The sequence below is a fragment of the Lonchura striata genome, chromosome 1 (genome assembly GCF_046129695.1).
Source record: "Lonchura striata isolate bLonStr1 chromosome 1, bLonStr1.mat, whole genome shotgun sequence".
Lineage (NCBI taxonomy): Eukaryota > Metazoa > Chordata > Aves > Passeriformes > Estrildidae > Lonchura > Lonchura striata.
This window is the reverse complement of record NC_134603.1, coordinates 132,345,764-132,634,121: the sequence shown is the minus strand read 5'-3', so window position 1 is coordinate 132,634,121 and position 288,358 is coordinate 132,345,764. Positions and strand designations below refer to the sequence as shown.

Below are 288,358 nucleotides of genomic sequence, written 5' to 3'. Positions count from 1 at the left end.
ATCTTCATAAGAAAAAATAATTTCCCTACCCAAAATATTTTTTTGTTCCTAAAAACATTGATTTCAAGTAGCAGAGATTTAGTGCAGAGATGCTAAAAGAGAACATGGTCATCACATGGCATTGGTATTGCTGGCAGCCAGAAGGAAAGGCTTATAATGCTGCACAAACACAGCAAATCTTGCACTGTGGCTGTGTAGGCTTCCAAAGGCTGTCCTATAAATATAAAGAATTCTGAATTTTAAGAAGGCACAACTGGGAGCACAAGGGAGAACCAGAAAAAGAACAATATGAAACAAAGTGTTCATTAAAAGAGAATAACTCAATTTGAAAAGGAACTAACAGTGACTGCCGTTTTTCCTCAACCAGGAGTCAAGAAAAGAGAGGGAGGAAATAGAAAAAACTTACACTTGCATATCAAAAAATTCATCCAAATCAAACATTCTTAACCCATTACTTTGATGGATACAAAGCTTTGAGGATAAAAATGCAAGCAGCTGAAAGAAATATAATTTGTATTAGTGAGCTGAGCTGCGTACCAGCTCCTTTCTCAGGACTGTGTAGCTGCACATGCAATGATACACCCCATGATGAAGAAAGGTGTGGCCCCTTGACTGTCCTTAATTAAAGGGGACAGATGACTTAAATATTTGCTATCGCCCATTTCCCTTCCCTGTCTTCATCTGATCCATCTTTGTTTCACATCCACAGAAGCCTGAAATGAAAACACTATTAAGCCTCATGTTATAGAACAGCAGATGTATTTATCTCTTAGTGATAAAGCTAAATATGGCCTTTGTACCTGTGATTTCATAATTACTTCACTTAATATCAGTCTGATTTTAGTACAGACTATTGAGAAACCGTTTTTATAACTATTACAAAAGTATAAATCTGTAAAAGCAGGAATTGCTGATAGAATTTCCAGGTTCTTACAGGTTTGAGGGCATATTTTTTTCAGCATTTGGCTACAAATTCAGTACTCAGGCTACACTGCTTGATTGAACAAGTCCACTAAGAAAAAGGCTTCTTATACTTTGTACTCCTTCTTCATTTAATGCAATCAAATATTTGCAATAGGTGGCTACCATGCATACACATGCCACATGGAAACTTGATTCTTAGGGAAAAATTTATTATCATTATAAGGGTGAAAACCCAACAATTAAAATGTCTGATGCCTAAGATGCCATCATTTGGCAGGTCCCAAAAGCTGCCCAGGTAAAAGCTGTATTACTGAAAGTACTACACCGCCCAGGAATCCATTGGAAATACAGCTTTATTTCTGGAATTACAATTTGAGCAGAGCAATCTGGCAATGCTGCACCATTCAAATTAAGAAATTATATGGTCTGGGGTATGACAGATCCTACTAATTAATTAGTTGACATTTAACCTGTAAGTTAATGTAGGGAATATTCTACTTATTATATAACAAACAGTATGTTCCTTATGAATATATGATCATTTCCCCTAAGAAACTTCAAGATTAGAGGTAAGTGATAATATTTTTTCTAACTCTGGTGCTTATATTCCTTGCTAGATATACTTGTGAAAAATGAATTACACTCTTATAAACATACACAAACTCAAAGGGGAAAACATCACATGAGAATACCCTACTATTCCTCTGAGAATATTTAAATGTCAGCTCTCTGTTACATCTGACTTTATACTACAGTAGCCAATTCATGTTCTTACATGCTCCAAGTCCTTGTGATTACCTTGTGCCTTTGCCTGAGGACAGGAGCTCCAACTTGAGAAGCTACACATGGCTGTAATACTGAAAACAGGAAAGAAGGACATATCTGGTGCTCTCAGCTTATCAGCAAACTCGTATGTGCATGCCAAGTTTGACCCATGGCACAAAGTTCTCCTTCCATTTATGATGAGCCTGCCAAGCAAAGTCGGGAAGCATTAAAAGAAGAATTACCTCATCTAAATTACACCTGTGTAAGTGACATCTGTCCAATTTAAATTTATTTTCTAAATTGAACAGAAAGTCACCATTCCTCATGGTAAGTCATTCACCTTATTCCAACTTACAAGTAAATTACCACCTTATGTGCTCTCTCAGTTCTGCGGAGGGAAGGTGATTAGTTTAAAATAGATTGTTTCTCCATGAGGAGTGGAATTAGGTGGGAATAACCCCTTCATTCCTGACTGTTATTAGATTGATTAATAGAGGAAATAGAGCTGCCAAAAACTATAGTAATGACAGCATCAGTCTTTAGTGGCCACAGCCTCTTATGAAAATAATTAATCCAGTTAACCCAAGGCTACCCCTGTAGAATATGCATGTTTTAAATTCTTCCAGAGACATTTTACTTTTAATATTCATAAACATTATCCCAAGTGCACAACAGTGTCATATCTCCTCTGCCTCTCAAAGGAAACACTTTTCTGTTCTCTGGATCTTCTCTCTGTAGCTGCTCTAAGTGTTCCACTCTCTCTGATGGCCCTTAATGCTTCCAGCAGAGCAAGCAGAAGGCCAACAGGAAACTGTAGCATTTGCAAACCAAAAGCTGAGGTTTGACTGATCAGAAGAGCTAGCAGCCTTCTGGTTTACTTTCAGCCACACCAAGTTGATCAGCAGACAGAAAATAAAGAAGGTACATAATTTACAAAACTGCTTCTAGCTAATAATAGTTCATGTCTGAAGTTGGTTTAATAGGGTACTTTGCAATCCCTAATTAGCCTTTTCTAGCAAGCCTTTTATATATAGTAGTATTGGTGTGAATTACTTAGGTATATGTCATGATGCCAAATTCAATTAGCATGTGAAAAACAAGGAGAAACCTGTCAGAAGTGAGACCACATGGCAAACCACTTCCTAACTCACAGCATTTCAGCCAAAATCTTCTGACTGAATGAAGGGGATCTCAATTATAAAACTCCTAATAAATGTCTCCAAAGAAGCACGGAATCAGAAGCAGATGTCTTGCTTACACCCATATAAATATTTAAGATACTCAGGGGGATTTTCTTAATTAAGAAACTCAACCTGCAACAGTACCAGCATGTATTTGTACAGTCCTAAAATAATACAGTTGAAATCCACACATGGAGTTTTCAGGAATTACTGAAGATCAGTGTTAGTTCTTTATGGAAAGTGAAGAATAGCTGGGGACTTCTATCAGCAGGCAGCAGATCTGAAAGAGTCCTCCAAAGGCTGCGGGACAGAATTACTTTTTCAAAGGGTTGTAATTTTCTGAGATATAGATAAATTGAAGTATGGTTGCTTTGATAGAATTTTAGTTCCTACTGCTCTTTTAGAGAAAGAAGATGATTTAGTTGAAGATCCCAGAAATTCTCCTGTGAGACAACCTTGTTGTGGAAACTTGAATTAACTTTTTGATTTTGAGAATAAAATAATAAATTAAATTTCCCTGCTTAAGCATTATAGCCACCCTAACTGAGAAGTTGAGTCAACACCCCAGGAGCTCTGGCAGAATCCCATGCTTTCTGCATTAATAGTATCAGCAGTAAGTTGGGTAAGTTTTGAGGAGCTGCACTCATGATCATAAATGGACCTTGCAGACTTGCCACATAGCCCTCAAACTGGACATATTTACATTACAGAATGAGACAGGCTAAAGTAAATATGTTTTGGTTGGATAAAAAGTCTCACTTGTTCATGAACAAATGTTATATAAACAGATGAAGAAGTGTATCAGTCGTCCTCAATGACTGCATGAAAGATATATTTCATAAGACTGTAAAGAATTAATGAGCAACAGTGCAAAAAGCTACAAAATATTCTAACTAGAGAATACGTTTAAAAGTGTTTAAGTTGCATTTTGCACTTTAGAAACTAACAGGAATAAGCACTAACATGAATATTTCAACAATTTAAACAGACTTTAACAATAAAGCTTTTTCACAGTAAGCACACTGTGAAAATTCCTGGCTTTTTGAATGAGGCATGAGAAAAAAATAATGCATCAATGAGAATTTTTCATTTATGGAGTAAAAGAATCCTTACTACAACCAGAACTGGGGCGTTGGTTTGTCTGGATTTTTGTTGTTGTCATTGTTTTAGTTTGGTTTTGTCAGAGTTTTTCTGGAAAAATATAACCAAGTAACTATCCGTCCGTATACTTGGTACCATTTTTCTCCCTCTTGCCCTGAGAGAATAAACCTGAGCATTTTAAAATAGTCAAGTGTTTTTATTATTTATAAAGAATACTGAAAAAATGAATGAATCAACAGACAGACTTGACTAGAAAAGAAGTATAGACTATATGTTGGCATTGGTTGGATATAAATGGGATATATGTTGAATATATAGTAACGGCACACATCAGAATAATACTTAACTCAAATTTTGTACATACATTACATTATGTGACTACATACTGCACACATTTCCTAAGTTTTATATTTGTTTATATGGTCATATATGGTTACTTTATTTTGTGTAAATGTCTTTCCTGTGACAGCCTGGCGTGCTCCAGGCCTGCCAGGTTTGGTGGCAGCTTCCCAGCCCCACCACTGAGGAGGGACTGGATTCAGAGCCCAGATTTCCTGCCCAACGCAGGCAGCTGCTTGTGGAGGAGCAGAGTTTCCCTTCGTAAATCTTAGCAAGGTTTGATTTCAGTAATCACTGCATGCATCCACCAAACCCAGGTAAATCTATGGAAGTCGGCCTCTTCTCCCAGACAAATAGCCATAGGAGAGAGGCAACAGTCTTAAGATGCACCACAGTTGATTTAGGTTGAACAGTGGGAAGAATATCTTCAGAGAAGAGGGGATTATAGGCTGCCCGGGAGGTGGTGGAGTCACCATCCCTGGAGGTGTTGAGGAAAGTAAATTCAGTGCCATGGTCCAGCTGGTATGGTGGTGTTCGGTCACAGGCTGGACTCGATGACCCCAGAGGTCTTTTCCAACCTAAGATTCTGTGATTCTGTGTGTCAGCTTGCTTGTACAGTTACCCGCGTTCAGAGGGAGTGAGCGTCTCCCAGCCTGAATGACCATTTCCTTCTCACCAGAAGTGACAAGTGTTTAAAAATCGCATTATTTGGAAGGAAGCCCTCACTGTCCAGTCCCCGGTACGGACCGCGGGCGGCAGAGACCCTCGCCCAGTTCCTCATTCACGGAGCACAGTCCCCAGGGGTCTCCGCCTGGCCGCCCCCTCAGCTGCGGGGCTCGGGCCGAGCGCGGCGGGATCCCCTTGATTCCTCCGGAGCCGCCGCATTCCCGCGGCGCCGCGGGGCGGGGAGCGAACGCTGGGGCCGCCCGCTGGCGGCCGAGGGGAAGCGGCGGCACCTCGAGAGGGGCGCCGGCTCCGCCCCGTGTGCCGCGGGGCGTGGGGCTGCTCCCGGCCCCGGCGGCGAGGACGGCGGCGGCGGCAGCGGCGGGGTCCGCGTTGGCCGCCGGCGGGGACCCAGTGCTGCCCCGCCGCGCCCGCCCGCCCCATCGCACGCCGTTGTCATGGAGGAGCCAAGATGGCGGCGCTGGCCTACACCGGGGGCAAGCGAGAGATCAACTACTACTTCAGCGTGAGGAGCGCCAAGGCGCTGGCGCTGGGCGCCGTCCTGCTCCTCACCGCCTGCCACACCGCCTCCCGCCGCTACCGAGGTGAGGGGGCGGCCGCGGGCGCTCCGCGGGGGGCCGCTGCTGCCGGGCAGGGGAGGCGGAGCCGCGGCGGAGCTCGGGCACCGCGGCCGTGCGGGGAGGGCGGAGGGTCCCTCCGCCCGGGGCAGCCGCGGCGGTCCGGGCGGCGCGGGGCGGCGGCTGGCTGACCGCCGAGGGACGCGACCCCGGGGGACAGCGGGGACGCGGCCCCGGGGCCCCGCGGGCCCGGCCGGGGGTCGCCGCAGGCCCGGCCGGTCGGGCGAGGCCCCGCGGAGTGAGGGCGGCGAGCGCGGCCGGCGGGGCTGGGGCTGTGCGGCGTTTCTCTGAGAGCTCGCCGCAGCTCCGGGGCCCGGCCTGCGGCAGGTGAAGCGGCAGGGGTAGAGGGTGACATGTTCCCTGTCACTTGTTTCCGTACGGCATGATTAATGGCTAATTACCTAGCAATTAGTGGTTAAAGGCTTAATTGGTACGAGATCTGGTATATATCGTTTCACTCGTTGAACCATCGCCTCAGACATCACGAGGCCGGCTGCGCTGGTGGGTGAAGCGCAGTAAGGAGCTGTTTGGCTTCACGTGTGTCGGTGGCCGCGGACGGGCTCCGGGCACCGAGCGAGCTTGTGTCGCTGCGGCGTGACCGGCTGCGCACCTCGGACACGGGGCGCCGGCTGCTCTGCTCGTTCCTCCTCGCTAGGGCTGTTTTGGCCCTGAAGCGGAGAAACTTGGCATGATCCCTACATGCAAATGCAGTCGCTGAAGGATATATTTACTTGTTTCTGTGTCACGCTGAAAAATGTGGTATGTTTTTGTGGGTAAATGAAAAAGTTGATCTGTAGGGAGATGACCGCGGTGTCGTGTTCTAGCGCTTGGCTGCCAGCATTCATGGGAGACAAGGCTGAGCGAGGCAGTTCATTGTGGAAATGGAAAAAGGGGTAGGGATCTTTATGTTTAAATTCCCTCTAGCTGGCATGTCGGTAAGTCTGATAAACTGACTAGTATTAAATTGGAAGACTTGGAAGTATTTACTGAATTCTAGCATGTATCAAGCGTGACATAATTGAGCTTGCCTGTTGTGCAGTGTTCCTTAAGGCACAAAAGAGCCATAAAACTAGACGAAGGAGGGTGGCAAATTTTTAAAAAGGGATTGCAAGACTAAGCAAATGGGGACTGACATATCAAGCAGGTTGTAAGGAAAATAAAATATTCATAGTTTCAGTATATACTGTGAGAGTTAATGAGGGGGTTGAGTCTCATTGCAAAATGGTGATAATCTGCTAGCCTTTATGTAAATTTATATAGTCACTATGAATTGTTACAAACCTTTCAAGTTTTTCACCTAAGGCTTTTAGTGTCTTGAAGCAGTTAAAGGGTAAGAGAAAGGTTTTCCCATAAGTGTTTTTAAGGTAGGAGGACATGGAGTCATAATAAAAACAGACTTACTAATTTGGGCTTCTGTGAACATAAAATGTTCAAAAGAGAAGTTCAGAAAAGGCAGGTGGAAAATTTTCAGCAGATGAACATTTAGGATAGGTAAAAGCAGAGGTGCTTTAATTGAAGAGATCATTCTGCAAACTTCTATTGATATCAAACAGTTGAAATTCAGCAAATGCCACAATACTTTTGACAAGTAATGAAAAAACCAGAGGTTTTCACTAATAGTGCACAGCTAAAGTTCACTGGCACCTCACTTATTCTCACAGGTGTTGGTTACCCACTCTTAGTAGTGGTATAATAGAACTTGGAAAGTGTGTACAAAAGAGCAACACAAATGGCAGAAGAATAAAACAGCTTTTCTATGAGAAATAATATACTAAATTCTGTAGCCTGAACAGAAACCTGGTAACTTCTTAATGTTCTCAAATGTTAGGAATTATTGAGGAAAAGTGAATTGATTTTTGCTGTGCCATAACACAAAAAGTATCAACTGACAAATAAGGCAATACGTTTTAAATGATCACAAGAAAGCTCTTTCTTTTACACACAAGACATTTTACACCAAGATTTTTATATCAAAATATCCCAAAAAGGCTTATCCTGATTTCCAGAGGGTGTATGAGGTAGGGCTGCAAACAGGTTCAAAGTTGCCAGGCTGTGAAAGCTAGGCCGTGTCACATAAGTGATTGCTGTGTTTGTTGTGCTTTTATACTTCCCCTTTTATACTTTTCTGTCTGGTTGTCATTACATGTAAAGATTTTAGCTAATTTTGGCCACAGCCATGCAAGTACATATTACAGATAGGAGCAGCCCAGTATACTTCCAGTCAAACTTGCTTGTATAAAATTTGCTTGTTTGAAAAAATGTTGAACTGCGGTTGTGGAAGGTCAGGTTTATGTTCAGGAAGACTGTTGTATTTAGGGGTCACCTGCATTTTTTTACAAAAGAATGTGAATAAAGAGAAGGTACTGTCTGTCTTTAATTTGGGAAGAGTTAAGTGGGTTGAATATTTGCATACTATCCAGTGAAGTTAATGCTTTATGTTTTTCAGTTGCTGTATTTCAAAGATACAGTCCTAATCATTTTGGAAATAAGAATTCACTTAAAATTTTGCATTCTTAAAATCAATAATATTAGACTGTTTAAAACTACATTTTTTACTTTGAATAATAGAGAACAATTGAATTTCCAGCTCTTTGAGAGTATGTATTTTAGAGAAAGCTTTGTGAATTGTAGTCTGCTCTGCTGCTGAATGAAGACTTTGAGATTTCACCATTTAAATGAAATTACAATGATTTTGAGGAATGATAAATTAGAATAATGAACATTAAAAATTCAGAAAAATTATACACTTTGTACAACTATAATGTGTATCTAAGTGAGCATGAAAGTTAATGTGTTGGTAGGATAATTTACACAAAGAAAGAGTTTACAAAGAATGGTCTGTGTTTTGTGTATACAATGGCACTTGGAATTCTTTTTCTTGTGTTTTGGGTTGGTTTTTTTGGTTGGGTTTTTTGTTGTTTGTTTTTTTTATTTTAAGATCTCATTGATGGTTAAGAAGTTGTGGTGTATTAAAATGAACATAGATAGTTCTTTGGCTGCTATTTCACCTGCTAAATCCAGAGCTGAGCTTTTCTGGAGGTTTTACTGTCTGGTTTGTAACCTCCTCTTTACTTTCTTGGCTGCTGTTTCAGTTTTGTTTTATTCCCCTGCTTCATCTTCTCCCCTTATTTTCTGCAATTATGTTTAAAGGAAGATATCAAACTTCAGTAATAGCTTGAATGCATTTCAGGAGCTTTCTAATATTGCTCAGGGCGGTAGTAAGATAATCAGTACCTGGAGTTGGGAGAGAAGGCATGACTCTTGACATGCATTGTTGTCTCTATGTTTGCAATGTATAAAGTGTGTGATGTTGGGAATGTTACTTCAGTGAAGGTACTGTAGGATGAAGGGTTGATCTATTTATGGGCAGTTATTGTGGAGGGAGTGCCATGGAGTGCAGAGGTACTGAGTTTGGGTCATGACCTCTATGTGAGGACATCATCCAGTCTTGAAAACTTGATTGAGAAAGAAGTGATAGTGGTCTACAAACCATGACAGATGTAAGTCCAAACTGCCTTGTCCCATTGAAGAACCAGGGAGTACCCCAGGTAAATCTAGTAGAAACTGTATTTCAGATAAAGGCAGATGATTCTTCAAGCATGAACTCTGGATATAGAAAATTCTAGAAGAAGAACTTGAAGACTGCATGTCCATTTCAGTAAATCCTTGGAATGAACATAGTTGGGAGAATATCAGAGAAGAAAATAATGTTTATTTGCCCTCTTCTTATTTATCTCTGAGCATCTGCTTTCCACCCCTGTTGAAAATGGAATACTAGGCTAGACTGACCATTGGTCTGACTATGAATAAATGTCCTGATTTTCTTACACATCTTTCTCAGCAAGTTAATGGATGTCAGAGTGAGCTTGATTAGTGGTGGATATTCTTTTACAAAGTTCACTCTTACATAATTTTCATATATCTGCAAAGTGAAGGACTTCATATCAGTAATAACTCTAAACCACCTCATTATCAAAATCATGTTGCTTTTGATTAGATAGGTTTTTTATTATTCCTGACAGTTTCATTTTTTTTTTGCAATTTACTTGAAATTATAGCTTGCATGAGTTTGCAAGTTTTAGAATCAGAGAAATTGTGTTGCTTGTAAACCAAGGTATGAGTTGAATTTAATGAACTGAAAGAGGTTTCACAGAAAGTATTAGGTAGGGGCAGTGGTACATTGTTTCTGCCCAAGCTAGAACAAGTTCCTACCATTTCATTCACAACCATTTCCCTGTTTATCAGTGCTCAGAAATGCCAAGTATGACAAAAATGTTGGAGGGCAACTTCTCTTGCAGTGAATGGGTTCAGTTGTGTTCAATTATAAAGCAGCAGAATCTGACATGGAGTTGGGAAGATAACAATCACTGATTTTGTAACTGAGATATTTGAAATTTAACATGACCTGGAACATCAGCACCTGCAAAAGTGATTAATCTTAATTAGCATAAAGCTTATTGACTAGAAGAGATAAGTGTAATTCTGAATGATTAGAAAATTGATATGTAAATGTGTGGGGTTTATTTTTTGTGTATTAACCCATATCACCTGTTCTAAGGTGACCACATGGCTGTATGTCTTAAGGAGACACAACAGACTGTCTTGCAAACCTTGTGATGAGTTTTGTGTTCTATACAAGATGCTGTGCATGGTGATTCTGTGTAGATTACTTTATTCAACAGTTGTATTCTTTAATTTCATATTAGTGTATTTGGGTTAGTAGATAGTAGAGTGGATTGGTATCTCTTAAAGGAAATGCCATTCTAAGTCGCAACATCTTTCTGACAGCAGAGGTGGGATCATTAATATTTTGTGGATGGGGTGGGATTTACTCAACAGTATTGTATAATGAGTGAGAAGGCAACTTGCAGAAACTTGTGCAAGATGTATTTACAATCAGTTAAATTTGTTTGCTGCTGTTTATTATTTCAATTTCTGTTTTTTCAGATGTCAGATTATTTTTTATAATAGCAACAGGGCTGTGTTTTACATTTCATGTGTCTGAATTCTAATCTTAATATAACATTTCAAAGGTGGTGATACATGTGAGTATCTTCTGTCCAGTGGGAGATTTCTTGGAGAAAAAGTATGGCAACCTCACAGTTGTATGATGCATAAGTATAAAAATAGGTAAGAAAACTCATGTCTTCTGTTTATCTGGAAAGAAGAGTCATTGTTGTTTGACTGCAGCTGTAGTAATTGCTGTAATTGTAGTAATAGTGTCATCTATTGTTCACGTCATATCTGATTCTCTAGGCTTTCAAAAGTATACACCATTTATGAGAAAGAAGTCTTTTCCAAGTACTTTATCTGTGTTTCTACAGTGTTTACCCTAGTTGTATTTCTGTATAAAAATACAAATAAATGTTGGTGATGGAGGTACTGGCACAAGTTATGGAGAGCCACATGAGGCTGCATATGTCTCAGATTGCTGACCTTATGTGTCAAATTGCAAGTAAAAATATCCCAAATAAAATTACCTATTACTTTTTTCACTTCCTAGTAAGAGAACTATTTTTTTTTTTTTAGTTATGCTGTATATTATCATTTTGAAGCAACTGTATTTGTAGCACACATAGAAAAACCTGCTTAGTTGTTTCCCTAATCACATTAGCAGGAGAGTTCATTTTCAATTCTGTGTAAATTGCAATATACTGTTTATTAATTCAGCATGTTTAAAAAAAAATAATCATGCCTTAGAGCTGTATATAACGTTTAGAGTTATCTATATAGCTCTGTAGATTTTGAGAATACTTCTTTCTAAGGTATGTATTTTCTGTAATGTTGCTGTTTTGTTTTACAGTGAAGCAAAAAATTGCCTCATAGACAAACATGTTGTGTTTATAGGAGATTCTAGAATTCGACAGCTGTTCTATTCATTCATAAAACTGATAAATCCTCAAGTCAAAGAAGAGGGAATTAAGGTGAGATAGCTTGTTTCTTTATTCCAAATTTACCTCATAAATCTTGTCTGAACTTTAAAAAAGCAAATTATATATTGCTGGCCTATCCATGTGAAAGGAAAAGCACAGAAAGGTATTTTGAAGAAGAACAAGATAAGACCAAAATAATTGTCTGGGTGCACATGTGATAATTGCAAATCTGAGAAAAGAACTGGAAGTTCAAGAGAAAGCTTGCAGCAGCCTTGGAATAAATTAATTAAACTGACTTGTCCCATAGCAATTTGTGTTTTGTATTTGGTTCCTTGATGAGAAAATGATTGCTCCTTTGTGTTTTTTTAAATAGTAGTAATTCATGCCTTCTAATTTGTCATTTAAAATGTCAGGTAAATTGCTGATCTAATCTGTTAATAAAAATCCTTGGGGCAATGACAGATTTCCAGGTTTAACTTGAAACTTAAACTAAAAATATCCTCAGGTCTCATCTTCTTTTTGATCCCTGATGAAGAGCTGTCTGAATTTTATAATGTGAAGTATGTAAACTGCAGCCAGGTGGAAGGAGGAAGAAAGGATTTAGGTGTATCGTTTGTTGAACAGAATGCTGATTTCTTTTGTTCTATGATACTTGTTAGCACATGTCTTCATAGATGTATGTACATATGTGATGGAAGAGACATCTTTCAACAGTACATCAGATTTGTCAATTTAGTACTTCTGTCACTTAAAAGTGCAAGCTGGCAGCTTGTCCAGCATACAGCATGCAATCACTTCCACTTGTCAAAAAAAATATGTTTGATTGATCTAAGAACTCTGGTTTTCTTAGTTAATTGGTTAGGTCACTCATGCTGCCCAAAAATATTGGTGTGATGATGAGTGCTGTAATGGATTTTGAGAGTATTTTTTGTCAAGTGTTATTGAAATCAAGATCTCAGTTTGAAAAAGAGAAGTACACTTGTTGTTATGGACCAGTACCAAAATGAATACTGTATTTTATAATTTTAAAGGAGCATTGTATATGCATATCTGATTCTTTCCTTTCTGATTTTTTAAAATTTTCACTCAGAAAATGTAATAATAGATTCTAGATTTTATTTCTGCCTGAGATTATTTTCTTTTATTCTTTAATTAAAACTGTGTTGGTTGTTTTGTGTAAAGGAGATGGGCAGATGAAAAGGCTGGAATAAGGCAGTATAAGAAAAGAAAAGAAAGAGGAAAAGTCATAAGTTTTTCTTATGCTGAAAGGCTAAGTTTAGGACAGCATTTGATACCTTTGTAACAGAGTGAGCAGAAAGCATTTCAGACTTTGTTGGCTAGATTGCTTCCAGGAAAAATAACAGTTTATTTTAGTAGCTTTTTTTATCAAGAGAGCAACATAAATATTTTGCGTGAGTACGCTGACAAGTTTATACAAGAAAAATCCTTTCTGCTGAAGATAAATATTGCAAGTTAGCATAGGTATGTAAATATTTTGTTTTCATTCTGGAAGTTTTTCTTACTTTGTTTTTACTGTTTTGGGGTTTTTTGACAGCATGGAAATATCCCGTTTGAAGATAAATCTGCTTCAATTAAAGTGGTAAGTTTTTATCTAGTGTTAAATTGCAAAACATAATCATGTTATTATTTCATACAATATGATTGAAAATGCTGTCAGAGCTGAAAGTTAAAAGAAAGTTAAGACAATTGACATTCTTTATAAATGTTTCACAGTACATCTTAATGTACTATATTTTAAGAGAATTTGGCATGGAGTACTTGTACTGTGGCTTAGTTTTGGGCATAAGCTCTGGAACTGTGTATAATTTTTGTCAGATCTTACAATTTGGCCTTTCCAAGCATACCCTTTGCCAGGAAGTTTGTTCTTTTCATGCTGTAAAAATATATATCTGAGTCTCTTTGGATTGGTAATTTTTCATTTCCATTGAGTTTTCTATGCTAGCCCGACAAGTATTCCTTCCACTGTTTTTGCATGCAGAAATAAGCACAATGTTGATTATAATGTGGATATTTTAAAAAAGAAAGTACTTGAGTTTAGTTTTTCTGAAGGACTCTGTTCTCCTCTGCCCTGGCAACAGAGATGCTGTCCTCAATAGTTTTCTTTGCTTCCCATGACAGCTGTCAGCAGTGCTGGCATTGTGCTAGTCATGTATTTATTTATGCCCTGAAGAAAACTCATTCTCTATTCACCAAAACCAAAGCAGCAGTGTGTTTGCCGAGTTGTCTGAATGTGGGTTTTCAGTACTTGTTTGTGTGCATGGAAAAGATTTAGGGTACAGAATAACATTTTGGGGTGGTAAGCCCATAGCAATTTAAGCATGTGCTGACCTACTCTGTTGGGCCTCACAGTGTGTTCCTGTGTTTGTGCTGTAACTAGCGCAGGTAAGCTGTGGAGTGGGTTGTTTCAGGAGTCAATTCAGCCAAAAAGTTACTTTGTAGGATTCCTTTTCAGTCACCTCTGATGTGGTTCATCCTGTAGTTATCAGAATGCTAGAAAAGATGGGACAGAACACAAGGCCAGGAGGAAGGGGTTTTTCAGTGTGATTTGCATTGGGCTAGCCTGACAGAGTCACATCTTCAAAACTCTAACCACCAAGATTTGAGATGGCAGTTCTGGGCTTTTGGGAGATGTCTGATAGTTAATGTATTCCCAGTCTGCCACTTCCTTGTTTTGGTGCAGTGCTGCTCTTTGACATTATTGGCATGGTAGCTAAATTTCCATATTCAGACTGGCTGTGACCCAATAATCCAAATGTGGAAAATACTTGACCATCAGAAGAGAAGATTACTGGGAACAAGTGGAGAGTTTAATTCTGCCCTTTTTATTCATCAGAGTAACTCTTCTGTCTTTCAACCACTGTAGAGGATTGCATGATTGCTCACAGGTTCCACAGCCAAATAACGAATTGACAGTACTCAAGTGAACTACCAAAATGTAGCAATCCAGAGGAGTGGAAGATAGAGATTTCCTCTCTGCTGATAGTGTTTTAGCACTCTGTTACAAAGTTTCCTCACAACAGTTTCTGCATGTGTAGCCCCTGCCATTTCCCTTCAACATGTATTTTTAGGCTATTCAATAGTGCTGTCCTGAGGAGTAACTAAATGCTAGGAAGTCATGGCTTTCCCTGGGGGATATGAAAGCACTAGTCTATATGTCCTTCTAGATGAAAGCTTAGCAGTGCTCCAGCAATCTAAAAGAATTGTTAGGTTTTGATTTTGTTTGAAAATTATGATTTCATGCTATCAATTATTTTAAGCTATGAAACAAAGAAAATCTGCTAGTAAGGATGTGGAAAACTGAGCAAAAAGCAAGTTCTAATAAGTTATATATATAGTTATATGGATTTATACCTGATTGCAGTAGAAACCCAAACCAAATGTCTGTCATTTGTCAGACATTAAAGAAATACCTTCTTTGTGAAATTCCAACTCCTGAACTACAAATAAAAATTTGTTTTTTATGAGGGAAGAGTTTTGTGGATTTGTTGGCTTCTTCTGCTCTTTTTTTCTTTGCTTTCTGTTTTCCATGCTGGAGTAAGGTATCAAGCTGTTCATGCTAACTATAAGACTCTGAGCCAAATGTTTTTCATTTACAGTTGAATTGATGGCAATTAGTTTGGTTTTTTTGCATTTTTTGGTTTTGGTCTACTGATTGTCTTTTAAGCTTGCAGAGTAACACTGCCTTTTGTTTACAGGATTTTCTGTGGTACCCAGAAGTTAATGGCTCTATGAGGCAACGTATCAAATCTTGGACTGAGGTTTGTTTTAAGAGATGTATAATTTGACTTTAAAGTGGTGAAAAAGGGATGTTTACTGCTGTACATGTTTCTGGGTATCTCTGATCTTCTGAGGATGTTATCACTTGGACGTTAAAAGACCCCTAAGCAAACTCGAAAAACTCTACTTCATAGGGGCAGGTTAATTAATCCTATTAAGAGCTAAAAGAATTTCAGTCTGGTTTGGCATTTTACTTCCTCTGTGGCTGCAATGACTCCACTTTAATGTGAACAAATATTTTAATCCTTATGGGTCCATTCCAACTGGAGATATACTATGATTCTATGATTTTGTATATATTTTGTATATTTGAGCATTTCAGAGTGAAGGGCAAAGGTAATTTGCAAAGTCAAGAATTCTTTGATTTTACTTGTTTTCAATATCTTCCTCAATTAACATACAATTAATTCAGGTGTTTCAGTTATGGTGCAGGCTGTCATATTATTCTGTGCGTAACTCTGCTGACAAGTAATACATTTACAGATTGCCGACTAATTTTTTCTTGTTTCTTCCATTGTTGACCTTTTAATAGCCTGGAGTTATTTAGTAGTAGCTCACTGTGATTATTTTGATATCCTGTTGATCATTCTTGCACAACACTTTCCATCAGGATAGCTGAAGTTATCATTTGGTTTTCTTTTTCTATGGTTTCTACAAAAATTGAGAGCTGCTGGTTTTCCTTGCTGTGCTTGGATAAAATTGGTACTGAGGACTATTTGTTTCCTTGTGCTCTTTTGTTTGAGTACACTGGCCCTTGTCCTACACAGAGCTGTCACGCACCTCTGGGGTGACAATGGTCAGTGCAGTAGCTCAGAGGTTTGACAATGCTGAGACTGAGGTAAAAAGTTCAATAACATGATCTACAGTTTATTTGACCTTAGAAGAGGATGTTTAAATAGCTTTTAAAGAGAAGTTATGCTGCTAAATTGATCAGGATTATAGGTGCTTTTTGATACTTCATGCTTTTGTAGATTCTATTATGTGAAAATTAAGGTCTCTTGCATATATCAGGTGTAGATTCTCTGCATAGATCTGCAATCTACTCTTTTGTAGCCATTAGCTGATGGGCAGGTGAGTCACAGTTAATGAAGATATGAGTCTTAATAATAAATATAATTTAATAATATTTTAAAACTAATTCCTTTTTTGTTTGTTTGTTTGTTCCATAGGGTTCTGTGGCAAAACCTCATATAATTGTAGTAGGAGCTGCCACGGTAAGTTATACATATATAGGGGATTTTAGTGAAGAAGGAAGTTCTTGTAGGATAACTTTAATGTTCTCAAGCTGGCTACACGATCAAGTTGTTAAACACAGTTTAGAGTAAAATATCTATTCTCAGTGAATTTGCTGTTACAAAAAGTTCTAAAATATCAGGTATGCTTTATTATACCTGTGTAATGTACAATACTTGCTTTTTGTCAGCAATACTGGTTAATAAGCATTAACTTGCTTTAACCTAGCTAATAAAGTGGGTTTAGTTAAAAGCAGATTATTAATCTTAAAAGTTAAATAAAGTATTTGCTTACTAACTGAAGTGTATTTTTAATACACCTTTTTCAGTCACAAAATTCTACTTTTGAGCATGGCCCAGTTTGGGATGGTGTCTTTCACCACACGTATTTCTTTTATATATATGTATATATATATATGGGTAAAAATCATAATTTTACGTGGCTAATTTAGCAACTAAAGAGGTTGGAATTCTGGAATCTTGTTGTACTGGAAGATTCCACCACTGATATGCATTGCAGCATCACAGAAAGCAGGGCAGCCAAATACCAGGTGTCCTAACCCATCAGTTTACCACCAGGCAGGACATTTCTACCTGTGTTGCACTTGGCAAGAGTCAACCAATTCTTTAAAACTTCCAGGGATGGAATTCAGCAAGCCCCCTTAATTAGTCTGTTCTAATAACAAAGTCAAATCAATCAAATCTCATTATTTCCACATTTAATGTCCCTTACTTCCAAATACTTGGGAATTGGCATTTGGAAAGAATTAGCTAATTTATTTTCAAAGGAGCTGAAATTTAAAGGTGGGGAAATGTATTGCATTTAAAACAAAGTCCTTGAAACACAGTTTGTTTTAGAGACAGTTGAGGCACTTCACCAATCTGGAAACTTTTGGGCATGCCCATCTATAGATGAACTCCCTCAATTTTAAGAGGCGGTCATGTCTCTATGTAGCACTCCACACATTTCCTGAGATGTAAAAAATTCTCCTTTTCCTTTAGGTGAACCCCTAAGTTCCCTTCCTCCGTAGGGTCCACATAAATATTTGAGCTTTAGGAATTGTAGTAAGCCTAGGATATAGTTTCTCAGTCTGAGACTGTAGCATTTATTATTAGGATTAGTCATTGTATTCCATATAGAAAATGCCATAATATATGGATAATGTTCTGGCATGCAGAAGGTCAGGTTGCAAAACTACAGTACACTTAGCTAAATAATTCCCTTTACTCGTATGTATATATTAGCCATAGCTTGTTGCCTTTTGTGGACAGCAGGAGATAGAAACTAACAATATGCAGGGGAGGCCCTGCTGTTTTTAACACTAGTATATTTTTACAAAGCATTTAATATGATTATCTAGAGATGAACAAAGATAAACATCCTCTATTTTAAGGGACTTCCAAAAGAACCAAAGCTTCAAAAATCAGATATATCAGCAACCTCATCATAGCTAACACTGGTGTGGTAACCTGCTACTAGGTTAAACTGGTATGTGCTCTTGGACTTTGTTGCATTTTAAAATTTACCTATATATCTTTTAACTTAGCTGTTGGGTTGGTCATGCTACTTTGGCCTGGGCATGTCTGTCTTAAGATGTCAACTACATAACAGTTTATAAATAGAAGTAAAGTCTTATAAGCTGAAGGAGCTCCAGCTCATGAAAAAGTCAGTTGCTTGCTTATTTTGGGAGAAGGAGCTTCTCTGAGAATGTCACTACTGTGCTCTGCTTCTTAATTCCTGACTTCATGTTGTATGGAATGTGCTGCTTTAACTGTCTGTTAAATACTGTTGGTGTTTCAAATTAAGTATTTAGCTGCTGGGAGAAACTGCTGCTTTTTTTCCAGTGTGAGTTCTCAGAGCAGCTGTATGTTATTTGGTTTCATGAAGTATTAATTTATATTGAATAATATTTTCAGGAAATGCATTAATCATGCACTTGTCTTACAATGAATTTTTTATGTGGCTATTTAGAGATAAATAGAGTTTGCTACATTTAGGCTAATTGTAATGGTTTTGCTTTTTTTAGTTTTTACTAAGTCAGTTGAGATACAGTAACACTTTAAAAGAAAGCTGCCTCCATTTTTCATACAGTGGGGGAAATAATTTTCAAAAGTTAGGAGCAATTCTTGAGTGGCTATAGCATTCTCCCAGGGGTTTCCTATAGAAGATTAAACCAGAAATTAAAATGGCTCTTGTTCAGTTTTTTGGGTTTTTTTTTCCCCTTTGTGGATATCTGCAAAACAGATGGAACTTGATACCACCATCAAGTTTTGTTTGCATGCATCTCTTGCTGTAGTCAGTCTAGAGGGGAATTGATTGAACTGGCCAAGATTTTTCAATAGCAAACCAGGAGACTTCGAATTAAAACATCTTGTGTCATTTAATTTATGAAAAGTCAAATATACACATAAGTTGAATGTTAAATACTCTTTATTTGGATGGTGTGGTTGAATGAAATTGTCTGTCTGGACAGCTGCTTGGTCCAAAAGAATTTTTAACACTTTTGAATAGAAAACTGAAGAAATCTAGCTATATAGAAATAATAAAGTTAGCTACAAATGGAACAAGGGAATCAATTAATTGAGAGTCCTCAGACATACATGTTCTGAATTTATTTCTGTTTTTCTCCAGTGGTCTATCAAGATTCACAATGGCAGCAACGAAGCCCTTGCACAATATAAAATCAATATCACTTCAATTGCACCTCTTTTGGAAAAATTAGCAATAAGTAGTGATGTTTACTGGGTCTTACAAGGTAAAGTAATGAACAGTAGGTAACAATTTTTAACCTCACTGTCTGTTGAATCATTATGCTGTAGGATATTGAAAACTTAATCCATACTGTTTACTTGCAGATTGAAAAAGATGTTGGTTGAGCTTCAGTCTATCCTTTCTTGCAATCATAACTAAGCTGGTACCTAAATAGCTGCTTCTACTGATAGAGATTTCAAAGCTCTAGCAGGAAAAACTTCTGCCTTATGAACTCTTAATTCTTTGCTAGCTTACTCTCAGACTCAACATGGAAGGTCTATTCTCCCTGTGCTGTGCTCCATACATACCTCCTGGGAGTCAAGAACACATATGCATGCAACAGCAGTATTCCTGTAGTTCTGTTCAGTTGAATTTTCAGATTATATTAATAATAGAAGAGCAACCTCTTGTTCAACAACAAGTGCACCCTCTGTGTCTAGAATGGATACACTGTTGAAAATATTAAGAATTTAAATCTTTAGAATGAAACTTGTTTCTCTACGCTCTGACAAGAAATCATGGCTCACAATGAGTTAGTGAGATTTTTATTATATCACCAAGCTTAGACTGTTTTGCTTTTCTTCAATAAAACTAAAATATTTCCCTGAAACATGAGCTCATAGGTAGAATGTTCTCCTGGTTTCTCTGCCACAGGACTTACTATTTTAGATTGTCATCACCTTAGTTAGAAACATAGGCAGATTTTGAGCCCTGTTAGCAATATACCCAGCTGTACCCTTACACACACATCCAAGCTCCTATCAAAGATGGTTCTAGAGGTAAATCTGAATCAAGAAATTAGTCTCCCATTCCTTTCAAAACCATGTTTTTTTTATACCAGAAGCAGTTAGCTGTCAGATTGTCCCACCATGGTACTGTTAAGGACCTAGCCCATTTACATAATCTCCAAGCTCTTTAATGGCCCAAGTAGGAGGATAAGCAGTCTGTACAGAGTTGTCAAGACATTGATTATCCAAACATAGGCATGATGTACCTAAAGTAAATAAATCTGCATCTCACAGAGTGTGTCACAGCAGGAGCTTTTCACAGGAACTTAAAGACCTGTAGCTGACCCCATATCACTTTTTTTTAAGCTTTACATGATTTCTGAAGCCTGTAGGCAATTAAGTTGATTTTTTTTCCTGTAAAACTGAGATTCTCCCATAAGTTAAACTGGAATCAACAGAAGCAAGTGGAAAATATTTATGGCCTATGAGAAGTGAAGAGCTGTTTTGTTTTTTTTTTTTCCACAGAAGAAAAGAGGGTTTGAGAAAGTTGGTGGGTTTTTTAAATGTGTCTATTCTGTTGCCTGTCTTCTGCCCTTTTTCCTTTGGAGTCTTTTCTTGGGTGATTCCATTGCTGAGAGAAAGCATAAGCAGCTCTGCAGTTTAGCATTATCTGTTTTTCCTGGATTCAGAGAAGTTAAAGCAAGCACTCATGTCTGGCCAGAGCTTTCTAACCTACAACTCCATATGCATTAATAGGGAATGGTGATAAGAACATTTTGCGATAAACAGCTCTGAAATGAAAGTAGCCTGTGCAACTTGAGCTAAGGAAACTAATTGATAAGTACAAGGTTAATGTGTTCATTCTTCGTCCTTCGAAATTCAGATCCTGTTTATGAAGATATGCTGAGTGAAAGTCGGAAGATGATCACTAATGCGAAAATAGATGCTTATAATGAAGCAGCTGTTCGTATTCTGAACAGCAGCTCTCGAAATTCCAAAGCTAAAGTTAAAGTGTTCAGTGTATCAAAATTGATAGCACAAGAAACTATCATGAAGTCTGCAGATGGCCTGCATCTCCCTGAATCAAGCAGAGATACAGTAAGTGTTTTTATCACTGGTCAACATTAAAAGTATTAATAGTAAAACAAGATCTGAAATGAATGTTCTGCAACTGCAATCAGTATGGATGTAATGAGGACTGCATTCATCAGGGAATTTTGTTCAGAAAATTCCAGTGGGTGGGAATCCAGTCGCTTTTATAGGGATTTTAAAAAACATAATAGCAAACACATTAGTGCATAACCATTTTAAAATGGCTGTTAATCCACTAGATCTTTCAGATCCTGAGTGCAAACTTCATGCTTTCATGTGTATGAATGATTTAAGGTGGTAATGACTTGTAAAGCAGTGCTGAGAAGTATTTCTTAAATTTCCCCCTATGTGTCCAGAAAATTTGCTTTGGTAAGGAGCATGAAGAAGATAACAAACATACAGTATAGATCTCCCTGGCTGCATGGAGTGCCTCTAACTTTATTCCTTCTCTTTTACTAGCCAACATGTATATGCATGCAGTGAGCCTCTCTGAGCTTTTCAGCCTGCCCTTTTTGTGAAAGAGCTCTCCCATTATGTCACTTTTGGTTCAATTTCTTTGCAGGTTTAAGTTGCTTTAAAGTACTGGATGAACTAAATGTCATCTTACCACATGTTTCAGTATCACCGTCATGTTTTAGAGATTTACATTACTGTGCCCCTTTAGAACCCAAGTTTGTGATCTGTTTTTCATTTACAGACCTTCTACTAGTAGAGGGAGCCCTCCTCTTCCAAGATTAGCCATTTTTGCTTACCTCTGGAAGTTTAAGTATTTTTTGTTTGGAAGAAGTGTTTTGACTGGACTGTTGAATGCAACTTGGTGTATTGTGGAACTGGAAGATTTTATTTTTGTAATGATAAGGGAGAATTGCATGTCTGTCAGCACATGATGCAGAAGAAAATTTCTTTTGATGAAAATGTTAACTTTTTTATTAGAAATTAATTGCTAAAACTGTTTCTTTTACAGAATGCAATGATTCTTATGAATGTCTACTGCAATAAAATAATGAAGCCCATTGATGGCTCCTGCTGCCAGCCTCAGCCTCCTCTTACTCTGATACAGAAGATAGCTTTCTGTTTCTTTACTTTGTCCATTTTTGGATATTTAATTATCAGCTTAATTCATCGGAATAATTATCGGAAGAACAAAACATGCACTGATTTGGAAAGCGGAGAGGAGAAGAAACCTGCCATCAGCACACCTAATGTTTCTACCTTAGAGATGCTATTACACTGCTTTTGCAAACTTGGTCTAATCATGACCTATTTTTATCTGTGTGACAGAGCAAATCTTTTCATGAAGGAAAATAAATTTTACACACATTCATCTTTCTTCATACCAATCGTCTATATCTTGGTTTTGGGGGTATTTTATACTGAAAATACCAAAGAGGTAATGATCACATTGACATCCCACTTAAAACATTGTTTCCTAAGTTGTATGTAAAATAACCCATTTCTAAGTATTCAAGGTTAATTTTTTGAAGTCAGTATAACTCGCCTGCAAAAAATATGGTATAATGTTTGCATATAATTAGATGCAAAGGCTTTTTGAAGCCACATGGATTGTCACCACTTTAGTAATTTTCGCTCTTTCAAACTGGAATTGATCAGAGCTCAGCTGGAAAAGAATTTAAATCATGTTAAATTTGTGCCTAGTAGACAAGACTTTTGCAATTGAGACCCATTTACCCATAAATTGGTTTATTGTTTGAATTTTTTCTCCTCATTTTATAGAAGTTCCTTGTTCTTTTTGGAATAGCAACACTCTTGTTTTGTTTTACATTAGACTAAAGTGTTAAATAGAGAACAGACTGATGAATGGAAGGGCTGGATGCAACTTGTTATTTTGATTTATCATATCTCTGGAGCAAGCACTGTAAGTGATTTGAATTTCTTTTGCTTTTAGGGGGAATGCATTTTGTGTATGTTATTTCAAAAGAAAGTGTAAATGGGCATTAGAACTGAATAGAATGAATAAATAATGCTGTTGTTTCTGTAGTTTTAAACATGGTATTAGCAGAGTTAGTTTTTCTCTCTAACTGTAGATTTAATTGATAAAATCATTCTGTACATTACTTGACCAGTAAAAAAGTGTTTCCTCTGTGTAGAATATTGCATTAATTTATTTTTAATTGCTAGCGACTTGAAACTGTTGAAGGTGAGCTTCCAAAGAGTGCTTCTTAAGTCTCTCATAACTAGTAATAGAATGTGGCAAGTGTAGAGCAATAAATTGAAAAGATTGATTTTAACATCAGAGGTTAGGACACCAAAAGAGCTTAGTAAGAAATGGGGCAATGTACTATAGTGTTCCTTTTCTTAAAAGTTAAATCTGATTTTCTGTGATGCAGAAATAGCATAAAAGAGGGGAGGGGAAGGAAAGCCAAAAATATTTATGTGGACATTTATAAAAGGTACTTTATTTCTCTCAACAGTTTTTGCCTGTGTACATGCACATTCGAGTTCTGGTTGCTGCATATCTGTTTCAAACAGGTTATGGGCACTTCTCATATTTTTGGGTAAAAGGGGACTTTGGTGTATACAGAGTGTGTCAGGTAAGAATATCTGCCTACAATTTTTATAAATGAATTTGTCAGATAGCAAGATATCCATAATATATCCATACTCGCTAAATAATGTGACATCAGATCACTTAACCAAGGTTTAAACAATGAAAATGGCTGTTGTGTCTATGTAATCTGAGCTGTTTAATTGGTAGTGTTTGTCTAATACGTACTTAAACTGTATAAATGATACTTACAATGTACAAACTGCCAGTATTTACACTTCTAAATTACAAGACAAGTATTTTCTAATAAATAGCAATTCCATTGCAGTAGCAATGTACAGTATATAGCAATATGTAAGTAATGAGCCAGATGGGCTTCCAAAGACAGTGGACTGGAGCCTACATTTATTAATAAAGAAAAACAATTTTCACACCATAATAACACTGACAACATACCTGGTTTTGTGGCTTTTCTCCTAGTTTTGCAGCATATGCTGTAGTACTTTAATTTTTTTTCTAATACATATCTTTTATTGCCGTTAGGTCTTGCGTTATCCTGTAACTCGGGTCATTGTGCTTATTAAACGTACGTTTACAGCCTGGTGATGGCATTATCCTGGCTTTAACTGAGCTAGCCTAGGTAGCTTTTGGGGGTGAAAAAAGAGACTTAATAATTAACAGTATCCAGCAACTGGAGCACTTGGTCCCCAGCCTGGGAAGTAGTCAGATCAGATTACCCCTATTTTCATTGCAGTCTCTACCCAAGCAAGTCAGGGTAGAACAGGTCCAGAACCACATTATGAGTCTACAGTCTTATACTGCTCTGCTGATGTTCCCTGTGCTACTTGATCCATGTTTCAATGTAAAATACATAGATATTTTTGTACAGTGCTAAAGGAACATTTCCTCATCTTTCTCAGCTTTGCCTTCCAGTTTACATATCCTCTGTCTTCTCTCCTCTGACAACCCCCAGGTTTTATTTCGTCTCAATTTCTTGGTTGTGGTACTGTGCATAGTGATGGACCGACCTTACCAATTCTACTATTTTGTGCCATTAGTCACTGTCTGGTTTATGATAATTTACGTGACCTTAGGTGTATGGCCTCAGATTGTCCAGAAGAAAGCAAATGGTAAGATTTCTTTTTTTCTTTCTGGTATAAAATATGTATGTTATTACAATTATAACATAAAGAAATGGCATTTAGATCTCAGTTTCTTTGTTAGTCAAACTATGCTGAACAGCTGCTTACAGAAATACAGTTTGTCATAGGTGAATTAGTTCAATTGAAAAATATAACAGGTGATGACTAAACTCTGCCTCTGGTTACAGTCAGATTAGAATACTTTTTAATAGGTTTTGATCAGGAATGTGTTTTGTAAGAATTGTAATTTTACTGAATGGAAATGAAAACCATAGGTTGCACTGACTTTGCTTGCTGGGGCCTAGGCAGTGTCTGTCATGCACTTGGGGTGCAATGTGAACAAGGAGTGTTTAGACTTTCTTGTTCTGTGTTGCCAAGGTGTCTGTCCAGCTTGAGCACCAATTCTGCCTTAACTGGTGAAATAAGAACATGGGACTTGCTATCCTAGTGTCTTAGGTTATATGAGCTATCAGAAGTATGTCTTGTAGTACAAATATTTTAAATAAAAATTGAAGTGAAATCCCAGTTTATGTGTTGCAGTTCATTGAAAAGCTGTAAAGCATGTGGTAAATGCTTATTATTTAATTTGCCTGAATTAGAATTAAAACCTTAACGGCCTTAAATCCTCATTCCCTATTGATGGAGGAATATCCCCATTTGATAGCCTGAAGATATGATCACGAAATATACCAAATATATAACAGGAATAGATGTTGCAAAAATACTCTTAAATAATAGTTAGTTTTACAAGCTATCTTGAAGGCAAATGTCTTCAATTTTTTTTTCTACAAAGGCACTTCTCTTCCAGAAACAGAGAAATTACTCTTGTGTACTTTGGAGTAATAGGGTACTGTGAAACTAGAAAATCTTTCAGTGATGACTTTCAGTTGTTTATGATCCTGTTTACAGCTGCCAGTTTATATGGTCGAAGAGGCAGATGATCTCTGTTGCAATGCTGAGGTTTGGGTAGAGCTTAGTATCAGTTGACAGTTTTGAAAAGTAGTTTCTCAGTCTTGTTTCAACAAGATACTTGTCCTTAATGACCTGCAGTTGTACTTTGGAAAAGCTGGTATCTCAAAGTGTAGTAATATTTACTCATTTCACCTAACAAAAGGCAGGCATTTTTATGTATATATTTATTTACATTCACCTAGAATAAGGACTACCTGTGCAGAGTGTTTGGGAAAGCAGAGGTTTTAAAACAGTGTTTCTGTCTGAACACCTAAATTCTCTTCTTTATATATTTTGTCCCTGTCTTAGACATGAGGCTTCATTTAGGCTTAATAACTTTTTAGTTGCTGTGAATGTTTATGGCTGAAAGTAAAATTTAAATGTAGATAGTGATAAAATATTGTTGGAAATATTTGAACATTTATGAATGGATCTCTTACAAGGCATAGCTACACTAATTAATTGGCAGTTATTACTTAATGTGTCCTGGGGTTTTATTTTGAAACATTAATGACAGTATAATGATTAATTTATTTCTTCCTCAGGGAACTGCCTGTGGCACTTTGGCTTACTCCTGAAACTGATTTGCTTACTGATATGTATATATTTTCTGTCATATTCTCAGGTTTGTAAATCCTGGCTATATTTATCCTTAATGACCTAAGACTATATTATTACCCGTCTCTACTTTTTGATGTGCTCATAGCTCCAGTATCATAAACACAGAAGAAAAAAAAAAATTAACCTTTTGATTTCTGCTCATACTTGAATTGGTGTGGGTGCTGGGAAAACCCACAACTGTGTGTCTTACTCATTGGTTTGTTATGTTTGACATATTTTCAATGTACTACTGTGAATGTAGTAAATCTGAGGGCCTATGCTTTTGGGTTTGGGGTGGGGTTTTTTTATGTGCTTAGAGTTTCTGGGTTTTGCCAGCATGCATGTGGTGATATGGTGATAATTAAGTTCTGTGTCTCTTAGAGACCTAGTGTTGGCTTTGACACCACATCAAAAGATTGGTTCTCAGGCTAAAGTAGCGACTCCTTGCATGCTGTAAGTGCAGCTGACAGAAGTCAGGACAGAGTTTGTCTCTCCAGAACAGAGGGGTTGTGTGGTTTTAATCCCTCACTGGTTTTCAGCCTGTTGAACTGTAGTCTTGGAGTGCATATTCCTTATCACAACCTGTGGAATGCATAATCCTTATCACAACCTGTAGGGTGTATATTCCTTATCGCAGACTGTTAATAGGTCTCTCTCTGTGAGGAGCAGTACAAAATGGAAGGTGTGCAAATACCTTAAGGGGAGGCAAAACTCAAACTCTCTCTCATGTGAAGTTTTTTTTCTTTTCCTTTTTTCCTTTATTTTTTTGGGGTTTTTTTGGTTTTTTTTGTGGGGGAAAGACTTCTAAGGAATCCTGTTGTTTTTTCACCTGTGCCGTATAGCTAGTGAAATATGGGTAGAATAATATTAAACATGTTATTGATTTAAATTTAGTAAATACAGTTGATGTAGTGTTGATGCTTTTTCCATGTTTATCCTTTACAGGGTGCATTTGAGAAGATATTTTCCTTTTGGCCATTGTCCAAGTGTTTTGAACTGAATGGCAATGTCTATGAATGGTGGTTTAGGTGGAAGCTGGATCGCTACGTATGTAACATTTGCATAAATTTTTACTTGTCTTTTAAATGTATGTTTTAATCTGTGGGAAGAGGGAGGGTTGTTTTCCTTCCCTCCAGAGAAAACAGGAGTTTGCCCAAGTGTTTAATGAAGGACTAAGCTGCACCCACTTTAGTTCTGCAAATGTCTGTCATTATCATATTTAAAGACTTGCTTAAAAAGATGGAGGTTGATTTATTTGCTTCTGGATTAAAAAAATGAAGTATCTTGTCCTGGATCTGTCTTTTCTCAAAAATTTTACTGTGAAAATTTAACACCTGTAGCACTTCAGGCTGTTGAAAGACAAGGAAAATTACTGTGGTAGCTTTCTTAATAATACTTTTTGGAAGTTGTATCAATTAAGGATATATTTATTTTAAGGTAACATATGAAACATTAAAATCAGGGTCTTGGTGCCCAAACCAGACTACTCTTGCACGTATTTTTAAATTATTTTCCACTGGGAAAGTGCTTTCCTTCCAATTGTTGATCCTGCAGTGTGGGGAAATAGAAGAGGGAGACTTTGCTCTTTTTTCCTTTACTTCTTGGCAAAGGGAAGTGGAGTTTCTAAGATGGAAGCCTTTAAATGCTGAACTTGACCCTTAATGGAAGCCTCTAAATGCTGAACTTGACCCTTAATGGGATTGGTCCCACCTGTGTCCCCCTGGGGCCTCTGAGAGGCCAAGTCTGGGTGGCAGAGCGGTGTCACACCGGGGCTGCCCGGCAGCAGCACACCCTGCCTGGCAGCCCACACTCACTGCTGGGCTCTGGGAGGACTGTGGGTTGGGTGGTGCTGCTGAAGAGCAGAGCTCAAAATAAATACAGAGGGCAAGCACTGTGTGGGCCTGAAATGGCCTCATGTTGCCAGCTGATGGCAGCTTAGCGTAAGATTGTAAAACACTCTATTGAAGAATTGTGTCTGTGAGAGAGGGAAGCACTTGTCCTGCTTCTTGAATGTTTTCACCTGCCAGTTTGGGAAAAAGCCAGAGATTTGTGGTTTTTCCCCAGAGAAAGCTGTTGGAGTCCAGAACATCCCTCTGGCTGCCCTGGCTGTCTCAGGACCCTGGCAGGGGTCTCAGAGACCTTGGCAAGAAGTGGCTTCGATTTTAGCCTGTGGAAAAAGCTGTCACTTTTATATGAGGAATTACAAGTCACAAGGGTTCTAGTAGTGATATTTGAACTAACACAGGGTGGAAAAGTAGAAATTTGGGGTATTTTAGAATATAATCTAGAGGGTCAAGATGGAGGAATTTGGGCATGTCCTAGCCTTCTTTTCCTTCGTCTTGTCTTCCATGTCTTGGTGTGATGGTGACACTTTTCTATGGGTTCAAGGTAGAGATTCACAGTCTTAACATAGGTCATAGGTATTGGTAAAGAAATTATAAACATACATATGTAGTTCTGAGTATATAATGTGGGATCCACCTGAGGCTTGAGGCAGATTGCCATGGCTTCCTTTCTGGATGGACTTCAGCAGGTCAGAGAAAGAATGTTCTAGATAAGGAAAAACAAACAACCTTGAAAGCGCAATCGGACACATTCCAGGCTCCTTCTTTGGCTGCACGGGCTAGGGAAGAAAAGACTCTTTACAATCTCAGGGGTCACCCTGACCTTCAGAACCCTGAGAAGAATCAACAAAAGCCTTTTCAGTGGTGTCATAGATTGTAGAGGGGATAGTAGGTACTTGAAAGCTTCTTGAAATTTCATTGTTGTGTCTTTAATGCTCTCTGAAACATTAGTAAAGGATATTTATTTGTAGGTTTTGAGTTAAAAATGCAGTCTATGACTGTCTTGTGTAGAAAGTCTGGTTTTGTTTGCTTCAGTAAATCTGGGAAAGGACCTTCTTAAACATAGCTTTAGAACTACTTTATCTGGTAGCATTTCTATTAAGAGTTTATACCTGAAGTACTTGTAAAAGCCATGAAATATTAATTGCATTATGTTTGTCTTTTGCAGGTGGTTTTTCATGGGATGCTGTTTGCTTTTATTTATCTGGCACTGCAGAAACATCAGATGATATCAGAAGGAAAAGGAGATCCTCTTTTCTCCAACAGAGTTTCAAATGTTTTGTTATTTATTTCAATTGTGTCCTTTTTGGTTAGTATCTATTATAACCTAGTATAATCAGTATAATATCTGAAAAATAAGTTTTTTGAAATTGTTGTTTAGTCAGTAATATCTAACAAACCTTGAGAAATCAATTCTTTATCTGGAGATATTTCAGCTGGGCTTTTCTGTACAGCCCTACCTATCTACTCTCTAAAATATTTCTGTTCAGTCAGATGCAGATGAAAACATCATTACTCTTTCAGTTTATTTCAAAGCTTAAAAGAAAACTGGATCATAAAAGTAACATGGTAGATAACATAGCTCTTATCTCCACACTTGATTGCCTGTCTATTTTTGATGAAAAATATTGTATTAAGAATTATTTATCAGAGAAGTATTCATTAGTTGCAAAGAAGAATTTGAGAGAAACATGAAGGTTGTCATGTAGTTTTTTTTCTTTTAGTGTCCCGCATATTAGTGAACCTAATTTTAGTGAATGCTAAAACAATTCAAGATACACTCTTGTTTCATTTTTATATGTACGTATAATTGCTACACAGACTAATTTTTTAATATCTTTTAGACCTACTCTATTTGGGCTAGTAGCTGTAAAAACAAGACAGAGTGCAATGAGCTACATCCTTCTGTTTCTGTGGTACAGGTAATTATTAGTCCTTTTGAATACTGTGATAGAATCTGGTCTGTTCTTATTTGAGCTTTTTTAAAATATATTTGTGCTTTTGCATGGAATGTCAGATATCGAGCTTCATTCCTGTGTCTGAAAGTGAAAAAGTTAAGTAACCTTAGTCAGTTTTTCATTGCATTTAAGCACTGAAATTGCACACTGTGATTGTGGTTTTGATTTATCTGGATGTCCTTAGTGTAGGTTTCATATGCACCATTTAGATCCAAACCCAGCTTTTGACTATTTGCATAACAGTGGAAGAGAAGAAAGATGTAGAAAAGCAGGAGTTTTGGGGAGGTATTAGTGTAGGAAGCAACTTACAGGACTTCCAGGCAGAGAAGAGGTGTGCCACAGAGCCATGCATGTGGTTTTCTTAAATCTAGATGTTCCTCTTGCCGTGTTCCCTGCCCCACTATACCCCAGCTGTCTAATTCTGTGCCCTGTTTCTTTTCTCATTATTTTGTCCTGCTCTCTTGAGGGGCAGCAAGAGTGACTTAATTTTTAATATTATTTTTTCCATCTTGACACCCTCTCTTTAAAAATTGAGGGTTAACTCAAATTTGTGGCCACCTTTATTTTAGGCTGGCATGGTGTAACATGTTTTGTGACCATGCCTGGGGGGCATGTAGTAACACCTGTCAGCATCAAGGCCATGATTCTACTGGAGATGTAAATGTGACCTTCTATGCTGTGAGCATTTGTGTACAGTATCTTTACTTTCAATACAACTTTGTTAAGTATAAATGGCATGAATTTTTGTTTGGTTTATATTTTTATTAGCTTTTAAAGAAATTTTAATGCATGATGCACTTAGTGTAGTGAAAATAGATACACCTTTTATGTGTTTGTTTGGCTTGTCATCCACAGTCACTTTCTTTGTTGTACCTTTTTTTAAAAAAAAAAAACCCAAAGATTTTAGCTTTCATCCTCATCAGGAACATTCCTGGATATGTCCGATCTGTGTATAGCTCATTCTTCGCCTGGTTTGGCAAAATTTCTTTAGAGGTAAGTAGAATGACCAGAAGTACAGTGAATTAAAACATAGAAATGTAACGTGGTGTTATTGTCTAGATTGGACTATAACACAGAGAAAACATTTATTGGCTTACTAAATACCCTGCTCTTGTGTTTGACCTCTTTTAGCATTATAGCTTTGGTTGCACTTAAAATTTGTGGCCGAAATAGCAGTCTCACAGTAGCAAGCTTAATTCTTGTGCTGGTTTAGGGGGTGGGGTGATTTAAGGTTGTGAGAGTGGGGTTTAAATGCTTATGTATGCTGTGAGATTTATGCAGTTGGAAGATAAAAATTTAGACCAGTTTAAGAATTTGCATTAATTATACTTACTAGTGTAGGTACACTTAGAAACGTGTTTGCCCTAGAAAGCTTTTTGAGACTAATAAAGAAATGAAAATAAGCCCCTTCTTAATGCAAGTTTACCTTGTTCCATTGAGTGTATATTTTGAAACAGTAGGAATTCTTTTACTTTCCATTTTATTTGCTGTTTAGTGACAGTAAATGTGGCATTTTATTGTATTACTAAAATACATTTCTAGGAGAAGCTCATTGCAATACAGTGTATATGGAGTAGCTAAAAAGGATCACATTTCACATTCCAGTTCCGGGTGGGTTTTATGTGCTGATCAGCTCCAAGGAGCTGTGTATTCATCAGCAGGTGAAGCGTTCTCTCTTATTTGCAGGCATGTCAGTTCAGACCCTCACTAGAAAGACAGTAACTGAGGGAGGCAGGTTCTTCCCTGCTCAGGTGGAATGTATCTAATGCTCTCCTGAGTTGTATTTGGTTAAGGGTCAAGCAAATCCCCTGTGATCTAACAAGGTCATGGTTTTGTTTTATAGCAAAGAGAAGTGGAAAACAGCTTCTAACTTAAGCAGAACAGTGTCAGTTGATGCAATAGTAATTATTATATGTTTTTTGGTAAGTAAAAGTATTTACATATATAAGTACTGTTAAACATTTTCTTTTTTCTTTTAGCTCTTCATTTGCCAATACCATATTTGGCTGGCAGCAGACACAAAGGGGATCTTGGTGCTCATTCCTGGATATCCAATGTTTAATGTTCTTGTCAGCACTTTCATATTTGTGTGCGTGGCACATGAGATTTCTCAGATCACTAATGATCTAGCACAGATTGTGGTTCCTAAAGATAATTCAACTCTGCTGAAAAGGTTGCTGTGCATAGCTGGATTTTTTTCTGGACTACACTTCTTTTCAGCAATGCAAGATCAGTCAAGGCATTAACTTGGAAACTTTCTTCAGGTTTACTTTGTGTCTGCCTGAACAAAAATTCTCAACTGGAGGTACAAGAAGACATTTAAATTAAGCGTGTGGAAAATGTATATAGTGGAAATGTACATATTTTGTGTGGAAATAGCCTTCTCAAATAATCTGAGAAACAAGAGTGCACTGTACAGAATTGCATGTGAAAATGAGTCTTTTCTACTGGATGTTTGTTTCTGTTTACATATCTGTTGTAACGAGACATGAAGCAGTGCAGTGGTTGAGCAGTATCGTGGGCACACCGCGGGATTCAGCCGGCGCTGGTGAGCCCAGGACGAGGGGCTGCGCTGTTCCTGCTGCCCAGGACGAGGGGCTGCGCTGTTCCTGCTGCGCAGGACGAGGGGCTGCGCTGTTCCTGCTGTCCAGGACGAGGGGCTGCGCTGTTCCTGCTGTCCAAGGACGAGGGGCTGCGCTGTTCCTGCTGCCCAGGACGAGGGGCTGCGCTGTTCCTGCTGTCCAGGACGAGGGGCTGCGCTGTTCCTGCTGCGCAGGACGAGGGGCTGCGCTGTTCCTGCTGCGCAGGACGAGGGGCTGCGCTGTTCCTGCTGTCCAAGGACGAGGGGCTGCGCTGTTCCTGGTGCCCAGGACGAGGGGCTGCGCTGTTCCTGCTGCCCAGGACGAGGGGCTGCGCTGTTCCTGCTGTCCAGGACGAGGGGCTGCGCTGTTCCTGCTGTCCAAGGACGAGGGGCTGCGCTGTTCCTGCTGCCCAGGACGAGGGGCTGCGCTGTTCCTGCTGCCCAGGACGAGGGGCTGCGCTGTTCCTGCTGCCCAGGACGAGGGGCTGCGCTGTTCCTGCTGTCGCAGCGCGGAGCACGCGCTGCCGTCATCGGCACGAGCCTGGCCGGGGCGGCGCTCTGAACACAGCGGTAACTTGCTGGTTAGAGATTAGTGTTTGGGCTGGAAAGAGTAATACATGTTATATGTAACCCTTGATATGTGGAAGAAGTACTCATCAATTCAGTGGTTGAAGATTATATACAAGTTTACATAATGTTTTATGAGGGTTTTTTTAGAAATTTAAGATGTGTTTAGCAAACACGATGAATTCTGAGACTAATTTTTTTTATAAAGAGAATTTGGGTTTTCTTCCTAAAGTCATTTGCTTTTCTTCCTAAAGTCGTTTGCTTTTTCATAAATTCTTCACAAATTAATTTAACTGTGTGTAGTTCTGTGTACAGTCCCAGTGAACAAACAAATGAATAATTTTTAGAGATTCAGTTCAAGATGGGAAATTTTTGGAAGACCTTTTTCAGTCAGATGGAATCCCATCATATCCACTCCATCAGATTTTAGGAGAATGGTGATCTTTGACCCTCTCCCTGTGTTTGTAGGTGACCTTGAATTAGCTCTCACTAGGGAACTAGTGCCATATTCTCTGCTGTAATAACATTTTCATTTAAGAGGATGCAAGTCAGTTGGTATCATGAGGAGCAGGGATTGAGTGGTCAACTTTGTTGCATGCAGATGGTTGAGTCTCAGAATTGCAAGTGAACTGAGATTGGAGCTGTTTGGAGAAAACTTTTTTCCCATCGTTTTCAGGAGTGCCCAATATTTGCCCAATTATTTTTTCCTTTAGCAAAAACCTTATAATTGAAAGAAACAGTCCTTCAGTGTGGCGGTGGCAAGCTATTGTTTACATTCTACTAATCAGTGAAGTTATGGACATTTCTTGGTTAGTTTTGGATTTGGTTCAAGTAATAGTTTGACCTCTAGTTGTTTTTTCATTTTATTATTATTATGATTATTTGTTAGCAATCAAAAACATGAGAGCAATATTCTTTTCCAAGCATATGTGCAATTATATATGATTATGAACAACATGAATCCTAATTTGTACCATATGTACTGTCACATGTATGTTTTTGTTCTTATCCCAGGTAAAACATTGAATTCAATCTTGCAGCCAGGAATGAATGCAAAACAAATCTATGAAAACAATTACTTCAATTTTTTTTTTTTTTTTGTCTGTGGTGGAGAACAGTTTCTTTTAAAGAATGAGCAGTCATTCATCATAAAAAAAAACCAAAAACTAAATCACTGACTTCCCCCAAATTCAGCAGTGTTACTAAGCCTGCCAGCTGTTTTCAAGATACTGGAAAGATATTCAGCTGTTTGTTCTGTTTGTTCTGCATATTACTTCCAATGCTTGGGAATTCAACCTCATTGATCAATACATTTGAGTGACTGAAGGAAAGAGTGTAGGTGGACACCATAGTGGGGGACAGCAAGCATACCCTTCATCTATGCCAGTATTATGAGCAACAGGGAACTGTGAGCTTGAGGGATAATTTTTGTTTTGTTCTTCACAACATAACTGTTGTAGGTACAACTTATTTATCTGTTGTACAGACTTGTTTAAAAGATTTATTTTTAATGTTTGAAATAATGCACTTGTTTACTATTACTGTATGTGGGATAAATATATTTTCTTTTCAAGTTGTGTAAAAATATGAAGTAATTTAAACATTAAATAAAAGTGCTGTGGATGCTTATTTTTGTAATGGGACCAGCATTATTTAAGTAAAAACTCTCTATTGCTTGTCTCTAGCTGCACTTCAGTTCACTGTATCACAAACTAAGGCAGATGCAGTGCAGGAATTGCTCTGCACTAAATGGAACTGTCCCTGCACTGATGAAATTACAGCTCCAGTAGCCAAAGCCAGCCCGATGCTCAGGGGCCCTCAGCAGAAGGTGGAGACGTTGGATACTTTTCCCTGCCAGGAACTCTGCAGCAGAGCTCTGCAGGAAAGCAGAGCAACTGACTCAGCTTTTCTTTGGTCTGGCAAGCAAGAAACCAAGCCTATCTTGAAGACTTGCTTGAGTTACGGAATTTAGATTCACTCTCAGTAGAAGGGGATCCTTAAGCAAAGGAAGTACCAATCTCTTTAAGCTTGTGACCAATGAAAAGACACAAGGAAATGGCCTAAAGTTGTGTCAGGAGGTGCAGGTTGGGTATCAAAAAAGGTTCTTCACCCAGAGGGTGGTTGAACAGGCTCCCCAGAGAAGTAGTCACAGCACCAAAGCTGCCAGAGTCCAAGAAGCATTTGGACAATGCTCTCAGGCACGTGGTGTGACTCCCAGGGCTGGGAGCTGGAGTCAATGATCTTGATGATGATCTTGACCTTTCCCAACTCAGCATATTCTGTCATTCTGTGATCCTGAAAGCTCCTGATATTATAATCGGGGAGATATATAGCTCAGGTGCCCCCTCTAAATATTAAGTGCAGCAAATCCTCTCCCTCCTCTCCAGTTAGGACATCTGTTTAGGCATTGCCCCCAGCTATAAACAAACCCTGCACCATTAGTTCCACCCCAGGTTTCAGACCCAACCATGCAGTATTTTGGCTGTAACATTAAAAGCTGTAACAAGGTTGTTCAGGCACCCTTTTCTAAAATAATCAGGCAGCAACTTCACTACTTTGTGTTTTCAGTTTTATTACATTATACATTTCATGTATGTACAAAGAGAGGTGTAGGGCTTTCTGTTTAATTTGGTTGCAACTTAATACAATATCCATTCATATTGCCATCATGTAATGTTAAAAGAGGCTGTAAACTTACTGTCTTAATTATTACTAATTCTTTAGCCATTTAGCTGTCTTTAACCAGCTTTATAAAATCTATGCTTTCAGAGTAATTGTTTTAATAAGTAAAAATAAATAATTTGTTATTAAACTTACCTCAGATAAATGAAGATTTCAATCATAAAATAGTTCAGGTATTCTTAATACCCAAGTGACTTACATGATTAGATTCTTTCCAAAATAGGTGGAGCCTGCACTGCTACAAACAAATTCTTTATGCATGTATGTAACAGTTTATTTCCTTAAATATACTAGCACTGTTACATTAATACAAATAAGGTGGGAGCAGCTCAAATGGTAGATCCATTGATTGTCATGTCATCCTGGAGTTATCAGAAATTACTATCACTCATACCCAGAACTATTTACAAAGTTTAATCTTACATGGCATTAAAAATCATTATTTAAAATCCATTCCATTCATTTTGGTTTCAAAACACTGACAGCTGATACATCTGAAAATAGTAGTATAAACTAATAGAAGCCAACTGCTGATTGTACTTGAAATTTTTTACAGCTTGGGTAAGAAATGAAAATGTTTAATTTACTATAAACCTCAGTGTGCAACTTAGTGATTTCCCTTTCATTTATATCCATCCAAGCTGCTGGAAAGAAGTGGGGGGGTGTCTCTGAGGAGGCTGATTGACTGGTGAAGTCTCTTTCCTGGTATCCTGGATGAGGTAGGAAGGCATGATGGATGCCACTTGAAAAGTGAGTAGGAATGGCTCTTTATTCCACCTGTTTCAGGAACTGCCTTTAATTTCTCAGCTTGAATGCCTGTAGCTTGAGCTACCTCTCCTGGTCTCACAGCCACCAGCAGGATTTGCTGCCACATCCTGTGGGCTGTGCTGAGCATGCAGAGCAGCTCTGTAAACTGATACTGAATGTCTGTCAATATACAAGTAGGTACCACGTACTGAGTACTGCTTATCTACTTTGCTGCCATAGTTATCATAGTTGGTGTTCAAAATTAGTCTAAAAAGCAGCTCAGGACTTGTTCTATCTGCTGAAATCCTGCGTTCAGGTCCGAGCCTACAAACACATCATTGATGCTTAAAAATTAATGTAAATTAAGGTTCTGTGTTTTGACAGAACTGGGTCATAACTGTAAAAAGAGAAAAACAAAGACAAACAAACAAAAAAAACCAAAAAACCAACAGGAACTACTTTGGTCTTTTTACAAAATGACCTCTTTTTACAGATTCCTTTCATCCTCAGTCTTAAATTCCAAAATTACTCAAATTTCTCTTAGCAGAGACTTCAGGAACCTCAGCTAAGGAAATGCAGCCAGCACTTAGCAATTTTAAAGCAGACGCAGTTTTCTGCTTACAATGCAATGTCCTGATGAACATACAGCTTCTGAAAGAGAAAATATTACAGAAAAAAGACAAAGCGTAAGTGTCAGCTTAAAACAATGCCATGCTTTGAGGTAAAACCCCAAGAACTCTTGGTGTCAGCTGTTACAGCTGCAGACCCTGAAGTCCTGTGTGAGGTCCTTAAATTGAAGATTTAAAGAAGCATCAGAAATTCATTTAAAAGCTGATGAAAAGTGTCAGTAGATGAATAGCTGTCTATTGAAAAACATGGAAACCCCAGTTCAGATCCTTTTAGCAAAGTGCATGTATGATTAAGCTTTCAGCTGCATGGACAAATGCCTCTCAAAGAAACCACTTCCCAGCAAAGTATACCTTTAATTAAGTCCCTTTTAAGATGTGAAAATATAATCCCTGGTTTACTAGATATGTAATTCTTCCACAACAGTTTGTGCTCCAAAAAGAAAAAAAAAATGTGGAGGATATAAAAAATAAAAAGCATTGGGGCTCTTAATTATGAATACCACAAAAAAATTTAAAGAGTGTTTTTAAAGAGTTAGTCCAGGTATAATATACCAAATTATACCCTTGCTTATTTTCAGACATGAATTTTTGCCTACAATAGTTTGTAACAGTTTCTTCTAACATAACCAGGTGAATGAATGGACAGATTTTAAATGCTTTATTGCTTACAAGTATTGAAATAGCTTAAATATCTGTTAAAAGAACAGAAACCTAATTTTTATAATGGGAAGTTTTAGTTATCTTCTCTGGGGGGTTATTTCTTTATTTATTTTCCAAAAATAACTTTGCTCATTATATTTGGTAATCTCTAAAAAATTAATACCTAATATATGTGCAGTACTATTTCTGAGCCTCATCATGTGGCACAAGATTTCATGCTTGTACTCTACTGCTTTTCCTGTGCAAATGTTAGGCAATTATATCATCCCAGTAACAGTCTGAAATCCTTTCAATCTCTGAAGTTTTGATTTTCCTGTTAAAACTTTCAGGCAAAATCACAAGACAGAATAAAGCTTGATATTTATTAATACATATATATATATACACACATACATACTTGTATATATATGTAGGTGTGTATATATACATTAAAGATTACTTCCTGAATGTAACAAATATAAAAAGTTATCAGTGTTTACAAATTGTCAAAAATGTCCAAAGTACAAAAGGATACAGTACATCAGTTATATGGAAGTGATTGTACTCCTGGCACTGAAAGCATCATAATACTGTGGGCATGCACAATATACACCAGAAAAACTCATGCATCAACCAGAACAAATAAGGAAGTGAGACAATTTGCTGCCTTCTTTGATTACAAATTCATTGCTTCTGTTAGTTTTCTTTCCTCAGGAATACCATTTACCTGCAAAAGAGATAAGAATTTATATAATCCACCAGTGACACATGATGCTTCAACAGTGAATTGTCAACTATGAGCACAGCACATAAAACAGTATTTATTATTCCTTTATCAACAGCCACACTGGAGAAACACCACAAGTACAGCCTGGATTAAAAGACAATATATACATGACAAAGCATTCTTCTGGGAAGGGAGAGGGCTGGGAAAATATTGTTTAGCTGGAAATTTATCTTATTTGGGATCTAACAGACTTCATAGGGAGGCTGAGGCACAAACCAGAAAAGGTGGTACATGGTGTACATGCAATATTTAGTCCTTTATATTATAGGAATACCCTATAAGCTTTTTCATCTAAGCACCTTAAACAGTCCCTGTGAATTCTGCCTTTTGACAGAGAGACAATTATAAAACCTAATGTATCTGTTCATATGGGAGACCAGCAGCAATTTCCATTATTGTAATAAACATTAGATGTGAGTGGTCATCTCTCAAACAATTCTTTCCCAATTCACTTTTAACTTTGTGAAATAGTCAAGTATGTCAGCTATTAAGTCTGCCTTTTTATGTAAGGTTAAAATAAAACTATTCCTTACAGGGGATTCAGATAGTTCCTGAAGTGGACAACAGTTATTATCCATGGTCTGCTCTTCAAATTATTAAATACGGTCTACTGAAGATTTAAAATAGAAATTTCTTTTTCACAGCTGTGATTGATAGTATGTTAAATTCCCTGAGTATATTACTGTTAGTTTTCTATAGGAAAGGAAGAGAATTTAACAATTAATGTCTCATTCTATAGGTTTTTTGGCCTTAGGTGTTCTGTTTCTCTAAATGACTTACTTGAACAGATTGATAAAATTGATTGCTAAGTTTGTACTCATGCTACTTAGTAGTGCCTGAATTTTGTTTTAAATCGTAACTTTCTAAAAATCTAACATTCTGGCAACAGGAGTTATGGATATACTTTCAGAAAAGCTGCAGAAGGCACATGCCATCATGTCATGGAAGTGCTTGCAGGGTCACCTGTACATCTGAGCTACAAAGCAAGGTGTCATTATAAACCAAGGGAAGAGAAGGAAACACCCTCTGTCCCAAATACATTCCACTACCCACCCCCGCTGGATTTCTGAGAGCTTGTCACAGGCAGCATTTGTGATGACTATGAAAGAACAGTTGTATTCTACAAAAATAATGTACTGTATAAAATATAGACACAGGGGAAATTTTGAGATCTTATTTTAGGGCAGTTTTTCAGTGTGATTCAAAAGTGCTAGCTTGTATTTCATACCTTTGCAAAAATGCTTCATTGCTGTCACTGTACAGTATTACCAGGTGATTTTGCATCTTATTTGCTGCAAGACAGACTGGAATTCTTGAAATGAAACAGTCATAGCAGAAGGGCAGCACTGTGTGTTTTTTTTATTTTGCCTTCTAAACAGTGTGAGTGAGAAAGCTGTGCTAAATGTCAACCCAAACCAGTGCCGGAGCCTCTGGATCAAGGCTTTGACTGCCAGGGTCATCCACCATTTCCAGCATATGTACAATGAGAACTACAAATGGCAAAGCTACCAGAACTGCTATCAGACTTTTTATACCTGTGTTTTTAATTTCCACATAACAAAGCCCACATGGAGAGAAACAGCTATTATATACTTGCCTCAAATCTTTGAAATGTTGTCATACGAAATTCTCCTTTAATCCCCGAAAGCAGTAATGAAGAAGAAGGATTTTCAGTGAAAAGAAAGGGTTGCTTATGTAACTCCCAAGTCAAAATAAATCTTCTCCTTGGAGCTGTAGTTCCCATATTATGTTCAAAACATACGTATCTCTAGAGTTTTGATTAAATACCTCTTTGAATATTTAAAAATTACACTTAGCCTCTACTTTTTCTCTGTGTGGTCCTTACCCCCTCTCACACAGCTATGGCTGTAGACGTTAAGTAGAGAGGACAGTCAGCCTTAGTCGGATGGTCATTCCTGAGCTCAGTCAGTACACGAGCATTTGTGAGAACGATATAAAAGTGATGACTACAACACAGGAGACCTAAAGCATGGATGTGCCTCACCACAGATTCCCCAGTATCAACACTTTATCTAGTAACTGCAATAAAGAGCTTCTTCTTCAAAGCTTAACTAATATTGGTGGGAATTAGAAATTTAAATTTACTATCGAGTGTAAGAATCCGAACCATGTAACTGCATTTGGGAATCTGGCTGTAGCTTCATCTAACAGAAGAATATTTATTTGAGGTTTCTGAGTTAGCTGAACCAAATCCCAGCCTCTCATGCAGAATCCTAATGTAGCATTTCTTCCTTGTTTAATCAATCCCATGCCAAAATTTTCACTGATGTATCAAAAAAAATTCTATAATGACAATTCAGTAGCACTTTACTGTATTTGAAAATTATTTTCACTGTCCACAGACTGTATACATTTTGACTAGTGTCTTCTCCACACTGTTCACTTAATAATTACAGTATTTTCTGAGTACTGACCTGCACTCTGCTGCTGTGGAATCTGAGTCTGATGTGGCAGGTTCCTATAAAAAACCATTTAATATCTTTAATGCTTCCATACAAAGTCTGAAGTGTATTATGATGAATGCTCAGTATTTACACTTCATTTTTTTGCTTATAATAAGCAGTAATCTATTTTCACTATGCAAATACAGATGTCCAAAGGTTAGCCAATAAAATAAAGACAATTAGTGTTAAAGTAGGTCTTATTTCACTTGTCAGCTACGTTCAAAGGCTCAGTCTTGGTGAAATGCCAGAGGCTACAAGAGTCACCATGGGTTTCTGAAGTTCAGCAAAGTCCGGTTTCTGTAAATGAATATTCTATATTCCGTGAATACAGCAAAGGAGACAGCATTTACAGCATAGTTATTGGCTGTGGAATGGATGGTCAGCCACTTCTATGTGTCAGACTCATCAAGGCAAAGTTGCATTTTTGTGCCCTGCTTAAGTGTCTATTTTAACAGCTACCAGACAGAGGTGTTTTTACAGAAAGGAATTAAGGGTTACAGTGTAGGCGAAGCAGATAAATACCCCATGGACAACTCAAGAAAGCTTTTGGTACAAGATTTGGCACTCCAGTCATAAAGACTGCTATTCTGAATAGAGAAGAAGCTGTAAAAGATGGGGCAAAGTACTTTGCAGCACTTGTACAAGGAATAATTTATACAGCTGTCCTTTCTGGAGAATTTAGCTTCTGGGACAGGGAGAAGAAAACACTCCTGCAGCATGGATCTACATTGTGAAGGGAATTTAGGACAAGCATGTGTAAATTAGGGCTTAGTTAGAGCTGGCACAGGACCAGTACCACTGGGGCCATGCAGGCCTGCCAGCAGAGGAGGCACCAGCTGGGGTTGGTGTTACAGCACAGCACAGCCACTTCTGAGATCACTGCCTCAGGTCTACTCAGCCACAGGCACTTCAACCAAACCCTTCCAGAAAAGCCTCTTTGCTATGGACTCTGTGAACTCTATGGACTTCTCTGAATTAGAACATGTGCAAGCATTGGTCTGCCTCACTAGTATCACTGAGTGAAACTTAGTGTCTCTCTCACATATAAATGAACTATAAGGAATGAGAATTATTTTTCTGGTTTCTGTCTTGGAAAGAGAGTGGCAACAATGGAAATGGGAGAGAACTATGAGCATTTTTCTTGGCAAGCCTGAATTATCTGTGTAATGGAGTATGTTCTTCTGTTCAATGCCACCATTTCAAACACAAACCATGTGTGACAAGTACATGACTAACCACTTACAAAGTCTGGATTTTCTGATATAAAACTAACACAAATTTTTGGTGGTTAGTTTTAAACCAGAACCCTGAACATATGGGCCAAGAGACAGGGTATCTAAAATAGAACAGTTTTAATTGATTTTTCTGTCAAAAGTAGTTCTTCTCCAAAACATGCAGAAATCTCACTATTCCATGCCAAGCCTCTTGCAAGCCTGCAGACTGAAAGCCAGTCATTTAATCTTATAACAGAAGGCCTTTCTTCCTGCTGGAAATGCAACCATCAGAGCAATCTTGAACTGGAGAGTCATTTCTGAATCCTGCCACAGTGAACACATTTCGGAGGACAAGCACCGGAACGCCCAGCGAGGTCACACAGCACAGTGAGCACTAGGAACAGAAGTGAGTGTGAGCACTTACTGCTGTGTCTGCATCAGAGGCATGCTGGTGTTGTCGTAGCTGTCCGTGTGCCGGGCCGGGACGATCTCGCCCGTCACGGGGTGGAACACGGGCAGCGTGGAGAGCGGCCACGCGATCTCTCTGTTCTTGGACATGTCACGAAGCTCTTTGGTTGATTTCTGTATAGCACTGTGGTGCACCAACTGGATGCTGTGTCAGCAGGAAATAAAACAGTGAACATATACTTTAAGTACTTTATCAAAACAGAGAGAATTTTGCAATTTTTATTATTATTATTATTATTAAAGTACAAGGACTTTGATGCATGCTACAGACTACAGTTGAACAATTACAATCTTCACATAGCTAAATTAATAAATATTTGATTTATTTGATTTTTTAAGGCAGTAATTATCCCATTAGATTTTTTTCTCTGAATAGATATTTTTCATAGGATTCCAGACTGTGCAGTTTGTGGCTGATGTTCCATTTATTTGCTGTAGTTAAAGTTTTGGTTAACTCCTGATTCTTGTGGTAGATTAATAAAAGTTTGTAAATTAATTTTAAAACACTCCATATTATAGGCACTGGATACCTTCCAGGATATTTCTTCTCTTGTTCACTGCCTTTAAGAGACAAGTTGGAAAGTCCAATAACCAGGAGTATTAATTGCACATTAACATATTTATTCTAACAGCACTATTTTATTTTGAATTACAGTCTTTAATTTCAAACCCTTTTTATTCTGGTCTTCTATCCTTGCCAAGACTCTGATTTAAAAGCAGCTTTCACATTTATGAATTAAACCATGAATTAGAGAGAATGAAAGAAGATTATGACACATATGTATGAAGCATGACAAGCTACTGAGAATGAAAACTAAATGGTAAAAGAAAAATAACAGGAAAGAAGACACTTACTCTGGTGTTTGCATGTTTCTCTTTTCCCTAAAAACAAAACAAAATTTATGAATTAAATAATAGCATTGATAGTTGGAACATTAATCTATCTGATGATGAAAACAGTACATGATGTAGAAATGCTGACAATGTTATTGCTAAACGCAACTTGGCAGCATTTGCAACAGGGTTTATGATGAGGCCTTGATGAACGCACGTAGAGAGATGTGATAGTGGTGACAGACACACACAGACACATACACAGGGAAATGAAAAATGCAGGTTAAAGAACAAGCTTCTGGCTAAAAGAAATTCTGTGACAAAATGAAATTGTAGTTCGTGTCAGAAATGGCAGAAATCACGTTACTTGCTGCTTTCCTTTTATGTGTTTTTCTTTGATAATATGTCTAAATTCAGTTAATCTCCTCAACCTGGTTTATGTTATAAAAGTTAGCATTTTAGAAATTACTTTATGTTCTCCTGAACCAATGATCCTTTTTTAGTATTTTATTTGCTGGGGGCATTTTGGAGAGCTGTGCACATGTGGAGATTTTGGGGATTTTTGTATACATGTTGAATATTTTAACCCTTTCCAGAACAACTAAAGGCCCTACATTCACTTGCTTGGAAATTAGTGCATGTGCTTAGGTGTAAAATAGTTCAGTATTACAAGCATATACCTTTTGGCCTGTTTTAAATGTTTATAATGAACTGAATGGAGATATTCTAACAAATAACCTTCTATGCATTATAACCTTAGAAAAATTAAGAGTTACTTATTAGCAAGTTAAAGTACTCACACTCCTTCCCGTCGGCAGCACATGATATAGGCAAGTATTAGAAAAAGCACCAGTGCTATTGCCGAGGGCACTGCCAGTGTAATTAGGAAATCCGAGTAATAGTCTCTGCTTTTCAGTGTATCAGAAGGTGGCTTGTATTCTCCACCATCAGGTAATATTCCCTCTCCACGAATCACTTCCTGAAAGGTGGAAACTTGTTTTGTATTGTCAACCTGATACCCCAGGAAAAAAAGAAGAAGAAAAAAAGACTATTAAATAACAAAGTAAGATAGTGTAAAAACAGGCGTGTATTTAACTAACCATAACATATAAGAAGATCCATATTATTCATTTTACAAATTCTATACAATTTAATCCAACCACTTTTTTTTAAATAATAGAACCTTACATTTTATGAAGCTTCTGATCAGTGTAATAAGTAATGTCATAAAGTTACTACTCTCTTTTGTGCTTAGCAGAGATACTATGTCTTTTACATGACAGATTAGTTTTAGGCACATCTCACACAAACAGTATTTGAGTACAAATTTGGGAAACATCTTTAGCGCAAACTAATTAATTGATTCTGATTTCTTTTTGATTAATTAATCCATTCCTTACTAAGTGTCTTCCTAAATAACAATACTGTCCTCTCTTGTATAAAGGTGGCAAAAATGAAGAGTCACATACCTACAATGTTCTTCCCCTCCTTCTTCATATTACACATTACATACAGAGCTCAAACAAGAACAGCTCGTTGTCTCCCTCACACAAATTCAATTAGCCTCCAAAACCTGCATTCCTGGTCACAATCTTTCTGTGTGTTTGTCAGTACCCAATGATCCTAGAAATACAAACCTCTTTTGCTGCTATATTTCCTATTGCTTTTGATTGCCATTCCAAGATGACTTAATTTTCTGCATTCATTTTTTTGTTATCTTCAGCTAGATGTTACTGTCAAATTTCATCAGTGCTACCTTTAAGATCATTAATCTCCAGATCATTATTACAAATGAAATATATTTGCTTACATGCTTGACCTTTTGTCTGACTTTTCATTGAGAAATCTTGCAAATGATAGTCACTCCTTTATCATTTACACTTCAAGTCATAAAATGCTGTTTTACAACTTAGGCAATGGGTGAAGAGATTTTTATGAAATTCCAGAAATCCTGCTGAGCTTCAAATGTGTGCTTGCACACATACACACACACACACACACACACATGTGTTTGTTTAACAAAAATTGATGCATTCTCTGCTCATTAATTCCAGAGTATCTTCAATGTTAGGTACACTGAATTCCATCTGGCTGCTTAGCTGAATCTCAAACCCTAACAATGCACAAAAAATATCTACTTATTGATGTGACTGACAGAGGTCCACACACAGTGTCAGAGCAAGCTGTCAGAGAGCAGCTGCAAGTGGAGCATTTATTACATTGCCCATCCTTGCAGATTGTGGGACCCCCCCCAAATTTACATCCACTCTTTATTTGGGTGCTAACTGCCAACACCACCTCATAAACAGTGTGAGGATGAGGACATGATGGTTCTATTTTCTATTACTTGTTTAAATTGTGGATATGGGAAACAGAGCTCAACTCCCAGCCCATAGATCTGGGGAGAATTCCTGTCTCTCAGCTTGCCTTCTGGAAAGCAGACTGTAGGGAAGCTTGGCTCCTTCTTCCCTCTGATGCAGCAGGTTACAGCAGAAATGCTGCTGGCAACAGTAAACACCCCTAAGACAGTTTAAATTCAGTTACTGTGGCACACAGCCAAAACAAGTGCTGAATTCCAGAAGGTTGTGTTATACTTGCTGCAGAAATAACACTTCTCTGAAAGCCTGTTCCTGTTATACATCCCAGGGTGATCTCTGCTTTTCTCAAACCAGCATGACAATGCTGCTTCATGATTAGTTTATGAGCCACTGCCACTATCAGGCATATTTTTCTGAAGAAGTACTCTAACCAGCTTCTTTTCCTTCTGCATGGGCACAGCTGACTGTTCTTGCATTAGTGGACTATCCCTCTGCTGCTTCTTTGAAAATTTTCCAAGTTTTCCTGTTTTCCAAGACTGTTTCTCAAATTTCTCAAGACCTTTCTGTCCTTCAATGCACCTGCACATCCTTGCACTTCCATAGGGGAACTACATATTTAAAAAGCACATTCCATCATCCAGCTATTAATGAGGAATAGCCAGGAATTATTATTAATTCTGCTATGATTATGGCTACCAACTAGCTCTCCACTATTTCCTAGCTTCATCTAGGCCATATTCCTGAGCTTGCTTGTGAGACAGTATCAAAAAACCTTACCAAGAAGGAATGACATGTGCTGCTCTACCTTGGTTTGACTTCTTCCTTGTGGAAGGAAATGGAAGACTTGATATAGTTTGTTCTTGCCAAAGACCAGCTGCCTTCTGCCATTTTTCAGGTGCTGGTATTACTGTGTACACTTGGGCCCTTTAAAATTTCTCAATGGAAAGCCAATAAAAGGCAAACAATCTGGGTATTCTTTTGAAACAAGTATTTTCCAACCTTTTAGAACCTTTCCTCATTTATAGTGTATAGGCAGAAAAGACTGGAAGTTTTCCAATCAGTTTTGTGTATGAATACCTTTCTTTATACTCAGTAAGTTTTTTCCATCAGTGTTTAATACCTCCCTTTCAGCTTCTTCCTGGGTAATGTCTGAAGCAGGCTCAAGAACCATCTAAGTTTACTTTATATACCTTCACCATCATTGTTCAGATTTATCTGAAACATTCTCTTCCAATACTGTATTATTTCTTGATTTTCCTCACAGGAACTAAAAAAAAAACAACCTTAAAAAGCCTCTCTGGGAATTATTCTCCTTTCATGGCAAATAGCCTCATGTTTGGTTATCTTTTTTTCTCGCATTTGACTGTGAAGAATGTTCCTATTTATTATTTAATTAGTCAACATTACTTTCATTCCTTTTTCTATTTAATTTTTAACATAAAATATGTTTTAGACAATATTCAGAAACAGTTTTTTAGCAGCATAGTATTAATTGTCAGTGGAGAATCAGTATCCGAGAAAACATGTATGAACACACTTTTTAAGGAAGTGTAACCAGCAGCATTAACATGCTGAATTAATGAACTACACTTCTCATTACTTTTACTTTTTTAAGCCCTGGAGTTCTCTGGCCATTTATAGAATTCACTGCTAGTGAAAACAAATACAGTGCTTTCACTGGGGGCTCAACTCTAACAGAATTTAGCCTACATATCAAAATCCTTTCACAGTCTTAAGAGTGTCTGCTAGATGGAAAAAAGTATCAGTCACAATAAAGTGGAATTGGTAACGCTGTCTGACCAGACTGGCAAAACTCTTACCTGTACTTCTACAAACATCACTTTTATGCAATAATAAAATAACTCACCAGAGAGATTTTACACCAGTCAATATGGAATTGAGTACGAAATTTTTTATCACAGGTTATTACAGGCTCCATTTCTTGACTGCACCTCAGCTGATTTTGTGGGTTTTCCACTTCTCGTAAACACGAAGAGAAAGGAACATCAGCCCCAACCATCACATACACACTGCAGAAAGAGATGAGTGACAGACCAGCAGGATGTCTCACAAATCCCCAAAGGACAATGATGTACTCTTCCAAATATTATTGCTGTACATAGTAACATTCAGCTGTTATTTAAAGATTGAAATTGCTTTTTAAAATAATTTCCTTCATAATATACTTTTATCTCTTTAAGCATACAGGTAACAGACTGAAATCAAGGGACTTTCCTACAACATATTCTGGTTTGCTTGTTAATGTAAATGTTTCAATACCATCAGTTGTGCCGATTTCTATGAAGCTAAAGAGCTCCGAGTGTGGCTTCCTCATGTAAGTAAATCAGTATTATTTTTGCAAATTGCATTACAATAGCTTCATTTTGTTTTAAGGAAATTTTTAATCTTACTTATCATAGATTTTTTTAGAGTTTCTTCCCATGTTTTCAAAATAAATTCACAATAACTAGTTATTGCTAAACCTAATACAGATATGAACATACTAACCCCCAGCTGCTTCTGAAAGATGCCATACTGTAGCTATGCTCAGCCAACAAAATTTGCTTCAGAATACTGAAAGCTGAAGGTAAACCTAATACTTGATTTAGAATTAGTGTACATAAAATATGAGCTACTACACTGATTGTATTATTCATTGTCATATTTAGTATGCAACACTGCTGTAAAATAGTCTGCTGCACCAGGTTATAATGTACCAATGGACTCTGAAACGGAAATCAGGTCCCAGTTGCCACTTGTTACAGTAGGCATTATCTAACTAAATATTTGAAGTGTAGCCATTTGTATTAAGTGACTCTGTTATTACTCTGGCAAGTACAGAAGTCACCTTTCTTCTTTAAATATGCTCAAAAACTCCAGAGACACAAAAGGGCTCTGAAGAAGCCAGTATTTTCTGCACACATCTTGTATTTTGAACCTTCATCCCTTTCTTAGATACTATTTAACTCTGAGTTATCCAAAATGATCTAAAAATCACTTTCACCAGGAAAAAGCACTGTCAGAACCATATTTGAAAAAATTGAATCCTTACTAGTTTCCTGTTAAATACTGTTCAGAACAGTATCTATGGTTACAAATCACAACTGGAACCAGTCCATTCCAGCAGTTTGCACTCAGTAACCTCAGCTCCCCAGACATCTTACAACTTTCTGAAGAAAGTCAATGGTGCCCTTGAATCACATAACTAACTCAGTGACTACAGCTAAAAATTACACTGTTATATGCAAACTGCTCTCAGAAATTGAAGTGTCTCTGCTCTATCATAACTTGCTTCAAAATTTTGAGTTTAATGAATTTGGAATGGTTAAAAATTTGAAAAGCATGGCAAGTGACTACTCAGAAGTAAAACTGGGATTACAAAAAATCATATTTACTACCAACTCATTTATAATTAATGGAATTTATTAGTATTCCTTAGATTATAACATCCATATATAGGAACTGTGCCCTGTTGTAGTGTTTTCTAACACAAACTCATATTATAACTGGGGCTCAGAACATGAGTAAACTTTTCATATCTAATCCCAAAACATAAAACAGCAATTGTAAATTATCTAGAAAACTTGAAAAAATATTAGGCTTCTGAGTAACACAAGAAAAAAAAAGTGAAGCAAAACCATCATATGGACACATGCTTACCCTTCTTTCATGTCATTAATGGGAAGTGGAACTCTCCCTCCCCTGTCAAGGGCTGAAGTAATGTTTATAGCATTCAAGCGTTCTGGCTGCCATACATTTTTCACTGCTCCGAGGAAGTCACCAAGAACTTCACTTGCCAACATTTCTTCTACATTCATATTTCTTATGAAGAATTCCGCTTGATATGGTAAAGGAAAATCTACTTGTGGTGAAAAAGAGTGTTGCATTAAACTAAGGCTCCATAAATCCAAAAATAAATCTTCAAAATATCGGGAGTAATGATTAATAGAACTCTTCTTTAAGATTGATACACTTTTTCAAAAATCTTGTGTTTGAATTATCTAATTTTGAATTTATTGTGATTATGTTTAATTCAATAGAGTACCATTAGCTGCTACTTGAGCTGAAAGCCTTCGGTTATTTGTCAAATAATGGAGATGAAGAAGCAGACTAGAGGAAAAGAGTCTCTGTTGGTAAAACTTCATTAAACAGATATGATTACATGACTGCTAATTTGGGGGTCAAAACCAATCTGCAGCAACAACGGATTCCAACTTGTGACACTCCAGAATGCAAACATGATAAAGAGAACTCATTTTAAGGTCCAAACATCTATATATGCCATAATCTGTTGTTTTCTGATTCTGCCTACACAATTGTTCCTTGCATAAGGTACACAGAGAATGCAGAAAACTAAACAACATACATAAAGAATGAAATCATTCATGTAAGGTCCCTTTGAAAAGACAAAGGAAATTTCGAATTAGAAGCAGTTTAATGAAAAACAAAGATGGAAACATTTTACTGTGAGGGAAAAAAACATTCCTGAATTACAGAAATAATCTGGATTAAAAAATCAAAATTAATTAAAGCAAGAAAAATTCTCTTACTTCTCCCCTGTGCCTCTATGCTTGGTTTGAACACCAGACAATTATTTTACAGTATTTATCTTAAAAAGCAGAAGCCTGTAAGAGGGTTTAGCTGATTTTCTGATAGTTAAAAATACAACCAGCTATATTCTGTACATACCTTCTGCTGACATTATATTAATGATCAAATTGTGTCTCGCTGTTTCAAAGGTACGCCTGTTGTACGCAGTGATCTAGAGTGAAAAAGATAACAAAACAATGCAAAAATGAAAATTATATAAATGAAACATCTGTGAAAGTTAAATTGAAAACTTTGAAATACTTAGCAATTTTTAAGTTCTTTGCCTCCTTATTTTGAAACCTATGGCCATTTATTCATTAATATATAATTTGAAAGGTAAGGTCAATTTATTTAATGCAGTACTACCTTCAAGTCAGGATACTGGAATTTTCTTGACCAGTCGATAGCCAAATAAAATTAATGAATATGTGAAAATAATGTATTTTGGTCCTAGATAGAAGTGTTCTGCCATACAAGTGTATTCTTTCTCTTCTGTTATCTTTAAGAATCACCATAAGGACAGACTGGCTTCTCCATTTCCCCACACAGCCTCCAATCCCCCACCCTCCATCAATACTGTAAGATCTAAATTCATCAATAGCTCCTAGGAAATAAACTGCATGGAGAAGAGTTGTGATTCCAGGAATTCCCATCTTTGGGGCTGCTATTTAGTTTTAGCTCTGGTCCCAGTGAAGTCTCACTCCATGTATGGATTCAAATATAATGCTACAATACAAGTAGATTTCTCAAAAAATCCTGGAATTTGAAAATGTAGGGGAAGTGAAAACTAGAAGGTAGATGAAATATTTGTGACTCTTACTTTTTGAAACATACACCTTCATTAATAAAACATGCAAAGATACTAATCTAAAAGTTAAAATATCTAGGATACCTGAAATGCATACAAATGATTACTTCTCAGTGGTGACTGTACTCCAAGGTTGTACTACAATTAAGGATCATTCATAAGAAATACAGAACAAGGCTGGATATCAATATAATTAAGTATTATCTTCTCTACCTTTTTATCCCTGCAAGGTGATAAATCTTTCATGAAATAAACTGAAAAAAAACTAATTTTCTTTCTAATTTTAGATTTCAGTTCACTCATTTCAAGAGCCAAGGAAGGCAGAGGAGTGACAACAGTGACAGAACTATGTTGCCTCTCAGCAAACAGAGCCACAAACCACTGTGACACTGACTATTAAATAAATAACAGATGTTACACTTCTTTTAAAGATTTGAATGAAAAGGAAAAATGCTGTGAAGTACTACTGCAGGTTTGTTTAACTGACGAGGGAAAAGCTTACCCAACACAATCAGATCTCATTTAACATTACAATTTCATTATAAAATTAACAGAAAATAAAATTGAGATTTCTCCAGTCCTAATTCTGCTAATTTTTTAAAGAGATTCTTTAACAGCAGTTGAACCATGAGTACCCAGAAAATCAAACCACTGGTCATACAAGCTCTGTACAGGAGCAGGGCAGTACCTGCTGTGAGCCTGCAGTCCAGCAGCAGGAGCTGCCAGCGTAGCCCACACACCACAGGAAGGCATGGCAGAGATTGCCTCTGTCCTGAATATTCATTCAAACACAAACTGTCTGTGCACAGCTTTCAAAGGAGCTGGAGCTCAAGAACGTTACCTGCTCTACTGCAGTGCTATGCATAATCCTGGGCTCTCCTAACCATAAGGTCTCCTCCAGTTCAGTGAGCTCTCCATGACATCCCCTCAGGAATTATAACATGATGGAAGTTATATTCAGGCCAGGAATATGCAATCACTCCTCTCAGAGGGCACTAGGAACAGGATCAAATGCCATCTGCCCTCCCAACACACCACAAAATTAATTCAAAAGCCACATCTAAGACTGGAACTGCAAGGAATTAATTTGTATGCTAGGCAAGATTTACTTCAAATATGGCTTGGGGTCATGCTTAGAATGGAGGTCTTGATATAGATCCTAGAATCTAAAAGCACATGCCTTTTAAAAACTGGCAATTTCATATAATGGTTTCCTCTAAATAAAACTAAGCAAAGCCTGCAAGAACTTCTGCACATGATCAGTTCCCTGATTATTACTCCTGCGGAAATCAAAACAGAATCATGAGCACAAAATTAAATATGGGTGAAACTACCTGCAGTGTAACTTAACATTCAGAGCTATCATTCTTGAGGAAGAAAAACTACATCAAATACAATTTAAGAAAAAAAAATACTCATCAAGGGTTTAAGAAAAATATACTGCTGAAGCAGCAAAATGGCTGGAGCAAGTTAATGTGCAGATTTCTTAATACTGAACCACACTCTGCCTGATTCAGTCTGCTGTCTATGAAATACACAGTAGAAAATATTGTCCCTTTTCCCTTTTGAATTGCTGCTTAATGAATAATTAGTGCTTTAAAATATTTGAATAGTTAACTTTCAAAAATACAGTTTTGTCATTGTTACACTCATATGAATTAGATTCATAAAAGTGCTAACTAAAATAAAACTTATCAATAAACATGAATACTGAACAAGGGGATATTTGATGAAAAATAATTTTAAAGAACCCCAAACCAATCAAACCAAAAACCCCAACCAAACAAACAAAAACAAACAAGTAAAAACACCCCACAACTGCTTATTGACTGAACACTTCCATCTAGTGGGGAAAAGTCTGACCCATATTTAGTTTGAATGTTACAGTTATGATTCTCCAAATACAATTGCTTATAAAGTTTTTTTGCTCTGTATTTTGAATAAAACTTTAATATGAAATAGTAATTAACTATTCAAAACAAGGGGGAACTTGTTGACAGTTCTGAACCTTACACTCTAAACCAAAATACATCTTTTTGAACTTTTGAAAGCAAATACCTCAATGATAGTTGGCTTGCCCACATTTTCTACAGTTGGTGAGCCATACAGCACTCCATCACTGTATGGTGTCCTTTGTATATAGCGTAGCCATCCAGGTCTGTCAGGGTAACCCATTAAATTGGTATTAAACGTTATAGGATCATTACTTATTTCACCTAGATGAGAGAAATTATATTAGAATATTTACAAGAAAATGTTAAATGCTTTGATTTTAATTTTTCAACTAGGAAATCATATTCTGCTCTCACTTGTTTTCTGAACCTTTCTACAATGAAAAAATCAGTTAAAATTTACTAACCTTTACCATATCAGAAATAAGTGAACTATTACTTAGCACTTCTAGATATTAAGAAATTAATACCTGTAAAGTGTAACTAACTGCAGATATAAATGTGCAGGTACTTCCTATAGTTTTGGCCAAGTGCTCATGTTCAGTAACTACTGGGTCTGAATTTTAGAGCTCAGTTTCATCTCAAATTAAAGCATCTAACCTCCTTACAGACAAAAGCACAAAGGTTTCAGTCCTTTAATTCCCCCTCCCAACTTACTTTTGTTGATGGATTCAGGTAATCAATGTACTGTAAAGAGTGGCTCCATAATTAATAATGCCTGAAAGCTTCTGTTAGCATTAGGATACACATACAGGTCTTTGGCACCAACAGCCTGGCAATCACTTTAATTTAGAGAACAATTTAATTCAAGAAAGGATCAGACATTCCTGTGAACTGGAGCCACTGATGGCTACTAAATACAGTGGTCCAACGGTAAAAACCCCTCAAGTCAAACCAGTACCTTGGTTTTTGTGGTTCTTATTGATACTCATAAAGTCTGGATTTTACTTCAGTTTATTTTAGTTTTTGTAAATGAAATTAGGCCTGAACACTACCAAATCCTCATCACCAAGGCAGTGTCCAGGTGAGGCACGGAACTCAAGTCAAATTCATTCTGAGCCTACACAGACACCTCTGCCCTGTACTCCAACTTGGCTTTGAGTGGGCAACTGCATTACAAGACAAGTGATGAAAGAAGGCAAGAGCCAGGCTGGCCCAGAAAGTAGAACCAAGCCCAGTGAAGAATGAACAGCTCTCATCTCCTCCAGAGAGGGACAAAGAGACTGAGATATGCTGCCCAAGGTAACTAGTCTTCAGGTACACGTTTCCACATCTGGTTGAGTACAATAAACCAGACCAAACCAGTACTTAGGTGTAACACAACTTCCCTCACAATTCTCTCGGGACATGCCAGTAATCTAGTCTATTGCAGTCAGAATCACAGAATTCAAAATTACACAATATTCTGAGCTGGAAGGGATCCGCAAGGATCATGGAGTCCAATTCTTAAGAGAGTGGCATGAACAGAGCTTGAACCCACAACCTGGCATTACTATCATCCTGCTCTAAACAAATTCCCAACATGGGAATGATTTGAGGAAAATTCTTAAAGCCACGGCTGACACATTCTGGTTTGCCCTTCCTTCAGCAAGGGAGGCTATGGTAATGATCCAGCTTAGCAGACAAAAATAAGAGTATCATGATAACACCTGACCTCATAGGTGTGAATTTCTGACATAATCACAATTGTCTGTGGGAACAGCAGTTTCAAAGGATCTGAAACCAGATTCCTATTGCCTTGGAATCACATGAATGCCAAGAGGCTGCAGGTGTAAGACAATCCATCATTAGTAAAATTTCCAAGCTCCTTCCACCTATGTGCCAAAACAGAGAAAACTGGAACACAGGCACACTTTACTCTGCTAGTCACCATAGCATAAATGAAGACTCAGGTATCCATGTCAGGAAAAACACTCATTTTACAAAGAGATTGAATTTTTAAAACATTTGGGTTTACTCATGTTTACTCAAAACTTAACCAATGCTAACAGAAGCTTATTTTTTCTTTAAATTGAGTCTTAGTAATAGCACTCTCAAATAAATTCAAAAGTTTATTAATGAAACAGCCTTTGATTATGTGTGCACTGTACATAGGAAAATAGGAGAAACCTATCATAGGAAAATAGTCATATTTATATAAGCTGGATATATTTATTCCTTTTCACTGTTGATAAGCATGTGTGGCTGTTCCTTTTCACTGTTGATAAGCTATGTCTCTCTCTTCCCACCCCTACCAGATTGATTACACATATTCTAACCTGTGATCACCAGTCTTTGAGCTTTAGTATACAGCAAAACCATGCTTAGGAAATCACAGCTCCTTCTCTAAAACTGATCTGTTTGCTAATATTAAACTGTTCTTAAATATAGGAAGAAGGCTGAAGCCAAAGGACTATTTTTAAAAACTAAAGAAAACAGTATTATGAAGTCTCATATTTGATTTAATCTTCTATTTTGTCTTGTATTTATGGTATGCTTTCACATTGCTCCTTCATATAGCCTGATACATGCTATGTCTCAAACAGTGACCAGATAGACAGCATTTTTAACAATTAATAAATTTCCACATTTTCATATTTAATGCAAAAGTGAAGAAACACTTCTTAATATCAGATATATAATGGGTTACTACACCTTCTTAAATTAAGTACATTTTTTCACAGTACATAGTTAAATGCATTTTTTCACAAACAACCACAAACTAGAATATTTTAGAAGTGTAGGACTACACATTTTATTTCATTTGAAGATATTTCAATAGAAACTAAAACCTGTCTTGTTTATCTTATATGTTGAAACACGAAGTATGCTAAATAGACTTCAAATTTTTATAACAATACTTTATCTGTATCTGCATATAATATGGAAGATCTTAGCATCTCATACCAGGCTTTGGGTAAGGAGGAAATTCCCCCTTAAAGTACTCTCTCTCCAAAACATGAACAAACAGAACTCCAGCAGAAGGATATACATTCCGATCAGAGTGCACCTTAGACAGAATTGTGTACACTGAAAAGCAGAAGGAGAGATAAGAGACAGAAAAAAGGCAAATATGAGACATGCTCTAGGTAACTTCATGCATTTCAACAGCAATGCGGGCATCTGGGAGGAGGAAAGCAACAAATATTAGGCACCTGTTAATAAGATTTTTAAAAGGCTACGTAGATTTAAGAACAGAACATAGAGCAAACCCTCTCTTTGCCCAACAGAATCCTTTCCAAGACTGCAATAAACAAAACTGCCTATGTCAAGATTTCAAAAGTTGTATAAGCTCTTTATTTTTATAGCAATTAAAAAAAAATGAGGAAGGCTATTTTAATTTTATAGTTGGTTTATTTTAAATATTACATTGATAAAAGTCCATTAAATTAATTACACAGTCGTGTTTTCCTGATATTTTACATAGAGAAAGCAACAGAGGAATACAGAGAAACCTTACAAATTTACAGCTGTCATTCCCCACGGAACAGAAATGGCAGATTTTTCAATTCTTGTGCAGAAAAGGACATAGCAAGGGTAAAATACTCAAACTTTGCTTAGAGAGCCCTTTACTGAAGATGTTGAGCTTGTATTGAGGGATAAAACAAAAGGACAAGAGTGTTTATAGGCCAGTCAGGTGAAACTGATTCCAAAAAAAAAAAGTGAAGCCACGTTTTACAGGACGGAGAATCAAAAAACGTTAAAAAAATTCAGAACAATCAGCATATGTAAAAGCATTAGGGTAGGTTTTATTTAGTACAAAATTCACTGACAAGGGCATAGCTTTTTTAGGTATAACACTTTTGATGCAGAGCTACATACATATTTTAATGAATTAGAAGAATGAAGAAATAATTACAATAAATGAGATGGATAAGAAGCCACTTTATCAACAAATTTCAAAATGTAAGTATAAACAGAGAATACTGGTTTAGTAGGTGTTTCTCAAGGTGTCTTAATAAAATTTATTATAGCTTTCATTACTGATTTTACTACTACTGAATTTCAATTTAATGCCCTAAAAGTCTTGATCATTGCTAATAGATTTTGTCAGTGAGATGAAGATTACAAAAGTAGTAGATAAAGATGGTAAGTCACAGAGGTAAATCACAGACAACCACACAGAGCTACCAGCCTTGCTTGCCAAACTGGAAGAAACTTCATGAGGAATCACATCTCCAAAAGTAAATTATAGGCCATACAGCACGGAGGTGCTGCCATGGGAAAGACAGACTCCAAAAGACACTTGTAGGAATAAACTTGCAGGTCCCAGAGGTGCTAATTTCAACCTTGGATCAATAAGCAGGACACATTTGAAATGTCGATAAAGCTCATGTAATTCTTCAGTGCTGGTGTAATTTTTTAATCCTGGTATAATTTCTCCAGCCTTATAATTATACCAACTTTCTTACTTGAGATCTGCTTAAAAAGGCACCATTAATTAGGCATTAATCACATGCATTCCAGCCCTCGCACCACGTACTCTGAGTGGAATCTCTCTCACCTAATTTTAGATGCCTACAGAAACAACATCCACCACTAAGTTAGTCAGGCTCCTTTTATAGTCAGTGAAGAAGAAACAGATGCTTCTAGGGGTTGATTTATTTGATTTCTCCTGTAAAGTGAGATGAATCATGTCCTAGATTCCAGGCTACACTGACTAGATCTCCATGGACTGCAGAGACATCTGAGAGGAGATGTAAACATCTGTAATGTAGACCTCCACATTTAGTTGCATACTCCCCAATCTTCAAGCTTAATGTTGCAGAATGTATAACTCTGGATATACTACTGATCACATTCCACAGCATTTGCTTTTTTGAAAACCACTTTTAACACAATACTGAACAGAGCACCTTTCTAATAATTTTATCTTTGTGACAAAATTAAAATGATCCTGAAATTTGAATTGTTACAATTCTGTATGGTTAATAAAACAGTTACTGTAATTTTCAATCTGTAGACTTATATACAGTAACATCGTTGATTTACTTACTTAAAATCAGTAAATTATTACCCAAAAAACCTCTGCACTCAATTCCATGAATGAGTCGTAAACACTACAAGGAAGTTCACTAATTTCCTTTAAAATGTTTTCAAGAAAAGCTAAAAAAGTAACATTAATAGAACAGAAGAGCTGACAAAAATATGGTGGCTGGCTGAAAGTGCATCAAATACCTAGAAAAATTCATGTTTCCACTTCTGATGCTTTTCCTCTATAATGAAAATCCATTTCAAACAGGAAGAATGAAAAAGAGTGAAAAAGAAATGTGCATTTTTTCTCAGTAAGCAATTCTTTCAGGAAGAAGCAAGCATAATAGAACCAGCAGTTACTGAAAAAAAAACATGTAACACTTATTTTGTCTGCTATAAGAAACCTATTACCACCACTAAATGCCTGCCCATTCCTAGCAATGAGACATTCCCTGCTGCTGAAATAAGTATACCACTAAGGATTTGATGCAGATATAAAACTGACCTTAGCAGAAGTCTAGAAACATCTCTCAGAAGGAAAAATCCCAGAAACCTCTTTTATCTTGTAATGACAAACACATCATAATGACACAAGTATGGTAACTAAAAACTCAGAAGATCTTGCCCTCCTTGTCACAGGTGTCCTCCTTGTTTTCCCGCCAAGAAGTTTCTTCAAAACCAGAAGGAAAATTATGAGTCTCCAGTCTACTATAGCTATCACTAGCTTTCAGTAATGAAACAAGTGAAATGCTACTTTCTTCACAAGCTTTTAAAACCCTTGATTATTTTCATGAGACTGAGACGAGATGAATGTGTAATCATCATCTTGGGTGATCTAGGGATGAAACTGAATATACTTAACAAATAGATACTAATCTAATATAGCAGACTGCCAGCTGTGAATTGTCTGGGCAAATTCCCTGTGGTAGATAAAAGTCTCAGGGACTGTGAAAAGCTTCTGTAATATTAATCATGGGAAATTAAAAATCTTCATTACTTAGGATCACATCAGATCCCTCCTAGAATCAGCTACATTGAAAGCACTGCTTTTCTCTTTCTTGTTTCCAGATCACTTGGAGGACTTTCTGTAGATTCCAAGATCTCCTTACAGGTCTTGAATACAGGCACAGCTAGGAATTCAGACAGGATTTTATCAGCCTGCATCTCAGAGCCTGTTACCAGAAACAAAAAACCACCATCTCCAGAAATTTCAGAAGTTTCACCATGCTGTTTGCAGCCTGTGTGTTGATGATCCTCAGGAAAGAATTCACCTGGAAATTTTTTGAGGTTTTTTTCCTAGAAATTTCAATTCGTTCTCTCCCCACTGATATTTAGCAGATGAAGAACAATCCCAGAAATAACTTGATCTGGAGGCCAATGCAGATTGCCCGCCTAGATAAGCAATAAGTGCAAAGCTTCTTCTCAGCCATTGTGCACTAGCTACAGTATTTGATGTGTACCTGCATAAATGACAGTAAAATAGCCTTTTTACATTCATGTGTGATAAGACTTTTTAAAATTGTTACAGAGAAGTTATTGTATTAAGCAAACTGCAGAGGTATCTTCAAGCAACCAGCCATGATAAGAAAATGTGCAGTATTAGGTATAAATACAGCCATTATTTCAAGCAAAGCTACAGGAACAGGAAAAGTCAGGGACGACCAACAAAGTCAGGGACGACTAACAAAAACACGCAGGTCTGTGAATATTTGAAGATAGAAGAAATGTAAAGTTTTCCAAATTACTTACCTTAAAATAGCACCCTACTCCTAAAACAAGGACATGACTGGAAAAGCAAGAGTAATATTAAAAGCAGGTTTGCTTGAACCAACAGGGTATTTAAATTTACAACCTAAACTCACCATTCTTCTGAACAGCCTTTATTCTGCTGATAACATAACTGTGGGCTTGCTTAGTCGTCCAGTTAACAGTTCCATTATTGCCATCAGCAGAGCTTAGCAAAATAGCTTTTCACAATAAAACAAATGCAAAAAAAAATTAGTCATATCAACAGACTGCCACAAACAATCTGATCAGATGGGATCAGACACCTCCTACATTATGTTTTGGTTTTAGTCAAAATTTAGGAACCACAGGTCAAAAAACAGAAGTGTTTGGTTTGAATATATAAATATATAATAATCTTTCTGACAATCATCCTCTTGACACCCATTTTTCCAAAAAAGCTAAGTTTACATTAAATACTTACACCTCTGCAGACACTTCTGCTGACATAATTGTACTGATAACAAAGATGAAGAAGAGCATTCTCTAATAAATATGTTTGCACTGACAAAACCTCACATACAGGCAAAAATATATAAAGTAGCTTTCACTGGAGTGGTATATTTTGGTCAAAGTAGGAAATTTAAGTAAACAAGCTTTGCTTTTATAATGATGATTATATAAAGACAAATGGGGCTGATTGCCTTGCAGGCATAACCAATAATCAATTTTGAAAAAAGACCCCATTAAAAATGGCTGCCTACATCCCACACAACGAGAACACAGCCTGAAATCAGCTGCATACATGCAGCTGAAGGTGGAAGTTTTAAATGCAGTGAGGGAGGAGTAAATGATTACTGGAGATAGAAAGCAACTGTGGAGCTGACAGAAAGACTCCATCTCACCAGCAGGAGAGGTGCCTGAGAAAGCTCCCTCCTCACTTCCCACTCTTTGTTCCTGTTCTTCTGTGATGAATAATAGGTATATAGCAGCTGTACAATTACGTGCCAGCTGAAAGTGCAGAGGGAAGGAACTGCAGTCAGATGCTAGGAAAGGGAAAGTGGCCATAATGAGTAGGTATTTTTATTTTGAAATTGTTTGGGAGTGAGAACTCATGTCAAACCCTGGATCAAAGATATTTTTGGACTAGCATCTTAATATCCTTGTAAAAACAGCAATATCAGAAACATCAAGGAACAGTACCTGTGTACAGATACACCAGATTGCAGGAAGAAATGAACACTTACTAGAAAACATGCACAGTACATGGAAGAAACCTAAACATCTGTGGAAAGTTCTGACCTGTTACACCAAGCAGCTATTAAATTAGTGATAAGACATTCTTCAAACAGAATTCAGGAGGCCAAACAGATCTGGCTTAAGCAGTAATAAAAGTACACTACACTCAATCTACACATGTAGGACAGATATCTATTATTGATAATTTACACAAAACATCTAAAACTGAATTGAGGATGAAGTGTAATTAAAATAGCATTTTAATGCATCTTTAATATTATTATTTATTAAATTTAATAATTTTATAAATGCAATAACTAACATACCAACACAATAACATTTCTAACAACTTTTTCCCTGCTGAACTGATCTGCACATATTGCAAGTCTTAATATAATAACATCCTAGGGACTATGAAATTTAGTACTGCATAGGACTTTGTGTAAATATTAGTAATTCTTGAAAACCTCAAGAAATTCCTAAAAAGATCAAATAAAGTTGTTCCATTATTCCAACAGGATGAGCTGGGCAATCAGAGGCTTGTCAGCTATGAACCAGCACCAGTACCAGACAAAACAATTAATACAAGATTAGATAACTGAATTATTAAATGAAGGAAAGTATTAGAGTTATCACAGTTCTTGTTAAAATTATTATACTTATCACAGTCCTTATTTAATCCTAATTAAGTATTTAATGTATCTTTTAAGACACTTCTGGTGAACCCACAAGTTTTTCCTAATAAAGACAGCAATAATGACATTACCCTTAGCTATACATCTTGTCACTTAACACTTCAATTGAAAAAGTAGATACTAAATCATTTTAGCATATTTAAATGCAATATAAAAAAATAAAAATAAATAAAGACAAGTTCCACAATGTGTTTTTCAATATAAATGATCAGTAAGTGTCTTTCATTTGGGTTCCAAGTTGTGCTAGGTTTGACTGTGTGGATTGAAGAAGTTACCTGCCTACCTCCCCATGCTATGCTGCATTTCACAGGGCAACAGGAAAAGAACCAGTATGCCTGTTTTCAGTCCTAGAGTTCATAGTGTGATGCTTTCATATATATCACTGTTGATTTGATTTAAAAGGACAGATGTGAAAATCAAAAGAATAGGGCTGCTAAAAAGTTAATTTGTTGTATGAGCTTTCTAGTGGGTCTCAAAAAGTTTTTGGCACTAGCCTTTTGTAACTGCGGTGGAGAGGAGAGGCAAGAGAGAGATGGAGATGGGGAGGGAGACAAAGAATGACTACTAGGTATCAAATATACTGATAGAATTTGCAGGTAAAAACAAAGGCTAGGAGACTGACAAATAATAGAGCTGACAGAACAGTCTGCATTGTCTGGTAGAAAGGTGATCAGTGATGTGCTCTTCAATAGAATAAAATGTAACTGCACAGCAGGAACAAACACATACTGTGAGCACACAATTCAGGGATGCTCAGCTTGGGTAACAACCCAGAGAAGTAAGTCAGGTTGCACAGAGCTTTCACCAGAACACTGGATAGAACAGCTGACATGTAAACAGCAACATCAAGGAGGAACATGCAGACTTTATTTTTGTACTTGACACAGATAGGATCACTGTTCAAATGTTCTGTCTGGCAGAGCCTTCAAAAAGCAACTGACAACACGAGGAAGGCTCTGGGAAGATATGAATATGATTAAAAGATGACAAAAGAGACCTTATACTACAGAATGCAGGGATTCAAACTATGCATTTTATCAAAGAGACAGTTTAGAATTAATTTAATCAGCCTTGTACTCATGATGAAAAGAATGTTAATAGTGTCAGGTTCTTCAGTGTGTTACACATGTTGCCACAGTTGCTGGAGAAGCCACCACTGCCTTCAACAGCAAGAGCAATTCATAGCTCTGTGCCTGGGACTTGAACACACCCTGGTGAAGCATATCACAGTTTTTTCTTCTTTATGCAATTATGTTTTCTTTAAATTATTTTTTAATTCTAATTGTGTTGGCTATAAATAAAAATCACATTTATATTCATTTATATTATTTTTTTCCCTTTTTAAAGTATATTTGCATAATATTCAGCCACTAAATATTTAACAGCATGGATACCCACAACAATTTCCGACGATGTAACAATCAAAAAAGGACACAAGTACCATGGACCAATTTCACTTTCCCCATTCCTTTACTGCACTCTGATCTCCAAACTGTATCCTGCACCTCTACCTATCCTTTTATTCCTTCTCTGAAGTAGGATCTCAAGCCCATCTCTCCTACTATTAAAGCAGCACACAGCTCCAGCTATCAAATCCAGCCACTTCCCCTTTCTCCTACACCTCCACCTTCCCCTGAGACCCGACATCAACAGATGCTTGTTACTTTGATGCCACAGACCAGGGCCTCGGGCCACGCTTACACCGCCCCTTACTCTCTTAGGACACAACCCTGCTGCAAAAATCTAACCTTGCACTCTTCTACTGCATATGCCATCTGGCCCAGTCCTCCTTCTTCTGAATTCTGAGCTGGAAGTGCAGATCCATACACAGCACATTTTTCTGAAGGACTGCTGAGGTCCACACAGCAAAACAGTTAGAAACTGCCACCATAAGTTGAAGTGAAACATCTATGAAGAAAAAAACACATGCAAGGTGCTTGGCCCACAGCTGAAATCAGAGCTCGTAGCCAGGCAGTTACTGAGGATCCACTGGTGGTCACATCAACTGGTCCCAGTTGGTCACATCATCCATAAAAGGAGGCAGAAGTTGCAGCACTCAGCTACTCTCCCTCCTCTTCCAACTTCCATGCACTGTCCTCTTGCCTACTAGGTAGTATATGGCAGAAATTTACTATTAATTAGAAGGGATTCTCTCAGTCAAAATTCACACTGAGAATGGATATTTTCTAACCTTCTTCAATAGCAGGTACTATGTATGAAACAGGAATTAATTTGTGTTAGTTCTCCATTGAAGATTGCTCAGGTGCCTCTACATTCCATTTATTCAAACTACATAAAAGTCCAAATCAATCCCAGAAATGTTTGTTGTCTCTATTCTTATTCATGTTTGTTCAGTAAACAATGGTTTTCCATCTCTTCCTGCGTTACCCACTAGTTACTGTAACACCAGAACATTTCTCCTAAATCATTCAGGAAAGTAACTGAATAAAGCATTTGTCAGTCTCACTGTTAAACTTCAGCATTTGCATCCATGGGAATGCTACAAATTAACTACTGGGAGAACAAAACCCCCATGATTCATTAACAGCACCATTTACCCACCACCACCATTCCCCTTCCTACTGCAGGCCTGACAAGAGAACCAAATTAAGTTAGTATTTCCACAAAGGTGAGGAAAACATTGTCAGTTTCTGTGGTTCTGGCCCGAGTGTAACCAAGGGGTTTGGCCAGGCCACCCTGGTGGCCTGCTATTCCAGGATGTATCCTACATTTCTATCATCTTATGATACAAACTATCAGGGTATCCCAGCAAATGCATTCCAGATTTCTGAGGTGGCAATTATTCTGAAAGACTAAGGGATTCAGAAAAGTCATTGATTTCAATACACTAAGATTTGTTTGCTCAGTAGGTTGTTCTTTCTAACTTCTCATTTTCATGGCTTGGACTGTCACTAAAATAACCTACATTTAAAAGGCATTTTGTCTGTTTGTGTTGCAATTGTAACAACATTTAGACACAGATTCAAATTCCTATGGAAGTAATCAAAACTAGCAACTCCCTTCTTTCATCTAGAAGTCTACCAAGGAAGACACTCTACGCTCAGTGACTGCTGTAAATTTATCACTTTCTATTCAGGAAGAACCCAAAAGCTCTCCAGATACTGAAAAAAAACCCCAGATACTCTTGTCTAGGTTTTAAATAGTTTTTTCTTTTATTGGAAATAATCTTTCTTCTAAAGAAAGAGTTTTACTTCAGTGACTGCAATTCCTGAAGTATTTTAATGACTTCCAACCAAATTTAAAGACATTAAGGAGCAAAAATAAGCCTATCTATGCACTGAACAGTTACATCTTGCGCCATAAAACTGACTTCTTATTGTCTGGCTTTAGGACCTCTAAGATGTCTCCATGTACTGCCTATAAATAATGTGTTTCTGTAATGAAAAGCATATTAATGGAATGGCTACTTTTCCCTCCTGTAATTACTTATTCAAGTAAGTACCTATTGACAGTAGATTGTACATATTGACCTGGCTCAGATTACTAGTACAGGCAGCATCTTCATAGGCAGGCAGACATCCAGAGGCTGGCTGGAAGGAAACCTGCTTCTCTGCCCTTATGCTTGCACCCACATCAGGAAAAAGAGCAGGTGTGCTGTGATGTTAGTTTGAAAATACCAGACCATCTGTGAAATGTTCTTCCTCCTTGCACAGGGTGCGGCTTAGCAGAGGAGTGTTGCCAACAGCACTTCTGCTGTCAACAGCAGGACAAGTGCAGGGATCTGGTTCAGCCTCCCAGATCCCCGCCCCAGCCAGTGCTTTCACAGCTGTTTTAAACAGGCACGTCTGCAGCCCTGCTCAAAGGGGGCATTCCCAGCACATTCTTCATCACCTAGCACACACCAGTGGATCCCATACCAGTCCTGGGCAGTACATACACTTCACTGAACTATTTTTATGGATCAACTAGTTTTGAGCCAGGTGACCCAATCCACAGTATCATTGTACAAGTTGTCACCAGGGAAAGCAGCAAATAATCCCTAGCTGTGCAAGGGCTGGAGAACGCTTTCTGGCAGCAGCGCAGCCTCATGACAAATTAATGTGACCACATAACCACAGCTTGCAAAGTGAGAACTAATAAGCTTCTTCCTCATTTTGATCCCTTTATAGGGAAAGGAGAATACAACTCCATTGCTCTACAACTCCCTATTCCTGGGATGAAACAGGGGTTCCAGGGACAACATGGGCACTGACAACTGATTCTAAGTCCAGAAATACAGGGCAAAACCACTGGCCACAGTCACTCAAGGTTTTGATAACCGCTCTGTCTGCAGATACACAATATGGGGGCAACACATTGCTCTGCCAAACTAACATGACAGACAGCTCTACTAGTGTAATTTAGCAAACTTCTAGGAAGTCTGTTACTATAAAGCTAGAGTCAAACAATATCTAACTAGTTTCTAGCAAAAAATGCTTAATCGTATATATCACTTCTCACAACAAAGTCCCATGTTTTCCTAGCAGTGGAGCATCATCAGCTTGCATTTGGGAGTCAATGCCTTCAATTTGAGTACTCTACCAGACCCCGAGGAGCAACTGAAATCACTCTTACAACCTTTAAATTCTTAATTCTCGTGAAATTCCTGGATGATGAAACAACGTTTGGCCTCAAGGAGGACAGGGAGAAGTGAGAGGCAGACAACCCTTCTGACTTGTGACAGCAGTTATCCTCTTCTAGAAAGCCTTTTTTCATATGTTTTTAAGAAATGCAAAAAGCATAAGTCAACTTTCTTCTGTACATGAAGTGCTACAACATAAATGGAATAAAACTAATCCAAATTAGTTGAGGAGAACTAAAAGAAATCTATTTAGAAGTCCTGTGCTACTTCTCACATACCATTTTGTCTGTCAGGTGTCTCTTGCCTTGTTAAGTAATGTTGCAGTACTGTAGAGTTTACCTAAGATAAGGATTCAAAATAATGGATTTTCATGCTGGGCAATGCATCTTTGAGCCAGCAGACAAGGCTGGAACTTCTTTACTTAGGAAGAATGGAGGGGAGCTCAGGTGAGCTCCTGGGATAGCTTCATTCAGATCAGGAACATAATACAAATCTCCATCTTGCCAAAAAATAAATTTTATATTGATATTCTTAAAAGAATGTAACTGAATGAAAGTTCATGCCTCCTTTTTTGCATCAGTTTCAAACCACATATTTTTCTGTTTTAACTAATGAAATCTCACTGAATCAAACTTAGAAAGGTCTAAGTGGAAAAGTTATCATGAAAAAGCTTTAAGACCTCTTCTCTTACCATGTAGCCTGGAAAGGACTTGTGGATTAAGCTCATAACTCAGCTTCTATAAGGTCACTTAGCTGACCTTTCTAAAAACATTATTTCGGTTGATACTGAAAGCTTATTTTCAATTGTCCTAGTTCTTGCTTGGTTGCTATCCCACAATCAGTCATGGAGGGGAAGGGAGAAGAGGCAGGAAAAACTCCACATAAGGGAAAAGCAGTGTCTTGCATCTAACAAATGAAGTTTTATCCTCACGTTGAACAACTTTGCACTTAAGTTCTTACCATGTCTTTAATATATCCAGTATCCGTAATTCTGCTGCTAATAACCTATGACAAGTATGGTCATAAGTAAAAGAAGTACTAGGAGGGTACCTAAGATACTATTCAAGAGGATATAGAGCAGACTGCTTGCAGATAACACACCTCTCAGAACTCAAAATAACCCAAATAGATTTCCTGCTGTTAACTTATTCCTGGTGTAACAAGTCTCACAAAGGCAGTCCTGTGGCTGGCCTGCTATTAAGTGCTAGCCGTTTGATGTATTTCACTGTGAAGAACCTTGCAGGTGGAAAAACCTGCCTACTGCATGAAAGCTATTATTTAGCTTTTAGGGACCAGGATCAAGACTTTTTCTGAATTCCTAATTCTAGCTCGGTTGGACTAAGTGGTCAAGATGGGAAATAACGAAGAAAAAGGGCAACAGAAAAGACACCCCCGTGCTCAGAACAGCCCGTCTCTCGCGTCAGGCACGGGTCGGGGCACCGGAGGAGCGCAGCGGGCCCGGCCCAGCCCCCGGGAGCGGAGCCTCCCGCGCCATCCAGCGGCTCAGAGCCAGGCCGGGTCCGCTCCGGCCTCGCCCACCGCCCCCGGCTCCCTCAGCCCGGCCCCGCGCCCCGCCGGCGGTCCCGCTCCGGCCTCGCCCACCGCCCCCGGCTCCCTCAGCCCGGCCCCGCCGCGCTCGGGCCCGCCGTGCCGTCCTGGGGCGGCGCCGCCATCCCCCGCCGCCTGTGGAGCGTCCCCCGGGAGCCGCGGGAGCCGCGGCATGCGGGGATGCTGGGGCAGCCCGGCCCGCACTGACAGGGGCGCGGAGCAGCGGGAACGGGGCGCGCAGCGAGCCGCAGCCGGGGGCGGTTCCGAGCTGAAGCAGCGGGAGCAGCGCGACGCAGGCCGGCGGGGGCCCGCCGCCGCTCGCCGCGGGGAGACGCGCCGTGACCGACCTGTCAGCAGGAGCGTGGTGAGGGCGCCGTGCGGCCACGGCCCCGCCGCGCAGCACCGCATCGCTCCCCGCTCCTCCGCCTGCTGCTGCCGGCACCACCGCCGCCGCATCCTCTACGCCGCCAAGCACCGCTACTCCTGCCGCCGCCGCCTCGCCCCGCGGCGGCCGCAGCATCCTCCCCTTCCCGCCCCGCTCCTCCCCGCCCCGCCCCGGCGGCCGTCTCCAGGCAGCGCGGCCGGGAAATGCCGGGCATGCCGGGAGCAGCCTGCCGCCGCCATGGCGGGGTGGGCACGGCGAGCGGAGCTGCTCGGTGCGGGCTCCGCAGGGAGCGGCTCCGCGGGCCGCGGCTCCCCTCAGGGCCGGGGCTGCCCTGCCCCGCCTCGCCCCGCGGTGCAGATGTGGCGGGACGAAGCCGCGGTGCCCCGGGTAGAGGGGCAAGGCGGCGGCTGAGGTGCCCAGCCCAGCCCATCCCGCACCGTCCCTTGGAGACCCGGCGGGGGAGGGCGGCATCCCGCACCTCACAGGCTTGCCTGGTGCACCCGAGTGTGCTGTGCTCTTGGGAAACATCGTGGTGAAAGCCCTCCCAACAGGAGGTTTTTGAACACCTTACCCTACCATACTAGAAAGGGTCCACCAGATGGTCAAAAAGATGATTACGGGTCTGGAGCATCTCTTATGAGAAGAGACTGCAGGAACTGGGCCTCTTCAGTCTGGAGAAGACTGGGAGGGGAATCTCGGCAATGTGTTTAAATATCTCAAAGGCGGGCGCCAAGAGGATGGTGCCAGGCTATTTCCAGTGGTGGCCAGCAACAGGATGAGGAACAGTGGCCATCAATTAAAACACAAGAAGTTTTACCTCCGTACGAGGAAAAAATTTACACTGAGGGCAACAAAGCACTGGAACAGGTTGCACAGAGAGGTTATGGACTGCCTCTCTGGAGACGTTCAGATCCCACCTAGACACATTCCTGTGTGATCTGCTCTAGGTGACTGTGCCTTGGAAGGGGGTTGGACTGGATGGTCTCCAGAGGTCTCTTCCAATATTAACAATTCTGTGATTCTGTGACACCTATAGTAGGGCACCTGGCAGGCTAGCCTAGTGTACACAGATAGGGCTGTGGAGGAGGAGATCACAGCAAAAGCCCTTGCAACTGCAGTTTTCTGACTAATTTACCTTATTTTAAGCCTATATCTTTACTCCACATAAAGCTGGTTTGTTTCTTCCAGTGTTCAGCAGCTGTTCCTGCAGCTGGTAGAATTGTGAGTGGGAGGGGTTGGTCAAGGTCCCGGATCCAGGTTGATGTGTGTTTGGAGGTTTGCATCCAGTTTCCTGTGTCAGGTCTGACCATTCCATGCTGTCTCACTTCCACTGTCTGCATTATGCTTTCTGGACTCTACTGATTTTTTGACTGTCATTTAATGTCTGTGGCATAGCTCAAAAGCTATGGCAGTCTTTGCTGAGCTGTGAAAGCAAATCTCCCTGTGGAGGATGGAAGAATATTGTCAAAAGTAGTTCTTGGCAATGGTGATGTATTTTGAGAGTAGGTGTATGTATATGTCATATATAACTGCTTAAGACACAGTGCTATGTAAATACTGCATTTTCTTCTGGGGAGCTACTCTCTCTCAGCTTTCTGAATGATTCATATAAGAGTAGTCCCTGTACTAGAACTACATACTCCACAACAAAAGCCCATCTCAACAAAAAGATGAGCTTTTACTTTTATTTTCTCATTCTAGTGGACTGTCATGTTTGCTATTTGAAAATTGTAGTAAGTCTTCCATTATCCATGAAAATAACCTTCCTTCATTTTGCATAGAGAATTCTAATTTCTCATGAAATTTCATGAGCATTTCCACTCTAGCAAGCCAAATGTATTTGCAAAAAAGTAATAATAATTGTATGCTTTTGAGATTTGGAAGAAAGAAATATAATCTGTCTTACTCAAATTGTATTTACCTTATTGAACTCTTTATAATCTGGAGAAAAAAGACAACTGTAGAAGACTTCACCCTATCCATCTTTAGTCTTGTTACAGCTCTAAATTTCCATAAATCCATCTCATGAAGAGGAATTTTACATAGCAAGAGCTCTTCAGTATAAATATTCTGCCTGACATTAAGATGCAAAATAGTCTGGTGTTTTAGTCAGCTAACTCATTATCCTAGATAAAGCACTTCTTTTCTTCTCGTTCCACAGAGACTTTCAGAATATATTTAAATTTTAATTTGACTATAAAGATATTTAAGAGCAGAAATCACACTCCTTCCCTTACCTGTGCCTGTAAGTACTGTTCTGTTCCATGACATTTTTTGATTTTGGGTAGGCCTATTTCCTCTCTGAAATTAATGTGATTTTTTTGCTCATTCCCATATGTAGGTATAGAAAGCCATACAGATGCAGCTGTTCCATAAGAATCTTGGATAGCCAGCTCATGCTATGATAGTAATGTTTAGACTAACAAGTTTATATAATATACTATAGCTCTCCAACAATAATTGCAATGCTAGTGAAGTGTCAAATTTTTGTAAACATCTGTACCGTCATCAGCTTATTAATTACCATTTTATTTCCAAGTATTGCATGTTGAAATATTATACACTATAAAACAGTCAACATCATTTTAGTGTAGTAGCAGCACTGTAATAGTGCTCAGTGCTTTGCTACTTCTGCATAGAAAGAAGTGTCCATTTATCTAAAACATGTTTATGATGTCCTCTGGAGAAGAAAAGGTCATGGACATGGAAAGCAGTGCCACAAAAGCCTGCCCTGTCCCACTGCTTCCTTCCTGGCAGCACGTGTGTGGGTGGGTATCTGTCTTTTTTATAAGTGTATCTTGAGGCTGGCATTCCAAAGCACACATCACTGACCCAGCCCTGCAAGACAGACTGACTCACCTGGGAAACTTTACCTAATGCAGTGCACTTAAGAATTCTACCCTTACATTCCTACAATGAAGTGATATAAACACAACAGCTTGTTTAAATCAGCCACCAGTGATTTAATATTGATTAGAAATACTCCCTCTCTAAGTATTTCTTTCTCCTGTAATTTAACAGACTGCCTATATTGAGACTAATTGAAAGGGAACAGTGATGAGACATTTTTACAGAAATTGCTCTGTATTCCATATTTACTGCATTTATTTTGGCAAGGAGAAGAGCTGGCTACTAGCACTACAATAGCTTTTAGCTAAAGCTTTTTAATTCCAGAGTATATACTCCACATTTTTCAGGAATGCAAAAGTAACAATTACTGTTTCCACGTGCATTTTGCAGACTTCAAAGGTTTATTTTGTTATTCAGACACATTAGGAGACTGATTTCATGCAGAAAGAATACAACCTAATTCATTTGCCTCTTTCTTTTAGAGCACAGGTTCTTTGAGCGTTACAGGTACTGAATGCTTGCAAGTGTTTGGTGTTTTCTGGAGATCAGCCTACCTAAACAAAAGAAGAAAGGGCAGTCTTTTTTTTTTTTTTTTCCTTCATTTTTTTAGGCATTCTTGTGAGAAAAATAGTTTTATATTGTTGTATAGCTTTCAGTAAGGTTAGCAACTAGTATACATATGTCATTATGTAAGACATAAACAGAACAACTGTAATTCTTATTACAATTTGCAAGTCCTGAGGAGTTTATAATACCGCCTTTCATTACATTCCAAGGATTCTTATTTCCATTTGTACTTCTGTCTTTCTAATGTTTACTGGAAGCCTTTTGGCATGTTAATGTAGTAGTTTGTGACTACAGTACACTATTTGTTTTCATGCAGTGTTCAACAAAATGTTTTATATGCAGCACTACTACATGTACTATATACAACAAAAATTCTTTAAAAATTAGGGGGTTTAGACTTTTGGCATTATGTTAGCTACACCCAACAGATGCCTATAGAAACAAAGCACATTATTCAAAACTTCCAGAGTTGAACAGAAATAGATTTATGAGCTGTGTTTTTAGCTGATTTAGCCCATGTGTTCTAACTTGTACCAGAATTTTAAAGTGTAATGAGGAGCTCAAAAGATCAAATTATATAATATATATTTTGTATGTATTATATATTATATAGCAGTTATCTCTAGAATCTGGCATATCTTTTGGAAAATACCATGTGTTCAGAGAAAGAAGGTTATATCCAAATATAGGAGTGATAAACAGGAACAAATTTTTAAAAAATAAGAACTTGGAAGAAACAAGAAGTGCACTGTAAGTTAGAAGAGTCCACAAGAGTCTTCAGTTTGCTGAAGCAGCACTTGTATAGCCAGCAGCTCTATGTAACAGTAACTTTGGCCTGATTTTAGAGGTTATCGTTTCACATGTCAATGTAGTTTTTCTGGCTTTTAAGACATGCTCTGCTGCATCTAAAATACTGGTTCTTGTCAACATTATAGCCAGCTTTATATATACAAATATGTGCCCCTCTCTCCCTCTTCAGGGCACTGTCAGGTAGCAATGAATAAAATAATATTGAGGTGTGCTTTTCTTTTATGAAAATCTTCAATTTCAAACATATTTGCTGCTGGGTGCTCACTGATGGTACTGACTGTGGTTTTCATCACAATTTTTCCTGTGCTTAAAGCTTTTAGGGAACATATTGGTTTAAAGCATTAATATTGCTATCTGGGAATCAAACTGCTATTCTAGAAAAATACAAAAATAGCTAGACAGTAGTAAGATTGATTTTTCTTTCTTGCTGTATATTGGGAAAAGCTGCATCCTGTAAAATGGCACAGAGAATAAATACTGCACATATAATGATTTATCACAGAGAGAAAAATAGTACTAGAAGCATCATCTGAATCTCTTTAAATGTCTGTCTGTAGTACTCAGTATAAGTAGGATGAAATTAATATTTTCCTCATCTTTTCTGTGAGCTCTGCCATTCCTAAACTGCTAGCTTTGGCTTAATTTCTTATAAATTCTCCATAGAGAGTTGATGACTAAATTAGTTAAAAATTCTATTATTGTGTCTTCATTGTTCAACAATTGTTACAAAAATTCTTTGTTTTAGCCTTTTTTGTAATGCTCAGCAAGACAAATCTCCCCCACATGAGAAGGTAAATGTGAGTGTCTGTTCAAAAGCATTTGTGAAATACAATTATCAGAGTTAATGGCTAAAAAATGAGAGTTTATAAATTCTGCTAACATGTGTCTTACCAAAGCTTTGCACCTTTTGTGAATAATGTAACTAAGATACTTTGTACTTCAGAGATCTATGTGGAAACAGGAGAATACTTATAGCTTGAATTAACTTCTTTTGTTGTTTTCTTTTTAACAGAGCACAGGCCCTGGAATGCAGCTGCATGACGATACATTCCCTGGCTACACAGAAATAGCTCAAAAAGAATTATTAGAGAAAACAATGGGCTAGATGAGCACATTGGCAAATGCAGAGTGAGTAAATCCTAATCTCTGACAAAAATGTCCATCTCTTCTCCCTTGACCAAATAATTTATGACAAAATTGACTGGAAAGGGCTGGCATTATCCTAGAACCAGTACTTGTAGTGAAAGCAACTTACTGTCTGTGAAATGTAACTAGACTAAAAGTTGCACATTCTTGTTAGGGGTTTATTGTGCATTGTCATAGGTGAAACTGTGTATGTCTGTGAACTTAAGTCTTCTCTTATGTTTGGTGCAATAAATCAAAATGGTGTTTGGGAGAAATAGTTCCCATGTCAAGATGGAATCTATGAATAATTTGGGTAATGGAACACACACAGCAGGAACCATGCCAAACCTTGGATGTCAGTATCATGTTGGCCAGGTTATATAACACATAGATCCAGCTTCATTAAGGATTCTCAGGCCAAAGAAGTGGAAACCTGGGCCAACATTGTGTAGTTCCTTCTATGGGAGTAGTCAACACCCAGAGCTTAAGGCAACATCTTTGAAAAAAACAAGTTCATCATACATCCTTGAAGAAGAATAAAGGAGGGTGTTGGAATTTTACCTAGAGTAAGCTCTTGCCAAGAGTGTAGGAGTTGCAGAAACACCTCAAAGGAGCAGACTAAAAGTTTGTGACAGGTGTGTTATGTGCAGATTTAAGGAAACAGTTTGATGAAAAATAGGATATTTTCAGCCTGAAGGCATGAAATTTGAAAGTGATGTTAGGAGGAAGGGCCAAGGTTCACAAAGAACAAATTTTCTCTCTGTTCCAGAACAAGTTTTGCTTGGAGGAAAAGTGAAATACATGTATGTTTTCTTTTAAATAAGTATCATGTGGTCTCCAATGTGTTTACGTGAGGTATTACCTTAGATGGAGAAATCGAGGCTGAAAGTGGCTCTTTGAGGGTAGCAGTTAAGAAAGACTAAAAAGATGAAGAGCATGTCACAGAATACAATAATCAGATTTACATCCAGGAGAATGTGGAGGCTGGAAGGGTGGAATGCAGCTGTAATTTCAGGATTGTTGAATGTGGTTCTGTCTAAACTGGGATCTGAAGGCGTGCCTTATCTAAACATATCAGAACTAGTAGTGTGGAATTCATACAGACAATCTTAGCCTAGTTTTGTGTATTGTAGAGATGTGATTTTGTGAGATGTGTATTGACTGAGAGCAGCAAACATGAACACTTTTCCCCCAGATAATAAGTAGCAAAGGAGACAGATATTTTCAGTTTTCAGAAAAAATGCCACATCTAAAAAGGTTGTGCTCAGGTGGCTGTTGTTTAACTGCCATGTCTTCACACATGGAGTGCTTACGTCTTTTGGCAAGTAAGATGTGTTTTGTTTAGGAGAAGCTAATCCTGTATCACTGTGTTTTGGCTTTCAATTCAACTATCTAGCAGTTGCCAGATGTCTCAGTTTATAAAATATTACAGATCCTGAGGGGGAAAATGAGTAACAGAACTGCTGAACTGCAGTGTTTTATCTGGAGAGGTAGAGGACCAGCCAGCTAAAGGCAGGTGATCAGAGAAACTGGAAATTAATCTGGGAAGGAACAGCCTAGAGAGGGTTTATCCCTTTGCAACTCTTAATAACTTCGGAAGGAATTGAGAATTTGGCACCCTGGAAAATTAGATCATTTTAAATTTGGGTGCCCAAAGAGTTAATGCATTAGTCTTTTTCTGAACTCTCATGTTTCACTTACCAGTCTTGGATGGTTTTTAATTTTCTCTGTTTTGCTATCTGATGATAGTAAATCATGTGAATGTTAAAATATGAAGAGTATAGGTATTGCAGTAGACTGTAAGTAGTGCTTTTATATCATGAATTAAGGTGGGCAGTATCACTGTGAACTGGGAATGCTGTTAAATGTACACCTATAATCATAGGGAGGTAGAGAAGGAAGGGGTAATGTGGAAGTCAGAACTCCTGTGAACCTCACCTTTAGAAGGGATTTGTGCAGGACTGAAAATTTGGCAAAGCTTTCCTTAATTGTCAGATTTCTGGGTCTAGTCCTATCCATACATGCTGCTGGCATGCTCTGCTTCAGAGTCAAAATTCTTCTTTTCAGCTTCTTCTGAACAGGCTGCCCGGGAAAGTGGCTGAATCACCACCCCTGCGGGTATTTAGAAGCTGTGTAAATGTGGAGCTTGAGGACATAGTTTAGTGCTGGATGTGGCAGTACTGGGTTAAGGGTTAGACTTGATGAAGTTAAAGTCTCTTCAAGCCTAAGCAAATCTATGATTCTACAATTTTTGCCAGAGATGAAAGATTTTCTGTCACCTTCTTTTGATTGTCTGTGACTTGAAATCTGTCTTAAACATTTTAGCAAAGCTTTGTCTTTATGAGTTCATAGAAAGAAAAGCAACATAAATTATATTCCAAATTAGATTCTGTAGAATAAAAGGAAGGAAGAATAGAATAGAAGGAAGGTGATTTCTGACTCTTCTTGGTTTGCTCCTCTGTTTGTCATGTGGAAATAAACTGCAGCTTTCTGGCAGCCCACTGGTTTTGCCTTCATGGCAAAGTGTTTGGACTACATGAACCTGTATTATTATACACTGTTTTTCTGGATTTTTTTAATGTACAAAGCTGAGTATTGTAAATTCTTAGAAACACATCAGGTTAATAAGTCTGACCATGAAACATCATTAGTACCTGACAGTTGTGGTTTCAAAAGTCTTGCAAATAGTAAGCCTCATAATGGTTCCTCAGGTTTTTGTAAGAATTTTTTAAGCATTCACATATTATCTTTCAATAAATTCTAGCTGTCTTAATTTGTAAGAGGAAAGATATGGAAATTAAGTGCAACATTATTACAGATTTTTAAGTCAAATTGTGCTTGTGATCTGCCATTTCCATAGTTTTTGCATTGTTGGCAAATCTGCATTTTAAATAAAATTGAGTTTCATTGCTCTGATGCATTTTTCTGCAAAATTAAAATCTTCATCTGTGCCATTTTCTCCTGCAAAGCAAATTCTATGCCAAATACAGACCATAAATATAAAACTCCTTAATTTAATATTATAGATTGTATCTGCTGGCATTCTGAATGTTTTCATGTTTTAACCAGTCAGACCTACATTTTCTTCAGCAACTCTGAATTATTTTGAAGATTTGTTTCAAGTCTTTGTTAAGCATGTGTATATCTTCCACCTGAGTAGAACTTTTATCTTTAAATCTCTCCGTTGCTTTTCTTCAGATGTTTAAAATGCAACCTTAATTTATGCATAAATTTTTACTACAGACAATTGTACAGGCTTAAAATAATTTTCCAATTTTTAATTGTTCCTTTGTCAATCTCTTCCTTCTTTAACTCTGCAAGATTGTGTATGCATTGTATTTCATTACATGTATTAAATTTACCCTGCTCTCTCCAAAATGTTCTTGCAGAAATGGAAATGTTTCTTGCTCCTTTAAGTATTGATTTGTGAAAATTCCAGAGCAGTATTTAGACCTCTCTGCTTGTCTGTGTGCAGTCCCTCATGCTCTCTCTTTCCACATGATGTAGTTTGGCTACTGGGAGGAGTGAGTGGTATGCCCAGAATGATGGCAGGAGGGATTAGTGCCCGGGTTTGGGGGTTCACCTGACTTGTTTGTAATTGTCATCCTTTCTGTGATATATTCCCTTTCTGTATCTTCTTGTGAACACATGTTGTCACTTTAGGCCTAAAGTGGGGGAACCAAGTGAAGAAAAATCTCAGATATCTTGTATATGCCAAGACAAAAGTGTTTATTTACCTTACTGAAGGTGACAGTTCTGTTTATCTTTAGGAGAGAAGATTTTAACCAGCAGACTTGTAATAATCTTGCTAACGAAGTAACAAGCTGTACACAACCAGTGGAATATTCTGGAACTCAAGGAAAGCACATTGTGAATAGGTTAAACCACTTCAAATTATCTATCTGGAGAAGAAATTTGAGTATTTTCCCTGAAAAAGTAACATTCCATTTTCAGCATGTGCCATCCCTTGAGTTGCAAAATTGTTGCCACCACACAAGCTAATGATGCAAGTCCTTTCATTTAATTAGAGGTTTGTTGATTGGCTTTTATTTGAGGGAGAGAGAGGGAGGGTAGTTTGTATTTTCGGCAGGGAGTTATTTTGCTTTTACAAGGAATAGATGTCCTATATTATATGAACTGAAGATGTGTGTTCTCAGCAAAGGGTCAGAACAAAGACAAAATCTCTGCATGAGAGAACTTACTGTGTAGGAGGATCTTTATGTAGCAGATCGGCTGCATTAAGATAGAAATTACAGTATTTAATTCCCCATGAAGTTGTAATGCGAGCCTGTCGCACAGGCAGTGTAGAAAGCTGTGTGCAAAAGTTCTTGTTTGACTCAGGAATACTCAAACCCATCTTTCCTTGGGGGGAAAAAATGCCCAAAGGATGTTTGTAGAATAATGATTTATATGGTAGTGTCTGGGAGGAGACAATGGAAATTGGTTGCAGGGGGTAGGATTTGACTTTGCATGAATGGAGTCCGTTTCTAAGAGCCAATACAATTTAATATAAGATTGAAAGGAAGACATGAAAGATGAGAAATAACAGGATAAGCACAACTGGAAATATTTGCTTGCTAGGATGGAGGAAACTAGTGAGGTAATTAATGGTTTGTAAGAGGGGATGCTTTTATGAAAGGGTTTGTAGCAATTGTAGAAGTACCAAGTAGGAGTTAGAAAAGGCAACAGAGGAGGTAGCAGTAGTTTAGGAACTTCAGAAGATAGGCAGTCAGAACTCGGGCAAAGGTTTCCTCCACAGGGAGTGAGAGAAAGAACTTGCTTCCTTTTCAAGGACATATTATAAAGGGGGAATCAACAGGGCTTGGCAAAATACTCAGAGAGGTAGGAGAGGAGAATAACTATAAAATGTTTTTCTGACAAACAGTAGGATGCTAGAGCTGTGAAAGCACAGAAGAGTGGTTTTGAATGGGGCAGCTGCTGTGAGATTATAAACAGTCAAGTATTAAGTATAGTTGAACAGAGCTGAATATTCCCATTGAAATTTCCATACTGAAGATCCTGATATTTACGTAGGTGTAACTGCAAATTATGGCTTTTAATTGGCATTTTTATGCCTTTTCTGTTTATGCTTTTGCAACAGGTACAAACAACCTTTGACAATCATGTAACAAAAATTGGTTTGTAGGGAACAAATGCACATTTTTTCATGTGTGCAGGAAGTATAACAGATATGCTTAAGTGTGACAAGGTAGGCCCTGGCTTGCAAAAAGAGCTCACATGATCAAATTCCTGTTTGACTGACTTCAAGTGTTGGTAGTGTGACTGTCACAGTATAACTGAGCTTTGTCTTAAAGCCTAAATACTGGTACAGGAACATTCATGGAACATAGCAGATTCTCCCTCCATAAGATCTCACTGATTCACAGACTCCTGTAATTCCTAAAGAAATAAAAGGAAGTTATGTTTAGTTTTACTTCAACTACCTACTTTGAGTTTATCTAGCTATTATTCATGAGAGTATTTGGTATTCTACAGAACACAAGTCCTAAGAGGAGCAGCTGAGGGAGCCTGGAGAAGCCCCGGGGGAAACTTAACTGCTCTATACAACTACGTGGAAGGTGCTTTAGCCAGCTGAGGGCTGATCTCCTATCCCGAGTACGAAGGGATAGGACAAGAGGAAATGGCCTCAGGTTGTGCTAGGAGAGGTTTAGATTGGATATTGGGAAAAACTTCACTGAAAGAGTTGCCAAGCATTGGAACAGGCTGCCCGGGAAAGTGGCTGAATCACCACCCCTGCGGGTATTTAGAAGCTGTGTAAATGTGGAGCTTGAGGACATAGTTTAGTGCTGGATGTGGCAGTACTGAGTTAAGGGCTTAGACTTGATGAAGTTAAAGGTCTCTTCAAGCCTAAGCAATTCTATGATTCTACGATTTTTGCCAGAGATGAAAGATTTTCTGTCACCTCCTTTTGATTGTCTGTGACTTGAAATCTGTCTTAAAAATTTAGCAAAGCTTTGTCTTTATGAGTTCATAGCAAGAAAAGCAACATAAATGATACTCAAAATTAGGTTCTGTAGAATAATTCTGACAATTGTGCTGCCAGCTAAGTTGTCCTTTGATTTTAAGATGCCATAAAATCTTGAATTGATATCTAGGTTCAAAAACCTGTTTGATCTGGTTTTTTCTCCCTTCTACATTTTTTATGAGAAATTAGACTCTCTTGTAACTACTTAAATTTAAAGATAACTAAGACTATTTAGTGAGCAAAATCATACTTAGAGGTAAAGCTGTTGAAACCAAACCTAAATCCTGCCTTCTTCTTTTTGCCTCCTGCAACTTTCCAAAAACAATAATATCTAATACTTGCCAATTCTGTAGTTGCGTTATTATAAACTTACAAAGCACAGCAAGGTCCAAAATTAATTCTGTCTCTTTTAAGTAGCCCTGTACATGACTGTTATATATGCATGAAGTAGTTTTTGCACGGTTCCTTCTGAAATTCAAATGCAACTTAAAATATTCCCAGCCCATGACCAAGATTTTGCACATTATTAAATGACTGAGTTCTTGTTGGCAGTCATCACAGATACTTATTTTTTGTGAATGAATAGTAAATACTTGTTCTCTCTCTGCAGTACTGAATTTCACAACAAAGGAACAAAGTTCTCTCAAACTCGTTTGCTAAAAATTAGCTTCAGATTGTGTAGGAGACTGTACAGCCTTGGTTAGCTTGTTGAGGAATAAAACTAATTTTTCTCACTGGCATTTTGTAACTTAAGTTATATTGCAAAAGCAGGAATTAATTGCTTGGCTGTTAATCAGAGATTGCTGGAGTTCAGCATTTTCTATGTCACAACAGTCATCCGTTAACAAGCCTTTTTCTCACCCAAACAGAAGTGTCAGAATACTGAATGCAATTTACAGGAGTACTTAATTACCAGAACTGTTGCAGTTAGTCTAGCACTACTTTCAGATTCCTCAACACAATAACTTTAGGTTATTTGCGCTACTTTAATTTTATCTAAATTGCAAAGCATTGAAGGCTATTTTTAGAATGCTGAATCCAGATCTTAAGCAAGTTTAACTGAAACTGGAACTACTCAGCTTTTTGTGTTCCATAGCAGCTTTACAGACTGTGATGAGAAAAACTGTTGTTTTCTCAAAAAGCAGTGTTAGTGCATGAAGTAGATGCACACTGGAATCTCCTCTCAGCTTCTGCAAAGAAAGATAGCAACTAGTAAAGCATAATACTGTAACTAAATCATATGAATGATGTGTTATAAGAGATCTTGTATTACTCTCTGACATTTTGGGGGAGAAACAAAAGATGAGATTTTGTTCAGGCCATCTAATTAAGCATTTTCAAAGCTACGCTTTTACTGATGACTGTGTAGATTTATGTCTAGTCAAAAGGATGTCTTTTTGCATACTCAGCTGGCTGAATTTTATGTCTCTGTGCTCACTTTCTAATAAATAGAGTGGCAGGATCACACCAGGTTGAGACAAGTCTCCTGAGGTGAGATGAATGCCTTTCTGATGATGGTGCTTATCTGTCTTTTCATGAGATCTCTGACAGTTAAATGGCTAAACTTAAGTGAAATTAATGTCTTCCACAATGAAAACCTTATTGAACAAGTATCTAAAAATGAAAGTGATAGATGATGTACTCTCTTAAACTTACATCAGCAGATCAATTTTTTACTGCTTGCTTTCATGATAGTATCTAGGAACACTAGATATGCACAAGGTGCTTGAGACTGTATTGTCACAGAATAAAAAGCCAGTCTTAACTCTCAGAGTTTACGCACTAAATATAAAACAACATGACAGAAGAACACAGAAAACAGAAGGAGCAAAAAGGGTAGTGAGAGTGCCTGGGTCAGTAGTAATCACCACCCATCAACAACCCAATAACTGAGAGTTTTGCAGACTTTCTAACAAGCACATTACCATGTGACTTGGGGGTTGATGGGGTTGTAACTGTAGGGATATTTCAGAGAAGAGCCTCTGAGGGGAAAGGATTATGGAGACATATTTATGGGAAGTAAATCCATGGTCATTGTAAATTGATGGGAAGTTTTGACCGTACTTTAGAGCAGGGTTCCAGTGTTTGCCCACTCTCATTGTCAAAAAGTGTTTTCTTACGGGTAAGTGGAATTTCTTGTATTTTAATTTGTGTCCATTGCTTTTATCCTGTTACTGGGAACTACGAAGAGAGCCTGACTCCATCTTCTTTACACACTCCCATCCAATATTTGTACATACTGACAAGATGCCCCTGAGCTTTCTGTTCTCCAAAAACAGCCCTGGCTCTCCCAGCCTTTTTTATGACAGTTGTTTCAGTCACTCGGTCATCATCATGGCACTTCACTGGAATTGTTCCAGTTTAATGTTCATGTCACACTGGGGGAGCCTGACCTTGACTCGCAACACAAGGGGTGTCACTGGAATTGTTCCAGTTTAATGTTCATGTCACACTGGGGGAGCCTGACCTTGACTCACGACACAAGTAAGAATATAGTGAACTTTTGATGGTATAGTCTCCATGTCATTCATAAGCCACTTTTCTCAGTCCCCAGCTGTACCAATATTCTTATTGGTATTGGTTAGAAAAATTGCTTTATACAGATGCTATTTCCATCACTAGAGTGGTGTGTATGACTAACTTTTGTAAATGAAAATTTCATTAGGCTTAAGAGCACCTCCTGTTGAAGCTAAGGATATGAACTGAATCTTGTGATTCTGGAAAACAGCTTAATCTGCTGACATTTTCTGGATCCTGAGCTGAAAAGAGGCACCTTGGCCAAGAGAGGAATACAGGCTGCCTCTTGTCCTGTCTCCTGCACACTGGATGAAGGAGAGCAGAGATGGCATCTTCTGGGAGAACAACCCAAGTTGCATGATATGGGGGGGCTGGAGTGCAGAATGGGAGATGGAAGGGAAGGAGTAACTCCATACCAGAAGGGAGATGGGAAAGCTCCTGTGTAAACCCTGGGCCAGCTCTCATCCAGGATGAGGAGGAAGACACTTTAAATGAGCATAAGGACAAGGCAGGGGAACTGGGTAGAGGTCAAAATAGAAAGCCATACGTTCTCTTCAAATGTAGATTTGGTGTCATTTCCATGGAAGATGGAGGTAGATGGGGGTCTTTCACACTGACCTGTGTAGAACCATTATTAAACTTACCTAGGTGATGTGAGAACTGATGACAAGCATGGAAATTTCTTCTGAAGTTGGATGCTACTAGTGATTAAAACACTTTGAGGTAAAGACTTTTTAGCAGTATAGACAATTTGTCTGATCCAAAATTTTGTTCACTAAGCTACTGCTGTTTCCTGACCTCATGAAATGGCACTGCATGGGAGCTACACAATTCACATGTAATTCCAAAAGATGGCAACCTTAGGCTTCCAAACTGGGGCCTCTGCTAAACAGCTTTACAGCTCCTAACAGTTCACAGTGGTGAATGTTTGAAAATTTTGTGTTGTCCCAGACTGAGCTTATTTTTATCCATCTATTCTATTTTTCACATATTTCTACATATAAGGCAAATATATATGTGATTCAGTTGAAAAATGGGCAACTTTTGAAATTAATTTCTGTGCCTCAAGGAAGGGGAGGTTGGGAAACCTTAGATCTACAATCTCTGTTTTAGACTGTGACTTCGATTATATACAGGAGTGAGGCTCTGCTATCAATCTGTACAGAAGCTCCTGTGACATAATGACAAAGCAGAGACAGATGGGCAAAAAATGAGAAAGGAACTATTTAATCTGATGAATTTTAGTATACTTGCTCTTGTTTTACAGAATTATTAAGGCTTTATTCCCACAGACCACTAGTCTTACCCATATCATTATACTTTTAATGGCAATCACTACCATTGTGGAACTCTTCATAACTATGGATAGATATACTTTTGAGACAAGATAAGGTAAACAGCCTTCATACTACATTCATTCTCATGCCTTAAAAGATTCATCTTTTCTCTTGGTTAGTACTTATTTTCTGACTTGATTTTTGTGTCCAGTTCCTGCCTTTTTTGTGGTTTTGTGTCCACCATGAATCTTACTTGTAAATAATGACAGAAATTTCACAGAGAAATTAATCAAGAAAGTCGGTTATTTTATAAATTTTTATTAAATCATGTAGTTACGATTGAAGCTGCATTGACAAAACCAAAAAATTCTGATGTTGAAGTCTAAATTCTGTGGTTTTATGACAAATGCTGCTTTTGCATTACAGGATCATTGCTGGATGGAAAATCAAGCATCTTGCTTATTTTCCAAAAGTCAAGTTTGGAAACGATCAGCTTGGAAAAATCCATCTTGGTTTGGCTTAAAGCCAGATTTTGAAATTTTAGCTTTCATGAAGAAGAAATGTCTTTCTTCAAGCAGCCTTAGCAGCAGGGTCGAAATCTGAGCCTCACTCCATTTTATGCAAAGCTTTTCACTTCTGCAGTAGTTCATCCATCCCCAGGCCAGGGATAAAAAATTTGATCTTTTTTTGGTTGTGCCAGTTCCTTATGATTTTGCCTTCCTTACTTATACTGTGCTGCTAAGAAGGGATAAATATTGGCCTAAGCTATTACTGTCGTTCTTCACATATGTAGCAGAACTGGGGGAGAATTTTGAAGGCAATTTTGCTGCTTTTGTGCAGAAAGCTTGTGATTTTAGTATTGCCCGCAGGGATATTTTCCTCCCACAGTGTTGGTTGATTATTCTATTTTAACCAACTCAATATTCCAGTAGTTTTGTATCACATTCCTATTACTCTTCTTGGTTATGTTTATTGCTTGCATAGGTAAGATTTCAGACAGGGATCTTATTTCTACAAGGTTTATCCTGTGCTACAACTCTCATTACTGAATGCCTGAGCACCTCAATGTTCACTATGTTTATCCTCGGCAACCCAGTGGAATAAAGCTTATGGGATAAACTTTATGGAATAAATAAAGCTTATTTTTAATCTACTTTTACAAAGGGAAATTAGTGGTTTGTAGAGGCTAGAATTTCATCTAGCCTTCAAAGGGAAGAAATAGCAGGCTCCTGTGAATAATTTCCAGGTGTTTGGCACCCTAATTACCTCTGTTAAACAGTTGGGGTGATGGATGTTGCATATGGGGAAGAGTGATCAGAAGGCGTCAGCCTTCTCAGCAGGAAGCTGCTCTGAGCCAATTAGCAAGAACAGGGATTTTTCAGGACCTCCGCCTCTTTCCACAGCTTTGGCATTTAGCTCTCTGTGGGCTGGAAGCACCTCCTTCCTTTGGCACACTGCCTCTCCTGCCAGCGCATGCAAGCTCTGAGCTTTGGTGTATTTACTTTATCCTTCTATGTCTTTTATTTAAAAGAAAAAAAAAAAACAAAAAACAAACAAAAAAAAACCAAAACAACAGACAAACCCCCACCCAAGCCATGGTGGTTTCCCTCTTCCTCACATCCTTTATATGTGAATCAGTAGCATAGGCATTGTTTGAGAAGGCTTACTGCTCACTTGGGCATGTTGGGCATGTTGAAGTTGCATCTCCCAGATCCTGGGGGAATGCCCAAGTTAGCAGGCTGCCTGGGAGGCTGGAGCTAGGGAGGGAGCTGTGCTGCAAGGCTGTATGAGTAAGCTGGGAGTCCTGGGAGAAGAATGACTTGTGACTTGGATCTCCCGGCAGGGAGGGAAGCAGAGTCCCACCTTCCAGACTTGTTTGTGCATTTTAAACACAACTCCAAAACAAGTCCAAGGGGTCCAGTCTGTATTTTTGTTATTCAGGTGACAGCCCAAGCTACTCAGTGGTGACTGTGTACTCTTTCATGTCTTCTGCTCCCCTCCCTCTGTGCTGTGTCTGCTCTCTATATAGGCATGTTTTTAAGGCAGAAGAAAGAGAGGGGAGGTGAGAGGAACCTCCTCATGCTGAAGAGGCCTTTAACCCAGGTGCCTCATGTTTTCTTCCAGTGAGTGCTCTAACCAGCAGGACACTGTATGATAATAAACACTTGCAACAATTTTGTCCTCTCTGTCTGTGTTTTAAAAGAAAATGTTTACCTGTTCATTTTGTGAAGTACTCTGAGCTCCAGCTGTAGGCTAGGTGTGTTTGGAGTACACAGGGGCCAGTGTCACTGGGGATTTTTGGGTCTAGAATAGACAAGTGACACAACTGCTAAGATATTTCATTTTCAGCTTGTACAGAAGCAAATTTTTTAGAAAATTCCAGGTTTAAATGAAAAGTGTCCTTTGGAGTAGGCTTGCAGTAAGGCATCAGGCTTGCAGTAGATACCTGGTTTATGGTTTTGGAATTGCTATACAATTATAGAGGTGTTTAAATTATCTATTGATTGGAGTCTGAATTTAGTAGGTCCTATGTTAGTGTCCTTCCTCCTTTTCCTGTCTCTTTGCCTATTCTATTTTCAAATCTTAAAAAAAAAGATATAGAATAGTTACTAATCATAATTTCTGTAATACTTTATAGTCATGTCTCTGTAATATTGCTCATTATTACAACTTATTTCTAACATCCATTTGTTTTAAATTTATGCATCCTCTTTCTACAGAACATAATTAGATTCAATTATCAGTATACTTATATATAGTAGAAGGCTCTGGCAGAACCTGAGCCTTCCCCGTGGCAAACCAACCACTTGGGCACAGTTCATGGAAGCACAGAAAGGAAGGAAGGCATATTTTTTTTAGGAAATATTGTCATTATTGAATCTACTGCTTTCATTCATCAAGGAATACACATTATAAAGTTTTGTATTTAAGTCAACCCTTTTTTTCTTCATTTTTTTTTTTTACTGTAACCTTTTACTTCTGTATTTCTCTGTTGAAGATGCTGCAGGGCCAGTTTACTTCTTGCTCCATCAAATTAATTTATAGTAGAGTTACAGTGAAACAGTATCACTGTTTCAAGGGAGATGGTAGATAATCTCATCCATAAATTTAGCTAGAGCTTCTCTCAGAAAACATTGCTGGACTAATTTCAGCCTAACAGTGTACTCTTTATTTTATGCTGATCACATTTGTCTCTGTTCAGATAAAATATACTTCTTTATTCCAGTACATTTTATTTCCCTAAGAAACCTCATGAACTAAAAATCAACGTGGCAAAAATACTCATAAATAATAATTATTTGGCAAACGTGAAACTAGTGGATGATTTGCTGTCTAAGGTCTGGACAAAAATTAAAAATTACTTAAGATTTTCCCCTTCAGAAGCCTAATTCTCTCCATAATTATTGTCATTTCTGCTGCACACAAAGCCCCTCTCAAACTTCACTGGGGATAGTTTCCATGGGAACCAGAGTGAGAACTGATGAGTCTTGAAACAGTCAAATAATAATCTTCCTTTTTACCAGTGGGCAAAGATTTACTTCTCCACTGCTTAATGGAAGGCACTAGAGCTTATGTCTTGAATGAGGGGAGAAAAAAAATATGTGAAAGGAGACCAAGTCTGCTTTGTATACCTGAAGGGTTCATTTTTGCTGTATTAAAAGGGGAAATTGCTATGTTCTCCTTGCAGGGCTGCATTCCTTGTATTCTGCTTTGTAGACTCCTGAATGATAGAAAGGGAAACTCTCTGTAGTGGTCATGAGAAGGTGAGTTAATTATATATGTGGCAGAGATATAGTCATGTCATGAATGCAAAATTTTAGAGGCTGTTGAATGATCTTGCAGAAAGCATCCCTGGGGAAGACTTTCCAGGAGCTGGCATTGACCTGTCTGCAGAACTAACTGTTCTGGTTTTTGCACTGTGTTGAGTGCCCTCTTACCATGCCTGAGGGTTAGCTACAATGGGGGTGTTTTATTGCAATTTCATGCAAGGGAGAAGAATCCCTCAAGAGTAATATAAGGTAATGAATAAAGTCACTCTGAAGTCTTATGAGATGCTCTGATGAACTGGCCATTATTTGGTTGCCATAGTCATTGGGATTATTTTCCTGAAATACTGAGAAGAGAAGGGAACACTGCATTTCATTCTGTGAGAAAAAAAAATATGGAAAAGATAGAGAAATGCCTGCCCTCTTTTAGATCTGTGACATAGTTATGAAAGATGACCTCCAAAAGGAGAAGAAAGAGGGTTCCAAAAGTCTTGAAGCCAAGTTGCAGTTGTCTAAACTTGCTAATGCACGGAAAAGACCAGAAATGGTTCCTTACAAATAATTAAATTTGGCCAATAAGCTGAGTTTTAATACAGCACAATTTAAACTTGAATTATAGGACAGTAAATGGTAAGTTATGTTTTTTAAAAATTTATCTTAAACTAATTTTTGTATACTTTACCATCATTTGGTTTTCCAGTGGTTTTGGGTTTGAGTATTTAATATATGCCTTTGTGTAATTATTTTGATCTCCATTTCACAAACATAAAGAGTGAAAAGGAAATATGCACATAGATTATTATCACAGTGCTTGGAAATTTTTTCTTCTCCTTTGCAATTAGTTGAAATAATAGAAGGGAGAATGTATTATTTTGGTATTGTGTAATATATCAGATATAGATGTGATTAATGATCTAATCCAGCTATTAAATTAAGAAATCCCATTTCTGTCCCTTACCAGTAATTACTGTGTTGAAGATACTGATGGCAGTTACTGTACTGAAAAATGAGGACTCAAATTCTAAAATTTTTTTCTTAGCTTGTGCATGAAGCTAAGCTAAAAAAAGATGCTTGCATTAATAAAAAAAGCATGAAAATTATTTTTTACATTAAACATGTATTTTAGTGGGCTTCTGAGATAAAAACCCAGGTGTACTCTGGTAATACTGAAGAATACAGGAGGAAGATGGGATGGCAGATGAAGCATAGTTATGCTCTGTCTTTGGGTCAGTTTATTTTGGCCCCCTTAGCCATGCACAAAGAGACCCTGCAAACAAGAGCTGTGCAGTTTAAATGTGCAAAGTAGTATTCCATTTTTCCTTGAATTCTAGTATCAAATTTCTTACTGTGTGTTTTATAATGTCTTCATGTTAAATACTGCCGTGTACAGCTCTGGCGATCAAAGGTAAACACAAATAAAGACTATTTCATGTTTTTAATGCCTGGAAGAGTTAATTCACTTCTTACTGCTTGTGTTTACCCAGTTCTATGCCTGCCTCAACTTCAAGGAGAGAAGAACATTACAAAAATTCTTCATTCCTGTGACCAGGCGACATAACTGAAGTTAGGCTGGGAAAGAGACTGCTTCTTCTCTTTCCTACAGTCTGCAAACCAGGTGTTTTGGGGATGAGGTGTGTAACAGGCCACCAAATACTAGTATTGGTAGGCTACTTAAAGCTGTTCCCAACTGTTGCCCTCTGAGCTGGATCCCCAGCTGCTGATCACAGTAGGCAAGATGATTATTAAAGGAAAAACTGAAGACTATTACCACTGATGAATCATAAATTTCAATCACTTATTCTTCTGGAGGAAAAGGGCTGCTGCTTATTCTGAAGGTCTGGGTGGTGTGGGGAGGAAGCGTGTGATGATATTCATCTGGGAACAGCAGAAATGGTGGTGGTTCCCAAACACCTGATAGGAGACAGTGGAACAAAGGACAGGGCTGACACAGGTGCCATTTCATCACAGCATGCCCCAATCCAACAGATCTGTTCCCTGGGAGATGGAACAACACTGCGTGCCTATTAATCATGAGAGAAGCTCTCTGCTGTTCTCACAAGTCCTCCAAAACCTGTCTAACTCGAGTGGGCGAGGATCAGCCCATCCATGACAAACTACTGCAGCTTTATCCTACATACGGTATATTATCAAAAATGTTATGTCTGCTCTGAACAAAATGCCCAAGTGTGATAAATGTGGGCAGTATTCCAAGGAAGTGGGCTTGTCTTCGTGAGAAAATTGTACTTAAAAGCAAACTTTAAGTTAATTTATTGTAATCAGCCTAATCTACAGACCTGCGTGAGACACTCATTTTTTTTGTCAATATAGCTGTCACACTCACTGAAATGAATGTTTTGTGCAGGTTAGTGTGCTGCTAACTAAATTGCTTTGAAATCTCATCAAATTTACTGTGACTTTCTCCTGTAGCTATGGTTATATGCTGTGGTCTTCTTTATAACAGTTCCCTCTGTTATTATAAAAATATAGGTGCTTTAGGAAAGCTTTCAGTGAAGCAACAGATATCTTCTCCCCTCCCAGGAGAGCCTACATATCTAGAGGTTACAGAAGGACTTGTGTAGTCCTGACTGTGAAAGGTACAGCTATACTCTCCACTAACTGCATAAGGTAGGCCTCACTGCTGGAATTAATCTAAGTTTGATATGATACAAGCCAGAGTTCATGATATAGCTATTTTCATTGTTGAGAATCTTGGTAGAACAATGATAATGGATAATTCACTCTTTTTTAAAGTGTAGAATTCCAGCAGAAGACAAAACTATCAGATCTACATTTTTTTTCTTACACTTCCAAGGCAAGAATGAAAGTTTGCTTGGTAAGTAAGCTTTTCATTGAAGAAATAAAAGCATCAAATACTTTAGAATCACTAAAAATCTGTCCACTGTGTGCTTATTCTCTGATATTATGCTTGATTGTCAGTGATCTACATTTTATTCTGTTTTACTGTTTGAACTACATTATAAGATTAAAAGCTTGAAGGCACTTTAAAAATGTAGGTTAGGTTAGAAAAAGCACTGTTCAGAATGTCACAAGAGTCAGTTAAAATAAGCTTGTTAAGGTGACATTCATGTCTAACATCGATGTGCTGGGGTATGTTTTTGTCTGCAAGGACAACGGTAGTAATTTTAAATTAAAAAAAGAAAAAAAAATCTGATTCTCAGGGAAGGGCAGAAGCATGAAAGCAGAATTATTTTAGTGACCCAGTGAGAAAATTCTACCAGCAAAGTTTTTGTTACTTGTTTGTAGTCTTCTGTAAACCAAAAATATTTTAATTGTTTATTTAAAAGATGCAATGTATGATTTATGTTGTCTCTTCCAATTATGTATATCAAATATGTACTTTACAGAAACCTTCAAGGCAATTATTTGGTAACTGAGCAAGAAGTAGCTTAATGACCATTAAGTAGTCCTCCAAACAAGTTTTATCTTTTTTTGCAAGTTGTTAAATTTATGAAAGGTAAACCTAAAACTGTAAGTAACTAAGGTTAAGTAAGAGACAAAGAGTGTGCTACATGTCAAAATAGCTTTTCTTCTACTTTTACAATTGTGGGGAGCAGGTCAAGAATTACAATCCATTTATCATTATTTCCAGCTACTGCTTGAACTTCTACATTCCTTTTTCATTTCTTAGGCAGATATTGCAACATGTATTACATAGTCTAGGATTATTTTTACTACATAAGCATCATACTGTTTATGTCTGAAATAATATCAGGTATTCCCTTCACCATACCAGTTCTTGAGTTAAACTTACTGAAGTCACTTTTTTAAAAAAACAGGAAGGTCTGCTGGTTCAGAAGATCCTAGAGCAACTGGCAAGGGTAAAAGCAGCACCCAAGAAACAGCCAAAATTCAGTATGTTGGAAGCATAACCTTCCCCAGGACTGATCTGTTCCTGATTTCACTGAAATTAAAGGCTGTCTTCTGCTCAGTTTTTGTAGCAGAGGAGTTAGGCTCACAAGAACTCAGTAGATGCCCTGGTGATACACAAGTTAGGCTCTTGCAGTGTGACTCAAGCAATGCTGACTTAGGCTAAAAGAGGATCTACTCTAATAAGCAGGGTTATGTTTTTGTCCTTGGTAACCTGACTGTGACTTACACAGCAATCTGACAGGGATTTACACTGTGCTCTTTTTAAAACGTTCCTACAATGTATTTGGTTTGCATGGCAAGGTTTTGGTAGCAGAGGGCTACAATTGTGCCTTCAGTGTGAAGGTGATAGAAGCTTCTCCTGTATCTGACAGAGCCAATGCCAGCTGGATCCTGGATGAACTCCCCTCTGGCAAAGGCTGAGCCCATCACTTGTGGTGGTAGAGCCTCTGCAATAACACAGTTAAGAAGGGGGAAAAATTATTGGTGGAAGCAATTGTAGCCACATGACAGGAGTGAGAATGTGTGAGAGAAAAATCACTGCAGACAGCAAGGCCAGAGAAGAAGGAGGGGGAGGAGGTGCATCAGGCACTGGAGCAGAGATTCCTTCCCCTGCAGCCCATGGTGCAGCCCATGGTGAGGCAGCTCTTCCCCTGCAGCCCATGGAGATCCACAGTGAAGCAGAGATCCACCTGCAGACTGCGGAGGACCCCGTGCCAGAGCAGGTGGATGGCCAAAGGAGGCTGTGACCTTGTGTGAAGCCCATGCTGGTGCAGGCTCCTGGCAGGACCTGTGGCCCCAAGGACAGAGGAGTCCACACTGGAGCAGTTCTGCTAGCAGGGAAATCCCATGGGGGACTCACACTGGAGCAGGCAGATCCCGAGTGACTGCACCCTGTGGAAGGGGTGCACTCTGGAGCTGGGAAAGGGTGTCAGGAGTCCTTCCTTCCCCAGAGGAGGGAGTGTGATTAACTGACCACAAATCCCCTGTTTCACTGTGCTGAGGGGCAAGGACGTAGATAATTCAGGAGTCAAGTTGAAGCCAGGAAGAAGGGAGGAGTGGAGGAAGGTGTTTTAATATTTTTTTATTTTTTCATTATCCTACTCTAATTAGATTGGTAATAAATTAAACTTATTTCTCCAAGTTGAGCCTGTTTTGCCCATGACCGTAACTGCTGAGTGATCTCTCCCTGCCCTTATTTTGACCCACAAGCCTTTTGTTATATTGTCTCTCCTCTGTCCAGCTGAGGAGGCGAGTGATAGAGTGGCTTTGAGGGGCAGCTGGTGTCCAGCCAGGGTCAATCAGCAGCACTCCCATGTAAGCTCTCAGAAAACTGAATTTGGGACAGTATTTTGGGGGACTTGTATCACTATGTTTCAGGCCTTCCTGACCTCTCAAAACAATGGCTCCAGGGAAAAATGCTCTGCTTGTTTACCCTCCCTCAGTGGTCCTATGTACCTATATACTTAACCCTTGTCTGTGTGCATGGGTAAAGATAACAATACTGGGAGCTCTGCTCTGCCTTATTTGGGCAAGCAAAGCTATAGAGTCTGTTGTCAAGGGGGATGGAAATGGCCTTCTCCTTGTTTTCTGCATCTAAACGTGGCATTCTAATGTGGGAGGTGCAGAAACCTTTTGCATGCTGCTCTCTACTCTGTAACCATGTAGAGAAAAGACCACAGCTTGTGTGGAAGGATAAGATTATGCCACAGGAAGGGCTCAGTAGTTGTCTTTCCCCTGTGTGTTTAATATGAGCTGTGATTGACTCAGCTAAGAAGCAGGGGAAAAGGAGAGTTTCTACATCTACCTTCTGGGAAGAAGGTTATGTCTTCTGTTTTGTTATTGATGGGAATTTTCAGTATACTGTAATGATGTACATGGCCACAACCCTGCAGAAGAACTCCTGATGTTGGTCTATAACCTTTTCATTCAGTAAGTTTGAAAAGTGAGAATGTGTGAGAGAAAAATATAGAATATTTTTTTATATTATAATATATATTATATATATAATATATTATAATATTTTTATATTATAAAATATAAAAGTATATAGAATTTTGATCTGGACTTCATTGATTTTGTTTGTACAGGCTTGGCTAAACAATGAAATATGAACATAAAAATAAGCATCATCACAATAATTTCTGACTGCCTGGTATTGGTTAAATATACACAATCAGCTTTCAAAGTGTACCTAGAAATAATTATGGCATAGCCCAATATTTAAGACTTCTGCTTTTTGCTTTTTTTTTAGAAAATATTACCTCACATTACCTTATACACGCAATTCTGCACATATTTGAAAAAACAGAATCAATTACACCTACATAAAGTATGTAAAATAAGTAAATAAACAGACCAACTCCCTCCTCAAAAAGCAACACAGAACAAGGGGTACTTCATGAGACATGAACAACTCTCCAATTAACATGAATCGCTACTATTAGAACATTTTAAGGCAGTATAGCCTGCAACAATTACTCTTTTAAAACAGTATGTTTTGTGATGAGTTATGTTCAGCTCTCAGAAGGCAAAAAGTTAAATAAACACTGTCACAATCATGTCCACAATTAGCATGCTTAATTAAGAAAATAGAGTTCTCTTCTGGAACATCTATTTTTCTTCTCCAATTTTGAGCCTTCCATGAAAAACACAGACTGCTCTGTATGCCTCCTCTTTAAAATTTCTTGTGTTACAGATGAATCAGTTAGTGAAAAATTTATGATTCATTCCAAGAAAAAAATTTCTTGAACTTCCCCACCTATATGGCCTGAGGGTCATACCCCTACTGACTTATGTCCTAGCAAGCTTTCTCATTTCATCAGCAAGAAGTTCTTAATTTTCTTTTCAATATTGCATCCATGAGGATCTTGTTATTGAGTTATTGCTGAAATAGAAGGCATGATCAGACTCAGAATTTCTGGTATTGCAGTCTGACTACAAGCACAGCTGGTAAGTATCATGGGTAATCACATATTCTGTGGTACAAAGTATTCCAGGGAGTTTTAGTCTGAGAAATATTGTGTATCTTAGTAATGGTATTAATTGCAGATGGTTGGATATTTGATTTCAAGTTTATGCTTTTCAAGCTCACTACAAATGAAAGGGAAAAGGCAAAATGTTATACAAGGCTACAGGGTCAGTGATTTCCTTCAGTGCTGAATCAGATGGTTTACATCTACTAAGAGAGTTTGACAAGGAAGGAGAAAGAATAGAAGTGGGCAGGAGGCTGATTTTCTGAAAGAGCAATGCAGCAGAAGTCATTCCTTGCAATTAGATGGGTTGATAGAGCAAAGTCTTCAGTGAAAGAAGGCAGAAAAAAAAAAAAAATAAAGGTCTCAATTCTGAGATTCTGAATCCTTGAACTTTCTGCTGGTATTGTTTGCTAGACTTCAGACCACAAGGGCAGAAAGAGTGCTATGTATGAATGGGGAAAATAGTATTGACAATTTTTCTAAAATTTATCTGTATGAACAGGCCCATAAATTTAAGGGGGTGAGGGGAGCTGATTAGTTGCACTGAAATCCTAAAGTGACTTGACCAGCCTGTCTTTTGATCATAATAGAGTTTTTGCTTTTTTCTCTAGTAACTTGAGATACAGTGTCCTTGGAAGGATGTTTTACTTATCCTTTTGTACCACTACTGCATCCCAGTTTTACTCAGCATACTAAAAAAAAGGTCTAAGTGACAATAGATACATTTTTATTTCCCTAAAATATAATTTCTTTTGCCTTGCCCTCCCCACCCCCACCACTGTTCAATATATTTCCCAATTTTTGTTCAATTGCCAACATGTAGTTCTGCTGACTATTTAGTGAGCTCACTATTATAGCAGTACTGAATGTAAGCTTCAGCAAATCTGTTAAAAAGGTAAATAAGAAGTGTTTGGGGCATTTAAGATTAGTAGGACATGCTCTGAACAACAATCAGAAGGTCTGCCTAAAAATAAGTGTTGTAGCCTTATGCATGTATTGTCCATATTTCTACATTTACAGTACAGGTTCAAAGTCTTAAACTTAACTTTCAAACAAGCCAGTGCTTTCTGTAGTTTGGGGCATTTGCAGACTTGTCCTTTTCTAGTAATCAGGATGCTTCAGTATAGTCAGAAGGACATTTGCCATTCTCTTTAGTGATTCACAGTGTTACTGAATGGCTCCTAATTTTTAAACATAATGAATTCAAGAAAGCTGTAGCATGATTTGATGGTTTAAGAATCTTCATCCTGATTTTAAAAAACAGTATTTGGTGTCTTGATATAATATAAATTTGTAGTCAGTCAGCAAAATTTCATTCCGTGTTTTCTTTTTGCAGTGGAAAAGATTTTTTTCCATATTTTTTTTCTGGTAAGTTGTCTCAGTTGTCCTTTTAAACTTAAGACAGGTAATACACTAATGTGTCCTGTGTTCTGATACTTAGATGATTTTTGTATTGACAAGTCATTAGAAGTTTATTCTTAACAAATAGATAAACATATCATGATAATGCCACTATATGCTGTCCAGGGAGGATGAAGAGCAATGAAAACAAAAAATATCAAAATCTCAAACTCACTTACTAGGTGCAGACTCCCTCCAGCAGCCCACAAATCTTCAGGCACCTGGCATGGACTTGGCAACTTTGTAATTGTGGGAAGTGAAAAATGATCGTAGTTAAACTTATGCCTGGCATTCTCTTATTTTTTAGAAAGATAGTGAAATAGTAATGTGAAACCCATTTGCAGGCATGCATCTATGTATAGCTTCAGCTGGCCTCCCCAAAGCACTTAAACTGCTGAGAACACCATGCATGGGCGAACCGTAGTGTTAGTGAATTTGGGATTTATTAAACTCCCACTCTCTCAGCTGTTTTGGAAAATTTGGTGCACTGTGTTCTTTTTCCTTCTCGGAATGGCTCCGAGCATAACCAGTAGTAGCACCATGAGTTACTACTACCTCATACTATATTAAATATCCACTTTCTTTGCTGTGATATAATGAATTTCTTTGTCTAATAAGATCAGTCTCTTCACTGCTCTTGTTGAGCAGTTGCGCAAAACTAATTAAGTTTTCAAGTACAGGATACAAGGAAAATGTTCTCTTGTCCTCCCCCTCCCCCAGCCCAGTTACTTGCCTGTTGTTTCTGAGTTCTTAGTGAGTCCTCTGCACAGTCTGGGAGGAGCACTGCCCTGCAATCATTCCCTTGTTCCTCTGCCTGAGCTGCTTCCTTCCTTTTTATTTTTAAAAACTTCTTTTGCCGTTCCAATTATAGGACAAGCTGGAGTTACTGAAATATAAAGCAAAACTGTTTACCCACAGCTTGGATTATTTGGGACTGATTAGATGGTGTCTCTGCCATACAACCTACATGAACCAAAGCCAGTGATTTCATGCCTGATAGTCATCTCAGTCAAGGCACTGGTAGAACTCTCCAAGATGCCTATAAACAGGTGTGGGCACGTGCAGCTAACTTCTCTTTTGTTTGTGTCATTTTATTCCCTACCTGAAAATTCCACTACATCCAAACTAAATAAATAATAAGGGTCAAGTACTTTTGCTCTTCGTGCACTCTTTATGTCTTCTCTCTCAGATCTGACAGGTTGTTGGCAGTTTTGTACCCACCTGTATTTCCCTTCTGCTTCTGCTTTCTCATATCTATTCCTAAATGTGATTTTTCTTTCACACTGCATGATGTAAAACTAATGCAGACTGCTGGGTAGAAGGTCTAAACTAGTTTAGACCTCTGTAATCTCACTTCCCTTCACTCACCTCACCCTTCAGTCCAGTCCTCTCCCCTGCCTTCTTTACAGCCATTTTGCTTAGATGACAAGATAATGCTTAAAAGAGAGGTTGGTCATTTATACCAAGTGAATTGGTATAAATTCACTCATTAAAACAGTTGAAATTCTGCATCCTATTTCTTCTTGATCCTGCATCTCCTCCTGTTCACTTGTTGTAGACTCTAGATTTTGGTATGTTTGCTTCTACTGAACTATGAGGCACCCTGCTTGCAGTACTTGCTTTTGCTGTCCAGACACCAGCACATAAAAATATTCATGTCCAAATTGTACTATCAATTTATTTACTAAGTGATCTTGTTATTCTGCTAAAGTGTGCATGATTCTACACCTGAATAAATGAAAACACCCACCTTAAAAGGAGACACTGGAATAATCCCACAAGCCCAAGTGCCATTCAACAGATGCACCCTGGAGCTCTTAGGCCTCTTTGTCATTTCACAGTTAAAATACAAATGACCAAATCAAATATTATACCCTGCCTTGGTAGAAAGAGTGCTGTTTACCTCTGGTTTCAACAGATCCTTGTTCTCCTGGTGACCAGGGTCCACTACTGAAACCCACTGTGCACGTCTAGGTAAACACTTGCCAGTACAGGTTACAGCTTCTCACCTTCTTCTAGGGCTTCCCTTCTGGGAGTGTGCATCTACTTTATGTGATGCATCAGAGTATTCGTAACCCAATGCAGCTTTCCAGAAGGCAGCTCTTTTCTCGAAGGCCAGGAAGTGGACCTTCCAAAAAAGTGGAAGCTTTCATTTCCCAGCTCTCTTGACAGTGAAATGACGTTTCCCTTGTCTAAAGATGCGTCATGTACTTGCAGAGCTAACGGAATATAACGCTGCAGAGGAATAGAGAAACCCGGTACTTTTCCCACCTTTTTTCCCGCAATTTCCCCCGCGGTGTCTCCAGGCGGCTCGGACAGCGCTGTGCCGCGGTGGCACCGCCCCGTTCAGCCGACGGGAGGCGCCAAAGAGCTGCTGCTCAGCGCCGCGCTTGGGCTCGGTGTGAAAAGCTCGGGTTTTAGTGAAACACCCCCAGAGCTCCGTGTCACACCCCGCAGCTCAGTGTCACACCCCGCAGCTCAGTGTCACACCCCGCAGCTCAATGTCACATCCCGCAGCTCAGTGCCACACCCCGCAGCTCAGTGCCACACCCCGCAGCTCAGTGCCACACCCCGCAGCTCAGTGCCACACTCCCACAGCTCAGTGCCACACCCCGCAGCTCAGTGCCACACCCCACAGCTCAGTGCCACACCCCGCAGCTCAGTGCCACACTCCCACAGCTCAGTGCCACACCCCGCAGCTCAGTGCCACACCCCGCAGCTCAATGTCACACCCCGCAGCTCAGTGTCACACCCCGCAGCTCAGTGCCACACCCCGCAGATCAATGTCACACCCCGCAGCTCAGTGTCACACCCCGCAGCTCAGTGCCACACCCCGCAGCTCAGTGTCACACCCCGCAGCTCAGTGCCACACCCCGCAGCTCAGTGCCACACTCCCACAGCTCAGTGCCACACCCCGCAGCTCAGTGTCACACCCCGCAGATCAGTGCCACACCCCGCAGCTCAGTGTCACACCCCGCAGCTCAGTGTCACACCCGCTATTCCGCACCCTCGCTCCTGGGCTTGCTTTCTGTTACCCTCGCGCCTCGATGGTTCTGCTTCTGCAAAGCTGCAGCTATTGCTGGGCAATGGCCCAGACCCTTCAACAGCTTTTCTCTTCTGTATCGCGCAATTGCGTGCTCTGTTTCATGCAAATATTTATGGAATCCTTTCCCTCTATAATGTTATACTGGTTAACAGGAATTTCCCTTCCTTTCTTAAACATGGTATAGTTAAATCTATAGACTTTTATTCATTAATTATTATGTTCTGTGTTTCAACCTGATGTGTGTTCTGATTTTTCTTTTCATTGGTGTGAGCCCTTCTTGATTTCTTTTTCTCTTACTCCGGTGCTTTAGTGTTAGCACAGAACTAAGGTAACCTGTGTTTCTACAGCGACTGCAAAACTATGATATTGTTTCTATGCTTTCTCAAAGAATACAGCTTTTCCAAAATAATGGAATATTTTTGGCTGTCCTGTGTTCATTGTGTGATGACATACAGAACATAATAATTAATTATTCAGTGCTTTTATGCATAAATTAAATTGACTACCAAATCTAGCTTTAAGAGAAAACTTTCACTTCATGGTATGTTAGCAAGACAGTACCTGTAAGGTAAGGGAGAAGAGAATCAAAGTACATGACAGGTAACCAAGGCATGAGAAGCAATATTTGGAATTACATTCTATAAGTGACAGCTGTTTTGAGACAAACAGCTATTTTCTAGTTTTTATTTATTTAAATTACTAGATTTTTATAAAGGAAAAAGAAGAAACAAATTACACTAATGCAACTGTAACAAGCCTATGTGCATGTTACCAAGAGGGTGTGGAACACAGACTACTAAAATGTGAACTCAAATAGAAGCATAAGCATCAGCTTCAGGGTGGAGCAATCCAGGCAAATTTTTCCGATTTGGCAAGAGATTGCACACTGCAAGGCAGCAGTGGTGTGCTGTGTTTTGTGAACTCTGGGCTCTGTTTCTCTCTCCAATAAGTCATCTTCTGTTCTCTCTACAATAGGCTCCAAAGTGTTGCTGAATTTGAGCAGTGAGTTGGAAAGAAGAACTTGGTGTCTTCTCTTCTTCACAGCCCAGAATGTTACCTGATTTGCCAAAGTAGCAATTCCTGAACTCAGTGATCAGATTTGCTTGTGTGTTATTTACTGACAGTGTCAAATACACTCATAAACTCTAATCATCAAGTATATTTCTCCCTCCTAGTACACTTCTTTCTTTTCTCCCAGTTTAGCTCCCTAAGTGAGCTTTAAAAGTAACGATGGATATTTTCTGCACTATCTTACTCTACTATGTATCTTAAAATAGATAAGAAATATTCTAAGATAATGCTTTTGCACAGACTGCCAAACCCCATTATTTTCTAAATTCTAGATTCAAACTGTAAAGAAAAACTGCCTTTTCAATAGAAAATTAATGTTACAATAAGAAAATATTTCCATTAAGAGATAATTATTGAATTTTGGTGAGGCTTTCAACCATCTCTTATTTCTGCTCTTCTGGTGTGAAATAGTTGAATTAGTAACATTTCCAAGTCTGAATCTTTCCCAATGATGTTGGAAAGGTGAGTTTTCTATACCATGTACCTACATATGATTCTTACCTGATGAATCAAGGTATGACACAGTTACCACTCACCTTGGAGGATCTTACTCACTTTGTCAACTAATCTGTTTTATGTGATGCTTCCCAACAGTTATCTTGCCTAAACAGTTTAACATGAAATGAAATGAGTTTTGCTGGGACTGATTTTTAGCAAATCCTAGCAGGTGAAACATTTTTTCTTTTCCACAAGATCATGTTTTTTTCTGCAGCTAGCTGTCATGGTTCTAGTTAGGCTGGTAACTAATAGCTGTCTGTGTTGTGGTATAAATGCAGAGCTCAATATTGAGGGCTCATGAGGGAAAGCTGTGTGAAATACAGCTCTTTTGACCATTCTTAAGATTTCTACTTTTAATGAAGGCACAACAACCATTTCAAAGTAAGCAGTTGTACGCAGTATATAATTCATGTTTTCTCCTCTTGAAATTTTGATTTTATTCTGGCCATGGCTGTGCATTTCTTGAATAATTTAAAAGAAGAATGTTTAAGAATGGATGTGAAAGTCTCCTCAGAGTAACTGAGAAAAGGCTGTGCTAGTCTTAGTTTAGGCCTTCATATGCTAATATTTGCCTTTCTGATAAACTGCTAGAATATGCAGTTTTGTTATCATTAGCAGATTTTCTTCAGATATTTCAGGACAAAGTTCTTTTTTTTTTTTTTTTTGATGCTATTCTTGATCTTTCAAGTACTTTGACATGTTCTATGTAAAAACAGCACAATCTTCTGAAGTTGCCAAATTAGTGATATTAATGAGCTCCCATTTTTAACTATTAACAGCTTTCTATATAAAACAATTACATGCACAGCAATCACAGATTGCTCATATTTGAAACCACAGTTATTAACCTATTATTATAGCTGTGGTATATTTTAGTCTCTGCTATTCTGGTTAGGCGGAACCCTGACTCGAATGTACCTTATATGCCCATACATAAGTATTTCATTCAGACCAGATATTTTTCTTTAAATTGGATTGCATAATAGTAATTAATGGGAACTGTGAAAAAAATAGAACTCAATTCTCTATATGTTGTCATATGTATAAGGAAGAAAAAACCTCCTCCCCACTAATAGTTTGGCAGGATAGCAGAGAGAGGATTTCTTGGCCAAAGATTATATTAAATAGTTTCCATTTCTACATGAACAGACAGATATTATCATGTAAGACTTGAAAGACACTGACAAGAGGCAAATGATAGAATGACTTATTTCTTTTGCCTGAGCCATGTGGAAAAACTTGCATTGCTGTACTGCTGTGCAAATAAATCACAATCACAAAAAATCTGAATGGCTTAAAAGCAGAGAAGTGACAACAACCCATCAGTGACATCCACAGTAAATATAGCAAGTTAAATATTTTAAGTAAATGTAATTCACACATATAGAGTAAATAGAAATTCAACTATTTTCAGTACTGTGGGACTGCATCAAAACTGGTTTTAAAAGATACTGGGTATAATCTAAAGTCATGCCAATAGAATTAAACAACTTGGGTCTCTCTCTGAAAGATGTAAGAATTCAGAATCATTTGAATGAAGTTATGAAGTTGTTACTTCATGGCAAGTAAAATGATCTTCATACTCTATCATATTAAATACTAAACAGAACAGATTTTAAATCCTGATTGGTTGGGAAATGGAGTAATTCTATAAATCCAGTGAAGTTACTCTGATTTCATACTAACATAGTAAGAAGCCCCTTGGTCTCTTATCTTCTCTAAAGTATGCTGTGTATCATTTTAGTATTGCTCAGGAATTAACAAAAATATCAATCATACTTTAGCAAAGCCTAAAAATACTTTATAGTCAAATGGATTATCATAAAAGTACTGGAAATGTGAAAGGACACACAGTTCTGATTTTTGTAGTTAGATGCATAGCCATGTTCATATAGGAAGAGATTTTCTTAAAAGGCAACATAACAATTGAAATAAAATACAATTCATTATCTTAGACATTATAATAATAATAATTTTTCACATGGGCACTGTATAAATATGGATGTAGATTGAAAAATTTTTGTAAGTGATTACAATGTAAGTTTGAATAACTTTGATGTCAGCAACCAAAGCTGAACATCTAAATAGGGCCCCAGCTGTCTCTGATAAAGCAGTTAAAATTTCCAGTAGTTTCTGTACATCTTGCTTCTAATAAACCTGAGGTGGTATTGAAGGAGCATGACATTACTGAAAATAATTTGGCATTAGATTCTGTTTCAAAGCTGAACATTTATGTTGTCTACTGACACCATATTTTTAAGAAAAACATAAATGTAATATATTCTCTCTCATTGTGGAAAACTTGATATTTAATGTGCATTGCTTCTGTCTGCATCAGTGAGTTGTCTAGTTTCCTTATTTTCTACTAAAGTATAATACAGAGGTAGCTTGCACTATTCTGCCATGAAATAATACAGCTGTTCTCTTAAGTACATTATTTCAGGTGTATATTATGGGTAAGAAGTGACAACTTGTTTGCACAACTTCTGTTAGAAAATTAATTTAAAGATATTTGTGGCTTCACTTATGCAGATAAGGTAGCAGATATTTTTCTAATTATCTTTATATAATTAGATGTGAATTAGTCGCTTTAAGATTATTTCAATTGTTTCATTGATTTTTTTAATGTTTGCTTGTGTCCCTTTTTTGGTTGTGTGTGGGAATTATATAACTCTAAAGAATATATATCTGGTACGTCTAAGGTCTTCAACCACCCCACATCTTTAGCAAAAATCACAAAGGAAATAAAATGTTTAAATGTCTGCCTTATGTCTCTGTTCAATAACACCTGAAGTTCTGTTAACACATTTTTATCTCCAAAAGTCAAGTGGTTCTCTAGTTGTTCCAACAGCTTAATTTCTACAAAATCATACCAATAGAAAGACACTGATAGGCTGTGTTGGTTTTTAGTTGGATTCAGGACTCCAACAAGGCTGGGCCTCAGATTAGTTGTAATATCTGATGTTTAGAATTTAATAGGTGATGTCTTGCTTAGTTGCAATATTTTCAGTCATTGTGCAGTAAATCACCTGCAGGACTTCTTATTGCAAGCAGCTGTGAAAAAGTAATTCCTTCATTCTTCTGCTTTGGAACACTGTCTTGGAAGGGGAGCTTTTTGTGACGCTTTGGAAGCTCAGGGGCCGCCTGTATCTTGGTTCATTACATATTTTGTCTGATCTCCTTTTCTCCCTGCTGTTTTGGGTGCTTTGGCATGGCCTTGCTCAGCAGCCCGCAGGGTGTCCAGAATTCCCCACCTCCTCCTGAGGCTCCAGGAGCCTGAGCCAGGGCCACGCAGTGTGCCCAGACAGGGTACTGCCAGCAGTGGGGAAAATTCTGAAACACCCTCGCTTCTGTTCCTGGCCTCTGGGGTATGTACTTATCAAAATGCTGGTTTTCAATCTAAGTTTTCTTGTTTGGCTGTCAATATTCATGCTGGTTATTTGAACTTTATTGAGGCAAACAGTTATGTACTGCATCCCCTTGGTACAAATTAGCTAGAGATCAACACCTGTGAATGCTTCAATGATTTATAGTACCAATGCTTCAGTCTCATTAAAAGTAATGAATTAAGTTTGTGGATTTATATACCTCAATTTTTTATCTCCAGTCACCATTGTCTTGCTTCTGTATACATAATAATTAGATTTCCGACTTTGCATTGTACATCCCCAGGCCATTTTCTGGATATTTATGTAGTTAGTTCAACGAACTTTGCTTAGGAGTTGCTATGTGATTAACAGTCATTACCTTCCCGGATTGCCCATTTTACAAATTACCTAGAGATTTCATGTTCTGCAATTAAATTTGTTTATTACTTTTATAAAGCCAAAATATTTCTGTGGTGAACTCGCCTAGCAAGCAAATAACAAAGGCTTTGTGGTTGTCTCGTGCTTCAAGGGTGATCCTCGGTCCCTGTCAGCAGCTGCCAGAACAAGCCATGCCCACGGAGCTGCGAGCGGTGTGCCGGTTTGTCACGGGCATGTTCCTCGCTCGGGCAGCCGGGCTGAGCGGATCGACAGCGAGGGAAGGAACACGCCGGCTCCTGATCTGTGGGGAGCTCTCCGCGCGGCCGGTGCCGCCCGCGCCCGCCGGTTTCCGGCCGCGGGCAGGAGCGGGAGCTTTCCCGGGACCCGGGACGCTGCCCCTCCCGCGCGGGGGCGGGCACGCTGCTCCTCCGAAACGGGCGGGCGCCGGGCGGGCCCGGTCCGCGGGGTCAGCCTGGAAACGAGCGTTCTAGGGGAAGGAAGAAGGGGATAAACCGCACCGGGGGCAGCCAGCGGGACTCGGCGCTGGCGGCGTGGCCGCGGCCGGGCCCGTCCTCCGCCTCTCGGCAGTCACCGCCCGGGGCCGGACTGCAGCGGGCCGGCCGCCTCCCCCGCCCCGCCGGCGGAGCGAACCACTGCGGCTCGCCGAGGAGGTGAGGCACCTGTCACCGCGGGCGGCGGCGGCGGCGGGCGGCCCGCGGCGGGCGGCGGCGGCGGCTCGGGGCGCGTCCCGCGGCGGGGCGCGGCGGGGGCGCGGCGGCGGAGGGCGGGCGGCGGGCGGGAGCGCGGCCGCGGCGGCCGCGGCGCCTCATCCTCCCCCGCGCCGCCGCCGCGGGTGTGCGCGCGGAGCCGTGTCCGTGCCCCCGCCGCCGCCGCCGCCGCTGCCTGCAATGGCGTTGAGGCGACGCGGCGGCTGCTGCCTCCTGTCAGGCGGGCGGCGGCAGCGGCCGCGGTGCGCGGAGGAGGCGCGGGCGCAGCGCTGAGTCGGGCGGCCGGGGGAGTCCGTCGCCGCTGTCGGCTGGGTAAGGCAGCGTGCGCGCTGCGCGGCAGAGGCGCCGGGCTCCGCGGGGAGCAGCGCTGGCACCGGGCTTTTGTTTCGCGGGGGCGGCGGGTGCGTGCCCGGGCGCTGCCCCTCCGCGAGGCGCTGCCGCCCGAGGCCCCGCGGCCGCAGCCCGCCGGGGCGGCACGGCCGCTCCAGGAGGAGCCGGTGCGGGGGCTCCGGCGCTGCCCTCTCGGGTTTATTGCCTTCTGCGAGGGCCGCACGGCTCGCCGGGGGTCTCTGCCGTGTGGCCTTTCCAGTCGCCCGTGGCGATCGGCGGGAGGTGCGCGGGGACGGGCGCGTCGCTGTCGGCGCGGCGGCCGCGGGCTCCCGGCACCGGCGCCGTGTGTGCAGCGGCCGGAGTGAGGCGTCCCCGCCTCGGCGGCGCGGCAGGGCGAGCGCAGGGCAGCAGGAGCGGAGGGGAAAGGAGAGGGGGTTGGCTCGGAAGACCCCCGAGGTGCCCTTCGCTGGGCTGCGGGGGCCGGGCATGAGCCCCTGGCGCCGCGGCGAGCGAGCGCTCCGTTTCTGCGTCTCCTCGTTGGTACCTCCAGGCTCTTACAGATGATAAAACCTCTACCCGTGACAAGGGGCAACTTTCGCTAACGGGATTTCACTTCCTTTACCCTGTCAGCTGAAGATGTTAACTTTGGGCGCAGTTTTTGTATTCCCTCGAGCTGATGTTTAATTTGCCTTTTTAAGCGTATTATCTTTGATTGCATTTCTACCATTATGTTTCTCTGAGAGCAAGGATTGTCTTGCAGTGCCTCATATTTCATGTCACATTGCCTTTCCTTTGCATGCATATTTGTGCCATGATACTATACTTGTGAATGGAAAGCTATGATTATTTGTTCTTTCGCTATGATGTTATAGATTGTAAATTATGCAACAGTCAATTTGCAAAAGTTTGTAATGGCAAGTTTTCACATATCTGTGTGGTGTTGGTTTGTATTTTTTATTTTGCTAGTTTTTTGTAAACATGTCAGAAAATGGTAAATGGAAATTGTGACAGACTTAAAGTACCTGACATAGTTTCAGAAAACCTCATATCTATTGCAGGTTAAATCAGCCCTTGTTCTTGGGAGTCCTCAGTTGTGCTGCTTTGTCAGAATTGACCGTGTGCATTAAGACATTTGCCTCCAGATCTGTCAAGTATGGTCCTGCTGAAGGGCCCTTGAGGAGAAACACTCCTAAAGCAGAATCTCTGCTGTGGCAAACTACTGAGAGCAGTACCACAGAAACTATGCAAGCAGGTTTCACACTCCTGAACTAAACATGATGAAAACAGAGTCTTCAGGAGAAAGATCCACCCTCCGAAGTGCCTCTCCTCACAGAAATGCTTACAGAACTGAGTTCCAGGCGCTGAAAAGCACCTTTGACAAACCGAAATCAGATGGAGACCAAAAAGCAAAAGAGGAAGGAGAGGCCTCCCAGAGCAGGGGAAGGAAATATGGCTCAAATGTCAATAGGATCAAGAACTTATTTATGCAGATGGGCATGGAGCCCACTGAAAGTGCTGGAGTTGCCGCTAAAACCAGGGGAAAGCGTGGCCCTCCATCACCTCAAAGACGAATTAGGCCTAAAGAATTTGTAGAAAAAGCAGATGGTTCAATCGTAAAGTTGGAATCGTCCGTCTCTGAAAGGATAAGTAGATTTGACACTATCCATGATGGCCCGTCCTATTCCAAGTTTACTGAAACTCGGAAGATGTTTGAGCGAAATGCTCATGAAATGGGACATTCAAATCGCTATTCTCCAAAGAAAGAGAAAATAATTTCTAATGAGCTTCCAGATGAGTGGTGCAGCTCTAAGTCTCACAGAGGTAGCACTGATTCACTGGACAGTCTTAGCCCAAGGACAGAGACTGTCTCTCCGACTGTGAGTCAGCTCAGCGCAGTTTTTGAAAACACTGACTCACACAATGTCGTCGTAGAAAAGTCGGAAAACAACGAAGAGTACTCTGTAACTGGTCACTATCCACTAAACCTCTCCTCTACTGTCACAAATATCTCCTCCCCAGTTGCAAACCTTGAGGGTTTCAGTCCTTTGAAAGAGGCCAGCACGTGGGCTCCCCCAGCCAAACAGAGTACGGGCGTGATGTCTGTTGAGAACTCTGAGCCTTTAACACCCAGACAGAAGGTGTCCACAGGCACTTTGGCAGGTTCAAAAACAACTGAAGAAATAAAAAAGACCACAGAGGCAAGTGCCGATTCTGTTGAGAGTTCTGCAACAGGTCAACAGGATTTGGTTGGTGTGTTAGACAGCGAAACATCTATGGACAGCTGTGCTAGGAGTAAGTCAAAAACAGAGACAGGAATTTTGGTGCAACAGAAGGAACAGTCAGAACATACAGAAGGTGTCTTTGATCGGCCTGAAGCTGCAGAGGTAACAAGAAATGTAGCTTCCGGTGGTGATTTTGCCACAGATGCTTCTGAGTCTCATTATGATGAGGAAAGTGAAAAAGATGGGCATGAAGATGTGAATAATTTTGAGAGTTCCCATGTGTACATGCATTCTGACTACAATGTGTATCGGGTACGATCCAGATATAATTCTGATTGGGGAGAGACAGGTACAGAACAGGATGATCTCGATGACAGTGATGAAAATAACTGTTATGAACCTGATATGGAATATTCTGAAATCAACGGGCTGCCAGATGAAGATGAAATCCCAGCCAACAGAAAAATACAGTTTAGCCGGGCTCCAATTAAGGTAAGGTTTCCTATGTTCCCTTTTTTTACAGTTTGGTTTGTTTTCAAATGAAGCTTTATTTGAAGGAGATTTTGACATTTGATCTTGCCTCCAAAAAGATTTCAGAGGATCTTTTGATACATGTCTTTATTGCAGTCAGTGAACATAATCTTAAATGAAGTAAGGCAGCTGAACTCTCATGAGCTTGTGTCATTTACTAGATTTTCTGATGGCTGACTAAACCAGCAGAATTTGAGCATAACAGCTGGGCTTGTGAAGCTCAAGAATTTTGCCATGCATATTTTGACTTCTATGACTGCACTGTAACCACATTGTGAAATGTCAGTGTGGGTATTTGGTGACTTTTGTGCTGCTTGTTTGATTTCATATGAAATCACAGCGTCTTGAGATTGAAAGGCTTTTCCTCAGCCCTCAGCAGATTCTTAAAGTACCTATATTTAAAGATTGTGTCCTGAAGTACAGTGTGATCCTGTAGTAGAGGACTGTTAATATTCCACATCTCAATCAGTATAATCTTTTCTAGTAGCACTTATTTAAAATTTTAAAGCATTTATATATAGAGAGAGTGAGTGTATCTTAGTGCTACAGAAGAATGAAATCAGTTTACTGAAATACCTAGTGAAGGGTGTGCTTTTTGCAGACTGTTATGGTTTGTTTTTAAGTACCTTGAAATTACCACTAAGAATGTTGTTTCCAGTACATTTCAGCTCAAGAAGGAATAACTAGTTAATAGCTTGTTAAGTGTTGTTGAACCAGCTTTTCACTGCTGAGTTTCAGGGTTAAATATAAAAGTATTGTACTTCCAAGATGATTTTAGTACATGTGTGTGATGGTTTGACCCTGGCTGGAGATTTCACATATCTATAAGGGACAATTCAAAACCATAGCAATTGTTGCAGAAATGGCTTATTGAAACAAAAATATATCATAGAATACTTGAAATGTAAGTATTTTAAAATTAAAATGTGTAATTGAAGTTGACTGTTTTCCTTGTGTGATTTTAGCAATGAAAATTACTAAGTCAATGAACAGAAGTGGCAGTGTTAAACTCAAAGTAATGTGGTTTATAGAATCTGCTTTCACACTGCCTGTGGTTTAAAGTAGGGTGGGTTGTGTATTTTAATATGAAATTTTCATCTGAATAAAGCAACCAGATTATCATATCTGTTTATCATGGAGTGGAGTGAAAAGAACTGTCTTACTTCATGCTTTGAAAAGAGGATTTTTACACTGAAAGAAGGAAAATATTCCAAGACAAGATAATGGATTTTTCTTACAATTTTAGTTTGTTAGTGTTCTATTCAGGCTTGCATTATTAACCAAAAATTCTAAGTACTTTTGTTCCCTCTTGATTGTTCTTATAATTAAAGTACCTGGTTTTCTTGAATTCCTGGGGGAGGCGAAGTGGGGAAAACCTTGATTACAAAGGAAGTTGTCCCCTCCTTGAGCTGCTTCCCAGCTCAAGCTAATAGACAAGATGTACTAATAGGCAAGATGATGTTCTCTCTTCTGAAAGAAGATTGTTATGGTGGTTCCAACAGATGAAAATCCAGAAGGCGACTCCACTGATTTTATTCTTGAGATGGTCAGACTTTTTTGCTGTTTCTGAAAGAGCTAATAGTGACATTTTTCCTTCAGTATATTGTTGTTTGAATTATGCTGTCATGCCAAGTGCTCTAAGAGTATTTTCTCAATTATTTGTATTTTTTTTTCTTTTCAAGTTTTTCATGCTATGTTCATTTCAGATTGCATATTGTGCAGTAATAATAATAGTCCATCAGGAAAATGATCTGAAAGTAATTTTTGCAAATAATTAAAAGAGCACATTTTTCGTGGGTTTAAGCATAAAGCACTCTTAAAAAGCTTATCCAAAGTAAAATAATAAATGCTTTAATTATTCTGGCATCTTTATTGTAGCTAGGAAGAAAAAAAAAAATCGGTGCTGGGAGAGGACGTTTTAGGAGGGTTTGGGAGGTCTGGGAGAACCTCTGCTTTTTGTCCTGGGTGCCTCCAGTGCATCTGTTAGCCATGTGGGAAAGCAGAAGTGAGACCATGTGAAAGGCTGGCGCTAGCAGGAGGAACTGCAGCGAAAGTCGTGGAGAATGAAAAGCTGCCTCTGCCTTCTCTGTGCATTTCCTTGGCAGGGTGAAGCTGTGGGAGCCGGGGCAGGCCGCCGGGGCCAGCCGGTCACGGGCAGGGACCAGAGGGGCAGCTGGAGAAGGCCTGGAGGGTCCCTGTGGCTCCCGAGTCTCTGGCCCTCCGACAGGGCTGCCCGTGGGACACACTGCTGGGAGGCTGGAATGGTCCTGGCAGGAGGTTTCGGGGAGCAGGGCAGGCGGCAAGAGGGACTTGTGTTCTGTCCCCTCACACAGTGCCAGCAGGTGAACTTACCCGGTCACTCCCTGTGCCCCATCTGTCACACAGGGATCTTGCATCTGACTGAATAGGCAGCAACTGTTGAGGGGTTTTTCTGTTCTATACAATTTTTTGTGTTAGTGGGCATGACTGGTTTTATTAAGACTTGGCTGAGCATCATCTCATGCGTGGCGTGATTGCAAGAGAGCAAAATACAAAGCAATACAGAAGTATTTTCTGAGCTGTTGTACTTGACTATTTTGCTAAGTAGTGGTGTGCAAAGTCCAACCCAAACTCTGGATGTTTAGTGTTGATTTCAGTATTGTACCTTCACTGTCCTCCTACAGGAGAAATCTGAAATAATTAACAAAGTTGGCATTTGAATGTGTGAACTGTGGAATCAGTGGGTAGTTATTGCTGTAAAGTTGTTACTTGAAGATCTCAACAGCTTTAGGTAAACATCTTTGGACTATTTTTCTATGTGACTTCTTCAGGTAGACATGTAAGAGACTTTTTTGTCACTTTAAGGGAAATGCTGAGGATTGTGAGAAGCAGTGAAGTATAAGCAGAAGGATAAATAAATAAAATCTTACCAAAATGATAAATACTGAAATCTGGTTGTGTCCCAAGGAGGAAAAAGACTCATTTTTTGAGAAACTCACTATCAAGAGGGAAGACTCAAGTCAATGCATGCAGGAAATTCTACTGTGTTTAGTCTGTAATTTTGCTATCACAGATCCCATGCTCCATGGGCCATTTGCTCTGCTCTAGCATTATGGGACATATTTGCTGATTTCATCTCTGTTGAAAATCCCTTTAGGAGTAGGTGACTACCCGGAGGCCACTGTAGGCTTGGAGAGTTTCTAGGTATTTGGAGTGTTGTATTGCTGACATGAGCAGTGTGTGTCTGTCGGGCTTAAATCAGTTTGGTGCTGTTAATAAACAGAAGCACTAAAGGGCCCAAGAGTGGCTGTGGACAGGAGTGTGTTGCTGAACAAGGGATGTGAACATTTCTGTAGCTGTTCATATGACTGTTTATGTAGTGATATAGAGGCCTTTATCAGCACTGGCCTGCTCTTATGTTGAGGTACTGTGTTTGTGCTCAGGGATAGAACTGAAGCTCTCCAGGGCAAGTGTACGAGGTGAAAAAGTTAAGTAACCCGGGTTTTTCCAGGGATACTATGCTACCAAAGAAACAAAACAACAACCCCCACCCCACCTCCCTCTCCTCCCACCCAACCCAGCACACACTGATTTATTGGTCTTTCATTGCGTTTGCAGGGTTTCCTGAGGGCTGGGTCATGTACTGCTTCCCAGACACTGCTGGCTAATTGGGCAAGGTTTGCCTGTGATGCAGAATTCATTAGCTCGTGGCTTTCCCCACCCTAGCAAATGGAAATGTATTGATTGTCCAAATCATAAGTAGTTTTTTGAGCTGTGCTTCCTCCATCCTGGGTAGAATTTGGATGAAGAGCATTGTTCACCCTTTCCCTTTCCAGGTCCATATTTTCTGCTGCCCTGATAGCTAATGGCTGCATCTTCAGTTAGTGCCCGATTTCTGGCACCGGGTACGCGTTCAACCATTTAAAGCTGTTAACAGCAATTTGTGTCTCCTGCCGAGCTTCCTTTTGCAACCTTCTGCTCCACTGACTCTGTCCTACCAGCCAAGGGGTTGGGTATTATGTGATCAAACCGTATGGCAGACAGCAGGGCACGTGTGGTGCTGCAAGGGGGTTTGGCCCAAGCTGCTGCTGCCATTTTTAGCATTCTCTAAAGCTTCCTTAGTGTGCAGTGGTGAAGGGACATCTCTGCAGACCTCTCTTGAGTTTTGGGGGTAGGTGGGAGAGAGGGTAACATGAAACAGTATATATAGCAAATGGCTCTTCCATCCTTCAGCTAATTCCATATGAAGAGAATGTAATCACTTGTGCCCATGCCTCCTATTGTGCTTCCTCTCTTTTGTTCAGCAGCATGACTGAATTTTATACCCCACAATATTTCAGTTTTCCAGATCATGTCTTTTTCAAATGGTCTTCCAGAATTGGAACTTGTACTCTCTCTCTTGCCTTTGAAGAAAATTTACAAGTGCTGTGATTATAGTTTAGTGTGGAACATAAATGAAATTTGTATTTAACAGTTGCTTTGAAATTTTTTTACAAACTTCTTATAAAAATAATTTCAAGGAATGAGTCTTTCTCTCAGGTATTCCTCATTTCTGAGGGGACTTGAAAGATCATTTAGTTCCAACCCCCCTGCCATGGGCAGGGACTCCTTCCTCTGGACCAGGTTGCTCAGTTCCATTCAATCTGGCCTTGAACATTTCCAGGGTTGGGGTATCTGCAGCTTCTCTGGGCAACATGTTCCAGTGTCTCAGCACCCTCACAGTAAAGAACCTTTTCCTAATACATACTTTAAACTTACCCTCTTTCAGTTTGAAGCTATTACCCCTTGTCCTGGCGCTACAAGCCCTTGTAAAATGTCTCCATCTTTCTTATAGGCTCCCATCAGCTACCAAAAGGGTGCAATTTGGTCACCCCTAAATCGTCCCGTTTCCAGGCTGAACAATCCCAATTATCTTTGCCTTTCCTCATAGGAAAGGTGCTCCATCACTCTGATCAACTTAGTGGCCCTGCTCTGGACTTGCTCAACAGGTCCATGTCCTTCCTGAACTGGGCACCCCAGAGCTTGGTGCTGTGTTCCAGGTAGGGTCTCTCTCACCAGAGCAGAGCAGAGGGGCAGAATCCCCTCCCTGCCCTGCTGCCCACGCTGCTTTGGATGCAGCCCAAAAACATTTGGCTCTCTGGGCTCTGAGTGCACTTGGCCGGGTCATGTCCAGCCTCTCATCCTCTGGCACCCCAAAGTCCTTGGCAGGGCTGCTCCTCATCTCTTCATTCCCCCAGCTTATGTTGATACTAGGGGTTGCCCGAACAAAATGTGTTCAGGAATGTGAATAGTGGTGGAGAAAGAATCTGAATCAATCTAGTACTAATTACATTGGAAATATTTAATCTAAAATATCATTATTCTTTATATAATAGCCATCATAATAAAGTATGCTGAAAGCATTTTCAAGTCTTAGTGTAAAAAAGAAGTATTTCTTTGCCTAATGCAATGCTCAGTATTGTATTTACCCATTGTTAAAATGTTGATGAACTATTTTGGATCACAGGAATCATAAGAAAAGGTTGCCCATCCACAGGCACTGTACAGTCCAAATTTGTCACTTCTGTGTGTGTTTTACTTAAATGGATTTCAGTGATCTCCACATTTTCCACCCCCAGTGAGCCTGTGAGTCTATAAATAAAATAGTCACAGTGCATGTAGGACACTTGTTGTTTAAGGCCAGTGTGGAAGACAGGAGTTGCAGAGAGATCCTGAGGCTTTGTTAGATTTGAAATGATTACAGAATATGAGAAATTCATCCACTTTTTGAATAGGTTAATTATGAAAGCTTGCAGATAAAAAAAAATGTGTAGTTCTTTCTGGAATTGCTGAAAGAATATTTTGCTTTCCTTAAATTTGGTTAACTACTGCAGCTCCTGTGTTCATGTAGAGGCCTAGAAGATAAGGGAACTAATACATATTCTCAAACACCAACAGCTGAAAGCTGTGAAGCCAACCAAGGATTGTTGAGAAAGATAAGAATGTTTCTGAAGAAGGGGTCATACAGAGGAAGGGCAGCACTTTGCTGAGACTGATGTTCTGGTTTGGGATCCTGGAGATAAGCACAACACCATACAGCACAAGTGCAGGAATGGAGTCGAGAATTAGGCCTGAAATGTTGACCGAAGGCCAACCCAGTCACGAAGACTGGTCATCATTTGGTGATCATAAAGACCAGCAAAGACTGGTAAAGCCCTGCAGCCCTTTCCAGAAGGGTCTAGAAGATCATACTGCCCATCATAGCTAATTGGTGTTGAAAGTGAGAAATGTATCTCCAGGGTGAGCATAATTTACTAATAAAATTTTGTAAGCTCTTGCGGACCTTCTGACATTTGTTGTTCCTTCTGACCACAAGTATCTCTGAGTTTTGGACGCTCCCTTCCCCTAAGGGTGGGATGCCACAGTTCATCCTTTGTTTACAGCGTTAGGAGTGGATGATAATTTTGGCCAAAGCATGAAACTAAATATTAGGTAGGATTATTCTCTGACTCCTGTAGTGTTGAATATACCACCAAACTTTTATGCTCACATTTAAATTTCATAAAATGGGAAGCAAGCTGGTAATTAATGTCATTCATCTCAATGTGTCAAGTAGTTTCATGTACAAAGCTATTGGCTGGGTAGCTTGGAACATGTCTGTTTGCTGCATAAAATGAACTTAGGCTTTTTTCCAGGTATTGTCAAGTATGGGGAATTCTACTGACTTTAATATTAAAATGTGCTGTACTGCAGGGATTGTCGTGCTAACTTGGATTAGTCATAAAAAACAACAGTGTAAAAACCAGGTTCTTTGCTCTGGTAATATGCTTTGAGGGAAGATCTTTTTATGAAAGGCAGAACCTTTTATTTGTATTTGTCAAGGAAAGGAATGAGAAGTAAATAGTAAGGATTCAGAGACTGGATGCACTCAGATAACAAATAGTGGATAAAGCATTTCAGAAGTTACTTTTTTGATTAAGTCACTGCAGTGAACAAGGATACCTCATTATTGCTGTGGAATTTTGTGCCTTCATCAATGAGTATTTTGCACACAATTTCAGGTATAAACAGGTTTTATTTTATTAAGAATATATGGAATTATTGGACTACAGTAAATGGAATAAAGATATTTCCCTGTTACAATATGCTGTGGAGTCTTTAACTCTTGTATAAAAGTCATAATTTCACTACTTATTCTAGGGATCAGCAATTCCTGGGTGCAGTGCTCACACACGTAGCTCTTGAACTAAAAGCAAATAATGTTGCCTAAAACCTGGGTTTCATAAGTATTGAGGACATTCTGGAAGGACTGTGTGTAGAAACAGAATTTGGATTAAATAATTTGCAACAGAGGTTTATGTGGTTTAAGTGGAAAGGGGTTTCCAGTTAAAAGTTTTGAATTTCAAAAATGCAGACTGAGAAACTGTAGGGAAATGGTTTGAAATTAGCTGAACCAAAGAGCAAAGGGAGCTCTTGGATTCAGAATTAGAAAAAGTGCATAGGATTTTCATCCTAAGAAAAAGCAGAATGATTGCAGACCTAATCAGAAGAAAAGTCTGCCAAAGAGATCGTAAGTTAGCCAAGAACTTGGAAGGAATGGCCAAGTGGTTGTTGAAAAAATGAAGAATGTCATAAGAGTTCAAAAGTCTTCAATGTGACTAAGAAGTTGCCAGAAGTCAAGCTGAGTTTGACATTGTAAAGGAAAATATCCAAGTAGTAAAAAGCTATTCATCCATTCAAATTCAACAAGAAAGAAGGTGAGTGTTATGCAGCGCATATGAAGTTATAGTCAGAGTTATCAAGCCCAATTTATATTGGAAATTCATATAGTGAAATTAAGAAGAAACATACAGGTTCCTAGTGCTCAGGTTTGTATGGGGCTGGGTCAAAGAAACTGTGTTTTAGAAAATCTTGTAGTATATATTTCAAAACTAAAAGAGCACTATTAAAGTAGAAATGGTATTTAACTGCAGAAGAGCAAATTTAATAGTTGTTTTTCAGAAAGTAGAAATAAGATGGTTCTGGCTGCTTAAAAATTATTAATTTTTTTCCCCCATAGCAAAGCAATGTAGAACACTTTTTAAAGAATCAAAGGTAGGGAGGCAAATGGAATACATGTAAATGGATTTATCAGAGGGGTATATGCCAGACTAAATTAGGATCTTCCTTTGATAAGATAAAAGCCCTTGTTAAAAAATTCTGCAGTTCTGTCTCAGGAAGTTGGAGCACACTAATGACACTTGGTTTTGACGGAAAGTGGGGAAGCCTTATCATTGCATAGGATTACAGTAAAATACGGGTGACTGCAAGGACTTGAGTAGTGGGGATGGGTTTATGAGCTAAGAACTTCCACAGTAAACTGCTGACTCATTTGTAGGGGATGACAGCTAAGGAGAAAGCCACTCTGACTTGCTCCTGCAGAATGACAGCAGCAACCTGTGATGTGATGCAGCTGTGAGGAAGGCAAATGGCATTCGAAGATAACATGAAGCAAAGTATTTTGGAAACAGTAGGGAATTATGGGTGTCATTTTATAACTTGCAAAGGAGACTTCATCTGGACCATGTCTGATGGATTTTGCTTAAGGCCTGTGGCTTTGCAGGAAGAGCTGTAGCAACTTGATGCTCTTATGTGTCTTTTTCTTGGTTAATTCTATTCTAAAACAGGGGCCTTAAGAAACTTATCTTGCCCATTGAGTGATGCACAAGGCCTGAAAAGGACCATTATTGCATTTCTGTATTCAAAAGAAAAGGCACCTAAAAACTAAGTGGCAGCATTTCACCTTTAAGATGGAACGGAATGTTTTCCAACTAAGATGAACGAATTTTAGTAGAAGGCACTCTTCCTACATTCCTGATAGACTACTGTGTTGTGTAGTAGTGTCTGTTAATTTTTTGAAGTGTTGCAATTATCTTTAGCTCTGTTGACCTTGAAGGCCAAAAATAATCTATTAAAAAGAGTACTAAACATTCCTGCAATTAAATGGTACAAAGAAATGGATGTTATTCTGTGGTGTCTTTTTTATATAGAACATGTTCTATTGGAAGAAGCTAATTTTACTTGAGTTACTTATGAGAGTTGATTCAAGAGACCCATCAGATCACTCAGATAATTCCATATGCTAAAGTTAGTGGAAGGTGTGAATGCAGAATTTATCTCCAAGAGCTGTTTGCCTTGTTATACATAAAGCTGCACTTCTTAGTCTATGCACATCTGCACCTTCTGATGTTCCGCTCTGCAGTTTCCATCTGCAGATATTCAGTGAATAATCTCCAGGGCATCTCAAGATGCTGGTTCACATAGAAGAGGTAAAGAGGTATCTTCCAGTGTTCAATCTATGCTGCATGTAGACCTAGGGACTTCCATTTGATTAAATCACCGTATTTCTCATTAGTTGTTTGAAAGCAATAACCTATAGAGGCTTTTAAAAGTCATGCTATCAAACTCCTCTCTAATTCATCTCATTCATGGCCCCTATGATAAAGCATCAGGATTTTTTTTATCTAGCTTGTAATCATCTTTACATCTTTATAAGCCTGAAGTCATCTTTAAGATGGATGGTGATATATTTAGGTGCTGACATACTCTAGATTCCTTAGATGTGTAGAATTTGACATACCTGTTAATTCTGCCTTCTTAAAAGCCCAAAGATGCTTTCTTGTTAGTCTTAGCTTGAGTGATTGCCCAGTAGATTTCATTGTGCACGGACCATTTAAATAGAATATTCAAATTATGTTAGTGTTGTATTTTTTTGCAAGGGCAAACCAGAGAGAGCACATTAATCCAGAGGTTTAGAGTACTCTTGGAAAAAGCTGGTAATTTAGCAGTGTGGAAAAGTGCACTAACACAAATGAGAATATTTCACTATGACGTTTGATAGCAAGAGACTACCAGACCATATAGCTCTTTATTCCCCTTTGCCCAGCCATTTTCCTCTGAAGTAGTTGCTCACTTTTATCTTTCTTAATTTAGTAGGTTGACTAAAAAATGCTTGCTTGATGCTTTGCATGTTCCTTTCATGTTAATATTTGACTTGGGGAGGAGGGAAATACCATTAAAGAGAGAGACTCTTTTTTTCTTCCTTTTTTTTTTTTCTTTTCTCTCTTTGTGCATGGCCAGTGAAAAATTCTCCAAGCTTAACAGCTGTAGATCCAAAATAACTGCTGAAACTTACTGTGGTTTACTGCAATGCATGATGCAGTCATTACCAGTAGGTCTTGACCATTAAAAAGGGGAAGTTGTGCCTAATCAACCTCATATCCTGGCTTAATAGGTGATGGGAGAGCAGTGGCTGTTGTGCAGATTAACTTCAGTCAGGCTTTTGACATAAATATTCACAGAGAAGTTTGACATAAATATTCACAGAGAAGTTAAATATGGGTTAGATGAGCAGACAGTGAGGTAGGTTGGAAACCAGCTGAATAGAGAGGTGGGAAGCCACAAACCTCATTGAGTTCAACAGAGAGGTGCAAAGTCCTTGTGCCTGGCCCCATGCATCATATTCTTGGAGGCATTCCAGAGGGTGGATCCTCTTCAGCTTTGCAGAAGAGGCTCTGGGGTGCTGGACAACATCAAGTGGAACATGAGCTCGTGTAACAAGGAAGGCTGATTGTGTTCTGGGCTGTGTTAGCAGGAGTGCTGCCATCAGGTCAAGGGAGGTGATTGCTCCTCAGTACCACTGAGGCCACATGTGGAGTTCTGGGCCCTGTCTGGTCCTCCAGCACAGGAGACTGGAGACAGTCCAGTGAAGGCCCATTCAGATGATTACAGGTCTGGAGCATCTCTCCTGTGAGGAAAGGCTGAGAGAACTGGGACTGCTGAGCCTGGAGAAGTGCAGACTCAATGATGGTCTTATTAATGTATATAAGTACTTGAAAGGAGGATGCAAGGAAAACAGAGCCAGGCTCTTTCCAGTAATGCCCAGTGACAGGGTGAGCACCAGCTGAAACACAGGAGGTTCCCTGTGGACATCAGGAAACTTTCCCTGTGAGGGTGACTGAGCACTGACACAGATTACTAGAGAGGTTATGGATACTCCACCTTTGGAGATACTCAGAAGCTGTCTGGACATGGTCCTGGGCAAGGAGTGCTGTGCTTGAGCTGGGGGGTTGGACCAGATGACCTTGGTAGATCCCTACAGTTTGAGCCATCATGCTGCTTCATTTAGATCAGAGAAAAACTATTTTCTCTGATCTGAAACAAAAACAAAATAGTGAATTTCACTAGAAACAAAATAGTGAATTTTGGTAAAGGAAGCAGCTAATTTGCATCCCAGGTAAATTATCTTGATTTTATTATTTGTAAAATGTACAAAGTGACTTCTTGTATTATTGATCAGGTTTTAAGACTGCATGGTTTTGCAAATCTGAAGGTGGTGCAGGACCTTCAAGATGTTTGATTATTATAGTTAATGTTGTTTAAATCTATGAGTATTTTAGTAAGAGTTCATTGCATAAAGCTTAAATCTTACTTTGTAATTACAGATAGTTAAGTTTAAGGATTGATACTAGACTTTTAATGTTTCTTATTAATGAAAAATTAGGTCCACTGCTGCAAAGAAAGGATTTTAAGGGGTTTTTTTGGACATATTTTGTTATACGCATGAGCAGGTTGACCTAACCTTTTAAGTAACATTTAATAAGGCAAAATATTTTGGGGAAATATTTAAACTAATTTAATTATGAGTTTAATTTTTATGAGGAAAAGAAAAAAATTTAAAACTGCCTGTACAAAAATAAAACTGTTGAGGAGTGATGTTCATTTGCAGCAGAGGGAAAGCCCACCAACATTTTGCATGTAGCAGTAGCTGGGGTCTGGATGGCTGGAGTAAGCCTTGATTGGAGTGGGAATTCCTTGATTGGGATAGGGATGTGATCTGATGCCAGTTGAGTGCAAATACTCAAAAGCTGTGGTTAAACAAATAAATAATCTCATTCTGAACTGTACACTTTAAGTGAAATCTTTGAATTACTCACTTTGTAAAATGTACCAAGTTGCTGATTTTTGTCTAGTGTATCTAGTTTATCTTTCCAGTAGTGACAGAGGAAGGCATTCTGCTGCACTTGTAAAGCTTAACAACTCCCAGAAGAAAGATGAGTGTGCATATCTGGAGATGACCAACAGCCATTTCTGAAACATAAGAGATGTTAGTGAGAAGTTTTTTGAATACTTCTTTCAAAAAAGGGTATTAAAGATAGAAAATAGAATAAATAGTTTTTATTCCTTTGGCTTAAAAGTGGTTCTGTTAAAGCGGGCCTCCATTGCCTTTGTATGATTTAGTTCATTCATTTTTATCTTCCTAGTGCATAGGGCCACTTGAGTCTCTAAGTCCCAAAGAACCACTGTAATTAATCTGTTCCATTAAGAGCTCCAAGTTTCTGAGTTTGAGAAAGCTGGGTTTAGCTTGAGAACGCTGTGCTGCTGGAAGCTAAATCCAGCAGGGAGCAGCCTGGGGGCTTGGCAGGGGTGGTGGGTGAGCAGGGGTGGTCTCGTGCTCCAGCTGTGTGGTGATGGGGTGGGGGCACAGGCTGGGTTGGGACCGGGTCAGTACCTGGCACTGTGCCTTGGCAGGGTCCTGCTCCAGCTTTCATAAGCCAGTGGTACTTGGCTGCACTTCACTCAAGCCTTTGGAACTCAAAGAAGCCACAGGGCAGGTTTTTGGCCTTTTTTTAAGAGCTAGCTTCTTCCTGCTGCATCAGCAGTCCTTCAGAATAGCATTATCCAAAATACCCAGTTGAACTCTTACTTCACCATTTTACCTCACCTGACTACCTGATGCTACCTGAGCATTGATGAGATTTTTTGGTTTTAAAATGCAGTCTCTGTTTTTTTCTCTTTTTCCTCCTTTCCCCCTGGGCCCCCCCACCCGCTCCCCTGCCATTGATTCTGGACACATCCAAAGCTGCAGTTTTGTGATGGCCTAGGACAGAATTTCCCCTGCTATCCTCAGTTTGGTTATTTTCTAGGATTACATACCTGACATTTTGCCTTGCATTAAAAAAATGAGAAAGACAACAAAGAAGCTTTTAAAATAATTTTGTTTATAATTTTTTCATTGTTCTATTCAGGTCATGTTCATCATTCAAGTCAAGAATTTACTGTGGTATCTTCATCAAGTTTTTGTTGTAGCATTATATGTAGGTTTTGTTTATTGTATTTTATTATTTGTAATGAGTAAATAATGTGTGAAATATATAGCTTCATAGCCATAAAGGCTTTATGAATACTATTAATTTTTTGGTTCTTGCGCTGTCCACAGATTATTCTGATCTCAGGCTTTGCTTTTGATAGCTTGTTTCTTTATTGTGTGAGAGACAACAAAATCTAGATGTGCCATATCTTCTGTCACAATTTTCCTTAAAACTGTGGCTGAGACCTGGGAGGAGAAAAAGTGTTTTCTCTGGTGTGTGTTATGTGCTGCATCTGCTTCATCTGGCCAACCTATAGGCAAATCTACTGCCACCACTTTTTAGAGGATACACCTGTACACCTAGAAAAGTAAGAATTAAAAGAACAAACTTATTTGTGTGTGCAGATACTTCACTAATAAAACATTGTAGTGGTAATTCATTAGAATGTTTTGAAAGATAAATTTTTGTCTTAAAAACTTTGTAATTTATTGTTACATTACAAACAATGCTCCCAAGGGTGTGGGGCTTGCTTTAACTGCAAGAATTTTTGCAGTGTAGGGTAAACCTGCCAGGAGGATGTAGCAAAAATTTGTTAAAAGTATGTCATGACTTCTCTCTGGTATTAGGTATTTGTTCTCTTTTAAACAAGAGTGGTACTATAATAATGAAATATTAGATGAAATTCTTTTTCTTCTATTAGCACTGGAATTCCAAGATACAACAGCACTTGGTGACTTGATGAATAGTAGTTGTCATTTAATGACTGGCTAGGATTACTTTGAAAATAAAGGTCAAAATTCTATCTTTTGTCTCACTGCTTGAAAAGAGCACTAGCAGTAGAGGAAAAGGAGGAGTGTCTGTCATACTCCTTTCGGACCTCAGATTTTATTACGTTTATAAAGTGAAAAAATGCAGTCATGCAAGAAATTACATTTGAAACATCCTATTTTTAAAGAACTGTTCTGCTTACATCTGTATTAGCATATTTGGTGTAGATATCAGTGTTACCACCAGAAATAAGATACTTTTGGGACTCCTAGACATTGTGCAGCCCTTCATTATGCTGCTGTCAGGAATTTGATCAGTAAATTAGTTTAGTAGTACTGGTAACAGGTTTCCAGGGATTAACAGGGATTACGCCACCAACTCTGATTGAGAACACTGAGTTTGCATGCAAGGATTCCTGAGTGCCCCTGTACTACAGAATGAAAACTATACTGCATAAGAATGGCAGACAATGGTGCAGACAGTGGAGACCATCATTACATCACTGAGTTCTGTGTAATTTTCTGCACCATTTGAAATAAAAAATAAGTGATCAGTGTGTATTTGTAACAGGACACCTTGATAGATGTGATGATGGCAGTGACCTAAAGAAATGCACAGCTATTAATTTTTTTAATCTTACAGTGCATTCAGCAGTATTGAATAGAGTGGGCATTAGGAGAGTTGCAAAACAGACAGTGCTTCCTTTTCTCATGGATGTGTGACAGCAAGTAAACGTAACAGAATGGGAAAGTTTGGAACAAACAGAACTTAAGAGAGTGACAGTATTAAAAAGCTTCTCAAATTGAGATGACTTAGGGGATTTTTTTTTTAAAACTGGAAACATGATTATGATTATTAAAAGGTGAAGCTGAACCCTTGCATGAATTGCCAGTGGATTTGCCACCTATGAGACTGTAGGATATTTTTTTAGCATGTTGTAGGATATGTAGCAGTGAGACTGTAGGATATTTTTTAGCTATGATAATATCAACAATTGTGGGCCTTTATTCTGTACTTTGACTTTATTTTCCCAAAGCAATTATCCCTGGGAATTGTAGTCTCTTATGCAAGGAGCCTAAAACAGTGCACTGAACATGTAGTCTGCTGTCTAATTATTCTAAGTACTGGTGGGGATGTTCTCTTCATCCGCTTACAAGAATTGTGTCAGAAAATGTCTGCTTCAGGTAGATCTCTTAATGAAACCACAAACTGATGCTTTCCTGGAAATAGTTTCAATGTCTATTAATATTTAAAGAGATGCAAAGCTGTTTTATTAATAAAGGAAATTACTTACAATTCCTAATTGTCAGTATATTGCATGGAAAACTGAAAAAAAAAGCCTCTAGTCTTTCCTGGCATTTTGTAGCAAATGGCACAGATTCATGGAAGAGGCTGTAGTGCCTTCAGTTGAAAGCAGTTTTTTAGTTTAATTACGAGCCAGTGAGTCTCCTTTGTGTGATCACTTCGCACCTCTCTGAGCTGATCGATATTATGTTTAGCTATTTGCTAGCACTTAATGAGCTTTCTTACTGATTTTAGAGTGCAGTGGACATCATCTCATGAAGGCTAGAAACTCCTCAGGTGTATTGAAAATCTGCAATAACATTTTAGTAAAAACTTTGATCCATACAATTGATAAAAGATCAGGCAGAAGAGGTAACTATCTTTGGAAGAAGTGCATAGGAAGGGGACTTGGACTTCCATAATTTTCTAGAAGAGCATCTGACCAAACACTGCATCATAGATTACATTGTATTCTTCCATCATTTCTGTTCAACCTGAGATCAAAAGAACTGTCTCTACTGGATGATTTTGCAGGTCCTGGCACTAGAAGGAACACAAGGGCAAACACAACTGTGTAGCTTAATCTTTAGACTGTTTCCTTTAGGCACTGAGGAGGCAGCTTTGGGATCTGAGATGTGCTGAAAGACCTGTTAAAATGAAGGCTAAGAAGCAGTTAGTTTTAAGGAGAAATTCCTTCGATGTAAGGGGAATTAAATTTTAACTCCCATGTAGTGGATGAGCATTACAGGCACTTGGCCTTTTATATGGTGATCACTACTGTCATCTTCATCTTCTGGATAGGCTTTCACCAAGAGAGTTAGATCTTTCTTGGGATTTTGATCAAATGCAACAGTCACCTGCCTTCAGAATGCAGGTGTAGGCTTTGAGCCTGGAGTAAAGGAGGCATCTGTTTGCAGCTTTTACTTGGGCTTTAAGCTGGAAGAAGTCAGAGAGACTGTAGTACTCAATAGATTCTTTCTTGACCCTAGGCAGGGCCTTGGTCAATGATGGTTCTTACTTTGTGTAGTACCACCCCTTCAAAACCTCATTTCCCTTTGGATTTTGTAGGGTGTTTAAGTAATCAACTTCAGGGTTTTGATTTAGTCAGTACATAAATATTGTGGTTTTCTTAGGCAAACTGATAAGAATGTAAGTACTTTACTGAACTGGAGTTCCCAGTTAGTGATAACTGATATTATTTTTGACTCAAACCACAATCCTCTTCTGGATACTTCTCCACCCTGTTTTCTTCAGTCACAATATGAGTTGAAACCTGCTTTTTTTTTGTTGTCTCTCCCATTATGCTCTTTGAAAGTGGTGACTGGGAGGTAAAAAAGGCTAACATTTAGCTCCACTACTCTTAAAGCAATTTCAGTGTGGAGCATTTCCCCAGGGCTAGGATGGGGGGAGAGATAAACAAAACATCAATGAATAAAGAAGCTAGAATAATTTTAGAACCAGGCTAACCAGGATACACTTTCTTATTTGTGTCTTGAAGACACAGGGCCTTATTGAGGTATTCACTTCATGGCTAGAATGTCTCTTTGTCTGCATAATGAATATAAATGAGCACAACAGATAGTAGGGAGAGAAACAGAGGCAAGATGAAATAGTACTCAGTTGTGCAACAGGGATTAGTGGAAGAGGGAGGAGTAGAATTAAGACCTTCAAGTTTTAATGGAAAATAAAAACTGTAAAAAAACTTTGAGGAGCCTTAGGATACTTACGAATAGATGTCACAATTCTACAGTTCAGAAGGAAGATACTGCTCGCTGTTTACAACTTATGCTCACATACTTACAAATAAATGAAGTACCAGTGAAATTGGAGGAAGGAGCCTGGACCTGCAGCCCCCTGTGCTGGAGCCCTTGCCTCCTGCCTACACTGCTGCTCTCTCCTATACCACTGTGATTTGAGAGAACTTCTATGCAGTTTTTCTCATCTCCAAAACACACCTCCCACTTTCTCATAGCTCTTTACTACCTGTGAAGCAAGGTTGCAGAAATGAGACAAAGGTAGGTAATGTACTGTGGACAGAATTGTACCTTACATGTAACTGACTGACAAGAGTAGGCTTGTTGGCAATAGCATCTTCAGCAGAACTGAAACTGAAATTAATATAGAGGAAGTAAAAAAAGTGGCTTCAACCGTGCTTTGAGTTCCTAGTGTTTTTATGATAGTGCTGACTTTCTTCCCTGCAGCAGTCCAATGTGACTCCATACTTCCTTGAAAATACATGGATGTAATTATATGCTTGGCCAATAAAAGTTGGCAACAAATTACAGTTCCCAGAATCTGTTCTCCTTTCATTGCTATAATGCTATCAAGTGATGATCTGGGAACAAGAGATTTAAGATGAGGGGACAGTTATGAGGAATACGTGTATATATTGCTGCAGGTAGCAGTATAAATTAGGTGTACCTGGATTAAAATTAAATAAGACAGCTTGGTACCAAAAGCACTCTAGTTGTAGCTGTTTGGTGCCAAATAAAAGATTAATTTACTTTACAATTTAGTAATATATTTTTTCTTATTTTATGTGTTAAATAAAATAAGCCAAGTAAATTTTCCTTACAGAGCCTGCCTCTCCAAATGCTAATTGCTGATGGATGATTATAGAATTTGCTTATAATTATGTACTACTCGCAGCAAGAGATTGTGAACTTACTTGATGCTTTCCCAGAATTTTATTTATGGTAGTTCAAGGATGTAGTTTAGAATGCTTCCATTTGAAGACAAAATTATTTTCATTATTAGATTGAGTATATAGGGTCCTGCATGCAACTAAATAAATGCCTTTTCTCTGTATATCACTGGTTGCAAGTGCAGGTTTCTGGTAAGCTGGTTTTCAGAACACAATATTTGAAGAATGAGAGATTTTTCTTTTAAATTTGGAGGTGATGGCTGGTTCAGTTTTATGTCCTTCTGTAGAGGCAATGTATTTGTTTTCTGTCATTTACAGATAGTGGCCTTTCCTTTTTCCTCTGGTGGTTTTAAGCATGTTTATACAGCACATGTGGTGACTCTTCCTGTGTTAACCTAAGACTGAGGGTGCAGGGAGGCTTGATGCAGAGATGTTAAGCTGACATAATCATTCCATCCCATCATGAAGCTCTTTGGACTGCCAGTCTTTTAAGTGCCTTATGGAATGATACAACCTAGAGGGTTTTTTTTGTTCTGCTGTTTTCCACAGGCTTTGATTTGAGTTTTTTTACTTTGTTTTGCTAAATTTTGGGCAGATAGAGGACAGTAGCATCCTGCTGTCAGTGAGCTACACATATTACCAACTCTTCCCCATTGCAGTGAATTCTCCCTAGTCAAGCTAAAAGTTTGAGGGTTGGTGTTGCCTTTTTTTTTCCTCTGTGTAGAAATCTTAAGAAAGTGTATTCTGTGTTGTTATAATGTGGAAGATTTTGTCTTTGAATCTGCACAAGATATTTTTGCTATTATGTGAAGTAACCTTACTGCTCTATCAAATTTTTTTCTAGTGCTGCAAGTTAAGAAATTAGTGCACAAGAAGCATATGAGAACTTTGTGTGATCTAGGACTACCTGCACTAAGTGCAAGTCTTTTTTCAGTTTCTATTCTTACAGTAACCCCCTGGATTTGTGCAGTATGTGATGGTGTTTCCAGCTGAGAAGCAGCTTATAGGATTGAACTCTGAAAAGTATTTCAGATATTATGAGCTGGTCTTTCCCAGATTTTTTCAAAAGCTTTCAGAAATGCTATTTGGAGCACTGAAAAAGAAAACTTTGAGTTTCCCACAGTAGAGAGTAACAAAAGTGAATTCACTGCATATAATATGTCACAGTGATGTATTTAACATAAATGGAATGAACAACCCAGTCTAGGTCTTGACACAACTGTCCCTCATGTGTCCATTCTGTTGTGTCCCTGGGCTCTGGCTGTACATCAAGAGTTTTTGCCCCATCTGGGAAACAGCAGATGCTTAGCAGCACTCAGCGTATTTTCCATAAAGCCTCGCTTCCACCTTCGCAGAAGAAAATTGTCATCTCCTTCCTGTGCAGACTGGGAGTAACTTGCCTGTTTTGCAAACAAAATATTTTTTTTTAGTCTATTTGTGTGCATATGTGAATGCCCTCAGATAAAAACCTTGCCTACAAATGTATATTGATTGTGTTTTGCCTTGAGTTCAAATTTCAGTGTGGATAGTATAAATGGATGTATGTTGTGTAATGTGTGTAGGAGGAAAAAGCAAACAACACCTAGAAGGTACTATGTAAGGCCAACTATTTTTATTTATCTATGTTATGTTTTAATTTGCTCTTAATTATGGGTTTCTCTATGGCCAAAACACGCCTTCTAGTTTTTTCAGATTTGCTGAATCATGACATCCAGATAAAAAAATTGCAAATGTCAAGTACTGTATTTAATTACTGTGTTTAGTGATTATTAGGTTTGCATATAGTAACAATAAGCATAATTTAAAGAATAGAAATAATAATAAATATAAACAACATGTAAAGAAATAATAATAACAATAATAAACATTAATTAAATAGTTTTTCTGCATTGTTACCTAGCTGTATTTCTAGAAGTGGAATTGCCTAAAACTCTAAAACCTAAAAAAAAAACTTAACAGGCTTCTTAAGTTCAATTTTGTTGTGCTTATCTGTTTTCAGTGGCATTTGTAGTGGAACTGGGGAGCCTGTGGAGACCTAAACCCCATACTTCTTCCATCTGAGTTGTTTTACACACTGTCTAGGTTTCCTGTTGCTGCTGGGATCTGTGTCCCTGGTTTCCTGTACCTGACAGCCATGCAGCAGAAACGTGGGAGCAGCCTGGGCTGCATGGACAGTGAAGAGCGGGATCTGCTCCTGCTTGTGGTGTTCAGGGAGGAGCACCATCTCCTCTGCTCCCACACAGGTGCTCAGGCACTGTTCATGAACTTGCAGTTCAAACATTAGAAACACTGTTCTAATCTAGCCTATTTCACTTGTGTAAAATAAGTACATTTTAGGCTTATCTTAATAGATACAGCTCATCAGGTTCTCTTCTATTTCCATGTGGTACCTTCTAAATGTTTTGAGTTCCGTATCACGCCGATGACTTCCCCATGCTTGGCCCAGTTACCTTGGAAACGGGTTCATCTGCACATCTAATCTCTGAACTGATGATATAATATGTAGTGCTTGCAAATGAATTTGAAGAAAGCTTTCTCCTTTTTTAATTGAAGGATGTTAATCTCTTTGTTATAGAAGTATCAGAATTTCTGAGGTTTTTTTTCAGGTTCAAGTAAAGTGTTGTACTTGTTTTTATTTGTAGTCCTTGGAAACCTGGCAAAGAGAATTAACCTTATCCTGTATTTTGAAGTAGGTATCTCTTGAAACCAACTGCTTGCAAGTAAAAATTGAAAAAATATGAAGAGGCACAAAGTTGTTTGCTAATGGGTGAGGCTAATTTATGCAGCTGTTGAAGCAGTGTAGCAGCAGCATTTTACTGCTTGGTGATGGTTCAAAAATGTCCCCTCGTACAGTTATGCATAGCTGCTTGTCAGTCAGAAAGAGAAGATAAAAAAAGTAACAAAAACATAATACTTTTTTCCCTTTAGCTCCTTCTTTAGTTTTCCACATATAATTGCTGGTATTGTGTTCATCTTCATGCTATTAAAGTTTCAATTTATAACATATAAACACTAGAAGTTGTATCCAGTTTTGTGATCACAATATAAAAGCACAAATTTTTCTCATTATCTTCTGAAAATTTATTGTAATGATCAAGACTATTTTTAAGGTTTTATCTGAGATGTGGAAAATAAGAAATTTATTCCGAAAAAAAAAAACCCAGAACAGTATTTTATTTTCAGTGTAAACTTATTAATTATTTCTGGGGACTTTTCCTGAAAATTAAACTATTCATAAGAGAAAGCACAATCTGATACCAGAGTTCATTGTGGTGTCATGTTTTCTAAGCAGAACTCAATGCTTTTGTTTTCCAGTGTATTTCAGATTTTGACAGGTTATGGAGCAAAATCATGCATGGTGTTTCATGAATGATTTTTTAGAAATTAATTTAATTTTAAGCATATACTGAATTGTGGTAAAAATACTCTCTTTGCAGTGATACAGCAAGTAGTTGATCTGCTGTTTCTCATTCATGTGTTTTTTTTTGTCAGTATGGTCATCTCCTTCTCCCTCTTTTTGACACATTCAGGTCATTGAAGAATTTCCTGAGGGTGCTGAGGGCTTTCATATATTGTTAGATATGTTTATTCCAGAGTTCAGGTAGCAAATTTTCATCTTGAAAATTTATGTAGACTCAAAGAGTTCTAGAGTTTTAATAGTTTTTTTTTTTTCCCCAAAGCTTTATCAGGTTTGCAAACTGCTTAATTGGATGTAAAAACATAAGGATTTATATACTTAGCTGAAAAGAAATGCAGGTTTTATTGTTTGATTAGTCTACTTATGATTGCATGCTAAGATTCTAATAATTAGAGACCAAAGATTTGGTGGTGGGATTTTGGAGGGAATTTTGTTAGGGTTCAGAGAAAATCTCTCAAAAATGTAGGATCTTGATGGCAAGTGTGTGTGGATTCTTCACATACCTCTGGGAGAAAATGTGTGTGGATTGTATGACTTGTACTTTATTGTTACTTGGGAAAAAATCCAGGATGTCTGAAATCAGAAAAAAAAATTCCATACACTGAGATGATAGATTTTCAGTTGGATTTACACTAAAGCAGATTTAACTATGTTCATTTTTCACTACTAAAGTACCGAATATGAATGATGTTTTCAAAGCATTATATAAAAAAAAAAAAAAGTAAGCAAGAATGTCCTCAATAGCAGCTAGCATGGATTCACCAGGGGAACATCATGCTCAACCAGCCAGATGCTGCCAGTGATGAAATTACTCTCTTGGTGGGTGAGGGGAGGGCAGTGTATTTTTCCACCTTGATTTCATTAAGGCTTTCAACAGTCTCCTGTAACATCTACACAAAGAAGCTGACAAAGTGGGGGCTGAAAACTGACTGACTGAAGCAAGAAGCACAAAGCCTGACCTGAGAACAGTAGCTGGCAGTGTACCCCAGGGATCAGTACTCCTGTGCAACATCTTCAGCAGTGATTGGGATTATGGAGCAGAGTGTACCCTCAGGAAGTTTGCTGATGGCACAAGTCTGGGAGGAATGACTGATGTGCCAGATGGTCATGCTGCTGTCCAGAGGCACCTCAGCAGGAGAAATGAGTGGACAGGAACCTCATGAAGCTTCAAAAGGAAAAATGCTAAGTCCTGCACCCATGGTGAACAGCCATGTGTAGCAGTTTGTGCTGGGGGCTGCCCAGCTGGAAAGCAGCTTTGTAGAAGAGGACCTGGGGGCCTGGAAAGCACAAATGTGAACATGAGCCAGTGATGCGTCGTTTATGTGTACCTAAGGAAAAGACTGTTTTACTGTCAGGGTCACTGAACACTGGTACAGGGTGCCCAGAGAGATCGTGAAGTCTCTGTCCTTGGAGAGCTTCAATTTGGGATTAAATCAGCCTTTTTAGTGTCCCAAGGCTGCTTTAGTTAGATGGTTCATGTCTTTCTCTTCCATTATGGTTTGGGCTACATAGCTGGACTATATGTAAAATAATTCACTGCTGCCAAGTGATCTCATGTTTGTTGTAGCAAGTCAGAAAGTAGGAAGACCAAAGTACCACAGGAGATCTTCTACCAAGGAATATAAAATCTCACATTATGTTTTTGAATTTTACATATGAATTATTATATATAGGTGATAGTCAGTTTTTTATGGCTGTGTTTTGCATGATCTTCACTAAGGAAATGTTTATATTTATTCCTTTTTCCTATGCTCAAGATTCAAAGATTCAAACACTGTCAAATAGTTAAAACTATTGTTTGTTGACCTCTGTTACTGATAAGGGTTAAACTTGTGCTGGACATGCTGCTTTGCTTTCAGGAACAGACACTGAATGTACACTGAGAAGACAAAATGGCAGGCACCAATTTTGATCTCTTTTGGAGACCTTGGCAGTGCATCCTTGCCTACACTTTTGTGCATATTTTGTGAAACTCCCTGTGCAGCATACTTCAACAAGCCATGTATGAATGTTCATTGCCTTCAGTGCCTTTTAATTTAAGGAGACATTCCTCAAATCAGCTTCCTGGCCACTGCTCTATGTGTATCATACCTGTGGATGAAAAGACTTGTGTCCCCTACTGTGTAGGTTTCTCTCTTGTAACAGTGGCAATTTCATAAGATTCGGGAGTTTGTAAGCACTAGTTTAGGTTGAATTCTTTCTGTATTCTGGCAGGTATTTTACATTGCTCTGACAACATAAAAGACTCAGCTGGCAGAAATTACCTGGCTTTGTACATTGAGTGTGTCAGGTTCTTGCTGATGTAACTACATTTGCAGCAATTCAAATACAAATTTTTTATTGCTGTGAGTATTTTTTGTTTTTCAGATTTTAGCAATGGACCCACTTCTCAAATTCAGGTGCTAGCCTGGGGAAAATATTCAGTTCATCTGGTTAATTTTATATATCTGAGCTGAACTTAATCTGTTTTTCTTACCCAGTAATTTTAGTTCATTCTTCATTCAGGCATTTCACAGTAACTTTTCCTAACAAATTACCTTATTAAATTTAGTAAATAAGACCTGTTCCACTTGGCTGCTTTCACTATTGGTTGTATTAAATAACTAATTAGATGCACAAGCCATTTAATAAAAAAAATTACACTCTCTGTGTTCTATAACCCAAACAATCGGACAATTTCTGTAGCCGCTGTGAAGCGAAAGTAGCTCCAATCAGCAGGAAGACACTCTATTTACTATATGGTAGCTATTAATGGCTTTGTCAATGAAGTATTTTGAAGCTGGGAATCCATCAGCATCTTAATATCTGCATATTACTTTATCTGCAGTTATTTGAAAAGCACACTCTGTTTTTCAGTTAATAAAAATTATAGCATAAAAAATATAACATTTGAATTCTCGTAATTTTGCTCATCTAAGCTTTTGTTTGCATCATTTTCCTGATGGATTAAGCAAGCAGCTGCTCTTTAATCATAGCATCTGTGCCCCTTATTTTGACTTGAAATTTCAAAATCTGCAGTTTCTGAAAAGTCTAAGCAAATGCATTTCTTTTGTTGGTCTTGTTCAAAAGAGAGTAGTTTGAAGACTATTAAGAGCATTACTGATCTATTGTCAATGTTCTTAACATTTAGGATGTATCATTGTTTTCCTCTTTCCATACATGGATGCAGGGTTCTTGGGAGCTGACAAGGAGTATGACTACCTGAGAGAAATGGTTATTTGGTTTTCCATTAATGAAAGGGCTTTGGAGTAATTTTGCTAACTGAAATGCCAGTATAGATTGGTCTGACCACTAGCTGAGAGTGACAGAAAATATAGGCAGATAAGAAGAATTGTAGCCACAGTCAAGTCTTGAGGGTAATGAAGACTTTGTAGGCCAAGTGTTATAAACTTATTTGCCATTACTTGTTTTATATTATTTAAAATGGTTCTAGACTCGTGTCCTACATGGATACAGTTTGTGGTTTGGCACATTAAATTGTACCCCAGAGAAGCAGACAGAAGCACATTTAGTTGCTGATGCTTAAATTACACAATACACTAGTCACTAGCTTTTAGAATAAGTACTGTAGTTCTCACTACCTGTTAGCAATTAGGGGTTTAGGTTTTCAAACTCCTGGATTTGGTTTTATTTGCTCTTTATTATTGCCATAATTTTTAACAAAGCTGGATGTTGTAGCCTTCATGTCTTTTCTAAAACGCTTTGTACCTCATACATAGGGGTAAGTAAAAATTAATTATTCTTGGTTCATCCAGCAATGACTGAATTCTGCTGGTCTCAAAATCAGCATGGAAAGAATGGTGTCAGTGACCTCTCTGTCCTTTTTTCCCCAAAAAGGGAAGAGGAAGGTCTGAAGTGGTAGAGGTTTCTGTTCCTCTTATGTACTTAGGAACAAAATAATTGAGAAGTGTTAGGCAACCATTCAACAGCTACCAAGGGCTGAACTGGGGAAGACCCAGGATACCCTGGAACTTACAGGGACCAAGCTGTCCCTGTGGGAAGAAAAGGGTGAGTCAAAAAAATCCTGATTTGTTCTCTGTGTGCAAACCAAATGTTGCTGTTCTTGTATTCAGAGTTTGTCTCAGTGGTCACTCCTGTTCCTTGAAACCCTTTGCTAACTGTCCAGCATATTTTACTTGTGTTGCTTCATAATTCACTGTGTAGCATTTATTAAGTAGACATTCTCATTGACAAATAGAATTTTCTTTATGTTTCTTCCCTTGCATCTATTAGGAGAATGGTGCTGGTGAGGAGAAGGAGCAGGAAGCATGACTAACCACCCACAAAACAGAATATTTAGTTTTACAGTGAAGATTCACATTTGCCCTCTCCATTTCTAACCTTGATGCCAGTTCAAGTCAAATCAAGCCTGTGCTTATTGACTTGCCAGAGCTTCCTGACGGAAAACATTACTGTTGGCAAATTACAGAATGGCTAGGAGTATCAGACGAAATAATTGACGCTTCACTGCAGTAATATAAATGACCTAAATACCCAGTTCTAGTGGAGCCTTTGGGTGTCTTAAAATTTTAGACCTTGTATAGAGTACAAATTGCACACAATGGAAAAATGCCACCAGACCAAAATATCTAAGTCTTTTAAGGAACTTCTTTAGTAAAAAATATTCTCAAATAAATGTAAAGCAGTTGTAATTACTGTTTTGTTGTTGGCTAGTGGCATGTCTTCTGTGTAACCCCTTTGGAAGAATCTTTTTCATCTTTTCAGCATGCTGGCACATCCCCAAGGCTATGAAAAATTGAGTCTGGGGATGCAGGAATTAAATGCATTTTCAAATACTGATTTTTTTCACTACATCTTTTGAATTAATTTTTCTTTATTTTTTTTCTATTTTAAATAGATTGGTTTTTTACATGGTTTCTAAAACTTAATAGCACCTCCTAATTGTAGGTGATTCAGGTTTAACATTTTTCCTTTGCAAAAGTACTGCCATGGCTTGTTGAGATGTTGAGCACCCACCTCACTTGCTAATTTCCATGGGTGCTGGAAGCGTTCAGCTTTCATGGAAATAGCAGTCAAGATGTCTCAAGCAGAGGACTTAAAAGCTCTTGCTCTAAAAATGGAAGGCTGCTTTTGGAAATGCAGTCCTATATTTGAAGTGGCTTTTTTAGCTGCGTTAATTTGCTGCCTTTTAGTTTGATTCTGAATCAGCTTCAGTGAGGGAAGCAGGGTAGGTATGCAGGGTAGGTTTCAGGATGGATGCACCAAGGAGAACGTGGATGATGGGAGAGGAACGCCTGGGCCAGGACTGCTTGCTCTGGTGTCCCCCCATGACTGAGTGCCCTGGCAGTGCACTGTTGCTCTGGCTCTGCAGGCTGATCCATTGCAGATGGCTTTTAGCAGGCTGCAAGTTTAGCAAAGCTGAATATAAAGAATTGTTTAGGATGCCATATTTTAATATGGTGATGTGTAGAGGTGATACAGGTTCAAATTAGAGGCAGCTTTGGTTTTCTTGGCCAGTTGTACCTATCGGAGCCCCTGTGAATGTTAGGACTGTGATTCTGCTTCGAACTGCACTTACAGTAGAGCAACTGCAGGGATGAGCTCCTTGGGCAGGTTGAGCAAAGCAATGTTTATTGAGCACCAGTCTGGTAACATTGCAAGGGAATGGCACTTCTTTAAAATCCTGCCCGGTGTTGCTGTAGCATGTACGTACATAAGATCATCATTTATGGTAGTTAAATTAGCTATCAAAAGGAGGATTTCAGCAATGGAGAAGAAAAATAAGTAGGAAGCTGATGTCCAGGATATCCTCCTTTTACTTACCAGATTTTCAATTATTAATTGTACAGAAGAGCTACTAGGCAAGAGCACATGTCTGCTAATTTTGCTTTGGCACTTAAATAATGTATTTAGATGTCATTTAAAATAAAGCAAACTTTAAGAGCTGAAAAGCGAAGGAATAAAAGAGTGTAGTGAATGTAAAACTGAGAGATGTGAGGTTGGTGAGCAGTTGAGGTCAGGGCAGTTGGTCTGATGTAGAAGTCTTCTTTCCTGCTTGAAGGTGAATGGAGAGGAGGCAATGGGACAAATGCAGCATCATGCTTAGAGCATTTCTGAATTGTAAACTGCAATACAAGCCATCTGCCAATTTTGAAGTAATGGAAAAGGAATTTTTTTTTTTCCACAAAGGTTTCACATAATTATTCTTTTTTTCAGTTACTTCAAGTTTCAGGTTTTTTTCATTCAAACCTATGATTTTATTTCTAGATTTAATATATGTATTTTAACTTGGATTTATAACATCTCTTGATGCTTGTTTAACCATAGATTGTATGGAAATTCCTATCTCTCATTACTGGTATGGAGTCATATGTATGCCACTGTAATGGGATTTTTAATTTGTTTTTCCTTCTGCTCTGCTCAGCCACCCATAATATCTTTGAGAAATAGTCTGTCTTGAGGGAAGGAATAAAATTTATGAAATAAAATTGATATCTGAGATCTGTTCTTGAAGGTCATCTCCTCTTACATCTGCCCTGTTTGCTGCCATGACAGGGATGTGTATAGATGAAAAGCAGGTTGAAACTCTCTGATTGAATCCTTTCCTTCCCTCACACATCCTGTTTAACAGCCTGTGCCTGAACATTTTAAAGGCCTGCTGTGCTGCATTACTTGAAACTGCAGGTCACAACTAACAATTATGCAAGTTAATTACTCTTTCTTCAATTGTGAAAGGCTTATATAAGGATTTCTTTTTAAAACATGTATAGTTGGTTGCCTTGAAGAAAAAAATGCTATTGTTTTCAGGGGAACATATTGTATAATAGAAGTCAAAGCAAGACTCTACCCTGAAGCTTGCTCTCAGAGATAATTTAGCCCAGATCCCCTAAAAATAAAGTCCTTTAGGGCAGGTTCATGCATACTTGAAACTCAGCTGCATGACAAGGAGCTGCATTTTCAAACATCTACATTTTATTTCAGGGACCCATGGTATTTGATGCTTACAAAAAAAAAAAAAAAAAAAAAAAAAAAAAAAAAAAAACAAACCAGAAAAAACAGAAAGAAAAAGGAATTCTTTAGATATATTTAAGCACTAATCTTTAACCAAAAATAGTATTACATGTGTAGAGCATTTGGAAATACTGGATCCAGAGTAACTGAGTAACTTGGAAAATGAAAATAATTTTAATTCAGCTGCTCTGAAACATCTATTTTAATACAGCACAATTAATTTAAAATACAGTTGTTTCCAGGTTCAGTTTTGAAAATGTGAAGTGGTTTAAAAAAACCCAATAAATTCAGTACAAAACCAGTAATTCCATTCTCTCTGGAGCCAATCTGGTGTGTAACACAGCTCCTTTTGACTCTTACTATCTGTGGGTTTTAATGTAGGTGGAAAACTTGCCACAAAATAATAATCTGATAGTACTCGACATTTTTAAAAAACATTTTTTTCCCCCACCAGATTTGCAGCCTACACAGTGAAGTTATGTACTTGAATAATGAGAAAATGTAATTTAGGAAAGCAGGAATTTACTGAGTATAAGGTCTCAAATAGCAGAGGAATGCATTCTCAGTATTGGACCTTTATATAAAAGGAAAAAAATGTTAGTAATCACTTACTCGGTTGTTTCTTGAATATTTGCAAATTCAAATAAAACAGAAAGTACTGTGTGGATGTATTTTTCAGTAAAAATCAGTAGGTACCAAATTTACAGATGAAGCAGTATAGAAGTAGGAGCTTTGCTGATCTACATAGACAAAGGCCATCTTTAACATCACTGATAATAAATGGGATCCAAAATAGGCAGTGGTACAAAATTGGTGTAATACTATTGGCACAAAAGTGTTTTCACTCCCCTCTCTATAATGACTGTAGTGCTCAACATAGTTTTTAAATGTAAAGGAAAACAAACAAATCTAATTTAGAAAAATACATATGTATTTAAATATAAGTTCTTAAAGCAGTATTTTGAGGGGAGGGTATTGTTTATTAAACAAACTGCATTTTTTTAAAAAAGTTTCAAGACTTCTTTCTTTGGATTATTCAGCTGCTTCTAGTTTGGATTTGCATGTGTTTTAGCTTAGATTCTCCCTTCTTGACTGTGTATGCAAAAAGCTTCAGTTGTTTTGTTAAACTTCAAGCTGACTTCTGTTCATAGGGCAATGGGGATACCTAAGCTTGTGCAAGAAAAATTGATTTACTGTAGCCATTATGAAGTTTTTTAGGTGTAACGGATGAGGAGTCTATGATGATGCTTACTGCAGATCTGATTAAATGGTACTTTGTCTCACAAGCTATCTGTATGGAATAGTGAATAGTTCTTGAATTACAAGTACATGTAAATAAAAGACTGGGTATAAGATGTTATATCATGATTTGGTTGCTTCAAGGAGTTCAAAGCAACTGCTCTGCTGGAGACACTGTGAGGAGTGGAGTGTGTCGCTACATCTTGTTGCTGTTTCAGCCTTGTCTTAAAGGTAACATGGAGTAAAGTTTATTAAATTCATAGTTGCTCGAAACCCCTGAAGTTTTCCTCACATCTTGTGGTAGACAATGCTAAAAGAAGCAGCTATATAGCCTCATGCTGCACGTGCCCATAACTATTACTTGGCATCTATCACATTCCATGAGAACTGGCTGCTCTCAGAGCTCCAGAGTGCAGTGGCAGCAGCATTTTTTTCCATTTGCTGATACCAGGGATTTCTGTTAGCAGAAAGTGGGTGCATCTCCCACTACTCCTACTAGTAGTATAGTCTGGCCAAGTTGCATGAATTCACCTCTCAGATATTGCCAGAAAGAGCAGAATAGAAGTAAACTTTCATAATAATATTGAGCTTCTTTTGGGAACTGAATTTAAAATGTTTCATTAAAACTCCTGGGATGTCTTCAGGTTTATTTTCAATTCAAAGTGTTCTAATACAATGAGTTTATTTGAGTTTCTGGGTTTTTTGGGATATTTCATTCTTTCTTGCAAGGACACTTTGCTAATTCCTTGGAATATGTTTTTTTAGTAATATTTTAGACAGCAGAGTGCTTTCTGGTTTATATTTCAACTGCCACATATGTCTAACATCTTTGTCAGTTCTTTGGTTTATTTGAGCCGCATTGTTACCAGACTGGATGAAAGTTGCGTGCAAGAACTGCAAGGCCATGGTTTCTGTCTTGAACCCTCCCTGGAGTCGAGATAGAGTACAGGTTTGAAGATAGGTTGGTGCCAACTCTTGATGTTAAACAGTGCAGCTGTCATTTGCCAGAAATGACAGTAGACAAGCTACTGGCATGTGCTCTTTTGTCTCCTAGAAGTGTTAAAGCAAGCAAGCCTCCAAGAGGGAACCTTCTGGAAAACACGGGAAGAGTAACTAAGAAAAGGAGAAGTTTATTCAGTGTGTCCAGCTCCAAAATTACAGCTCAGCAGGAGGAAGTAACTGGAGGTGCTAAAACCAGCTCAGCTTCCTAAACTGCAGTAGATCAGGACCTTGAAAGAGAATTGGCTGTTTGTCAAACACCATAATTTCTTCCTTTGTTAAGTCATACTTTCTGAACTGTTGACAACTGATCACACAGTTCCATAGTTGCCAGTCTGAATGCACTGGAAGCAGGTAGAAAAGCACAGCCTCAGGAAAGAGAGCAGCATCCTATTTGCAGCAACCTGCAAGCTTCAGCAGGTCTTCAGCAAGGTTGTCTGGAAGCATAACACAAGCCTCAACCTCATTCCTCTGCAGAACAAGTTTGAGGAGTTTGTTGCATTTTGTTGGTTTCTAGTATATGTCTTAAGTTCTCAAGAAAGAATATTTCTCTGACAGGGAAAACAATTTTGGAGAGAAGAATTTGCTCTCAGATGTTCCTCATCAAGTTTGTTGAAAAAAAAAGCAACACCAAAACAAAGTTGATTTACTTTTTTTTTTTCTTCCCAAACTGCCTTCTACTAGCTATAGAGATATTACTATGTATTAGTTTAAAAGAAATAAGGTAGCTCTAAATCAAACTTTCCATTTAAAAAAAGAAGGCAGTAGTAAACAATGAAAAATATGTCTAGCTTGGTTTCACCATGGTTTTTGGGAGACAAAGAAGAAAAATACATACTAAGTAGAATGCAAAATTAATCATAAAGACTCCAGCTACTTATCATTCTTCAGGTGTTACAGCTAGCTGGCTTAGTAAGTGACAATTCAGATAAATTAAATGAGGTCTTCAGTATTCTTTATACATTTGAGAAGCGCATCCCTTTCTTTTAGAATATCTATCCCTCCAGTAAATGAAAGAGCAAAAATGGATCCAGTTGTTTATTTTTGTCCAGAGTTGCTCTTTTAAATCAAATGAAGGTACATCTTCTGCTCTTTTTCTGGAAAAAATTTGTGTGAGTTCTTTAAAATGTGTATCAGCAGAAGGAAAAATCCTGAATTTCTTTAGAAGTACACACAGTCAATTTTAGAATACAAGAGTGACTCTTGGTATGAATCAGATATATTTCCTTTGGCTGGTTCTTAATAGCTTCTAGTAGACACTGTAATGATGTACTGCTACCGTGATCTTGATATCATAATTGTTTGAAATGGAAAATGCTTCAAATGCTGTGGATGGCACAGTGGGAAGCAGAAGAAGCTCTTTCCTGACATTTTTCTAAATAACATTTGGAAATTTCCAAATAACAGCACCATTTTTTTCCACATGCTATACTGAGAAGTATATAATGCTCTTCTAAACCTCCTCCTGCCAAAGAGTACCTCCAGGGAGATCTTTAGTCTTGAGAGGTGGCGTTGAGGCCCCTTGGCACGCGTGGCCGTGGCGAGGGCTGCAGGGCGGCTGATGAGCAGCCGCTGCTGCCGGGATCGGCCGGCGCCCGAGAGCTGCGGCAGAGCTACCCCGTGCTCCAGGTGTGGAGAGCTGCTGGCATCAGAGGCACAGCTAAAACCTGTCCTCCAAGGAGAATGAGCACTTGGTCTAGTCCCTGATATGGTTTATTGGGAGATGGGAAAAATGAGCACAAAGAGCCTGTAGCAGAGAAACTAGTATCAAAGGAAAGTAATAATGCAGTCATTGAAGAAAGGTAAAAGAAGTTTGTTGTTGGAAAGCTTCCAGGAATTTTGGGAAATAGTAATTTCAAGAAATAATTCTTATGTTTTTGCAGGGGGGGTGGGGAACGCACTAAATAACAACTCTTTGAGGTAATTAGAAAGAATACTTCATGAAACAATGGAAGTTTTTCTCTTTAAGACCTTAGTTGGAATGCTAAGAATTGCATTGTGTAATGAAGGGTAGGAAGCATGTACATGCTTATGCACACAGTTGTATATTATACATAAATGCCCGAAGGCACTGTAGAATAAGTGTATATATATATGGATTTATTGAAGCATTAAGTGGAACCTAAACCAGAACAATTTGTGATGGCATCCTTTAGGCAGATATATCTGTTAGTAGAGAACTATATGCAGTTTATGCTTTAAAACAGGTGGAAAATCTCTGTATAGATCATATAGAATTCTCTACATTAAACTCAAGCCTGAATATTTACTGCTGTTTGTTTGGAATTCAACCATGATGAATACCTGACTGTTCTGTCTTTAAGGATTTTGCATAGAAGTGCATGGAGAGAAAATGTCTTTGGGCAAGCCCTATAGGTATTAATACTTAAATAATTCTTAAATAATGTGATCTTGCTTAAATTAGAACTGTTATATACTCAAGACAAATAATTGTATTCACCACAAGGTAAAATTTTATCACTTTTTTGGGGAAGGATAGAGAAGGATTTCTCTCTAATAATTTTGTTTAGTACAGTAGAGGAGCTGGAGGAAATTATCAGTGCAGGAGGAAAATATTTTACATTTTTATTGTGTTTTGATATGTAAAACTTGCAGTTTGTGTTGCAAAAAACTTATCTGTGATTGTCAATGAAGACAAAAATAGCTGTGTGAAACAAGGGACTTTTTCTTTCTGATTTTGAATCTAAGCAAATTTGCCTTTAAAAGTATCAGAAGATATTAGTAGTGGAAAGAGGAATGGTGGTGTTAGTTTAAGAACCACTTTCATATGAGAATAACTGTCTTAAACTGTCACATATGTATCAAACAGGCTTTGGAAATAACTGGGCATTGAAAAAATGGCCAAACCATTTGTGAGCAAAACCTCTGCTGAAAGCTTAGATGCTGTTCGAACTTAACCTTGAAATTTATGCTGTAGCTGATGGCAGGTCTTTTTCATTTTAAGCTCTGCCCAGGAGCTATTAATTTAGTTGTGAGAAATTGCTTCAAGCTGCAATGCTTTGATTTTTTATTTTTTTAATACAGTATATCAAGGTGAAAACCAACAGAAATTGGTTAATCAGGTTTTGAGTTTCAGGAATGTTACAAGAGCCGCTGACACCAGGAAATTTATAAAAGCCTGGTTGCAAAGTCAGTACAATCTGGCATTAAAAATATTTCAGTTACAAATGAACAGATGATAATTATTTTAAACTAAAAAATAGGTAATATATTTTTTAAGATTTCAGCTGAATCTGTGGAGCAAATGCTACGCTACAGAAAATGTATTCTAAGGTCAAAGTGTGGGGTGCTGCACTGCTTTCTCAGCATGAAAGGGAAACAAGTAGGAAAGACAAATTAGCTTTACATTATTAGTCCAAGAAAAACTGTAAAGTGTGCTTTACTTATGGTTTCAAGTGTCTTGCTATGGACTTGGAAGAGTATGAACTGATTTTTCTTGTGATTGCTTTATAATCAGCCTTTTAACTTGTTCCGAATCAGTTTCCACCTGATCACTTACTATACAGATGGGTGAGTCTTGTAGGAGCATATGAGTTGATCAAATTTTTCTCCCCTCCTAAAAAATAAATAATGGTTTGCTTGGACTTACTTTCCATATCTGTGCCTTTCGCTAGGATTAGTAAAATTCCTGCTTTCTTTAGCTATGATTTTCAGCTGTAGTGTATGCTTTATCCTGCCGTCTTGTCCTGTGGAAGAAACAGGAACATTTTCAGCACACAGCGTTCATGTCTGCATAGAAATCCCTCATCTTGATTGTAGTTCCTGCCAGCAGTACAGCCCCCTGCAGTTCATACAGAGCTTTCCTGCTGTTTGCCCCACAGCTCTCCTTGCTGTTGCACCAGGATGATTTTCACATGTTGGCTTTAGTGCAGCCCGTGGAGAATGGCATGATATCCACCCTGTGTTCACTTGTATACAGGTCTCCTTATGCCATAAGGAAAGCAAGTGCTTGTTCAGCCATTCTCCACTGCTGGGCTGTAGAAGAAGTGAGTCCTTTGTTTGAAGGGTTATACAGTAGTCAAAAAAGAAATGTATATTTCAATGGTATTTCCTTTTTTAGGTTTTATTTGTTCAAGAAGATTTCAGTCCTGCTCCAAGAGTGGGCTTGAAGTGTGGGAGGTTGCCTTGCCTGCCTTCAGGTATCACAAAGTGAGCTTGTCTGTCTGCTGGGCTGGGGCTGCTGGCAGCCTCCTCTGGCGCCTGCGTGGGTTCCCTGCACTGCTCCTGGGGGTTTTCTCAGCTGTGGGGAAGAGATGCCACAGCCATTGTTCAAATAGGAAAGTCAGCTTCCTACCTGAAATGATGTGCCATGAACACTCCTCCCCTGTAATGTCATATAAGGAGAAGAGGAAAATGTAGAATAAAAGAGAAGAGCCATGAGGAATTCAGCAAGGCTGAGTGGTGGAGGATTGCAGAGTCAGTACAGGTAATGCAGATGAAAGCATATGAGGGAAGACAGGAGCAGAAGGGAAGCAAAACAGTTTTCACAAGGGTCTCTCTTTCTCTGGTCCCACCACAACAACATCCAAAACCATCTTGATAATCTTATATGCAACTTTAATTGTCAAAAATAGTCAGTTGTAATACTGGTTCACAGTTGGGGTTTTGAAAGACCACCTTAGCTGGATACTCAGTTTTTTTTAACATGTTTAAACAGCCAAGGAAATGGGCATCTTCCAAAAGATTGATATTTTAACTCGAGGTGAGGGGGTAACCTGTGCGTGAACTCATGAATGCCACTCAGTGCTGCAGTGTTTTGTCTTTTGGATGGTGCTTATTAATATAAGGCAGTTTAACATTGTCCTTCTGAATCCTGTTTACACGAGGGTTTGGATAAATCCATCATCATCCATGTGTTGCCATTGTTACTATTTTTTAGGCTCGGGCACCGTGTTGACTCAGGAGCATAGTCCAGCTGCAGCATGGCCCCTTAAGGTTTATGCTGTGCTATAAAAAGCATTTTCCCTGATTCTCCAAGTATGCTGTAGTGCACAGTGTTACAGTTTCTGAAGCAGGTAATACAACTGGTAAGAGGTGTTGTGTAAGACTTCAGTAAGTATTCCAGAAATAGCAATTCTCTTAATGCAGATGGGTCTTCCCAGTGGGACCCTGGAGCTCTGGAGGCACTACTTGGGTTGCTTTTGCAGATGCTGTTCAGCTGGCATGGCTGGAAGGAGCTGCTTCTTCTCTCCCTTCACTTTGGCAGTCCTTTCAGTCCATCTAAAAATTTTTAGGGCTGCAGCTGCATTGCTCTTAGCTACCCAGGCAGACCTGAGCCACTGAACTCACCTGAATAAAAAGTAACCTTGCAAAAAGAGGAGTTAGTTATTACAGACACTTCGAGTTTGATTTGCCTGGCACAAAGCAGCAAATTTCTGCTCTCTTAGGCTTTTGGATGATTCTTAACATCCAGAGAACAACTGCAGAAATCAGGTGGTGTTTCTGCTCTATCTGCCGGAAGCACACAGGATCAGATGCTGCCAATATTAAAATCACAGTCCCTTTTCAGGAAATCTGACTCGGTATCTTTCCAGGCCACTAAATGCTATTTAAAGAACAAGCATATAGGAAAAAGAAAAATACCAAAATACTACAGAAATTAACGATGTCCTGAGTTAAAAGTAAAACTAGCAAACTTCAAGCTGGTTTGCATCAGAGTCAAACAGTGATTATGAAAGCTGTGCTAGAATTCATTCCTGCAAGATGTCTGTGGATTTTTTTTCATGGATGTTTTCTGTGAAGTAGATAATTTCTGCAGCATCACATTTTTCTGTTAAGTCCTCAGAAGATAAGAGTGATAGCAGTATAACTGAAGATGTAAGGGATTCCTCTGTAAAATTTCCTTTTATCTAAGTAAGCCCCCTCTATTTCAGAAGATGGTTTGGTAGCTTTAATTGTTCTTTACAGCCTTTCCGGGAGATCTATGGACTTGACAAAACTGTTAGGGAAGAGGAGTGTTGGATATATTCATTGATGTGTTATCTGTATGGAGAGTCTTGTTTTGTTTTGCTTTTCTGCAGTAACTACCTCTTCTCCCAAACATCAGGGCAGAAGGCACATACAGGATGTACAGGAAGCACAAAAAATTAGTTTCTTTTTGTTAGAGATTGCCTCTAGTACATTGTCACAATAAGTTTTCCTAGTTGCTTTTGCAATGAGGTTTAACTAATCAGTAAGACTCTTAAACTTCCGAATATGAAATTTCAATACATTCTACAGCAATTACCTTGTAAAAAATGCCTTTTAAGAGCAGCAGCAGAGGCCATGGCATGCTCCTTTTCTGTGTGTGCTAAGGTAGAACATCAAGTATGTGTGAAATTAATTTAATATTTTCAAATAAGTAAAAAAAGAATCCATTCTGCTTGGGAAAATACGGGACTCATGTGTGTAGCCAAAGCCAGATACATAAAATCTTGAAGGTACATTGTATGGGAAGTAAACTATTCCAAATGGTTAATTTTTTTTTACTGAAAATTGATTTTCTAAATTAGCTTTTAAGTGTGTTACTGTTATTTCATTGACATAATGAGAGGTGTGAGATTTGCCTGCACTGAAGTATGCATAGCTCAGAATTGTAATTAATTTAAGAATGGACTTAAGCAGCTCCCAAAACTGGTATGTTAATTAAAATATTTGAAAAATAAAGGCCATTTTTGTGACTGTTTTCATAGTTTTGCTTCTGAGTGCTAATGTGATTGCTATAATCCAGCGACAGCTGTCACAAATAATTAATTATTATTTGTCTTTATTCAGTATTTCTAGTGTGTAAGTTGCTTGTTAGTGTAATTACTCCTGTTCATAGATTCCATTTGCCTTCCTGCCAAAGACTTAGTGGCATATTTTATTTTGGCAATTTTATATCAGTCTTTTACATCTTTACCTGATATCTTGGTTGTCTTATTGTCTCTTTAAATACACATACAGTTCATTGTTAAAGATTTTGAGATGTCTTTGCTGGTTTGCTTCCTTCTGTTGTGTGTTAGGCTTCCTTGTTCTTTTTTTATCTACCTTAAAAGCCCAATTATATCCTTTATCCTTCTCTGGCATGTGCTTCTGTTTTTTTTATTTTTTTTTTTTGTAATGGCTGACAATAGAAGGAAAGAAAATGTGGGGTGTTTAGCCTTGCCTCAGCCAACCAACCCTTCAGCAGTTTTGCAGTGCTTACAGTGATACAAATGTGGGTTGCTTCTAGACATTTTAGCATGTCTGTCAGCCTGGGTAGTGGGATGTTTACTGCATGACTATACTGACTTTAAACAACAAAGATTTTAGAAGAAGGGTGGGTAGGAGAAACAGTGAACTAGAGCTGTGGCATTTGTCAGCTACTTAGGGTTTACTGTGTTCATGGGAGTCATCAGTATTTTTATAATTTGAAGCACTCTGCTGAGATACTGAACTGCAGGTGGAAAATTAGAGTCAGTAAAACAACATTAATGGAATAAAATTAACTGTTCTTCTGAGTTAGGGTATTCCTGATTGTGGAAAGCCCTTCATGGTGGCATCATTTGCTTCCTGGAATCCACAGGGGGGTCAGGATTACCACCTTGAAACAGGCCTTTGGTGCAACAAACACCTACAAAATCTTTTTGTTCTGCCTTATGCACTGCTGCTGCTGAGACTGAATGGCACATTTGGACCTTTGATTGAAAACCAATTGTTTCCCATTGGAATATGGGTAAGTCTGGCCAGTATTCAAGGGACTGTAGTCAAGGTCCATCTCTAGAGTGGCAGCCAGCAGTGTGGCATCCAGACATGTTCCTCAGCAGCATCCCTGACAGGGAGCTGTTCTCCCTGGGTGGATAAAATCATTAAAAGAGAAAAGGCAGAAAGAAACTAGACTGTGGGAAAGGGATGAGGAGAGGACAGATCATCAGGTGGAACAATGGGGAGACTGTGGGTTGTCTTGCTGAAATTATTCTTCATAATTGTGGTTCTTCCTACACTGCAGTGTGAGACTGGCAGGATCTTTGCAGTCTGTGAAATGATTTCTAGTTTGGGGTATACCACTATTTTGTTTTTTATATTAAGTGAAATTCTCAGTGAAGTGCAGTTAATGTATAGTGTTTATAACAAGGTTTAGTGGTTGATTACATGAGAGAGGTTTCCTTTTAACTTAGTATTTTTTTAAATAACAAACTATCTTTCATTACATTTCTGAGATCTATTATTAGATCTATAGTGAGTATCTATTACTGCACTTGAAGAGGAATCAATGGACTTCCTTCTCAATGCTCAAGGGAGAAGAACATTGTGAAGTGGAGGTCTAATTTAGAATAAACACATTGAAAACAGAAACAAATCAAGCAAGCTTTCTGTACTGGGAAGTCTCTCACTGACTTGGAACGGAAGCTGAATTAATTCTTAGCAGGGGAGAAAATGTACTTTACAGGTGTCCTGTCTGCCTGTCTTCCCAAATTCTCTTTCATAAGGAGTTTTTCTGCCTCCTTTGGCCAGTAGCCATTCTTCTTCTACAGCCTCCCTGGCCAGGAATGCAAGCCCTGTGCTAGCTCCACAGTTTAAAAGGATAGATTTCCTTCTATGTGAAAAGGCTGGTAATGCCTATGGGAAATTTTCAGTAAAGATTTGCTGTCATTCATATATATGAAGTAGAAGCGATGCCCTTATTTTTATTGCTCATGGCTGTAATTATTCTGGAAGTCATAACTGGCTATTGCCTTGGATTTAATTGTAATGTTTTATCCATTTAAAATACCTTGACAGTTTACTTCTGTACTATGAATATTAATTGTGATGTGCAGAGCTATTGTCCCTTAAGAAGAGGAAATGAGATCATGCGGGCTCTCCTTTGCATTCCATATGGTCAAACAATTTTAAAAGAGCTTGTGATGAGCCTGCCACCACAGTGTACCACCTCAGACTACCCTCATTTCCTCTGCTAGGAAGGATCCTTGCAATTTTACAAGTTATCCTAGAAGTCCCTTTTATGTTGTTTTTTTTTTTTTTTACTTTTTGTTGCAAATAACAGCTACATTAGCTTTCTGTTCATGGCACACGCTGTGTAAATGGGTCTAGCAAGATTATCACAGAATTGTGAGTTTAACAGCTTGCAGTTTTGCTTTAACATTCATTTATGTGTTTGCTGGTGCTGTGATAGCTGCTTTTATTTTGGCATGGGCAGTTCAGCTACAGATCAGGCAGATGTTTTATTTCTCTGTAGGTACAGTTATGACTGTGTCCATGCGCACACAGTTATGCCTATGTTCATTTTAGATGAATTTGTTATTTAGATGGTAGCTCCTGTTGTAAACCTTGAGCCAAGTCTTTAGTGTGGTGGTGCAGATGTCCCTTGGTGATGCTTTGCCAGGGTGATGTACACAGGATCTGTTTCATTGCCTTTAATGAAAACTATGAGAAAGATTAATTGAATAAAACCACAGATGGCATTCCATTAAACTGGATGCTACCAATTTACAGTAATGGGGTTGGTTTGTTTTTTTTTTTCCTTCGGTTTTATAATCTTTTGATCTCTCAAGACTGTTTCATTTAAAATGCGAGTCCCAGGCTACCCTAAATGCTGAAGCAAAATCAGAGTAGCAATACTACAGGTACAGGAAGGGGGAAGAAAATTAATCCTGCAGTGAACTATCATTATCAGATGTTAAACATCCCTTGGAAATGACAGCCTTGGGACAACATTTCTCAAGTTTGCTCTAGTATTAGTTATCATTTATTTGGATTTGAATTTAGAATAAATTAATTTAACATCTTAAAGACATTTAAGAAAGGTACAAATACTGGCATTTTTATGCATTATTTAAATATGCATATAGCAATACTGATGTCAAAACATACAGGCAGTTTAGCCTGCTTGCAATGATTGTTTCAGTTTCTTTTTAGTAACAAGGTGAACATAAGAATGTATTTAAAATTATATAATAAATGAATAAATTAAAATGTATTATATTTTTGTCTTCCAGTGGATTTTAATTGTGATTTTAAAATGTAGTTTAAGAAGTTTGACGAATAAAACATTTATCAAGCCAAAATATAAAAGCAGCAAATAATTTCTGTGTTTTTTTTAACAATAACTATCTCGCATATACACAAGGAAATCTACATTAATAACCCTTTCTTAAAATCACATGATGAGTAGGTATCAACAAGATGTAAATATGCCCTTGCTTGCTTTCTGGCAGATTACCTGTGCTTAGGTTATATTTGTGTATTGCACAAGATATTTATGTACTTGTCTGTAGCAGAAGCTTCTGTAATATTTTTATCATGGTACTTAAGAAGTTTGCTAGACTTCAAAACCAGAATAATCTGATCCTGAAATGTGGGAAATGGAGGATGAGTAAGATCAAAATCAGATTCCTCTTGTATTACCCCTGAGAATTTATTTTTTGAGGTTAGTTGTAGAGTTGTGTTTGCACTGTATATCCCCTCATAATGGTTTGTCCCTCCACATCCCCTCTTTGTACCTGTTTGTCCATCCCAGCTTTCCCATCAGTACCTGTATGTCCATCAAACCCCAACCCATCCCCCTGTCTCCTCCCAGGTGATGTGTCCATCACCTGGTGACCCTTCCCCTTTGTCCAGATCCTTCTCCCAGGGTCACCAGGTAGCTGGACCCTGGCTGGGGCTCCTCCCCACCCCTCCTCAGGGGTCACTCTGAGGCCTTGCCCCCAAGAGCCGCTCCCATGTCCTTCCCCATTGCCTGCTCGGGTTTCCTGCCCCCTGTATGGGCTGATCTGGGCGGGGCCCTCTCTCTCTTGCTCTGGATGTCCTTCAAGGTCAGATGTGGCCTGGGGTCTCTCCAGGCCCTCATTAAACTTTGGAACTAATCCTGAGGGAGAGCGCCTCTTTCCTTTGCTTGTGGGACCAGCTCGTCTTTGGACTCACGAGGGAGCTTCTCCAAGCCCCCCAGGATCCAAGGAGAAGTTCCTTCCCTCTGCCCGCCTCACCCCACTGCCCAGCTGGCCGGGCTCCACAGGGGACCTGTCCCCGTGGATTCAACGGGGAGACAGAGCAGTTAGTCTATTTTAATAATTACGGGACTCATGCTAGCTTGAGAATTTTGTTTTAATTACAATTTCCAGTGAGATTTTTCATGTAAACTTGTTTTTCTCTCACAGGTGAGTTGCTAAAGCCCTTTTCCATGTCGTGCAGGCAGCACTGACACTCAGCACAGACTTGGGTGAAGGAGAGGAAGTTCAAAGAACAGCTATTAATCTGTCTAATGAATAAAATCCTTTGTAAGCACCATAACATTTTGAAAGAGAGTGAGTTCCTGCATACTCAACAGATCTGGTTACCCTGTGACAATTACAGTGGACTATTGTAGAGAGTGAAAAGTCCTTTAGAGACATTGAAGCATATAATAATGTATTCGAAGTTGGCTTTAGTTTGTTTCAGTTCAAGTTTAGGTTTTATGGCACCTCTTTCTTCCGCATATATTGAGCTCTTCTTTTATTTTGTAGAGCTTTTATGGAAGGTAATTGCATTTGATCTGACTTTCTGTCCCACACATCCCTTGTTATTGCAAGCAGACTTTAAGCAAGCTTTCGGTACGTCTTTGTTTCCTTTAAATGACCATACTCTTGATGTCTGCAGAAACATTTCTCCACAAAGCTGTATCTGCCCTATGAAACTGAGCAGGATATGAGCACTGGGATGCAATCGTTCCTACTGTTAAATTGCTAGGGTTAGTTATATACTGCTACAGATACAGCCTGAAACCTCAGCCCTTTTGTGAGTACCAGCTCTGCTAATGAACAGTGGCATCTCAGGTCACCAGCCTATGTTTGCAGTGATTTTTGAGCTGAGCGATAGGGGAAGGGGCTCATGTGTCTGGCCCAGAAAGGGCTATTGATAGAGAAGGATACAAAGGAAGCTTGTTGAGACTTGTCGTAAAGAAGGGGAAATTCACATGACAGCTGGTGGAGTGAAAATGAACGGAGGCTGTCCTTTTTTCCATCACTGCCTTTCCCAGCACTGTCATGTTTAGACAGGAGAGGGACCTCACAAATCTCTTCTTGTCTCTCATCCTCTCCTTGGGCTGGTGATGGTGTAGGAACACAGCACTGCCCGTGCTGGCTGTGGTTTGTTTTAGCACTGGTGCCAGAACTGCAGCACCATAAGAAGCTTGCAGGCAAGCTTGCAGGTTTGCTTCCAGTCCTCTGTTATTACTTTAGCAAGGACAGAATACCATCATAAGTATACAGAATTTTGGATAAAATGTGAAACTTCCACTAATAGATCTGAATCTAGTCGCAGCACAAGGGCTTCAAGTGTGCTTTGGTTTAGCAACATGTCTGGGACAGAAGGTTGCAGGATCCAGAGTAGCAGCTTTAATTAACTCTTATCTAGTTTATTTTTGTTTCTTGTATCTGCCCAGGACAGTAGATACTTTTTTACAAAATGAAAGAGGTTTCATTTATTCTTCTGAAGTTAAGTTCAGGCACACAGTAAATTTTGTACAAGAACTTTTTTGAAATACACTGTTTTATAGCTTGGCAGAAAAAACTAGGAACACTGCAAATTGTGGATTTGATTAAGAGTCTAATGTTTTATGCTCTTCCCGCATATTTCGAGAGGAGTCTTTTCTGCACAAGGGGAGGATTTTCCCCAAGAAGCAGCAGTGGAAAAAGCTGTGATAATGCAAGGAGCAGAAATGCTATGCTAAGGGGAAAGTGTAAAGTGTACGAGCACTTAGCCAGTCTGTGCTATGCAGTGGACATTCCATGATGAAATGCATGCTAACACTGGAAAATTTGGAAAGGTTGTCTGGATTTCAGGGACAATCTTTACCAATATGAGATTAAAGAGATCATTCTAAATATGTTTCTCGAAATGCTGTATAGTGTTTTATTCTGTCCTTTTATTCAATATCCAATTTTTATTTTATAGTTTTCCCTTTCATTTGTACTTCCCCTCACTCTTTATCCTGCTATCCACAGTGAATATCCTACTCAGGCTGGATACAGTATTGCTAACTTTTTTTTTTTGGCTTCTGAGTCATTTTTGGAATAGACCAGTGAAAGAGATTAAAACTCATGTTTTTCTTGTATGTTCGTGGGGGAAAATACATCAGTGATGATGCAAAATAAATGCTGAAAATTCTATATAAAACACTTGACTCCCCCACAAGTGTCTCTTGACATCCGGCTTGGGATGGCAGTAGCCAGCCACAGTAGCATTTGAAAAGGCACAGTGTTTCTCTGAGCAGTGATAATGTAAAATGCAGATTAGGACACTGTAGAAGGGTAATCAAGAATGCTGCCATCAGCCACAACCTCATATATCCCTGCTCTCCCAAACAGCCAGGGGAAAAGAGGAAGGAATACCTGCACAGGGTAATTAAGAATAACAGTGACCTGAATTCTTGTCTTTTGTCCTCTCTGTATGTAAAGACACAGAAAAAAAAGGTGAGAAACTCCTTTTTTACATTTCTTGACAAAAGTTGATTTATAGCTACAACTTATTACTTGAATCTGTCATAAGAAATAGAGCTAATGAATTGTAAGCAATGTATCATTGCCCTGTGTTTAAAAAAGGAAGGCAAAACAGACAAACCTTTACTTAGTTACTGTCATTGAGTTTCAGCCTTTAATATTCCTGCAGTCTACTCTCTGTTAATGTTTAGGAGAGTACCTCCTAAAGAGATTATCCACTTCTTTCTGTTTATAGCTGGATTACAAATCATTAGCAATCTTTAAATTCCTGAGTATAAGGAAGTGCAATGAGCAGTGTGTACACGATATTTGATTCTGTTTGTGGGAAGAACTAAGTTCCTAAGCCACTTAAGTACTGAACAGATGGAGGGGGAGTAGGTTAAACCATTCCTGATATAGCATAGCCTTTCACTGAACAAATAGGGTTCACTTTGGAGTAAAGATAGGCTTTTGTTTATTATGTGTCTGATTAGATCACAGTAACCAGGACACAATTACAAATTTTTCTACTGATGATCAGTCTTCTGATTTGGACAATATGCTGTCTGTAATGTGAAATGTTCATTGCATGAATCTCTAATGTGTCTTTTTGTAACATAAAATTCACACAGTTTTCCATGTTTTTCATTGTCATTTTCAGGTACATTTAAGTAATTATAATACTCACTGAAATTATATTTTCATTCTAGCAATATCTATGCAAAACTCAAAAACATGTTCCAAATACAGCTTTCTTAAATAGAATTTCCAGCAAAAAGAACAACACAAAAGAGAAATCCATGAAAGATTGTATTTTTGTTAGTAGTCCCATTTCTGTAACCTTCAACTTAGAGATGGCACACTGAATTACACAGGCTTCAGATGTTTCAGAAATAAATAATAAAATTTTCCCTAAGACAGAGTTTAGATTTCCTGATACATGTTGAAGAGTTGTGCTTGTCTTGTGTTTCAGGAACTATTTGCAGGATGCCGTTCAAAAAGAGACAGGGTTCTGTGATTAGGAATCTGTCATTACATCCCATTGAACTCCATATCACAATAAAGGATTGTCCAAGGGCTCACAGGAGGAAAAGTGGGTCAAATAATGGTTGATGAGTTCCATTCATTACAGCATTAAATGTTTTTGACAGATGTGCATTTTTGGTCTCTTTAGGACATACTGTTTTTCATGTGTGGAAGTTGGTGCACAGTAGTGGAAAGAGAAAATAAAATACATGTATATAGGTATGAAGTTCCTTTAAGGAAAAGTAATAACAACATTTACTTTAATGAGAAACTGTTAGAGAATTACACTCTCCTGTGCAGAGAAATCCACTTTTCCCTTCCTTGCAGCCATTCATGAAGCCTAAACTTTCTACTTACAGAATTACTTCCAATGTTGACAGTATAAAATTGTTTTTCCAGTTGCACCAACATGACATTTACAGTCTGATTGCTTTATTTCCCTCTCAATTAAGGTACTTATATATCTAAAGTTTTCTGTTTGCTAGCAAATCTGTAACTAGCCTAAGGGGTTAAAATAAGTAGTTCCATGAGAAGCCCCCAGCACAGAACAAGGGTGAAAATGTTTGTTTGGTTTGAGGAACAGGGCAGAAGGTCGAGCTTTGTGTCAGACTCACCATCCTGATTGCAGGGGCAAGGAAGAAGCTGAAGGGGCAGGGTGATGGGGAGGTGATAGGGGAGGTAGGAACTGGGTGATAAAAACCTGCAGAATGTAACTCTCCTTTGCTCCTAGGAAACACTTCAGAAAAGTGTTTTAAAATTGTCAGTCGGGGATTTCTCTTGATAACCAGTGTTTTACTAAATGCTTGTTACCTGATGCATTGACAGGGAATTTTCCTGTGCCCATGCACAGGAGCATGGAATGGTGTTGTAGCAGATGAGCTTAGAAGACATGTGAGAACATTTTTTCCAGACCTGACTCAGGGGCTCACGTGCTGCTCCACTCAGGGGGAGGCAGCCAAATTTGCTCAGGTCTCAGCCCATTCCAATTTTGCATCTCCCCAAAGCCAGGGAGATTCTGCAATCTTTCTGGATGCCCTGTTCCCATATGTGGGCATTGTCACATTGAATCTTTCTTACTTCTAACAAAAATTTCTTACATGCTGGCTTTTGTGTGTGGCTTCTTGTCCTTTCCCTTGGGAGCTCAAATCCTTGTCTATCCCTGGTGTAGGGCAGCTGAGGGTGGTGCTGAGGTCTGCCCTTGCCTGCTGTCACCCACAGCGTGGTTCGGAGGTAATCCCACGCGTGGGAGGGATGGGTGCTGGGAGACACCAGCCATGCACCTTTCAGCACAGCTGCTGGCCTGACTCGCTGCGAGTTCACTGTGCTGCTTGGAGAGATCGCTCTTGTCCATCTTGGAATCGGTATGGGCGTTCTGAGAAGCTCTTCAAGTGATCACACTCTAAGTAAAAAAACCCATCCATACAACAAAGCAAACCAAAACAACAACAATGAAAAACTACAACCAAAACTTAATAAAAAACCACACAGAAAATCTAATGAGTACAGCATCTTTTATTTTAGATACCGTACTGATTATTTTTTTTACCCAAGTTTTCCTTCACTTTTAGCTCTATTTACATATGGCTTATTTAAATATTTAGTAATACATCTAGTACATTATTTAGTAAATATATATAGTAAGCATGTAATACATTATTATTAAATGTCAATATAAAATGTTAAATATTTATACATAAATTTATACAAAATTGAAGTTAAAGCACCAAAATAACATACCTATACAATTTTGAACTATTGTAGAGATTGATACAAGAAACATACATTATATTTACATGGATTCAGTATGCTTTTTCTTACAAAGTTTCATTTGTTGAGGGAGATTATTTTTTAAGTTTAACATGATGAATGTCATTGTCCTTCTTGCACTTAACAAATATGCTGCTTCATAGGTTATAATGTGAGATAACTGGTGAACACAAATCACAAAATCACAGTCAAAAATTGGTCAGTGCCATGAACCATTACATAGATTGCCATAGGCTCCTCCCTAGTCTAAAGGGAGGATGTGGCATTTTTAACATACCAAATAAATCAGTCAGGGCATTAGGATTAGTTAGTGTCTGATGCTTAAGAAAAGAGTATGGATAGTGCAGCTTAACTTAATGCTACAGCCTTCTTTTCTCCCGTAAAACTGTGTCAAGAGACATTTGTCCAGTTTTACCATGTTGAGGGATGGATACACTGAATTTTTTCCCACATAAAGGCTATATAAGTTTTCTACCTATAACAGAAAATGCTGAGGTTATTTTTCCATAATGTATGAATGTTTAATTATGTATTGAAAAAATGTTTTTATTAAAAGTTAGTAAAGATGGAGTAATGTCATACTAGAAGTATATTTTGAAGAATGCTTGTGTAATAGACGTCATCAAACTGAACACTAGTTCAGTTTGCTGTGCAGACACATGATGCTTTTTAATTAAAGAGTTGCACCACCCCCTGGTTTTTGCCTGTTTTCTTAAAGTCCTTGAATAAGGAACAGGAGTGTAGGACTCAGAATATGAAGGCTGTTTACTGATCAGCATTTAAGCTTTTGCTCTCTGATTGACTTTTGGGAATTAGTTTCCACTTATAACTGTGAAAATATTACTGTTTAAATAGTTGAGAAATTAAGTTCATTTCACCTGTAATATGTGAATGCATATGCAACATATACAGAATATACAAGCATAGTTGCTTAAACGATGGTCTTGTAAAACCCTTCTGCATTTCTTTGGTTTTGAGAATCAGAACTGTTCATATTTAAGTTATTCTTTGGTTGCTTTCAAAAGTCTGCATTACAGAATTTAGACATGCAGGATTTTTTACAGCTGTGTGCAGTAAACCCACTTGCCAGAGTAAGTAAAAGGAAAATAACAAAAGGGATAAATATGTGATTAAAATATAAATTCAATTCTCTGGATACTGTATGCAGCTATTTAATTAAGAGATTATCTGGATAACTGAAGAACAGAAATAGCATCTGTTCTAAATTGCATCAATGAATATTAACTTGTGTTAAGAGAGAAGAGTTTAAAAAAAGAAAAGTAGAAGAAGCAAGAGTATGTTCTTGTGTCAGACTGTAAATGAGGAAATCACATGGTTCTTTATGAAAGGCTTTTTCCTCTTATTTATTGATGAAGAGAATGAGCAGTGACATAGCCTTGTTTAGTTTATCTTCGTGTTAAAAAACACATAAAAAAATTCTTTATTAGTAGTCACTGATAATTTCAGGAGTATTTTATTTGTTGTGGTCCATTCGCATGCTTGGGTCATATTGGCAAGACAACAAAAAGTTTGTTGAGGTCTTTGTACATCTGCTGTTTATGTACCAACATTTTTTCCTTCCTTGAGCATCACTGCCTTTTCTTTGCAGTTCATATATTAGTAATCGGGAAATTCATGAGCCAGAAAAGCTCAATTATACTTCAGAAGAGACATTCCTTGGAAGGAGGTACAGCTATGACTTATCTGGAAACCTTTGGGGTAGTTTTGGTGCTGGTGATGAACCTTTGGAAGAATCTCAAAATTTTCCAGTTCAGTGTTTACCTGAAAAAAACAAACAAAAACCCCCCAAAACCAAAAACAAACAAACAAAAAAAAAAAAACCAAAAACCAAAACAATCCCCCCCCCAAAAAAAAACCCAACAAAAAACCCCAAAAAAACCCAGAAACCTGCTAGTTTAGCAGGAATTTTCAGCCTCTGAATATTGGCCTGATACTGATGGTGTTGAAATGAATTGTGGAAGTCTCTGTGACATGTTTGGAAAGCAGCTCTGACTGCCTTTAAACTTCCCTTGATGTTAATGGGTTTTCAGAGGATTGAGATGGTTTGAGTGTGCCTGCATGAGTACAGCAGTACAAGAGTACTTTAGACAGAGAAAAAAGTGATAGTCTGAATATCTCCTTACACTCCCATTGCTACATCTGGACTAGTTTCTGTATTTTACTCAGCTGATGAAAACCCCTAGGGCTGTAAATAGCAGTGATTCAGTGATGTTCTATAAAATACCTGATTCTCATTATAATTTGTTATGGACAAAGATGACATAGGCCTGGAATTGTGTGGGTGGAAGATCCATATGGGCTGAACAGGATTTTTTAAAGCAATTGCTTGGTAGTATCACACCTCCCTGATCTGTTGTTTCTTATCATTCAATTTGTTTCCTTAAAACGTCCATCTAGGTTGTTTAATGAATAGTCTCATTCATTTAGTTACAGTCTTTTTTTTTTTTACTTTTTGCTGGGTAAACAAAATGAACTGAGAAGCAGCAAAAAGGCAACAAAAGGAGTATCAGATCTATTAATCTTGTTTTACCCATTCCTACTAACCTTTTTGTCCATTTCCATACCAATCAGGGCACTGGTGACGTCCTCTAGAGACAATTCTGGCCATTTTGGCTAAACCTGGAGCTCTTAAATATCTTCCAGTTTGTCCAGTTTGGCTTTCCCTCAGTAATTTGCCTCTGTAATTTTAAAAATGTAGTATACACCACTGACAATTTGCTTTTAAATTTGTTTTTTAAACTTGGACTTTGTTTCTGGTAATTCTTTTGCCTTGTACTTCCAGTGATGTCTTCTTCATAGACATCTCGCCTACACTTTGCATCTTCAGGCTGCCTTCCTAAATTTTAAAAAGGGATTTGGAGAAACAGGTGAAGAAGTATTCACTTTTCAGACTTCTTTACTTTTTGGGAGATCCCATAGACCAAAATGGAGTATTGTGTGATTTGTGTGTATTTGCATATAGTTTAAGCGGTAGTTTAGGTTATGCTGAACGTAGTAGGTGAGTATCATCAAACCAAGAATCTCTCAGTGTGCCTTAATGGCTTCCAAAATTCCTTTTCTTTGTAGCTGATTTTTCTTCAGTTGCCTTTATTTGAAACAAATTTTTAGACTTAGTTCCACCAAAACTTGCATAGAAGAGGTGTCTTACACTTCCAATTTTATTTTTATCAAAGCTGTAGTTAAATCAACCATATCTCATATAGTTCTATAATATATGACTATATTACATCCTTTTTAAGTCTTTCTGGTGCCATTTTACCTATTTCAGTACTAACAGTCATGAGACTTGCAGGGGAGTGGAGGTTCTTGGTAGGCATGTCCACCAGCCTGCCTGCCTGGCTTTCTGTGCAGCAGAAGGGACATTGAGCCCACTGTGTTTCTTGTGGGATGATGGAATGCGTCTTTCCAGAAGGGAGAGACACTGGACATTAAATTCTGATATACCTGAAGTGTAGCAACAAGGTTAGATTTGAGATCCATTTCTTTGAAAGAAAGAAAGGCTGAGCCTCAGCAGTAAGACACACTAAGAACATATATTATATATTACAATTACTATTCTAATAATGATTTGGTCATAACAATATGGCACAAATTTATAGCTGTTTCATTTTACTTCTGATGTTTTGTAGAACTGGTGAATATCTACTTTTGGAGTTAACTGCCTTTACCAGAATTCAGGGATGAAAATACAAAACTTTCCCTGTTTTCAACTTCCTGCTTTTCATAATTTCTCAAATTTGGCTTCAGCTTTGACGAAATGTGAATTTTGGGCACTTAAAATAACTACCAGGAGGGATGGGCAGCTGGCAGCTGCCACCAGCTTTCTGGGGAGCATTGCTTTCTTTCCCCTGCTCATGATGTGCCAGCCCTTTCCCTCAGGAAGGAGTGCTGGAGGTCTTCAGGTGAGTAGAGGAGTGTCCTTTGTCTCTGTGTGTTCTTCATCTGTGTCTTAGTTAAACCATTGCTGTTTCTTGCACCCTCTATAGCCAGTGAATATATGGACAAGGGTATAGGGGTAACCAGTGAATATTTAGGTAAGATAGCGCATAGCACCTTGGTTTTCAAGTAGTGGTGAATATAATTGAAATATATGTACTATGAAAATAATATTTTTTTCTTTATTTATATAATATTACCTTTTTTAAAACTACCTATTTTTATTTCATCTCTACAGTTTTGACCTAGAATCCAAAGTATGATTTTTCAGCTGCATCAGGACATGTCTGATTCTTTGAGTTGTTTTGCTGTTAGATAATGCTCAGCATTTCCATCTGCCAGACTTTGCTGGACTTACATACTATTTTTCTGCAATTTAATTTCTCTTAGAAGTACTTCGATATCTCACCCACTGCTTTTCTTCTTTTGAAGTTGGCTTTCGGATTTTAAGCTTCATGCAGCAAATTGAGCTGCTACATCCCCTCTGGCCAAAACTGACTTCTGCAGCTGCAGTCTTTGCTTTTCTCTGAGCCATCCTGCAAAAGGTGTACCCTGTACTCACTGTCTCTCTTCAGTCTCAGTCTCAGCTGTTAGCCTGATAGACATACTGGATCTGTCCTCACTGCAATTTGTGCTGAGGTCAGGCAGGGTTTGGATTACTTACTGAGTGTTTCACAAAAGCACATCACTGGACTGCTGGGATACCTCATCCCACCTGAATAACCAAACTGCCATCATAAAAAAGATGTTAAAACTACAAAATCATGCTGTAGCGTTCTCGGCATTTAGGAGACCATTGCAATAATGCTCTGGAACAGATTAAATGTTCTTTTTTTCTTATAAACATAATTTGACATCTTATTGAAGAGAAACAAATGGGACTGAGTCCATCAAGAATGCCAGTATTTCTCTTACCTACAATCTGCCAGATTTGAGGTTTTCATTTCTTTCACCATAATTTGGTGTTTGCTTTATTTTACCATTATTATTAGTAATGGATTAAAAAGTAGTGAACAGAATGGTTTACTGTGAAACTACTGGTTGAATTTACTACCTATTATCTTGTTTTTTTCATATCCATCTTCCATGTTGTTTCTAGCACTTGAGAACTCTACACAGGGACTCTCCTGGGTGCACTACATGTACCATATTGGTTTAGTAATGAAGCCCTCTCAAAATTGGAGTTCTTGGTTTTGTATGTTGTGATCTTTAGTATTCAGTGAACCTCACAAGGTTCATGTCTGAAGCCATGGAGGAAGTGGGATATTGTAATTGCCCTGGTGGCCTGCATTAAGGTTCTTACACATTAGCAACAGGCCTTGGAGGTGGTAGACAGAGGATTTCTTTCATTGTCGCTGTCAGTGGCAAGCTGTTGTGGTAGGAGAACAGCAGTTTGTGGTTCCTTCCGTAAGGGAGGGTTAAAATGGATTTACTTATTTTGCATTGCACACAGATGCAATCTATTAATCTAGATGGTTATCATGTAGCAGTAGTTTCTCACTGACTAATTTCTGGTTCTATAAATAAGTCCCCAGTTAATTAACCATTTTTGAAAGGCAAAATGACAACCTTTACATTGTTCTTCCTACTCGGTAGTAAGTATCCTCATCTGTTTCAGCAGAAATCAATATAAGCTGTAAGACAATTAAGTATAAGCTGTAAGACAATTAAAGTCTTGGTAGAACAAAGAAGAGGCTTGAGTATGAAGAACCACTCTTGTATCTAAAACACATTTTATGTACATGCCAGGGAACCTATTTTGTGCATCTGCTTTTCAAGCACCTACCCTGGAAAAAGCTCCAAAAAGTCTGCTGAGATATAAAATACAAGTTCATACAATACAACAGAAACATGATGGCTCTTCCATAAATTTGCCTCTTCTTAGTTAGAAGTCATAACATTAAGACTCAACAATTACTGTTTGTATTTTTATCATGCCTTTTTTTTATTCAGTTACATAATGACATTTATCAGAAATAAAACTAAGCTTAGGGCATGGAAGATGGAGTATGTTCACTATTTAAAAGCTTGAATTTAAGGCAAATTTTGACAGTGACTGCTTTTGGCAAATCAGGCTTTTAATGTAAAAGTAAGTAAAGGAGGATTAATTTAATACTGTTTTTATGAGGCCTGCCTGATCAGATAAAAGAATTTTTAAAACTTGAGTTGAAGTAATGTCTTGTACCTTTCAGGGTAAATAGGCAATAACATGCATGATATGTTCAAGTTGCTTTTTATTCAAAGAACTGTCAGACAGTTTTCAGTTGTCATAAGATTGCCAGTTCTCTGCATCCCTTTCTGTGACAATCACCTACTGCTGATGTTCTGTATGGTACCAAAACTGTTTAGGCCTTATGCTTAAACTGGCATTTGCAAAGTTAAGTAAAATGCTAAAAGCTGTATATTGTCCAAAGTTGAAGTTGCAATTTAAAGCTTCACTGTCTCTTTTTTCTTCAGTGTTTTATTCACTGTTCTTCTTTTTATGGTAATCTTGCAATTGGAGTGATGCTCATACTTCTAGAGATTTTTGAATTCTTAAGAGGCAAGATTTTCATTTTTCTTCAGAAGAAAAAAGTGGAGGAAATCCATTTTATATTTGCACAATCCTTCAGGCAACACTTTATGTTATTTGGTGACCCAGTAGGGTTGCCTGCATGGACCATTTGTGGCTCTTAGCTCAGCTTTCACACCTGGGAGTGGATGGACTCCCGTGCTCAAGCTGCAGGACTGCCTTCGTGCAGCTGCCTGGTGTCTGGGGCTGGTGCAGCTGGTCATGAGCAGTGAACATGTTTAGATGATTCTTCACCTTCTGCCATGCACTTTTATTGGTTTTACTTCTGAAAAATCTGTGAAAGCATTTCTTGCCATCAAGAATAAAACAGTTGATAACATCTTTTTGAACACTTTACTGCTTTAGCAATTGAAAGCTAAAACTTTATCTGATTATAGACAATACTGTGTTTGTGTTTATTAATTTACCAGTACAATAGAAAAGGCTTTCAAAATTTGTAATTTCATGCTATTTTATGACTATTTTATTTGCAAGGAAAAGGTGCTCTTTTGTTGAGTTTTTTTTTTTAGAATCTTAGGATGTTTAATCAGTAACAGTAAGGTTAAAATTAAAGTTTGCAAGATTGAAGTTTTACCAGCTTGTCTGTTTTGATGTCCAACTGTATATTTATTTTCCCACACCACTTGTATCTAACTCCCTCATCCAGGACAGTGGTTTTGTTCATGATTTTTTTAGGGGTAAAAAGTAGCCAGCAGTTACATATATTTTGTAATAATTGTTCTACAGTTTTCCAGTGAATATTAACATTATAATTTATGTTTTTCTTTACATACTAGCCTTTTGTAAGTAATATTAATGAAGGATTTGCAAGGGTTTCTTTGAATTGTTTTCTGGTTTTCTCTAAGTTAGATCTACAGAGGGTTAACTGAGAACAATAGTCAGGCCCAAGGAAAGAAGCCTTTCATATTAATAGCTATTCTTGAAATCATAATTTAAAAATACTATTTTAGAAGATGGGCTTCTAAAAAACTTGAGTATGTAATTAATTTTTTTTTTTTTTACTTAGGGATTCATAAAAATAGCTAAGGTGGTATGTGTAAATATATTCCAGCAAGGTTTTTTTAAAGTTAATTTGCCTTCTTTCTCTAGTTGTCCATTCACAGCTTTTACTTTAGGCAAGAGTCACATGCTTGCCAGTTTCCTTAGACGATGAACACTAGCTGACTGAAAAATATTTAAATGTCATTATTTTATAGAGATATTTGATATGTTTTCTTCATTCATTGTACTAGAATTTGGTACCCATTAAAATCAAGCTAAGATAACTGAAAGGCTTACTGTATTGGCTTTATAGCCTGTCATACACAGATGACACCCGTTTTAATCTGTTATCTGGAGTATTTCCAGCTTCTGCTAAATGGTGTCTGTTTTACTTCTAAAAGAAATGTGCAGCTGTTTGTAGCCAAAATACAGTTACTGTGAGTGACAGCGATACCAGCTGTGTGCTACACACTTCAGCTGCTGGAGTAACTGAACTCAGAGATGTCCCATCTCTTCCTTGCATTGACACAACATACAGAGAGGTTCTTCAGTAGCCTTTATAGTTCTATGTCACTGCACAAGATAAACAGCACTTCCCCTCCTCTGCTTGAAGAACAGAAATCTGGACAGAAAGCCATGCTCCTTATTTTAGTTTCCCTCACAAAGGTGAAATGCTTGTCTCAAGCTTCACTTTTCTATCTGAAGCAGGTCAAGAAGTTGCATCTGGAAAACAGAAAGCTTGGAGGGCTTAAGTAAGTTCTAAAAGTCCAGGAGTTTGCCAGCCTCCACAGCCATCTCTGCTGCTGGCATGTGGCAGGAACAGCATTGAGGTCACATTTAATGCTGATGCTGTGTCCATCTTGGTATCCAGTAACAGAGGTCTAAGGACATGGTGCCCAACCTGCCACTCTGCCCAAATGCAGCGTGCAGGGACTATTCAATGATGCACAGGGAGATGTTTGGTCAATCCCAGAACAGTAAAGCAAGGTGTTTCTGTGGGGGAAAAAATAGACCAAAACTGTTTAAAACAAAACCCCAGTTCTAAAATGCACATGTATGAGTGCATCCTCCCAGTCTCTCACAGCTACACTTTGCATTTGGTTCTCCAAAACTTCAAATCTGTCACAGATTTGTGTATAGATAAGGCCTGTAATAAATTTGAATTTATGCAGTAAATTTGACCACAAAGATTAAAATTGTGTAAAGTCTTCAGATGAGCAAAACTCACTGCAGTTTCTCTGCTCATTGAATTCTTCCACAGTACACAGGGCAGAGTGAACACCAGCTGTAATAGAGACTTCCCTTGGGGCTGATGAAATTAATTTTGCTATTGTTTTCAGGGGGATAATATCTTTGTGGCTGATGTCATAGCAAATGTTGAAGTTGAAAAATGTCCAAAAATAGTGTTAAATTGAGTCACTTTAAAAGTGTTTATCTTGAATCCCCACTTTGTAGCATTATTAATGTAGTCTCATCCCAAGCTAGCATTATTTATTAATACTGGCTTATCCCCTTGATCCGTCGTTCTCTTTGTCTATTCATTTGGATATACTTTGTGTGCACATCTGTAACCTTCTTTTTCTTGCTGCATTAATACCCTATTTTAAATTGCACTTATAGCTGGTGTGTTTGAACCAGTTATGCTGTCAGACCTGGGAACGCCTGTTCTTGGCTTGCGTTGGAGTCTCTTACCCCACCTACCATACTAGGAAGCATTAGGAAGGCGAAATTCCTCTGGAAATACAGACTGTCTCATTTTTGAAGCAGTGGTGTGATTAATTGTAATGTAATACACTAGGAATGGATGCTTAATGGATAAACATTCTTTTGCTTACACTTTTACATCTTACTAGAATGCAATTCATTGTACTAAATAGTGTGAATGTGAAACTATCATTAGCAAAAATGCAGTGAGCTAAAATGAATTCTGCCTGCAGGTGTAATTAAGGAATTGTTAAGTCTACAATATAAAGTAATTGAGTAGTGGTCTAGCACTGAGAATGTGGCATGGCACTTTCTGTTTGAAAGATGTTTACAAAACACAGCAAACCTTTTGCCGTATTACAGAAGCTTTTCTGTTAATCCTCTTACACTTGGCCTGTTTGTCCATTTTTATACACAAGCAATGGCATTAACAGGCTGTAGGGCTGCAACACTCCTACCAAATTAATGCAACACCCCACTAATGGGTCTCTTTTACATCACTGCATGGTGATGTTAATGTGAATACAGCAATAGGCTGCTAAAGGCTTTAGATTCCACAGAATCATAAGCATTTTTGTTACTGTAGAATATCTGCTTGTACTGGAATCTAAATAGATACCCTCTTTAACACATGCCATCTGAAATAATGGAAATATGTTTACCCTGTACAGGAGACTGAAGGACTGTCTAATACTGAATGTCATACTTGGCTATTCTCTAACTCATAAGCTGTATACTCATATAATTAATAGTATATGTTTAAAGAAGAGTTTATTACATCTCCTGCATTTTTCTTAGTAGTATATAATAGAATTTCCCCCACTCATCTTAAGACTGGAGCATTATTTTTAGTAATCTCATCTCAGTTAAATAATTCATTAAGAACTTCTCATTAAGAAAAAAATTCAAACCTCTCTTGAGATTTTTAGAAGAACTTAGTTATTGTGAAAATTGGTGGGATGGTGGGACAACTTTAGACATTTATGAGGGCTGCTACTATGGTCTGGTGTGGAAGTATTCCTTGGTCTCAGGCGAGGCTGTAAAGTGTTCTGGTTTCTGTCACTGGAGATCCTTCTCCCTCTCCCACAGCCTTTGCTGTGTCTACAGGAATATTATAAGGTGAACAATTAGTACCAAATGCTATAGCTCCTAGAAATGAGACAAGGTATGAGACAAGGAATGAGAGAGTCATAAAAAACCTTTGGGAAAGTTGCAGGTTTGCACCCTTATAAAGCCCCATGGGATTTGTATTGATGATGTAATATTGAGAAAATCAGACACCAAGGCAGACTGTTTCCATCTAGCTCTTTTCTTCCACCTCTGCTTTCTTTTCTGTTTTAAGTGAAGAGATAGATAACAATGTGTGCTATTTATAACATATTTATAAGATTTTCTATATATGTGTATATAAAGAATTGTATTAATTTTTGTTCAATTTGTAAAATACTAAAATATCACAATAAAACTCAGATTGGATGAATTATCTCTTTATAGTTTACAGAGCAAGTGTTCTGAATTAATGCCCATGTTTACTTTTTTGTGTCCTTGTTTCCCTTTGAATTGTTTGCTTAACATATGTAGCATCTGTAAAGGAATAAAAGGAATTGCTTATGACATTTTTTGATGGGGTAATTTTTAGTGAATATGCAGGTTACTCAATTTATCACTGCAGAGATTATTTTAAATAGAATGTTTTATGCATAGTCAGTATTTTGTTTCAAATGTTTGCCTCTGAGAACATTTGTGGCATTTTTACTCTGCATTTAGACCTCTTCACTTGTAGGCTGAGGGAGGGTGAGATTGCTGGGAGAAGAAACACTGATTTGTTGATTCATGGTGACTTTGCTATTGTATGGCAGTCTGTATTAATTGGTACCAGAAGCAGCACTTACTCTTGGCTACCTCATGTGTCACACCTAAAGGCAGAAGAAAAATAGCACCATCAGTTAGGATGTAGATTGGCAGCAGTGCAAGGATCTGGGAGAAATACTGCAGCAGATTCAGGAATAAATGTCTAGGGGCAGAAACTGGAACTTTGCTTCATGCTCTTTTATCTGTTTAGAGTTGTTTGGACACCAGATTGAGATTTGAGCCTGTACTGTTTTTTAATTAATTTGTCAAACTCTGCTTGCTTCAAACATTCTGCTTTGTGTGCTTATTTCAATGTTCAAAGAGACAATGAAGTCTTGAGCGTGCTAGTTTGTTACCTTGGCAATAGAGGGAACTGCCAGAAGGGTGATAAAATATATTTGCTGTCATGTTAGAAATTCGTGTTCTTCTTAAATACTCTTGTTCATATTTTTATATCTTTTTGTATAACATGGCTGTTGGAGTGCTCTTGTTGCAACTGCTTCTTTGTTCTGCTGGTTGGAGACTCTCAAGGTGTGGGCAAATGTTTTTACTTTTCCCTGAAGCAGGAAAAGTCAGCTTAAGACATTCAGGTTTGTAGGTCACTACCAACCACACTGTGGTAAATACAAAGGTGTTAAATTGCTGTACCCACATCTCTGATTTCTCAAGGATCTGTCAAAGTCTGGCAGGAGGGACCTTTGGAGGATCCCTGAGCTTAATGGGAATGCAGGATTGTCTCTGGGCTCTTTTCCCCACAATTGCCAAACCACTGTAGTGAAAAACACAAAGCTTTTTTTTCTTAATGATTTTTGTTCTCTATATCTAAACAGTTGATAATTGACCAAAATAGATAGCAGCAGTTGCACAGTACATTATTGTTGGTAAGTCACAGTAGTGCAACGTAGAGTTTAAAAAAAGGCAAGATCAGGCAAAGGGATGAATGACATATGAAGTGAAGTGTACCTGTGAAGTACACAACACTTAAAAAGGCTCCTTGGGATTTTTATATGATCAGTAAGACTCAGGGAAGCCACCTCACTAGTCATTTATACCTCCCATTACACCAAGCTGCATCTAAGCTGCTGCATTAGAAAAACCAACCCACTATCAGAGAAGATTTAGACCCAGGTGTGCAAAACTCATCAAAGAGAATTGACTGAAAATTGTTTAGCCTGTGCCATTAATATAAAATAGGACAGTATTTCAATTTCCATTCATATTAATGGTTATGACAGAAGAAAAGTGAGAAAGAAAAATCCTCATGGAATTGTAACTCATCACTGTATTAAAAAAAACCCAAATAAATAAATAAATAAATAACCCACCAACACCAAGGAAAAAAAAAAAAAAGGAGCAGGAGTGTTGAGATTAGGCTGTCTGGATATCTTTGTCAGCTCCAGGTTTCAGTGCACCTTGTAGTTTTACTCACTAAAACAAACACACAGCAGCCCTAATATAGGTATATGTTTCATGTGAACTGAGGTTTTACTCTTTAAGAACAGGGCTTACTTTTACTTGCTAATTGCTCTGACCTGTTTTAACTAAGTAACAGCGTGAAGTTTTTGCGTGGGGCATGCATCTCATTTACAGCTACAAGGATTTTGTATTTTTCTGCTATGTAGACAACTACCAATGTAAATTGTAATAAAACTAGTACATCAGCAATAAAAAAGTTCACACTGAATAAATAATAAGTGGGTATAAACAATAATTTTCACTGATTCTAGGAAACTACTTAGTGGAAACTAATGCTTTATAAAATTTGCACCAAAAGTGAGCAAAGTAGCAGGAGCAGGGGAGATGATCCATGTGCAGTACCCCACAGGCAGTTTTGGTTCTGTTTTGGCCCAAAATTGCAGTGTATAAAATGTAAGATACTGTTTTCAGTGGAAGAAGCCTAACAGAGGAGTCTGGCTGGTTCTTTAACTACTTAACCATGAAGTAAATGCACCCTCATGCCACAGGACTAATAAATGTGTGTGTTTAGTGCTTGTGTGCCACCGTGAAATGCCCCTGTGGCACGGTTTGGGTTTAGGACATGCTGTAGTGCACAGAGGTGTATGGATCCACACTGAGATGTGTTGGCACTGCTGCAGGACAGTGACACTGTGGTTTTCTGCTACAAATGGTCTTCATGATGTTCCAACAGGTAGAAAACTTGATAACTTGTTCCATTTGTCTAAAACAAGAGTATATAGAGATAATACTTTCCAGTTTGCCTCAATAAATGGAACAGTTTGTGTGTCACGGCAGCTGCTCCTGGCTTGTCATATATGTGAAGAGGTCTCTCTGGAATGGAGGAGTCTAGGGCCCAGATACTTTTAGGATTTTAGAAAAATAAATCTGCTGTGCAGGTCTCTGCTGGAGTTTCGGGACATCTAAAACAGATCTTTCTCTTAAAGAGCTTTCTGAGGGAAACCCCAGGCATGGATTTGATGTTAGACATGCAGTTTCTTTCAGTATTGCTGATGTCTAATTCCCATCTGTGTCTTGTTCCTGCAATTGCTTCTTGGGAAGATTTGTCTCCTGGATGCTTCCTTGCTGAAGCGTTGGTGATGGCTGATGCCCACACAGGCTGTAGGGGAGCTTGAAGCCAGCAGAGCTGGAGGAAGCCTCCTCACTGACTCACTGCCTTTGACTGTGACAAAGCAAACACTTTGCAGGGAAAAAACTTTTAAAAAAAATAATCGCCAAATTCAGACATTGCCAGACCTTCCTCATCCCTGAAGCTATGCTGTGAAAGATTTTAAAGAAGGTAATGGTCAAACTGTGATTTCTTTTCCTCATTTAGCTTCTTCAGCACAGCCAGAGAGGTTATCCTCAGTGCTTCATTTTAGATAATCTAAATCTACTCCCCTGCAGTTTGAATCTCTTCCCCCTTGTCCTGTCACTACATACTCTTGTAAATAGTCTCTCTCCATCTTTTTTGTAGGCCCCCTTCAGGTGTTGGAGGTCACAGTTGTGTCACCCCTAAGCCTTCTCTTTTCCAGGCTGAACAGCCCCAATTCTCTCAGCCTTACATTAGATAGGACAATTTTTATGTTGCAGAGTTTATTGTATGCAACACTAATTGTGGTTTATGTAGCATCAAACTGGTTAGCCCATGGGGAGGATAGACCATGTGATTCTTTAGAGTTATCTTCATTCTAACTTGCTTAAAAAAATTATAAGACCCCTTGTCACTACCTACTGGTTTCTGTTAGCTAGATTCTGTAAATTATTGGTAGGTAAGAGCTACAGAAAAACACCCCAGACCTAGGCAACTTTGCCTGTTTTCAAGAATAATCAGGTTTTTATCCTACTGATCTTACTCCTAAAGAGATATACTAAAACAAAAATGTAGGGTTTTTTCCTGAATTAGTCAGCATCATATTGTTGTAGTTAGTGACATGTCTTCTCTAGCTTGTGCTCTGGTAAAGAGAAGCAAATTATCTTTGTGTGTATGTATGATTTCCCTGGGGATACCACCCAGGGTGCCTAACAATTATACCTGCTTCTTTGATATTACAGTTTGTTACTATATTGGTGCTGGATGAATCACTGATGACCTTTTTTCTGTCACTTTAGAGAACATTGTTCTATTAACAGCAGTTCTTCAGGGTTTGTTTCAATGTGTCACCACTGTTGGCTTTTTATTTTCCACAAGTGCTGTTTTAAATCCTAGAAAATGTCACAAGTGAATTCTATGAAAACTTTTTTTCCCCGCTAAATACTTGTAGTGGTAAAATCAGAAATTAAGATACTATATTGGATTTTCATGAAAAAGAGCTTGCTTTATAGTTAATGGTTTATGATGTGACTCTTGGGGATGGTTCTGTACAGGGCCCAGAGTTGGACTCTGTGATTCTTGTGGGTCCTTTCCAACTCAGTGTATTCTGTAGTTGTGACTTTACTGTACTGGCTACTTGTCCAGGGTGGCAGTAAAACCAAATCTGTCAAATGACAGGGAATGGGAGAACTCCCATGAGTCTGAAATCCCACACACACACTGGAAAACACTTCAGCAACAGACGTGGTGAAATAGTTCTACTTATATCAAGTTAACCATACTGTGAGAAAGAAGTTATAAATGTTTATCTTATTTTTAGTGCAGTAAAATCTTGAGTGACAGTTCTCATGACTGTACTGAGCAAGCAGTTCATTACTCTGGTGAATAGACTGTTTCACAAAGAAAGAAAATTTCCAAGCACAAGTTTTCTTTACTTCAATTTAACATCCAGAGATGCATCTAATAGAATCAGTCAACCATGAAATGTGATTGCACAAAATGAGATAAATGACATACAAGAATATCCTTCTTCTTCCCCTTTACAGGGGGAGACAAGTGCCTTGTTGAAGGCAGTGGACAAAGTTATATGACCACTGTACAAAAGAGAGTGAGTTAATGCCAGATAGGAAACACAGAGCTTTTTGCAGTCAGGGGTCTACAATCTCAGAATGAATGCTTAGTTGAGGTACTACATAAGAGTGGTGTGATGTACTTGGAGACATAATGATAACTTTTAATCACCAACAGGATATTCAGTTTCCTTTTAGTGAGATTATCAAAATACTCCAAAACAGTGAATGCAATCCAAGAAGCCGTATCTTCTCTCTTATCTGATTCAAGAAAGATCATTCCAAACCCAAATGCACTATATTATTTAATGCTTTCAAAGAAAATTATCCTGAAGCATATCCAGTCATTTTACAACAAATCTAAAATTTCTTCCACAATATTCTCATCCAGTCATTGAATGCAAGGAAAAGAATGGTGCCAGTTAACCTGAGGAAAAGAAATCCAGAAATAAATATACTAATTTTGTGACATAATTTTCCCCTATACCTCTCTCTCAACTGTTCTTTGTCTCCAGCAAGCAGTATCTTCCTTTATCTTCATGTAACTCATCTCTGTTCACATTTGAGGCACAGGTCTCTTTCATCATGTTAATAAATGAGATTATTCAAGCTAAATTCACAGCTGTGGTTTTTAACCTGTACTTGTTTACATGTCTGCTGCATTTCATACCTAAAGGTTTATAATCAAACCTTAGTTCAGTAATGTTTAGTTGGGTCTCACTCTCTTGATTGATCCATATTGATTGGTTGATTTCAACATGAATGAGGTTGGGCTTGATCATGGAACCCTTAGTGGGTAAAAACTGCTGCCTTCAACACCTAATCACAGAGAAGGGAAGCTGCCAGGGAAGTTGTATCACTTTTTGATTGCTGATGAGTGGACACTTCAGCTGTTTTTTTGTATTCTTTAGTCAGGCTCGGAATGGTGGCCTTGAATTGCATTACTTGTTTCTCAATCTGTGTCTTTTCTCCAATCTTACAGATACTAAAGCAGCATAAAATGTTCAACAGCACTGGATAGCATTATGTGTCGTATTTTACTTGCGCTTTGCATGTATTTATAAAGGATTTCTAGGACCATAATTTAGTTAAAGCAACCTTTTTCTTGCATCATAATGACTAAAAATCCGTGTGAGACAGGATTCTTTTAAATTCTTGTAAAATGTTTATCATCTCAGTCTTCTCGGAAGAGAAAATTAATTGTTTCACACTGATGTGAAATACAAGACTTAAAATTCCTACTAAGTCACTATTATATTTTTTGTTTCAACCACTAGTTTATGTAAAACTGAAAGGGCTTTTTGGTAGCTTTGTGGTGGCCATAACAAAGTTAATAGACTTGCAGTAGTATTTAAATATATTTTTGTATTTCAGCTTCAATATATGTATTAATCAAAATAAATGGATGTGTACTAACAGCTTTTCAGGCAGGTGAAGCCTCAGGTGGCAATGACCCAGCTCCTGTCACTGCATTGGGCAGCCAGCTGGCATGTGTGCTCCATCCAGGGACATCGTGACAGAGCCTCCAAGCAGGGCTGTAAAAGAGCAGGCTTCTGGAGAACTTGGGAATATTTAGCTATGTAGCTATGTAGCAGGGTGCAGTGTTTTATATTGTTAAGAGGATCAGTGATAAAGGAAAACGTGGCTACATAATGATGTCTTCTGTAGGTTGTCTGTAAAAGAGGAAGACCAAATGTGGGAAGTTGTTTTCCTTTATTTGAAGTGTTGAATATGATATATCCATGGGACTGACGCTCAGTAAAATTATTACCACTAGTAATACACATTCTTTACTTACTGCCAAGCACAGGCAGTTTAATGAATTAGGCTGGCAAATTCAATCTCTAAAATATGAAAACATGCTTTTCCTGACTAATGTTTCTGAAGGTCTGAATAATCACTGATGGAAGGCCATATTGAAAGTGTGATAGTAAGTAGTGTAAATATTATAATCAGGTTAATACAGTCACTTAAATTACTGCTTTAGAGATTAAATAAACCTGTAAACCTGGTCAGTTTGAAAAATACCAATGGCTGTGTATATTGCTGTTCTAAAAAAGTTAATATATCATATAAAACATAATCTCCATGATATTCATAGGTGATGTAAATGTAGATTAGTAATCTTCAGGTCAAGCTTTGTTTGGATGAATGTGAAGTGGAACTTCATAAGCCTAAGGACTAATACAGAAATGCTATACAGATTATAATTTCAATGTATTTGACTCTGATAATGATTATTAATAGTACATTTTTTCATTAGTTAAATAAAGTATTTTAATTAGTTCTATGCATAGACCAATATAGACATTAAAGATCACCTTTTCAATTTATAATCAAAAGCAACAGAAACTTACACTTAGTTGACTTTTTCAACCTTACTTGTGCTTCCTTGAATAAAAACCCCACAAATTTAAAAATCTGAAGTTTGAATGAACAGGAGAAGTTTGTCTTTTAAAAGCCTTTTCAAACTTTGCAATATCACAGGACAAAAGTAGTAGCTAGTTTAATAATTTGGAAGTCTTTTTTGGAGTGTGTAGCTGAATGATTTTTGATCTATTTCCACAGGTTTTCAATACATACTCTAATGAAGACTATGACAGGAGAAATGATGAAGTTGATCCAGTGGCTGCATCAGCTGAATATGAACTTGAGAAGCGTGTGGAAAAGTTGGAGCTCTTCCCAGTTGAACTAGAAAAAGGTATCATGTCTGTGTGTCACTTCCACTTCCTGTGACACTGACCTACAAGTTTGAGGAAGTCTACATATGCCTGCAGAGCCTATCGTGAATTCCCATGAATTGTTTGAAGTCACCTTGGCTTTTTGAATTTCAGGAATTGCTCAGTGAGGAATTAAAGAAGCAGCTCAGAGACAGGCAGTTTTTATCTTAAGAGAATTGTTTGGTGACACTCCATTAACATGATTTTACAATGTTTGATGTGGTATGTTCATTCTTCACCAGAGGGGTAAAAATCTTGTCTGTTGTTCTAAGCTCCTCATAAGGCTGCAGATGATACTTTTTGTGTGTAATTAATATGGTAGTCAAACAGTGTTTAAAAGGAAACAAAATAATCTTAGTGTTATTGACACAGAAAGCCAAGAGGAACCAAGGCATGAATGTTTACCTACCAAATATCTGTACAGATACAGATAAATGTTTCTGCTTTCTCTTGCCTCTTTCACAGATGAAGATGGACTTGGCATAAGCATTATTGGAATGGGAGTTGGAGCTGATGCAGGCCTTGAAAAACTGGGAATATTTGTCAAAACAGTAACAGAGGGTGGGACAGCAGAAAGAGATGGCAGGTAAGCTAGACTTTGTTTTTGGAAATTTTATCAGCAATAGTTACTATAAATTTTGATTTTTCATAGGGAATAGTTTGCTTAATGTATGTCATGGTAATCCAATCTGTAAACTTTGTCAACTTCATTGATAAGGTCCAAATACCTGATGTGGTTATGAGAAGACACTAAATTAGCACCACGAGTTTAAACTTTTAAAGAATAAAAATTTGCCAAAGATACGTGTTTGTGACTACTCAGAGCCCAGATGCTTTAGCATGAGTAAGGCTGCTGATTCCTAACTCTTTTTAACTTTTGAAGGTAGTTTTGATGCTCAAGATGTTGAGCTCCCACCCATTCTATTAGCTTCAAGCCAGCTTTAGATAGGCAATACATAAAAAAAAATTCTGTTCAACATTTGATTATTTGGTCTCTCTGCATATGATGTGCTTACAAAGAGATCTTGACAGGCTGGGTCGATGGGCTGAGGACGGCTGCATGAGGTTCAGTAAGGCAAAGGGCCAGGTCCTGCACTGGGGTCACAGCAGTCCCAGGCAGGGCTACAAGCTGGGGGAGGAGCAGCTTGAGAGCTGCTCAGCAGAAAAAGACTTGGGGTGCTGGTTGGCAGGCAGCTGGATATCAGCCAGTATGTGCCCAGTCGGCCAAGAAAGCCAAAGGCATCCTGGCCTGGACCAGGATCACAAGAGTGTATCCAGCAGCAGCAGGGCAGTGACTGTCCCCCTGTATTGGCACTGGTGAGGCAGCGCTTGAGTGCTCTGTCCAGAAAGACACTGAGGTGCTGGAGTGGGACCAGAGAGGGGGAACAAAGTTGGTGAAAGGTCTAGAGCACAAGTCCTGTGAGGAGCATCTGAGGGAGCTGGGGGTGTTGAACCTGGAGAAAAGGAGGCTGGGGAGACCTTATCACTCTCCACAACCACTGGAAAGGAGATTGTAACCAGGCAGGGGTCGGTCTCTTCTGACATGTCTTAAGTGAAAGGGTGAGAGGAAATGGCCTTAAATTGTGTCAGGTAAGGTTCAGATTAAATATTAGAGCTTTTTTCACTGAAAAAGGCATTGGAATAAGTTACCCAGAAAGGTGGTGGAGTCACTGTCTGTGGAAGTGTTGAAGAGGCATCTGGATGTGGCACTTGGGATGTGGTTTAGGGGTGATTGAACTGCTGATGGCTGAACTGGATGGTCTTGGAAGATCTTTTCCAACCTTGATTATTCTGTGATTAAGGAAATAATTATTGTATCTGAATGTTTAAACTTTTACTAAATACACTCCTTTCAACTTTACTAACACAGACTGTTACTGTATATTTCTTATTTTGGATAGTCTTCTATTCTGGAGTTCAGTTTTCACATCTACAGCACTGAAAGTACATTAATTAACTGGAATAGGAAACTGTACAGTAAACCTTACCCACTAAAGAAGTGAATTGGTGTGTGTAGTCCTATGTGCTCATATAAAACCTGCTTGCTTCTGGAATTGCTTATTTGGTATGTGCAAGCTAAAGAATTCCTTTTCAACATAAAATATTTCATATAATTAATTTCATAATTTTCAACATATAATATTTCATATGAGGCACAGTTGTCTGTGTATTATACAATACCTGCCAAAACCAAGTCAACCTCTTCTCATGAGGAGACAGGAAAAAACTTTACTATATAATCATGTAATAATGAAAAGGATTCTTAAAAGTCTTCCAACACGTTCAATTTTTCATTTTGTCCCAGTGCTTAATTTTGTAAATTATCATGCCAATAAAATATTAGTTCTCTGATATGTAAGCAATTAAAGCAACTTATCTGCAGTCTCCTTTTCTGATTTTAACCATTAATTTGTTGTTATATTAGTCATAAACAATTTGAAAATATTGTTTATAAATAAGAGTGGGAATAAACTCTTAAGATGCTGATGATGTCTTCTAAAAAATACATTGCAGTAACGTGTTCCTTGTTGGACATCTCTAACTTTTCAGCCAAGCAAAAAATTGTTCTGCTGTGGAAACCCCACAAAAATTTAAGTAAAAGACTAGAAGTCAGGAGGTTGCAAAGTTTAGTAACATGGCTTTGAAACTACTGAACTATGTAATTTTCTAGATTTGGCTTGGAGGTATCTTTACAGATCTTGGCAATATGATATCAAGTTGAAGGCCAAGTACTGATTCATCATAGGCTTAAAAATTATGAAGGGAAATGAAGCTGACACCTCAAGATGTCATTACTTTATCCATTACTTTAAATTTAAGTGACTGTTTTACTGTAGGGGTATGCTTGACCTCAGCTAGAAGGCATTAAACTCACGACTGGTATTCTTTGTGAAATTCTCTGGTTGAAAATCAGTCACTCACTGCTGCTCTATCATGATCTGTAATTTCTTTTCATCTCATTATTCACATGTTTGAGTGGGCTACAGAAGTTAATGTTCCATTGTAAGTCTCTTCTTTCATTTCCCTAGATGGCATCTGAAAGGAACTTGTCAGCTGAGAAAAAATAATATCATTCTTTGACCATTCTAATATTTGTGTTGGTTTTCAACTGGCAGAATGTTCAGTCAGCTGAGAAATAGGACTCTGATTTTCTCTTTGAGGGTCTGACTGATCATTCACTTGGGAAAGGGATATATAATCCTCTCAGTCAGGACCAGATTGTTCTGCATAATAAAGTGCATCAACTGTAAAGGGTCCTGTGAACTTCATCTTTATGAAAAGCCTACTTAATCATTAACACTGATAGCAAAACAAAGTCTCCAACCAGAAAATAAAACTACTTCAGTAGTTGCATCAGATATCCTGAATAATCACATAGCAATCTTCAACCAGGTTCTTCTGAAGCTACAATTTAAAATATTACAGTATCTGCAGGACAGTTGTTCTATTTTTTATTGAAAGACCTATCAGATTATGATATAAGTTACTTGTCTCCCATGGAAATACAAAGCTATGCAAAGGGATTTCTCAGTGATTTAAGACCACTGACTTGATTAATGCTGCTGTAGACAAACAAGTAGCATTTAGTTATCATATTTAAAGTGCCAGTATTTGACCAAGGAGGGTGCTTCAAGATTAATCCAAAGGCAAGCATGTTGATAAGTATTAGGAGAGGTTATTAATAGTGTGAAAAATAGGAAATCAGTAATTAGACTGAATAGGAAAAATTAGACTGAATATAAAATCTTTTCCTGGATCAATCAATCAATAGATGCTTCTTTCAAATTATTGTAGTGATGAGTCATCCACTTTATAAAGTATTTTGATAGCATTGGGAACAACAGTTTTCAAACATTACATAGCTCTTAACTTGAACTCTAGAAGATGTCTCTGCACAAATTAAATTTTTCAGTTCATCATATAGCGCAATTTTCCAAATAATTTTTTCAACTTTAATTGATTCACTTCTGTAGTTGCTATTTCATTGTTATCTGCAGGCAGAGTTTAAAATCATGAACATTAGAAAATAATTGCCAGAAGAATTACCAATGTTATTAATGCTAAAACCAATACAATTTCTATAATTCAGACGCTGGCAACCTAAACCTAATTTTTCATTCGTGTTTGAAATCAGATTTGACAGACAGAGGAGGCCTGGAGCTCCTGTTGGAGTGGGCTCTAACAGGAAGGCTGCCCTTTGTATGTTGATATGTATGTGTGCTCATATATAATTAAAATATATGTGTATATAGAAAGCATGGAGTTTTGGAGAACAGTGGCCATAAAAATTAGAGTTGAAAGTTAATTTAGGAGCTATACAAACAAGAAAGAAGGGGATACAAAATATGCCTACAGGGCAAACAGAATTAGACTGACTCAAGTTAGAGCTGCTTATGAAGTTGCAGAGAACAGTTCCCTAACATGATGTTTCATCACCTGAAATCCTGTACCTGTGTCTCTGTATGAACAATGCTACTCTACTGTGTGATGATATACAGTGTTGCTGCTGTCATCTCAAAGGAATGTGTTATTCCACCATTTTCAGCCAAGAGGGTGACAGTTTCCCATTCAGTAGGCACCAAATTCTTAAAAGTTTTTTCCAGGAGCTCCTGTGCCATCTGACTGCACTTTGTGTTTGCTAAAGTTTAAAAAAAAAAGGTCAAAATTAGATAAATATTTATGTGAGTGCTGTATTTCTCAAATATTTCAGTGAAAATTGAAATAAAATTCTGAGCTTAAAATGCCTAATATGATTTTCAAAATGGGAGTTTATAGGCTGCCTTTTTCAAGGGAGATCCTGCCTAGAACACAGTGATATTTTGTAGTGTGAGGCTGCCAAAGAATAAATACTGTATTTGTTACTCATCACTGGAATCCAAGGAACAGAAGATGCTCCTTGAACACACGTAAAACTGCAAAGCATTTCCTCAGACTTAACAGAGAAATTAGTGCTCCAAGTCCAAATGCTTCAACATTCTGTTGAAGCCTCTGTTTTTCAAAAAGAAGCCTTATCACTAATATATCCTAATATATTAATTTAGGTAGTTTCTTATAATTTAAATAGGATGTTTTCATAGCTGTTCCTTGGTTGCTTTGTAAACCATCTTGTTTGGATCAATAGTATCCATGTACGTACTTGAAAATTGCTTGCTTTGACCAGTTCTAGATGTGTTTGTTTGGTTTTTAATTTGAAACCATTAAGAGATCTTGCATTTCTAAAGAATAGTATAGCAGTCATCTTCCAGGGATTTGTAATTCAGAGGAGTCCAGTGCCTGCTTTAGGGATTTTGTAGCAGTGTTTGCTTTAGATAATTTCTGTCTTAACGTTTTCTGCATTAAGTAGTGTATCATCTGTAAATAGGTGTTTGGCTTCAAAAAGAGAGTCCTCATTAAAGCAGTCCCCTGGTTTTTTGATTGTGTGCAGCAAGATCATGCTTACACTGGGAATTCATCTTTTTGGAACAAGTTAGATGAAATATCTTAAGATAGTATGTCACAATTGGATCTGATATTTAAGTTCTTTTCTCCACAGATGAGCAGGTTGTTTTAGTTAAATACTACATTTTTTTTCCATTAGCATGGAATGCCAGAGCTATGTCTTACAATGTTTTTCAAGATTTGCTAAGGAAAGAATGATATAAGAACTGTTCAAGTATCTCATTTAATTTAATTCATATGAAAAATTCAAGAGTTTTGTTGCTGTATTTCTATACAAGGAAAGACTCTGGATAATTAATTGATTGTATTAACTGTAATGGTAACTTTGAAGTTGGATTATTAGATGTCTGTGTGCAAGGAATAATGCGTTTTTCATATTTACCTCAATCATTTTATGACTGAGCTTTTGTTTAAGGTCAAACTAGAAAGATCTCTCTATACTAAGTTTTGCTGAAAATTTGCAAGAATTCATACAATTATTTATGCATTTGTGTTTTTTCCCTGAAAGGATCCAAGTGAATGACCAAATTGTGGAAGTTGATGGCATCAGTCTGGTTGGTGTTACACAAAATTTTGCTGCAACTGTTCTTAGAAACACCAAAGACAAAGTCAGGTGAGTATTTTAGAGGGAAAAAAGAAATTTAAATAATACTTAAGATTACTTGGCTTCCTTTGCAGGCCTTTCAGTTTGCCCAGGTAGAACCAGAGGCCTTTGTCCTCTGTGTCTTCCCTCCTTTGATCCCAAGAGAGGGATCAAATACAGTATTAGAGTTTTGTTTTGGCTTAGATTTTTAAAATATTACCACCAAGACAAGCTGAAATTGCAGACAGATGATGACTATGCTCTTGATCACTAGTCTAGATGTTCATGGGCTTCAAGCTGTTTGTATTAGTTGGAATGATGAAGGTCATAGGTGTTGGTCAGATGGGAACTGCTGCCACTGATCATTCCTTGCTCCCATGGGGAGGCTGGCCATGCTCACACTCCACGGTTGGAGCGGAGGAGATGAGCACTCCGGTCCCTCGGGTGCCACCTCAGCACAGAGGAGAGGAGGGTATTGGATGCAGTAGTGGTAACAGCTGCCAAATTGAGGAAAGTAACCAGTATTAATTAACTGGGCTCCCAGCACCATCTGTGGGCTTCTCTCTGCACCTATACTGTAGTTCATTAAAAGGTGTCCCTGTGGAAGTCCATAAAATAATGAACAGACTGGAAAATGTAACATATACTGCAAGTACACTTCTGAACTTGCGTGAATGTGAGTGAAAAGCTATAAAATGTCATTAATAAGAGCATTGTTTCCCTAGAATTGAACTGGTTTTCCATTTAAAACTGTGTGCAGTCATATAGTTTTTCAATAGCTTGTTAATTTCAGTAACGATTCAACTCTACAAAATAAATCCAAAAATATTTTTGGCATATTGTAAAAGCAGCAGCCATTCTGTAGTCATCTTTTGGTTCTCTTTCAAAATCTTTTCTAGGGAGTACAACTGAATTCTTTAATTAATGAGTTCAGAGCTGACTTCTTTTGAACCATGACTAAACTATGGGTGGTAATATATGCAGACACCCTCAGATGGTGGTGCTATATGTTGGCATGCACACTTCCACTATAATTCCATAGCTGATCCTGCATAACATTGAAGAATAATGCTGGGATGTGGATTATGCAAGGAATCTTGGGGGTGGTTGATCAATCTTTTATTTAAGAGAGGTTATTTAGGAAAAAAAAATAGGAACTGTAGTGTAATTATAGGCGAGTATATTTTTGTGTAAAATTTACATTTGAAGTTACACCATTACTATTTCTGCAAAGACTCACACATGCAGTGAGCGTTCCTACTGACTGAACTATGGAAATGAGTATATTAAGTTTTCTACAGTTGGGACCTTCAAATATAAAATCCTTATGACAGAGAATAATGTGTTCCTATGTTTCGATACATAGAGCAAATGTTATGTGTATTTTGTGTTTGATGTTTTAGTTCAAAAGGAAAAAGGAAAATAGAACGCTCACATAAAACATGTATTGTGTACATTTAGAATCAGCTTAATTTGTGTAATTATTACTGCATAAGTTATGGAATAGAATACTTGCTTCCATGGGAAAATAATGGAGGAGGGAAAAAACATAAAGTGATTTTCACACAGAGCTCCCACAGTCTTCTCTCAGGAAATAAATTACAGTGAGACTGGTTGCAATCTAGATCCTTGTCACAAAATAGGGAGCTGAAAAAGGTATTTCTTCATTGTTGTTGAGCTCACATTGTCAAGTATACTGTGCACTGGGATCATTGGCTTCTGACAGGTCTAATTTATCAAAGAGATATTTGAGTTTCTTCTTTTTTCCTTATAAGATTAAGATACTGAATTTTCATGGAAAAAATGACCCACTATGTTAGTGTCAAAACTAAACCAAAAAAAGCATAAAATAATATTCAGTTAATAATACATTTTAAATACCGTATGAGTTACAATATAAAATAATGCTAAAATATTAATAATGTATACATAAAGAGCATACTTTTTGTGGTTGGCAGTAACTTACTAATGTGTATTTCTAATTAGAGGAAAGAAATGGGTAGAATTTGGTGCAACTTCCTTAATTTATTTTTTTTTTAATTTTAAACTTCATGGAAAAAAGTGCTCAGAAATACTTCTTTCTGCTTTATGCAAGCCATCTGAGAAATGCATTATGTTTTCCCTGGTTTGTGGTAGGCTGGGAGTGAGACTTGACAAGGTAGCCAAGCCTTGTGTGGTACAGGCTCCTGCTTAGCTTCTGATCCAGTCCTGGATGGTTTTCTTGTCTGATGGTCTGCATTGGTTTTAATTGCACAAAATGAAAAATGGTTCCAGAAAGCTGTTTTTTGGAGATAGATATTTCAGGATGCTTGACATTTTGTCTTCAATGCAGGTTTGAACATTTGCTTGTAAAGAAAGTAAGAGCTAATATTGGTGAATTTAGATATGAAAGGAAATAAGGTATTTTTAACTTCCTGACTGTTTTTCTTCTGACATGTGACAAAAGAGCCCTGCCTGCTGCTTGTTTTGTGGTGAGAACAATTGGTTTCTGAAGATCCTCTTTCCTTCAGTGCTAGGATGGAGAATCCCTCATCTCCACCCTCTTTGGCAGACAGTGACAACCTCTACACTTTTAACTGCTCCAGAACATTAGGGACAACATGGGAGGGTCTGCTGTGGCAAAATGCCTTTCTTGCTGCCAGCTGTCAGCTCCTGCCTGCTGGCAGTGCAGGGAGCAGTGCAGGGAGCAGTGCAGGGAGCATTGCTCCTGCCCTTTGAGTGCGCCATTCCCATGGCTGCTGCCATTAATGATCCCTGTCACTGCAGGAGGCAGGAGCAGGGGAAGAGCTTGCTGCTCTATAAACCCCTCCTGCCTTTCCTCAGGAGGCTGTCCCAGCTGAGCTGCCAGTGTGTAGGCAGTGTGCAAGCACACCTCACCTGATCCAAGGCAAGACAGCTCCACAATCCTTCCTTCACAGGAGGAATCACGTTCACACTTACTTGCATATCTGCTGTTCAATAGTGTCAGCTTGATGGGGTTTATAGAGCTGCTTTAATAAGCATAGCTATCTTTGTGATCATAGCATACAAAAGCTGTGCCTTTCTTCTGCCTGGTGTCCTGTACACACAGAGATTTCTGTGCCTTTCACTGGCATTACTTCACATTTATATCCCACAGCATTAGGTATCTGAAGTCATTTTGTCCTTAATCTATTCAAAGTGCATGCTGGTTTTTATAGCAGCGTTTAATATGTGAGATCAGTTATAAAGAAGGGACACTCATGAATAGAATGACATTAAAGCCACTTTTTAATTCTTTGCAATAAATGCTCTTCAGAGAGCTTGCATAATGCCAATACTTTGTGATTTATTTTTCTCCTTTGAGCCTTCTGAACACTTTGAATGATACTGACAGTGGAAGTCATTGACCTAGAATAGATTTTTGCAATTTTTCTACCATAAAAAATGTATCCAGACTGTCTGTAGCTGACATAGTGAAGAATTTGTGAAAATGAAGGCGGGCTTTTACCTTTTGAACTTTCTAGGTGAGGCTGAGAAGAGGTGAAAGAAGAACAAATATAAGCATCTGCAATTATTTTATCCACTGTTTGCGGTACTGGATTATCCAGCAGAGTCATCATACTATAATGAAAGATCATTGACTCAACCAGTTTGACTTCCACAGTGATAATAAATTAAATTATTCTTTCTTATAATGTTTTCTAGAAAGATAATCAGTACCCAGCAGATGTGCTCTGGTAGCCTGTGAGGCAAAGGAAAGAGATGGAATTCTTTCATAATCCCAGCTGGCAATCAGCATCTGTTTTTCAGGATGAGAATTAGTATCCTCGTGACTCTAATCAGGCAAATACAACTATGAATGTTATTTCAGTTGATGTAAATATCAAGTCTTCTTTATAATTTTACATAACTGTTTAGTTTACTAATATCTCATATTAGTGGATTTCAGTATTTGATTATATTCAGGAGGGATTTGAAATGTGTGTTGTTTTCAATATTGTTGACTGTTGCCCCTGCTCTAAGATTAATGGCTCAGAGTGCAGTGCCACACTAATACCACTAATTGTTCTGTGCTTCTTTTGACCCCATTTAGGATGTAATCCATCAGCTTGAAGCTTGCAAGTGGTGCCTGCAGTCATAAAAGATAGGATAAGGAGACAGCTTGACAGTGGGAATCCTATCCTGTCATGGAGTTATTTTGCTTGTAGTCTCCCTATGGACAGTGATCTTGATATCAGACCTGTTCTTTGAAGCTGCTTGGGTGATGTTAAGCCTTTGTGACCACACTTTCTTTGCCTGTTCATCATAATGAAAGGGTTCTGGAAGACCCTATGGTCTCCACCAGAGAAAGCTCACTCAAAGAGCTGTATGCCTCCAGGGAATTTTATTTATTTTTCTTTGAACATACTCACAAGAGAAAAAATCTAGTTCTTTCATAGAGAAAACTTTATCCTATTATCATACTTACTGGATAAAAATATTTGTGCTCACACAGCTCAGGGAAAGGTAGGGTTCCAGGAAATGAGGACATGGTTCTTGGAAGACTTAATGGATTGATAAGGAGAAAGGGTCTTGTATGAGAGAATCATCAGAAAATCCCAGTTCTTCATATGCTGCTTGTATGCTTTTAGAATTTTTACTTTCCTCTGAAAGGTTTCTTTTAAGGAAGTTAACCAAATTCAGTGTTTTACTGGAGAGGCAAATTTTAAATTCTGTGTCCTCCTTCTGCATCCTGTTGTATGAATGTGACTGAACATTTTCTTGGCTTTCCAAACTGTTGCTAGGCACTGAGCGGATGCTCTCATGGTGCTTTCTGAATCAGTTCTTGATTTTTTTTTTTAGGGAACTATGCAGAACCTGGGCAAAACCTGTTTGGTTTATCATGACTTGTACCACTGTGTTATTAATTGTTTTAATTCTAACCTGCCAATGAGTTTATCTGCTTTTGTTTATTTAAATTCTGCTAAAATGCATCAAAGTCTTTCCATCTTAAATAATTGGTTAGCCAATTTTGCCGTGTCTAATTAATCTTCTAGATCATTAAAGAGTGTGTTCTTAGAACAGCAGTGCAAATATCCAGCCCTCTGGCTATTAACTAATCTGTGTTCTAATAAAGAATAATTTATTGCTATTTTTTGTTTTTTCCTATGTGGAAAATTTTAATTCAAAACTTTCAGTTAGCTAGTTCATAGCTTAATTTATCTTGTACTAAATTGAAAACGCAATCTTTCATACAAATTTTTACTTTTGTATAGCTCTTATGCAAGGAGCAATTAAAAGGTAAAAAGTAAAAATAATTCATTGTTCATTAACATCAACTTGAAATGTCACTTATTCCTTCCTCAGCTAATTCCTCACCCCATCTTGAGCTGAATTTTTTCTGAAAAATACACAGTTTCTTAAAAGAGTGTTTGGATGCCTGCTGTCGGTTTTGTTTGCCACCACGGCATTGGAAAGGCAGTTTATACAGTCAGGTCTTTGCAAGAGCTGGGACAGCGCAGGGGACAGATGAAGGCTGCCTGAGGACCTAGCCAGCAGCACTGTGCCCGATGGGAATGCTGTTGTTGACAGCAACACGAGCAGTGTGCCTTTGCTGTGGCTCCCTTGTCTGGCTAAGAATTCTCTTCTCCCGGTGTCCATGCCTGTGCAGATTTTCTTTTGCTCCTTCTGACTTTGCCTGCCTGTTCTCTTATCCTGTGAAACAGTTGGGTCCTTCAAAATTTTCTCCAGGCGTTCTCCATAGTCCAGATCCACATTGTGGCAGAGGCAGGACTGCTAATTACACAGGACACAAACCAAAAGACACACACTCCATCTCTGCTTCAGAGAGCAGGGTTATGTTATCTGCTTTCTGGCTGGGGGTTGTGGTTTTGTTCTTCCTTTCCTTGTCTAGTTCCTCTTCCTTGAATCCAAGTGCCGGAGCTGAGGAGATAAAAAGAGAAGGAGAGAAAAGCCCTTTGCTCTGCAATGCTGGTTGCTGAGCTGGGGCTTCATGCTGAGCTTCTACAGAAGCCATGTGTGCTTGTTGCACTTTCTGCTTCTTTGATAAACCTGAATTGTGGATCCTGCAGAAAATAAATGTGTGATACTCTGTGCCAAAATAGTGTTAATTTTTCCTGTTTAATTCACTGTGTTTATACTAAAGATTCCATAATATCTTTTCATTCTGGTTTCTGCAAAGTACTCCTACGAGCGCTGGTAATTGTCCTGTAAGACTACCAGGAGGAGTGTGCTGAAAAATTACTCAAGAGCCCTCTGACCGCTTAGCATGGGTGAGATAAGACTGCATTCATCACTGCTTAGCTGGTTTATATTCCTTGGCTGTGCCTGTGTAGTAGACAAGCTGTGCCTTGGACTGTTCTTTGTGCTGAGGCCAGCTGGCACCTGAGTGGTTGGTGCTCCTGCCCTTAAAGAGTTGTACCTTTCTGAGCAGGGTGGCCATATCCAGATTGTCCATTGGAAACATCCAAGCTGACTCCTAGCCTTTGCTAACTCCTGGACTATGTCTGAATATTCTTTAGTAGAATATTAATTAACTTGGGTCAAAGTGTTTCCAAGATTGTTTCAGTGATGTAAAATACAATTTTAATATGATGACCAGTTACTACTACTTGGAAACATTCCCTGGCACTGTGTGATTTACTGGCTCAAGCATAGTCCCTGTGTCTTTAGTTCTTGCTAATTTGAATTTTATGGCAATTAAAAAAAAAAAAAAAAAATGTTTGTACATTTGGACAGGAAATTACATGTTTGAGTGTGAAATATATAAAGAAATATTAATTTAAATATTTTGTCTGAATTATAAACTATTTTTCTAAGCATTGGAGCATGGCTTTTAAAATTAAATATAACATGAATGAGTAAGGTTTAGTGGGGCTAGATTTCATTAGGAGCAGCTTTTCTTTTCCTGGAAAAAGGAACAACTTGGCAGGTTTTGAATTAGTTCATCCTCAACTTGGTTGGATCTACTACTCTGCAACTGAAATATCATAATATATGTCTATTTAGCTATTTTTTTTATTCCTTCATCCACTATACTATTTTGTGGAAGCTCCCACACAGTTTTGGTGCACCTTGATTAATGGGATACAACGTTGTGACAGCTGGACAAAAATACCTGCTGTTCATCCTTGCAGGATAACTTGCCAGACTGTATGGGTGGTGCTGGAGGAGCATTTAGCTGGACTGTACTGTGAGGACAGTCTGTCTTGTAATCATCCAGATTAAGGACATGGTCTGAACTCAGAAGCTTACTGGTGACCTACCTGTATTTTCTTCCTGGATTTCTTTCCTGTGGATGCCAGCAAGGGTGAGAGTGAGGGAAGACAGATCTCACCTGCAAAAGCAATCCGATATTTTTTAGAAACATGGCCTGCTAGCACTTTACCTTCTGAACAGAGGTGATTGCTTTCAGGTATGTTAAAGCACAGATTTACAAATGTGTTTCTTTGAAGTGGTCATTCCCATAAGAGTTGTGTGGTGCTATAGCAAATGCTAATTGAATTATCACCCTGTATTCAAGGAAACCTTTTAAGCGAGGATTGTGTTGGAACACTGCCGGGCTGTCTGGAAAGAGATGGAATTGATTCTTAACGTGCACTCTCAGAAGAACAGAGCATTGTCAGGACCAGAATCTGGAGAGGTGCCAAAACATTGAATCCCATGGCTAATTTTGAAGTACTCTTGAGTAAAGCTAATGTGTCAGTGAGGCCCTAGACAGAATTGATTTCTGGAGCAATAATTAATCTAAGTGCACGGATATTATTGTGTGGGTTTTTTACATGACTACCTAATTGTCTGACTCAATATCCATTTAGTGTTGATAGCAGCATAGTTTATCAGGGGCTTCTATCCAAGATGCTCTGGTGAGTCTGCTGAGGCTTTTCTCATGCTTAGTCTTTGATTTTGCTGCTTATCCACGGTACCACTGATACCACTGTTTGCCCAGAAGGCAAACCACATCCTGGGTCAGCACCAAAAGAGGAATGGCTAACAGGATGAGGGAGGTGATTCTGCCTCTCTTCTCTGCCTTGTGAGACTCCACCTGCAGTGCTGCATCCAACTCTGGGGTCCCCATCACAAGAAGGATGTGGACTTGTTGCTGTGGATCCAGAGGAGGCTACAGAGTTGATCAGAGGGCTGGAACACCTCTCCTGGAGACAGTTTGGGAGTGCTGGAATTGTTCAGCCTGGAGAAGCAAAGACTCCGAGGGCACTTTGTAGTACCTTCCAGCAATGAAAGGGGGCTTATGTAAAAGAAGTAGAGTGACTTTTTACACTGATAGTGATAGGACAAGGGGGAATGATTTTAAACTAAAAGAGGAGAGATTAGGAAGTTCTTTACTCACAGGATAGTGAGGCACTGGAAGAGATTTCTCAGAAAATTTGTGGATGCCTCATCCCTAGAAATGTTCAAGGCCAGACTGAATGGAGCCCTGAGCAGCCTGATTTAGTGGAAGGTGTCCCTGTTCATGGCATGGTCCCTTCCAACCAAAAGTGGTAAGTTGAGGCCCTGCTGTCTGTCTTTAAATTCAGGGTACTTTACTTTATCCTGGGTCTGGGGACAAGGATAGAGGCTGCAGAACTTCTGCATAACAGTTCATCTCACTGGCAACTTGATCTCCAAGGTTCTTCCCAAAGTATGCTTATATAGCCGGCTTCATATAGCCAACACTAGATATTACACAGATTGCCCTCTTAAATGTTTCTTGTGTGACCTTGAATAACTTCACTCAGTCATTGCCACTTTCAGTCACTGATGGTCATCACTTCATTATGTTACTTAAGGTGCTGATCTCCAGGAAGAGTTCTTCACTTGTTTGTTAGTTTTGGATGACTTATCAGTTATCTCCAGGCAAACCTTTTTTATTTCCCTCTACCAGTCCTCTTGGTTCCAGCCTGGTAGCTTTAAAGATTGCTGTGCACATTGCCTATTTCTGATGCAGGGATGGGCTAGGTGGATTTACTGACATAAATTGCACATGGGGTCAATAGGGTAGCAAGGGGCTGCAATCACAGGATCTTCAACAGCCTGCAGGAATGGGCTGACAGAAATCTTATGAGGCAAGGAGTGATGTGAGTCCAGCATCTGGAGTAGCATCCCTGTGCAACTAGAGCTAGAGAGATGTGCAGGCAGCATCCTGGGAAGAGGTGGAAAGAACATCTTCAGTAGAAAGAAAAGAATGAAATGTCAGGTGTCCTATTGCTGTCTCAGTTACCTTCAATGAGGTAGAATGGATAAACAAGATTCTTTGTACTCTTGGTACAAAGGGACAAAATAATAGGCAATGGAGTGGAGTTGTAGCAAGGATAATTCTAATCAAGGCCATGAAAAAGTTGGCCTTCTTTTCAAATCAGGGGCTTATGTTGGACTGGTTTCCTTCCAACTGAAATTATTCAAAGAGTGTTTATGGGTTTCAGATCATTTCATACCAAGAGGTGTAATGGAAGCTCATAGGTTGTGAATTCCTTATGTGCAGTCGGTTACTCATGCACTTGAGAGTGCTGTTTGGAAGAGGTTGATCTTGTTCATTGTAACCACACAAATTCCAGCTTGGGCTGCTGTGACTAAATATAACTGCTTTCTTAACAGGGTTCACACTCCTTTTAGCACTTTGGATTAATTATGTGGCTGTTAACCTAATGGAAGCAGCCAGAGTAGGTAATTGAAGACATCTTGAAATAAATGAGATAAATGCTAGCTGAAGCAACTTCAGGCTTTAAAGCTCAGAGGAAAATAATTCTAAAAATCATATAATGGTTTGAGTTAAAAGGGACCTTAAAGATCATTTAGTTCCAACCCCTATGCTGTTGTCAGGGACACTTTCCACTAGATTAGGTTACTCAAAGCCCCATCCACACTTGAACAGTTCCAGATATGAGGCATCTGACTGTAAAACTCTCTGAATGAATTTCGCTGTACATTTTTTACATTTGTACATTTACTGTACCAAACTGTATTTTAGGAAGGGTTAGAAGATTTTGAATACGGTTACAGCAAACCGCCTATTCTTTTGTAGCATGTGTTTGCTGTATTCTTACTTGATATTTGTTGGATTTAAGGAAACCATGCTAATGTATTTTTAACTGAGCACATAATTCCTGAAGTATTTTCAGGAGAAATCATTAACTCATTTCACTAAAAGTGTGTGCTGCAGAACTTCAGTTTCGCATCACAGATTTGGGGCCTTTGCAATTTTTTTAGTACCAGTTATTTTCAGAGTGGAAATATTTTTTATTTTAATCAATTTTTAAAACAATATTTCTGGTTTCCATAGCTGATAAAAAATCAATAAGTTATTTCAAGAAGCACAGGTCTGATGATCCTCTTTTAATAAATGCAGAAGGCTATATATCAGGTGTGCTGTAAAATATTTAAATCATGGATTGCAGGAGATGTCGGAGTTGCATTCAATTTCAGTAGAATGCTTTTCTTAACCACCGCTACTGTAATGAATTTTCAATTTCTCAAGATACATAATTCTTTTAGATACTCTAAAATCCATTATAGAGTCAGATATTAATTACATTTCTAGCTGCATCCCTGTTCATTCTAACCACAATCACAAAGAATATTTCACGGCTGGTAATTCAGCTAAATTGCATGTAACTCTTGAGTATCAAGGGCAGTTCATGCCCTGCCTCTCTCCTTCTCCTTCCTTCTTTTTTTGCAGACTTCAGAAAAGATCAGTAATGACCTAAATTGTACAGTAATGGCTGTATCCCAGATTTGCTGGGGTTTATTTTGCATTTGCTGACTTTAATAATCTAGGGGAATATTATTGTGATGTGGTTTAAAGGCTGTAAAATGCTCATTTGTCTAAAATCTAAAAACATGACCAGTTTCTCAAATATATTATTGCTGACAGAATGTATAGTTCTTTCTTATAATACTTCTAGTCCTTGAGATTAAATAGTCAAGTCTAAATTGCATGTGATTGATTTTGTTCAGCCAAAGTGATTTGAAATATATAATTAGCTACTTTGTTGAAGTGTTTGTATTATGGTTCAGTGACTGATTTTTTGGTCAGTGAATCATAGCCTTATGTCTCTTTCTCATATTTAAACACTTCAGATTATGATAGCTTTTGTATTTAAAGCTATTCTGTGATTAAATGTCTAATCATGTTTTGAGTTTTAATAACTTGCCCTGATTTATGGTTTTCTAAGTTATTTTTATTCAGCTCTGTCTTTAAAATGTGACTTTATAATTTATGGTTTATCTCAGTTACCAGATAGGTATAATTATATGCATGGTATCCTAAGGTTATGGAATGTAAAATGACAAAAAGTTTGGTTTAGTTAGTAAAAGCTGTAATTGCTGGGAACATAGTATTCCACTTTACAAATTTACAATTCTGTGTTTAGAATTGACATCAATTGTAGATTGAATGCTTCTAAAAATTATTTTTAGACATTTTGGGTATGCCTTACTCTAAAGCAATAAATTTTAGTAAGATGGAACATTAGTAGTATATTTCTATTTTGAAAAACATTTGCTTTAAACTTTTTCATTGCTTTGAGGCTTTTATTCATATGTCATCAGAAAGCTTCAGGTATCACAGAGTAACTTCATTTTTATATATTATTCAAACCTTGGAAATCACATCACTGTGAACTGTGTCTTTGACATGAGAAAAAAAAATTCAGTTAATAAGGCTTCATATTTTTACATCCTACTTAATTTTGTTTATCTGTATGAAAATATTACTGCATTACAGTCTAATGTGTCAAAACCCACTTCTAAATTATCGGGAATTAACAGACTTTGGATGCATTATATGTTCTCTATTCTAAGACTTCAGTGTAAAAGGTGATTGTATGAAGTATTTTGAGTCTTGTATTTTCCAAGGAAGGTGACTTACCAGACAGAGGGCCAGAGAGAATCCAATATTTGCATCACTTTGTGTGGTTTCATAACTTTGCACATTGAGGATCTCCCTCACATGTTTACAAATGTGGTGCTCTGCCTACTATGTGTAAGTAATATGCATTATTTTGCTTAAAATTGTTTTTTTTATAGATTTTTTTTCTATATTCAATTTTAATTTATTTTTACATTAGAGGAGACAAACAAGTAGCAGATACGGGTTAAATCCTCTTTTTACCTCCTTTAGTAATTTCAAAAGTTCATTGTTCCTCCCAGTTGAATCTGAAAACATGACTGGTTTAGTCTTTGTAATACTTGGCTCTAAAATCAAAATTTGGAGGAAACAGGATCTGTCTGTGAGTCAGTATGCTGAACAGATGAAGTGTAGGGGCCATGAAGAAACATTCTCTTTCTTTCAGCCCAAGGTCTTTGTCATTACTGAGAACTAATGTTGTATTTTGTAATGGTGGGATATGAGTACCAGACTGTAATCTGTTTTGATCAGGAGTAAAACACTGATGTTATTGCCTTGATTTTCTTCTAGTTTCTGCTGTATTTGCTGTTGATGTTTTAAGCTAATATACTTCTTGCAAATTATTTTCAAAGCACCTTGTGCCATTATTTCAAATGGAGTCACTTATTCTCACCTTTCTTATCCTTTTGGAAGTAATTAGTAGGTTGGATATTTTGATGATGTTGAAATAATCTCCAAATTGCAGTCCTTTCTGTAGTGCCTCACATCATAGAATCTGAAAAATTATTTGTCATAGGAAATGGAGGCAGGGTCATCTACTGTTGGGAAGTTGGCTTGCACATAGATTACAAATCCCAAGGGATTTTAACAGTGATAGGCAGTACTAACAAAAAGAGTTTTCATACATGAGATATAATGCACATTTCTGCCTCTCATTCAAATAATAAATTAAAAGCATTGGCCAAATGTTGTAGGAACAAATAATTTACTATATCCAGTATCTCAGTGTCACCTTATTGTGCTTTTCAGCTCTACATAATACTTCTTTCATCTATAATTACCTAATTGTCTTTCTAGCCTTCTAAGAAAATAATTCTTCAGCTTGACATCTTTAAATTGTGCTTTTGTTCAATAATTCACAGTGTGTTGGTACTTTGTAATGGGTGTTTATGATTAGTTCTGGAGATGCAGCATACCTAAATATGGTTATGCCACTGTGCTAAAAGAAAAAAAAAAGGGGGTTACAGTCCTAACCAATTCTGAGATCCAGTTGCTGAAAGCAAGACTGAGAAGCATTCTTGTAAGTCTCAACCAAGAAAGAGGCACTTCCCTTGTGTTTTGTTAAGCCAAGGAAGTGTGTGCCCAGTGTTCAGCAGTAGCTAACAGTGGAGAAAACATCCCTTAGCAACAGAAGCTCATGAAATAAAAGACAGATTTAAATGCAGCTAAAAATTAAGGAAATAGCGTCTGTCCAATTTTAAAATGTGGAAATAGATTCTGTTTTCTAGACCGGAGGAAGACAAATATAAAAGCTCAGATATGGAAGAACTTTTAAGTCAGAGTGGGGAGGAGTTACTCTGATGCGTGTTCCTTCCAGTGTCAGCTGCCACAAGTGCACCTGTGCTCTTACTGTGCATCCGTAACAGCTTGGTCTTCTGTAGCCTTCTGGAAATTACATGGCTCTGAAGGGAATGGAAGTGATTATGCTTTACTGAAACTTGGAGTGGTGGCTTGTAATGATCCCTTCTATTTTGCCCCCCCTTTCATATGATCAGACCTGTCATGGTCTGATCATTCCTACTCCTGCACACAGCGCCCTTGTGACAAGTCTCATCCACAGAACACATTTGAAACAATAAAAACTATGCATCTTTGGATAAAAAGGCTTCTCTATACTAGAAATGGCTAAAACCCTAGAATGTCAGTAAACAGTAGGAGTAACGTTTTTTTCACTAATGTTTTGTATAGGTTTGTAATTGGACGAGAAAAACCGGGACAAGTGAGTGAGGTTGCGCAGCTGATTAGCCAAACTCTAGAGCAAGAACGGCGCCAGAGAGAGCTGCTGGAGCAGCACTATGCACAGTATGATGCAGATGATGATGAGGTAACAGACTAACCAGTGTTTCACTATTTGGTGTTTATTAATATTCTATTTTCTATTCATAATTCCTTCTTTTTACTTACCACTCAGAGGTCAACTTTGGACCTTTCCATTACGTTTGGTGATGATTTTTACGGATTTTGATGATGACTCTTAATTGAAGAACAAATCTATAGAAAAAAATTTCATCACAGATTTAGTGTTTGTTTTGTTCTAGAAGGGCAAATATCAAGTTGGTTGATGTTTCTGTAAGCATTCCTCTTCCTTGAAAGGCTGTATCTTTCTGAAATAAGGGAGTAAAGTTTGGTTGGTTGTGCATGGAAATCTTAGACTTTTGTGAAAACTGCTAAAAGTTGCCTTCTGACTTTTAGAGGGGTTGAGGAAGTTGTTTTTTTCCTAGAAGAACTTATATTCTTCTTAAGTCAGAATGTTTTCTGAAATTCTAGGTAAGACCCCTCCTTCCACACACTGGGATTTTGTTTCTTTTTGAACAGATATTCCTCAGGATAGAGAATTAGCCTACCTTTTCTGAAGTATATATTCATTCTTACAATTAGTGCCAATATAAAGGTTTTGAAAGTAGCAACTCTTTGCAGTAAAATTTCCATAATTTATTTCCAGTCTCATAAAATTCCTAGTATGCCTAAATATCAAGACACTTGGAAATATTACTTTGAGAGCTTTTTCAGAGACTACTGCTGTCTGTGATATTCCATAAATTAGCTGCTGGGTTTTGTACCAAACTGCTTCCATATAGCTCAAGTATACTGTCATCATTTCACATCATCTTGAGTAATATTATTTGAAATGCTAGACTCCATGTATTAGTGTGTTTTCATCCTGGGTCAGTTTTTGGGTTTGGTGGGGGGTTTTTTGGTGTGGTTTTTTTCGGGTTTTGTTTGTTTGTTTGTTTGTTTGTTTGTTTGTTTTGTGTAAGGGAACAGTAGATAAGGGGAGATAGAGAACTTGTGATATGCATTTATTTCAGGTTTTTGTTATTAGAAAAAAAATACTCTTGATGTAAAATCAGGATATACTCAGATTTTGAAACACACTGTTAAAATAGCAATATGTGAGAACAATCAGAAGTGTCCCAACAGACTAAATAAAAGTCCTGTCTGGCCCCAGTAAAGCTTTCACTTACTGTAATTTCCACTGATATTAAGAATAAAAATATTTCAATATGTCTTAGAATTAATCCTGTCACTGGGACATATTTAACTCATATAAATAAGAGCTGTACATACATGCATATGTATGTGTGCCTGTGGGAGACCATGAAGGATAGAAAAATCCATATCCTCTCTGTTTCCTTCTCAAAAAACAACATGCGAGTCTCCCAACTTCTCTTTAGTCTAGAATTAAATTCAAGAGAAGTTTCTTGAAGGAACTCTCTTACAATCTCTTCAAAAACAAAATTGATCAACTAGGCTTTGGGAAAAGAGGCTTCTCACAACTCGTCACAGCGTGCTGCAGATGTGAGGGTTCAAAGACTTTCAGTACCACCTTATGGTGAGCATAGTCTCACTGCTTTCATACAGGCAAGAGAGGGGTGTCCTAAATGCCTGATGATCAAATCTTTCTCACTGTGTACTTGCATGTAAAGGGGTGTGTGGCTGACCTGTGTAAGTGATTGATGCACTACACCTTTTATCTGTGGGACACAGCCACCTGCAAAAAAATCTCAAATGTTTGTGTTCCTTACCTTCATGCACCACACGGGTGGCATTACTCAAGATCTGGCAGTAAAGAAAATGTTGTTAAACCCCTATTGATCAATACTGATCCTGGTGGTACTTCAGCCTTCAGTAGGGATTGTTGCTGTGAAGATGCTGATGGTAACAATCACACTGATGACCATGCAGTTGTTTCTCAGTACAGTACTGAAAGAGGACAGGGATTAGTAGATATCAGGTACTATTTGTGATACATCTTGCAATTTGGTGGCTGCAAACTCTTAAGTCCTGTTCACTGCATAAATTTTTCACAAAAGATACTAAGTTTACAAAGTGTTTTCTGTTGATAGTGCTTTGGATCATAGAGAGAAAATAAAATTGGGCAAGTTCAAAGGTATCTTTTCTTATTCTATCACTACACTGAGGATGGCGACCATCTCTGTGACTTTAACATGATTTTTGGCCATGGCCTTTGGAGTGCAGAGGAGAGTTTGTGTTGTATATGAGAAAAGGAGAAAGAAAGGAAAAGACATTTACCAGGGGAGATCCAGATGATCTCGTCAATTATCTCTTTTGGAAGGAGAAGGAATTAGGCCTGAGAACAAATACAGTGCTTAAAAACTACATTGGGATCATTGAAGGTCATACCCATTTCCTACTTGATGCCATATATATATCTGGGACATGGGTGGTAAACATTTTCAGAGTAAATGCTGGGGTTTAGTTACTAAGGTATGCAGTGTAGCATGTTCCCTTTTTTAATTATGAGACTTAGCAGAAATAGATTTTATTGAATACCTGCAGTAATCTGAGTATTATTATTTTTTGGCCACCTGACTATGCTATCCAGATCTACTCACATAACCTGCACTATTCCCAGGTAACTGACATGATGTAAACTGTGATCTAATGCACATTAGCCACAGTTCAAAGACATTTTGATCACCACAAGCACTTCTGCTTAATTTACTGTCAAATATGAGCATTACTTCTTTGAGCTTACCTTGCTCTGTGTGGACAAGTCTGGCTGGGTTTATGTTGCTGCCAGATACTACCAGCAGCTCTACATTCTTTGGCTCTGGTAAGCAGAGCACCTTTTGGGAAAAAAAATCTCAGTTTGCACTGGCTAAATGAATATCTACAAGTGTAGAAAAACCACTACTATGCTTTTGAATATGTTTCATCAAAGGAATAGTGACTCTGAATGCTTGGAGTTCAGAAGTATTTGAATTGCCAGTGTAAGGAGTTGGGCATTGAGGCAGCACAGAATTATACACAAGTTGTTCAGTCTCAGAGCTGTCAAGCCACCCTGTTCATTTTCCTGCAGCATTTAAAATATGGTAACATGGATCTCCAGGTACAGTGCTGCATAAATAAACAAGAAAATGATCTTGAGTCTGCCAAATTCTGAGGCTCAGAGACTTCACCACAAGTACAGCAATAACATTTTAAGTTTTCCAGAGCAGGAAGTCAGTGATCTTGTTTGAGTTCTGTGGTCATGGCACATGACTAGTGTTTGTTAGAGGTGGTTAAACCACAGGAAGAGAATGTGTGCCAAGCATGAGCAGGTTCTGGTGTTGTATCTTGCTGTGTCACTAGCTGGCTGGATTTCCTCTGTTTTGGAGCTTCTGAAAGTGTTCATAGCCCAAGGAGTCTGTAGGTATTTTAGAAGGATGCAAGTTATTTTAAAAAGCAGTCCTCTGAGACAGTTTTGGTTTCTGCCAGCTAGTGGGCAGTGGACTTGAGTTGGATACTAAATTTAGAGATGCAGTGTTAGCCTACTACCTTCTCATTCCATTGCCTCGCAGGAATGTTGCCTGACAGCTGTTTGTTGGGGAAGATTTACACTAATACATAGAGTTTCTAAAATACATATCATTTACTGTGTAAGCAATACTGAAAACTCATAATTTACTATATAAATGCCCTGCATCCCTGCATTTCAGAATCTACTGTTACCATGGGCAGGTCATCACAGGGTTGCAGGATGCTTTCATATGCTCCTTCATTTAAGTTTTTGCATGGAAACATAAAGCCCTTGTGCAGAACTGATGAACATGAAAAGAAGATGGATGTTCACAGTGGAGTCCATGCAAAGACCAGCAGTATAAGTGTGCATCAGCTCATAATTTGTTGTTAAGCTCTCACAAGCCAAGCACTTGAGCCAGTAGTATCAGCTATTTCTCAAGTATTGCATACAATGGTCAGGACTGGCATTTCCTCATGAGTCCATGCTAATCACAGTAAAGCTGTGTTGCCTCTAGATAGACTGCTACAGAGTTTGCTTATCACCAGTTTGTCTAGCTTTGTAAAAGCCCACATCCTTTTAATTTGTAGCAACATGTCAGAAAATAAAACTCAAAGGCTTTGAAGTAGGTACTGTCTTTGTATTTCCTGCTTAGTGTGCGAAGTATGATCTGAATCTGTATCCTTGACTGAAACCTTTTGAATTCCCTGTGTTAACATAGTGTTCTGTGCACGTGAGTCAAATCCTGACATTTCTTGGAATTTTGATTTGGACTTGGTATTATCTTCTTCATGTTATACAGTAAATGACAAGTCACATAAAGCAGATGACCTGTTCCCCAGAAGGCTGCATGGGGTGATGCAAAATGTGAAATGAATAATATATTGCAGGATTCTGTTTACTCTGTGGCCACAGACAAGTAGTTTAATGCAAGTGATGTTTTATAATATCACTAATAGTCAAACAAATATTTTTTTCATTTTAAATTCTCACTCATTAAGACATGCTGAGAGCAAAGCAGCATTTAAAACCATTGAGGAAAATCTTGACACTTGCTAAAAAAAAAAAAAAAAAGGTGGCAATGCACTTGAATGTCTCAACATCCAAAGAATACATTTGCTTAACCAAATCTTTCAGAGTACATTTTTTCCAACATCATTAACATGATGCACTCATATAAAAGCAATGATTAATAATGTGCCATTATGTTTTTCTTCACTCTTTTGAAAGAATTAAATACAAGCCATCAAAGAAAAAAAATCAGATGAAGAGATGGGCTTGAGTTATTTTTATAGTTCTTCAAATGGTGTTCCCTGATTGTGGGAGAGTTTCAGCAGGAACAAAATGTGTAGCTTGATGCAGCCTTTGTTATGGTGATTTGGGGAAGGTCTGTCTGCATTATCCTGGCTGGTACTGCAACTCCTTCTTTATGGTTGAGGGTGTTAGGCACATTTCAGAAATTTACTGTTAAGGCAGTTAAACAATGCAAGTAACACATTTTCCCTTTAGAAGTGGAAAATTGCAGCTCATGTGGATAATTTCATGCTATTAGCTGTGATTGCATATGGCAAAATGGAATGGCTAATATCAGAAGCTATTGCTTTGGATGAGACGAGCTTAAGCCCTAGGTGCTACTGAAATGAGAAACAGGGCTTTTACATGGAAGAATTCTGCTCACCAACACAGAATGAAGGGTCTAAGATTTTCCTTCAGGAGCATGTAAGTTTTCAGTGGCTATGGAATTGAAAATGTTAGCGCTGTTGCTGGCTAAGGAAACAAAATGTATTGCACGGAACCTCGGGGAGTTACAATGACAACTCTTACCTCACAGGGCTTTGTTATTTGAAGTAAGACAACTTCTTTTCTGTGCCTTGCTGCTCCTTGTAAAATAGTGAATTTCACATTCTGCCTAACTGGCACAGTGTCTGAACAACTACCATCTGGTAATTTAATGTGCAGCAAAAGTCAGAAGAGAAAATTTTCTCAGGGAAAGTATGTTTCATGTAATTTATGATACATATTTCCTCAATGTATGCATTGGTTCTTTTCAACCTGTAATTTGTTTTTCATGTAAGATGAAATCCCTTTATTTTGAAGACAAAAGCAAAAGTCCCACTTATTTCTGCATTCTGTGATGTGTTCTTGTCGTCCTGGTGTCTTGTTTACTGGAGCTGTGCTTTGCTTTGACAGCTACTTTTTTCATTAATTGAAGCAAAAATGATTGTGCTCATTGACACTAATTATGTACAATTTGAAACAAGATATTCCTTTTTGTTCATTTTTAGCTGCCTGACGTTCCTCTTCAAACACTCTGGCCCCTAAGGCCAGTAGAATATTGTCTGCTCTTGAATTTTTTCCCCAATAATTTACTCCTTCATATGTGTTCATTTTTATTTTTTTATTCAGTACTTTTTCTTAGCTTAAGTCTTTGGAGAAATCAGTTTTAACTAAATTAATCTGTTTTATTCCTTTGCCAAAATGGGTGAATGTAATTGGGATTTTGTATTAATGTATTTCTTTAAAATGCATATGTAGCTGTGCCAGATCTGTTTTGTTTTACATAAGCAGGGCATGAGTTTAGTGGTTAATGATCCTGTTTCTGCCTCTTCTTTGCTTGCTACAAAGATTTCCTTGCCACTGATGATGGACCCACCAGGATTTTTTTTAATGTAGAAATTACAGTTGCATATTACCTTTTTTGTTTCAGCGATAATGACTGCAAAATGGAAAGTACATGGACTGTTAGTATTTTTTCCCCACAAAAATTAATTTCTCTGAAATCTCAGTGTGATTTTAAGAGTTAGTCTATCTGCTTCTGGTTGCCCTGATAGTGTGTGAAGGTGGCATTACATGCTCCTGGAAAGAGCCAGGAGAGTTAGCAGCCAAATTTTCAGTTTAGACAGCTACTGCACATAGCCAGGGACAATAAAATAGAAGCAGAAGTTACTACAGGTGTAGTGTAACACAAGATTTTTTGTGTGTGTGCATAAGATCTAGACATACAGAATGACAATTTCAGGTGTTGTTTTGTTTAGCTATAGTGCTTACATGCCTGAAAACTCCAGTGAGATGGACTATGTATTCTTTGCTTCTCTTAAATAAGGAAAGAAGAAGCAAAACCAGCTGTTAGCTTTTTTTATAGAAGACTATTGAGATTCTTAGGCATATATGCTTAGTAGGCATGAAGTATATAACATAAATGGTTACTGTTTATTTCATTGGAGAATATGTTACTATATATAGTGGCAGCAATAGCTCACCAAAAAAGTGCCTCACTTTACAGTGACTATTTTAAAGTATGAATGTGCATGTTCATGACTTTCTTTTTAGTAGTTCTCTCAACATCATAAAATTTTATTCAACTATTTTATGCTTTCTATGTGTTTTGGCTTTGATTTTTAAAACTTCAGTGGTTTAAAAAACGAGGAATGTAGGTTTTTCATGATCTTTGAAGGTTCCTTTTAACCCAAACCATTCTATGATTCTGTGTGCTGTCTGTATGTCCTGTGCACCTAGAGTCAACATCTTGCATACACTGCTTTTTAGAGAGATTTACATAAGCCTAACAACAGCAGAGAAACTGAATTAAGGTAGGAAGTTGAGGTTTGAACTGTTGTTCAAACATCTGAGTTCTTACCTCTTGTTTTGAAAAGTCCTTTTGTCAAAAAATTACACTAATAGAACATTTTAGCAGTATAGGGAATATACTTCTGATAATAGTATTATGTTTCTTCATCTCAGAAACAGAAAGCTCGTGAAGAAAAACTTTGAATAGTTTTGTCAAAATTTTGGTGGTGTTACTGCATAAACATGAAAAAGACTGCACTGGTCCCCCCGCCCTTCCTTTTCCATGTATTTATTTAGTCCCAGGCCTTATAAATCCAGATGTGGTCCTGAGGGAAGTGTTTGCTTTATAATGTGTTTGCATAGTCATCTGCAAGCCAGCACTGTTTGTGATCTGTGCACGCTGTACTCCAGTTCCAGAGGGAGCCCTGCAGGAGCAAGGTGGTACCATTCCCCTTAGGGATGGGGAGAGATGAGCACAGATATGTGTGCAAAAGACTGAGTAGGCAGCTTGGGGTTCAATACTGCAAGCTTTTTCTCTGCAATATTGTTGTTTTGTTTGGTTTTGGTTTTGGTTTTTTGTTAGTTTGTTTTTTGTTTTTGTTTGTGTTTTTTTGTTGTTCTTGAGATACTGATTGCAGCTTACGATTTTTCAAAATCCTGTTTTGTCAGCGAATTGTTTACACCTCATGGTTTACCAACACAAGAAACACCCACATTTATTGTTCCAAACTAGTTCATAGCAGCTCCTTATTCAGGTTGAAAATTGAATAAACTCTGGCTTCAGACCCTGAACTTGTTTGACTCTGACACTTGGTTTCTTTTTCCTACTCTTGTCTTTCTGCGTGGGTGTGACTTTTCTCTATTGTTAATTTGTTTATAAAGAACAAACTAGTGAATTTTCAAATTCAACATGGAACATCACTGGAGAATTACTTCATCCAGATGACTTTACTAACGACTAAGCAAGACCCTGTTTGTTGCATTCTGTGTTTTTCCTGTTTAGAAAAGATTCACTGTTAAATCTGAAATAAATTTGGAGAGTTCTTCCAGTGGAAAATAGGTCTCACTTGGAAAAGGATTGAACTTCAAAATACAGAGCCAGTAATGCTCGAGAACTGAGTTATTAGTGCTTTAAGACACTGTTTTCTCTTCTCTCTTAATGTACTGAAATACTACTGTGGAGTTATATTTTTTCTGGTAGAATTCACCAGTACTGGGATTATAGCTAACGACAAAGATAACCTTTTGTGTATGCAGAATGCTGTGATTGCACAGTATGTTAATTACACTTTGAATAGTCTCTGCATAATAAGAGGATAACTGGAATTTCTTAAATGCTATAAAATTAAGACAGGGGAATATGCTACAGATGAAGAAGATGAAGACATGGGACCTGTCCTTCCAGGAGGTGACATGGCTATTGAAGTGTTCGATCTCCCTGAAAATGATGACATGTTCTCCCCCAGTGATGTGGACACCAGCAAACTTGCTCACAAATTCAAAGAAGTAAGTTATACATCAGAAAATACTACTGACATACATCACTGAACCAGATTTCTAATTATCTCACTGCTTGGGTTTTTTCTCTTGAAAACTGGAATGATTTTTAGCTTCTTTTATGCTTAGTACTTTGAAATTAGTCAAAAATTTCTGCTTGACAGAAGTAGAACAGGCCTTTGGAGATATTTTGGCATCAGCTTTCAGGTGACTGTTGTATTGATGAGGGCAATTTATAAATTTACTTTTCAATATAGAAGTTACTCTGCCTCAGCACCTAGTTTGACCACATAGAAAAAGTGCAAGTTAATTCATCACTAGCAGGGTGCTGTGGTTTGGGGTTGGTTTTTTTTGGCTTGGTTTGCTTTGGTTTGCTTTGGTGATTGGGAAAAGCAAACAATAAATGTGAAACTCATCCTATGCCATTACACAGTGACTCATCAGTGTACAGCCATGTCATCTGTTTGACTATGTATTTAGAAAGATGCTCTATTGGGGAAGCAGCCATACTTCAAGATGGTATTTTACCAAAACCATACCAAGTTTATGGTTAGAGAGTATAGTATCCACCTGTACTAACTGTGGTGTTCATTGTGGTCATTGAATTAATATAATTTCACATACCAAAGTATGGAGGGACATTTCTTCTGTATTTTAGGCTATATGCTTTGATGTGGCATCTTTTTAAACTTTCCTGAATTCTCATGCAAATAAAGATATGAAACAATGGATATACCTAAGCTTACAGTAATGGGCTAAGTGATGGCAGTGAAGAACTTGTTGGGGTTTTTTTTTTAAACACAGGAAGATGGAAGGGTGGAAAGTAGCCAAAACCTCATGGGAGATTTAAGCAGCAGAACCTGGGCCCACATAGGAATTTTAAAATACCAGGACTGCCTTTTTATCCTTCACCACTTATCTTCTTGCCTTCACTCAAACCAGATCTTTTATCTTGCATAAATATATTGTTGTTACCTGCTAATGAGAGTCATGTGTGGAGAGTAATCAGTCAATGAGCAACCAATCTTTCCCTTTTCTGATGATAACCCTTGTTACCATTGGATGCCTACTTTTATTCATTGTTGGTTCCTGCAAGTTTTGTACACTAAATTATTTTCTCACTCCATATTTTGAGTTTCATACTCTTACACAAATTAGCAGAACATTTTATTTCATTTTCTAATACTTTGCATCATACATAGAATACAGTCTCAAAGCAGTGGGAAGATGCTACTGTCCTCTGCGTGCCAGCAAGTTTTCCAAGGCTGTGCACTGATGGGCAAGAAACTCACCTTTGAATAAACTACCTTTGAATCTGTGCTTGAATACAGTTTCCATATACTTGAACTATTGCCATACTTGAGCTTGTCCAGACTGATTTGAAGTTATTTGCAGACCTGTCTTCTGTAATGGCCTTAAAACGCTGTTTTAGAGGCTAGATGAAGGTACTTTGGGATCCTTGAGTGTAAGTGTAGATGAGAGCCTGAGAAGAAAACATTAAATGCTCCTGCCTAAGAGTGGGCTCTTTGAGCAGCCCACGCAGTTACTGCTGTTCTGAGCACACCACTTTTGTTTCACGGATTGTCTCCAAGAGTACACAGCTGCGTTTTGTTGGCTGATGTCGAGTGAGTGCATGTATTTTTCTTGGTATTTGCCCTGAATCCTTTCAACACTGGAGGACTTGTTCATGATCACACTGCACAAGCCCACACAGTGTTTTCTGGAATTGTATTTAAAGAATAACTGTTCTTTCTTTTTCTTACTCCAGAGATTAATGGAAGTATTAGGCAAATGGGTAGGACATAATCTTTAAGCATAATAGTTTGACCTAATTAGTTGAATTCAGTCTTCGCAACAGAAATCATGTTCCCATACTCTGCGAGCACTCTTATTTAAAATGCCTTGCTTTTGGAATGAAAGTCAGAAGAGAGATGGGCATTCCTGGGTGAATCACTGTACTTTTGAAAGTCTTGTTTTCCTGGCTGTAAAGCAGGAAATACAGGACTGATTTTTCTTAACTGCTTCGAGAGAGAGCTAGAAATTTTCTTTTAGCTGTGATGATTGAAGAGAGACAAGATCTGTGGGGAGAAGGGACATTTATGTAAGAATTCACTATTTCATATTTTAATTAAATATATGAAGAATGGATGATCATTATATGCAAAAATATATATTGATTAGGTAAAAATTGTCATGGTAATTATTAGATTCTATTGCATACTTTCCTTCGCAGTGTACTCCTGATATTTTAGCATTTTCTAGACTTTCATCCCATTCTACCTTTTGCAGTCTTGATGAATTCAGTCCATTTTCTCTAAAAGTTACCTTTTATAACAGGTTTTATTGTTTTGTAGAAAATTAATCAGCTTTTCAAGACATACTTGAATAGGAAATGTGCCAAAAATTACTCAAAATGTCTTTGTTGAAGTGAAGCTTTCACAATTTTATATTGACTTAAAAGCCAAAAAAAAAAAAACCAAAACAAAACAAAAAAATAGTATCTGCCAAGAATTTGTCTGGCATTAAGTAGGACATGGAATAAAGATTTCTGGTCCCCTGTTAGCAAACTTGCTTAAAAAATGTTAGCTATGGAGTCCAGATTTTCTTGCCAAATAATTGACCTTGCCTGTTGTTTAGTCTAACCTATAAATGTGTTAGCATTTCTCATCTATTCTACAAGCATAATTCGTTCTTTTTTTTACACATTTTTCTGTTAAGCAGAAAAGTGTCTTCTTTCTTTTCCTCAGTGGGATCTGCTGTACCATGTACTGATTCAATGATTTGACTGGGTACTCAGTACTCATTTTTTTAAACTCAGTAACAGAGAGCACAAAAATAACTGTTAAAAACCATCTGTACCTGAGCAGCTTGTTATTTATGCAACAATTTGGAGTTTATTTGTATGTAATAATAAGCTCTTTAAGTGCTCCGTATGGATTTGTGGGGTTTCAGAAGAGATGGGTGTGGACTGTCAGCAGGTAGCCTAAGGCTTTGAGTCTTGGCTTTTTGGTGTCATCATGAAGTTTGAAAAAGGGAAAATCTAGCTCATCCATTATTCCCCTGATTTTATCTCATCCCAGAACAGTGTAGCAGAACTAAGCAAAGGTTGGGCATTTTATAAGCACCATGATGTTTTGAGACAGTTCTTTAATAATTTGTCACTATTAACAAGAATGCAATGGGGAGAAAAACCAGTTCTCAGTCTCTGAAAATTGTAGATCAGCGGTTGGAATGACTGAGCTCAAAACTTGCAAGTAACCTCATGCAAATGCTAATTGAAGTATCTCCTTTTTTTCCTCTAATATATATATAAAAAGGTGTGTGTCCTTCTCATCTTCCTGGCCTGCTAGGTGCAGTAGCTTCACTGGCAGCTTCTTGCCATTGCACCAGCTCCAGGGCTGCCAGGTGCCCTGCTCCCAGCTGCACTGGCACCTCTCCATCCTGGAGCAGTAGCCCTGCTCCCCTGTGATCCATGGGTTACCTGTGTCTCTGCAAGCAGCTGTAGTCAGTGCCTGGTTTTGTTTGAAATGAAATCTCCTTTCACTGGGCACAGGAAGAATCGTAACACTTTTCAGTGCAAAGTCAAAAAGTGAACATAAGTAACAGATGATTGTGGAGACTAGGACTTCTTACAGTCTCCTCTGGAAACTGTGACCAAGAAATGAGTGTTGGAAAGAAGATTCCTAAACAGTGAACCGGTGTCTCCTTATTCTTTCCAGCATAAATTCAGGACTTCTCCACCTTAAAGGACTAGGTTTATTCAATAGATTAATTAAGACTGTTTTGCAAACCAAACTATCTGAGAGTGTGCATTTCCTATGCCACAAGAAGTGGCATTCAAGAGACTTCATGAAAAAGGAATTTCTACATTGGTTTTGAATTCTTCAGAGATACTTGTACTGGTCAGCTCAGTGATAGCTCCATTACTTTGAAAATTATTCCTCTCTTCCAGAAGAACTTCTTTGATTTATTTGCAGATTTTCTTGCTAACAGCTGGTTCTTCAACAACGTAGCCATTGCTTCACCGGAGTTGTTAGTTTATGGTTCAGTACAATGACCTCATATACTCTATTAGCTCACATAAACTATTCCCAAAAGCTCATGTTTGTCTTGTAAGAGAAGTAACTTGCATGTAAAACATGCTTTTCCATAACTATTCATTCTATTCATAAATAATGGATGATGCCTTATCTCCAGTGCAGTGCTGGCTCAGGCTTTAATTCATGTTTTGATCTTGTCCTCAGCTCCATACCCAATATACCCAAGTCACTGATTCAGTGTGAGGTTTTGGGGCCTGTCAGTAGTTTGTCTGTGCTGCCTGCTTTAAAATGTACAGCAGCAGGGATTGGGGTGCAGGCCAGTATTGGGTACATGTGCATGATCATTTCCATTTAGATTAGGGTTATGCTGTTGAACTGTGGTTCAGTTTATACTTCAGAGTGTTCCTGGAGCCAGACCTTTGTGGCAAAACTAAAGGTGTTTCAGGACATTGCCTAATACAATCAGAGTAGCAGACTATGGTAGACTGTTCCCTCCAAAGGAACATACAAATGTAGGTTAGTACAGAAGAAATCCCACAGCAGGTGTGCAGGTGGGTGCCTGGTCCTCCACACCAATCCTTTCCCTGTACAGACCCCTGTTGTTGTGGCTGCTTGGTGATGTAAATACAATCTTTAGCACACTGCCTGGGCTGTTCATCTGCTTTGCAATCGCTTTGTTGTTTGAGTGCTGTTGCTGTTATTTACACTTTCCCTGTTTAACTGCCCTCAACTGAGATTAGCTGGCTTGTGCAGAGAAACTTCAGCTATTGGTGAAGGATAGCATCAGTTTACCTTTCTTCTTGCATGAAATAAATGTGGAATCTTCCCTCAAGGTTTTCCTGACTTCTTGAGTTGTTAAATCACTTATTTCCATATTTGCTTATTTGTAATGTGTTTGCTTTAATCAGTGCAGTGGGACTTAAAGCACTGGGATGTATTTCACATTCACATCAGACAAGAGCAAAGCCCAGCAGGATAACATCTAATTTTTTTAAACATAAGACATTTGGTTTTGCTAAACAGATTGGATGTTCTGATTTGAAATTATGTGTGGTTAGACGGCATCCTATCTTTAATTAGGTTGCACAGACTGAGTCATTTTGCAAGCTAGACATTTTAATTTACAATCTACTGCACTGCAGCACTCTTCGGGGCCTTCTGCTGTGTAATAAGGTATTCAACTTGCAGCACAGGCTTTAAAAATACCAGAGTACTCTCTGTGACTTCACTTGTTTATTTTATGTTTTCAATTCTAGTTGCAAATCAAACATGCAGTTACAGAAGCTGAAATTCAGAAGCTGAAGACAAAGGTAAGAATCAATATATGGTTAATACATAATAGTTTTTTCTTCATGCAAAATCAGATCTGAAGAATTATCTTTATGTGGGTGGAGAAGTCACCATCCTTATTAAAGGCTGATTAAAGGCTCTGCTAAATCTTGTCTTGGTGTATATTCTTTATTCCAAGTTTCGAGTAAAAATCTTAAGTGCTGCTATTAAAAGAAAGTGCCAACTTTTGTAGCTTCAACTAAACATATGTTTAAAGGGGTATCATAATGACTAAATTGCAGATTGCTAGTTTTAAAATTCTGATGCATTTTTTCTGGTTTTAAAATTATATTTGTCTTGAATATCCAAGTTGAAGTTGATAGGTTTTTATTTACCAGTGATGTTAAAGTATCCCTACGCTACTTTCCATCATGGACATTTTTTAAAAACGTGACTATTTTAAAGCTATTTAATAGAAATTATTTTTATTCACAGAAGAAAAAGTATTGTTTCATATTGTTGCAGTTCTCTTTAAAAGAGTCTAGGAAGGAAAATATGATCCATTTAAAAGAAAACATCTCACAATTAGTTGCTAGTTGATAAATTAAATTTGCTGTAACAATAAAAACAATTGGGTTTTTTTTTTGTACTAGGGTAACATTTATGGGAATCTAACTGATTATTCAATTGTTCAGCAGTATTAAATTTTATAATGACATCCTTCTCTTTGAGTCTGCATACATTATAAAGTATACAAAATAAGAAAAAGAGAAAATTGTACTTCAGGAAAAGATTTAAGATTATTATTTCTTTCCAGCAGCATTTGCACTCACTATTATTTTGTATTTTGCATAGTGTTTATTGAATCTGCATAAATTACTGTTTAAAAAAATTCAGAGTGCAACTGTTTTCTGTGAGGACAATTTTTCTTGTCCTGTCTCAGTCCAGAAAGTAAGAAATCTTTTCTTCCTCTGCTTTTCAGTTCCAATCTAGCAATTGGAGCCACACAGTCGATCCTTTGGGACTGTGCCGAGGCTTATTGACTTGATGGCATCAATGTGTGGGTGTAAACATTCCTCTCTGTAAATCCATTTGCAAAATTAGGGTTAATGTGCCTTTTAGTGTTGGACCTTTTTACCTCATTGTTTCAATAGAGTTGAAGAAAATGTGTCTAATTTAGGTATATTACTAATAAAACAGCAAACAAGTTAATTTTTTTGGTGTGTATAATCCATAATGCTAGCAGAACTGCCTAGAGCAAATTAAGAACTCTTGATAAATAAACAGGGATGTTAAGGCATTTTTTGTTTACTAAATTATAAGGGCTAAATCCCACAAAATGCTGTATAACCCTACCCTTATCCAGCACCAAACACTGAAACCTGCAGATAGCTTCAGTTAGCAAATGAGAACACTAAAGCAAAACAAAAAAATCTGGAAATCAAATTCCTCCTTCCCAAAACAAGAAATGCCATCATTTTCTGAAAGTGTGTGAATGCTTTATAGCACCTGAGTCACGTGCACAAAGCAAAATGCATCCCATGTGCTGGCTGATTTACCCTGCAGTTTGCCTGAGTACTGCACTATTGACATTTTTAAATGTCAGCCAGTCAAATAGGTTAGTATAACCCAGAGAAGCATAGAGGCTGCACTGGAACACTGAGCAAAAACTCTTCTTGGTTTTATGAGGAAGAATAATACATGTATCAGCCTGTTTTCTTTGTCCTGGAATACTCTTCCCACTGCTAGCATATTGCTATCATAGTTGCTGATTTACTGATTCTCTCAATTTGTGTTGTTTGAATTAATCCTGAACTATTAGGCTGCACTTTGCAGCTTTTTATGGACTGCATCTCCACTCCTTTGTTCAGCTGCAGGCTGCTGAGAATGAGAAGGTGAGGTGGGAATTGGAGAAGACCCAACTCCAGCAGAACATTGAGGAGAATAAGGAAAGGATGATGAAATTAGAGAGTTATTGGATTGAGGCACAAACCCTGTGTCACACAGTGAATGAGCACCTCAAGGAGACGCAAAGCCAGTATCAGGCTCTGGAGAAGAAATATAACAAGGCAAAGAAATTAATCAAGGATTTTCAGCAAAAGTAAGCAGCTACACCAGGCTCAGCAAATGATTTAATGGCCAGTTAGAAAACATGTATGTGATATATTTCAAAATATGAAACCCACTGTTAAACACCTGTAAGGTAAACACTGTTTTCCACTTTTTTATTAATGAAAAGCATGGACTCTTTCTGCTATGGAAAAATGCCAGTATGGAAGCTGTAGTCATACTTTACCTAAATAAAGACCTAGTCTGTAATATTCCAGGTTGGTATGTTTCAGAATTAGGACATAGCTTGATGTAATTGCAAACAACTAAGAGTAATCACAGTAAAGCATTTGATTAGCAAAGTTTGCAGCAATTTATATGGGTACTGTATCAGCTGGATTCACTCCTGATGTGTACTTATGTAACATCAAAAAGAATACTGTTTTGTTACATTTTACATTTTATTTTTCTTCTTCTTGTAGATGCCAAGAATATTTGAGCTGAATTGAGCTAACTGATGATTTCCTGGCCCCCTCTGTTTCATGTGGTTCCCTCTCCCTGGTGGCTAGCAAGAATAATATCTTACATTTCTATAACAGCTTCCATTCCCCAAATTACTTTTTTTCTTTTTTTTTTTTTTTTTTTTGCAGCAGCAGTTATTTCATTTTCTGCTGAAATACACTTATTTAAAGAGGAATAATCAAAGACATACAGCAATGTCAAGTGATAATAGGGATTGCAGAAATGAATATACTGTCCCATTAAAAAGGGGGTTAGATTATCAAAATATCATTACCTATTTTGGAATTTCGTGACTGTTCCAAAACTAGTTTGCATCCTGTGTGCTTTCTGTCACAAATGTCTTTGCTATTCTTTTTATTCAAAATAAAAAGAAGAGATAAGGCAAGTCACTAGAAAGAATTTGGATAGCTTTCTATTGACATTCTGCTTTATATTAGTAAAAGATCTAGTCAGTTGTTTTTAAAGACTCCTTTACTGACATAACATATTTCCTTTAGAAAATTAAATTTATACCTGCAAACTTAGAGGTTGTCCATTCTGTGAATAAGGACAATCATACTCTAATAAAATAAGAGACTTTGCTCTATGTCCTACAAGATAGAGCAACATAAACTAAGCTATGTTGGTTTTGTTATAAACACATATTACAAAAAGATACCAGTTTAACAGTTTTGATTATTAGTGAGAACTGAGATTTTTTTTTCCAGATAAGTTGTTCTTGCCATTTTTATATCCTTAGCATATTCACTTAGACTAATTGCTTAGGGTTTTATCCTGATTGCAGTTTCATTGTTCTTACTAAGTGAGTGATAAATTATTTGGTAAGGACAGATTTTTCTGATGAGTAGCAAAACATTTTTTTTTCACTCTGATTGCTTTGATGACAGCAAATACATCCTTTTTTTTTCCCCTAAGAGAGCTTGACTTCATCAAACGCCAGGAAGCTGAACGAAAGAAAATAGAAGATTTAGAGAAAGCACACCTTGTAGAGGTTCAAGGCTTACAAGCTCGTGTGAGTAGCATTTACTCTTATATTTGAAGAATGAGACAATTCTGTGTGATATTCTGGAAGAACAACATCTCTAATGGAGGGGGTATATTGGGGTGAATATTGTTGGTAATACTGTGTCGTATTTCTTTCAGATACAAGACTTGGAAGCAGAAGTTTTCAGGCTAATGAAGCAAAATGGAAGCCAGGTTAACAATAACAACAACATTTTTGAAAGGCAGACATCTTTTGGAGAAGTTTCTAGAGGAGATCCAGTGGAAAATCTAGATACTAAGCAAGTGACCTGCCTGGATGGCTTAAGTCAAGGTTTGTTTGAACCAAACCGCAACTCCTATGAATCATAGAATCATAGAATGGTTTGGGTTGGAAGTACTTAAAGACCATTTAGTTCCAATCCCCCTGCCATGGACAGGGACACCTTTCACTAGACCAGGTTGCTCAAAGCTGCCTCTGACCTGGCCTTGAACACCTCCATGGATGGGGCAGCCAGAGCTTCTCTGGGCAACCTGCTCCAGTGTCTCACCACCCTCACAGTAAAGAATTCCTTCCCCATATCTAAACTAAATGTCCCTTCTTTCAGTTTGAGCCATTACTCCTTGTCACTGGAGTTCCTGACAGAGTCCCTCTCTGGCTTCCCTGTGAGGCCCCTTCAGATGCTGGAAGGTTTCTGTGAGCTCTCTGCACAACCTTCTCATTTCCAGGCTGAACAGCCCCAACTTTCTCAGCCTGTCTTTATGGTGGGCGGGGTGTTCCAGTCCCCTTATCAATATTATGGTCTTCCTCTGGATTTGATCCAACAGTTCCATGTCCTTCTTAGCTGGGAGTCCCAGAGCTGGATGCAGCACTCCAGGTGGGGTCCCATGAGAGCACAGGGGCAGAATCTCCTTTGACCTACTGGGCACCCTGCTTTTGATGCAGCCCAGGATTCCTAGAAACTCTCATATTATTTATTTCTCTGTTGAAAAAAAGCAATACATTATGCAGTAATTTAAGTTCTAGCAAGCACAGAGGTGTTTTATTAAAATTCATATTTTGGCAGTCATTTCATGTGTGGACTCCAACAATGTTGCCTTATAAACAAATTAATTTTAACTACATTTTTAACAAGTTATGTGTATAAAAAAGAGCTAATCCTGCTGAAATGGTATTAAGTGATATGCAGACCTTGTGCAATTGGTTTCCACAAATCTTCACAGATCTGTTTTTTTCTGTTTTAATGAAATCTCTGAAGTTCAGAAAAGCACCCAGGATGACAAGACGGTCTGTATTTCTGCCATAGAGACTCATTAAGTGTTATAAAACACTTAATACTTAGCAGTGGTGTTAACACAAATCCTTCTAGTAGTTTGTTTCAGGAGAAGAAACTATGTTTTCTTCACTTGACTTAGAAAAATGATGCTTACATGTACTGTTGTAACAATGTCAACACACATCTATGGCTCAAGAGCTAAAATCCAGGAATTTGTACATGTTAAAGAAAAGAAAAATTTTAAAATTCATTCTAACAAGTTGGAAGTTCTTAGCACAGTATTAAAAATCTGCATGTCAGTGCTTAAAAATTATGTTTTTTAATCAATGCATTTGCATGAAAATTTTCAAAGGGCTGCCTTTTTTCATTCCAAAAATGTTTTCCTGGAGAAATATTTCCAGTGTTAATTATTTTTGAGTGTTAGACTAGATGATCTCTAAATTTATACACCCAAGTTTAACCACATGAATACAAACACAAATTATTTGCTAGGAAAAATTAGTAATCGACAGTGATTTTTTGAAAGCAAAAGCTGCATAGTTAGACCTTAGATTTCAGGCTTCATTTGTGGTTTTAACAAGAGGCCTTCATTTTTAAAATAAGAACATCTTTAAATATGCTGCAGCACTCTTTGACTTCCATATACCTTTTCCAGCAAATTCTGTGTCATTTGCTGAGGTCTGTATCAGACTATAACGCAGTGATACTTGCTCTGCAAAGAGCCTTGTCTCTGGACCACTCTTGTTTAAAACTTTTAAGAAAAGAACTTGACATCAACCCATGGATGTTTACAGAGGAGCAAGGGAGTTGTCCACAATGGACAGCTGGAGATGAGTAGAGTCCCTCTGGTGCTGTGGATTGTGCACACTGCCTTTGTGACATTCACACAGGTGCTCCAGTCTCTTTTCTGGCTCATCTTTGGCAAGTATAACACATGCTTCTTGATCAAGCCTCTGCATTGGGTTCATGGGGTAGGACTGCATGTAGACAGCCACATCCCAGAATTTTGTCCAGAGATTTGCAGGTCTGTTTTCCATTAAAAAATTGTAAAAATACAATATTTTAATTAAAATTGTATCAAGTATGGGGTTTTTTCTGTGTGATCTGAGGTGTTTATTACATTCTTGCATGGTTGGAGACTTGAGAAGAAGCAATGGATGCAACCTGATGGATGCAAACATTTGAGTAAAACTGTTGCTGACACTGCCAGTGCTCTGGCTGTGTTCAGCATACTGCCAAGACTGCACGACTCCTCAGGCTGTAACATAACCTCACACTGGGCTTAAGGGGCTGCCAGTAACATCAGTGGAAGTTAAAAACAGAAAATCAAAACTACCATGTCCCACATCATTCCTCCTTTGCTTTGCCAGGGAATACTAGGCTATGGATTGTGTTTCCTTTTCGAATATGTGGTTTGTTCTGAGAGTGCAGCAGTATACTGTAGCCTTCTGGTTTAGTGATCATGAGCTGTGTCTGCAGTAGACAATCAAGCTGTTTACTGGCAGGAGTCAGTGGTTTGAAATCTAAACAGTTCAATGCTGAGGCCAACTTTGACAGTCTCAGACTTCGACATCTCTGTGCAAGTTCCCATTCAAGCCACTTTATGTCTCTGCTTTCTGGGTGTCTTTGGGTACCCAGGGATGCATTAGTTCACAGAAGGATATTTTAAATTCTTTCAGCCTGTCTAATGGAAAAACAGTGGGAGTACAGGCGAGCTCTTTCCTGCTTCAGAGTGGTACTGAAATAGTTCAGATGGAAGAACGTTGGAGTCAAGTGGTTGAACGTCTGGTGAAGGAAAGTCTCATTACATTGACTCTGAGAGTGAAACAAGAACTATTATGACCTTTATGTAAGAATTTTCCAGACACCCCAGTGGGCTGGGAGATTACTGCAGCATCATGTGAGGTTGTGGGTTTGTGCTGGGAGCTGAGGGCCAGCCTCTCTCTGCAGAAGAGGTAGCTGGGACTGGGGGTGGCAGCACGTGTGGCTGGGGCAGAGACCATCTGACAGCAGCCCAGTTCCACTGCAACAAAGCAGGGCAAGATGGGGTGGAGGAAGTAGGAAGTTCCAGGCCAGATGGTCTTTTCCTTTTAGAAGGCCCATATGAGCACTTCTGTAAATACCATTTGTAGTCCTATGTTTATAGTTTGCATAATGTCAGCAGTGAAATGAAGGGATGTATAGAAGTCTGTATACCTGAAAGAACAAATACAAGAAGTTCAAGCTATGTGTAGTTTTCCTGTGGAGTACTTAGGACAGAAGCATCATTGCAAGTCAGACAATGCTAATTATCCTGGAGTATCATGTGAAGTAAAATTTAACTCTTATACATAGAAGAAAATCAAAAATATCTGTAAGACCATATTTTAATTTATTAGTGTATTCTGAATGCAGTATATAGACAAGTAAATGTATCTAATGGATTATGGTTTGGGTTTTGCAGTGAGGGTTGAAAAAAATTGTTAAAACCATTATCTATTCTACTTGTTAAAACCAAAGAATCTATTCTTTTTCTAGTATAAAATGCAAAATGTTTTTAGTCTTAGTCACTGCAGCTTTGAAAAATGTTAAATTTGCTGCAATACTCAGATTTCATTTGAGTGGATGGTTGATAACTAAGACAAGTACAGCTATGTTAGTTTTAGCTGTAGAGGCAAGTCATATATGAAGTGTTCACTGTACTTTGCTCATAGGACATTCAGGAATCAGGTGTCTTTGAAGCCAGGCTAGTAAGATGGTTTCATTATTCCATTATTTTATAATAAATACTTCTGCTGTTTTCATGTATCGTACAATGATGTTTGTGCCCTGGTGGAGGAGAACTCTGCAGGCCAAGCAGATGCAGCTCCCTCTGAGGGAGTCTAAGTGGATCTACTTTTGGGGCTGGTACAGCTGGGTTTGTGTGGTCATCTGTGTAACAGTGGGAATACTTAGTTGAATTCTTAAATATTCTTAATTTTTTGCTATGCCCTTGCTGCATCTGTACAGCTAAACTTGTTTATGCAAATAACTTTTTCTGGGGGTACTATAGGAGTTACAAAGGTACAGGTACAAGTAAAATGTATCTTTTCTAAAGTATTCTATGATTCTGTGCAAAGTGCATGTGCTTGCAATTGTTTGTACAATTCCTTTTCTTAGGAAAAAATAATGAAACATACTTCTGCTAAACAGTTTCAAATGACATTTCCATACAGATTTCAATGAAGCAGTTCCAGAAACAGAGAGACTGGACTCCAAAGCACTGAAGACTCGAGCTCAGCTCTCGGTGAAGAACAAGCGGCAGAGGCCTTCCAGAACGCGGCTGTACGACAGCATCAGTTCGACTGATGGGGAGGACAGCCTGGAGCGAAAGGTGAGAAGGGCTCTCCCCTCTCTTTCCAGCTTCCTGTGGAGTGCTAGATTGCCCCTGCAAGTCATTTCATCCTCTGCCTTTATCCTTTCATTGTAGCACAGGCAGTATTTATTCCTCTGTAGCCGTTCTGCTGTGAATGTACTTGAGTGATGTGCAAGTCCAGTCTCCTTTTGAGTCAGCACACCTGTTTTTTTTTGTTCTGTTGTGTTTTAACTGGAATCCTGGTCTTTTTGATTTACATGTGCTTTATAACGCAGAGCGGGTCTTTGCAGGAGGTGAAAGGAGCTTGAATTGTGCATTTCTCTATTTGTTAATTTGTTACCACAATTGATACAATATTTGCTCATTGTTTTGTCCTATTCTGACTTCATCTGAAAGCAGATGCGAATAAACAACACTGTGTTGTACCAATAAACAACATCAAAGCGTAATGCCTTGAACTGCTACAGCATTTCATACAAATAGAAAGCTAAATAATGAATAAAAGATTTGCATGTTCAAAGTAAATCTTGCTCTGTTTGCTTACTAAGTGGTATAACCTGCTTTATAATCTCTTATACCAACAGCCATCACACAGTTACAGTAGTCCCATGCACATTTCAAAATCACCACTGCCCTTATGCATGAGAGCATCCTCACCAGCATCAGATTCTGGTGCTTCCTCCCTCTCCCCCGTGGCTAGCAGTGCAGCAATCTCACTTGACAACCTATCTGAAAACCAAGAAGAAGAACAGCACCACAAAGGAGGTGTCCTTTCCCCATATGCTCGGGGAGACACTCCACTTTCCTCTCCTTCAAAATCTGGGCACAGCTCTGAAGCATCTCCTTTGCATCACCCAGCTGGCAGGAATATTTTACAGGATAAAGGTATTACTGTTTCTTTTACAATAAATTGATGCATCATTTTGCTCACTTAACAGCTATCCACTTTATTACCTTTTGTCATGCAGTAGTGCCTTAGCAACTAGAAGGTCATCATCTTGTAATTTCTTTTGCCTACCTGGAAGTCAAAAACTTTAAAACGATCTTGTATGATGGTATAAGAAAAGGACAAAGTTTAAAATGGGATAGGGAACCGCTTGCTTCCTTTTTTTCAGGCTTTCTTGGAACTCACTGAAAAAAACAGGGGGAAATTGCCCTTAAGAAAATGCTGTATTGTGTTTTTAAAAAAAAAAAAAGTTATTTGACCTTGGGACATCTCCATACTAGAAACATGCTTAACACAGTGTACTTACTCAAATAATGTGATTTTGGCACTGCTAGATGATTTTTTTGGAGGGTGCGGAAAGGAGTGTAAAGCAAGAATAGGAGATTGTAGCTTTTAATTGTTGAGAGGAAGCAAAGTCTAGGTTTAATGATGGGTTAGTGGAGATTTTTCATTTACAGAAAAAAAGTAATTTCTTGGGGAGATGGGCCTCATTGTTACCAATTTGATTCTGACTCTTGAAAGGCTAGGTGGGTAAAACAAGATGCAATCATATGTAGCTCAAATAAATGTCTCAGATGCCAGTTAATTATAAGAATTAGCAATATGATATGTCAACAATACACTGAGCTGGCCTTTCCAGATGCATTTCAAAGTCAGAATTAACATTTGACACCACTTCAGCATTGTTAGCAATTCACCTTGCATTCTGTCACATAATTTAAAATGCATTACAAAAAATTGTTCATAAGTGGGGTCTGCAGGACGAGGTCTAGATAGGTTTATAACAGACTTTGGCTTGCTTGAATTAACTAAAAAGAGCAATTTATTGAAGATTTCTGTTCGTGTGTCTGACTTGCTACTGATTTAGACCCTGTTTCTTCTTCATCTTTATACAGGGCTTTCACAGAGGTTCATAAAAAACAGCATTATGAAACTTTAGTGAATTTAGGATAGGTTAATATATTGTGAGAATTTTTACATGAGTCCTGAAATTGCTAGTTGTAAGTAGGTTAAATTGCTAAGGATTACAAGTTAAATTCAATATTTGAGTTTTACAAGTAAAAATAAGGATGTGAACATAAGATAGTGCCTTCAGAAACTCAGCTTGAATATGTGATTGGTTTGTCAGGGAAGTCCTAAATCCTGCACTTCCAACTGATGTATGAAAAATACTTTGATAAAAAATTGGTGGAAACTAACCTTGTAGTGCAAGGAACAGGGCATTGCATTCCACCCACTGTGTCACACTTTCCATTTTAGGTTTGAAAAACAATCTTTGTCTAAATATTGCTGACATGCTTTCCTCATTGTGACTGTTAAGTAAACAACCAGTGCTTTTGGGTGTGTCCAGGTTCTGCTGAGTAATATATGAGAATTAACCACAGCAATATACTTTCAAATAGGAAAAAATCATATTTAGTAAGTCCTACTAAAAAAAGAAACATACTAGAGCAGTTGTTTGGCATCAAGTGTTGCAGCAATGCTGTTTTAAATGATTGTTAATTTGGCTGTTAAACTCACAAAGCTCAGAAAATAAAAAATGACATTGCATTTTTTTATGTGTTCAGGTGGGGTTTTTTAGAGATGGAAAGAGAGCACCTCTGTGGGCAGACATAGCCATGGGTTAGTCTCTCAATAGGAGAAATAAACATTAGCAAGCTCACATTTATGTTTTCACCTTTTTTTACAAGATCCTGCAGTGTTGTGGGAGGGGCTGGAGTGGCATGACGTTAGTTTCATTGCAAAATTATGAGCTTAGAACTACAGGTTTTTCATGTATATGTGATGACTTAATTTTCTTCAGTTCTGTCTGGTTTGTGCAACAGTATCATCTTTGGATAAGGCAGCGAGGTGACCACGGTGGGCAGTGCTCACTGACGTGAGGCTGCTGCAGGTGCTCTGTGCCACTGGGCAGGGGACTGGGGTCTAGTGTCTTCCACATCCATCAGCCACACATTACTGCAGCTTTCAGCTGGAGGGCATGGATTAAACAACTTCTGTGTGATTTATTCTGAGAAACCAGTTTTCCTTACTTTCTCTGAAGAACTGCAAGGACCCAGGGAAGATGCACCCCACCAGGGTGGCCAAAGTCCCGTCCTGCCCAGTCAGGGCACCTACAGCTCTGGTTCTTGGTTGCTGCCATGTGCAAACATTGAATAATTCCTGCATGCAAGCCCCTGTAGATTCTGATCCACTCTGCCACTGAAGCTGGTTTTGGGACCTAGCCTATCCATGCTTTATTATGTCACAGAGCCAGCACAAATATTTTCCTCGGCAAGTCACCATTATTTAAGGGACCCTGGCTGGCCCCAGCTTTGTAGGGGGGGATCATAGGGATACAAGAGCTTGAAAAAGAAATTTGCCATTCTAGGTAGCTGCTCTGTATTCCAGCTAAGCCCTCCAGGCTTTTTTTTTTCTACTACAGCAGCAAAACATCCATCTACTAAATGCTTTAATTATTTGCCCAACACAAAACCACTGGACTTTATCATTTCTTGACTTTCATTAAGAAGTTCTCAAAAAAACCCACTACCCCTTGCCCCGAAAGCCACGTGCCCCACTTGCCTGTGAATAGCTAGTATGAAAATAAATGTTACAAGCTTTAATTCTTGTGACAATTTTGGCAGTGATTAAATGAGAAGCATGCATTAAGGGTGAAAGAGAAACTGTTAGAGGAAACAGGAAGGAAGTGTGCACAGTGTAGGGTTGATGCAGAGTGTGCATTGCCTAAAGTTCTCTTCTGCCTCCTTGGGTAGTGGATTTCTTCAGGGACTTCATCTTGCATTTGTCATTCTTTATATTAATTTACTTTTGTTTTCTTTTTTTGAATAAAATAGCTTGTTAGTTGTTCTTGAAATTTATATTTTTTAACATAAGGACTTAACATTGGTGGAAATAGTTTGGCTTTTAGTGTAGATACTGCAAAAGGCTTATTTTCCTACTTTTCAGAGTATTTAAGAACCAATTAATTGCACATTAAATTTTTTGCTCAAATGAAAACTTGGGCAGATATTATCTACAAAGCAACGCACAAAGGTCTATAGACATAATTGACTATCCTATGGTAGAGCTGTGATACTTTGGGCTAGTTTTGAGGATTCAATTTAAGTCAGCAACACTAGGAGAAATCCACAAACCCAGCAGTACTTCCAGTTAAAAGTTGTGGATGTCTGAGGTCACATTGCAAAAGCCACCAAACCACAAGTGACAGCAATGACTGACCATCATTTGCTTCCTCTAGGATACTTAGGAGCACTCTTTATGTTTAAGAGTCACAGTGTCTGAATTTTTAAACACACAGTAGTGTGTTTTCTTTTAGCTTCCCTATAGATTTCACATGATGTTTGCCAGATTCAGATTCATTGTTTTGGCTTTATAGGTACTGCAGCCTATCTCCTCTTTAGGATTTAATAGCATTGGTAGAAGAGATCAAAAATTGATAGATGCCTCAGGGCAAATTTATTAACTAAGCTACATTTAGGTTTTGGGGAGGGGATGGTTGTTTGTTTTTTCATTCAGAATGGTTAGATTTTAGGTTACATGTTCAGTTTAACAAAGATGTTTGGGCTAAACTGATTAACTATTTCTTATCATGCCTATCATAAAAGGTACCCTGGACTCCAAAATAGAAAAAAGAATTTTAGGATTAATTTTGGAAGTAAAGCATACATACCAAATGAATTCTGTACAAAATAAACATAAACAAACTGCTGCTGAATTTAAAAATTGATTCAATGAAATGTTTGCCTATAAATACTTTATATTGTTCAATTTATTATATATTCATTAAAAGTCAATCAATATTAACTTTTTATTTTCTTTAATTAAAATTTTTGTGTATTTTTGAATTCTGAAATTATTTTTTTTATTCCTGTTCACACCATCATCCTAAAAATGAGAATTCTAATTAAATTGTGTACTCACACACATGTACATGTATGGGTATCTTAATTATGAAAAGATACATAAAGTATTCTGGATGGAAAGTACCAATTAAAATTAATAATGTACATTCTTCCATGTACAAATATATCCTAGATGGTGCCACAAGTGCTCAGGCAGCAAGAACAACTAGCCCTACTATAGGGCATACAGAAAAACTAAAGAGAAAACTTGCAGATCTTGGGTAAGCATTTTTCATATTTAAAATACATTTTCTTCTTCATTAAAAGGATTGAAAGTAAAATTTCTAAGATGTTTCCTGATGTTGTCTAATGTTCTTATAGGGCTCCCTTGAGAAGGAGTTCAAGCAAGGGCAAGAAGCGGAAGGAGAAAGAAGCCATTAGGGTGGCCTGTGGCAGTAGGTATGGGTGAGAGACTGGGGATGTGAGAAATTGGGTGCCAGAAACATTGGAAAAACCTAATCATCCTAGCAGATGGAATATTTACAGTCCCACTGTCTTCATAAATAAGTGTTAAGATTTGAGATAACCTGAGATTACAAACCTAGATTTCTTGCCTCACAAAAGACTGACATATAATCCAAAGATACTTGGACATATATAATGTCATAGAATCATAAAATTTCTCAAGCTGGCAGTGACTCACAAGAATCATCAAGTCCAGCTCAGTCACTGCTGCTGTGGCATCCACTAATGGGATTTGCAGAAATAGATTTTCAGAGCAACCCTACAATATGCACCCAGTCTGTTAATAATGTCCATGAACCAGAAACCTTGACACAATTCCATTTTTTTTTAAGCCTCCCTGAGTGAGGTTGAACAGCAGCTATTCCCTGCAGCCTTGCAGTACCCACACTAGTAATGCTTTCAGAAGGGTTTTTTTCTGAAGATAAGCATCTTAAGTTGAAAAATAGGAAAAATGCTGACTGCATGTCACATCAACAACTTTCAGGCAAAGAATTGTGAATTCCTTGTGAGATCTGATTAGACAACATCACCAGCATCAGAACTCTGAATAAATAAATGAATGTGCACAACTACAGGAAGCAAAATCTGCAAAAGCTAGTGTAGATCTTTACTGAAGGCCTCTCCTTACATACCTATGAGTCTGACAAGATCACAACATGATACCTGGTTCCAGGTATGAAAGACAAAGTCAGGAGGGCTAAGCAAACTTAATATGTTCCAAAAGTCTAGAAAGGACATAACAACTCAAAAGCTCCGCACATAACACAATGCAAAAAAACCTACATGATAAAAGAGCTATTGGAAGAAAGCAAAGTTTGACTGCTATTCAAAAAAATATTGTGGTGGAAAATCTTCTGCACCCATTCGTGCAGTTTGACTGACACTCTGCTATATGGAGAGCCAGTGACAAGTACATTGTTAGCTCCATAAAATCAGAAAAGCAAAAGAAACCTTCCTTAGTCCCTCAGGCACACTGTGCTGAAGTGCAGTATTCTGTCTCAGCATACATTTGTACCTTTGTATTCTGCAAATATCTGGCAGTATCTTCAGTGATCTTAGGCAGCAGTCATCACCTCTCTGCTGGTGTCAGAAAACCTGTCCCAGTGCGTCTGCTCGCACTGACATGGAGTCAGTGACACTCAATGCTGGGTTTCCCTAGTGACAGGGAGAGGCTTCTTAAAGCCAAGTCTCTGCACTTTGTGTGGCTGTGAGGCAGCTATTGCCCTTAGCAGGGTGTTAAGACATTTTGCAGCATTTAGATACCAAGCCACAGGGTGGGGGAAATTAATATGTACTTCTTTATATGACCTTGAATGACCCTTATGCCAACACAGGATGTTGCAGATGTTTGTGAGATTTCACAGGTGTCTTCCTTAGAGAGAACATATCTCAGTGTAGGGATTAGTTGCTTATTAGTCAGTTAAATCAGTTCTTTGTCTTGTCTTTTAATATTTCTTTAATACAGTTCAATAACTCAATTACATTTGCTAAAAGCAGAGTTTAATATTGCTTTCAAAGTTGAAATTTATGAGCGTTTGTCATTCTTACTCAACTTCGTAACTGGAGTGTAACTGTTTCAGCATAACTTTTTAAACAGGTATTTCCACTTCTTTTGTTACTAACTCCAAAGCATTTGCCTCTCAAGAAATGTGAGGATGTTCTCTACAAGTCCAAAGCTGCACAAGCTCTTTGAAAGAATGAAGATGAGGAAAAGACAGCATCCTGTTATAATTATGTCCATTACACCAACTGATTGATATAGAATTAATCATGGTGTCAAATGAGTGTTGCATGCATTATTTTGCCATTTCCAGAAAGCAGCACTCAGGATATGTAAATAAAATCCCAAGTTATTTTCTGAAACTACCACTAATGCTACAGATATGAAAAAATACCCCATTTAAGTAAGGAGCATATATTTCTCTGCCTGAAGTTAAGTGATTTGGGCATTTGTGTTCACTTAATATGTTCAAACAAGATTAGAGGATGAGAATGAAGTAAAGGACTGGCTCAGATGCAACCACCTTTTCTTTTAGTTGCTAAATGGAGTATTTCGTTGCTGAATGCTACACGGATTGTCCTTGTGCTTCCATAGATGGGGGGTCCTTTGACAGCCTCACTTTCATCCAAACAGAAAAGAGATTTCACAAAATATGTGGTCTAACTAATTATGTTAATAATGATTTGGAAGCTGTCCAGAAGGTAGATGTTGAGGTAGATGTACCTATGCCCCATTTGCACATGGCTGCTAAGAGCAGTAGGATTTTAATACTCTGAATAGTATATATGTTGATGTAAATAATATGATTCTGGAAGCAGACACTTTGCATAATTATTTTTAATTTATGTACTGTACTAATGATATGTTATATATATATATTCCTTATATATAAGGAAATAAAATTTAGGCATAACATTAGAGGTGCTATAATTTAGACATTACCTTTGACTTGATTACTGCAATCTTTGTTATTACAAAGAGAGAATCTGATAAAGTCCCATAGGTGTTTCTTTCATTTTTCTCCATCAATATTCTTAATATTTAATTAATTTTAAAGCAAGATTATAGTACTTCATGTGTATTTAGCTGTTGTAACAAAGGAACATCTCCATAGATGGATACAGATGCATCTGACTCATTCTGCCTGTGCTCAAAATTCAAGCCAGATCTTCTCTGGGAACCAGGGCCCACTTGGGTCAGTGCTGAGTCTAATGATTTAATCATGCTGAGATACCAGTGGGGCTCAGCAATGCACAAACACAACGTGTGGCTTCTTGACAGGAGCTGGTTCTCATCCGAACAGTGGGAGTAGAGGCATTTTCAGCTGGCATCTGTCTCCATTTGCTGGGTGTACGTTGTCTTAAGAAAGCTTGAGTTAGAAAAAGAATCAAAAGAACATGCTTTTTTTTCCTTTCACTGAAAGAGATATTTCAGGCATGCCCCTACCAGCTGCATGCCACTCAGTTCTTTAGTCACAGCTACAGGGAATGTCACTCTCTACAATTAACTGCCTCTGTGGCATTTTGTTTCCCCGTCTTTTATAATCTAATGCATATTCCTGCTCCCTTCTTTTAAACAGGACTGTCAAAGAGATGCTGCAGAAGCCAGCAAACACTAAATCTTTAGCAGAGCGATCCTCCTCTCTCCCACACTGTGTACCATTCACATGGTATGGAGAGAGCGGCAAGGGATCCAATTCTTCCAGCAACCTGCCGTCGCCTACCAGCTCAACTGAACCTTCCTCTGAAAATTTAAGCCCAGCTAAAAAAGGGTCAAAGGTAGAAAATAAAAACTACCTTATTCCCACTGTGTTGAGTAGCATAATTGGCTTTGTGATTCTGGAAAAAAGAACAGGCCAATATGTGACTACTACAATAAACAGTGCATGGTGTTCATTGTACGGTAACAGCCCATCCAAACAGAACATCTCTGTCATTGTACCATTCCCTGTTCTACCTTTTTTACTTTGTCTTAATGTACATTATTCCAGTAAACTAACTGTGGTGTGCTGTACCGTAACAAAATCAAGTGGTGCCAGTGGAAATTAGCATTTGGATCCACTGAACAAATGCTAGATTTGTGCATTCAGTTATAGATCTTCTCTTCATTCTTCAGGACTGGTAGTGGGAATACCCATGTTCAAATGAGGTGTTTGCAAGCGAAGAAATGCTGTATGCTGTCAGTCATCTGCCTTTTTTCCCCCAGTAATGAAATCTGTTTGTCATGCATGCTGGATGTTGGATACAATTCTCTGTATGAAGATGCTTGAACTGTAAATATGAAATATTGCAATTTAATACCATCTGTGTGATTCCTTTCTATGTGCATGCATGTTTCAGCATGACAATTCCTTAAATAACCCTTATGAAAATAAGTATTATACTTAGCTTTCTCATGTTTGTTTTCACTTCTGGAAAATATTTCTTTGCCTGTAACTTCTTATGACTTATAGCAGCTGATTTTTTTATATTTGTCTGGTAAAAAGAAACAGATATTGTTCTCAACTTTGTATAGGAATATGAATCAGAAATCTAATTTCTCTGTCTTCTACCACCAAATGCATGTTCACAATAGCAGTTTCCACAGGCTTTTCATACTTTCTTGATGCCAGAAGCTGGTGATGCATTACTTCTGGTGTGCTCTTGGCTATGCAAGATCATAGCTGTTCTTGTGTTACCTGGCAGGGAGAGCAGCACAAGGTTTACAGGAGTCTGAATCAGATTGATAGAGAAGACCACCAGTGAAATCTCTTAACAGAAATAATTTGCTTACCTCTTCTATTTTAGGGAAAAAAAATTAGACCCACAAATCCTATATATGTATCGAAGCAAACATTGTTTAAAAATAGTTTTCAAATGGGGGAAAAAGCACACCCTTTTAGATAGTATTAGGTTCAGATTGTAGGGGCTATCCTAATTATTACCAGGCCTTGGCTATCTTGTGGCTTTGCTGTAAAAAATTAAATTTGAAAAGTTTATAATCATTGTAAAGCTAAAGCTTGCAGAAAAATACAGGTGAAAGAAAAATCAGATTACTTAAAAAAGAAAAATATGTTTTTCACACAACAGGAGGTAGAGCTGTTGAACTCCTGGCCTAAGAATGCTGTGTGGGCTAAGCAAGCAGCTAAGGATGCTGCTCAGATTTTCTTCTCCTCTATAAAGAGCTGGGAAGAACAGATCAGGAATTCTAAACGTAGGTGAGAGGAAAATCGTCACAAAAATATTCTTATGTTCTCTGTAAAGTTTGCAGGCTCAAGAGTTTCTGTACTGCTATTCAAGCTTTCAAACACAACATGATACCAATATTTAGTTGGATTTCCAGCAAAAGTAAGAGGACCAACACTTCATATTTTTGGAAGTCTTCCTGTTTACTGGAAAGAAAGGTCAAATATTTGAGGGATAGATAGAAGGATAACTTTTTTAGTGTTGTTTCTCTTGTTTCAGTTTCTAAAGTGAAGATCAAAGGTGAATTGGATTTAATGCTCATTTAGATGTTAGAGAGTAGAGGTCTCTATTGTCAAGTGTACTCAAGTTAAATGGAATATCATAGTGTCCTTAATCTTTTATATATTTTGGTTTTTTCACTGTTCTCCCTCTAGTGTGAAATACTTGTTAATTTTTGTCTTATTCTAATGGTAATTTTGTTGTATTCCTGAAAAATATGTGCCTGCTTTTGCTATTATTTTCTGTGAGATGTGATGTGTCTCATTCCATTGTTAAGAAAAAACAGGGTTTGTTTTATGGTTATTAGTTCAGTAAATAATATTCAATATCCAAAGATATTTGTTATTTTCAGTTTCAGTTTTTTTTCTAAAGGCATAGGCAAAGAGGGAGGATCCTTCCACTTTTCAAGGAGATTATTTGGGATTCAGAAGTGGATTCACAGCATCTTCGCTTTGCTATTTCAATAGGACTTTTCACTTCTCTCTGTTCATTAATTCTCTGTCCTATTCTTTGTGCTGCTGCCTGTGCTACACTTCTAATATTTGTAGGACAGCAAATGCTAGTGATTGACCTGCAGAAGCAGTAATTTAGCTCCAGGCTGAGGGCCAGCATCTTAAGAGTCTGGCTATTGCTTTTAGACACCTTTAATATTCATTGAGGCATTAAGCTGGCAAAGGTGTCTCATGGAGTAAAGAGTGGTAAAAATACTGTGCATCCTGTAAATAGTACCACTAGAAAACATTAGGCTTCTTCATGTGTATTGTGATTTGTTTGGTAAATGATTAAAATCACTCCTGAGCTATGCCAACAGGGAAAACAGAAAGCAAATTTCCCTTTTAGATGCATCTAAACAATAATTTGTTCATTCTTACTCCTCTTTTTCTCCACAGAATTTCACATTCAATGATGATTTCAGTCCCAGCAGCACAAGTTCAGCTGATTTGAGTGGTTTAGGAGCAGAACCTAAAACACCAGGCTTCTCACACTCCTTAGCACTGTCATCAGATGAGGTATGCGGATGAAATTGTTTAATTTGGGAAAAAGTTGTTTTCTTTTTCCTATGGAATCTTGCTTTATTACTCAAATAATGAAGGAAAGGTTTTAGGCAGTAGGATTAGAGACAGAAATTAATCTTGGTTTATGAATTTCTAAAGTATGTACATATGGACATAGATACAGATATAGATATAAATACACTAAACTAGGCCTGGGACAGTTTTGATATACCAAACATACAGTACAGTTTGGTAAATGTAGTTGAGATGTAAGGCGCCTTCACCTACCCCAGTTTTTACCCTGGTAGAATGACGTGTACATGCAGTAATTGTGTGTCACTGTACCTGAATGTGTGTGTATTGATTATAACGTGTATGTCTTAATCCACTTTGCATTCTTTGTGCTTGCTTTGCACAGTGGATTTGAAATCAATTACTCCAAACCAGAGTTTTTTCACAGAATTATAAAAAGACATTAACCTCATAAATTGGTGACATATTTGAGCTGAATATAAAGTATTGAAAACACTCTTCTTAAGATACTCATTTTGTAACTCAATTGTGGGTAAGGTTGTACAGTTTGACAGTAGCTGACAGCACATCCTGTGGAGTCAGGAAATTTGTGCATTTGTTCTTTTACAAACACTCCATAAGAACTTCACATTTTTCATGTGTGATTTGAGCCAAATTGGTTTTACTAGAGAGGGAGAACTTGAAGTATCTGTAGCTTCTATACCATTTTTTTGTTGTTTTGATGATAGGTAAGTTTTTTATTACTGCCTGCATGGTTTACTTGGATTTAAAGAATGAGAGCTGTTCCGTGCAACTCTGTTTCCCAAACTGCAAGTCTACAAACCCAGCCATTCTTTTGAGGTTGCTTTTACTGCAGGTTCTTAAGGGCAAAAATTTATAACAAAAGGAGACAGCATAGAGGTCTGCATATGTTGTAAATTACTGAAAATAGCGAAGTCATCACTTGCACTTTATTTAGTGTTAGTACTTTCTTGATAATGTGCTTCATTATCTTGCCATGTTTGATTCCCCTTATGTATTTGATTGTGGCAATGTCCTGTTCCGAATGATATTGAATTAAAACCTTGAAAATCCTTTCATTTTGTGTGTTCAGTTCTCTACTTTATTACTTCCAAAATACCAAGCCTGAGCAGGTCCATAAAAATGAATGTGTTTTCTCCATCCTCTGCTGTGTGCCAAATTGCTGCCTCCAGATGAGACAGCACGTTCAGCAAGAGCTGCCCTGGAAGCCTCCCTGGCCACGCTGGGCAGGGAGGAGGCTGGTGCTGCTCCTCAGCCTTCCACAGTGCATTGCTGCAAGCACTTCTCCACTCTGGCTTCCTGAGGAGCCCCATCAGCATTTAAAGAAAAAGAAAAAATTGAAGGGTGGGGAGAGAACCCAGTTCTTGCAGTCGGTTCTCCTCTAAACCTCTTTGCTTCTGGAAATAATTCTTTTTAAAGAAATCTTGTTGGTTTTAAGTAGTCATATCTGTTTGCAAACCTTGGTGCTGCCATTGCCTGAACTTTTACATGCTGTTATGTGTTTGGTATTTTGTTTCTATAATGCTTTTCTTTCCTGTTTCTTTGTTGCTCCCTCACTCAGAGCCTGGATATGATTGATGATGAGGTGAGATACTAGCGTGCCGTTGTGGTGAATCGCGTGGCAATGTACTGTCTCTTTTGCAGAGTCACATTTCTTGTCTTGTGATGGGTGGCAAACGCCCTTGTTGGCACAGAACACACAGATGTCACTGGCTCCTCTTTCCTTGTCTTGAGTTTCCCTCTCATTGCTGGGAGTTTTCAAGGCCACAGCAAACTGCAGGTTTTGTGGTATGCTGGAAGTGGGAGGATGGTCAGTGTCAAAGCAAATCTACCAGACCAGGCATCAGCTGTGCTGAGCTCATGCTGGCAATAGCAGAAGAAAAAGATAGTGTCCAGCCTGACAACTGGACAGCCAGAAGCTGAGAGAGCTCCCAGCATCATCTAACCTGATTTAAAAGCTTCTCTAACAGCAGACAGCTGCTGCAGCCTGTAGCAGCTGCTTTGCTGACTACAGCCAGGACAGAATAGCTTTTCTTTCAAGCCCCACTGGCATACCCTTGGGTGGAATAAAGTGGCAGAGCAGGGACATGGGTCTGCTCCAGCAGTTGACACCACACTTGTCCTTTTTGGCAGGGTTTGTGCTCTCACACACAGCAGCACAATGTGGTGAGAGCAGGGCCAGGGTGTGGGATCACTGCGTGTCCTGTACCACTCCTCTGTGTCATCTCATACATCCTCTTCCATAGACAGTATCAGTCTCGCTAGCTGTTTGGTGTCATCACTTTGAACTCTAGAGTGGTTTTCTGAGGGTTTTATTTTCATTAAGATCTGTGAATGAACCCAGGAAGTGGAATGCACAGTTCATTGCATCCTTTAGAAATCTTCTAATTTGAAGGAAAAATTCTTGTGAGGGAATGGGAGCATACATGGTTTGAATTGTGCCACCTGGCCATTTCAGTCCCTGCTTGGGTTTAAAGGAAGGCCAGTTCCTTTTTCTTCTGTGATTCTATAGTTCTTCTATGATTCATTCTTAGGTGTCTGGTTAGATCAAGATGTAATACAGCAGTGTGAAATTGTTATTATTGTAGTGCAAAGACAGTCCAGATACTTCTGCTCTGATGCTGGCAGTTTGTGCAGAAAAATGTTGTTACTCATATGTGTTACCCTTTAATAATAATGTGGAACATTTTTGTCACAGATCCTTGACGATGGACAGTCTCCAAAGCACAGTCAGTGTCAGAGTCGTGCTGTTCACGAGTGGAGTGTGCAGCAGGTCTCCCACTGGTTGATGAGCCTGAACCTTGAACAATATGTTTCTGAATTCAGTGCCCAGAACATTAATGGGGAGCATCTCCTTCAGCTGGATGGCAGTAAGCTCAAGGTAATTAACTGGCTGGGCTTCAAGATTAACTATAGTAATTTTCCGTCACCACATCATCTCAAAGGCAGTAAGAATTCATCCAGAAAACAGCAAATCCTTGTGTATGGAGTCATGATAGGCCAAAATAATGAACAGAAAAGTATAAAGCCACAGCAACAGTTGAAGAAATTCCCATATGCGCATGGATTCAGAAGCTTCAGATATGCAAGGCTTTTGCTTTGTGAAAATTCTTGGTGTATATAATGTACCCATATTTGCATGTGCAAATCAAACAGCAGTGTGTGAAAGTGGTATTTGCATGCACATATTTCTCATCCAGCTCTATTTTGTGAAAGGGGGATTCTGAGAAGACAGTCAATAGACATATCAGAAATAGCAAGGGAATAATGGATTAATGGGATATGGGAGGCATAAGCTGATACCAGTTGTAGTATGTTAGAACTAAATACAGTTTTGATGTATAAAGTATGCATTGTTTCTTGTAGTAAAAATATGAGCCTGCTTCATAAAAAAAGGATGGAATTGCAGGAAGCTCAGTAGGTCTAAAAGTCCAAATTTGGTATTTCCCTTCTGATTTTTCTAGTGGCACTTCACTAACTCTAAGTGTCTTAGAAGACTGCAGGTGAACTTTTGACTAAGGCAGGGCAGCTCTTGTTCTATGTGGACTTACATTATTTTAATAAAATTGTTTATTTGTTTTATTTGATCAATGAAATCAACGTAGGTGGTGGAAGTGATGTCTCATCTTTAATATTCTAGAAGTAGAAAGCATGAAGTGTGGTACTTGCACATCAGTGATGTATCTGAGTCTGTTACTGATTGATTTCGTTGTTACAGTCTTCTAAGGAGAATTACTACTAGAATATGAAAATAAAACGTGATAAATTAAAGTATAAGAAATTCTTCTAAATTTTGTTTTCCCCACCTCAGGCTCTTGGTATGACATCTTCCCAGGACAGAGCAATCATTAAGAGAAAGCTAAAGGAAATGAAAGCATCCTTGGAGAAGGCTCGCAAAGCTCAAGAGAAAATGGAAAAGCAAAGGGAAAAGCTTCGAAAGAAGGAACAAGAGCAGCTACAGAGGAGATCAAAGAAAACAGACAAGTGTTCATCAGATGCAACAGAGGGCACTAATGAGCAGTCATAAGCAGAAGAGCTGCTGTGTTTGGCAAGTGGAGGCATGTCAAGGAAAGAGAAACTCTTACCCACTCTGATGCCCCTTCAGCTTTCTTGTGTTCATCACCCAAGATTGTGTACAGAGACACAGCTGTACATAGAATGACTAGGAAATTTATATTGTGTCATTTTCTTTCCTGCATATCCAGTTCACGCTCATTGCTGTTGCCATGTGAAACAATCCCAGCCCCTCAGTTTGTTCTGTCCTTGTTGACAGCTAACAGATTTCATTTTTGTGTGGTGGTGTTTCCTTCCAGACTGCTCTTCTCTGTTGAGCTTTGTGTGTTTGGTCACTTTAGTAACCAGCATGATGCCGAGGAACATGTCCACTGCTTCACCTCCTCTGAATAGGATGGCCAGTCAGCATGGCTGGGGAACATTTCTTCAGCTGGATAAAAGGAGTTGTGCTCTGTCTGATAAGATCTGACTTAACTTTCTGACTGGAAGTTAATCTTCTTTACGGTGTTTGGATACTCAGTTCAGTCTGCTGGAGTAAGTTTTATCTTGCGTCAGTACCTTCAAGCAACACTGCTCTGAAAACTGTTCAGTGACTTCTTATACACTGGAGATAAAGACAGGAGAGTCAATATTCCCCCTGGGTAAAAGACAGGAGGTGAAACTCTTTCTGTTGACTGTACAATAGTTAATCCAGGAAGGAAGCAAAGCCTTAAATGGTTATGTGGGTTTACATAGAAATCTGAGGATAACATTTATCCTTTAGATATCTGAGCAAGGATGAATTTCTAACTAGAGCACAGCATAGAAATCTGTATAAATTGTATTGTACTCCCAGTGTGTAGGCAACTTTCTTATACCACACTCAACTTTTTTTTCATGTGCTTCGTACAGGAAACTGGGTTTATTTCGTTTCAAGTTAGTTTTTCCCCAGGAAGAACACCACATCTTCAGATTCATTCTCCAGTCAGTAAGCACTGGGAAAATAAGCTTTGTGCTGTGCTATTACGAAGCTGGTATTGGAAGCAATTATCAGACTTGAGTTTGCTGTAGATTTTGAGTTTTTACAGAAGTGCACTTTAAGAAGAGGAAGATGAGTGATCCTGGTTAAAATTAAATTCAGTACATTCCTGTTAAGGGCAATGCTGCCACGGAGGTGATGGTTATTTAATCCAAAGCTCCCACGCTGTAACTGTTTTGATTGTTATATTTAAAGAACATCCAACCAAAACCTGAATTTTGGGCTTTGCCTGTAGAATGTTTTGATGGCTTAGCAGTGGTCATACTTCAGGGATTTCTGGGGTGTGTTGAGGCCATGGATGAAGCCTGCTGTGTAATTTTGACTGTGACTGAAGCAGTGTATGGTGTTACTGCCTCAACAACAGTACTGAAATGTGCAGTATTGCTTCAAAAGAAGGGACAGACAGTGGGCAGATCTCCACAACAAGGAGCTGCTGGAGCAGCTGCTCCAGGCAGGAGCTGACTGCTCCACAGTCAAAGCTGACTGTGTACGGTGGAGAGACGTCACTTCCCACTCGTGCAGCCTGCAAGTGGCAGTCTTCATCTAGCTGTGCAAACCCAGAAATTGTTTAAGATGGTGATGTAAAGTTAGAATCTTGAACCTAAAAATGCCAGCCTAGAATTGAAAATTCCTCTGAAGAAAATGTGTGTTTTAGTTTGGCTTGGCTTCTCTTCTGCTCTGTACTTCATGGCATTCAGATTTGTGTCTGCAAAGTTCTCTGAAACTCAGATTTGGAACGCTTAGGGTGCACTGTTAATAGTTACATTTCTCTTGATCCTAATAATTTCTTTGGCATGTAAAATGGTCTGTAAACTGAGAGAGCCTAGTTCATTCAAAATTAAGAGACAACAGATCTACTTAGCATTAGCTTTATTTTTCCTTCCAATTCCAATTTCTACAAATTTTTGATGTAAATTTTATTCAGATCTAAAATTGAAATTACCATAAGATATACTTGCTGATATTTCTAAAGGCTTGTGCTACTTTTCTTGAGATAAACCACCAGCAGCAAAATACACCTGCTTACAAAAAATTACACATTGCAGTAAATCCTTCTGTGTTCATTCATGGGAGAAAAATTTTACAAATGTTTAACAGCCTCGTAAAACTAGCATTCTTAGAGGTCACCTGGAAGAAACTGGAAGTTTAATGTTTTAAATACAATGTTGATAAATGCATTAGATGATTATTTTCTTTTTAAATTATGTTTACATTGTAGTAATATTTAAGTGGTTGTATATAATAATCTAAGGCAAGGTCTCTGTTTTACGTTCTTTTTTTTTATTTAGAAATCAGAGCAGACTGCTTGGCATTACATATTGAGTTTTCATTCTTGCTTCTTAAAATGGTGCCTAGTTAATCTCTTTGTAAATCATGTTCTTACTCTGCAGAATAACTAATTCAACTTAAGTCATTTAAGTATTCAGGGGATTTTTACTGCTTTGTGATAATGTTATTTTGTTATTCTCAGACCAAAAACATAAACAAAAATACAACTTAAAAAAAACTAGTGGGTTACATTTAAGTTAAAACCATTAAAATGCATTATGATCAATTTGTGCAAACAAAGGAAACAGAACAATGACAAGAGTTTTGCTGTTCTTTCTGTGATAAAAGATTTATGTGGTTCCTTTTACGAAATATGGCAACTCAATCTTGGGAAGTGCAGAAATGTCACCGGATAACAGACGTGAAACACAGTTTGAAACTTTTCTTGCTATTCTATAGGACTTGTAAAATTGTGTTGCAATTTTTTCCCCTTGTATTGTATTATGATTTATAAGGAAAAAAAAAGGATGGCTGTTTCATCATTCTTAACTTAAACTTCCTGTAAACCAGTGCTAAGTCAGACTAATGTGGGGCTGGCTTAATGTAACATGAAACAAATTTTCTGTGCTGAATGGCTGGACTGCCTTTTTCACAGTTTGGCTCACCTGCAGGCATAATGTCGCCTATATTGTGTATTTATTTGTGGAGCTACAGCTCTTTTGATGAGGCTAACTTGCCTGGCCACCAGTGAGCAGGCAATGTGGTGCTTCCACACCTCAAGACACGTGCTTGTGTTATCGTTACACCTGGGTGGCTGCCCCAAGTTATTTTCTCCCTGCTTAGGGTGGTAGGGCAGTTCTGTAAACTCTAGTTCTGCTCGTTGCTGCAGTATTGCAAGTTATGAATATACAGAGCCTCTAAAAAGGTGAAGAATGGAGAGTTAGGAAAAAGTACAAGTATTAAAAATAGAGAATGAAGTGTACAACACTGCAGGTTACTTTAGTCCTAAAAACCCTAGTGCTTATTTTGAGATTGTGAGGAGAGCAGTGGCTCCTTGTTCTGTTCAAATCAGCCAAACATACTAACATTCACTTCCAGCTTGTATCTTCCCATTTCTTCACGGGTGGGTTTCTGTACCCATGCAGCAGCCTGTTAAACTCCCTGTTGGGTTTCAGTCTGCCCAGAGAGACCAGGGCCAGGGATGAGGAAGGAGCTGCACCCCTTCACTGCAATGCACAGAGCGTTGCCCACTGTCTGCATCTCACCCACCCCCCTGAGCAGGTCCTGGTGGGGGTTGCTGGGGGTGGAGCCTTTTGAAGATCATGGGTTGGAATTACACAGTGGAACAGAAGCCAGTAATAAAAAGATGAATGGCATTAGATGTTTGTATTTCAGTGTATACAAATACTTCTGTATTTTTTCAACTTCTCAAAATTTTTTTGCAATGGCATCTCTTTTGCTATGACTGTAGTCTGCTGCAGGGATACCACAAGAATGTAACTTTTACTAGAATTACTGAGCAACTTTCCTCTAATTTTTGCCAGCCCTTAGCTGTCATTGACATTCAGAGGTGCTTGACGCCTGAGATCAGGGTTCCTCATACTTTATTGCTTCCATCAAAGCCTCCTGTGCTCCTGAGCTGCTACACCTTCACCTCCTGGCCCATGGACCAGTAAGAGGTGGGCAGTGTAATTTTTGAGAATTAATTGTGTTCCACTTCCAAGAGAAAAAAGAGAAAGAAAACGCCACTCTTGCATGTAGTGCAGAACACTGTTCTACAGTAGTATGGAAGAGGATCATCATGTAGTTGGGTGTCAGTGTTCTAGCAAGGAAACACATTTTTTTGTGGTTTTAACCCAAACTTTGATTTGTATTGGAGCAATTTCAGCAGTTAGTTTCTGAGCAGGAAGATAGGTGAAATCCAAGGAGACTTGCCCACTCACTAGAGTGGAGTGTGGGTCATCTGCAGATGGCTTTTTGTCAGCCTTCCTGTGGATTTTTCTGGACCTGTGAAACTGCTTTTCAAAGCTATAATATAGCTTAGTCATGACATTGAGCCCTCCAAACCCTCAATATAAAATGAGCTTTCTGTTACTAACCAGCTGTACCAACTGGTATTTTCGCTTTTAGCATTAAGAAATTGTTTAAAAAATGCACATCTTACAGAAAGGTTTGGTGGTAGTGCCTTGGGTTGCCTGTTTCTTTTGGAAGTGTGGATTGTGTTAAGAACCAGCAGTTTGTGAAACCTGCTGAGTTAGGCAGGTCTCTTCTTCCAAAGAGGTGAGGAGGGCTCACAGCTCATGAGGTCAGATCCAACTCTCGTAACCTGGGAGCCTGGGGCTCCTGCTGGGTTTCCAGCGGGACCTTTGCCACTGCCACCAGTGGAAGTGGATTTGGGCCCCGTGCAGAAGTGTCTGAAGGAAAGGGGAATCTCAGGGCACCAGACATAGGAGTAACCAGCCTATTTGGAAGTGAAGAGTGCACAATGAACATCTTCTGACTCTATACTTTTCCATACACATTCACTCAACAACTGCTTTCATATTTTCCAGTCATACTGCAACGGTATCTCACTGGTCACTGACAAGTGTTACACATATTGCTAGAAGACCAGGCAGCTAAAAGACTAAAATGCACTGTGCTTACTGTAAAAATTGGCTTCTTACATTGCTTCTTTTTAATGGTTAAAGAGATAGTTGTGCTTCAGATTTTTTCCTTTTTCTGTTCTTTTTTTTAAGGAGGTCCAATGTATATGAAATGCATGTTATCCTGAACTTTTTGTTTGTACATCTTGGTGTCTGATCACCTGCATGAAGGACACAGTAGTGCCATGTCTGAGCTTGTTCTCTTGTGCTTGGTTGATATGAACTTCTCTAGATTGTTGAGTTTTTCCCAGGATAACTTTGTTTAACATTTAGTTATTGGGAGGCATCAAAAGAAAACATCATGGTGGCCCTTTGTTTTCTTACAGTTGAAATACAAACAACAAAGCTTTGTGGTTTGAAGTTAATTTGTTAGTGTAAATAAATTTCTTGCCAATGAGTATTATTGTTGTTAGACAACGAATGCAATAAAAAGAGAAATCCTGAATCTTTATTAGAATTTGTAACGAGTCCTCACTTTTCTGCCCTTTTCTTTGTCATTCCAGAAGAAATAATAAATGGTGAGGACAACCAGACAGCTGCATGGGTCAGGCTAGGGGATCAGGGGAATATATACCTTGCCTTGTTTGTTCTTTGCTTCCTTCTACTCAGACAAAGATTATTTTAATCCCAGTTCTTGGCCAAATTGGCATGATTCACAAGCCCCCAAGCGGGTCTCATTTACACTGTAACTATGTAGAAAGAAGTAAAAAAATATATCCATTAAGGAAAAAAATGGTCTTTTTTCTTCATATGAAGGTGAAGTGTAGCATGCAGTCTTCTGCTGCTGGTTGATGTAAAAATAGGCTGCTTTCATGTTGATACTGGTCAATGTTTGTGTTTAAAAGATCTGGATCGATTTTGTTGCATAAAAACATACTAGACTCAAGTGTAAGTTATTTATAATGGACATTTTACACATTCAGAGTACAGCAGTTCTTTTACTGAGTATGTTTAATAAGTCTTTTATTTATTTGATTTTAGTAAAGCATTAAGTTAGGGAAAATCGAAGGGCACAAACTGTGCAATTTGTATAGCCATTTCAGTGGATTTACATCTGGCAGAATCTAGGCCAAACACTGTGCACTTAATCTGTCTAACCCAGTTTGTGGTTCCCAATGACTGAAGCATAAATCTTACCTTCCACTAATACAGGCACCACCTGCAAGAAGATAAAAAAAATCGTCAATTCATAAAATCATTATCTTAATTAGAACAGATATACTAAGATGCTCCGGGTCCACAACTGACATGCAAAATGTGTCTGCTGAGCAGCTCCCTAGGCCTGGAGCCATCTATACATACATGTTTTTCTTGTCTGTGCACGTTGCCTCAGATAACTGCAGCTGGCTTTCGGAAATGCCCACAACTGCTCCAGATTCTACAGCATGTTAAAGATGATGGGTAATGCCCTCCTTGGGCTTGCAAACCTGGATTTTCCCTGTGCAGGTTACTTGGTAATTGGGAGGCCAGGCTTGAGCTGCATCTTCCACCGCTGCTGTTTCTGCACTGAGGCTGCCAGGCGGTAGAAGCTGTACCCCAGCGTGGCTCTTGCTGCACAACAGCTGCTTGCTGTCTGTGTCCTGCCCACCTGAATTCTGGTGGCCCTGCTGCAATTCCCACCTCTGTCCTGCAAGGCTGGGATACCTGTGGAGGAGGTTGGCAATGGGCTTCCTGCCCTCCTCGCCTCAGGTCAGAATGTTCCTGTCAGTAATAGTAGATAGCTATGATGTCTCTCAAACGCTGTAGGAAAAGATAAGGCCCCCTCACTTGCCCATGGTTCCATCTGTAGGCAGACCAACAGGAAAATTTTCACCACAGGAGCAGTTTAAACAGAAAAAAAAAGTCAGTGGTGACTGAAGACAGTCTTGATTTTCTGAAAGGCCAAAACCAATAAAAAAATAGAAGTTTGACAAGCTCCAACAACATGTAGATTTGCTAATTTGAAGATGTTTTAAGCAAAGTAAAATGTGAAAATAATGTTTTGGTGGGTTACCTCTGCACTGCTGAGGGAAGTGGCTGTTGCCCTTCTACAACCAAAGAGTAAATCCAGGACCCACAGAGGGACTGATTGGCATTTCAGCTGCGTCACTGCTACTGATTCATGATGTAACTCTTTAGAACACAGCACTTCAGAACAAAAAATGGCACAATCCTAGAATAATCACTGTAGAATGCTGGGCTACTCAAATGAGTGAATAGCCCAGCCTCTCCTTACTATGAGAATTTCCTTCAGAGCAGTTCTTTCAGCTTGGCCTCTGGGAATGATACCTGTTCTTCAAGGCTGAAAATGGATTACAAGTTCCTGTAAGAAAGTTCACCACTTAGGAGGGAAGCTGAAAGTGTCCTGCAGGGAGAGAAGGAAGGAGCGGCAAAGCCGGAATTAGGTAATGCCAAAGTGCAGCGAAGGGATGAGACAAAAGCTGCCCTCATTCAGGGTTGGCTCTGCTCTGTGGAAAGGCTGCATGCCATGGGCAGCAAAAGGCTCAGAACTGTGGTCCAAACAGATGAGTCCTTGTCACAAAGCCAGTGAAACCTGGGCAGTACTCGAGTCCCCAGATCAAATGAGCATTTTGGAGAGGAGCTGTAAGCACAGTTTGTGCACAGACCTGCTAATGCAGAGCCAGCCCCCATAGACAAATCAATTAGCTGTGTGATTTACTGCCACCCAAGTCTGCCCTCCAGCCATCACTGACCCTGCAGTGCTGTTGGGATGCAAACATCACAAATAGCAGGGGCACTGTTGGGGTGTGGGTGGTGTGAGTGTCTGCTGTGCAGCAGAGGGGAGCTGCTGGCCTTTGGATGGGCCATCATGCCACTGGCTGTTCTTCATCCTCACGCAGCTCTTGTGCCCAGGGATGTGCCTTACACCACGGTGTCTGTGCCAGCAAGCCAGTGGTGGAGGGCTTGGGGTGGAGCAGAGGCTTTCTGGGGCAGGAGGGGATGTGGCAAGAGAAGGAAGTGGGATGATGCCCTCCTTCCTGCACAGAGGCACAGCCCCGGCACAAGCCTTGGCACTGACTTTCTGCTCACTAGAGCTGTCCTTTTTGCTCAGGAAAGGAGCAGTTACTCTTTTCCTACCAGTGGGTGGAAGCCATTAGGCTTGTTGAAAAGGAAAAGGAAAGGTGCAGGAGCCAAGAGGTGTCAGTACATACATTTACTGTTCAGGGCCCCTGCTCAACCAAACCTCAGCCTGCAGTACTGCCCCTTCTCAGACAGAACAGCAGAACACAGACAGAGGAGAGTTTGCACATATTCTACATCCCATCTCAGTGTTTGGGCCACTACAGAGCAGGTTAGTTGGTCTGTCTTAAAGGCAGAAGCACTCCTGTATTTTCTGGACTTCCCATGTACTCTTCAGGTTAGAGGGGCTGTGGCTGATGCTGGAGCAGAGGCAGGAGGGAACAGCAAAGCCAGCTTAGCAATCAGCACCCAGGAACTGGCTCTGGCTCTCTCCTCCCATGCTTGCACTTCAGGAGCAGCCTGTCTTTTTTCTGGAAGAAACTGCAGTGGTGGAAGAACTGCAGTGAGGAAAAGCTACTGCATCAGCTGAAGGATGCAGAGAGGCCGGTGGCCCTCAGGGACATCTGTCTGGTGGCAGCATTTGGAGGGGCTGCCAGGATGCTGAAAAGGGCCAGTGCAAGCAGGTGCAGGCAGCACAGTGGCAATCCCAGCAGGAGTGATCTCAGATGTAACACAGAGCCTTTAGCTGAATGTCAGCAGCTCTCACAAAACTGGAGAGCTGTTCACAGGTGGAAACTCAGAAGAACAGAAAGTACAGCAGGAGCTGCTCTGAGGGTAAGGGCATCTACACTAATGCTAGAAGAGCTCACTCCACGAGCTCCAGCTTCAAAGGACACCGAGTTCAGTTCATTACAAATGACTGTTAACATCATCCCAAAAACACCAGCTGAAGGAAACCTGGGGGGATTTTGGCAGTGCAAAGTGTCACTAACTGATGCCAGGTAAACATGAAGGGCTGCCTGGTGCATAGCAGTGCTGCAGGAATCAACTCCACACCAGCTGAAGTTAAACACAGAACGTATGACCATGGCTCAGGGGAGTCACTGCAAAGCACCCAGAAATGCTCCCTTTGTGGTTACAGACAATAGGAACTGCAAATGCACTTCCTGCTGAAGGTGTGCAGGAGGTGTTTCCCACTCTTTATGAGAAAAAAAAAAGCTTTTCTAAACTCCTTTTGAAAGACCCAGTCAGAAACCTCTCCACAGTGATGCCCTACTCTTTTCACATCCGATTAAAACAAATTTATAAAACTGAACAAGGGAAATGGCTTTAAATGGGAAAGGGAAATGAATGAGACTGAAATGACATTTATTCTCCTTCCAGTTATTTTGGAAGCATTAGGAAAAGACAACGGGAAGGTTTGGAAGAAAAACCCCTAGCACAGCCCCTGGGAAGGACCATGGGTCAGTGACAAGAATGCACACCACACTGGTAGTCAGCAATTCTCATTTACAAAATCAGTTTTCTCATGGGGGGAAAAAAAACAAACAACAAACAAAAAATCCAGCCAGCACATAGCTCAGTGTCTGACAGTTTAGTAATTTACAATCTGAAATTGAACGTCAGGGTTACCCTATGTTAACAACATGTGGTCCTCCCCATTACACAGGTAAACTAATTTCTCACCTTCAATTCCATGTTCTTTACTATAGTGTAGAAGTCTCATTTTGGAGAGGAAGACTAAAATACATTTCCATTACTGTAGTTAACTTTTATTGGAACAGTCTTGCTGTTAGCAGATCTAGCAGAAACTAAATGAATTCCCAAGGAATTAAGTCCTTTCCACAGCAGCAGGTCTTGCCCATGACGAGCTATAGATCACAGTAGAGGGCTCTGTGGAAGACTGTGCCAATGAGCAGTTTTCCCTCGTAGATGGATGCCACTGAGCTTCCCTGCAGCACAGAGCCGTTGTCAGAGTAGACACGTGTCACCACGGGCTCCTCCGAGAGGATGTTCTGGATGCGCAGGACCTGACAGAGCAAGGACACATCTATTGAAATGCTCATGGGGGAAATGCTCCAGGGAGAGGGGGAACATCAGCATGTTAATTTAAACAAATTAGGATGCCCAGCTGCTGATAATGGCAACATGTGATTGCTGTGAGAGTACCTTTAATGAAGCACAGTCCATGAACATTGATTTTTTTTTAAAGTTGTTGTGCAACAGCTGCAAGGAAGTCGGGCAGTCATCCCCACCACTAGGAATGTGCACATTTTTTTTTCCAGACTAAGAGTTAGTTAATAGCCTCTTATTTTCATATTTTTCCCAGACAGAGTAAACAACTGCCTAGTATCAGAAATCTATTGCTATTGAACATGGTAATTTTGAGAAGTGTCTTACAGGGAGCTTAGACAAAGCTGAAATCCAATGGACAGCACCCAACTGCACTCATAGCACTATCGCCCTGATGCCAGTACCTCACTGATTTCATAGAAAGAAGTATTACCATGTTACCTACAAATAAACTACACTTTCACAGATTAATCATCCCTGTGGAGACATTTCTGGTCACACTTTGCACTCAAGACAATTATGCTTAGTTTGGCAAAGAGGTGCTGGCTTAGTAATTAATGCAGTTCATCAGAATCTGTGTGCATATCCAGAGCTGCAGAGAAAGCAGCCTGAGGAGTCCAAAGTGACTAAGCTACTGGTTGGAAATTATTTAGTTGTTGCCCAAGGATCTGAATAGGTGTTTGTTAGTGAGTATATGCTGTTCAGGCTCTCACTTGAGAGCAGAAGCTAGCTTGATCTTTGCTTTAACAAAGGCATTTTGTGCCAAGCACTTTCTATGAATTGCAGTTAAGTTATACCAGCACAATTTGACCAAAAAAACTTTCTGGCACAGACATAGCCAAGTGACCAGTGATGTCTCCCAAAAGGCACCTCAGATGCAGGAAGATTTTCAGGATCATAGTAGAACAGCTTCATCCCATTGGGATGACATCCTGTCCAGATGTCTCCAGTGTGAGGGTCAATAGACAAGTTATCGACCAGAGTGTCCAGCTGCAGCATCTAGCCAAGATAGAAGAAAACCAAAACATTAAATCTATCAGAAATCCTGGAAGTAAACTACAATATAGCCAATAGACTTGTCTAATCTGACATAACTTAGACTGTTTTGGTTTTTTTTAAGAAATACTTTTCCCCCCACTTCTGTTTTTCTTTTCCCTGGTATGCATCATTCCCACCCCTGTGCTATGAGAATCCTTCTTGTTGCTCTGAGTTTCCTCCATCAGCTCATTCACATCTACACCTCTATGGATGCTGTCAGTGCTCTGACCCCCTGAGGCTTCTACTACAGCTCAACAGCATACCCAAGGATTCCTCCCTGGCTGTTGGTGGGAGGATAGAAGATTTGAAGCTCTGTAACAGGGTGTGCAGACACCTCTGAAACCCACAGCAGGAGCCACCCAGATCAGAACTTGACAGATGATCATGCTGAAATCTCAAGCATTCATTGAAACTATTCTGTCCAAAATCCACATTTGCCTCTTTTTTATAGAACAGTAGCACCTTACCTTCACATGGGTTAAACTCCAGTTAGCATGTTTTTCCATGACATGGACATTATGATCCAATATATCTGCAATATAGACATACCTTCAAAAGAAAGAAAAGTACCTCTTAATATATATACGTAAGGAGACACCAAAACTAGACAGATCCTCCTGTGCAAACCCACACAAAAACAGACATTGCAAGCCAGCCACAGGGCACTGAAGCCAACCTGCTGAGCAGCTCGGCTACCCTGAGGTGCCAGTGTAGCTTCACACTGTGCCAGTTTTTCCATTATGACACTGAAATAAGCCTTGGAACCAGAAAATCACAATTACGATTTATTTTTTGAAATCACCTGTCCACACCACAGGACTGGTTGATTCAGTCATACAGATGTAGGACCGTAGAGCACTCCTGCCCCACTAATCCTTGCAAGCAAGACACACAAACTCCTGTATCAGCTGGTTAAAATGCAGCAACTGTTGACCTTATTGCCTATAAAATACCACACAATGCAGCAAACACTGCTGCTAAACACCAAGACACAAAACTTCTGTGCTACAAACACTCTGCATCACTTGTGTTGCACAGGCAGCACCTTGCCTTGCATGAACCAGTTCAGACACCTGAGCACAGAGGTACCAGGTGTACAAATTAAGATCTCCAGATACTTCTGTGTGATAAAACAAAGTCCAATATAAGGAGAAACTTACTTTCTATCAGGTGAAATGTTAATTCCATTGGCTGAATAAAAACCAGATGCTACTTCTTTAACTTCTTTTGGACTGTAGTAAACAACATTTGACCAGGTTAAACCCAAGAACATTTCTAAGAACATCAAGAGGAAGTCAGAGAAGTAGTGGTCATTGGTAGCATAGAAGCTGTCTGGTCCCATGGCTACTATATCATTCACACTAAAAAAGAAATAAAGAGATGGAGAAAATAAAAAAAAATAAATTAGAGGTATGAAGGAGTATTTTAGGACTGCCCAGAATACAGTCAGAACATGGTCATCAATACCCATAAAGAGGCTGCAATTATAGATGTACTTTAAGTAGTCACCAAATTATTTAGACCCTTCTTACTTCTATTTTCTATGAGCCAGGACAGTGCAGTGCTGAAACCTGAACGGGGCCATAGGGCATCAGCTAGAGATCTGGCTACCTGTCTGTAAGTACAGGGAATTTTTTTTTTATTAGTAGTAGTATTATTAGTATTATTTCCTTTTTCATTACATTCAAGTAGAAATCAAAGAACAAGTGTTGTGACAACTTTATCAATCTGGCTGTTTATTTTACAATCATATTGCAGCAGGACAGACCAAATCAATTTAGTATTAAAAACAAGAAAAACAGAAAAAGCTAAATACATGTTTGTTTTTACAGTGTAGGAAATCCAGACAATAAAATACCTGGAGACTCATACCTGTAATGACCTGAGTGTGGGTTACATGAACAAAGGCGAAATGGATGCCAAGCTAATTCACTGGCATCAATCACAGCAGCGCTTAAGACTAATTTAGTGATACAACCATTAAAAAACTAATTTGGAGGAGAGATTGGAGAAACACTGCTTTTGATTACACAGATAAGAAGTAAACAGTAAGAGAAACAGGGATGCTGGTTAAAGAGGAAATACCTTCTATTAATAATAGCCTAAACCCAAAAATCATCCTACATTGGATTTCATCAATGCAGCCTGATCTGGAGGAAGACTGTATTTGAGTCCAATACCTTGTCAGAAGGTCATGTCGAATGGTTTTCAGGTGTACAAGAGAATTGTCATCTTCTACAAATTTAAACAATTCTACTGTGCTCTTCTGGTGGGGATGGTTCACAACAAAGAGGTACACCGTGTCATCTTGAAAAAGAAATGGAAAGTGCTGAATTCTCTGCAGCAGTTTGTGTGGCTGAGCCCCCCCAGCCCTGAGGCAGCCTCGAGTACAGAGCACGTGCTCAGTCTGGTGCATTTGTCCCATGGCTCTACAGAGGCAGAGGGATGAGTACCCACATTCTGCAAGATGCCTCTGCAACCAGATCCAGATCTCCTGCTACTTTTCTCCCAGGCTGTCTCTACAGGGAACTGCTTTGTTAGTAATAGATTTTTGCTATATCTTCCAAGGAAAAAAGAAATAACCACCTCATCCTGATACCTAGGCCACTGGGTTTTGCAGTCTGTGAAACAGCCCCAGTCAGCTGGAAGAAGGGTTTGTGGCCAAGGCAGTTTGGGCTCTTGGGTTTGTCTACCACATCCCCTGGGAGAGTGGAAGGACATCCTTCTCCTGCATTCTGTGCAAGGCTGCAGACCATCTGTCCAGCCCTTCTGGCATGACCCCACACTAGCCATCACTGATTTTTCCAACACCTTCCCTTAAAGGGTGCCTGTATGGGGATGCAGGTCAAGCTGCAGCAATTGTTTTCTTTATATCTGCAGAATTCTACTTGCCCTGCTAAAACCCCCAATGAAAGGACAGAGGAAAATATACTTTATTAGTAATCAGAGCCTGATGTAGTAGAACGTTATCTTGGAGAAGAGAGCCTGGCTTGCCAAAGAGTATCAGAGGTTTTAGTAATTTACAGAGAGGTGATAATTTACTGTTTTGCCATAAAGTTTTAATTCTGAGCACTACAAATCAGTGAATGATGTATCTCCTCAAAACATTTGAACCCAGCATGAGACACATGCAAATGTAAAATCAATTTTCTGTGGTTTTCAACTCCAAATGTTACCATGTTTTCTTTCCTTTTCATATCAAGGGCATCCTTCTGTTTCAGACAGACTGAAATTAGGTGCAAGTGCTTTTCTTTGACCAACTGACATTTAGAAAAGAGCAAAACGAAGGTGAAAAACCCCAAACCTTTTTGTCTCCCAGCAACAACCACCATCTGGGGGTGCAGGGCAAGGCTACAAAGGGATTCCTGATTGTGCTCTCCAGGCTGGTATTTGCCACCATCTCGAGCTCTTTACCTCTGTCTATATAGGTGCTGATTCCATGAGGGTTAAACGATGCCAGATCAAACCCTCGGCTGATTCTCAGTTCCACTGCTCTGGGATTTTCTTCAGTCAAATCCATCAAAAATATTTCACCTGGCTTATCTGGAGCAAAGCTCTTTAATCCTGGATATTTCAAGCCCTGTAGAATCCAAACATTAGAAGATAATTCCTGGGTAAAAGGTAAACAAGAGAATCACAGGGCTGAAAAACCCAGGGCCTTGATAGGACTTGCAAGCACACATGAGGGTGTCCCACGGCCAGCCATCCTAATTGCAAGGAAAAGGTTGAAAACCTATCTCCTAAAGGCTAAAAAAAATCAGGAACAGCAAAATTGATATATAAAATTCAATTTTTTTTAAAGTTAGGGAATTAACACAGTTTCTTAACATGGCAGAAGATTGACATTTCCACATTTCAATGAAGCAGCAAGAAAGAAAGGCAAAGTTACGTGGCCAGGTAAGGCAGTGTGATAGGATACCTGTGTCAGAACCACCAACACCACTTCTGTGCCAGGAAGCACGCTTGCTGAGGGGAATGACAGCTAAGCCAACACAAGACTGGGCTGTTCTTTTGGAGCCAGTCAGACTTGTAGAAAAGAGCCCTTCCTGCTGTTTTCACCTGCAGATAAGGAAGCAGGCAAGCCCCAGCATGGGAAGGTGGCATGGGAACTTACAGAGCTGATGAAAGCCAGTCCATTGGGAAGTATATCAATGTCTTCTGAACCAGTTTCTGTAAAACGGAGATAAACAGGGGTTTTCAGGTGACATAAAGTATTTCCCATTGAAAAAAATCTCCTTTTAAGTACAACTCCAGCTCTCATGAGTGACCCTTTCTGGTATGACCACACACATGATGGCATTTGGTGGAAAAATTTGGCCACTGCATTAAAAGTGGTAGCAGAAGACAGCACATCAGGTTAGGAAATAGTACCAGGTTCATGTCTTTTGGAGGCCCAGGGATGCCCATGCAATGGCCAGGCAGTCTCCTACCCAGCTCCATGTGCCCCCAGATGTTGTGAGATGAATCACCAGGTGTGGGATGAATCACCAGCTCCTGAGGATGTGCTCTGCAGCAAGCAATTAGTGTGGGCATGGAGATCTCCAGGGCAGGACCATACCCGTGACTCAGGCCTCAGGCTTGCATAAGGCAGCTGTGGGAATTGTGCACATTAATTCTCCTGACTGAGCTTGGACACTTCACAAAAATGGATTTTCAAATATTTAGTTAAAGCTCTCAAGTGACAGAAAATCTACTATATCTATAACAGCTAAGGGCTTTCATAGTTAGACCTCACTTTCAACTACAGGTAATCACTTCCAATATTTCCAGTTCCTCCTGTAATTGCTCCTGTAATATTTTTCCCTGCTAAGAAAAGAAGATAAAATAAAAAGCCTTTAGTAAGAACACTTGAGCAATTTTAGATTTTCATAAAGCACTCTCCAAAGAGCTTTTAGTCCAATGCTGAAGGCTGTTTGCCATCTCACATTTCCACCACTCCCCTGAGAAGCCTCCCCTCTTTTCTCCAAGTCACCAGCAAAAACAGCATTCCTCACAAGTCACTTTCCAGATGATGAGGGAAACCACTCAGGAGCACTTGATTAAAGAAAATTCTTCAGCAGGGTTTCTTTATCAGAGCCATCAACACAAGGGTTTTCCACCCAGCTTGTCCCATGTCTCCACACCCTCTCCTGCTTTTCCACAACCACGTGAGAACCTGCATGGGTCACACAATCCCTTGCACCTCAACACCTCCTCCCAAGGAAGCACCTGCAAATTTGAGCTGAGTTTACAGTTTGCTTTTAAGCAACTCCTATTTATCCAAGCACTGGTTTTTCTGGGCTGTAATTGATCCTGAGATCACTGACAGCCTCTGTGGAGAGGAACCAGAACTCCATGAAAGTTCCCCCCTAGCTCAGCCCTGGGAAGATGCAGTGGCACATGTTCTCACTTCTGGCCAGGGCCAGCTCCTCCTCAGCCTCAGCAAGTCCCTGCTTCATCTCATGACAGCAACAAGCAGAGTATCCCTGCCTTCTGAAGGGCAAAATATCTGAAGATGCATTTTGGGAGGAGTCAGGTGTTATCCCACCCTGGGTTTTGGTTCTGAATTTTGACTAACTCAGGCAGGAGACAACATCTGCACTGATGTGTCCAGAAACACTTAGAGTCTGTATTTACCAATTAAAGTTTTGAACCTGGGCTTTTTTTTTTTTTTTTTTTTTTTTTTTTTATCAGCTCAGCTTACACTCTGGTTTGAGTCACAGACTCCTTTCCCTTGCCCCAGTCTCTCCAAGCCTGGGTTAATTTATAAAATGGGGTTAGTGGTAATTCTCCACTTCCCAGGATTGCTGCAAGGCTAATGGCATAAATAAAAGCTGAGAGGCTCAATTGCCATGGTGACATGAGCTGGACAGACAGCTTTTACTGGCAGCACACACTGGTGAGTGAATAAACAGAGATATAATTATTTATCGCTACTGAATCGGTGAGGCTGCCAAGCAGAAAGATGAGCAGGCTAATTGGGAGCAGATAATTAAAAACTACAAGTTTCCGGTGGAAGGAGCGCACTGAGAGCTCTGCACCCAACTGCTTCAAGAGAAACTGCCCAGCAAAGCACATTTTGGGCGCTCCATGGCCAGGGCCTGGAATGTGTGGAAGCCAGTGGGTCAGGAGAGCAGTGGAATGCTGAGTCAGCACAGCCCTGCAGATCCAGCCCCGCCGAGGAGGGGCTGCAGACACACAGGGGGGAGTTCAGGGGAGCTCAGGGACTCTCCTGCACGCTCTGTTTTGGGGGGCTCTGCGCTGCTCCTGCAGGTGCCCTATGGGCCAGGAGAGCAGGAACTGACCCCTCAGCTATCACTTGTATGCACTATGTTGTTTAATCGTATCACTGAGCCCCGCTTGGCCACGGGATTATCTGAAGAGGTGGCATTTAAGAAAAATTAAAAGATTGTGTGAAAACCTGCTGCCTACTTTAGAAACATTTTTGTTGTTCTTTATTTTATCTTAGTATGATGTATTCTGCAGGTGTAGCTAACAAAAAAACCCATATGGATTTCAAGTCCAAAAGGGTGACACTGTTTTGCCCATACCCCACGAACTGCTGCAAGATGCAAGTATTTCAAGCAACACCTGTAGTAGCTTTTTGCATTTTAGGAATTAGTACAGGAGATATAGTTAGTTTATTATAAACCAATAACATGATGAGGCATCAATTAAACTCAGAAGCTAGTGTTTATTCTACAAATATAGCCTTTCCTACATATTTGTGAATGAGGCTTAGGATAAGCTGCAATTTTTGTTTGTTCAATGTTTGCATCTGTGTTTATATTGCACAATATTTGAAAAGCAGAATAGATTAAAGTCTTTAGAAAGATACAGAAAAGATGAAACTGTGCAGTAAGAAAAGGGTCCACTAGAGAAGTCTTCCATTTACTCTGTGTTTGCTTCACTTACTATAGATCCATCACTTACTGTACGAGAGGTCTGTTCCTCTATATACAGAATGACTAGATTAGGATTATTTTGCTCAGATCCAGCTGATCCAGCTCTAGGACCTATGTCACATTTAAGAGATCAGAAAGACTGATTTAAACATTTAAAAAAGGACAGATTGTTTATTCAGCTTTATCCTAGCATTTTAAAGGAAAAATGCCCAGGAGGCCAAGATGTCCATGTACAAAGACATCCTTAGACAAACTCATCCATTCAGGCACAGCAGAACTCTGTGTCTGAACAGTACTACCTAGGCAGCATTTTTAAGCTTTAGGGATCCTTGGTCACCCTGAGTGATATAAGCCCCCTGGCCACAGCAAATGAGTTTTAGAAGACATTTGAGTGAACATGCCAATTTTTAAGCCTGCACAATCCTTTATTATTTCTCTTTCTGCTACACTGGACCTGCTAAACAAATTTTTGGCATTTTCATTTTTCTAATGAGCAGCAAACTGCAGAGCAAAGGCAAGGCAAGGTGCAATTCTCTGTGTGAAGGGGCAGCATTAGAGGAGCCAGCAGGAAGCAGAGATGGAGCTCTGTAAATGGATCCACTGCCTCTAAGGAGACACAAATTCTCAGAAATAACCTAATCCACATGTAAATGTCAGGCACAAAAACCAAGATACTGTTCAGAAATTAAATACAACTCTATTTGTCTTTTCCACTTTTCCTTCTTTCCTCAACAGAACAATCATGTTGCAAAATGTGTTATAAAGATTGCAATAGTGATATGCTTTAAAAAATACTCCGAAATTATTTTTTATTAATCACCACCAAAGAAGCATCATTCATAGTCTCGTATGAGTAAATTACAGCTTAATCTAGAAGACCTGGACATTTTTTTTTAAATGTAATTTTTTCTGTACATATTTTCAAGCACAGGAACTCTGCATATACACATTCATAGCAGCAATTTGACTTTATAGAGATGTTTGAATCCTGACACAAGATTTATTAAATCAACTCACTGACTCAGCAAGCTTAAAGGCAAAGCTGTAAAAGCTCATCCAATTACTTTTTACACATGAAAAATCCAGACAAATTTCAAAATAATTTAAGCCATTTCCAAAAATACTAAGGAGGGGGAAATCCATAGATATCAAGCCTGCATTGAGGTTTTTTGGGAGAAAAGGAGACCCAAAAAAGCAATCAATTTCAAAGCTATCAATTTCATAAACTGGTTATCCTATGTCACATTTAAGAGTTCAGAAAGACTGATATAGAGAGAAAAAAACCTCAAGACATAAATATTGCTGTGTGCTAAACACATGGCCCAAAGTACAAAGTCAACATTTCAGCCACTCTGTTAAACCTCTCTGCAAACCAGACTAAGATGACAAACATGACCGCTCACTCTTTGGAACCGCACAGCTGCATTGCACAACAGCCACGGCACCGCGGCACCAGCCGGCTCCTCAATATCCCCAAAACGTGGTGCTGAGGAGGGGCAGCCTGGCTGGTGTTGAGCAGCCGCTCCTCTGCCATGTGCCTATGGTCTGCTAAGGCTTCCACCCTTGCAGCACTTCCCATCTCCCAACTGGTGTCACCAGCCTCCTGTAGGTACCTGCCTGAAGAACCAGCACACCCTCATTTAAAAGCCAAATCATTTCCTAAGTGGCTTAGCAAAGGAGAAGTGCTTTCAAGGTACTCAATTTTAAGAAAAGGAAAATAAATTAAATACTGACTTATACCCAGCTAGTTTTTCAGTACTATTTTTCCTGCAGTTTCTCCCTATCTCCAAGTCCAAGTAGCACATCAAAGCATCAAAGTCAAATTAGCACTGTTTTTGGGATCAGGCTTGGAAGCTGGCTTTAAAAAGCCATTACAAAAGAAGGCTGGACAAAAGCAGTGCACTCAGTTATTTTAAGCACGTACCAATCCCTTTAATGAGCCGGCAGTTCGGGAGGCTCACTGGGGCTACTTCCCGTGAAGCATTGAGTCTGTTCCTGCAAGAGGAAAGAGCAGGGTTAAACAGCACACAGCCAGTTTGAAAACAGGTAACTTCCCCAGTTTTCAGTTTAATTGTCTGCCACGATGCAGCAACAAATCAGCCGTAAAATACCAAATAAGCAAACTCCAGAACCAACAATGGCAACTGCTCCAAATCATTGCAATGGTTACATGTGACCAAGGATTAAGTGATTCTTCTACACTGAGTATCTTCAGAAATATCATTTTGTTCATGAGCTTCAGCAACAAACTTTCATGACCCACTGCAGCTCAGATGATAAAATAACCACACTTTCTTCAGGTTTCAGACACCTAAATATAGAAGCATTGAAGCACCCTATAGTTAGGACCAACATTTCACATGAGGACAGGGTAATCTTTTACTGCAACCCACTGCCTGTTTTTGGTGACCAGACTACGAGCAGTTGCACTTTCTTCATTTTTTGTCTACATTCAAAGGTAGCAAAAGCACATTGCAAAGTCAGGAGAGTTCTTTTCCTTACCAAGCAGGACTTGGTAGTATGGTTTCCAGCAATTACCCTGTCCCCTCCTCTTCACTCCTGGTAACCACCCCAAGCATTACCCTTCATCAGTGCTTATTTCATTCATGAATGTGCATGAAATTCTACCTCCCATACTTCATTGGACAAACAGATACAGACAGGCACACACAAGTTCATATTTCTCCATTTCTTCTGTCCAAGTTGTTTGCAAATCTGCATGACCACCTCACAGCCAGGAAGTTTGACCATGCTGGTCTGCATGACACAAGAAAATGTGTTGCATTTCTATGTATCTTAGTGTGCTAGAATATTTCTTTTTTTTTTTTTTTTCTGGCAGAAGGAAGCATTTAACCTAACGTAGTAACTCTTTTGCCTGACTATCATATGCATATGTTGAGGCTGTTGCTGCAATCACAGGAAATTCTAAACGCAAAGATCCCATAGCAAAACCTTGTCATGTTTATGTTATGGTTTTAGGCATAAACACAAACTAAACAGCAGTATCAGTCAGTGATATGAAGAATATGTGACACAGTTGAGCACTGTATGGTATGTCAGTCCTGCACTTTTTAAATCACTTAAATATGAGTTGTGAATTGCTTCAATGCTGTATCACTGACATGGGTTGTTAATATAAGGCCAACAAAAAAGAAGAAAAAGAGCAAAAAGTGCAGAGGACTGCAAAGGAAAGGAGCCAAGTTAAACCCTCCCAAGCCCTCTCTCCCAGCACAGGAGAACTGACAGAGAATCACGCTGGCTCCCAGCCCACAAACGGCACAGGAGGGATATGCCCCTTACCCACCGGCATCCTGGCACAGCCAAACCCACCAAGCCCTCGAGGGTGGCTCAGGGGATCCTGCCTGAAGATTCACTGCTGCCTGCCTAGGGCTTTTCCCTTCCCTATTTTCACCAACTTTTCCCAGGCAGGCTGTAAACCACCCCAAGCCAAAAGCACAGCAGGAACTCAGCCAGCAGCCAGCAAGGGATGATGATATCCTGACAGCATTCCCAGGGAAACACTTCATGGGCTGGAATGAGAGTAATTCAAAAGGACACCAGACACAAGCCTGCAGCATATATAGAGGCTTTTCCAAAATGTGTCAGTTTATCTAGCTCACACAGCCTCAGCCACACAGCCAGATGGCCTAGATTACTAACTGGCCATACTAAGGCCTGGAATATGGAAGACCTGCAATATGTGTGCAATGCAACTTCAAAGAAAGTAAGAATTTTTGCCACTTGGTGCAAGTCCAGGGCATGGCATCTTTTCCCTCACAGTTTCTCTTTCCAATCTGAGTCCTCCACCTGCTGCCCTACTTCACAGGACACAGACCACAGGCCTTCCCTCTCCTTCAGAAGGAACCCGTTGCATATTAAAAGACCTCTCTATCTTTTTACTTTTTCTCATCTCTAGACCAACCAATCATGAATCTCCTGGGATTTAATCCTGGTGTTTTTTAACAAATTCAGAAGGAACTACAGAAAGTCTTTGCTGGATTCTTGCCCTCTGGGTAGGGGATGAATAAAAGAGACCCTTGGCAAGAGCTAACACCACCCACAGCTTCTCCTCTCAAGACTATGTTAAATTACTTTTAGAGTACTTTGTGATCTGAAGTTGTGTGTTTCCAAACTTGGCAACTTTCTTAGGACTGCTTGTACATTGCAATTTGCAGAAAACACAGCACACAGGGAAAACCCACAGAGAGCTAGAGACAGGGGGATCCTGTTTCTTCATGGAGATTCTCCTTTACTGGATTCCTAACGTTTCATTTGTTTGTTCAGTTTGGAGGAGAGGTGAAGTCCTGTGCTCTTCATAGCACTTTGAAATGGCTCACCCCACTAAAGTCTGGGAGTATCTTCCAGTCCTGCTATCCCAGCTTATGTAACTCCAGCACAGGAGGGCCCCATTACCACCGTGGCTATCACCAATAACATTTGTGGTGGATATAATGCAGCCATCATCCATGTCAGGTACCAGGGTCCAGGCAGTGATGCTGTTCTTCTGTAATTAGATACAAATACTACCTACCCAAAGTTAAATTAGCTGGATGTCATTGCTATGAAAACAGGCATTTGGGGTCCATGTGAACATAAAGAAAATTATAATGACATAGTCACCTTCCAATACAGTAATTCAGCATCACTTTTGTGACTGAAAGGACCAGTGACACATTCAGGAGCTTAGGATCACCAGAGTCTGGGCTCCACCAGAGGACACGTCATGTACATAGGGGCTACTGTTATCCAGAGGTCAGCTTTGGTAGAACTTAACCCAAGTTTCTGGCAAACTATTTGGGGTTACTGTTTGGCCAGCCGGCAGGAGATGAGGTAAATTCCCCTGACCCCGGGCACCTTCTTCCCTTGTCCCCCTCGCTCCTATCATCCTGGGGAGGATTTCATATCCACTCAGTGCAAGGGGCATTTCCTCTGCATAAATGGTCCCGAAGTTAGTTAATGCCGAAATCGGATGAAAATGGTATCACAGTGCCCATATTTTCTCCGGGGAAAAACGGTTCCCTTGATAATACTGACGGCAACGATGGTGATGAAGAAGAACCCTTCCTCTCTGCGCTGAGGCAGGGCAGGTGCTGGCTCCGCTGTGCCCGAGTGCGGGAGCCGCGGTGTCGCCCCGCTCGGAGGGCGGAGGGGAGCGCCCGCCCCGCCCGCTCGCCCCGCTCACCCACCGGAACGCCAGCAGCCGCTCCGCCGCCAAGCCTGCCGCTATCCCGAGCAGAGCCACCGCCAGCACCTTCCCCATGGCCGCTCCCGATGCCGCTGCCTCCCGTCCCGTCCCGGCCCGGCCCGGCCCCGGGCCCGCCCCGCCCGGCCCCGGGCCCGCCCCGCCCGGCCCCGGGCCCGCCCCGCCCGGGTTCGCCCCGCCCGGCCCCGGGCCCGCCCCGCCCGGGCCCGCCCCGCCCGGGTTCGCCCCGCCCGGGCCCGCCCCGCCCGGGTTCGCCCCGCCCGGGTTCGCCCCGCCCGGGTTCGCCCCCGGGCCGCCCCCCCGGCTCCTCGCCACGGCTCCCCGGGAAAGGCACGTGCACCAGCTTCCAGCTCCGTCATAAAAAATGTGTGGCTGGACAAAAATACGTGTGTCAGACCAAGGCTGCGGGATGTGGATTGTTCCAGTACCTGTGTACCCCTCTGCTGGGATGCACATGCTAATATGCGTACACTCATACCAGAGTTTCCCCCCCAAATGGTGTTTCTTCCACAGCCACCCTCCCACCAATATCTTCCTCATCTGTGCAGGAAAAGGGCTGCAGAACCCATCTAGAGCTCCAGGGTTTCTCCATTCAGCAATCTACTTTTGCATCATCTTCAGTGTTGCCTCTCTGTGCTTTCTGCTTTTTGGAGGAACACACTTGGTTAATGACCTCCCTCAGCAGTTATTTTCCCCTTCCATGCATAGTGAATGTCCTCATCTGCACACATTCCTTTGCACTTTTCTGAACATTCAAGCAATCATTTAAAAGAGCTTTTCTGTTCTTCTTACCCTTGCCCTTGAGGCCAAACCGATATTCCACACTTAGTAGTACTTCAAGTAAAGTGTGTCAGAGAAGAGGAGGGATTCTAAAATATATTTTCCCCTGAGTTTTTGAATACTTCTTTTCCCTTTTTTGGTCCTTGATTACTTTGAAATTATAGATAGATTAGGTTTTTTTGGGATGAATGCATGGGGTTGTTGTGACACAAGTGTAGGATCTGGCACTTGGCCTCTGTGGAACCTCAGCATTGGCCTCAGCCCATGGATCCAGCCTCTTCAGATCCCACTGCAGAGCCTTCTTACCCTCCAGCAGATCAACACTCCCACACAGCTTGGTGTTGCCCAGACTTGCTAGATCTCCACACCCAGATAAATATATTAAACAGGACTAGTGCAAAGTGATCCTCAGGGAGCACCACTCATGACTGGCCATCAGCTGGATTTAACTCCATGCACCACCACTCTCTGGGTCCAGCCACCCAAACAGCTTTTTCACTCAGTGGACAGTGTACCCATCCAAACCATGAGCAGTTTCTCCAGGAGAATTCTGTGTGAAATGATATCAAAGGATTTATAAAGTCTGGGTAGACACACCCACAGTCTTTCCCTCATCCACTAGGCAGGTCACTCTGTCATAGGAAGAGACAGGTTGGTCAAGCAAGATCTGCCTTTCATAAGCCCACGCTGGCTGAGCCTGATCGCCTGCTTATCCTGCACATTCCATTTGATGGCACTCAAGGTGATCTGCTCCATGATCTTCCCTGGCACTGAAGTCAGACTGACAGGACTGCATTGCAATACTGCAGTTGTGCTAGCCTCCCCACCTTGTTTCCATGATGGCAACTGTATTATAGTTTTCCTGCTGCATAATGAATTCCTGCTCCTCCTGTTTATGCCCATTCTGCATGCACTGGTGCAGATGCACTTCATTTGAGCTGTTGTTCCCACTGGGGGTAGAAGCCCTGAGTCTTGCACGAGCATTCACACACTTGTGTGGTTTCTAATACCTCAATGACACCTGCATCTTTGCTGCTGTGTGGATCTCCATCCATCTCCATCCCCCTGCCACTGAGGCAACAGACTAAAGGAGCATGTTAGCACATCCATCAAACATTGATGTACTGCCTCCAGGCTTGTCTCTGTCTAGACTAGTTTTATCCCCTTCCCCTTTCAAATCTAGTTTAAAGCTCTTCCAGTGAGCCCTTCTAACTGGGCAAAGATCTTTGAGATCAGGCATAACCCATCTCTCACAAACAGACCTGCAGTCATGTAGATTGACACCTGATTAAAAAAAACACAGATTTTGCTGATTTCTTGTCTCAGGTTTCTTTCCTAGCTCTGAATTATTTTTTGCTCAGTATGATGAGCTTTACCATTTCAGTTACTCCTAACAGAGTAATCACTCAAGTACTTTCCTTTCATTTCTTTGAAGTGAGCTGCTTTTACCACCCTTTTTGCTGATGTCAAGCCACCTAGGCAACCTTTATGGTCATGGCAGGAAAACAGTAACTTTGAGGTAGCAATTCATATAAAAGGTGCCTAAAATAGCTCAAGAAATCTTTCCTAGGAAGTGGACATTTCTCTGCATTCATTGGAAAGGAGCCTACAGTGGCTAATTCAAGCTCAGAAATCTGCTCTGTAGATGCCTGAAGGTAGATGGAATGAAATTCCCTTGAAGTCTCTGCTTATCAAGTCACCCTTGACTGAAGGAAGACTCTGGGCTTCTCAGCAGATCCCAGCCAGCCTGGGGTCTGCCCACGGGCACTGTCACATCCACTCTGGCTTTCCCTCACCAGCACCCCCAAGCTGGTCAAGAGGCTGGAGGAATGCTGGAAAACTCTTGATTGCTTTTCAGTCTCTTGCAAATCCCTCTGTGATCTTTGCTTTGGGGCACTAAGGAGAGACCTGGGGGTGACCTCCTGCCACACAGCATAAAGACTAAAAGCAGGAATGAGCTGTGTGCATGGAATCAGCTGGAGAGGGATATGTACTAAGCCTGGTAGTGGAGGAAGTGAGCAGAGCAGGGAGACGAGAAAAGTCTTATGCTAATTTAGTAATTTAGACTCCTGTACAGTCAGTGAAAGAAAAGAAGCTCTCAGTAAACAAGTCCAAGGGTGGATTTATTCCATCTGGGAAAGCATGCATGAAGTAGGACAAGTAGCAGACTGTAGATGCCTAGGCTTCCTCTCTCCCTGACTCTCCCAACTGATGGAAATGAGACTGCTTACTGAGAAAATAAAAGGGAGCTTTTAAATTACTGAAGGTAAAGGGAAATTTTTCTACTAAAAATTTTAGAAGTCTTAAGTCTTTTACTTGTAAAAGATAAGCTCTTTACATGTGCCTATCTTCTATCATCATCTTTTTTAACAGGTAAGATAACAGAAGCTATGTAAACACAGATTTGGATTTCACAATTATTCAAAATGCATCGTTCTTGAGTCATTAATGAAACACAACATGTTTTGCCAAACAAACTTTTAAAAAGCCAAAACTTTTTATCCAGATTTTACTCTCTCATATAGTGATGCTAATCTGAAGTAAATCCACTGATACCTGCATTGCCAAACTATTTATAATGAATTTACACTAAAGATTAAAGGTTAGAATAAGATTCTAGAGCACTTTTGGGGGTCTTATGTGACTAAATACAAAAGCCTGTAATGCAGGTGTGATAATGTTAAGTGATCCTTCAGTTCATGGAAGGCGTTGAGGACCCCAAACTCTGGAGGGCACTGAGGGCAAATCTGATTGACAGCTCTTGAGGAGTCAGGCTGTGCTTGGTGATCCCGAGCTGCTCTACAAATACTGAATGAAATTCAGAAGAGGGCATGTGGGTGTGAAGATAAAGAAGATGTTGCTATAGTTTAACAGTAGACACAAGCAAAAGATGTCAACACAGTGTGGAAAGGTTCAAAGAGAGTCTAGTGAGATCTTAAACTGAACTCACTGGTTTTGCTGAATTCAGATCTGAAAACTGGGTTAATGTAAAGGCCACATCCCTCAGATTGCTGCTGACATGCAGGTGCTGAACTAGCTTCAAGTAAAAATAAAAACTGGCAGGCAGGAAAGCTGTTTCCCACAAAACTAAGCAGAAATCACAAGCAAAGCCTGTGGTTTGCCAACTGAAAGATGATGGGAAAAGCTTCTAAAGCTGCAGTTTGTGGAAATGACAAGATTCTCTACAAATGCTGTGGCACTTTAACCCTGTTAGCTGATCAAAGAGAAATTGCAGATGGCCTGCTCAAATATCTCAGCAATTTCTTACACCTTGCATTCTTTAGCCCTGTTATAGTTGAAAGCCACTTTTCAGCTCCCCATTCAAAAATCAAGAGCAGAGATTCCTACAGCATCTGGACCATTGCCACAGAGCAAGGCAAAGTCCCTACTCATACCCTACTGCTGCACATAAAGAGTTCACCAATCAGTTAGAAAGCAGGAGTTCATTACTATCACCTAATAAAGAGATTGGTATCTCAAGGCATTGAAGAAGACAGGTACATAGTACCTTTTACAATGAAAAAGGTAAAAACATTCCTGCAGTGACACCAAGGTATATTGATTTTCTCAACTGCTGGGAAAAATACCTGTCACAATTGACATCAGCTGATTTGTGGGTGAAAAGGCTTTTGCAGAAACAGTCTGACTTTTAGTCCTATCCTGCTTCAAAGTGAGCGAAAGTCTCTACCTGGCCTTTGCAGAGCTGGGTGAAGATTCCAGCACTGCCAGCCATGAGCAGCCCAGAGGCATCTGCATAAATTTGGGTATCCAAATAAGTTTCTGAGTTTTTGGGTTCTTTCACGATGATATGATGTAATGAAAAGGTTCTTAGTGATGACAAGATGTCAGAACATGTCACTGTCAGAAACAGCCTCAGGCAAGGCTATGTCCTAGCCCAGCTCTTGTTTACTGGCTTTATGCAGCAGTTTTTGTTGCTGCATCTGGAAGCAGTGGCAAAACAAGCTGCTTTAATTATTTCATAGGTGGCAGAATTGCTAAACTGGAGAGATGCCAGGCTAAATCGAAAGTCAGAGAGGTCCTCTCAGGCAATCTGCCCTTTGTGCTGACAGGGTGCTGGGTGTGCAGGATATTACTGGTGGTTTTTCACTGCACTGCCACAGTTTAGCCCTTTCACAAGCATAAAGAAAATAATGCTGGGTTTTTTTTCAGCCAGAAGCATGCTGAGCCAGTAGTGTGCCTTGGCAGTACAATCCTTCAGTCTTGCAGGTGACATTGTGCTATCGTGGCAGCAAGCTCCTTGAACACTGTGACTAATAATTCAGCTGAGGGAGAGGGCCATGTGGCTTTTGAAAGATTAAAGCTGTGTATAAAAGCAAGGAGGTTCCTGACTTCAAAGACAAATAAAGGAGAGCATGTTCCTATCATTATCACTCCTCTGTACAGTAGGACTCTCAGGCAATACACAATTTCTCTGACTCTCAACCCACTCTATGTGCACTACTTTCATGCACTTGCAAATAAAAAACCGAAAAAGTCAATGTCCTGAATGTTGAGATTTGATCCATTGTCAAATATTAACCACTGCCAAAGACCCTTGCAGTCTTAGGTACACAGGTGTGAGCATTGGTGCATATATCACATTTATGTTTGCATATAGTTGTTTTTTGGGGCAGAAAGTGAAATACAGTCTGACATAACCATATAAAGCTAGAATCCATGTGGAATCATAAGCTATTTAACTTTTAAGCATAAACTATGAGCAGATAGTGTGAAAAAGACTGTAGGACCTAATCCAACATGTACTGAAATCCTTGAGAGCTGCTACATCATAATCTCTTCTCTGTAAACATGTGCCAAAGAGCAAAGAACGTGGCCTTGGTAGTGCCAGAGCCTTTGTAGCATCCAAAAATAACATCCTCCACCCCCACCTTCCTCACTCTGCTTTTGTGGAGGAGGTGTCACATGAGTGGCCAAGAGAGAAGGCACCCACGGGATGTTGCAGAGCACTGTCAGATGTAGACATCTATCTCACTCTCAACCTAATGCAGCTCAAGAGCAGGTTGTACATGAATCTCATTAGGCTCTGATGTACCTTCTAGAAGAAGGTAGACTTTGTCTTTTCTGCCTAATATCATCACAACGAAAACAAAGTGGAGCTAGAGAGTACACAGCAAGAGTACACAGCATGGAGTCTTGTACGCTTGACACCAGAAACACTTTATTTCTCCTCATCTCATTGGAATACCCTGGGTCACTGCCCCCAGCAGCCCTCCAGCAGGTAAATATCTTAAGCATGTGGTATCAAAGCCACTAGAATTTGGCTGACAACAGTTTTTAGGAGACACTGCACATAATTTTTCAGTGGATCACCTTTTGTTCTAACATGAGCAGAAATTTGAAATTTAAAAGCAAACAGCTGATTTCTATGTATGATAAGAAAGCAGCAGTGATTGTATTTTAAACCCTTGATTAGCAACTTTGAGAGAAACTCAGCATTTCTGATTGAAGTGTGTAGGTACACATAGGACTGACCATGTTCCTATTTTTTGACCACATTAATTTGACTTATAAATACCAGCATCATGAAAAAGAAATAAAGCTATGTACCTTCATCTTTCAGCAATCCTACATACAGTGGTCAGAAGGCTGTAGAGCACTTCAGTACCAACTGTCAAAACATTCTTGTGATCTACTCCTAAGGTCTCATCTCAATATATATACATTCTGATGGTCTTAAATTCTACATCCATTCTACTTCAGTTTGGTTGTTGGGTTTGGACGTTTTTTTCCCATTCGCAGATTCAAAACTTGTTGAATTCATGTTTTCTTGTAACGCAGTGGCCCAAGTCTCCCATTCAATAAAATTGCACATAGTTGGAACTTTCAACACTTTCCTTTAAAGCCTAGGTGGGGCTTCAACTGTTGTGTAAAGTGTCTTCACTGGCACACCTAAGTGCTGTGCAAATCTCAGAAGAAAATACAGACAGATGAGTCTGCTGGCCCCAGGCTGGCCTAGGGGCTTCTCTGCACAGCAGGTCAGATGAAGCCATGGAACTTGAGCACCACCAGAGAGCACATAAAGGGAGACCTATTAACCCTGACATCCTCAGCTGGACACACACCACTCTCTCTGGCTTGCAGATTCCTCAAAGTTTTGTGCCAAGAGTCTATTTTTGCTCTGCATCCTAAAATGCCTAAAGTCTCTTGTGTTTCATGGAGCTGGCTCAGACATTTGTCTCCAATTCCTACTCTTTTCCTTTCCCTAGGAGTACACTGGACCCTTTTAGGTGCAGATGCCACTAGATTGCCAACACAACTCCACGGATGTCTCCCAAGGTGTTGGTCACAAGCAGCCTTTGGGTGTTGGGAGGGAGTGGTTTGGGCAAGCAGTTCATTACTGGCAGCCACAGCCCTCCTTTCACCCCTCACCTGTCCTGGGGATCACAGGCATCAATGGCCAAACTGGGGCAAACCCAAATATTTAGACCCCTTCATCCTGGGGTAGTTTTCTCTCTTTGAGCCACTGTGCTTTGGATATCAAACAGCAGTCACAGAACTGCACATCATCACAGAAATCTTCCTCTGTTTCCTCAGAGACTCACTGCAAGCACTTCAGATTGCAAGCACTTTGGGTATTTACAGTCACTTTGTGCAGTACCAACTTTCTCAGAGTTTTAACATGTGAACAATGCATATCACTTGTAAGAAAATAAGACAGAATTAAATAATAATGGTTTGGAGAGATCTGTCTTTTAGTGGGTCACTTTAAGTAAGACCAGAATATCCTTAGAAGGAAGAGTTGAATTTTTTTTATAAAGCGAATTCTCTGATCTCTTCTGTGGACTCTCTCCAGGAATCAGGCATATCTGTATGATGACCAGATCTTTCAGTGCACTTTGCATTGACTCAGAGGTGAGAAATTAGATGGAGTAAGAGAAAAAAAAGTAGTTTGCTGATAGCACAACAGATTTTGTATTACAATTTGATTTCACTGTTAAGTAAGCAAAAATTTTAATTAATAAAAGAAAAAGAGTAATGTTTTATTTCTGTATAATATTTGAAAGCAGTTTCTAACATTACCATGGCACATACCTTATTTACTAATTAACTGCTATTTATGCATACTATTACTAAACATGTTCTAAAAATCAACTCACTTATTTAAATAGTGATTAAATTACTGCCTGACAAACATCTATACTACAAAAAAATATTCTCCTACAGAGTGTTGTTTGTAGCCCTTTTTTAGTTGTCTTACTTTACAACAAGATTTATAGCACCGGTTATATTTGTTTTTCTTTACAATTAATATTTCTGGAGTATGTCTGATGTGGTTTTGATTTCCATCTTCAGACAAGTGAAATTGCACCCTACAAGTGTTTTCACAGACTCTTGCAGGAGGCAATGTGACAAACTCAAGACTGAGATATTTATGCTGTGGGTATCGATTTTTGGGCAAAGGAGGAAAAATATTTTCTTGTCCGAGCTGAGCACTGACGTACAGTAAGAGTCACTTAATCTTCCAAACTATCTCACTCTGGCTTGTGTCTGCCTTTGAATAGTTTCATTTGCTTTCCTGTGCCTACCAAGACAAGAAGTCTTATCTTGAGAAAGTTGGTGGCAAAAGTAACGACATCCCCTCTCTACATTTATCCCTACTTCAGAAATGTTCTTGTGCCTCTCCCCACGTAAAAAAATCATCCACCAGCCTTAGGTGGAGAGGATACAGCAATGTGCAGGCTCTTTAGCCTATTCTTCTCTTGGAGAAGTTTTATATTTTGACCAGGAATGAAAGAACCACTCTAAGTTACCATTTCTCAGAAGGAAGTACATTATTGACAAGATTTGTGCTGCAACAGAATGATAAGTGGGTTTATTTTTTTTAAGGTTTAATTATAAAGAATCTTCTTGAAATATCTTGAAATTGAAGAGTTTTCTCTAAGTGTTTTTCAGTTTTAGATGCAATTCACCAGATCTTTGACATGACTATATTGATACTAAATGGTGTCAGACTCCTGGGGCTTTTGATATTTCAGGACTTCTTATATTAGGTCTGGGTAATCTGTTGACGACAGAGAAAGCTCACAGTGCACAGCACTGTATTTTCATCTTTCTGACATGATGATTTAAAAGGAAGAATCAAGTGGTGATCTTTATTTTAAACCTAGTTAAGATTATTTAATTGAGAATATGGTTGAAAAAGGACAGACTATAAAAAGAATAAAAAATGAGTTAAATGAGGACTTGGCCCAGAGAATCCAGGAGGAAAAAAATAAAAGAAAGTAAAAATAAAGCCTACATCCAATGCCTAGACAAAGCTACTGAAAAAGTTGTGATTGGTCACTATGGCAACAGAATTTTAAATGGAAATAAAATTCTTTTAATACTGCAGGCACATTTTTCTATACAGATCTAGTAAATTAACTCAGACTCCTTAAAGTGAACATAATTTTACAATACATATTCTACATAATGTTGAAAACAGCAGAAGACAGAAAATCAAAATATAAATAGCTATTAGATGTTGATGTTTTTGCCATATTACTGGTTCAGTCATTCAGAGGCTTAGGAGGTAAATGGTAACATTACTTATTTTCTTTCCTCAGGGAACATTTTAATAACTGGTGTAAATCAGGGCAACTGTAAGCTTAAATGAGAAATATTTTATTTTCTTGGCTTTTATTCTAATGGTCTTGGGGTGGTGAATAAACATATTAGGCTCCATTTCATGATGTAAGAGTTTGTTCATATACCCTCCACTCCACACTCATGGAGATAATTCAGTTCTCATCCCTTTGCTCCACAGCCCACACAGCAGCATCAAAGCCAAGCCAGCCTTGCATCATTCATGCACATTTTGGATCTCTGTCAACAAGAGTGGAATTCCTGCGGTTGCAGCAGGATTTATCCTGTCCACTATCAATAAAACCAGCATCTAAGAGGATGTGCATGACCTGTTTTAGACTAACACAGCTATATTGTCACTTCTGCATCTTCAAACTGGATCAGTTTTGCTCAGGGAAGATAGAGATCGGTATCCCGAATGAGCACAATTAACAGCTTACATTGCTTAGAAATGTAGCAAGCAGCCACCGTGTACGAGTGACTGATTTTTCAGCAATGGTTGGGAAGCACAGGCAGCAGCAGAGATTGCAAACATTAATAAAAAACACTGGCACAACCCCGTGGGCATAGGACGATTATGAAGCCACATCAGACCTGCGCTGTCCCTGCCTCTCTGCTGCCTCCAGCCGTGTTTCTGATGCACTGCTTGATTTGGGATATCTCCTCTTCCCTCTCCACGCATTTGCCCTTTTGGCAGATTCTTCCATACGTTTTATTTCAGCATTGCTTCAAATTCAGTCTTTCGGTGCAAGAATAGTAAGATCCCCAGGCCAGCAAAGAGCTGGCTCTTTGGTGTCTGTTTAAAGAACAGTACTGCTTCTGCTGAAAAAGTTCATATTTTCATGCATCAGCATTTTGATCCAAGAACACTGGCATTATAGAGCAGTTTCAGAAGTGGAGATCCTTTCACACTTTGGCTGTTTGCCTGTCCTAAAACTCCTGTCATTTTATTCAATATATATTTAATATCAAGGAAATAATTTAATATATAGGAACCATCTCATAAACACCATCTCAGCTCTACACAAGTCTCACTTTGACAGGCAAGGTGAAAGGTGTTGGGAAGAGCCTGATGAAAATCTCTCACCTTCAGCCAGCTGCTGCCATCGTTCAGCCCCAGCACGGAGTCCAGCCAAGCAGCAGCAGCCCCACATCAGAGTGAGTAGGGAAGATGCAGCTGCCTGCAAGGCACTTTCTATGGGAAATGAATTATTTTTGACCTGAAGGAATACTTGTCTTTAAAGAACTGTTTTCCATAGGCTTTGTTGAAACCATAGTCCATGCCTCACTGCATCAGGAGGAAAGAAGAGGTGAAGATTCACATTCATATTTAAGATTTGTTGCAAAGTCCTACTGTTTTACACACATACTCAGACATCAAACCGCAAAAAACATGAGAATTTTCCACTATGCATAGACAGGCAAGACTTGTCTTCTCCATGTCTTAGAAATACTGTCCACTTGATTTTAAATTCTGTGTACATGCTTTGTGTTTACAACACATGCCCTTTGAATCAAAGAGAACCTTCAAGCATTCTGGCTTGGTATCTCTGGTATTTCTTTTAATGGTTTTGTAGAACAAGTGCATTTTTCACATACATTTTATAGGGCAATAAGCGAGTAATTATCTTAGTAATAATTTTTGAAGGTCTATTCTTCAATGCAAAATACCCTAAAAATAACAGCTAACACTCCAATATCAATAGCTAATCCAACCCTGAGCTTCCGAACATGCTAATAAATACACTGATAGCAGGAACTGGAACGTGCAGGAATAAAAGGAAATGGATCTCTGGGGCTGAAGATGGAAAGAGCAGGCATAAAAGACAAAACAAAATCTGTGGAAGGATGTGCTAAGCTTTCACCACAAAAACAAGAACCTCCATGAGAACAAAATTTTGGATTTTTACCATAAACTTTTGATTTTGTAACATGTGTGTACCTTAAGGCTTAAACATGTCACTTGCTCCATATTTCTAAATTACTCTTGCTTTACTGAAAACAAAGCTACAAGGCCCAACTCTCCTAGGAGCATAGGTTCTCTGTTCCTAGGAACTTCACTGACTTGGGAAGTTTATGTCTAAATGCCTTTAAATGTCTGAGACTGTTTCCATCCCTTACAAATGTTAACAAAAGTGAAATAGTATAACAAAGAACAAGTGGAGGATTCAAAACCAATGATATCAAGAAGGTTTCAGGTTAACCAGTTACAGGAATGAATTTAAAGAGATGATTTTTCTCAAAAGATGATTTATAGCTGAGCACATTGAGAAGATAGTTTACACCTGGCAGAGCTAAAGAGCTTTTTTCCTAATAAGAAATTAAGTAAGAAGCATGGGGATGATTTATGTAATCCTCATGCTCAGAGTTGGCATCCTGGAAAAAGAAAATCAGATAAAATATAATGATGACAAAGGCTGGCAGAAAGATGGGCAGCGGTGAAAAAAAAATCAATATTAATATCAGCAAAAAAAATGTGTTAAATGAATAAGAGAGCTGGGCTTAATCCAGTTCGGGAACAGAGAGCTGACCAGAAACAAGGGATACACTTGGCAACACAAGGGTTATACAAGGTAATGTTGGCCACGGAGTGAGCGACGGTGGGGCAGACTTGGTCAGATGCTGCAGATGCTGTAAGGGCCAGGGCAAAGTGAGGGGCTGGGATCACTCCTGCAACAGTATTTCTACAAGCATGAGCTGTTCAGGAGAGATCAAAGTGTGGGATTAATTCAAGGATCAGGTTTTTTACTTCAGGCTCACAGATCCAACACATTTCCCTCCTTAGTGTGTAAGGCTTCAGAGCAGAGCAGGCTGCTCCACAGGGAGGAGTGAGTGCTCCTGCTGTTGGAGCAGCCCCGGTTAGCTGGGCACCACCCTCCCTGGCCAGGTGTGCTGGGACACTGCTGAAGGCAGGTCCCTCTGGAGCTGGGAGAGGAGAACCTTTGTGACCCCTCCTGCGGGGGTGACCCTGGCTCTACTGCTGCTCTCCTCACCCCACGGTGCTGTCACAGGAACAGGGTTGCTACAGAACAGGCTGGCTGGCCAGGGACTGCCAGGATGTTCACCATCACAACTTAGAGCAGCCTCACAGCTCTGCTTGCATCGACACCATTCTTTGGGAGCATTTCTCCTTCTGCTGTCTTCCTGCCTGCCCCATCATAGAGTTCAGGATGTTGATTTTCACCTCCAAATTCCGTTCAAGCTGTTCCCAGCACTCTGTGAGTTACATGGCTGCCAATAGATGACTGCTGTACATCAGCAAGCGCCAGTGAAGGGGCGCTGGCTCCTCAGGAATCACGCTCTGCACAGTCTGCCAGTAGGTCTTTTCTCACTCTCTGCTTAAACGTGTCTTTGTCTTCTTGTGAGCAGCCCCAGCTCTGATTTTCATTCATACTCCTGTGCCACCCGTCATCCTCCTCATAACACCACCCCAATGGTGCTCAAGAACTCACCTCCAGGCAGCTATCCCCTGCTCAGCTCAGCTGTTTGGTGCCCAAAATAATAAAGGACATGACCCACTGAAAGTAGTGGAAATACTTCCTTTGACTTCAGTGGGCTTTAGAATAAGGCTGCGATAATGCTGATGGAGAGGGTCCCCAGCAACCCAAATAAAGCCAGGGACAGTGCTCCCATCAGCTGAAGCGAGAAGCAGAGTGCACCTCAAGAGGTCGTCTGCTCTTCTCTTGTTTGCTGTGTAACCTTCACACCTGCTGCTTACGACCTGCTGTGCCACTTTTGAGGGCCAGATCCAGCCTGTCCCCTGAGGTGCATGTTTCCTGTGCTGTGTGGCACTGCATGGAGCAGAAGGAAGGCTTGGTGGCAGGAGTTGTTTCCCTGGGAAAAATGTGCCTTCTCATTAGCTCTGTAATTTAGACAATTGATCCTAAATGTGGAAACCATGGGTTTTTTACTGGATACAGTATGTGAATGCACAGCATCCATGACAGTGGCATCTAGTCTAATTTACAAATATTGTAAATACTGTAAGTGCCATTTATATTAATCAAAGAATGAGCTTTTGTTTCACAGTACAATGTTCAGAATATTTGGCAGACCTGCGGATTGGATGATTTATTTTGACTTTCAAAATCAAACTGCCACCTTGTGGTACAGTAAGGGAGAAGCTTGCAGGAAATTGTACAGAAAACAAAAATACAGATGTATAGTAAAAACTGGTCCCTTTTGTTCCTCCCATGTCTTACAGTATTTCTGTATTCTTAAATATGTTTTGACTATACTTCAGGCAAATTAATAAAAAATATTTATGTCATTTTTTAAAAATACTATCAAACTTTTTGGGATTGTTTGTCAATTCAAAACATAGAAACATTTCCTTATTTTTGTGTGTAATTGCACTAAAACCACACATATTAATAGATCTTTTTCAATATTAGACCCAAACACTGCTTACAGGAAAACATTAACTACTAAGGCCGCGTAGGTATCTATATAGGCAATAAACATATCTATAATTGCTTCATTTCTCTCTTTTAAACTTAATGATAAGAAAATTTTCTGTGAGAGTCAGAGCAGGGCCATACAAATTGCTGAAGGTGAGCAAATTGTAATCTGGTCTGAAGTGCTAATCCTTCCTTGCATGCTCTTGGACCATGACAAATGTAAGGTAATTTTAATCAGCTTTCTCTTTCATTGCGGGCCAAGCTAGCACAAATTACTTCACCTTGCTTGTCAACCAAGAGCAAGCACGATGGATCGGCAGATGTGCAGAAATCTGTTACAGTAACGTGCTTGTGCATATCAGCCTTTGAGCAGCAGAGAGGCACAGAGATGTCCCAGCACAAGTCTCTCAGCCAGATTGAACATCCTCATGTCATATAATACCATTTATGAAAGATGATAGATAAAAAGCTAATCAACTCCAAATTGAAAGTGTAGATGAAGTGGACAATTGATTGCAGCCACATATCAGTGCTTTGTGCATCCACAACTTTCCAGGAATATAGTGGTTTAAAAATAAAAATGCAGGTAACAAGAAACCTGTAAGAACTGCAATTCACATCCTGTTCCTCTCCTCATACTAGAGAAGCATCAACACTTTTTTAAAGCCTGAAGTCATCCACTACTGAAAGGAACAAAGTAAGTGGGAGGGGACGTAAAGGTATGAAGAGCCTAATGCTGACTCAGCTCTTAAGCTTAAAAGACACAAATGAGCTGCCTGGGACATATAGCACCAGGGCAAGCCATTTTCCTTCGCCTTGTGTCTATTACAACATACATTACCTGGGGGAATTAGTTTTTTTAAAGCATTTTTCATTCAAAACACATAGGTTTTGTAAGAAGGAACTTACAAATATGAACTGCTGTCTGGTACCACCTTTGCTGAGCACAGGCTGGAGGAGAGAGTTGGTGAGCAGTCCCCTGGACAGGGGTCCTGTAGGTGCTGATGGGGCTGCTGGAGGAATCTGACCTGTGGAAACCCTTCAAGCAGAGAGGCTACTCTGACTTCCACTATCACCTGGTTCACGTTTGCCCATCAGCCCACTTGGCAGCCAAACTCACAGGAAGGAGAAAGATGAAGATTTATTTATAATGGCAGTTGTGGTGGTGTCTGCTTTGCTTTGTGGTGGGCAATTTAAATCAAGGGTAAATGATGTCCTTCTAGCTATGATCTCATTCAGCAGCCCAAGTGGGTGCAGGTGTGAGCCACTTCTAAGCGATGCATGGCAGCAGCACATGCTAGCTTCATGTGGGTTCTTATCCTCTAACTGCTGTCAGTACAGGGATGGGGCTGGGAAAGACCTCAGGAAAAAGCAGGGAGGGGTCAGTGTTTAGTGGGTGATGGGCTTATGAGAGAGAAATTCTGAAAGGTGAGCAGGGGAAGAAGAAGAACCTATGGACCCACTCAGCCTCCTGTGCTTGTAGATGAGTTAATTCACACACAAACTGCCTATGGTGTATGAGATCCCCCACCCCCTAACATGGCTGTACAGCCTTGCAGCCCCTTTGTCCCAGCATTTCTCCTTCCAAGGAGCATTGCTTGCTGCCCCTGAACTCAGCACCAGCAAGCAGAATGTTGTCCTGGAGAAGAGTGGGTTACCTCTCACATGAAGAGTGCCCTGGAGATTTTTTAGATTTTTTTTTTTTCCCTGAATTGCGCTAGTTAAAAAGCATCTGTGGGCAGAGCACCTCATCCCATTGCAGCCAATAAATCAGCCATGGCAAGTATGAAAGAAGTGTGGGTGCTTCTCCAGCTGAGAAACAACACCCAGGACTAGTTCCTTTAATACAAGCGTATGGGCAGCACCAGAAGGTAATCAGTGGTTAATGAAGTTTAATGTGTATGAAGCCCATGGAGGTAAATCTTATTTTGTTTTAATTGCTAGTGTGTCTGTCCTCGCTTTCATCAAAAGAGCGTGGTGATATCTAAGAGCGGCATTTCGATGCCTGAAATGCTCCTCATATAAATAGAACAAGCAGATCAGCATGACTGAGTGATAAAATTACCTTCTGGTCTTCAGAAACTTCAGCATGCAACTGTGCTATAGGGACCTCAGTGTGCCACTCTTTACAGCACAAACAGATACTTTTGGAAATGGATTTGGAGGAGACATACAAAGAGGGAGAGAACACAGAGGGGAAAATTACACGAGCTGCAGCTGCAAAGTTGGTGAAAAAAGCTTTTCTTGAAGCCCTGAAGTCCAATAACTTTGAAAAGCTGGAAGAGCTCTTGAGCCAAAAGAAAATAGACGTGGACACAGTGTTTGAAGTGGAAGATGAAAACCTGATTCTGGCATCCTACAAACAAGGTAAATGTGGCAGCATCACCAGACAGGAAGTAGAGGGTTTTGAGTGATTTTCAAGGAACTGTGGCCGTTTATCCCTTCGGAAGCTGCAGCATAAGCTGACCCACAGGCAGTTCTGTTCTTGCAGGCTCACATGGTCAGGGCCACTGTAGTAGGGGAGCTTATCAGCTGTGTGGGCTTGGTGAAGGACAGGCAGATCCCAGCCTGAGCCTCTGTGCTGCAGCTGCAGGAGGCTCCAGAAACAGGAGTCATTTGCCATTTCCACTCAGAGAACTGTAAAGCCCAGAATAGACACATGCAGGTGTATAAATGGGGTGTATACATTTCTTGCATGAACCCATTCACATGTACAGACTATCTAGAAACATGAAATATTTGGTCTTCCATTTTTAAAGGAAGTAAAGTGGATTCTCCCTAGCTGAGGAGAACTATGGAAATCCTATGAACCTTGGATGTTGCTGGATGGGAGAAGGTTTATTTTTCCAAATGACAGAAAGTGAGGATGTGGTAGTTTATCAAAACAGAAAAATAATCTGGAAAAAAATAACCAGAATAATCAACACAACATCTCTTTTGGACTGTAGAAAACCCAAACCATTTCCCAGCCAGACACTCAAATAACTTCCAAAACCTTACCATTTAAAGCAATAAACCAAGTTTGCTCTTTGCTAAAATCAACATGATTCATGACCTACTTGCTAACAGACATGTCCTGTGTATTTAGAAAGCAGTAACGATCAGTCCCTGCCAGAAGTTAATCATATGTGGAGATAAACACCTCCAGTAGCAGCAGCACAGCAAATGCACTTTCTCTTCTGTGGCAAAAAGAAAGGACTATCTCACCTCTTCTCTTTTTCTGTGTTTACTCCTTATTTAATAATTAGTTCTTGCTCTTTTGATTTTTTAAGAGCAAGAATGGTGCAGTCATGATGTACTTCCCTTGGGGACAGTGTATGAACTAAGCCACACTGTGCTGAATTTATCTTAAAATACATCTTCTGTCCACAGCAGGCCAAAACACAATCTAGTTGTGGTTTGAGACAACAGGATTAATGAATAGATTTTTAATCACTGATCATTTGATTAAAATCATTAACTAGTCTCTTTTGAAGAATTCTCTTTGTTTTCCAAGAAGTAGAGAGGAAAATGTACTTTTTATGGCCTAAATCTTATGGCTTATTGAATACAATTTTGTATTCACTTTGTCTGAAAGGCAGGAAGCACCTCAATCAATTCTTATGTTAATTTTACTTTTGTTCTGAATGATAGATAACTGTGATATGAAAGGGGGATTTCCTTGAGGATGAAGAGGGGAGAAAAATTCACTACGCCACCATTCTGACAGTCTGAGCTTTGCCAAGCCCTTTGTGATGAAGTGGAAAAGAGATGTCATGGGTGACAGGGTGACTTTTCTTCTTCTCTTTCAAAGAGGCTGAGAACTTTCAAAGATGCTGATTTTTCTTGTACCTTTATGTTCTTTATGGCTCCTTTATGATACTAGCCAAAGAAACAGGTAAGCTGAATGAGGTCTCCCATGGAGCCCACATCTGCTTCCTGCTCAGGGTCTGTCCCCATCCCTCTGAGCTCAGAGATCTTGGCAGGTTTGGGCAGAGGACATGGGAGATGCTCCCTGGGAATGTCTGAGTCCAACTCACCTGCAAGTAGCACAGGCAACAGAAATATATTGTGTGCTCAGGCAGGAAAATTATGGCTATAAAAAGTGATAACTTGGCTTTTAAGTATAACTTTCCTGCTGTTAGTGTATAATTTATGGCTAATATCTGGCCATAAATGGAAGACCCAGCCCCATGTGGTATAAGCCTGAAGTCAGTTCACTGGTAACAAGGGGGAACACTGCACGTGCAGTTGGATGGGGAGGGGATTTAAGAAGCTTGCTCTGCTATTTGCAGAGACTTTGGGATATAGCCCACCTTTTCTGTGCCTGCTTTAGGGGATATGATGAGGAGGTTGCCCTAACAGAGCTGCCAGTGTAACCTGCACAGTCAGCAGGTTGAGTGTCCTCAGAGGAGGCTGTCACCCTGCTCGGGCACTCGGGGCCTCAGGGCTGCTGCTCCTGCCATTTACAGTGTGGGTTCCTTGAGGACTGGGTTTGTAGCCCCAAAAATTTGGTCCTGGAGTAGATTACATGGTCTGCAGCTTCTTGCCCCTATCTGAAAATATACTTGTAATTTATCTAGGAGTGAAGAAAATTTTTAATTGATTTCTCCTTGCTACCAGCAGTTTGTTTCCTTCCTGCTTGTTCCTCATGAATACTGTAAAAAAATGTATATATATGACATTAATGTTGAGAAACTGCATAAAATCAGAGACTAAAATGGGAGATTTTAATTCATCTGATCTCACTATACATGTCTAATATTTTCTTTCTGTGTTTTTTACATGATAATAGATTTCAGCCAGGCAGTTGTCCAAGGAGAAATCGATAAATCAAACTCAGAGAATTTTATAGTAACATTCTAGCTAAGATGCAGGTTTTGTATATATATTAAAAAAAAAATTTAGACCTCTCTTGCCCTTCTGCACATTATTATGATGCTTTACTTTTCTAAACAGTGATTATAGTAATCACTTCTGAGACTGTACCTGTGCAGTCATTAAGCATATAGCCCTACTCTGCAAACAAGTATTTATGTGTTATTTGGCCTTACACCTGTTTGTAAATAAAAAAGGAAAAAAATGATTGTGACATTTTCTGAGAAAAATGCAAACATTTTGCAGCCAAATTTCATGCTAAAGTGTCACTGCTTCTGTTTATCTCTTCAGCATAATTTACATCAGCATCCAATCTCCTCACTCTGTGCTCCTTAGGGCAGTAGCTGGGGTATGCTGCCAGGGTCATCTATGTGTAATCCATCCCTGGAGGTCTGAATCCAGCCGCCGGCATGCAAGATCTGCCATCTCCCATGCACAAACAGTAGGATGAGCTGTCTGTTGAGTCACTGTCCTAAGTAAATGCTGTAGTTTTATTCCAATGCCACCTTTGTTCAGCTATTGGCAGGCTAGAGATCCCACTTCCTCCACATTCCCCCACGTAGAGAAAAAAAGCTTCTCTAAGTTTTTTTTTTTGTCATTTTGTTTGACCTATACCAGTCACAAAAAAGTCTAATAGCTTATTTCAGAATACAACTACATGGGAATTGTCTCTCCAAAAGGCAGGATATTCAGCACACATAGTAACAGTGCTTAATGAAAATGAAGTTGCACTTGAGAGAACTTTGTGTGCACTATGCTGGTGAAATTACAGTAAATTACATTTAAACTCCAACCCTTTCTTCCCCTTCAATTATTCTCAGTAGGTGGATAGTCCTAAGAAAAGTCTTTGCCAAGGTTGGTAACACATTCTCACCTTGTACAGGGTACTGGCTTCCCAGCTACAAATTAAAAATATCCTGGGCAACTGGACTTCATCTAGCTGTCATGTATGGGCATCTGGAGAGTCTTTTGGTCCTCCTCAATCACAAGGCTACAATCAACTGCCGGCCCAATGGTAAAGCTGCAATCCACATAGCCTGTGAAATGGCAAATGTTGAGTGTCTCAAGATCCTTTGCAACCACGGAGCTAAGCTGAACTGCTTTTCAATGAGCGGGCAGGCGCCCTTGCACTTCTGTACCACACGAACCTCCATGCCTTGTGCCCAGCAGCTGCTCTGGAGAGGTAAGGTGAAGCTCTGGAGCATCTCTCATGGCATGGGCAAAGATGGTGGGCATGGTCTAGGATTCCTCTTAGGAGGCAATTTCTCAATGTAGATGTATATTTATCCCTTCCATCCACAGGTGACTCATGTCTTCATCTCAGGCTCCTTGTCCTCATCTCTTTGATCAGAGGAAGATTCTCCCATTCTGTTTCCTCACCACATCCATCTTTCCCTTTCCCTAGCCACTGGAAACACTCCAAGATTGTTTCCCATTTCAGTACCTCCTGTCCACTGCCCAATCAGCCCATCAGCAGCAGAGCTCCTCTGAATCAGGGAGTTCTGTTTCTCTTGGGGGATTTTTCCATCTTTTTCATCTAGGTTTACTATTTTCACATGAAAGGGCACCCCTCATCTTCTTTCTTTTCCACATTTCCTGGACCTGAGTAAAGTTTTTCCAACCACTTGATTTTTGAGATCTGGCCTTGAAAATTTGGATGCAGTTTTCCTTACCATCTTTTCATTTGTCATGGATGCAGCCAAATTCATGCCTGGTAGAATAAAAGGGTATTATATAATATTTTTGTTTTCCCAAAGTAAGGTACATTATGCTGCTGCTCATCTGCAACAAATGAGGCTATGAATAGATGTAATTCTTCCATAAATATATTTGTCACACACTATTTCCTGAACAGAAGGGTACTGACACAGGACACAGTAAAACACAGTTCAAGTCTTTAGTTACAGAGAGATTCCCCTATTGCTCACACTGTGCCATGGCAATACAAATGATTTTGGGTTGCTTTTGTTACATGTGTTGTTATTGAAAACTTTTCCTGAGATGCAGAGCCCAAGTGCAAAATCCATGCTTTATGGGCAAGGCAATTTGCAGTCACAAATGAATAACAACATTGCTTTTCTTCTGCTGGAAAGATACATATTATTTTGTTTGGTAGAAAGGAAAATAAATGCTGCCAGTTGTATCAAACAGTCCTGACAGCAGGAGCTGAATTTGCTAACATAGAAAAGCTGAGAAGTCAAATGTACTCTTATGAAATGCAGCACAGGATGAATGCAAGTGAAAGGATGTATTCTGCAGGCTTTCTCCACCCACCCATCACCAGCATTATAATACTTTAAAAGCCACCCTTCCTCCCAAAACACTGTTCAAACTCTGATTTCTGTATGAGCTGAATGCTGAGACTCCAAATGGAAGGGGGAAGGTCCGGAGCAAACCCTGTCAGGTGTGCACATTCACAGAGCAGCACCCCCCAAGAGCTGAAGCCAGTTAATATCCCAGCCTCAAGGCTTCCAAGGTGCGTCTGTCGCCTGCCATCTCCACTCCGTGGTGTCCCTTGGGACCCGCCCAGCTCCTCGCAGTTCGTGCCCCTGGCTGGGTTGCCGCCCCCCGGCCGGGGCTGCAGCGCCGCCTCGGGGCCGCGGAGCGCGGCTGCGCCCGGCCGCCGCAGCGCCGCGCAGGGCCGGCCGCCGCCCGCAGGGGGCGCTGCCGCGGGAGCGGGCCCCGCGCCGCCCGCAGGGGGCGCTGCGGCGTCATCCCCGGGACCGGCGGAGCGCGTCCCGTTATCCCGACCCGCCGCAGGGAGCGTTCTCGGCGTGCACAGCAGAGCCGCTCGGAGTGGGAATAATGCTCTCCTTCCTCCGCCAGCTCTCAATTTATAGGAAAAAGCATTTTGTGCGTAAATTTGGGCTTGCATGCTGCTCTGAAATAGAATGTTCAGATAAGGTCTTCCTTGGGGCCAGCGAATCACATCTGAAGCTGGATCCAGGAACCTTAAGTTTCTAAGAGCTTCCCTGGAGACTTAACTAATGCAGGATCCGTGCTATTTGCATTTACACATGTGCCTTTCATTCACCCTGACCTTTTCCTCAGGAAGAAGGGCCCATCCAGAGAGATGGCCAAACGAGTGTTTCATTGCCTTCATTTTCCCCCGTCATCTTTCTTCGGCAGGAGCAAACGTGAACATAAGGACAAACAACAAAGACGAGGAGACTCCTCTGCACGTCGTTGCACGTTTGGGTGTCCCAGAGCTCGTGGCCTTTTACGTGGAACAGGGAGCACAGGTAGATGCTCTCAATGGCTACATGGAGACTCCCCTGGCCTGTGCAGCCTACTGGGCCCTTCACTATAAGGATCAGATATACAGCCAGGACCACCACCTCATCTGTCGGATGCTCCTCGACTATAAAGCTGAAGTGAATGCTCGTGATGAGGATTTCAAATCACCACTCCACAAAGCTGCCTGGAACTGTGATCATGTCCTGCTGCACATGCTGCTGGAGGCAGGAGCAGAAGCAAACATCATGGATGTCAATGGCTGTGCACCCTTACAGTATATCATAAAAGTGACATCTGTGCGGCCAGCTGCTCAGCCAGACATCTGCTACCAGCTGCTACTGAATCATGGAGCAGCTAGGATATACCCTCTGCAATTCCACAAGGTTAAGGATGTCTTTGTACAGTAGGGGTATGGAGAGGGGTGGTGTCTTGAACAGGAATGGGACTAGAGATCCAAACTCTCTGGATTTGCTGGAGTCCTGTCAGTCTGGGCCCAGAATGCCCAAAACATTGTGAGATGACCTACTGTAAGAGTGGTATCATTTAACTGAAGTGAAATTACTGTTGTCTGTACCAGAAACATCTAATTTTTGCCAAACCCTAAATGCTGGTTGCAGCCTAATTTTTCAGAGCAGATTCACTTTCTCATTAAGAGAAACCATATCCCTTTGTCAAACCTGGCTTCATACAGGTTTAACTGGGCTATATGAAATATGTATTTCGTGGTCTCCACCAAAGATTAGAGATGAGACTACTTGATTCAGTTTGTCACATCTGACATTTAAAATCCTATTCAAATCTATTCAAAATTAAATGCATCTCAATAAAGCTTTGGATTATTCCCAGGAAATGTGAGAATTAAGGAGAAGAGCTGGGCCTAGGATCAAAGCTGATGACCAAAAAAAAAAAAAAAAAAAAAAAGTATTTCAAGATCCCTAGATCCCTCCTGAAAAGTTTGAAAAGTTTTTAAACACCTGCAAAGCCCAAGATGCTGACAGAAGTACCTATATCACAACACAGAGTGTTGTTATATCAGACAAGTAAGCTTGCTGAAGTCAGGACTTATACTCTCTCATCCAGTACCCTATGCAACAGTTTGCAGACTGTATGTGCAAACTTTTAACAAGCCAAGCAACCAGAATCCTTTGAGTAAAATGTCAAAATTTTAATTGTGCCCTCTTGAACCCAGGATGAGCAGGCTCTGTCTGTAGCAGAACAATGCTTAGTCTCCTAGAGGGTATTTGAGAGCAAGGTGTGAAGCCTCCTCTTCCTGCATCTTATTGCATGAAGTCAGTCTATCTTTCAAACCATCATTTACCTATCTGTAAAAATGTAGGATATTTATCCCAAAGGGATGTTCTCCAATTTTGTTTGTGAAACCTGGAGACTGCATGAGACAAAATTGGATGAATGCAATATTATGCCCTCCATATGAGTGACAATAGACTGAGTTTTTTCCCTGTTGAGCTACAATTACTGGACAGAACAGTTGTGTCGGGACCCTTGGTCATGTTTTTAATTTTTCTTTAACAATGTGATTTTGATTCATATTATGGGACTTTTTTCTGTTCCTCAGCTGCATGTGCTGAAGCAAGAATTTTTGTGCATGGCTTTGCCTGGTGTTGAGTCACTCAACTCAGCTATGAACAAGCTATCTCTAGATTTGGGTGATAAAACCCACCCTATCTAGACTGTTGTGGAGATCTAAGCCAGCATTTCTGTATGGTCTTAAACTGGGGTGAGGCTGGGGTTTCTTGCTGTGCTTGCACAGAGTGGTGTGGAGGGGCCTCGTGTCTTTTGCATCTCCAGCATTATCTTCTCATAATTGTTTGGCTGTGCCTGTCCCAGTTTGCTGCTGTGCAGTGCTGAGCACCAGGCTAGCCCTGGCTTCCTGGTGGCACTCATGTTCTCCATGCATCCTGCCTGCAGGTGCTGCAAGCCTGTCATTCCCACCCCAGAGCTGTGGAGGTAGTTGTCAACTCCTATGAACACATCAAATCGACATCTAAGTGGAAAGCAGCCATACCTGAGGATGTCTTGGAGGTAATCTCTCCATGAGTTATATATGAGTAAAATCCAGGCTTATTATTTGCATAACCCATACCAAACCATTAGAAAGAACACTTTTGAAAGAGAAGAACATCTCAGAGGATGGGGACTTCCCCACTTAATATCTCTCATTTGACAAAAGCATATCACTCATTGGTATTTTAATTGCAATGTTATCCTTTGGAGCACTCCCTGTAATTGATACAGCAGGAACTCAGCTGTCCCTGTACTCAGCCAGTGAAAAGATTCTGGCTGTGATTGGTGTTCCTTCATATTTTTCAATATGCATGTTTATATTTAAGTCAGCAAATATTTTTAAAGTGCCATATTTCATGGGTATGACTATGTACCTCTAGGTTCTGTTGCATGGGTCAGATTTCTGTGAACAGGATGAGTTAGCTGCAAATGCAAGGGAGAATTTAGATGAAAAGTAAGAGATTAAAGAGGAAAACATGGTCAAAAGGCAAAACTGTGGGACAAATGACATGCTTTGACATAGTTATCCCTTTAATTAAAAAATCCTTACTCCAAATATTCTGGTTGCCCTAAAACACACTTGTGGTTTATTTCACAGCGGCACCAGGATTTCTATGACTCCTTGTTCACTGTGTGCAGCAATTCACCACGGTCACTGATGCACTTATGCAGATGTGCTATTCGGGCAGTATTGTCAGAAAGGTGCCATCGAGAAGTCCCCTTGCTCTCCATCCCTCTGTCCATGAAGAAGTACTTGCTGCTGGAACCAGAAGGAATCATCTACTGAGACACACAGAGCAGGCACTGGCATCTCCCTTCTCGGATCCATACGCCTCTGTGGGGTGCCAGAGATCCAGGCACAATCCTGACACAGCCCTGTGCGTGTGTCCATTGGCTGGCCAGCCCGCAAGCTGGGCTGGCATTTACTGGCTCTCCTCTTTCACTGCACTGAGAAACCAGAGCTGCAGGATGCAGTTTGCACTGGGGAGGCAGAGCTGGAAAATCCTCCGCTCCAAATGCCCAGGACACACACTGCTTTGTTCAGCCAAGCTTAAACAATGCTGCTGCTTCCTTCAGTACTTATACCACTGCCTGCTAGACAGCATTAGGTTAAAACTGAGAAACCTTTGATATTGTTTCACTATGATTTTCTTCAGCTGTCATCTGGGGAGTAAAAGAAAGGATAACGTCAAAAAATAAGTCACAGAAATTATTTCCCAGAACGAAATAGGCAAATTGCTTTGGTTGTGACCACAGAAAGGTCTTCAGTAGTTTCTGTGTTTTCCTGTGCACTGACTCTCAATTCAATGTTAGTCCACTGTTCACTACCTGTCTGATTCTTATAAAGTTTTGTCATAAAGATCTTTTTTAATGGTAATATTTTTTTTCTTTTATCAACCACACTATGCAAATAAGATAGAAGCATGCAGCTCTGAATTTTTTTTGTGTTGATACTCAAGCCTGGATAGCTTTGAGCTCATACTATCTCTGTTTCTGCTCTCACTGTGACCAATGATAAACTAATATCCCAGTGTCAAGAAAGGCAGGTAAAAAAACTTTCCCCCAAAACCTGCATAGCTGTACTTGTACCCATCCATAGTATCTCTCAGAATGATGTTGGATGTGATCTGGGAAGCATATGAATGACCCTTCTCTTCGTTGACTAAAGAATGAACCTAGCCTGCTAGCATGTACTGTTCACCTCATTTTTGGTAGCTAGGTGCAGGTGAGAGGAATCCCACATTAACCAAAAGATGTTTCCAACATAAAGATGTGTTGTCTGTGCTGTTACAGACCTGCCAGCCCCCCTGATTTGCAGTTCCTGTGCTATTGGACCTGCAAGCACTTGTTTCCTTTACTTCCAACCAAGCTACTTTCTTCAGTCCAGGATGATGAAATGCAGAGCAGTGGCATTCATACAGCGAGTATCCCACAGCAAGGCCAAGTATGTGATCTGACCTACAGGTAAACCCTAATTTTCTTCCCTTTTCAGTTTGATGCAACCCATCTGGGCTGTTCCACTTGTTTTTAGATTCTGACAATTCTGGGCTCTGTGAAAAGAGAGGTAAGCCAGGCCCACCACTGGGAGCCAGTAACTCCTGACTTCTCATTGCATCTCTGACTGTGAAGCTGTCAGTCCCAATTGTTATTGTTATCTCTTTGCAAGACAGCCCACAGCACACTAGGCTCTTCCCAGACAAACCAGAGCAGCCAAGCTGTTCAAGTGTCTCTGTGTCTCACACAATAGCAACAACAGCATTTGAAGAAATGTGTAGATTGTTTAGTGTTACAAATCCCTTTGCTTTCCTCTCAGTTTTCATTAATTAAAGCTTGTGCATTGTGTACAAGAATCCACTTCATGAGTCTGTTTATATTTAACTAGACAGCAATGAAGATTGCTATTTAACAGTTTTCCCATTCCAATAAGGAATTTGAAAGTGAACAGAGACCATGACTAAATGTTTTCTTATGTGAATAAAGTTGTAATATAGGTCCCTGTAATTCACTAAGCCAATGAGAGATTTCCATACAGTTGCAGAGATGTCTCTATCAGAGAGAATAATCAGCATCTGAGACAGGTTTTCTACAGAAAAATCTGCTTGAGACACTTCCTGGTCAATGGGATCCACCGGATTCTGCACTGCAGAAAACGAGTGAATTTGGAAGGATGAAAAAGCATAGGTTATTTAAGCCCACTGCTTTTCTAGGTGATGCATCTCTAAGTCAGGCACGAGGAAGATTTACCAACTGGTCAAGTCAAGAAATATTTGTTGCTTTCTGAACAGTCTGACAATGGGGCAAGCTGGGCAGGCCAGAAGAGACAGATGGAGGTAGTTGATATTATTGGAAACACATCCTCACACTGGCTCTTTCTGAAATGCTGCATCTGGAAAAGGGAGGTTTAAGGCAGAACAATAACAGTGTTTTCTGACCTGTCGTAGCCAGGACACTCTTGCTGAGAGAGAAAAATAAAGGCTGTCACCAGTGTTCCTAAATTCCCTGTGATCCTCTCCCTGTGCAATGAACACACTTAATTTTTATTCTGTGGGCACCCAGGCTCACTTCCAAGCTTTGTACTAAGCAGGTGCCAGATTATAGCCATTGTGGTATCTGACAGGGAGCATAGTGGGATCAGGCTGATTATAGTCATAGGAATTTGCAAGCTATTAAAAACACTAGAGAACATCAGTATCACAGAAAAAAAGACCCAAATTATGCACTTTAATTTCTTTTGTTGTTGAAGTTAGAAAGACCAAGAGTAAGCAAACCTTAGTATTTGTTCCTTTTTAGCACATTTTTTCCTCTATTTCTGTACTCTATTCCCACACACTGGATGGAGTTGCTCATGTGAGGTGTGGGAATACCTGATAATAAGATCATCATTTATCAAATTCATGGGATGCACAAAGGAGGGAGAGAGGAAGGATCTCTTTTCTCTGGTCACTAGTGACAGAACTCAAGGGAATAACTTGAAGTGTCAGGGAGATTTAAGTTGGGTATTAGAAAAATATTCTTCCCCCAAAGGGTGTTTGGGCACTGGAACAGGCTCCCCAGGGAAGTGGTCACAACACCAAGACTCACAGAGTTCAAGAAGTGTTTGGACAATGTCCTCAGGTTCTTTTTGTGACTCTTGGAAATGGTCCAATGAAGGGCCAGGAGCTGGACTCAACAGTCCTTATGGGTCCCTTCCAACTCAGCATATTCTGCAATTCTGTGATTCTGTGAGATGTCTTGAAATTTCATACTGTCATATAATTCCTGATCATGCTTTTGTATTTTCAAAGCCACATCAGATTGGATGACTCCACTTCTACACCACAAGTTTGAGCACAGTCATGACCTAAAATGACAGAAAATTGTTTTCAGTATTGTTTGGTGTCCTCTGTGAAATAAATTGCCTTTTGCCTTTTGGCTTCTTAGTAGAGATGTAGACATGTTTGAAACATTTCCACTGCATTCCATGGCCTATTAGAATATTTAAAGCACAGATGGGTGCAGAGAATGAACGATCCTTTCCCATTCCCATTGGCAGCCCTTTCCCAGAGCTCCCTTAATGACTTCTCAATGGATAACAGTGAGATTCTGCATTTTAGATGCAAGGTTTTAGGTGTCCATGGTTTTGAGAAGTTGTATATAAAGAGATGTTCTTAAGCCATATGAATTGTGGACAAAAGTTACCCATTCTATGACCATAGGGACACTCTGCATGTATTTGGGGCTCAATGCAACTGTTCATGGAAATATGGGCATCCTCTTTGTAAAGTGCTCTTGCAATAATTTTAAATTTAGCCCCTGATGTCTGCTGGGTCGAGCTTGACTGAAAACTTCAATAGTTTATCTGTGGAGAGTGTGTAGGTGAAACTGAAGTCTAACACTGTTCAGAACTGTATTTCCCTGCAAAATCTTTAAAAGTCTGTTCATACTTGGTCAGCTTTTAGATACTAGGACAAGAAGTCTAAAAGAACCTGGATGGTTTATCTCTTCAGTATTGCTGCCTGTCCTGATGGCATTATGCCTGTAAGTGTTTTGGCATCAATGACATTTTATTTATTCAAAACCGCTGACCATCTTTAAAAGAAAAAAATTTTTAATCTTTCTATGGGGCAATATCTTACAGCCTATATACCAGTCCTGACAGAATCAAGTTAACTGCTCTGGTCATGAATTTATAGAAATCTCCCAGGCTGAGCAAGACTGACTATTTTTGTAAAATGTCAGGAATACAAATATTAGGCAGCAGGGGAAAAGGTCTGGTCTGACATGAAAGGTGGCAGCTTTACTTTTAGCTGCAAGCACTGTTGGATCAATTAAAATGATCACAGGGGCTCAGCTCATTCATATTTAAGGAACGTCCTTTGAAAAACCTCTAATGCTTCTGGCAGCAGATTTTGCTCATGGGACAAATACCTTTAAATTAAACATACAAGAGTTCAGTCTTTGAGATGGAAGGGAAGATTGAAACAATCTGGGGTGGTCTATGCTATTATATATCTTTATTAAACTCTCAGAGGACAAAGAGGCATGTCAGGTTTTCAGTGCTGGAAGGTTTGAAGGGCTGCTGTTTTTTTCTGAAACACTTCAAGATACACATGGGTCAGACACAGCAATATTTCCATTTACTTTCAGGATATACCAGTAGAATTTCCCTGCAATCCCTATGGTTTGCTCTTCTAAATGAGAGTGCAGAACATGCTGTTAGCAGAGATGCCAAAGCCCAGCTAGTGTCTGACATCTTAACCTCCCAAAGAGTTATATTAAAGCAGGGGAAAGATCTAGCACAGTCACTCTTTGTAGAAAGGCAGGGACCTCTGGCACAGCAAACAAGTGGGTCAGAAAAGATTGCTGTATGATGCAACTGTCAAATGAAATCTGTTGGCTGCTCAGAAATTTGTTTCTGGCTCTTTCTCCAAATATATCTTAAGCTTCATAGGACACACAGTGTAGAAGTGACAATAGATATAATTCCAATGACCTGTTTGATTTTAATACACAGTTAACTTTGTTTTTTAACATGTAGCAGCTGTATGTTGCCCTTCACCTTGCAGAGGCATCCTATGGAGTGCTGCTAAATTACAGTTAAGACATTAGAAATGAGGACAGTGGGCATGTGATGATTTTTATACCACTGACAAACTGTCCAGTTCTGCTCTTGCAAGCCGGGCATGCTGGTGTCAGCCCGAGTTGCACCAGGCTTAAGCTTTGTAACAGTGCAATTGATGTGGCTGCTCAGGCTGCTGAGCATTGAAGTATTTTATGTCAACAGTAATTGTCAGTGGGGAGTTGCACTGCCTCAGTGTAGCCATAAATTTGCTGGCTGTTTTTGGGAAGGAAGGGGGTTGCATCCAGACAGCTCTGGTCAAGGATAGGGATCTTAACTCATTCCTGGTAACCTTATAATATTGCTAGTTGGTTATGAAGTAAGGATAAGTAATTTCTAAAGTCTGAGGAAGAAAGTGCAGGAAGAAAAGAGCAGGAATATTTACAGAAAGTCTACTTTATAATATGCTATAAAAGAGGGGACAGAATTGTGTGCCTTATTGATATATGGTCATTGGTTCATAGAGTATGAAAACACAGACATTGCTGAAGGGCAGTGCCTGAGCTGGCTAAAAGCACACAGCATTCTGGAAAGTGCATGACTGCAGTCAGGGCAAAGCCATTTCATGGCAAAAAGTAATGTAAGTATTTTAACATCCATTCAGAGTAAAGCTGGCCCAAAAGACTCAGTGGTAACAGAGTCCACTGAATTACACTTACCTCCCAATGGCTGAGCCAAGTCTCAGGTGAGTCTATCTCACTGTTTCCAGGTTCCCTGCTGGGGAGAGGTGCATGGCTGTCCTGAACTCAAGGACACGCTGTCAGCCTGTATCCATGGTGAGCACACCTCATGGTGGCAGCGCCTCTGAACCATACCTTGCTGGAAATTTGGGCTTTAGTTTATCATATGGGTCCATTTCTTCCACAGCCCTGTCCTTTTCTTCACCATAAATCCACAGAATTTCACTGATTTCTTCCCTTCCCCTTCCTGGCTATGTAGCCTCTGGCACATCACATTGGGCCTAACCACCACTGCAACTCTTTCACTGCAACCTTTTCTAGCAAGGGCAGCAGAGCCACTACCCCTCTGCACCCCTGTGGTTCTGCAGGTTTGTGCCTCCACCACATCTGAATTTCCTACCCACAGCAGCTTACTCATTTCTCAATCTGCTGGAACAAAATCTTTTCTCAAATGCTCCTCATTCCTATGGTGGGTGGATGAAACTCAAATGTTGGATGGATTTTGTGGGGCAGGCTCTGGGCTTTGCCTTGCTGAGTTAAGCTGTGCTCACACATTTTGCCTGCCAGCACAGCAGGAGATTTCTACCCTGCATTCAGAAACATGGCAGAGAATCCTTGATCTGCCAGCTTTTCATGAAACCAAATTTTGCATCCTCCAGTGATGTGGGAGGAAATACAAACCAGTGACCTTGGCTTCTAATGGCACAGGATGCTCTAAAGGTCTGAAGTCTATCAGTGAAGCCTCTGTTCACGAAACCGTTTATCTCTGGCAACTACTTTTTGTGCTGCTGGAGCAGTGGTTGCACCCTTCCCCAGCCAAGGCAGGTCAGCCCCGTGGATGGAAGCAGGCAGATGTGGCAGAGAGCTGTGCAGAGGAGAGGTAGGAGCTGAGTCTACCCACATGGTGTGGGGGGGAGGGGAGAACTGAGTGAGAAAGGGAAGAACTGGCATTAGAATTAAAACTGATATAGTAGATTTTTACATGGTGAATACTGAGTGTCTCAATACTGGGTGAGTTGCCATGCGCATTTGGAGGTGAAGTTCAACAGCAAATTAGAAAACAAAATAAGAAATCTAATGTTAAATGAGAATATTAAACATTGTTTTCTTAGCAACCTGAATCTGCATTTTGAGGGCTGTGAACTATGACTTGTGGTACTTGAAGCTGACAATGTTATCGTGAACACAAGACACCATTTGGTCACAATGCTCCTGTGTGCTCTTCCCCCTCAGGCACACCCAAAGGCCTGCTCCTGGCACCAAGGATGCACAAGCCACCAGTGTGGGCTGCAGCCCCCCTGTGCAGAGCAGCTTTCCACTCCAGTGACTGCAAGTTTAAGGCAAACCCAAACATTTTCTCCCGCACTTCAGGGAACCTTAACAATGGGCAAACAGATGCATATACAGCTCTGTCCCAAGCAGACAGGCATTGGCAAGCCCAACTCTTGGATGGAGGCATCCAAGAGACCCTGACATAGCTGCAGAGAGTTGAATGCTGGAGGTCTCCTTATCCCAACTTTCTCCTGCTTTAATTTCCATCTGATTGAAACTCCACCGAGTACTTGACATGCTGTGCTACAGTGTCATGGTCCCCTCTTGCAGGGCACCCCACACAGCAGCTCCGTGCTTCAGAGAAGTACTTGAGTTATGCACTTGGTGTCCCTTTAAGCCTTTGACAGGGGGTGCATCCTGTCCATGGAAGTTCAAGGAGGAGAACTCCTTTTTTAGCTGACCAGGACACACTGTCTGCTCTTGCCTGGCCGTGCTGTGTGTGTGGAAGGGTTTGGTATCAAATGGCACTGAGTTCTGCCCCGTTGCTGGAACTCGCTTGAGCACAGGGAGAGCTGCCCTTTCCAGCACAGAGCAGGGAGAGGCTGGAGGGGCAGCCCTGTCTGCCCTTCGCTTTCAGGTGACCTGGGTGCATTGCTGAGATGGTGGGTAAGTGACTCTGGGCAGGCAGGATCCAACTGCAGGTAACACCTGAAATAGACTTAAATGTGGGCTTGGACTTTGCCACAGCTCCTTCGAATAGCCTGGAAAGGGAGAGAGAGCAGTGGCATGACCAGTCTGGGCGGTTCTTGCTGACTCGACATAAACATGTTTTGAAGCTTCCAGTGCAGCCAGCAGGAACATGCTGTCCCTGCGGGTTCCCTGTCCCTGGCTCAGGAGGCTGCCAGAACAGCAGCCAGAGGCACCACTTCTTCCTGTGGCCTACAGTCCTGGCTGCAGCAGGCTGTGCTGTATATGCAGCCAGGGTTTGTTCTCGAAAGAAAAAAAAAAAGAAAAAAAAAAAAAAAAAAGAAAAAAAAAAGGATGGAAAACTGTAAGCAAAACAAAAGATCCAGCAGCTAGCAACAGACAGCAGCTATGAGTATTCTGAAGGGTATTTCTAAGGTTTATAATTGTTCACTTCTTATTTACAGTGCTGTTTTTTATCCTTTTATCTAGCACTAGCTACCAGTCTGCCCCCTGCGTAAACCAAGCTATTCATGTCCAAGTGTCTGGAGCTCCATTAACTCTGGGAGGCAAACTTTGCTTTTTTAGGTGCCCGGCCCCAAACAGCTGGAATAATCTTCCAGGCGTATTGAAGCAGGCTCTCACATTGTTTGGGGTTTGGACACTCTTAATCCTTTTCTAAAAAAGCCTGAGCTGTTGAAATGAGCACAAACTGTGGCTAGTCACTGTCGTGTGCCATTAAAGAGTTCTGTCCCTCTCTCTCCAGGCATGGGCAAAACCCATTTATCTCAGTGGGGCTCTTGGTAGCTGGGGATGCAAGGACAAACTGCTCACTTTGTGGAACAGGGACACACTTATACCTCAGGCACAATGGTCTCTCTGCACCCAGACTTCTGCAGTGTGTATCGGGGCTTTTGGTCTCACCTGGCTTGAACAGAAAGGATGAGAGCTGACCTCCCTCTGCTTGGGGGTGTTTGGATCTCAAGCTTCTCCAGTATAAGGGCTGTACTGAATTAAGTAAGGAGGATGAGCTGAAGCCAGAACTGTCAGCCAGTTCAGTGCATTTAAGTTGCCCATATGTGCATACACTATTTACATTCAACATATCTTGAAGGTATAAATGTCAGTCATATACTTCTCTTCCTCTCCTAGCTGTGGCTCTTGATTTTAAATTCCTCCTGCACAATGAGTGCCATCTTTCAGATCTCGTGGCAGGTAACAGAATTAGGCCAACCTCTTGTCTGCTTTTGTACCCTGAAGGACTTAAAAATTAGTTTGCCTGTGTTTTCTAGAGACCTTTAGGAGTGTGTGTGTCTCTTCTACAGATCAGCAACTCCAGCCATTTTGTCTTTGTCCACCATTCACTGGTGGCAACAGGAAGCTTGTCACAGATTTCAGTGGACATGGTGTGAAGTCTAAAGGTGAATTATTACTACTATCATATTGTTTAATATGTTGATCCCACACTATTTTATCACTGTTGATCCTCCACTCTTTTATTGACTGAAAAAGAGTTAGCATATGTTAGAAACTTCACAGAAAAGAACAGGGAATTCAATCAGCACTTCTCAGACATGCTTATAAGACAACACATTGATCCATTATCTATATTCTGTATTCCATACTCATACACTATTAAAATAAGACCAACTGAATAACTGCTTCTGAATCTACTATTTTGTACTAATCCATAGTAAAAAAAAATACTTCCATAAGTGAAAGTTTACCATAATTTACAACAATATATTGTTATTCTCCTACAAATGTTTACATTATTTAAAACCCCCACACTTTCCAGTTTTAATTATACTTTAAAAAATGCTGAAAAACAGTTTTCATTGTCAACAGCTTTGCTGGAATCTTCTTCTGCCTTATGAAAGAAACTGCCCTCTTCTGAAACAGCCTCCTGGTAAGGGTAGACCTTTTCCCTTCAAAACTCTCCTTTCCTAAGGCAGTGGATATGTTTATTCCTGGGAAGAATTGGGAGGATACCCACTTCTTCTCTGCTGACTACTACAGCTCAGATTTAAAGTCAAGACACATCCTCTCCCTTAAGATCAATACTCAGAGGTGAGGAATATCATTCTGCTGCAAAGGAAAAGGCAAGAACAATCCATTGGAGAAGAAGAAGAAGATGGTAACATCTGTTTCAGGAAGCTGTGAGTACTGTAATATAATTTCCATAATTTCTGTCTGAATCAGTTTATGGCATACCAGTGAATAATTTTACCGTTCGTTCAGCTGTTCTTACATAGATGTTGCCATTCAAAACAACATCTATGTGAGATGATGTTGTTCTTCTTAGCCTGGGAATATAAAGAGGGTGTTACAATTTAATTTTTTTTCCTTAAGTGAACTGACCATCCAGTGGCCTTGAAAAATCATCAAAAGCTTTTGGAAGTGTGACATGTCTCCAAAGGATTGATCCCATCTTTTGGCTACAGAAGACAGGCTCAGAGCTTGCAGAACCAGGCATCAGTAGCAGGAGTAGGAAGAGTACAGAAACAAGAGGGCAAGGCCATGGAGGGAAAAGCACATTAACGAATTTGTGCCAGCAGAAGACTTCTGGGCATCTCCATTAATAACATGAGTAATGAAAACTTCAGGTGTCCCTGGCCAGAGCTTGAAAATGAATCTTTCTTCATTGTGTATTTATGTAAAAGCTGAGGTGAAGCTGATTAGAAGTGAGGGAAAGTTGTGAGATTAGAAGGTTTTATAACAGGCCCTAACTAAGCAGAAACAAGTGCTTCTGTGTCAACACAAACACAGTTTTATGCCTGAGCAAACAGCATCCTGTGGTCTGTGAGGCAATGACACAAGCCTGGTAACACTGAGAGTGGTCCAAGCCATCTGATCCACCCCTGTGTGAAGGTTGAATTCCACCTGTAATGCCCTTCGTAAGTAGGGGTGTGACACTGGGTCACCAATAGTCTTTGCAATGCCTGTTACTAACTCTGCTGCATGCCACAGTGATTGGAGGAGACCACAAGTAGTCCTGGCAGGTATTCAAAACTGTTTTCCAGTTAATTTGTTAAAAATCAACCCAGAGTTTTGTGGGCAGTAAAGCTGCTAGGAAGAGAAAACCACTCTAAGGAATAAACACTACAAAAAAGAGCTTTCAGTGCATCTGATTTACCTGTGTGTCTCATGGCATTTAACAGTCAGCATCAGCTACAGTTAGCTCCTAAGTTTCTGTACAAGGTCTGCTCAGCAATAGGTGTTTGGTTGTCCCAGGAGTAGTAAGCCTGGCTCAGAGCTGTCTGGCAGCACTGCTGCCCTGTGGGGTGCAGAGTGATGAGCCTTATGCTGTCTCCTGAGATCATGTGGCTCTAGGACCAGTCCCAAACCCAGACAGATCAGCAATGT

The 288,358-nt window shown here is 39.3% G+C and overlaps 5 protein-coding genes and 1 long non-coding RNA gene across 12 annotated transcripts; 4 read left to right on the top strand and 2 right to left on the bottom strand.

Annotated features, from left to right (window-relative positions):
* The first annotated feature begins 5,337 nt into the window (after window positions 1-5,337).
* CASD1 (CAS1 domain sialic acid O acetyltransferase 1) lies at window positions 5,338-34,864 on the top strand. 3 transcript variants are annotated; one of them, XM_021538393.2, is made up of 18 exons: window positions 5,338-5,578; window positions 10,645-10,741; window positions 11,415-11,535; window positions 13,040-13,084; window positions 15,201-15,263; window positions 16,452-16,496; window positions 19,147-19,270; window positions 20,878-21,092; window positions 22,051-22,476; window positions 22,873-22,962; window positions 23,519-23,638; window positions 24,566-24,722; window positions 26,231-26,310; window positions 27,231-27,332; window positions 29,298-29,438; window positions 29,974-30,051; window positions 30,988-31,080; window positions 32,067-34,864. In XM_021538393.2, exons 1-18 carry the CDS (start codon window positions 5,446-5,448, stop codon window positions 32,331-32,333), a joined length of 2,397 nt encoding a protein of 798 aa, XP_021394068.1. In that variant the 5' UTR covers window positions 5,338-5,445; the 3' UTR covers window positions 32,334-34,864. The 3 variants fall into 3 exon arrangements, with proteins under 3 accessions (XP_021394068.1, XP_031359695.1, XP_077644075.1); XM_031503835.2 differs by lacking the exon at window positions 5,338-5,578 and adding an exon at window positions 5,829-5,938; XM_077787949.1 differs by lacking the exon at window positions 5,338-5,578 and adding an exon at window positions 5,980-6,504.
* A 926-nt stretch (window positions 34,865-35,790) lies between these two features.
* On the bottom strand, window positions 35,791-68,649 carry SGCE (sarcoglycan epsilon). The gene is given in 13 exon segments (XM_021538396.3): window positions 35,791-38,659; window positions 40,317-40,351; window positions 41,155-41,198; window positions 42,823-43,011; window positions 43,722-43,748; window positions 44,501-44,712; window positions 47,886-48,048; window positions 49,679-49,877; window positions 50,708-50,780; window positions 53,475-53,632; window positions 60,184-60,288; window positions 68,458-68,570; window positions 68,572-68,649. Coding segments are annotated over 13 exon segments (1,428 nt in total). The 5' UTR covers window positions 68,631-68,649; the 3' UTR covers window positions 35,791-38,608.
* A 35,918-nt stretch (window positions 68,650-104,567) lies between these two features.
* Window positions 104,568-235,170, top strand: PPP1R9A (protein phosphatase 1 regulatory subunit 9A). Of its 5 annotated transcripts, none has more exons than XM_021538387.2 (20): window positions 104,568-104,690; window positions 106,136-107,791; window positions 172,422-172,554; window positions 173,039-173,159; window positions 178,521-178,625; window positions 192,367-192,502; window positions 200,840-200,995; window positions 206,283-206,336; window positions 208,167-208,396; window positions 209,782-209,878; window positions 210,010-210,181; window positions 214,319-214,476; window positions 215,043-215,343; window positions 219,443-219,530; window positions 219,631-219,708; window positions 222,855-223,053; window positions 225,609-225,728; window positions 227,329-227,352; window positions 228,466-228,648; window positions 229,579-235,170. In XM_021538387.2, exons 2-20 carry the CDS (start codon window positions 106,352-106,354, stop codon window positions 229,792-229,794), a joined length of 4,011 nt encoding a protein of 1,336 aa, XP_021394062.1. In that variant the 5' UTR covers window positions 104,568-104,690; window positions 106,136-106,351; the 3' UTR covers window positions 229,795-235,170. The 5 variants fall into 5 exon arrangements, with proteins under 5 accessions (XP_021394062.1, XP_021394061.1, XP_021394064.1 ...); XM_021538386.2 differs by lacking the exon at window positions 104,568-104,690 and adding an exon at window positions 104,934-105,059; XM_021538389.2 differs by lacking the exons at window positions 104,568-104,690; window positions 227,329-227,352 and adding an exon at window positions 104,934-105,059.
* Window positions 235,171-239,163: 3,993 nt separating this feature from the next.
* Window positions 239,164-252,987, bottom strand: LOC110474732 (serum paraoxonase/arylesterase 2). Its single transcript, XM_021538392.2, has 9 exons — window positions 252,856-252,987; window positions 249,594-249,664; window positions 244,900-244,955; window positions 244,200-244,365; window positions 242,966-243,092; window positions 241,946-242,146; window positions 241,253-241,334; window positions 240,618-240,746; window positions 239,164-239,704 (listed from the first exon to the last, which is right to left on the bottom strand). Exons 1-9 carry the CDS (start codon window positions 252,927-252,929, stop codon window positions 239,546-239,548), a joined length of 1,065 nt encoding a protein of 354 aa, XP_021394067.1. The 5' UTR covers window positions 252,930-252,987; the 3' UTR covers window positions 239,164-239,545.
* Window positions 252,988-268,704: 15,717 nt separating this feature from the next.
* On the top strand, window positions 268,705-279,112 carry ASB4 (ankyrin repeat and SOCS box containing 4). Its single transcript, XM_021538297.2, has 5 exons — window positions 268,705-269,005; window positions 272,379-272,678; window positions 274,625-275,115; window positions 276,662-276,775; window positions 277,356-279,112. Exons 1-5 carry the CDS (start codon window positions 268,792-268,794, stop codon window positions 277,542-277,544), a joined length of 1,308 nt encoding a protein of 435 aa, XP_021393972.1. The 5' UTR covers window positions 268,705-268,791; the 3' UTR covers window positions 277,545-279,112.
* A 5,785-nt stretch (window positions 279,113-284,897) lies between these two features.
* Window positions 284,898-287,360, top strand: LOC110474686 (uncharacterized). Its single transcript, XR_002466145.1, has 3 exons — window positions 284,898-284,974; window positions 286,841-287,151; window positions 287,345-287,360. It is a non-coding gene; the product is annotated as an uncharacterized LOC110474686 (long non-coding RNA).
* Window positions 287,361-288,358: the final 998 nt, after the last annotated feature.

Coding starts and splice junctions, on each gene's coding strand:
- CASD1 (XM_021538393.2), top strand. CDS start 5,446: ATGGCGGCGCTGGCCTACACCGGGGGCAAGCGAGAGATCAACTACTAC. Junction 11,536..13,039: donor TCAAAGAAGAGGGAATTAAG/GTGAGATAGCTT, acceptor GTTTTTTGACAG/CATGGAAATATCCCGTTTGA. Junction 13,085..15,200: donor AATCTGCTTCAATTAAAGTG/GTAAGTTTTTAT, acceptor TTTTGTTTACAG/GATTTTCTGTGGTACCCAGA.
- LOC110474732 (XM_021538392.2), bottom strand. CDS start 252,929: ATGGGGAAGGTGCTGGCGGTGGCTCTGCTCGGGATAGCGGCAGGCTTG. Junction 244,956..249,593: donor CCGGCTCATTAAAGGGATTG/GTACGTGCTTAA, acceptor TCCGTTTTACAG/AAACTGGTTCAGAAGACATT. Junction 241,335..241,945: donor AACATTTCACCTGATAGAAA/GTAAGTTTCTCC, acceptor TTTCTTTTGAAG/GTATGTCTATATTGCAGATA.
- ASB4 (XM_021538297.2), top strand. CDS start 268,792: ATGGATTTGGAGGAGACATACAAAGAGGGAGAGAACACAGAGGGGAAA. Junction 269,006..272,378: donor TCTGGCATCCTACAAACAAG/GTAAATGTGGCA, acceptor CACCTTGTACAG/GGTACTGGCTTCCCAGCTAC. Junction 275,116..276,661: donor ACCCTCTGCAATTCCACAAG/GTTAAGGATGTC, acceptor TCCTGCCTGCAG/GTGCTGCAAGCCTGTCATTC.
- PPP1R9A (XM_021538387.2), top strand. CDS start 106,352: ATGATGAAAACAGAGTCTTCAGGAGAAAGATCCACCCTCCGAAGTGCC. Junction 208,397..209,781: donor ATCAAGGATTTTCAGCAAAA/GTAAGCAGCTAC, acceptor TTTTCCCCTAAG/AGAGCTTGACTTCATCAAAC. Junction 227,353..228,465: donor TGGATATGATTGATGATGAG/GTGAGATACTAG, acceptor TTTTTGTCACAG/ATCCTTGACGATGGACAGTC.